Source organism: Acipenser ruthenus, chromosome 2 (assembly GCF_902713425.1).
Source record: "Acipenser ruthenus chromosome 2, fAciRut3.2 maternal haplotype, whole genome shotgun sequence".
NCBI classification, from domain to species: Eukaryota; Metazoa; Chordata; class Actinopteri; order Acipenseriformes; family Acipenseridae; genus Acipenser; species Acipenser ruthenus.
In genome coordinates this window covers 12,624,895-12,896,426 of record NC_081190.1, presented here as the reverse complement: position 1 = coordinate 12,896,426, position 271,532 = coordinate 12,624,895, and the positions used below count along the sequence as shown (strand labels likewise).

General features: G+C 36.9%; 5 protein-coding genes across 5 annotated transcripts; 4 read left to right on the top strand and 1 right to left on the bottom strand.

Annotated features, from left to right (window-relative positions):
• Positions 1-26,884: 26,884 nt before the first annotated feature.
• Positions 26,885-32,989, top strand: LOC117403642 (PR domain zinc finger protein 8-like). Its single transcript, XM_034005895.3, has 4 exons — positions 26,885-27,081; positions 29,329-29,561; positions 30,033-30,258; positions 30,943-32,989. Exons 2-4 carry the CDS (start codon positions 29,343-29,345, stop codon positions 32,193-32,195), a joined length of 1,698 nt encoding a protein of 565 aa, XP_033861786.3. The 5' UTR covers positions 26,885-27,081; positions 29,329-29,342; the 3' UTR covers positions 32,196-32,989.
• Positions 32,990-49,504: 16,515 nt separating this feature from the next.
• Positions 49,505-59,710, top strand: LOC131697911 (fibroblast growth factor 5-like). The gene is made up of 3 exons (XM_058989728.1): positions 49,505-49,991; positions 51,608-51,711; positions 57,826-59,710. The coding sequence occupies exons 1-3, from the start codon at positions 49,772-49,774 to the stop codon at positions 58,192-58,194; spliced, it is 693 nt and encodes a 230-aa protein (XP_058845711.1). The 5' UTR covers positions 49,505-49,771; the 3' UTR covers positions 58,195-59,710.
• Positions 59,711-69,196: 9,486 nt separating this feature from the next.
• On the top strand, positions 69,197-225,230 carry LOC117403813 (cilia- and flagella-associated protein 299). The gene is made up of 6 exons (XM_058989722.1): positions 69,197-69,374; positions 73,583-73,713; positions 138,096-138,186; positions 200,297-200,439; positions 221,397-221,526; positions 224,898-225,230. The coding sequence occupies exons 1-6, from the start codon at positions 69,264-69,266 to the stop codon at positions 224,994-224,996; spliced, it is 705 nt and encodes a 234-aa protein (XP_058845705.1). The 5' UTR covers positions 69,197-69,263; the 3' UTR covers positions 224,997-225,230.
• A 3,719-nt stretch (positions 225,231-228,949) lies between these two features.
• On the top strand, positions 228,950-235,917 carry LOC117403631 (bone morphogenetic protein 3-like). The gene is made up of 3 exons (XM_034005873.3): positions 228,950-229,540; positions 231,856-232,763; positions 234,952-235,917. Exons 1-3 carry the CDS (start codon positions 229,258-229,260, stop codon positions 235,141-235,143), a joined length of 1,383 nt encoding a protein of 460 aa, XP_033861764.2. The 5' UTR covers positions 228,950-229,257; the 3' UTR covers positions 235,144-235,917.
• A 6,125-nt stretch (positions 235,918-242,042) lies between these two features.
• Positions 242,043-271,131, bottom strand: LOC131697907 (cGMP-dependent protein kinase 2-like). The gene is made up of 19 exons (XM_058989657.1): positions 270,871-271,131; positions 268,243-268,755; positions 266,678-266,844; positions 264,697-264,810; positions 263,508-263,613; positions 262,656-262,719; positions 260,139-260,216; positions 259,493-259,587; positions 258,715-258,783; positions 257,908-258,006; positions 254,879-255,029; positions 249,465-249,601; positions 248,949-249,038; positions 247,798-247,939; positions 247,515-247,678; positions 246,898-247,020; positions 246,192-246,254; positions 244,209-244,275; positions 242,043-243,618 (listed from the first exon to the last, which is right to left on the bottom strand). The coding sequence occupies exons 2-19, from the start codon at positions 268,740-268,742 to the stop codon at positions 243,523-243,525; spliced, it is 2,325 nt and encodes a 774-aa protein (XP_058845640.1). The 5' UTR covers positions 268,743-268,755; positions 270,871-271,131; the 3' UTR covers positions 242,043-243,522.
• Positions 271,132-271,532: the final 401 nt, after the last annotated feature.

The window sequence follows — 271,532 nt, the reverse complement described above, 5'->3', positions numbered from 1 at the left end:
TGTCTCTTTCCTAACGGAGCTGATGAAGAAATCTGTGACTAAAAGAAAAAAAAGCATTGCTCATGGTTTAGACTGGCAGACTTATTCAAATGCTGAAGTAACCAGGACAGTCAGGCTAGTCCCCGCTTGTCAAAATCATTAACCAGATTGGCCTTCAGTATTGGTATTAAGAATAATTGTAAATTGCATTCTAAGACAGCAGGGTGAATGAATCTTGATCAGGAATAAATGAATAACATACCTTGAATCTGTGGGCTGACTAAGTCTATGTGGCGTATAAAATCGAATGTTTGGCTGCAGACAACGTACAGGAAGTAAGCACAGATGTTCATTCGGGTCATATGTGTGGCCCAGTGAAAACAACATGTTGGAACTCCAAACACATTTTAAAAAATAAATAATTGTCAACCAATGTTATTAACAAGGTTTTAAATAGCTTTAGGTGAGACAAAAAGTTGCATATAAAGAGAAAAAAAAACAGCATGGAGGCTAGAACAGTTATGGGTCTTACACAACAACAACACATACTGTGAAACCCAGTGCCGTGAATATCACAATGACACAGGCATTTCAAAACACATGAGACTCACCACATCACTCATAAACACTTTTTGGTTGGAAAATAGTACATTGTCAGTGCTGTAAATAATGCCACCAGTATTAATCATAATGTTTGACTGTGGGGAAAGATGTGTTAGTCAGATTGGTTTCCAGTTAATAAAAAAACAAACACATTGAGGTACTGGCTATTCTGTGATTCTCTCAGTCAAGTCTGATTGGGGTATGCCGGTTATTTTACAATGCTGCCACTACCACAGTATCAAAGTTTCATACCTCAGAAATCATTTAGGTCATCTGCTTTTTTAAAGTGTCTGCTGCTGGATATACAGGCGGTACACTTTCAGTTATTGTCTTAATGTTTATTGCATAGCTGTATTCTATGATTCTCTCAATAAGGTTTCTTTACATGTGGTGTCTCATGAACTTGAACCATCTTAGTACCCTGTTGTTTTAACTTCTGCTGTATTCTATGATTCTCTCAATAAAGTTATATTACATGTGGTGGCCAGTAGAAGTTAAGAATTCCATGCCACAGTTTTAACCTCTGAATGATCTTTTCTGTATAAATGCCACTGTGTTTAAAAATCTGAAATGACATTCCTCTTAGATAATACCCTCAGGGATGCTTTGTCCCATTTCGAGTTTTTTTGTCCCTTTTGTTTTTCTTAAAGTTGGGTCTTGTACAGTACAGTACAGCATGTAAATAGTGTGCTATTACCACTTGTTGAGACATTCACTTCATTCACAATCAGCATGTGATGATCATGTATCATTCAGTGTAGATAGAGTAGAATTGTTAGCAGGGATTCTCATTAATTAAGAAGAATTGGGTGTGTCTGTTATTAGGCTGTCAAATTAAATCCAGCGCCTTAATTTAGAAAAATATTAATAAATAATACTAATAAATAGTACAAATTAAGTACATTTTACTCACATTATGAATCGCATTAAGTTATTTTTGATCCACAGCTGACTTGATTTATTTATTTTTTTAAATGTGTTATTTCAGTTTTAGTTGACAATTGCAATATACTTAAAACTTTGCCAAGATATCAAGGGGAAAGACTGAATAACTCTGAGCTAAGAAATAACTCTGAGCTAAGCTAAAGCCAGGTTACCAAGCCAAGTTTCTATTATGCTACTTTTTTTTAACTTACAAAACTTTTTTTTTCTGAAATTTTTTAATTTAAAAATAAAATATGCTGCTTTAACTTTCGTTATGGATTCTGACCATTGTGGTGGAGGTTAAACTTTCTACAACCACACATGCAGATATTTCTGGCTTGTTGGCACAGTGGTTAAGACGTTTGCAGTCGTTCGGTTTGTGGGCAGCCTTCATCCTGTTGCATTGGTGCTGTGACTTGGCGAGGTTAAGAGGAATCAGCAGTGCTGTGTGATGCACTGCTCTTATGTTTTTTGACCCCTGCTGGTGAGATGAGGTTAAAAGCTCAACTACACACAAGCCTGGTTGTTGTGCATGGTGGTTTTTAGACGCTCGCTTGCTGTGTGTGTGGTCGCAGGTTTTACAACAAATTGCAGAATCTAGGACATTAACTATTGATTTGCCTGTTTAACACTCCAGATCTCCTCTAAATTTCCTGAAGTAAATTAAACAGGTACTTAATGAGGAATGGTTTGCCCCCAGAACAATCTAAACCCCTTGTAGGCCAATCGAATCAGTGCCTGCCTGGCTGCCCTCTGTAGGCTTACACCCTACTGACACCTATTTTCACTTCAATCTTTGTATGAATTCAGAACAATACAATTATATGTTCAGAACTAAAAAACACAGAAGAGATGCAATATAGTATATATTATACACATTATGCAGCAAGAAGACAGGGGTCATGCAGCAGAAACTGGCTCCAGCAGTCTTATTATTATTATTTATTTCTTAGCAGACGCCCTTATCCAGGGCGACTTACAATTGTTACAAGATATCACATTATACATAATTTCACATTATTTTTACATACAATTACCCATTTATACAGTTGGGTTTTTACTGGAGCAATCTAGGTAAAGTACCTTGCTCAAGGGTACAACAGCAGTGTCCCCCACTGGGGATTGAACCCACAACCCTCGGGTCAAGAGTCCAGAGCCCTAACCACTACTCCACACTGCTGCCCCTTATGACATTGTCCACATTTCATAGATGGTCATTGTGACAGTGTAAACAGTTACAAATCTAACAATACTTCAATTGGCACATTTCCTTGATTTTACTATCACGTTAAAATATTAGATTATGCAGCAATGCAGATCTGATAAGCATAAGAAATGCCATATCAGATTTGAAAATTGGAGAAAATGAGTTTGTGCATGAATATATTAAAACACACTTTATGTAAGAGGGTACTGTATCTATTGTGTTGGGTACAGAGTGTAATACGAACATGTATTTCCACAAAGCTGGATCTTTAGTGATTTTAGAAATCATTTTGGTACTTTTAATTTTTAAAAAAAGTTCCTTCTTAAAATAGTCTGTTTCAGTCTTTATTTGATTAGAATGACAGTTTTAGAAAACCAGTAGATTGGCAATAGGAAGCAATTCACTGATTTGTCTTGCGCTGTTAAGTAATGAAAATAATTAAAACTGACAGTAATAGCAACAGAGCTTGTTCTTGGAGCACTGAGGTGGGAAATCATTTCAACACAAATCCATGACAAAATGGAAGCTATTTACAACAAACAAGCCCAAAATCAAGTGGAAAATTAAGAAATTAAGAAATAAATAACTTAACATACAATGACTTTAAAGTTAATAACATGATCAATGTAAACTTTTTTTTTTTTTTTTTTTACCAAATATGCAACAAAATCTGTGCTTTAACATTGTTGACATGAAGAAATCACCTTAATGTCCTATACCGTTTGGTCATGTGTTTAATAAAGATAACGGCATAGCATCTTTAAATGGTTAATTTGGCATACAGTTCTTAAGAAAGTCAGATAATTGTACAAGCACAAGCTCAAGGTAGTCAAAAAAATGACCTAGAAAACAGGAGTACAAAAAGATCTGCTTTGCATTGAATTGTGGACATGTATTTCCAAAAGCTGCCAATAATTAAGTCTGTGTAACAGTTTAACTGTTTCTTACTGTCCTATAAAGGTGGATAATAAAATAAATGTGGACCAATTGTGTCTTTGTTTAGTATTTGCTGTCCAATAGATGTGAACTGAGCTTTTTTATTATTGTATCATTCACATATCTCAGCAGCTCCTTGTGCACAGTGCTGCTAGTTACAGATTGCTGTAGGTTTAGTGCATGTCTGGTGTGGATGACGGCGGTGTGATCCCCCTTGCTGAAGAGGAACTCCATTTTCAGTGACATATGTTACTTTTTTGTTTTTCTGTTTCTCTGTACCATACAATGGAATTTAATGATAGCACAGTCGTTATCACTTTATCGTGGCTCCTCAAGAGATGTAAAAATCTCCTGAATAAGCGGCTGTCCCAATTAAACGAGAGGCATGTGAGAGGATCTATTCATAATTTACGACATATACAAGGGAGAAGTACTTTTTTTACCGGTTTTTTTTTTAAATTTCTAAATGAAAAGAAAGAGAATTCAATCAAATCACATTTGAATACAATCAAAACAAATCGCTTATTACTTACTCTGTGGGCAAAAAAATGACATTTATAATGGGCAGATAATTGCCACATTCTCACAATTAACATCAGTATTCATTGTTATTTTTAATTGGAGTCATAAACATGAGTCATGAAAGTTCTGATTTGAGTTTAGTAGCAGCCCAAAAATTGAAACTCACAGCGGAATCACACGAACCTGTCTTGCTCAGAAAAATTTTCTGTTTATCATTTGAAAATACTGTATCCAATTAAATTACAACACCCACAAATATAATAAGCACTTTTTTTTTTTTTTTTTTTTTACAAATTACAATACAAAACGTATCCCATTGCATTGGCAAGGGGTTTGAACTTGTTTGCATTGAAGTCGCATACGTTGCTTGCATCGGAAGGGTCTCCATCGCAGCCTCATATTTGTGTATGTGTCTTTATTTATAAAAAAAAAAATCAGCTTTTCACCTGTGTAGCATTCTCCGGAGTGACCATTATATGTATATTAATAAACGATATATTCTATATTATATATACATTAAATTATATTATAATTACATTTTGCACCTCGAAAATCAGTCTTTCATTCACCGTCTCTCACTGTACAGAGTGCAGATATCGACACACAACAAAACTTCCGTTGATTGGTTTCTATCCTGAAAGGTTTTCCGCCGTGACGCTTTTCCATTCCGCGCTCAGTGTAATTGCACCCATTCAAAACAACAGATTCTATTTTTTTTTTTTTTTTTTTTTTGCCCCCCTGGTTTACCGCTTTCTTCTACCGCTCACAGTGTAATCAGATCTTCAGGGTAGTTTTGGCCAGAGGTCTCGAGGGGTTTAAATCGGGAGATTGACAGATATTTTGTCGGGATAGAACAGGGTGGGATGGGGATCTCTAGCTCCTGCTCCCTGAACCACACCTAAAGGTTACAAAAATGTATTAAAATATATATTTTAAAAAAAATAAAATAACGAGTTAATAACCTGTAATTTAATCTGTAAAATTGTAATAACTGTTTATAACGATTTAGGTTAAGGATAAGGTATATATGTTGATAGTTTTATATTTTCTTTTAGAATTTCCAAATGCTATCTAAAATGTCTTCAAAATGTATTAGTCTCAACAATAAAACACACATTTTTTAATAAAGATGACACAGCCTATCACCTTTCTGTTTGCATGCCTATTAATACAGTCCTAAATGTGGAAATGTCTAAACATTTAGCTTTCTCTAAACAGATTCTGATATCAGAGCAGTTGCCCGTGGGTTACTCTTTTCAAAGTGTCTAGTGTAAAAAGCTCCTACATGTGTAATGTCCTTTTACCCATAACTGACTTGCCAGCTGAACCCTAAATAATATAAGCAACTCTAAATAATATAAGTAACTACAAAAATCAGTCTGTGTTTTTTCTCCAGATTAACTTTCCCATTTCTCTGGTGTTTATAAAGAAACAGAACAATGTAATAAAAGCACTACCATGCTTGGTGTAAATGTTCCCAGATTGCAATTCTTTTGAGCTATGAAAGACAGAGGGAATGTATTTATGTGGATTAAAGAAATATATAATCTGTGATATGTTTAATAGAATCCAAACAAATACCATATTTTTTAAGTCTTTGTGGCGTCATGTTATATGACTTCCAGAGCACTTATGTAAATAAAAGTTGTTAAATGTAATAAAAAAAACATGTATTATGTATAAATATGAATACCATCCTATATAAAAAGTATCTGTTGCTATGGTATATCAGCAATAGAATAATAATACTGGACAATAAAGGCATTAAAAACGTAGCATTTATTATTTTACTCAGACCTGCCCTAGAAACATCTTTCAAATAGATAGGTATTAAATAGAGATGTTTAATTAGATTAAAAATAAGTATTTATTATTAACAGATTGTCAAATGAAGGCCCCAAGCAGGTGATGCAGTCACTGTGTTGCTCTTTGACTTTTTATAGAGGGAATCTTTTGAATTATTAAGGATTTCGGTGGCAAAATACATTACTGGAAAATAAAACTTGGGTAAGACAATGTGAGATGTTACAAGAGCAAAATCAATTAGTGTCAATGACTCTGGAGCGCTGTCCCAATTAAAATGATGCTACTGTAGGATGATGCTGAAGGAATAGCGACAGCTCCAAGTTAAGCAACGTCTGTTGCTGCTGAAAGTCTTGCCAGTGTTAACCATTTATAATACACGGAGTATAGTTTAACAACATGGATAATTGCGCACGTACAGTAAGCTGCCCAGTTTAGTCACATTTCATCAACTAGCATTCAGCAAAATATGTATTTTTCAAATAATACCGTCTTTAAATTCCGTCGTTAAGCGTAGCTCCATCAACGGCACTTTAAATGACAATAAAAGAGCTTTGTCAATGGGCACCCTCTGAGCTGTTAACTCATTCGAGTCAGAGCCCTAGTCACCTTACATTTACTTATTTAATGCTTTGAAGACCAGGATTATCTGTATAACTGAACAGTTAATGGTTGCCATTTCTAGGCCTGTCAACCTAAATAGAGTAGTCTCACAAGAAGGCAGGCCCTCTTTCCACCATAACCAAGCCCAAGCAATTGTGTTTAAGCAGGCCTAGTTAAAATTGAAATGGACAGGGCTACATTTCTGACCCTTAAAGAACATGCAATCGGAACTCTCTTCTGACTGGCTGACAGCAGAGCATGAAGTTCTCTCTAAAGAGTAGCATGAGCCACGTGAATCTGAGAAAAGTCATCCTATACTACTATATGCCCAGTTATATAAATGTTTAATTTTTGTGTATGTTAGAGAACTATAAAAAAGTGTCTTCTGTTTGCAATGAAAATAGTTACACAAACTACATCTACAGATGTGGTTATAGTAAGTAAGGGAGCATATAGAGGCTGTGTGGTCCAGTGGTTAAAGAAAAGGGCTTGTAACCAGGAGGTTCCTGGTTCAGATTCTGGCTCACTCACTGACTCATTGTGTAACCCTGAGCAAGTCGCTTGTGCTCTGTTTTTCAGGTGAGACGTTGTTGTAAGTGACTCAGCAGCTGATGCATAGTTCACACACCCTAGTCTCTGTAAGTTTCCTAGGATAAAGATGTCTGCTAAATAAACAAATAATAATATTTAGTGAAGAATCTCTTTCTTATCTTTACTTGCATTTTTCTTGTACATAGGTTTTTGATTCAGCTAGTTTTTAAACAGTTACCTGTTTGAAAACAACATCCTGTCATCTTGTCCATTAAACAGAATCTGTTAATTGTTTGCGATAAAGACTGCACGTAGTCATGTTTTTAAAATGCCTTGTTTGAAGCTTGATAAGTAATTCAGGGTACCACTCCCTTCACACATTGCTGTCATAGACTCAGTTTGACTCCCATTACCATTATTAGGAGGCTGTGTGGTCCAGTGGTTAAAGAAAAGGGCTTGTAACCAGAAGGTCCCCGGTTCAAATCCCACCTGGCTGCAGTCGAATTTGAATGCTGAAACAGTAGAACGCAACAGCAACAATGTGTAAAACTGAAATCAATGTGTGCTTTTGCTGTATAACATTATTAAGCCCATAATAAAATATACGTTCTCCAAAACATCAGAAAACAATTTTCCTTGTTACCAAGAGCCAGGTTAAAAAACAATGCTCATTCCGGCACACATTTGTAACACAAATGAAATACCAATCAAAACTGTGTGTGTCATTTTAGATTGCTTTTTTGGAATCATTGCCTCACTGTCATTTTTTATTTATTTTTTTGCTCCATTTAGCCATCAGTAGAGCAAGGAAAAGAAAAGTGCACTGTCTCCACTGCGGGAATGGAGCATTAAAAGAGAAGTGCACTGTCTCCACTGCGGGAATGGAGCATTAAAAGAGAAGTGCACTGTCTCCACTGCGGGAATGGAGCATTAAAAGAGAAGTGCACTGTCTCCACTGCGGGAATGGAACATTAAAAGAGAAGTGCACTGTCTCCACTGCGGGAATGGAGCATTATTATTATTATTATTATTATTTATTTCTTAGCAGACGCCCTTAACCAGGGAGACTTACAATTGTAAGCAAAAACATTTCAAGCGTTACAATACAAGTAATACAATAAGAGCAAGAAATACAATAACTTTTGTTCAAGCAAAGTACAAGTTTGACAAACCACAATTCAATAATACAGCAGGTAATAGTGATAGTTACATCAGGATATGATTAAATAGTGATAGTTACATCAGGATGTGATTAAATACAAAGTACTACAGGTTAAAAACTTGGCAGATTACAGTATTCTGAAGTACAGGATTAAATGCAGTAAAATAGGGGGCTGATAAGAGCAAAATAAAGCACATTTACATGAAGGGTGATAGTGTCCCAGGATACAAACAGAGGAGTTCTACAGGTGCTCTTTGAAGAGGTGAGTCTTAAGGAGGCGCCAGAATGTGGTCAGGGACTGGGCAGTCCTGACATCTGTAGGAAGGTCATTCCACCACTGCGGAGCAAGGGTGGAGAAGGAGCGGGCTTTGGAGGCATTAAAAGAGAAGTGCACTGTCTCCACTGCGGGAATGGAGCATTAAAAGAGAAGTGCACTGTCTCCACTGCGGGAATGGAGCATTAAAAGAGAAGTGCACTGTCTCCACTGCGGGAATGGAGCATTAAAAGAGAAGTGCACTGTCTCCACTGCGGGAATGGAACATTAAAAGTTATGTTGTCTGTTCTGGTAGGAAAACTTTCTGAGCATACTTCACTGTAGTAACTTGTTTACAGACCTTACATCTGCTCCTTTAGTGGGTACATTAATTCAAAAAGGCTTGCTGGAGCCGAGAAAGCAGTGAACAAAAACAATTTGAACTCCAGGATATCAGTCACTCTACATTAACAGTACAGCAGACCAGACATTGACTCTGACTCTGAATGACAAAAATTGACAAGGACAATACCTCTTATATAAAAGGATAGCACTAAAAATGACTTCTAAAATCACGTTACTTGTGTGCTGTTTAAAGGAACTTTACAGCAACCTCAGATATGCTTTTTTTTTCAATAGCATTAGTAAGACGGGCAGGTCAGAAAAGCAGCTAAGATATTATGAAGCCATTAACAGCATCCTGGTCTTTCACATGCTAAGACAGACACCAAATAGACTTGCGTGCACTTACCAAATTCATTAAAACTGATGTGGGAAGGAATGTTTTTAACCCCAAAACTCACAGGGACAAATACTGTCTTCAATATGCATCTCATCTGATTTAAAACTAGTTTTTTCCCCATCCAGAAAATATACTGGATATTTTTTTGTTTTCTTTCTGGAGGGGTGGGTGGGTGACAGATACATCAATCAATGTTTCCAGCACAATTTCCTTTGTTCGTTTATCCTCCTCAGAACTGAAGGTTCCCTGTTTGTTTTTTGTTTTTTTTCAATAAATTGTATTTTCTAACCAATAAGCCACCGGTGAGTTGAAAGATAAATGTCACTAAATTTCTACATTTACTTTTTTGGTGCAAGATATCCCTTTAAATCAGGGGGTAACCTTGACTTTTCCAATTGATTCCACTGTAGGACTTTGTTCCAACCAGACCCTTAATTATTTAATTAACTCTGCTGGAGGTCAATTAAATAATTATAGGTCTGGTTGGAACAGTCCTGCAGTGGAATGGATTGAAAAACCCAAGGTTGCCGACCCCTGATTTAAGGGGATAAGTTGGTCATACTTTAGTGTTTCCAAAGATTAATAAAAACACTGTTTAATACAATATAAACCACACAAGGAGGTTCCGTAAAGGCATTTAAATGCATTCTAGGTTCCAGCTCCTAAAAACCTACAGTTTATGATTTATACTGAAAATCCGAACATCCATTTAAATGTATACAGAGGCTTTTAAAAGATCAGGTTTACCCAGGTTTAATACTCTCTCAGTCAGTGGACATACTTTCCTGACTGACTTTACTTACGTGCAATGACAGCAGAAAACACCAGTTTGTCGAAATATGTTTCTATTAGACCAAAAACATGTACTTAGTTATTCATGAATACTTATGCACAATAGCCTACCTCTTCACTCAGCTTGACGTACAGCTATAGATCAAACGTTTTGCATCACCTAGAATTTTAGGATTGAGACATAATTACAAAAAAATAAAACCCTAATATGTACATAATTTAGATATTTTATTTAACATCATGTCATTAAATAAACTACAAAATAATATCGCAAAAGTCTACCGGAAACCATAGTAGAAGTACAGTATTTCATGTTTGATTTCAAAATGTCACATTTTAAAATTTGTGTCAGATTTTGGAAAACTACAAAGCGGTATGTAATTCAATATGTTAACATAACATGATTCAGCAAGTTTCATTTGACTTAATGAAGCAAAATGAGTTAATGTTACAGGGTGATGCAAAACTTTGGCCATAGCTGTACTTTCCTGACTGCATTTACAGTTACACCATAAACTATATATAACATGTGACAAACTATTTCCTGTTAAAAGGACTATGCTTATTTCAACTTCAGTCCCCTTGACACCAGCCAAGCCCACTAAGCGCAAGTGTCCATTTAATTCTCTCATATTTTCAGCTTAGGGTTTGCTGTAAGTGAAGCCAATATGTCATAGCTTACAGATGAAATATCTAGAACTATTTGACTTTAAAAAAAATCTCTTTCAGTCCAGTTTGACAATTTTAAGAAAGATTTTTACATTTCTCAAAATACAGTAGACAAGTACACTGTTTTAGTCAACAGTAACACTAAAGATACATAAAGTCTGGTGTAGGTGATTACAATAAAAAATATGAAATGCCTTTATTAATCTATAAATATATATATATATATATTAAGATGATATGTAGCTAACAGAATCAAGGTGTTCCTCTCTTGTCCTGATATGTATTAATTGATCATTTTTTTAATGATCTAAACTTCTGAGGACATAAACAGTAATGGACATGCTGCAAATACTGCTTGATATTAAGCCAGCAGGCGTTTTCCAAAATAGACATTTTTCTTTTGATAAAAAAGAAGTAACATCACTGAAATAATACAGTTAAAGGGAGTCTGTGATAAAACAGCTTTAGGTATGCTTTTTAGAAAGTTAAAGATATTAATTACCCACATTGGCGTTTTGTTCATGTAGACAGTTCCAGCTCCGGTGAAAAAAAATGCTCCTATTGTGCCAGAACTGACCAGGTCACAAGCAAACCTACCCACTAGTCTTTGCTCCTTGTAAATCACTTACATTTAATATGTCCAGCAACATCTCACAGCATTCTGATAATAGTACATTGTTAGCTTAAATGGTTTATTTTGTAAGAATAATGCCAATGCTACATTTAGGCACAAAACACGTATTCTAAATTATATAAAATCCTAAATGGCAGGAATAACCTGGCTTTCACCAAGGGTGTTGCTAAAATGACTCTTTCAAATGTAACTGGATTTTTCATATTATAACAATGATATACAGTATGGGAAGTGGCCATTTGAAAAGGAAGTTAACTTTGTACTTCGCAAAAAAAGCTTGTTTTTCATACTGATAGCTCCAGGTAGCAAATTTTCACAGTGAAACCACTTTTAGTGTTATACCAGTCTAGTGCTATGTATTCTTTAGAAGGACCAAGTTGACTGGTGTTTTGTATGTCGACATATTAGCAATGACAATGTATTGTATTGGGGTGAATTTGGATAGCACTGCTTACAAAACAGACAAAATAAATTCTGTTTACGTTTCAGACACACGTCCAGTACATAGAGAGCTTACTCTGTCTCAGCCAAACTCTTTATCAGTCTACCACACACAGAATAGGCAGGTTGTATTTAAATTGTCTAACGTAGTACTTTTCTAATTTCTTGGGGTCAGTAATTTTAATTCAAAACGTATTTGACAGTAATGAGATTTGTATACATGTGTGTTTGAGTGCTTCAGAATTAAACTGGCACATTTATGATAACAGTAAATTCTGTCCAATCTTTGCAATATTCTCCTTGACATTGAGCTGTAGAGCTTGGACATCACTCCTTATTAAAATAACGCGGCGTGCCATTCGTTTAAACTCTTGTTTGTAATGTTTTCTTCATAGAAGTTTGATTCGGCCAAAAGGGAGACACTGCCAAACTTATAATACAAAAAAGCTATGTACTTGTGTTTGCGTCACAGAATTCTTCTTTGCAGTCGTCTTTCATCTTCTCAAACCCGTTTCTGTTGTATGAAATTAGGAATTTCTCAGGGCCAGATTCATGATATTAATTAAAGAGGTTCTTTGGCAGAGGCTGCCTAGTTTAACTTGTTTTGTATTCTCCTCACAAAAGGCCACACATTGTATAATTATTTTGGCATATTAGCTAAAACTGAAACCATATGATCGCCCTTAGATGGAATGTTATTTATAAAAAAAAAATGTAAGACATTATGAAACAAGTAATGATAATTCTACGAGGATGTGGAAGTAAGAAAACTCAATAGGTATATGAAGGTTCAGTTATTTTTCAGAATGGGAAGTTCATTGTGCACATATTTGTATTTCCTAATGACACCCACACAAACAGTACAAGTTCAAAATGTGCCATGCTAAAATCAGTATTTTAATCAATTGTAACTATAATATGTAACAAAAAATGCGGAGTAAGTTTGTTTTGTTCAATGGATATCCTACAATACAATAGTACGAAAAGTCTCTTATACATACGTTCTCTAAACTTTTATTTCAGACTTAAATGTCCTGGAGCTGTGAGTATTGTGCAGGATAAACGGCCCTTTCCACTTTTCAGAGCAATCTAATAGAAGTGATTACATCAATCATGAGCAGTATTGTCATGGAAAGGACAGAAAGGTAAAAAATAAACTCTTAGAGTAGCTAAGTGTGCAAAATGTGCTTGCTCACTGAGCCTTTGCATCTAATGTTGAGTTTACATTTAAACTACACCTGTCATGTCGAGATAACAGAGTCCGAAAAGAGATGCAAAGAGTTCACTGGATTTCAGTGCTGCCAGAGAAGGGTCTTCTTCCTAAGTGATGAAGTGAGCAGATGCCCTAAGGGTGGAAAAACCTGAAACATTAAGCCTTGCCATGGTTGCTCTGCTCAGCATTTGACCCTGAGCAAGTCTGGCAGGTCAGCTGTAGGGGAGTCAGTAGATGGGACACCCTGCTTCAGGGTGAAGTAGTTACTGCAGAGCAGAGGGGGGAGCAGTAAAACTGCCAGTTAATAAACTTAAGGTACGCTAAAAGGCTTACTGTGTTTCCTCTAAAAATACTGTAGCGAGTCCATTTCATTCCATTGTGTTCCATATAGGGTGAGGCAGAATGTTTGTGTGTACAGTGTCCTTCATCTTTTTCATCACCCTGTACAGTGAGAAATTCTGTTTTTGTGATGTTTGACATTCCCTTGTGGGCCAGGCGCTGTTTACTCTGAATTATTATTATTATTATTATTATTATTATTATTATTATTATTATTATTATTATTATTATTATTTAAAAAATATTGCCAGCTTAGTTCTTGTCCAAATATAATACATTTTTCAAATACAAAGTGGTGGAACTTTATTAAGGTGGTTTAAAGAGTGAAACATAATTTCTTTACAAGTTATTTATTGTTCTTTTTGTTTAGCTGATCTCTTTAATGAACTTCTTCCAATATGTTAATAATTGTTTTTACTGCTTCTTACTTTATTGCATTTAAGAATAGCACTGAGACACGTGCACATTGTAATACACATAAACTTATTTGGATAGCTGTTTTATAACGTTTTGACTTTACATCTGCGGCACAGAGTAGGAGGAGTCGGTACAGCTGACCCCTGTAGCATAAATGCAGTAATGCACGCAAAGGGCAATATACTAGGTCTATAACAGTACTCACAAGAGAGTCTGGTTATTTTGTGTCGAAGTTAAGATCTGGAGCTTCAGAGTACAAGGTGCCGGATTCAGGCCCAGACTAGCCTGTGCAGTGGGCTGCATCCCCTCATCCTTTCGATCTCGCCCAAAGCTCTATAGGAACTGCTGCTGGCTGCAGGAAATTCTGCTTATTATTAATTATAAATGTCATATCTGCAAAGCTGAATATCTATAGTGATTACTCCAAAGGGCTTTGTTCATAGACAAAGTTCTGTTATATTTTGCTCCCAATCAAGGGTACAGAGACAGATATTATTATTATTATTTATTTCTTAGCGGATGCCCTTATCCAGGGCGACTTACAGTCGTAAACAAAAATACATTTCAAGAATCACAGTACAAGTATTAATACGATTAAGAGCAAGATAAAATACAATGACCTTGGTTCTAGCAAGTACAAGTATATGATTCAATAACAGAGCAGATAACAGTGTCAGTGATAGTTACATCAGGATATAATTAAATACAAAATACTACAGATTAAATAACACTTGTGACAGATTACAGTACTCTAAAGTACAGGATTAAATGCAGTAAAATCGGGAGCAGATAAGAGCAAGTAAAGCACATTAAGGAAGAGTGATAAAGTGTCCAGAGGGAAAAGAGGAGTTCTACAGGTGCCGTCTGAAGAGGTGAGTCTTGAGGAGGCACCAGAAGGTGGTGAGGGACTGGGCAGTCCTGACATCTGTAGGAAGGTCATTCCACCATTGCGGGGCGAGGGTGGAGAAGGAGCGGGCTCTGGAGGCAGGGGAGCGTAGAGGAGGTACAGCTAGTCTTCTAGTGCAGGAGGAGCGGAGAGGTCGAGTGGGGGTGTAGGGAGAGATGAGGGTCTGGAGGTAGCTGGGTGCAGTCTGGTCAAGGCATCTGTAGGCGAGTACAAGAGTCTTGAACTGGATGCGAGCGGTGATCGAGAGTCAGTGGAGTGAGCGGAGCAGTGGAGTTGCATGGGAGAAGCGAGGCAGAGAGAACACCAGGCAAGTAGCAGAGTTCTGGATGAGCTGGAGCGGACGGGTGGCGGACGCAGGGAAATAAAATATCAAGTCTATTGTGTTCAGATAACATGGTGTATGGGCATTGTTGAGTGATGCACTGCTGTTATGGATTCTGTCCCGTCAGTGAGATGAGTTTTTAAAAGCTCTAAAACCATGAATGAAGACAAGCATTTTGCACAGTGGTTAAGGTGCTGGCTTGCGGTGTATGGGGGTCATTGCTTTGCAGGCAGCCTCCCCCTCGTTACATTGAATAGCTGCAGCCGATGTAAAAGGGGGGAAGAGTGTAACGGGCCGTGCTGTGTGATACACTGCCGCTTCAGATTTGGTCCCCTGTCGGTGAGATGAGGTTAAAAGCTCTAGAACCACCAATGCAGACAAGCATATTTGCATATTGGTGGCTCTCTTGCGGTGTGCAGGCTCGCCGGTTCACATACAGCCTCTCTCTGGTTAGTGTAGCCCTTTTGATTTGAAAGATTATGGTAGCCAAACTAATTTTGCTGCACCAAGTTCTCTTTTCCCTTTTATAGAGCTGTTGGTTGGTGTAGGCCAAGAAGGAAAATATATTTTTGTTACAGTGAACACAATCTGAATGTGAAAACTACCAATTTATCTCACAAAATCATAGCTTTGTATTCTGATTTTTTTCCTCCTCATTGTACAGTGTAGTGGGGCATCAGTGCATCTGTCAAAAGCACTGAAGCATTTTGCTCAACCCTAACTATGTTTTTGGCAGTTACAACTGACCATCATATGCCTTGTTGCCAATTTTTGTGAAAACTGGCACATATGGCAGCTGAAGTGCCATATGCCATACAGCACTTTTTTTTGGCTGTTGCTTCAATTCGTATAATCATTGGATTCAATATAGAAGTGCTTCATTATTAATTTATTCCTTATCTTTTCATTAAACAAATTAATAATAATAAAAAAAAAAATCATGCAAATCTAAAGCCGTAAGTTCACTTAAGGTGCAGGCTAAATTAGAGAAGAGCAGTTATGGTGAAGTTGTTACGTAAATAAATCCATCTATACAAGCAGTTAAGAAAAAAAAAATCAAAGCTCTCTGCATCTGGATGTTTGCAGATTTTACTTGTTGGGTTTCGCTTGGTTTCTTCTTTCCTCTTCTGCCCTCCATTGGAAATAATAAGAAAAGTCTGCCGTTTGGACTAGCTTTAGTACTGCTTTCTCAATGCTGCTCTTGCTAGTGGTCATTTAATTTACTACTTGATTTTTCAGATTCGTTTTTACAATCAACCAGACCTGTATTGTACCTGTTCATTGCAGAATTTTTTAAACATATTTATAGACAGTACTGGACATGCACTTTCTTTTTACTATAATAAAATCTACACAATCATCAGTTAATTGTATATATATATATACAGTACTGTGCAAAAGTTTTAGGCAGGTGTGAAAAAATGCTGTAAAGTAAGAATGCTTTCAAAAATAGACATGTTAATAGTTTATATTTATCAATTAACTAAATGCAAAGTGAGTGAACAGAAGAAAAATCTACATCAAATCAATATTTGGTGTGACCACCCTTTTCCTTCAAAACAGCATCAATTCTTCTAGGTACACTTGTACACAGTTTTTGAAGGAACTGGGCAGGTAGGTTGGCCCAAACATCTTGGAGAACTAACCACAGTTCTTCTGTGGATTTAGGCAGCCTCAGTTGCTTCTCTCTCTTCATGTAATCCCAGACAGACTCGATGATGTTGAGATCAGGGCTCTGTAGGGGCCATACCATCACTTCCAGGACTCCTTGTTCTTCTTTACGCTGAAGATAGTTCTTAATGACTTTCGCTGTATGTTTGGGGTCGTTGTCATGCTGCAGAATAAATTTGGGGCCAATCAGATGCCTCCCTGATGGTATTGCATGATGGATAAGTATCTGCCTGTACTTCTCAGCATTGAGGAGACCATTAATTCTGACCAAATCCCCAACTCCATTTGTAGAAATGCAGCCCCAAACTTGCAAGGAACCTCCACCATGCTTCACTGTTGCCTGCAGACACTCATTCGTGTACCGCTCTCCAGCCCTTCGGCGAACAAACTGCCTTCTGCTACAGCCAAATATTTCAAATTTTGACTCATCAGTCCAGAGCACCTGCTGCCATTTTTCTGCACCCCAGTTCCTGTGTTTTCGTGCATAGTTGAGTCGCTTGGCCTTGTTTCCACGTTGGAGGTATGGCTTTTTGGCCGCAAGTCTTCCATGAAGGCCACTTCTGACCAGACTTCTCCGGACAGTAGATGGGTGTACCAGGGTCCCACTGTTTTCTGCCAATTCTGAGCTGATGGCACTGCTGGACATCTTCCGATTGCGAAGGGAAGTAAGCATGATGTGTCTTTCATCTGCTGCAGTAAGTTTCCTTGGCCGACCGTCTACGGTCCTCAACGTTGCCCGTTTCTTTGTGCTTCTTCAAAAGAGCTTGGACAGCACATCTGGAAACCCCTGTCTGCCTTGAAATTTCTGCCTGGGAGAGACCTTGCTGATGCAGTATAACTACCTTGTGTCTTGTTGCTGTGCTCAGTCTTGCCATGGTGTATGACTTTTGACAGTAAACTGTCTTCAGCAACCTCACCTTGTTAGCTGAGTTTGGCTGTTCCTCACCCAGTTTTATTCCTCCTACACAGCTGTTTCTGTTTCAGTTAATGATTGTGTTTCAACCTACATATTGAATTGATGATCATTAGCACCTGTTACCCAACTGTATAAATGGGTAATTGTATGTAAAAATAATGTGATATCTGTAAAATGTGAAATAATGTATAATGTGATATGTGATATGTTGTAACAATTGTAAGTCGCCCTGGATAAGGGCGTCTGCTAATAAATAAATAATAATAATTGTTTAATCATACACCTGACTATATGCCTACAAAATCCCTGACTTTGTGCAAGTGTACCTAGAAGAATTGATGCTGTTTTGAAGGCAAAGGGTGGTCACACCAAATATTGATTTGATGTAGATTTTTCTTCTGTTCACTCACTTTGCATTTTGTTAATTGATAAATATAATCTATTAACATGTCTATTTTTGAAAGCATTCTTACTTTACAGCATTTTTTCACACCTGCCTAAAACTTTTGCACAGTACTGTATATATATATATATATATATATATATATATATATATATATATATATATATATATATATGAATAAATTAACTTTTTTTGATGTACACAAAGGTTGTTTTGGACAAAAGCCATTCTTCAGCTGTGTAACACTGCAGTTATACATCCTTTCTTTTTAGGCAATGTTTGGAGAGATTAAAATATCAAGTCTATTGTGTTCAGTAATAATAATATTAAAGAGAAAGGTTAAGGCCCTGGATACTGGCTTTGCTTCCTTTAGTAGATTTGAAGCACTGAGAACGTACCGTTTATCAAAACGTGTCGTTTCTGGTTTGAGACACTAGTGTATCTTGATCAAATGAAATCTTGGATTTTGTTACATGGACCAATCTCTTTCTACCACATGAGCTAGTGTAAAACTAGTGGTTAGCTTTTATGGGATGGTTTTCTCATTCTTATCAAACCAAGTAGCTGGATCTATGGCTCTATTTTAAAATGCCAAAACAAAATGCATGTTTTGGGGTTTTTTCTTTTTCATTAGTGGCATTAAAACTGCTAGATTCCAGGCAATAACCTCTCTCTCTCTCTCTCTCTCTCTCTCTCTCTCTCTCTCTCTCTCTCTCTCTCTCTCTCTCTCTCTCTCTCTCTCTCTCTCCTGTGGTCATACAATTTTAACCTGAAATAAGACATTTTAAATATTATTTCAATGTTATTATATCTGTGTCAAATAAATAAAAAAAAGAGTTATGTCAGAATGAATATATTTTATAAAAGTAAATTATATGTTATTGAGGCTATGTAACAAATTGCAATTTAATTATACTACCAGGGTATTGGTGCCCAGCCATATGATTTTTTATTTATTTATTTTTTTTAAATCTCACTTAAATATACAGTATAGTCTTATCATAGTTTAATAGATAAGTAGTTGAGCTCAGTAAACAGATGGGACACGCCTCTAAAAACAAAATTGTGTTTTACTAATTTAATTAAAATACAGTTGCTTCATTAAATTGACATTTGTGAAATGTATTTAAACATGCACTAGGAAACCCAATAAACAATAACAAAACAGTTCTACAAATATATACCATGTTTCCTTTATCCTCATCCTAATCTCCTTTATAATCAGGAACGTCAGTATTATATGATGTCCTTCTTAAACTCCAAGATAAAATGAATGTAATTCCAGTGTAACTACATTTGATGTAGCTGCTGCCCCAGTTAGGTTTAGCAAATCCTGTACTGATTGGTATAACATAAAGAATGGTACAAGGGAATACATACATTATTTTAGACTGGTAACGAGAACTATAGTCTGCCTCTTTCTGAACACAAGTGAAAAAGACAGTACGAAGAATATAATACAATTCTACATGAGTCGGTCTAGGAGTGTTGGTACATTTATTACATTTATTAATAACTGTTTGTTATTTTTACGGTTCAGTCTGCTGTCAATTACATTGCAACTATTTTTTTAACATTTATTAGCATAGATTTGGGTTCATAATTTATTTTCATAACAGGAAAGAGAATGGACGTTTGATAGAGCACAGATAAAACTGACCGATTTATAAATGTGTAATCTGCTGTTTCCTATTTCTGTTTCTCACCTGTATTTTTCTTTTTGCTCAGCTGTAACACATTTGATCCAATAATTACAGATATAGAGAAAACTAGCTATTGGTTTTAAAAGACTGGCATTAACATACCCATTTATTGTGAAACAATGCCAGGGGTACCCATTCTGTCCTGGCTGCCTTCTCTTGTTACTGAGGGCTGCAGTAATAGTAGAAGCAGATGGCTACTGATTGGGTGAGCTTTGTGGTTTTAATATGACTGTATGGAAAAGGTCCTTCTCATGCTTGGATGGGCAGGAGAGCAACAGGATGAAATGTATGGCTAAGAGACTGTAAATCTTTTTATGTTCCTGCTCCAGAATATAAAACCTCAACTTGAAGATAGCAATTCCATTTAACACAACTGCCTGTCTCCCTTTTTCTACTGAATGTCAAATAATAGGTAATCTGTGTTATTTTGTGCTGTTGCTCAGAGTTTCAAACAATATGCTTTAATATGAACAATCCTTATATGTATATTTTTTATGATTAGTATTTTTAATGCTGTTTTTAAAATAAAGATTTTTTTTTTTAAATTGTAAATCAGAAAAGAACACTGAGCTACACTTGCTATTTTGCTTCCAGCTATATAGGATTTAGCATATCAGTCCTGTTTAGTTCCACTTTAATGCCCTGTTGACACTTCGGCTCATTATACCATAATTCAGCGTAGAGTTCACATAAATGAGAAAATATAAAAATATTAAAATGTTGAATAATGATAGCTAAACGCGCAAGGGCAAACACGACAAGAAATCGACTCTTTCACTTAGATAGAATCCTTGCTATGGTAAATAATTTAATGGCAAGTCATTCAGAAAAGGATAATTGGTGTACAGACTGAGAACACACACAATTATTTTTCACATTAAATTGAATCCAATTTGAATCCCTAATGAAAACTATATACCTACCCAATACTATGCAAATATTTGTGATGGAGTAAATGGCATTTGTTTTGTTTCCATTATAACAAAATATTTCAATTTCAAGTCATTTCATTATTGAAAAAAAATTGTCATTTAAAACAAAATAATTTCTTCATGCATTATCATTCTTTATTATCTTAGCAGGATAGTATTCCAAGTCTGCCAGAATAAAAGTCTGACAGAGAGAAATTAGGATAGGCAGAAAGTTATAGGTAGCTATTATACACTATGCTGTTCAGAGCGATAAGTCATGAATATTTACTGCATTTTACATATTAAAATAATGATGATTTTAGATGCCAACCATTCTTGATAAAACTTTAAAATAACAGACTTCAAATTCATATTAATTATAATGAGTATTATTTTTTTTATGGTGGTGTTTCTTTTTGTGTAAAAGTAGAAAATGATTCAGATATTTCTCCTATGAAATTCCACTGGCCATTGTTTTAAAGTGTTACCAGATTCTTCCCAGCAGTAAAAATCCACTTAACATGTACAGAAATATATGAAGTGGAACTACAAGGAAATTGTGTGTAATGACAAAAAAAAAAAAAAGCGTACACCAACCTGGGTCTGTTCAATCCCTGTCTATCATATCCTGACAATGTGTTTATAAAAGATGCATTCAACTATAATACAAGCTGTTGATAAAATCATTTAAATAAACAATGAGGTCATTTTAAAGCCAGAAACCATAGAGGGCAACAGTGCAGACAATTCCATATCTGTGATCTCCTACTGACATCGTGTCTGCTTATCTATATGAAACAAACAGAAAGTCCTGCCCAATTTCATTAACATATCTATTTGGTAACATGAACATTATGCAGCTAAAAAGGTGAGTATAACATTAACGTTATATAAGGCAGTTGCACCTTTTAATTTTACTAATGGCTGTAACTACAGAAATACACTAGTTATTATTGCTGTGTTATTAACGTCACTTAAAATCCATATAAATCTGTGATAAAAGTATGATACAACTGACACTTTTGAAAGCACACATTCTGGAGTTTAAAATGTAAACTCTAAAGTGTATCATAACATATACAAAATATGACATCAGTTTAACATCCAGGTTGTTTAATAAAATAAGTCTCTGTAGAATGATATGCAATTTGTGACTTCCCAAATACATTAGAGAACAAAAAGCCTGATGGACTTGCCAGATCGTTTTGCTAGGTAGATGGATATATCTTCATAATTTTCACAGCAACAACAATGTGTTAGGAATCCCAACAATCGCTATGTTTTGTTGCTCCCTAACACAAAGTGGGTCAGATTTGCAAAGCTATTTATTCCAAATCACTAGTGGCATATTTTGTCTGACAAAAAAAAAAATAAAACACCAATTGCAATTTAAAAACTACTGTAATAACTCAAGACTGAAAATCCCCTAAACTGAATGCCTTAAATGAATTCTTTATTTCTGATTTAGTCATTTTATTTGGTGTTTTTTTTTCATTCTGAAAAAGAACAGTGCTAATGACAATCTGGAGTTTGAGAATGCAGCAAAGTGTGTCAAGTCAGCATGCCCACATACACATTTTCACAGGTTTTTGTTCGCAAAACACATTTGGTTTTTGCTTCATTTGATTAGTATGTGCATTCACACACCCACCCTCTTCAATGATACCATATTTCTGCACAGAACTGCAATTCTCCAGAGTGCATTTGTCGATTTAGCTTCCCAGTTGGATGGGTACGAGATGGAACTGAGACATCTCCAGTAATACACTCAAAGAGTTTGCAATGTTTGGTGCTGCTGTGTATCCCATTATCGTGTCCTAGTGTTAATAGAAAAGTTCTTTTGGAGTACAGTCTTTACTACAACAAACATAAAGCATGTGTGTGTCAGTCACCACTGAGGCCCCTATTCTTCACTTTTTCTTATTGTTTTAACTAGTACCACTGAGTCTTGTTACTTGAGGCAACCCTACGCAGTTGCAGATTGCAGTTCTCTTCAGGAAAATGTGAAAAAAGTAATCAAAACAAGATGATGTGTTTGAAAGTTTTTACAAACATTAGTCTGAAGGTGTGTTTTCAGAAATTTGCAGCAAAATCATTAAGACACAGTACTGAAATAAAAATGGCTGAATTTGGTAAATTAATAGATCAAGTAAATTAATGCTGTAGATCAGTGGTTCTCACTGCGTTGTGTTGCATTAACATACGGCTGTAGTTGGGTTGGAGGCACAAAGCAAAGCTGAGTGCCTTCAACCAACAAAGAGGATACAAAACAGATACAATTAAAAAAAAAAAAGTTTTATATATTTAAAAAATATATATTTTATATCCTTGCGCTTTGGAGAAAGAAATAGTCCCTCAAACAAGGTTCTTATTATTTATTTCTTAGCAGACGCCCTTATCCAGGGCGACTTACAATTGTTACCAGATTATACATTATTTCACTTTATACAGATATCACATTATTTTCTGTTTGTTGTAAACATTAAACTGGAGGTTTTCAACGTTTCCATTTATTGTAATTAATTAAAATGAATGAAGCCTCCGTGCTGGTCTCAATCGCTCCGTAAACAGAGCTGACATAACCCGCAATGTTTGCCTTGTTAGTGACCAAGCATTTAAAAATGCCAATCATGTATTTTTGTGATAATGAAAAGATACAGAAAAGGAGGCGAAGACAAAGTTCACTGTCCACGCATTACAAAAATACATTATGTAAGAAATGTAAGAAAGTAAATCAGTTCAATTGGGCCCTTTTTAAATGCATACCATTGCAGTTTATGTCAGCACTGTTTAGCGATTGAGACCAGCACTGAGGCTAACATAATTGAGTAGCCTACTCTTGACCAGCCGAATTACGCACTGAAGCATAGAATCCATTTTATTTCCCTCCCCATAAATTCCTGTTATGAAAGGTAAACTACAACTGTTCTTTTAAAACTCCAATTTTAAAATAACCTTTAAAGTTTGTGTAGTTTTTATGTCTGTCCAGTCACCTTTCCGCTCTGAATGGCAAGAGGTCGCTGTCAATCATCTCTGTCATTTCACCCTGTTCTGACAGATCTCGTTGACTGAAGCAGTGCTACAATGCTCTCATTCGCTTAAATGACTGTCAATCATCAAGACCTGCAACGACTGTGCACTTTCATTTGCCATCTACAGCGCCTGTCATTCAAAGCGCCTACTTTGAAATTAGCAGGTTATGGTGTAGGTAGGCTTTTGCTATAGGTATACGCTGACAGTTACTAGTTTGATTTGAAAATGGGGCGCAAGAGGAAAACACTTAATGAATATTGTGCACAATACCCTGAACGATGTCTGAAGTCTCCGCGGCAGGACAAAGTGGGCCTGTCTGCCTTACCTCAGTGAGTCCAGCTGTGCTGAGCCTCAAGCAGGAGAGGGGGAGCTCAGACTCCGAATAATAAGGGCAACTTAGTTCTGTTCAACTATCTAATGTTTTGTTCTGTGCATATTATTTTTACTCGTAAATTTATGCTATAGAAGTCTGTGTAATACACTTTTATATGCTGTGTTTTCTACGGTTTAATTGAGACCATTTTTTAATTTGTGTAGGATCTATATCTATGCAAGGTATAGATCTGCTGTGACCAAACGCTATTTCAATTAAAATGTTGGTAAGCATGGTTTTGTTGAATGTTGAATATGATAAAGAGGTTTCGCTAATTAAGACATTTCTCAATGCATAAAAAGTCTGTGGTTTTATTAAAGCATAACGGTTTATTTCACCCACTCTCTGCTTGAAAAATAAAGATTCAAAAAAACGGTAAATTCTTTCTAAAATAAACGTCGATATTAATCGTCGATTTGGGAAAAAAAAATTGAATAGTAGCAAGCCTAGTTATAGCATTCATTGCAAAAATAAATAAATAAATAAATAAAGACATACAAATAAAATACATGTATAGACCAGGGTAGAAAAAATTGTTTGTCAGTTTAGTGAAACAATTTTCTGCTCTGAGCATTTTCATTTATTTAATGAAAATGATGATAATAATGTCTGGCTTAGCCACTGATTGGCCAGGATGGTAGATCACGCTGGTACTCCAGTTCACCTTCCATTCTGTAATATTATTAATATCATGTAATATCATTTTTAGTAAACTGATAGCCTCTATGAACAAGGGATCAGATACTGTAAATGTTGATCCCCTTTGATGGTATTATTTGCACTTAATTACTGAAGTTCAGGGATACCAAGCCTAAATGTCCAATGCTGTTTTGAATTGGGTTCGCTGTTTCCTGGATCTACTCCTAGATTCTGTTCGTCTGCTCAAAGGCTTCTCTGTCTCACATCTGTGGCCCACAATAAAGTGTACACAAATACATCTGTTGATGTTCAGGTTGGTTGAAATTAGTGGCATCATTTTAATGTCTCTCCTGCTATGCCCTCTCCTATTTTTGCTAAAACCTTTTGACATGTTTTCAGCTCCTAAACAGTTGATTTCAAGTTATCTATAAGATGTTATAAGTGAACTCTGAAACTGTTTAAGAGCTGAAAACAAGTAAAAATGTATAATTAAGCAAATTATCAGTTCAATTAAGGGTGTAGTTAAGTAACTGAGAGCTCAGTTGGAATGAAAACCAGCAGACACAGGGGATCCCTGGGACCAGGGTTGGTAACCACTGCTCTAGACTATATATATATATATATATATATATATATATATATATATATATATATATATATATATATATATATATACATACATATATATATATATATATCTATATATCCATATATCCATAATCCATTACAAATTTGACAAGACAAAACAACACATACATTATTTAAATTTATAGACTATCCAGTGTCCTGACCATACTACTACTACTACTAATAATAATAATAATAATAATAATAATAATAATAATAATAATAATAATAATAATAATAATAAGCCCATGTTTTTTTTTTTTTAATTAATGGTGCTGTAACAAAATTATTGACAGAAAAAGGCTACTAGCTAAAAATGTAAAACACAATAAGACAAAAGTAATGGTGTTGTGTGTCCTGGGAGGTAAAGGGTTAAACGCATTTATACTACTGTTCTATAGCACCGCTCTGTCTGCTTGCAGTCTTGGCAGAGAAGTGGAGCTCCATGGTTCCAAGGTGTCAGCTTTGCAAACGGGATACAGGTTTATCTAACTGCTAAAATGTTCACATGATGTCCTCCCTGTTCTCAGAGTCTACTGGATTTCAAGTACGGTATGCCAGCTAACTACGAAAGAGAAGTCACAGCATCCAGAAAATGAATCTCTTTGAAATGTATGTAATAGGCCTACTTCACATAATGCAATGTAATATTGTATTAAATATGTTATTATTATAGTACAATCAGGATCCAGCAGGAATGCAGTAGTCTAGGAAACTACATATATTTTGCCACATGACTTAAGCAATTGTACTGATGAGTTAAGCTATAAACTTCAATGATAAATGACACAAATACACGTTTAAAATCTTCACCTGTACGCATCCTTCAGCAAGTGAATCGAATCCACTTTTTAAAAATTCAGTCCGTTAATTGCAACGGTCCGTGTAACAGTATGTTGGATAAACACAGCGGACCCTGGTCAAATAATAATAATAATAATAATAATAATAATAATAATAATAATAATAATAATAATAATAATAATAATAATAATAATAATGTAATAAAGTAAATCAGTTTAATTTGACCCTTTTTAAATTCACAGTACAGGCTTGTACAGGGTCCCACCTGCAATTACTCTGTGTAAATTATACAGAACTTGATATTTACGGACAATAAAATAACAACTAAGTCTACAGCGTTACTAATTTAAAACTGTCATTGCAGCCAACTGCCACAGATATGACACCATCCTGGTCCCGCAAAGCGATTCCCAAAATGTTCTCCAATAATGTTGCTCTTATTTTGTTTTTAATATATACAAACAGTTTAAATATCTGGTGGAAATGATATATTATTTTTAAAAAGATCACACGAACCTGTTTCTGTCTGTGCCATTTAGTTATAAATTGCACATGCTTTAGCCCAGACATGTGCATATCTGCACCGTGGGTGTATTGGAAAAGGGTGCCTTTTTTTCCGGAGCACCGACAAAATAAAACTCTTTAACTTAAGGCATGTAGCCTTTACAAAAAAGCGGTGCCATTCTTCAAATTAAGGTTGGCTACTGAAGAGTTAAAGGGAGGGGACGTAAAGAATCACGCCTCATTGGGCAGATTATGTGCCGCAAACAAAAAGTGTGTGTCTGCGTGCCAGTCAGTCACTGCATCGGGTCCATCTGTACAGCTCTCTCTGCGCACGAAAAACACAAGGCGGTCGTCAGCACTGTCACTTTCAACTGACAAGGAAATGCACTGACTAAACAGGAGGCAGGGGAAAGCGAGAGAAAGTCCATTTGTGCAGGCGTCTCGTAAACGACCAAACACCCTTTTACAATTGTGGATTATATTGGTGTCGATACAACGGTAAGCAAAATATTACCTTTTTTTTTTTTTTTATTCCTTAAAAGAAACAAAAAGTACTGAGAGCGTGCAGTATATTTATCCGGCAAACTGCTTGTATCCAGAGAAAGAGAAAAGGCACACGACTACCCGGTGAAGATACAAAAAAAGGATGTATTTTCAACAATTCTACTTTGCTTTTTAATAAACAGCGGTTGTGTTATTAGCTTATAGGATCGCTATAGTATTTAACTTGGCAATACATTGGAAAAAGACGAGGATAGATATAGGGGGAACCATTTTCAATTATGTGCATATTTATCCAAAGCATTATCGTTTACTTCAAATGCATATTCATTGAAGCTTTTGTGTGGGTGCCCCAAGTGAGACTGCACCGTTTACAATAAGGGACACTTAAGGCTTACTTTTTGGAAAGTGATAACTTTAGTATATAACATGATTGATGACAGAGAGCCACGAACTGAGAAAATGCAATTTTAGAATAGACTTCGTTTCACATGTCAGGTTATTTTACACGGTAACTGTGGTTTATTAACAAGCACAGTGTTGTTTTTCTCTCGTTTTTGTTCGTTTCCTAGACTGTTTGGTGCTGCCTGTATAATTGACTGCACCGCTGTGTGAATAGCAGAACTCTGGGTGACAGGATAAGGCGAAAACACTGAACATTTCTAACAATGTTGCTCATAGCAACACAACGTAAATTAACCTTACAATACCAACGGTTTAGATAGACACTGATTACAACAACGAAAAAAAAAAAAAAAAAAAAAAAGCAGTTATGTGTCCATGCATGATAAAATAGCCTAAATTACAATCCATTATAAAAATTAAAAAATAAAAAAGTTTTAAATAAATGTAATATTTACTTAGGTGAACGTTTTCTTAATAAATTACTATTATATTTGTATCAGGCTATATTATTGGTAACAATTGATTAGGCCAAATGTCGCTAGATAATGTCAACACTATTTAAAGCTGAAATTCTCAGGGCTACCCAACCGATGTCTGTTTTTGGGATTCCAGGGACAGAGCAATCAGATCTATCGTCTTGAAATTAGGATACACAAACAATGCATACATACATATATACATACATACATACATACACACATACATACATACATACATACAAATAAAAAACACCTACTCTGTATGTGCAGATGGGCAGTAAAATTGAAACAAAAAACAAACTCATATACTGACAGACATAAAACAAATGTTTCAATTTATTGACACATTCACGTTTTAGTAATGCTAATTTTAAATTATTCGAACACATGGTGTTAGTTTTAAAAATAAATGTCCATTTATTATTTTATGATACTGGTGGACACAGCATCCTTTAGATTTCCTCTATAGAATTATTTTCTATTAAAGACGCTGTGCTTTCTCAATAGAGATGTGCTTCTTCATTCCAGAAGGGTTTAAATACCTGTTATGAACTTAACATTTTGAACAAGTAAATAGATCATGCTTAACAAGATAACTGAGATTCGCCTTCATCCGTAAATAAGCGTGCAGAGGTAAATAAATAAATAAATAAATAAATTAACTATGCTTGCTGCCTTAATTAAAGTCTCAGAGGGAAAGTGCTGGATTATGGTAATGAGCAGACATACGTTCCTTCTTGTAGAATGGAGCTAAAGGTTAGATGACATGAAATCAGTGACATTGACAGTCCACTTGAAATCCATTCGATATGCTCTTCTGTTTCAGAGACGAGTCCTCAGCCGCCAATTGATAACATATTCACGTTTTCTTCAAAAGCAACATTCCAGTTGTGTAAAATGGTACAAAAAGAACTTCATTTTATAATGAAGTTAACATTTTTTGTTAACGACAGTGTGTTAATGGAACACAGACAACGTTGCAATATCGAGGCCATTTTATTCTGTAGTGTAGTGCAGTTGTCCAAAGGCTATCGATATTGATTAATAATACACAAAACAAAACAAAACGGTATTGCAAAAGCGTGGTAAATCACAGCCATTCAAAGCGCCGATATGTGCAGTGAACCGCTAAGATTGAATCCAATTTATTTGAAAGCATTTGATATCTACATTACCGCGTGGAGCGCGTTCACACAAGTGTCCTGTGAATTACATTATGACGCTCAATAATTTACCTGGACTAGAACAGCGTTCAGAACAAGCTGTGAGCGCGTAGTGTCTTGAAGTGTTCATATCCTATCTGATGTTTCCATTTGACCAAAAGAGAGTCTCTCACAAAAGCATTTTTGTTTTCGAACAGCTAACATACCAACGATGGAGGAGTCCAGTTCCCAAAAAGTGGTCTGGGGTGGAGAAGCCAAGGCAATGCAACAATGTTTAACGGATATTTTTACCAGTGTTTATACAACCTGCGACATTCCTGAAAATGCCATCTTTGGACCGTGTGTTCTGAGCCACACTTCTCTCTATGACAGTATAGCTTTTATTGCTCTGAAATCCACAGACAAGCGAACTGCACCTTACATATTCAGGGTAAGATTTGTATCAATTCAAAATCAATACATGTATGTAGTTATTGTAGATGTCATAGTAAATATAACAGATAATATGAATCTTAAATTGTATATAGCCAAGATATGTACTAAAACAAATAAATACATAAATGGCTCTGTAGAAACAAATATTGGTCATTCTGCATTGTAGTCACTGTATTCAATTCTATTCTTTGAATTAATATACAGTGAATATATTGCTAAAACCTTTAAAACAAAATACAAATTATTATTATTATTATTATTATTATTATTATTATTATTATTATTATTATTATTATTATTATTATTATTATTATTATTTATTAATGTGAAGGAATAAAAATGACAAGATTTTTTAAAATTCATATTTGAATCCATTAATAACACAAGTTATATAATGAAATACAAATCAACGCTGTATGTAACTTGTGCCGTCTGTCTGAATGCCATGTTGTTGATGCTTGTGTAGGTGGACACTTCAGCAGCAAACGTCACCTCGGAGGGATTGATGTGGCTGAGATTGGTCCAGTCTTCCAGGGATAAAGAAGAGCAAAATCTGGAAGCCTATGTGAAAAATAAACAGTTGTTTTACAGATCTCTCAGAAGAATTGAAAAGGATGAAGAGCTGCTTGTTTGGTATGACAAGGACTTGCTTGAGTTGCTTCTACTCAGTTCCAGCAAAACAAAAATGAAAGGTATGCATGGAGTTTACATATATAATACATTGTTGTTTCAGATGCTGTTCTATTTTTTTTTGCTGTCCTTTATATAAGTATTTTAATGATGTTTCTCTCAAAGAATATATCTCATTTAATAGCTATGACTAGATCAGTTTCTGTGATACTGTTTAGTGGTAGACATTATCAGCACCAAAACATTGGCGGTATAGATTTCTAATATAATTTACTTATTGACAGGTTTTCATTGTCAAATGAAAACGCTTAAGCTCCTGTAACAAAGCCAAGTAAAGTGGTCTGTTCAGCATATTGCAAAGTAAACATGCCCTCTAATTCAGTCAATTTGGTCTTATGCCAAGTTTTCATAGGTAAATACGTTAAATTAATTGCAGATTAGATGTGTTTCATCTAGATAAATCTGTCAATGCATTACATTTATTACTGTGTATTTGATTAAACATTTTGAAATGTAGATACTGCTTAAATATATTAAATTCATAATAAAAAAAAACAAAACTGGTGTTTTTTGTTTTTTTTAGAAAGCCAGTTTACATTCTATGGTTAAGTTTTTTTTCTTTTTTGCAATGGCACTTTTTTTTAATTTAAAATTACATTCTTTAGTGGTTTTGTTTACAAATGTAAACAGCACAGCAAATTTTGCTGATCTCCCGTCTTAAGTTATTTTTGTGGTGTTTTTTTCAGGATCTCCTCCGTATTCTTGTCAAGACTGCAACCAGCGCTTCCAGTTTGAGTTCCCATTCCTTGCACACCTGAGATTCCGCTGTACCAAGAGACTACAGGGCTCTCTCTCTCTAAATGAGAATGTGAAGGAAATCAGTGACCATCTTAACCACAACCTAGTGAGATCTAGCCCCAAATTAGGCCGATCAGAAGTATACTCAAACTCACAGGAAGGAAAACCAACCACAGACTTTCATAACCTAGCCAGGGATCTAGAGAACCACAGATCATCTCCAAAGAGTGACCAGGAGGCTGAAATCACAAGTGAAGGCAGCAACAAGAGAAAATATTCGGAGCTAGCGGAAAGCAGGAATGCCAACTTGCAGCGGTCGCTCACTTCAAAAGAAGATTTAGTGTGCACGCCGCAGCAATTCAGGGGAGGCTATATAGATTTGGAAAAAAACAGGAAGATATTTTCCCCCACAAGTTCAGAACCCAGAGAAAGCAAAAGGAGTGCTTTCACAGAGGTCAAGAAAACCTCACCGGATCTTAAACAAAGCACTAAAAACCTTGGGCCTAACATAGAAAACAAGGATAGCGGCCGGCCCAGTGGCAGCCCGATAAACAAACTCCTGAACGTCAGGCAAGTTTTGACTGAAACACAAGTCCATTCCCGCATAGACGGCTCTTCATTGGGAAGTGCTTTCACGTCGGTTCCCCAGCAGCTCTGTGGTTCCTCTGAGAGAAAAAGTGCTTTCAGCCAACCAAGCAGGTCCTTTTCTCACTTGTCACCCCTTGTGATGACCCCTAAGCTTCTCCCAACAGTGGACTGCCACTCTTCCATTGGGGACAGCATCCCATCCAGCAGACTCTATCAAGCAGATAATTTAGCTGCCAAGCTGCAAAATTCAGATCTCAGCAGCAACTGCACAGTTCAAAGTGGCATCCCAAAGCAAAGCCCTTTCGTTTATGCCACAGCTTTTTGGCCAAAGACCTCTGGACCTATTCAGCTGCAGATGCCCTCATCTCTCACTCTTTTGCCCCCTTCTTTCACGTCCCTTTGTCTGCCTGCTCAGAACTGGTGTGCGAAATGTAACGCTTCATTTCGAATGACTTCTGACCTCGTTTACCACATGAGGTCTCACCACAAAAAGGAATTTGCAATGGAACCTCTGGTGAAGAGACGGCGAGAGGAGAAACTAAAGTGCCCAATCTGCAACGAGTCCTTTAGAGAACGCCATCACCTTTCTAGGCACATGACTTCACACAACTAACTTTATCAGAACTGTCTGCTTAACCGCAGCTTGAAACTGGGACTGAAATATGGTTTCGAAAATACATTGTGAACGCACACATTTTCACCTTCTGAAGGACTTTTTACAAGTGTCATGTGTCAAAGTATGCAAATGAATTTTGTCAAAAAAAAATGTAATTATTTCCCCTTAACTTGTGAAGCACTTATAATTTAGAAGTATGGGTAAACCATAAACATATGTGTAAACTTAAGTTTTATTTTATATATAAAGTAAATGAATAAAGATGTAGTTACATTCCATTGGTTTATTTAATGATATTTCATGTTTTTACAAAAAGGTGTTGCTAGAATAAAACATTATTCTGGTATATGGCTCAAGACAATACTTGAGAGTGCATGTAATGCTGAATAGATATGGATTTCAAATACAAGCTGTAAAGTACATTGTAAATATCTGTTTTGTTTGAATACAAGCGTGTAATATTTTGTGCCAGTGAGGAATAGTTACAGTGTTTCTTCCTTTTGCTGAGATTTATTATACGTGATAGTTTATCTAATCATGTTGAACGCTTTGACAATAAAATAGCTTTATTTTCATCCACACTTGTTGAAGTCTATTTATATGTCAGCACAGCTATCTAAACATTTTGTAGCAGTAAACTGAGTGTATAACAGAAAGATGAACATGTATTCTGTGTAACTCTGGACACATTTTTTTCTACAAGGTCTTTAATAGTTTCATTCGTACAGCCAAATCAAGGAGTTAAAACGATGTACATGCAATACAAATAAAAAACTATATATGAAAACCTATATGCCTATATATGCATTATTTTTTACATACTCATTATGAAGATTAATGGTTATCAAACAGTACATAACTGCAATACAATACACAGGAGTTATATATCATAAATGTCACTACACATTTTAAAATGTGTGTGAAGTTTTTTAATGTTACAAATATGGCTTCAAATAGGGTGGTTAAAAATATCTTGGTAGTCTGATCTAAGTAAGGCGGTTTTTGAATCAGAAACATAAGCATAGCACCTGTTTGTAGCTGTAATAAATAGCATACTAATGTTAACGTGTAAATAAAAATAAAACGATCTCAAAACATGCATGCTGCTGCAGCAGCAGGACTAACCTACCACGAGTCATGTCCCGCCGTAGCAAATATATGTATGATTTATGTGATATCTTTCTTGACGATATCGATTCCTTTTTGAGATTAATAGCAATATTAATTGTACAGTGGAGATCCGATCTGTGCGTTGCATCGTATTGCTCCCCAGTTAAATCCATGTATTATATTCTCCCGTTATACAGCAGCTGAATACAATAAACATATCGAATATTCTAAACCCCTAAGATGGCCAATTCTACATTTTACTTTTTTTTTGCTTTTGACTATTTTCTTAATTTTACCCACATTTGATAATGCAGTCCTTTAACAATACAAAGTAATAAAGGGCAAATTACAAAGCTGGAAACTGAAGAACAACAGCTACTGGTCTTGGCAAAATAAATTTAAAAGAATGTCAGCAGTAAGCGTGTATTGTCATTGAAAGCATTGCTATATCCATACAGTGTAATTTTAAAGGTCTAGGCCGCGTTTGACCACAAGGCTACTGCGGGTGTCTGTTTCAAACGTGGGAATAAAAAACGAAGCCTCAGCGAGCGGCTATTGCTAGTGTGTCTTTTTTGCTCATTGAATACTGAGCGCTATACACGCTGTAGCAACATTTCACTTTATATATATATATATATATATTATATATATATATATATATATATATATATATATATATATATATATATATATAATAGTTGTACGCACTTTGTATATGATGTATGTATCTGATACCGTGTATTAAAGAAAAGCATATCTCTATATATATTTAATACAATAGTTATTTCTACAGCCCAATATAGTTCTTATTAAATCGAGTAAAATCACGACTAAATAATTTGAATCGAATACAATAGCGAAAATCTACTAAACTACTAATCTAAAGGAAAAATATACCTTAGTCTGAAGGGTTTATGTTTTAAATAGCAGGTATATATATATATATATATATATATATATATATATATATATATATATATATATATATATATATATATGTATATATATATATATATATATATATATATATATATATATATATATATATATATATATATATATATATATATATACTACTGGCCAGCAATTTAAAAGCTTGTAAATAATGAAATAAACAAATAATAATAATAATAATAATAATAATAATAATAATAATAATAATAATAACTTAAGTAAAATCGTATAGCTGACGATTGCACGAATAGTAGCCTACTTACATGCCGGTTAATTTTTATTATTATTGTTATTATTTATATCCAATTACAGCCTTAATTATAGCCTGTGAATATAACTTTGTACTTAAATCAACGTAGCAACTGGAAGCCTTCTCTCTTTATAAGCTACTTCTGAAATGGACAAGGCATGTTGTGGTCAGTAACTCTTTATCGTATGACACAAAAAAACAACTCAGAAAATGCATTCGATTCATTTTTACACTGCACTGCTTTACAGGTCCCTAATGCAAAACTTCTGTACTTCGAACAAGCTCCCAGCGCTTTCTTCACCCAAGCAGAAAACAACGTGTAATTTTAATTAACCAGAAATTAAATTTGGATCAAAGAACATGTTACTGATGAATACACCGTTCATTAAAAACGACATCTTGTTAAACCTGCATCAAATTAACATTTACATTCACAAATGTTTCTGAGCAATAAAACAGTTTACTGCAATTAGCGCTTTGTGGCAGCTTAAACATTTAAAAATGTTTCATGGAATGGATAGATAGATAGATAGATAGATAGATAGATAGATAGATAGATAGATAGATAGATAAAACATATAGACTGCACTGTTCATTTTAATTATTTGAGAATATAGACGCATGTACAAACATTCTTACGAAAATAAATATTGCCGAGTAATAAAGACCATAAACATCTGGTTGACAGTGTATTCAAGCTTTAATGAGGTTTAAACATGGGAACTGATCTCATCTACAGTATATACATTCTCAAAACCCCTCTGGGTTAATTTACTTTGTATTAATCTCGTTTCATTTAAAGCAGGCACTTCGGCTGATGTAATAAAATATGCGATACATTTTCTAAAAACGGCAAGACACTAGGATTTTTTTTAATCGATGAAACCCAATTTAACAAATAAAGTATAATACAAACCAACACACGTACATGCAAAACAGCACGCAAAACACCCAACAACATGCTTGTTCGTTTATAGTCATACATATCACAGTATTAGGGCATTCCGATACAGACATATGTAATGGTTATGTTGTATGGCTTTAGTTTAAACACGTATACTTACTATGTTTACAAAGGCTTGTATTTTGATTGATTAATTGTATTAATGCTGCTATCTTACACAATAACTTAATTCGCTCTGGCAAACGAAAAGTACTGTATTATTTAATGTTAGGTGTTCGGTTGGAACTTTTCCTATATGTAAAGTAGGGCTTGTAAATAATAAAACTGCATATATAATGGAAAACATTTTCCACAGAAAGCCTACAGACGCCATAACAAATGAATGTAAAAAGTAAATAATACTGTTAGATGCACTGCTAAAGGCTTGCTCCTCAGATTTATAAACACTATTTGCTCTGTGGTACAGCCACACAGAGACATACCAAAAATAGCTGAACAGTGACACCATGCTCCCAAAATGTGTAATTCGGACGGATTGTAATATTTATTAAAAGCAGATGGAAATAACGCATTTTTTCCCCCTCATACAGCGCCATCTCGCTTTCACAATATGCACTGTTGTTTATTGAACTTCGCATCAATAACATATCGAACAGGTCTCATGTTCACTGCAGATTTATGTTTATAATAAAAGAAAAGCTTATTTATTTAAGATAACTATGGGGTTTTTATTTTATATTTTATTTTAATTTCCTACACCTGTCTTATAATATTGTATTAACCATTCAGTCCATCTGGAAATAATTCTGATTATATCAATTATATATCAGTTATCCCTGAGGTGTATCTAAATTTGTTGAATTAAAATGTTAACGCAGTGGGTCAGATTTATTGATTACTTATAACTTACATTACTAATATTACTTTTGAAACTAACAGATATATTTAATTCTACAAGTGCCAACATGTTAAACTGATATGCAGGATTTATAAAACATTCATTAAAGCTGCATTAAACTGACATAACGCTTTTTAACTACATGCATTATTCTTCATAATAATTCTGAAAATAGACATAACAAGCTTTACAGTATTCATAACATTCTGTGACAACATGGGTATATTATGAATATTTAAAAGCATGTTATGTCAATTATAACAGTCATCTGTCTTGAACCCAGCTGTGGTTTGTTTAGTTTTATGGTCACTATAAGAATGAGGGCATCGTAAATAAAATATAATCCTAGAGATATTGTTAATGTAGAACGTTCATAGAATCCCTCTATTAATAGTATAACTTTACAGAAAGCCAGGGCTTTGATCCCCCACCTTGAGGACTTTTCCTGAGCTGTGCATAATGGGAAGTGCAGTTTGCCACAGTGGAAAATGTCTTCTGCTGCCTGATAAGTAGCATCACTGCAAAGTGAAGTGATCATCTAAATGTGGACCCACTAAAACACTAAGTAAGGGACACTTGGGTACAGCATTATTAACCCATCGACAGCAATCCATTCAGTACCCAGTTGCCGAAAAGAGACCCTAGGAGCAAATGTAACAGGAACAGAAATATGAAAGAAACAAGCAATAAAACAAAGGCACTGTAGTTAAAACCTACTGGCTACTCTCAACCCAACCTGAGCAACATAAAAGTAAAATGATCTTTCCTTGTAACTGTAAATCCCTCTTTAAGGGCTGTTATCATCTCTGCCCAAATTGCCATTTTGGTTTTGCTGCCTATAGTTTTGTTTATGGTTTGTTGTACAATAAAGTTTAAATACACCAAAAATAGCAACATGTTTTAATTTGGTGTTGTCATGGTGACCATTCCTCAATGTTAATCACCCAAGTCCTTTAAGGAACTCCGGAGGGGGGGGGGGGGGGGGGGGAGGGGAGCGGGGAGATTGCGGAGAAATACATCTGAGAAAAGTCTTAACAGAGTCAAACAGGTCCTGAACTGCTAGCCGAGAGGAGGAGGTCCCTGGTTCAAATCCCGGCTCACTCACTGACTCACTGTGTGACCCTGAGCAAGTCACTTAACCTCCTTGTGCTCTGTCTTTCAGGTGAGACGCTGTTGTAAGTGACTCTGCAGCTGATGCATAGTTCACACACCCTAGTCTCTGTAAGTTGCCTTGGATAAAGGTGTCTGCTAAATAAATAGTAACAGTTTGTGCGCTGAACATCGGGAAACCATCCATCTTCGACAGTGCAGTTTGAGATGGAGCTGGTAAGCCATCATTTCCAGGTTGTCTATTCCTGCCTTTCAGAGGAATGAAGGGACTTGTATTCACACAGAAGCACATGCAATACTGTATGACATTCACAACAGGATTCCATCCAGGTTTGATTATGTTATAAAAATAAATGGTTGTTCACTAATGCTTCAATAAAATATATCCAATATGAAATATACTTGTCTGTCATCTCTTGAAATATAAGAGGCAAGCAAGCAGGAGTCTCTGGATTCCACTGTAGGAGTAAAAGTGAAGGATGCGATGAAGTTAGTGTAAACAAACTTTCCATCTTCCATTAAAAAAACTGGATGTCAGATTAAAGAATATGAAGCATCCCACCACAGCCACCCCTGATTAGGTTACATTATTTAACCACTCAAAACGCTAAATATATCAAACATTCGACAACAGGTTCTGCAGACTATTTTGATGTACAGTAAACTTTAATCTTCTTTCTGGTTGACAGGAACACATTTACACAGAGCCCTGCTGTAAAGACAACCTGCCTCTCAGTCTAACAGACGCTTTTATTTACATGCTTAGCTTTCTGTACTTTTTACTACATTAGAGATGTTTGTGGCCTAGCCATGTTATAGCTTTTAAAGGTAAACGTGAATAAACAATTAAAAGCCTCCATAAATCAGTGTGATATGCCATTAGATTAAATGTATGGAATTTCCAATATACATTCATTTACATTTATTCTACGCATATTGTCCCCCTATGCATTCTGGTCAGTGTAGTCCTACTTCTCTTAAAGAAAAGAAACAAGTGAAAATGTACCAGAATGCACTGCGGTGTGAGTTGAAAAGCCTGAACTGAAGTGCCTCAGTGAACATGGAGTCATATGGTAACCCTACATACTGTTAATAATACTAAATAAAATATCACTGGTGCCTTGTAAAATAACAAGCATGCAAAGGTTCATTTTTATTGTATGACATGATCAACCTTGACTTAGAGTATCACAGAATACATCTGTGCAGCAAGTATAAAGCCACACTATCTCAAAGCGCTGGGTATTTATCATTAGGAAAACAAAAAGCCGTATGACCCCCAATATGGCAGCCATCTTAGCTCACAGGTCAAAGTGAAGGGTGCCGATAGATTTTGCCCAAAGTTTTCATAATACTAAAAATATGAAGTTGCAAGCTGAAATGGATTAGAAGTTATACAAGCGACTCTGGATTTACTAATTATTACAAGATCCCTGCCCAGAGAAGATAAAAACATAATTGGGGTGTACCGTCCCTAAGGGTTAAATCATCTGCATTGTAGCTAATACATTGTTTTGTTAGTTCATTTAACCGGTAGCTTCTAACTAAACTATTTGAGGGAAGGAGCAGTTTCATTGTTGTTCAGTCATGTATTTTGCTATTTTGTTAGAAAAAAAAAACACTCACTGAAAATTTGTGAAGACATTAAAATGAATGGCCATGTGCTTGCTTTGAAGAGTAAAGAGTCCAAAAAGTTCCTGAAATGAGAGAGTCACGCCAAATGAGTGAGACTTTGCTGTTCAGAACAGGGCTCTGTTTTAGTCTAGATAATAGTAACAGTGACATGTGCCATTGTCATTAGAGGACAGGAGAATGCAAGCTCAGGTCACAGAGCAATGTTTAAGGTTGTCATCCATAGTTATCTCGTGGGGTGCAAAACTTTGGCATGACCTGAGATCAAGTTAGAGGCTTGTCCATCATCCAGGATATGTGTCATCCGGCAGAGGACATTCCTTTATTTACTGCCACACAATCCTTTAGTTAGATCTGTCCCTGAGGTAAAAATACAACTGTAGGAAATCGGATGTAAAACTACACCAAACTAATCTTCCACTGTTGAGATGTCTATCCAATGTGTTCTCAGTTAACCTTTATATATTGCATAAACAGTGGGTATGCAGATTTACAGTACCAGGAAACATGCTCAGAGATGTGTTATATGAATAGCAATAACTCATGAAGTGTGTTTCTTTAGTTTGGAATGCAGTGTTTATTGAAGGGGATTGAAAGCACAGAAAAATGAAGTAATCTACCTGTCCACAGATCGGATAATGAAAACGTAGGCAAACGTAGTTTGAGCTTTAATTATGTTACTAGCTTGCCTCAATACTGACCTAAATAAATCAGGCTTAACAGATAGACACACATAGGAAGATATTCAATAAGCATATATACACCAGGGCAAAGCAAATGGAACATTTGAAACTTTTTTTTTTTTAAACAAACAAAAATATATATAAATAAATGCATGAAAAATAAAACTGGAGCACTGGAGTCAATTCTTCAAATGATTGTAGCTCACAAATAATAACATAATTTTTCACCTGGCATGTCTATTCACTATATAGGTCTCAAATCAAAATTGAAGGATTTATATTCTCAATTTAAAACACGATATATGCTACTACGTATTCTCAATTTAAAACATGATATCTGGTACTCCACTAGGTTAAAATCTCTGTTTGCAAGCCTTGCTTTCAGATAGCCTTTCACTTTCATAGTCATTTCACCTGGAGAGTAAAATTGTCTCCACCCCTTTAAGACCTTCTTTATGTCAGTAACCAATCAGCTGCTTGCCCTAATAACTGCAGCCAGTAAGCTGCTTGACCCCAAAGACACCTGACATGTTTGCAATATCATTCTGTCTTTTCGAAATTTAAGACCTATATTGTGAATGGAAATGTACAAGTCATATTTATTAAAGTATTTTGTTAGCTACAACCCACTTGAGTGAACTTCAGTCCTCGTCACTTTTTATTATTATTATTATTATTATTATTATTATTATTATTATTATTATTATTATTTAGTCATTTAGCACACACCTTTATCCAAAGCGACTTACAGAAGGACGGAGCACAAGAGGGGGTTTGAGTTGCTCAGGGTCATACACAGTGTGTAACACACAGTGAGTCAGTGGCTGGGATTGAACCTGGAACTTCCTGGTAACAAGCCCCTTTAACCACTGGACCACCAAGCCTCTTCTACTCTTAGTAAAACATAATGAAATAATGATTTACCATAGGCAATAATGTAATCTAGTAAATGCATGGTGCAAATAAGGTAAAACCATGGTAACCTGCAAATCTACCCTGGCAGCAAGCTCATAGCTGACCTAAAACTAAGATCTCTGAACCTTCAGTAATTTCAGCCTCTCTGCCAACTAACCAGCCTAACTGTGCTACTGAATTGTTTTTAACGTTTATGAGTAAGTGTGTGGACTGTTTGTTTTGGACAAGTTAATTCTTGCAGATTTATACACCTTAAAGCCTTGCCACCTGTTATTCAACCTATAATAAAAGAGAAGGGCATAGATTGCTACTTAAAATACTGACCTAAGACAACACGTCTATCAGATGCAGAGAATACACGTCATAAAAATAAACATTTAAAAAATGCCTTAAATAAACATAAGATTGAGCTTATCGGTTGTATTAAAACTGGAATCAGAATCACTGCCATAAATTACTTCTTATTTTATGAGCAATCACAAGAATTTCTCTCTCAAAAAATCTGTGACAACATTTGATGTGTGGTTGATTTGTAATAATGCTTTTCTGTTTTGTTTTACATTCAGCATGAAAATGGGTATCTGGATTCCACAGTAATAGTAAAAGTACATTATGTAAAGTTGATGTAAAGTAACTTTCCATCCTCCATAAAAAAAACTATTTATCAGATTAACGAACATGAAGCATCCTACCATAGCCACCTTTGATTAGGTTACATGAGTTAACTACTCAAAATGCTACATATACACACCTAGATGCATAGCCTGGTCGTAGCCCTTACAGGCTTTGAATTTTCTCTTTTGCATGGTCTTGTATATTAATAAAAATATGAAAGTCAGCCACTGTATGTACTGCTTTCAGTCTGACTTCAACTGAACCATTCTACACTGGACTGTGCTGTGAATAAATGGGATCCTTCATGATGTTTAATAATCCACTACCGGTATGCACAGTTTTTAATGCACTAAACAAATTGTTTGAACTTTGACTCCTAGCTTCAGAGATCATTTTTATACTTTTTTTTTTTTTTGTTAAAAGAACTCAAATAGCACTTATTTTTTACTCCCAGAACAATGACAATTAAAAACAATTCAACTATTATAGCATAATGTGGGCAGCAGTGTGGAGCAGTGGTTAGGGCTCTGGACTCTTGACCGGAGGGTCGTGGGTTCAATCGAAGATAGGGGACACTGCTGCTGTATCTTTGAGCAAGGTTCTTTACCTAGATTGCTCCAGTAAAAACTCAACTGTATAAATGGGTAATTGTATGTAAAAATAATGTGATGTAATAATTGTAAGTCGCCCTGGATAAGGGTGTCTGCTAAGAAATAAATAATAATAATAATTTGGTCTTAAGACAGATAATGTACAGAGTCCTGGCCATCTCTGCTGTATGGCCTCCATGAGTATGTTTCCTTGTTTGTGGTATGCAAAACAAGCCCAGATTTACCATGTCAATAAAAGTAGTTTATAAAAAAAGGGAATTCTGCTTCTTTAATGCACATGCAGTCTGTACTGAACAAAGCTGTGGACAATACTTAAATGCAACCTTCATTTGGTATACAGTGTGCATAGCAAAGTTCTTTTGTGCATGGTTTTCATAGGTAGAATCTGTGGGCGGTCATTCATCTGTTAACAGATGTTTAAGCAATAGATCCCTCACCAGTGAAATCTCTTGGGGAAATACCTATTGATATCTTGTGGAAGCAGTGAGGCGACTGTCATTCAGTCTTCAGTATCACAGGGCAGGTGTCTGCTCTTTTTTACCATCAGGAGGGAAGTCTCTCAAGGATTGTTATCGACAGCTTTGTGTCACTAGTTAGTGCTACCATTGACAGGTGGTTCTTTCCATAACCAAGCAACAGGTGTTTCATTGTTCGTCGTCAAATGGGCTATGACCATAGTGCAAAACAAAGGGCACTTTCCCAGCAATTAATGGCTACCAATTATGGCTAAGCAAATGTTTAGATCGGCCCGATGATTAAATGCCTAACTGACATGCAGAATGTTACATTTAAGCACTAAAGCCACCTACTGCTCTAGGATTGACAAATAACCTTTAACCCCAAAACAGGCTTTCATAAATCTATGAGGGGGGAAATGTCTGGAAGTCATCAGGTAATTGAAAATGAAAACTTAATGTTAGTCTGCTGAGTGTTTAATGATGAAGGGATGCATGGGCCCCTCAGAACACACCAGCAATATTGTATTACAGTTTAGCTAATGCATTATTATTATTATTATTATTATTATTATTATTATTATTATTATTATTATTATTATTATTATTAATTAATTAATTTACATTTTTGAATGAAAAGTTCAAGTCTTTGAATCCTTTATATAACTTTGTTACCAGTATTTTCATGTGTGTTTTCATCGAGCAGAGAGGAGTCACACTTATTCTCCATCATAATCTTCTTCTTATTTAATACTTCCTTTAACTCTTTTAAGGGTTTTATAAACTACTTCAAAAATAACCTATGCAGCTTTATATGTGTGCTGTGTTACTGCTGTCTAATGCTAAACCATCAAAGATGGCAAAGAAAAGGGGGAGGCACAGACATTTATTCAAAATCAAGTAAAACTGTACTGACAGAACCATTAAAAAAGTATACTTGAATATAGGCACTAAACCACTGGATGGTACATTTGTGTTTGTTTTGCACAAACTTGAATTTTTGTCTGAAAACAATACAAAAAAAACACTTCAGTTTTAAAAGCTATTTAAGTAGGTTATCTTTTCTGTTGTTATTTTGTTGCCAGGAAGGCTCTTTGCAATACGTAAAGCAATATTCTTAATATTTGTGCCTCATTATGGTTTGGCTACTGTACAGTGCCTTGCAATACTAACATAAAGCATGAGCCTGTGAAAAATAATTGAATTTGATCACTGAACTTGAGAAAATGATGTTCAGAATTATTACTCACACTGTATTTACATTGTATGTATGAGTATTAATATATCTAGCAATTAGTAAAACATCTACGAAAGTAGCTTTTTCAAACAATAATTTATTTTTAAAAAGTGAGAGCCCCAGTAGTCCCCGATTTTTTTTTTTTTTTTTACATTTAATAATTTTGGACGGTGGAGACATTTCAATTGCAAGTTTATTTTTTATTTTTTATGAATTAAATGTATTGGATGTTGCTGCTCATTTCATTGTTACAAACAAGGACAGAAGGACAGGTGTGATATATATGTAAAATCAGCACTCGGGATATACGGCACTCAGATACACGTCAGTCGCGTTTTACCATCCTTGTATTAAGAAACAAATCAATTCCCATTATTTATTATGTAACATAATATATAATGTAACAAATGAATGCACTTACCCATCACACGCGATTTCCAACTCTGATACAATCTCTTCAGTGTTACAATTTATTTGATTATTCTTCACAGCCGCGGTTTTTTTTTTCTTGCATGTGCAAATCAGTCTGTCTTTATTGTGCAGTTACACAGCGTTTCCTCCAGTTTCACCTGACAAAAATGCAGCAAAAACAAAGCGAACGAGACCAGCTACTGTAATGTAAAACAGCTAATCATTAAACAGTTTTAGATACTGTGATGTATGTTTTTAGTTGCTTTTGTGCATTTTCATTTGGAAGTGAACTGTGACATTAGGGCCTTATCGAGCACTATATTGTGCAATTTTGAATACTGACTTTGGATACTGTTTTAATTCCATATACTGTGTGGTTGTTGTTTTAATCTTTTGTTAAATTGCAGTTCTGTGCATGGGTAACATTTTGATTTCATTTTGCTGTTGGGTCATTAATGGGGAATTTTTACATACTGCTAAAATACGCACCGGATTTAAAAGTATGTACTGTATTACAGTCCATGTGTTGTCTCTTTTGGCAAGTGATATTTTCAGAATCATATCGTTCTGAATTAAAAGTCTTTTGTTGAAAATATAGTACTTTACCAACAAAACCAACTACAGTACATCGAAATGGAAGCCTACTTATTTTAAAACACAGTCCTTTCAGCTATGTATTTTTGACATTGTATCTTTTTGTGTTCCCTGAAAAAACAGACAAGGGCTGGAACAGTCCAAAATGAAATAATCAGATATGCATCGCACTCGTTTAACCGTCACTGTAGTCAAAATTTTATAGGGTCGGACATGTGAGTGCTGACTGTATCTATACTGCCCTGTTTTTCTAAGTTAATACCTTCTCCACTGTGAAATTAATCAACTTAAGAACAAGCAAAACATTTTACATAGGGTCAAGATGCCAACCACTGTAAAGCAGATTCTGAATGATGCAGACATTTTAATGAAACATTCTGCTGAGAGTGCTTGCACTCTTTGATGGGATAGACCAGTGTACCTTATTATTTTAAATAAGCCTACTGCATGCTTTGCCATTAAAAAGTTCAGAAGCAAGATTAGTTTGTTCTCATTACTTTCTGTCAACAAGAATGCTCCAAACAAGGTCATTATTTATTTTATAACCCAATTCATAGTCAGAAGAAGAGAAGCCACCGTGACTGTGGGTGGTTACCTGTGATCACGGCAGAAAGACACAAAGTGTGAATGCTGAGCTGCAGTATAGCTAAATGTGTAAGTCTTTCTGACCCCAACTATAAAACTACAAACAAGATGACATCTTCAATGGTGCCATTATAGACCACATGTCCCCTTTACACTCTGGGTGATGAAGTGCATGCAGACATTTACAACTACAGTTTCACTCAGCTGTATCCTTTCCCTGTTGCTTAGTTAGTGGTAGTCTTGTATACATCGAACATGCCATGGCCCAACAGAACATATATATGTTTTAGTCATTAGACCGTAAACCTGCTATTAGTGTGAAATCACAAAGCATTTAGAGCGGGCTACAATCCAATTTAAGATCCTTCAAATACATAATAGTGCTGTTGTTTGCTTATCTGAAATACCAATTTAAATATCGGATTCTAATGAGCAAATATCCCTTTTTGAATTACCCCCACAAACTGCTAAAAGTTACATTTTCACATTTTCCTTTTTTATTTTATATAATTAAATATAAAATCTAATATATTGGACACTGACAATGATATTGCAAAAGTCTACCAGAAGCCATAATTGTAGTACTATTATGTTAGATTTCGAAACGTCACAATTTTCAATTTTTGTCAGTTTTCGTTAAGTATATGGAAAACTACAAAGCGGTATGTAATTCAATATGTTAACATAACATTATTCAGCAGGTTTCATTCGACTTTATGAAGCAAAATTAGTTAATTTTATAGGATGATGCAAAACTTTTCGCCACAGTCGTATATTGAACTAATTTTAGTTGAAGCAAATGATAACTTATTTATTATTAAAATAAAAAAAAATTAAAAATGCAGTTTCTTTGTGACATAAATGTTCCTGTTGTCAGCTGGAATTGGAAATAAAAAAAGTCACTAATGTGTCCTGAACTTTTAGAGTGGAACTGCCACTCAACAATAGATGAGGTCAGAGCTAGGAACATAGCTAGTAACTGAGGTATATATCATTACACCAGCTTGTGCAATAGTATCCAGAATTAAAGGGTTAATCAGCAGATAATGCATTTTAAATGTACAAAACTGTACTGTACTGTAATCTGGAAGCAAGTACTAATTAATGTTTTCCTGATTTAGACCGGATGTTCTCATTATGTGCTCTGTGTTTTTACAGCTGAGGACGGGATATACAAGCTATTGCACAGAGAGGTATATTTGCTTCTAATATTGGAACTTAAAACTTGAAATGCTTCCATATATTGTAAGACAGGCATTAGTTTATTTTGGAGCTGATGTGCAAATACATGTTGATCAAAAATTCCTCTGCAAGACATAGCTGCATGGCGCTAGGCCACATAAATCAATATCCTGGTATAAATTCAAACAATGGAAGTCTATGAATAGAGTGCAGGCAGTTAAGAGGGAGGGTTCTTTACATGTTTCTCAGAAGGTGCCTTGTTGTCAGATTGTCATCATCAGAAAACAGGCATCACAAAACATGTATTATTGAAAGGCTTTTGTCTTGATCTTCACTCTAATGGTTCCAATACAATCATAAAAACCCAGGATTCTGGAATGGTTGTGACTTCTAAAACCGAGCAGAGACCATTTTCAATAAGATGGCTGCCAATACTTTCTGCACCTGTCTACTTTTTGTTTCAGTATTGTACAACAATATTAGCCAAAAATATTTTTGGATAATTTAAACTGAAATGGGGACAGTAATCACTTTTTCTTAACATCTACTTTACTTCAGTTGGAGATGCTCAGAGCAAGTCAGACTGCAAAATGAGCCCATAACATCTTAATATTTATATATGTACTGTAGCTAAAGCCAAACCTACAGAGTTACCCATAAACCATCACATTAACAGAATGACACGTTTCGTACATTATTTATACATTTTACACAAGTTTGGCATTTTCACTGAAAAACAAAAGCTTTCTTAATTACTTTTTTTCTGTAAAACGCAACCGTGTTCTTTATAAAGAATAGCGTGGTGCGGGTACCTACTGTACAGTAGTCTAGTGGTTGTGGCGAATCTCACTAGGGCTGGGACCAAATCAAAACTTTGACAACCCGCTAATCACACTTAAAAAAACTGTATTTAATAGCGTTTTTTTTTTTGTATCTTATTTCTTCTACTCATAAAAAGAAAACACTATTAAATACAGTTTTGTTAAGTGCGATTAGCAGGTTGTCAAAGTTTTGACTTGGTCCCAGCCTAGGTAGTATTTTCAACCTTGCCTCTGTATGAGTTTCTTTGGGCACTATTGTAAAAATACAAGGAGCAGTTCTCTTAATGGTGTGACACATCATGATAGTAATTAATCACGGCTAGCCTCCAGTCTGTTGTGGTTTGGCTGGAGAACGATTGGTTAGGCCTACGGTTTGGTGTGTTTTTGTTAACTATGACATTTTTTTTTCTTTCAGGAATTAAGAACACCGTAATTAAATATTAAATATTATTTCAACATGTAGGCTACATTGCTTATTATGTGTTTACTGGTCTTGGACAAGGCTTGCCACATCTCTGTCTTAACGTAACATGACTGCAAATTGATACACTTAATACAGAGATCCCATTGTTCTCTAGGACTTTTGTTCCTTCTTTTTACAATTGTCTTGTTGGATATTTGAGATAAAAGCTCGTAATACATAATACTCGCTGTTCACTTTATTTGCGAGGAAGTTACGATGACAAAACTAATATTAAAAGGCTATCCACAAAGAAACATGACTTGACAGCAGCATCTTCATTCCGATTAAATGTTTGATTAAAATGTTAATATGTTGTTAGTCAATTGTTTTTACTTAACTTCTTTAACATCTAGTACATGTTTAGGGTTCTCAAATGCACAATATGCACAATTCCTGTCAATCATGTATGCTGTCTGTACCTCATTATATGCATACAGTATGTTGTTGCTACTTGGAAATGTGATATTATAATAAATAGCTTGTTATATATATATATATATATATATATATATATATATATATATATATATATATATATATATATATATATATATTTCTTTCTTAACAGACACCCTTATCCAGGACGACTTACAATTGTTACAAGATATCACATTATTTTTTACATACAATTATATTATTTTTCACACATTGTTTTTACATAGAATTACCCATTTATACAGTTGGGTTTTTACCGGACCAATCTAGGTAAGAGTCCAGAGCCCTAACCACTCAAGAGTCAAGAGTCCAGAGCCCTAACCACTACTCCATATATATTAGCATTCATAGTAAATAGTGAGATAAATATTTTGTGAGACATGACTGAACATGAACTAGGACTATACATTTATATTTCATAAATCTTTGCTCTTATTCAAAGGGGATACCTTGGTTACTTGAGGTGAACACTTTCTGCAGACCAAAACACGCCATAGATTTGGACTATATGCTTTATAAAACGCTGAAAACGTCACAATGGTATCCTAATTAAAGAAACGTGTGTATTTCCTTTTTACTGAGTTTGCTGTGTGATGGAGGAGCTGGCTATACAATGATGTTACATACTGTAATTAAAATGTTTGTATTTTCATAGATTTAAAAAAATGTATACCGGTAATAATAAACTATGCTAATTTTAAGTTACCAGTATCTGGTGTAAAATGATTACACCAGAGGGCTGTTTTACTGTCGGAGCATGAAGCTGCCATATGTTTCACATTCTTTACTCCATACTCGGACAATATGGTTGTAATACTTGTACTTTTTGAAAATAGAAATATAACATGTACATGCTTTATGCATATTTATTTTAAACATTGCCTCTTTTTAATTGTTAGCTTTAGTCCAGTTGCAAAAAAAAAACCAAAAAAAAAAAAACCGCAGACCTGTTTGAGATTCATATTATATTCATATGCATCCTGCGTTCAAATACACCACGAATGTATACGTGTGTTGTATTTCTCATTTGTAGTGCAGGTTACTGCACATGCTCACGATTTCCCATATGCACGTGTAAGACTTCACTGTTAACCAGTCTACTGTCAATGAACTGAGGGATAACACCCAATCATTCATGCATACCACCTAACCATTTATATCTATTTTAAACCTCTGGGGAGTCACCATGGATCGTTAGGAGACCATTCTGTTCAAAGTATCTCTTCAGGACAGTCTATACTTTTACCACACGAAATGACTCATTCCCATATTCACTTGGGAATCCGTTTTCTGTTTGTTATAAATTATGTGTAGGATTTGCCCTTCTATTAAAATTAGCTCCTTTGTGCGTAAAAGGCTGTGCGTATGGCGTCCTGGCACGTTTTTTTCTGATGCCACTTTCTCAATGTCGGTTTCTACTTTCCTTGTTTTTGTACGTGGGTCGGTTATGTGCAGGTCCCTTTTTTGGGGGAGAAATTCGGGATGGGAGAGCGTCCTTCAGAACTCAGGCATGCATCTAACAGTGAGATCATTTGTGTTATAAATATCCCAGTGCCAGCAGAACTACTCCAGCTACTGGAGCCGAGGTTATGCCTACCAGAGCTGCAACTGCAAGTGTGTGGACACGCTTACTAGTGCATGGAGCAAAGGATCAACAACAACATGCTGGAACTGTCCTAGCAGAGGGAGAGTGCACCTTTCTGGAAGAATGCGCTTTTCTTTATTCATTTTCCTCTTCTTCAGTCCTTTGATCCGCAGTGCCGCCGTGCCCGAATCTGAACAGGTTCTGTTGGAGGGTCAAGTTAAAGAAGAAGGCAGCAGCTCAGGGCGCAGGACTGGCAGACTTTACTGTAGGGTCGGCATTGGTTTTCATCTGCAGATTCACCCCGATGGGAGAGTTAACGGCAGTCATGAACCCAATCAGTTGAGTAAGTTTAATTTATAGTTCAAATACATGTTGCTGTTTGTGCACTGACCAGAAAAAATTAAAACATCATTGACCGTAAACGGTTTGAATAATTTATTTATTTACAGAGATTTAGCTTTTCAGCTGTTTAATGAATCACAATACAAAATAAAAAATAATAATAATAATAATAATAATAATAATAATAATAATAATAATAATAATAATAATAATAATAATAATAAAAAAACATTTAAGAGAACACACAGGTGAATTTATTGTTTATTTTTAACAAAACAAAATATCATAGCGAGATTATAAAATCGCAGTTGTCTGGGTGTTAATAATATAGAATGTGTAATAATATAGAACATTACCTTGTTATAGTGTTTATGGTATTTAATATACGATTATGTATTTTGTTAGTAACATTGGTAAATATTAGGCTACTGATACCGTATGTATTACCGCTTATGAATTGCAGAAGAGCGTCGATCTGTGAACTGGTATTTCCAGTTATTACATGTCGCATAAATCAACTGTGTTTAACGCTGACATGAGGTTTAACATTCTGCATTATGTAATCATTATACGTTTAATGCTCTATTAACATCTGTGCTTTCAGTCCTCTAGGGAAAAGGCTATTTCCTGATCTGTGTTGATCATCTTGTATAAATCGATGTATATTAGGTTTTCTGGCTGGTGTTCTTTGTGTCTTGTTGTAGTCCTATCAGGTATGTGGGTAACAGGTGCAGGTCCAGGGATCTGAATGTTTAGAGTTGGTTATTGGCATGTACATGGTTGTCTGTGGTCCAATGCAATGCATCACATGATATGTGTGTGTGTGTGTGTGTGTGTGTGTGTGTGTGTGTGTGTGTGTGTGTGTGTGTGTGTGTGTAAACAAATATAGTTTTTAAATAAGGTTATGTTAAGAAGACAGTTAACAATAGTTAGCTATTAAATAATCAAAAGATTACATTTACATTGGCCTACTATGTAACAATTGGTATTTATGCCGTGTTGTACATATGATGTAATTCACTGGTACCTGTATACTGGTACAGTACAGTTTGATTGAATTGGCAGTTTTAACAATCAGCTTCTTTGCATTGTTTATATAACCACATTACAAGTATGCACACTGAATACTTGGGATTTGTTATTTCTAAGCAGTATATTACTAATCAATTATATATACATATCATAACTCTTATAGGCTTAATAGGCCACTCTTAGAAATTTCATGGACTTTCATTGGAGCACATTTTATTTGGGTAAAAGTCATTCAGGGTTTAATAGCTCCATATATGATACCCCTTTAGAACGATATTGTTTTAATGATTCTATATAGAACACTTGCAAGAACCCTCTTTTCTGTGAAGGTGAACAAATAATTGCATCCATATTTGTGCGTGAGAAAGGGACTTTTAAAACAATCTTAATCTTATTGGAGTGTTTGAAGCTATCAGTTTTGTCTTGGACATTTATGTTTTTGGATACTTTAAACACAAAATTAACAATACATTTTATGAGAAGGGCTACCACTCCAATGTGTGTACTAAGCAGCTGTGTTTTGTAAATTATTATGGGCGAATGCTAACTGCTAATACACTGCTATTTCGAAATGTCTCTTTGCAGGTGTTTTGGAGCTCTTTGCGGTGTCTCAAGGGATTATAGGAATTCGAGGAGTTTTTACAAACAGATTTTTAGCAATGAATAAAAGGGGAAGGCTTCATTCAATTGTAAGTATTGTGATTTCATGTTATCTAAATGTCTGAAAGGAAACAAGAAAATAAAAACCTACAGTCTTTCTGATTAAAGGGTGTGCTTTGGAGAGGTTTTCCATAGCTGTTAAACCAGAATATGATTCTTTAGAATTTACCCTTGGGTTTTTTTAAGCATCTGTGTGCTAGAAGTATAATCCATTTGACATCTAAACAGAATTAAGATTCAGTAGTGATTGTTTAACTGAATTATTTGTTCTTACTTTCTTGTTATGATTTATCAGGTCGGATTAATAATATTTGTCTTTCAATAAATACTAATGTGGTTTTGATCTAGAGGTCATAACATTGTACTAAATGTAACACTTCAGTCTCATACAAGTCCAGCATCAAAATAACATGACGTTTAAACATGACATTTTAATTGTTGTAATTAGATTTAAATTGTTGTAAGTACCATCCTTCATTTACCAATTAGGAAAGTGAAAACTGAGCTTTTAACATACAGCTATGGCCAAATATTTTGCATCACCTAGAATTTTAGGATTGAGACTTCCCAAAAAAAATACAACAACTATATGAACATAATGTAGATATTTTATTTAACATCATGTAATCAAAGAAACCACAAAATGATATAGCAAAAGTCTACCGGACGACATAATAGTAGTACAGTATTTCATGTTAGATTTTGAAATGTAATAGTGTACAAATACCGTACACATAGCTGCAAGTAGCATAGCTTAATAATTCCTTAACCTGGATACATTTCTGGTGCACCAAGACTTACTTTTATGCAATACAAGGCTATCGATATGTTTAACTAAGGGGTAGGTTTGCACAATTGTGTACAATTTTGGAGCTGTCCAAAGCCATTTTAAAAATATAAACACACACCACACAAGAGAGACTACTTATAAAAATGTGTACAGGTAAGCAGTTTGTTAAACATTATGTTCCACAGCTTAAAATCCATGTGTACACTTTAAAGAAAAAAACGTTGTACTTAGATGTGACTAGTAGACAGGCACTTCAATTAGCTGAATAAAAAAAAAAAAAAATCTGCTAAGAGGATTATACTGTAAATGTATTTAGTATTAATTTATTAAAAACTATTTATACAGGACAGGCCTATGGGGACAGCAGTCATCTAGTGCACATAGGGCAGTCATTCTGCTGGAGCAGCAGGAGTAGAGTTGCACATTTAAATTCAGTATATTAAATGCAAGGATACAAATATTTCATTTGTGTAGTGTATAAACATGGATCTTTGTAAGTCATTATACAACATCTCAAGTGTTTGTTCTTTTTAGCGGGGTTTCATATGTATCCTGATTTATTGTTATTTTTTTGTTTATGAAATAATGTATGACTTCCCCTATGGTTACATTTTAATTATGGCACCTCTATCCTTATAGAAACTATATCAAATAAACAAACAACTATGTTAATGGTAACTGTTGTGTCTGCATTAAATAACTCCACACAATTTTACTAGTTTTAGATATTTGCTACTTTTTAAATACTGCTATAGTGTAGTAGAATGCTGTTTTAGGGAACTCATGTCAAGATAGATTCTTACTCGAAATAATATTCTTAGTCACAAGTATTACTATTATCAGGAAACAACTCACTTGTACAGTATGCTCTATAAATCAATAAAGTTAAGAGCAGTAAATTTACCCAACTGTCATCCCTCATGTTTGGTTCTATTCAAAATACATTAACTAAGTCATTATTATTATTATTATTATTATTATTATTATTATTATTATTATTATTATTATTATTATTATTATTATTAATCATCACAGTTGAATAACAGTTTAGCAACTTGATAATTTACTAGCTTGTCAGGTAAGTTTCTACCAAATTTACTTACAAAAATCCTTTAATGGACCACCCGCAAAGTTGTTAAGTCTTAATTTGTAAAAATACAAGGACATTTACTGGCCCTTCTGCGAGCTTGAGAAATAAAAAAAAAAAAACAAGGGGTCAGTGAAGCTGATAGAAATGTTTGTATTCATAGTTCATAGTTGATAACATGGCTAAATGGAACAGAAAGTACAGTAATTACATAATTTTCCGCTTTTTTGCACTGTTCAACAAAGCAGAACGTTTGACTTATTTTTAAATGTAATTCAGTTGTCGTCCAGGGGCACCACATTGAACAAACAATGGATTCCATAAATCTGTGGGCATATTTCCAGAAGAAAAAGGATTTTGAATAACCATTACTGTTAACAGAGGCTTCATGAATGCATGTATTTTGTTTTTAGTTTAACATATTGTAGTACTGGTCAGGACATTCTGCAGTGTGTGAGTGTAGCAATCAATATTTCCATTTTTTTTTTTTTTACAGCTGTCAGCTGTGAAATATATTTAACAAATCTCAATGATAATAATTTGTTTAATTCACCTTGTTGTGTCCTTTATATTAAATAGTATTTTCTTTTTATAACACACAGTGCTTAAAACTATATAATAACATTTATTTATAATATGGCATTTTTATTTTTAATTCTTTATTATTCCGTTTTATGTTTAAAGCATATGAACAAGAGATCATTCATATTTTTGTTATAATCCAAAGCCACCCATTGTATCCTCTTTAACAAAATATTTTTTTTGTAAAAATAATAAAAAAAATAGTTTAGAGTATAGGCCTAGAAGTTATAACTCAGGAGCAACATTTGTGATATCCAATCCAAATGTCAGTGCCCTCTTGCTGTAAATTATGAATTTAATACAAAAAAACAGCATCTGTCTTTTTTTCTTTCCTGGTTGGATAAAGTTATTTAATGGACTAATGGGTTTCAACCAGTACAAAGGAAGCCCTGCTCCTGTCACTCACTGCAGCTCTTTGATAGAAAAGTCATTCTGATGACTTTGAGCTGAACTCTAGATAAAAGTAAGTCCTGCAATTATTTTCACAAAGGCTTTGCTTCTCTTATCTGTTCTCAGTGCTTTTCATTTGCCCGCTTTATAGATGGTAACCCAATCAAACCACATATGTCCAATTTCTAAACTTCATTAAATTCAGGCATAAATTGCATGCTCAGTAATTATCGGTTGCAGCACATTATGTGTGTCTGTGTGTGTGTGTGCATGTGTGTGTGTGCGCGTGCGTCTGCGTGTGCATGTGCATGTGCGTGTGTTAGTTTGCGCGTGTACATGCGTGTGTGCTTGTGCGTGTGTGCGTGTGTGCGTGTGTATGTGCTCGTGCGTGTGCATGCTTGTGCGTGTGTGTGTGTTGGGGAGGGGGCGGGCAGGTCATAGCACAAAGCTCTCCAGCAACACTGTAAACACGGTATATAAATAAATACAGTTTGTACATGCTGTAATTAAGACCAGACACACAAGGCATGCCAAGCACTTAGGAATTGTTTGGGTGGTAGACCTAATTATGCAGCAGTGTGTAATAAATACTATGTTATGTTTCAAAATTCTTGTTTTTTTCAAGCTTTGTTTTTTACCATTGTCCCATAATTCCCTCTTAATGTTGCTTTTTAATAGCTTTTTCTTCACACATTTAGGGTGCGTATGTATGTTTTACAACAGGTTACGAGCAGCCTTCTTGCTTGACATTATAAAACTACTGTATATGCCTTTGGTGTAAAACAAAAATCAATTAGAAATACCTGGTTTACCTTTTGATATGTCAAAATGTATCTATCACATTAACCTAAAACTATTATTTAAGAGATAATGATCGACTAACCAAAATACCACCATATCATTATGAATGAGATTATAGATCAACTCAATTAAACCCCAAATCTTCACTATAAAACCTTCTAGATTTTGCACTTACCGTAGCAATTACCAGGGAATATTTGTGTTTGTGTGGTGGTGGTGGTATGAGCGGGGTGTTAGGAGGCTGTGTGGTCCAGTGGTTAAAGAAAAGGGCTTGTAACCAGGAGGTCCCCGGTTCAAATCCCACCTCAGCCACTGACTCATTGTGTGCCCCTTGTGCTCTGTCTTTCGGATGAGACGTAATTGTAAGTGCATAGTTCATACACCCTAGTTTCTGTAATCGCCTTGGATAAAGGCGTCTGCTAAATAAATAAATACTGTACTTCCTTAGTGTTCAGTATAGCCTTCCTAAAGCAATTCTAAAGCAAAGATTCAAAACATGTAAATAGATTATTTGAACTACTTACGGAGTTAATAACATAAATCAAAAAGTACATAAATCAATAGATATAATATTAAAATATTTGAGTTAAGCATCTTTAAAAAAAACAAAATAACATGCACTGCTGTAATAAGGCCTAAGGGTATATTATGAGCACGTATTGCAGATTGTTTGCACAGTTTAGCCCTTTCTGAGCTGACAAGCAGTGCTAACATATAAGGACATGTAAATGCTGACTTTACTCAAAAAGATTGTGCATCAAGTGAGTAAAGTTCAGGGAAGCCCTACTTAAAATACAATTTGAAGACTTTTTTTTTCCCTACTTGAAGAAGGATTTTCATATCCTCAGGAAACATCTATTTAATACTGTTTCCACCAAACAAGTAGACTCAACAGAATAAATGAAAGCAAAAAAAAGGAGCATTCTATTTATGTGCCACTACGCCCACTACTCAAACGTGTAATTTTTACCATATTCCGACAGCTGTTAATGTCTATGTTTAGAACTAAAAAAGGGACCTGTCTATAGACTGAGGTGGGCGTCATTGTATATTAGTTGGAGTGGAGCTATGCTAAAATGGTAGAGTTTAATGGAAGTTAAGATTCAAATTACATTTGGGACATTTGTTACGGTAAAATAACCACAGCAAAAAAGAAAAAATAGCACAGCAGTCTCAAAAACATAGGTAGCCTGATATAACTATTAAGTTCAATGGAGTGATGTGTGTATGTATTGTATATTTAGCACATGCTGTGTTTTTTGTAAATCTATTTAGTCTCCAAGGCAGATCTCCCGCTTGCTATAGTGGTCTTTGAGTTTTTTAGTTTTTTGGCGTATATCCTGCCCCATAATATGTGGTTTGAATTCTTGTAAAATAATAGCCCTATTTGCCTTTTTTTTTTTGTGAAAAAGAAAATACAATACAAACAAGCAACTCAGAATGTTGAAAGACTCAAAAGTGTTTGTTAATAGATTTTGTGAACAGTTTCACAGAAATAGGGCAAATTACAATTGCACCAGGTATAGTGCGGCACATAACATTTTAATGCTACATTTGAATAGGGGATGTGCATCTTGGCTTGTGGACTCAGGGGTAACACAATACTAGGGATATTCAGTTTATTAATTGTGGCAGATGGTGTAGACACTGATCTCTAGAAGAAAATCCTTTCTTCTAGAGATCAGTGGGGGGACTGGTATTAGATTTACAGATATACTGTAACTGTGGCATGCAGTCACTTGCTAGTATCACATCCTGTACAGCCATGGTCTGAAACAGCCGCTGGCATATTTCAAACTTGGTTGGCAAAAACAGATACATCATGCACTGCTCAGTTCTAGCCATGGATTATATCCATGCACTCCCAAACCATCTAGACTTACCCATGGAACAAACTGTTTTCTTTATGTGAATCATTACAGCTTCACGTCATGTAATAGAAGATGGATTTAGTCAATAATAACCTCAAGTGCACTGTACTGCTTTAGGAGCGTCAGAGCTATGTTGGCTTTACAAGACAATTAATATAAGAAACATTCTAAAAACATTCACCGGAATTCCAAAATACTTTGTGGATGAGAAATTTCCTGTAAAATGATACAGGGCAGTTGATTATTCTCAGGCACACAATGGCAATTAACTAATTACAGACCTGCATGAAAAAAAATGCATTAGGTTATTTAACTTAGTGGTAATCATTCCACCAGAAGCAATCAAGCTTAAAGGAGATTATAGTGTGTCATCCAATTGTACCTTATTAAAAGCAGAAAATACGCTTTGAATTGCAGAAGTCAGTGTCACAATGTAATGTTTTCCTTTTCCCAGCTCTTTCACTCCAGCTTGCCCACCTCATACTACTGTGTGTTTGTTCAGTTGATTCGCAAAAACTGTCATCTTTTGTGTTTTTGTTACTGAGCTCACAGCCTGGGAAAGCTTTTCCAGATTTTTGAGCGACCTTTTAAAATTGGATAATTTTTTGTTGTTTATTTTTAGGAAGAATTTACAGATGATTGCAAGTTCAGGGAACGATTTCAAGAAAACAGCTACAACACGTACGCCTCTGTGATACACAAAAACCACAGGACTGGAAGAGAATGGTTTGTGGCCTTGAACAAAAGGGGCAAGGCCAAAATGGGGTCCAGTCCCCGGGTGAAGTCCCAGCATGTATCAACGCATTTCCTGCCCAGGTTCACCTCCCGTGAACAAAATGAGCCTGGGTTTACCATCACTGAGAAAAAAACTACAGAGAAAAAAAAGCCACCACCACCACCACCAAAGCCTCCAACACCAAAGGTTAACCTGAATTCAGGACAGAAGCGTGTTCAAACAATAAAATACTGGCCCAAGTTTAGATTCGGATAGGTTCTGTCTGGGATTTTGTTCTGTATAAAATGATTCCAAGCACCTGCCTTTATGACAGAGGCTAAGGTTGGGCTGACTTTAACACATTCAATTACTTAGCTCAACTCTAAGCAAAGATGTCTTCTAATATAAGAAGCATTCTAATCGATGGAATATGCTTACCACTCAAGGGCTGAGAAGATTCCAAATGAAGCATAGAAAACAGTGGAAGCTATTGGTCTGAATACAATTGGATTTCTTGTTGTCATGACTCTATTGTTTACATTCGTGTTATTCCATAATGTCTTCCACAACCTCCGAGACAGTGCAAGGATGCACCTTCTAACTTAATGATTGTGAGAACCTGCTATCCTTAATGATTTAATACAGTTTTTCGGCTCGGGGAGAAACTTAAGTGTGACTTTTGGTTGAGAGCTCATTAGTAGTTTCCAATTTGCAGATCAACCACAACTTAGAAAAGGCAGACCACACAATTGTTTGCTTATGCCAAGTTTTCATGTTGCTTTAAACAACTTTGTACATTCTTTGTATTGCATTTATAGAGTTCTCTGCGCAAGTTTTAAATGTAATTTAACTTAAAACAACATATTTTTGATGTTGTCAATTGAAACCACATGTTGTGCTTGTTTTTTGTTTTAATGAGGATAAATGTGCATTGGTTTGTTAAACCTCTGAACCCAAGGTTTTCTTTTTTCAAACAGCTGGAAGGATGATTTGCGGACTGTCAATCAAAACTATCACTTCACTGTTTGGCTGTTTAAAATATCCCTGCCATGACCCCTCAGCATTCCTGCTATGAAAGTTTCACAGGGATAAAGATGCCTTGCAAGAGAACTACATGTTTTAGGGAGGACTCAAGCCATAGGTGTATCAGATGGCCGCCATCAATGTCACGGATCATTATCAAACACAGTCATCGTTAAATAAACCAGCCTGTAAAAACCTCCCTGGGACTTGAGTCAGCAAGGTAATGATTCCTGCAGTGCTGTTTATGAGTGAAGCAAATTATTTAGGGTTATAATGGAAAACATTGTTCTCTGAGATGGTTTTACTCTATGTTCTGCAATTACTGGCATATAGGACATGTACAAAGTTTCTCTTCCTATATTTTCCATGACTCTGACCTCATTTCTTTTTTTTAATACTACAAAGAAAAGCTTTGTGATCAATTAATTGATTGACCTTTTCTAAAGAAAACTTGTTTTCATTTTAGAAAATCAAATATTTAATACTGAATGTGGTGTTAAGTGACAATAAAATGATGGTGTTCTTTAATATTGCCATCTTTTTTTTCTGAATTTAAAGGCTTATAAAATGTATAGCTTGTGCATATCTGATTGAAAATATGCAGACCTCACTGTGAAGGGCCAGGCAAGTAAAGTATCTGATGTCAAGAATTTTTCAACTGATATTATGTTTTAAAAAAGTCTTAAACTTAAACTGCAAAAAAACCCCAAAAAATCTTTGAACCCTTCGTATTCAGTGATATACAGTACAATATATCAGTCTGAAATATTAACCCAAACTTTATTAATTATAACTAAATAAATACACATCTGAAATGTATATAATATCTGAAAACTGGAAGTTTTGTTTGCGTCAATAAACATACTAAACTACAAGTTTTGTGTTTAGAATGAGCCTGGTGGGATGTAGTTCTCCAATTATTTTAACGTTCTCCTTTGCTTTATTCGTTTTTACACTTTCCCAGATATAGCAAAACATACCCCTTGAGTACAAAAAAAAAGGATACTGCTTACTAATCAATATAAAAAATACAATTTGATCTTGCCCTGGGGGGGGCAGCCTCAATTCTCATTCCCAGTGAAATGTCACACGACCGCCTACAGTGTTAACCTCTGTTGTTTATAGTTACTGAAGGTTCTTTCACATTAACAGTTTGTTAAAAATAAAAAATAAATACAATCATATATATATATATACACACACACATACTTTTCACTGCAGTGTTCTCTAAATGCATTCATTAAATAAGGTTTGATATTCATGAAACATTTCTATGGTGTTTTTAATGAGGGTTTAAGGTTTATTCTCATGTTTCAAAACATTCTCGAACCTCGTAGAAAGTTTACAAACATTGTTATAAAAGTAGTCTTTAAATAAAGTGTGAGAAAGTTTAATGTTTGGTATCAATAGGCCAAAATCCTGACACAGCAAAATGTTGCTGTAGACTAGCAATTTAACTAATCCACCTACAAGCTACAGTCCCAGCTGCAGTGTAATCAAAGTCTTGTCACTTCACGCTTACAGTTAATGAACCAAACACTAATATATTCTAACTAGCCATTGAGGAAACACATCTAATTACATTTTACACACCACCATTCTCAAGAACAATATGTAAGTGAAGTATTAAAAATTTTGTTCTGTTCTCTGTTACTTTAAGATACAGTGCCGTTAGAAAGTCTACACCCCTTGAACTTTTTCACATTTTGTTGTGTCAGTGCCTCAGAGTTTCATGCATTTAAATGAGGATTTTTTTCCACTTATCTACACACCATACTCCACACTGATAAGGGGAAAAAGTTTTTATTGACAAAAAAAAATTATATATTAAAAATACAGAACTGAAAGATCATAAGTTAATACTTGGTGGAAGCACCTTTGGCAGCAATTACAGCTGTGAGTCTGTTGGGATAGGTCTCTACCAACTTTGCACGCCTAGATTTGACAATATTTGACCATTCTTCTTTACAAAACTGTTCAAGCTCTGTCAAGTTCCTTGGGGAGCGTTGATGGACAGCAATCTTCAAGTCACGCCACACATTTTCGATTGGATTTAGGTCGGGGCTCTGACTGAGCCACTCAAGGACATTTACCTTTTTGTTCCTTAGCCACTCCAGTGTAACTTTGGCTGTGTGCTTTGGGTCGTTGTCATGCTGAAAGGTGAACTTCCGTCCCAGTTTCAGCTTTCTTGCAGAGGGCAGCAGGTTTTCCTCAAGGACTTCTCTGTACTTTGCTCCATTCATTTTCCCTTCTATCCTGACAAGTGTCCCAGTCCCTGTCGATGAGAAACATCCCCATAACATGATGCTGCCACCACCATGCTTCATAGTAGGGATAGTGTTCTTTGGGTGATGCGCTGTGTTGGGTTTGCGCCAAACATAACGCTTTGCACTTAGGCCAAAAAGTTCCATTTTAGTTTTGTCAGACCACAAAACTTTTTGCCACATGGCTACAGAATCTCCTGAGTGTTTTTTTGCATACTTCAAACAGGATTCAAGGTGGGCTTTCTTGAGTAATGGCTTCCTTCTTGCCACCCTACCATACAGGCCAGATTTGTGTAGTGCTTGGGATACTGTTGTCACATGCACACTTTGACCAGTCTTGGCCATAAAAGCCTGTAGCTCTTGCAAAGTTGCCATTGGTCTCTTGGTAGCCTCTCTGATCAGTCTCCTTCTTGCTCGGTCATCCAGTTTGGAGGGACGGCCTGATCTAGGCAACAACTGCTTTTCAACAACTTTGTTCTGGAGTTCTTTTGAAAGCACCTTGGTGCTCATTGTTGAGTCTTTGCTTTGAAATGCACTACCCAGCAGAGGGAACCTACAGGAACTGCTGAATTTATCCTGAAATCATGTGAATCACTACAATTTAACACAAGTGGAGGCCACTTAACTTGGTGTGTTATTTTGAAGGCAATTGGTTACACCTGAGCTAATTTAGGATTGCTATTACAAGGGGGGTGGACACTTATCCAACCAAGCTATTTCAGTTTTTATTTTCAATTAATCTTCTACAGATTTCTAGAATATTAGATAAATGAAAAAAAAATAGTTTAATGCATTTTAATTCCAGGCTATAAAGCAACAAAAGGTGAACATTTTGAAAGGCGGTATAGACTTTCTATAGGCACTGTACATTCATTTAAAATGTTAAATGCCCACTTTATGAAAAGGAAATAAATAAAATGGAAGTTCCAAAAGGATATTTTATCTGCATTTTACCAGCCACAGAGCATTACGCTTAATACAGGCTCAGGAAAGCGATAACTGCCAATTCAAACAATTAAAAAAAAAAACAAAAAAAAAAAAAACAAACTACATTTTAAATAAAACTCTTCATTAATCCACAGGACCCAAGGGAGGCATCTGCATGTTGCTGGATATCAAATTATAATGTTCTAGAATTGTGCCTGAGGGAGTTTGAAGAAAAGACAATTCAGCTGAACCTTTTGCTTAGCTTTACTTCTTCATGTATGAGGCCAAAAAAAAAAAAAAAAAATCCCATGTGAAAATGAACATTTGTATGAAGAAAAAGGGGTAAATAAATAACAATAAGATCAGCAATATGGCAACTTACAAAGAGGACTACACACTAAAATTAGGCTCACCATAACTTGGAGTAAGATGTTATTTGGAAAACTGGACTAGCTGTTATTAGTTTTTATACTGTATACAAAATAAGTACAGAAATATTGTATTTTTTAGAGATACAACCATTTTTTAAAAATTGATCATTTATTGATTGCCATGGCTTTTATGTTGCAAAGTAGTGTCATACACTGGACATGTTTACACACACAAAAAAGGACAGGTATGCTGTTCTTGCACCTTTGTTATACACTATGATACAATTTACGATGCATCCTGCTTTAGGGGGGTTTACAACCATCTTGTCTGTATCGTGCAAGTGGGCGTCATTGTATTTTAATTGAGGCATGGTTATGCAAATAATGCAAATAATTTAATTTTAATATCAATGCTTTCATGGTAAATTGAGCTTGTAGAAAGCGTGTTCTATAGTCCATTGTTCTAGAGCCATATGATTGTCATTTGAAGACTTAGCAACAAAGTTGCATGTCTTTCTTATTAGTCTAACTTGCACATTTGTATCCCTTTTTCCCCCATTACAACATCCCGAGCATGTATTGCTTAACACACAGGTTTTAATGAAAGACGTAAACAGTCAACCTTAAAAAGATGTAGGAATGTAGGATTAATCCAACAGAGTTTGTAAAATAACATTTCAGCAGGAATCATGAACTTTAATATCCAAAGTGTATCTAAATAAAATAATCAAGCAGCAGAGTAACCATTTAAAAATGGTGGTATGACAGCTGTACTCTCCTCTTCAGATCCCCTCAGTATATAAACAGTACAAAATGCATTCTATAGGCTTGTGGCAGACAAATGATTTCTCCTTCCTTATATACATGTGGCCACTCCCAACCTTACATTCCCACACACACACTATTTACAGCAGCAGGGCTTCGTCCCTGCCACAAGGATATTATTGCTATAAAATAAAAATAAAATGTTTTGTGATCCTTTTTAGGTTAGTCATTTCAGACATTTCAAATACAAAATATGAAATAAATACATCCATTCAATAGTTACACTATCTCACAGCTGGAAGAAGGCTGCAGTTAAAATGGCCACCATGTCCAAAGAAGCCTTATTAATGTTTGACTGATGAAGGAATTCATTTAAAAATCTGGTATACCTGACCTACTTTCTTAGACCAGTAGGTCTGAGTTTACAATGTCTAAACATTTTATAAGGTCTGGGTCCACCTTTTGCCTAGTTCTAATATATTTAGCCAATATTTATTCGTCAACCTCCAGGGTTACTGCAGTTGGTGTGAGGTTACTATTGAGCTTTGACACTGTAGACATTTTTTTCTCCCCCAAGACATCTGGCTGTCTGTTACCAGCAGTTTAATTTTCAGTACTCCTGTATACTTGAGTGAAGCTTCCATCTGTAATGTAATTACCATTTGATACACACATACACACACACAGTTGAATGTTACTTGGTTGTGTCTCTGAAAATGATATGAATAATTGTTATAGTCCTGCATTTTAACTTCGGTTGCTGTAAATTTTTTTCAGTGAGGATAAAAGCTATGCACTTAAATGCATGAATAAATTATATATTACAAAGGTTTATTTAAAGTTGAGAACTGTAAAGATAGTCCTTTGCGTGACTGAGTCTCAGAGTCTCAGTTGTTTCAGGTTAACAAAAATAGTGGTCTTGCTCCCAAACGTGTGTTAAGCTCCTCGGCGTGGTTACAAACTGCCTGGTACATGTATTTTGCAGATAAAGATGGCTAGAATATGACTGCCTCTGACTGGGGAGTTCTGCAAACCTGAAGAGAAAATGTTTTCTAAAACTCTGTAAATGATAGCCAAAGCTATGTTAGATTGTATGTAATAAATAAATGGCAGGAAGTGTGAGAACATGCTACAGAATCATAGGCTATGTTTACAACACAAATACAGGCAGCACTCTATGATTGCAGCACTACTGTTCCTGAAATAATTTTACTTGACGCTGTACTTTTTTTTTTATTATGACAGACGAATTTAAAACAAACTTCGGAATGCTGCCCCAGTGGGTGTTATTTATGGTAATTAAGGACGGACTATGCTAGCATTTTGGGTGTCAATCATCAAAAGAAGCACGGCATGAATTAAACAAGCATTATATTCAAAAGGGTGTTTACAACAACTGTTACAATGTTAATACAGAAATGCTCTAATTTTACTTACCTAATTTGATGCATTTTGACCCATGGACCGATGTTAATTGTACCAAACTGGCACTGTGTGCATTTCCAAAATAGCACGATGATGGTATGAGGACATCAAAATGTTCCATTCTTGGGTGCTAAAAGTCATCATAAACACAGCCATTGAATGATTAAAGACATGGCTCCAGAATGTAGTACTTTACCCTGTTAAACTTTTTAAAGTTGGATTTGATTAATTAAATAATGCAAGAGAAATGGCATCTCTGATGAAGTGGTATGTATATAGGAAGTACTTTTTTTAAGTGTACAGACTGTATAAAGATAAAAAGTTAAATAACCTCAACACAGCAGCTATAAGGTCAATAAATTAGTAAATTTAGTATCTCTTATGGTTATTAGAAGCCGATTTACAGAATTCATTAAAAAAAATCCTCTAATGGGGATACTTAATGCTGTAACTCATGAGTTAAAGATGTATTGAACTTATTACTTCACTAAACACAATAACCAAAACAATATTAACACCGTTATTAAAGATCCAGTATCTTACACCTCTTTCACACAGACGAGGTATGACGGCTCAGAACCGAAAAGCTTTGTGATCATTGCCTATATCATTGAAAAGCATTGCCTATATCATCACAGAGCCGTCATATTTTATGCCGTCTCTGAACCACCTCGCGAGGAGGTTCAGAGACGGCACTGAACCACCTTAACTTCTGTGTGAAATGCTATGCTGGCACTGAAGCGCTATAGTGGGCGTGGATTGAAAGTCAACATCCCACGTGACTGCATGTATACCGGACGTGTTGGCTATTTTTGTCATTGGTGTCACACGCTTTCATTTTTTTCAAATAGAATGGCTGATCAAGAACGAGGTAGCAATTGGAGTCTGGAATAAGTTAAGGAATTGTTAACTTTACGGGTGAATTTACAGGTGAATTAACAAATAGAAGGTATGGTGTATGATGCTGTAATTTATGGTCAAATTGCCGTTGCCATGAAAACAATCTGTTGACTGACAGGTTTTAAAGTTGTACTCACATGATCCCTTTAGCTGTTTGAAAGGGTTATGATGGTATTATACTGGCATTGATTGCACAATTTCGTGCTATGTGAATGGTTATTTTAAAGATTTTTTAAAAATCTCTGAGATGGCTCAGTAGCAGCGTTCGTGTGTGAAAGGGGCTAGCTTTTTCCCTAAAGTGACCAATAATGACATGTTCTTAATCCTTTGAGACTCAGTAACCTACATTGAGATACTGCAATTCTAATGAAAAATAAAATAACATTCCAACCTAGTATGGTACAAAAGTCTTTATAAAGAAAAAGAAAGGTGGTCACTTATTGAAACCACTGTGACATTAGAGACCCTCATATTCACTAATAAACACTGAATCTTCTATTTCTGGTGGAATACAGCAAAACAATTTTTCTCAGAGCTCAAACACAAGCCCACTTTGCATTCTGAGCACATCCACTGGGGTCTTTAGGGGTTTTTCCTTGTACTGTATGTAGTGCAACACCTCGAGGTTTCCTGTGAACAGGCATGTGTCGTGTCTGGCTTGTACATTGCTCAACTGGAATGTAGGGTTTGTAGCGTAGACTTTTCTCTTGACTTCTCCTTTTCGAAGAACCATCCTTAGAGCTACCTTTCACCTAAGTGAAACATGTTTTCAAACAGCCATCAAAGTACATAAAAATGCATTGCATTACGGTGTTATGTATATAAAACCAAGTAATATAAAATGTCTTTGAATTATCAAAACATAAAAATGTCACAAATCTTACATCGGGTGGCTCCGGTCTCTGGAGCGAAGCACGGCTGAGGATAGCCGAAGAGTGACCGGGGATGCACGAGGTCAATCCAGAGTCGTGCCGAAGACTGAGCTGGGAGCCAAAATGGAGGACGAGACCCGCTGTGGAGCCAGCAGCGCAGAGGAAGCCCTAGACAGCCACAGTGTGTACAGCGCAGGGAGCCAGAGGAGCACGCACAGCAAAAAGAGAGAACTGGGTGAGCTATAGTAGCCCAGAAATGCATTGAGGGACTACTGCAGGAGCTGGCGGTAAGAGAAGTCAGCTTGAGGGTTACTGATTCGGGCGAAAATACCAGTGCGAGGTCGGGGATTTGGGACGCACATGGGGAAAACACACCCACCGTCCCCATGAAGCCTGACAACGAAGCGAGTGAACAACTGGTCAGAGCTGGAGAAAGTGGAGCAGCTGCCATGGACCGATCACAGGGCACTTGCGGCCACGATGGAGTGACAGTATGGACAGGCTGCATCAGAGTTTGTTTACGCGACGCAGCTGAAGTAATGGAAGAGGCGGGTTGGGGAGTTGCTGGGAGACATTGGGGATTGACATCACGGCCCTGATTGTCAAAGCGTACCCAGAGGTGCCAGAAGAAGCGCGTGACCGGATGGGGCTGGACGCGTTCCTGGGGGCTATTACACCCATTGAACTCCAGCGCCACCTACTGCTTGTGGGTTCTGCTACCCTGTAGCAGGCCATAAATGAACCACGGCGACTTGAACCCATTCTGCTGCCGGCCCCTGCCCTCCCCAGTACACAAGCTGCCCCAGTTAACACCGCGGCCCCCAGACCCGCACCAGCATGCGCTTACCGATCCTGGCCCGAAGACCACCGCCTGTGCTGGAGCTGCGGACAACAGGCCATCTGCAAAGCCAAACCCTCCACCACACAGCGTATCGTGACAGTGGGGTGGATCGGCCAGGGTAGCAACATGCACGTGCCTTGCACCATCAGCGGGGCACAGTGCAGAGCCCTGGTCGACACCAGTGCCACCATCACCTTACTAAGACTGTGCATGCTACCGCCGTGGGGCGAGAGCAGCGAAGCAACCTGTGCCCCGACCAGTGTCTGTTTGAAAACCATATCTGGCCAGGCCACCCCAATGCAGGGCCAACAGACGCTTGTGGTGGAGCTTGGGGGTTCCCAGCTGCCGCACGCAGTGTGGCTCACGAAGACTGACAAGGAGTGCATACTCGGAGCGATCCCGCTCGCAGCGATGGGAGCCACCCTGGACTTGGACCGGGGACAGCTGAGTGTACGGGAGGGAATCGCCATGGTACAACTGTAGTCCATGGAGTCAGGGGACTGGACCCCCAACCTCTCAATGCCGTCCCCTGCCTATCAAACTTTAGTTTGCTAATAATGGCGTTCTTTTGAAATGATTACGCATAACATCAAAGTTATGCTGTGTTCTTGTCAGTTATTAGTTCAAAAAATGCATCGACTCACCAGTGAAGCAACTCAACTAATTTTACACGGGGTATCTCCAACACAAGAAGGACACGTTCCATTACTTCAGGTCACTGCGTATCCATTTATGTTATGTGCATATTCTTATTAAAACATATCTAGCCTTTCCCGGGACCGTTTTGCTGTTATTATATTACCAGCAGCAAAAAAAGACCCTATCGGTAGGCACACTTGATGCTGGGACAGAGGTAGCGCCAAATTTTTAAATCAAGAAAACGTGAATACACAAAAGGCCTACTTCTGACTTTGCTTGTCCAACGCGACTGTAGAGGCCTAAAGTGTGTATCCTAGCAACGCGCTGACTTTGTTTATCTAGCGTACTAGCACTAAAAGAAGCGCACAAAAGGTTTTAATGCAAACCGGCAACAGGAGACGTAAAACTGGGTTCTAATTTGATGCATCGATTCAGCAATATGTAATCGAAGCTCGGGAAATTTAAGGACAGATGATCAATCGGTGGTCAATTAAGGAGAAATAAGACGCCACCCTGGGGAAATGGTGAACTGAAAGGGATAATTCTCTGTGGACAAATGCCCAACGTTTTGTTCCTGTGACAGCTGGTTATCCCTGCTATCCTACTGTTCCGGGGCCCAAGCGCCCTCCGTTACAAATGTAACCGTGAATCAATTTACCAGCATGTTGCATAAATCCATATGGAACAGGCATGTGTGTATGACACAACCTTTTTACCTCATGCGTGCTTACATGCTTTTTTCTATACCACTTCAGATACAGTGGATGTCCATGCTGTCCTACTAACACATAAGCAATTAAGTGAAATATGTGTGTGTGTTTGTAGGATGAGCAGCTACTGTTCTGCAATATTATTTGTTATTTACAAAGAGTTGTGTTTTTTTGCACCGGCTCAATAGTTACTTGTTTTTAGAAGAAAAAAAAATACCGTATGTATTTGTCTTAAAACCCTAACACCAAATTGTATCCTGTGACCATTCTAAAGTTTAGAACGGAAAATCTTCACGGTAATTGTGCATATTGTTAACTATATTGTTGTTTATGCTTATGCTTTTACCATTGTTTAGTTTTGTCACATTTAAAAATACGACATAAAACCACATCCAGCAATACTAGTTGTATGCATTGTATTTATTATTATTATTATTTACATGTTTATGTTTTTAAAAGTTACTACAGTGTTGTCTGGATGCAAACCTTCCAAAGTTGATGCCAGCCGTATCTGTGCAATTCTTTTTTCAAACAGTTGCTTCAGTCGCCCTCACAGGAAGTGTCTGTTGCTATGGCACTGCAGACCTTAGTGCTTGTAAACAACCAAGATGGAGGATGAAAACGCTGCTGGTGCTCTCGACAATATCGTCACTGAATTTAACACTTACGAGGATTTCTTGGACTCGCAAATCACTTCGTTGGATTTATATTACTTAGAGGTAACACTTTTTGCACTTAGTTTTAAGAAAATGGTTTAAATGAATGTGTACACATAATGCATAGTTCCCGTGCCACTAAGTTACCGGTAAAAACAAAACAAAACAAAACAGAACAAAAAAAAAGAATCTCAATTGATGTGGTTGAGAAGCTTTTTTTCCATTAACGATGCTAAGTATGCCTACGCAGTACGTCTATCAATATGTAACTGTAATTTATGTGCTGTTTGTAGGCTATCCTTTAGTTTAGTCAGAAACACCTGCTTCACCTTAATCTGCTGACGTCACCTCATGCAGTTGGAATCCATTCTTTTAATTTCCCAGAGTAACATGAGCATACACAGCAGTAAAGACCAACTCCCCTTATTCATTGGTAGTTACATTTCTTAACCAGTAAACACAGTAAGCTGCACAATTATATGTCGCCTTGGATAAAGGTACCTGCCAAATAAATAAATAAATAAATAAATAACCATATTGTAAAGCTGTAAAACAATTTTATATTTAAAAATTCTCAAAATATACTCAGATTTATAAAGGAAAAGCTAACATGTGACATATGACAGGATATTGTGCTACAGTGGGCTAATTACAGACTGAGAAGCAGTTTGTCAAGGTGTGCATTACTTCTAGACAAACAAACAACCCTTAAGTGGACAGAAACTCCTGTACCTTTTGGGTGTTTTTTAAAGGACCCATAGAATAGGCCTAAGACTGAGGGTAACTTGAAAAAAATCTATAGAAATCAATGTATTTTTATTCTTCCTGAATTAAGTAAAAGACTAAGGGGTTATGTAATGTGTTGATTTGTGTTGTGCCTTTAGGGTGTTATATTTGAGCCCACTCCCCTCTGCGAGTTTATCTTCCCCACCATGCTGCACGCAGAGAGCAGAGTAAGTTGAGTTGGAGCAGTAGATGGAGCGGGACAGAGCTAGAGAGGGAGTATAGGCAGGGTATTTGGAAACCAGTAAAGGAAACAGGAAAGGGATATGTGTAAATGGTGTGTGTGCCTGAAACTAACCTGCCTAAAGTTGTGTGTGACCAAATGATCCTGGAGATTTCACAATAAATCTGAGACTTGCAGCAAATTCTGAGGGTCTGCTTTCATGGGCCTTCACACAAACCTTACCACTGATTTGGTTAACCTATAGTATACCCTGCAGGATAAACCACAGCTGGATATTATTGGTAAATCCTCTTGGAATGTATCAACCACCTGTTTTTGAGGTAATTGGTTGTTGATACAATCCAGGGGAATTCCCCAGCCTTGTAATATCCTCAATTACAATATCAGGGTGGCTTATTCTAGTTAGGGACAGTAAGCTATAGTTTGATCAAATCGACCTCAAACATAGCAGCCATACTGTACCGTGTCACTTATGGTTCAAACAATATGAAAAGGAGGTTTAATGTTATAAATGGCATGAATAGAGGGAGCAGTTTCATTGACAAGTGTTTCAGCCTGTGCAGATATGTCACCACACCAGCACATCTTGTAACTTTTAGAACCATTCTGCCTGGTTCACTTGACAACCAGTGCACTTTGTGAAGGGAGGGGTAGGGTAGGTTAGGGTCGGGCAAAGTGGAGTAGGGTGGGGGTGCCATTTTACTGTATAAGCACAATAACACACAACAGGGTATATGGTCCAAAATCTGCAGGCCTAGGCTGTCATATGGACACTATCATATCTGAAAAAGCCATTGTACATCAAGTATAGTTTTCTACGGCAGGAATAATGTGTCATCACTGTACAATATTGACCACTTGATTTCATTTCAGACACAAAACATGTAACTTGCTTAAACACCATTTGATTTGTCATACTACTGTAACCACCATAACATATGGAAATCACGATGGTGTATCTACCATTGACAGTTCCTTTTTTTTGTATCAGGGGTGTTTTATTGGGTTTTATCGATTAAAACAGAAAATCAGAAGCCCTAAATATACTGTAACAATAGGCATAGAAAACTTAATATGATGTGTAATATACTATTTTGCCACATGATGGAGGTATTGGTCTATACAAATGCCACCCATATCTTACAGCTGGAAAGATGGTGGTCTGACAGTCTGACATGTGTTTTGAAGAACTCTTAGTTTTTTAATGTGAACACACATCGTATCTCACTGTCACTTGGACATGGATTGTCTACAAAAATACCCTTTTGCATTTTTGATGATTATCAGTGATCTTTCTCTAGCACTGGAATGATCTGCACAAAGTTAGTAAATTTGATTTTACATTTTGAAACAACATTGTTGATCCAATGTAGTTTTTAAAATAAGGGGATCTATTCATTTTAAGTAAAAAGTGGAAGCATCTTTATAAAAACATAATTAAAACATGTCCAGTTCCACTGCCCAAACTACTGAAGATCCAGGATTGGCTCAAGCAGGCTGCATCATTCAGGAGCAATGCCATGTGAGTCTTGTGATATATTTAGATATTACTTTTTGCATCCATTTAATTAATCCCCGGGCAGTAAGTTTACTGTTTTTTCAAGCAATTGTAATGCGAGTGTGGATTAACAAATGTTAAACAATAACGATATACAAAATCTAAAAACAATATACTGTATGTGAATTAAGCTATGGAGCAAATACTACAATATTTTCTGTCAAGACTTGCATTTTGTTGCAAATTCCATTTGAAGAATGTGCAAATGCATACATATTTCTGGGATTGGAAGGGGAGGGGAGGGGGGGGGGATCCCAATTAGGGAGAGCAGTCAAATGATCCAATTCTGAAAGAAGTGATGCCATGGAGAAAGCAGCACACTTTCATTTTTCTTTTCATTTCACAGCTTTATTAGGATGCCATAGGGGAACAGAATGTTAACTTTGTTCAATAGAAAGGTCGTGCCCACAATCTATTTATACCACACATCGAGTCGCACCATATTATTCCAGTAACACAATACTTATACGTCAAGGGGAAAAAACAAACACAAGAAAGAAAAAACCTTGAACATTTTATCATCGGGTTGAAAAGTTTGTTAAAACCAGGATCCTTCGTTCCTGATTCAAATAATTCATATGACATTCTAGCTTTGACATCAATGGTTGTCTTAACTGCTTTGAAGTGTGTGTGGGAGAGTTATTTTCAGTTTATGCTTAATCAGCCTTCAATTCTGGCAACTGAAATGCAATTACAGTCAGGCTAGTTGTGCAGTATAACTGAAATGTTTATGGGATATGCATTTTATTGCATATGTCAGCAATGGTTCATGATACACTGAACCAAAATAACTTCTTAAATCTACTCCAAGATTGAGTTAGATGTAGACGTGGTATAGTGCTTTTTTCTGTTGTCATTGCTGTAGACCAGTGGTTTTCAACCCTGGTCCTCGGGGACCCCTGTATCTTCTGGTTTTCATTCCAACGGAGCTCTCAATTACTTAACTGAGCCCTTAATTGAACTAATAATTAGCTTAATTAGACCTTTTTATTCTCAGCTCCTAAAAAGTTGCAGATTTCAAGCTATTTATAATATTTTATAGTTCAGTTAAAATCTCCAATTGTTTAAGGAACTGAAACAGTTAAAAAGGCCTAATTAAGCTAATTATTAGTTCAATTAAGGGATTAAACCACTGCTGTATCTCATATCCAGTGCATATTGTGACCAATTAGGTAACCACAGCTATTCTGTGTACTTTAAACCAGATTGAATTTGCAATGTAAAAATGTGTAGTAAATAAATCACCTGTAATCAGATACAAATGGAGTCTTAAGGTTAAATGGCACTGACCTTGCAAATAAATATTTCAGAAAGTTTTAATGAAACACACCTGGTGCTTTATTTATCTTGCTTTTTTAAAGAGATGTGTTTGTCTTTATTGATCGGTTAGGAGACAAAAGTTATTCCAGAATAAAAATGTGACTCTTCTGGGACATGTGGCAGAGCCTTGACCCACCAAGACTTTGGGCTCCCACACAAGTTATGAAGTCATGCTTGTGGTTCAGCAACTGGAATATACCGATGTTTTACTATTTGAAAACGTTTATTCCCTCATATGTATCTCATGCACAATGCCTCCTTTGTAGAAAACTGTATTTTGACCCCCATTTAATTATCTAGAAGCATTACCTTTGTTTTACACTATTTTGTGCCAAGTGTTATAAAAAAGGTTTCTACTGAGTATTACACCTTCAAGCCTACTTTTAATTCTCTTAGCTCACCAGATTGTTTTCATTGCTCCTTTAGGATGAGGAGTTGGCCCGCCAGCTGGTGGAGCTGGGGTACAGGGGAAGCGGAGAGGTACTCAAAAGGGAAGAGTTTGAATCAAGGAAAGCAGCTGCAGAGGCCTCCAGGCTCTCTAAAAGAAGCCAGCAAAAGTAAGTTAACTTTAAGTGACTGGCCGAATCAAAGTGTCTCTTTTATTGTGTTACACTTTGTCTTTGTCGTGGTTGAAAAAAGAGACCACATACGCTTGCTTTGAAATCTGGGTTTGGGTGGGGTGAGGGGTGGATTCCATAAAAAAATCAAACTTGGAGTTATTTTATCAGTTTTATCTCAAGGTTATGCCAGTTTTAACTTAATGGAACAAAAACAAAAACAAATAGATTTCTCACAAGTCCCTAAGTTTCTCTATGATAATGTTAGGGCTTTATTAATAGTTCTGATGGCACAGTCATAATTCAGCATTAATTGTGTGTCCACATTCCTCACACCAAACTAAGAGTGTGCTGGATTGCGTGATGGTTTTGTGAATGGACTTATGTCCGCTGTGGGTCAAATTGAGAACCTCAAACCTTTTTCACTTGTGAAGGGTAAGTGAAAGGCTACTAGACTGCTGTGTTTTAAGTATCAGTATATTATTTAAGGTGAGCCAGAAAAGAATGAAGAAAGTTTTGTTCTAGATCCTGTCCTCCCAGGGTTATTAATGGCTAAAATATTCATTAATCATGCACACGTGTGTACAATTTTGAACTTGAACATTACCCCTAAATATCAACACAGTCAGGGGTTTGACTAACCAGGGCCTCATGTGCTCACAAGTCCCAGACAGTTAAAGTAAGTACCACTTAAAGAATAGCCGGACCTCTACTTAGGACCATGTTAAGTGCAATGCCCATTGTTTCATGTTGTTCGGAAAGCTGATTTATTTTTTGAGACTGTTCTTGGTACCACAAGACCAAATTAAACTGAAAGACCGTCTCTGGTGCAGTTGTAATATTTATTTGAAACTGAAGCTGGATACTTGAGTTTTCTAAAATATGTCAGGATTTTCTCCCCTATGCCGCAAAGCTGTTAAACCTCACACCTTGGATGTAAGACTCAGCTGCCTAAGTACAAAATGTAGAAAGTCTGTTTTCACAGTGACATTTAGCACTTTTTTTACATGTAATGACCTTGCTACAAATGGAGAGACACCCATCTCTCACTCAGTTACACAGTACAAGTTATAACAGCATTCAAAAAACATTTACTATAGCGCCATTAATGAAAATACGTTACACAGCATTGTACAATTGTAGGTTAAAAGGGTATTGAAAAACATAGAGTACGGTCGCTTCATTATTAGAAAAAGTTAAAAACTAGAAATAGTAGTTTTTGTGAAGAAATCCAAGTCTCCCCAGAAACATAATCTAAGGGGCATGTCATATCAGATCAAATGGTTTGTAAACATGAAGTAAAAGTTAAATATTAAAAAGATTGTATCATTGATATATCCAGAGATTAAAAACAATGTGGTATTGAAACAGATAATGTTCACTGGACACCACCTGTAATGAAATTTTATTGAGAGAATCATAGAATACAACAGTGCACCAACTATAAACATTCCGTGTCACAGGAACTGAAGTAATAAAATCAAAGAACACAGCTGTTTACCAGTCTACTGTTTTTATGCAATAGTCACATGACCTCAATATGGCCGCCATATTAGGTGAGAGATCAACTTAATGGTCAGCAATACCTTTAGGGGAGTTTATATAACTGCAAATATGAAGTTACTACCTTAAATGGTTTCTAAGACACAAGGCTTTGAAACTAGCGGCGGCAGATTTGCAAAGAAAATGGTAGGAAAGAGTTTATTTTTCTTGCACAACACCCACGGAACTTGCCTAGGAAATCACAGAAATCCCTGTGTACTGAGTATGAAGCCAATACTGTATCTCAAACCGTTAAGTCTTTATCAAACCAAAAAGTCATATAACCCTGTGACAGGGAGTACCCTGTCACTGGTTCTTGAGTGCATGTGTGCCTTTATTGAAGCAGCTGGAACGCGCAACAGGAGACGTGTTGTTGGGCAACTAATTGAGCAGGTAGGCTCACCCCGGTGCTGAGTTGATCAGGAGTCCTGATTGGCTGGGGGACGTGCCCGGGGATCCTGCGTGCAGCTCAAAAAATGTCTGCGCTACAGCTCGAGGCTACTGCATGGCCATAGTCATGCAGACGGGCGCTGAGTGAAAGCTTGCTGTGTTGACATCGAGGAGGAGAGCATCCGCTCCATGGGGAGAACTAACTACGCGAAAATCTTCCACTCCAAGACAGTGTTCGTGAAGGCATTGCCCAGCCAAGGCCATTTGAAAAGACCGTTTGACACACGTAACAAATCCCCCTGTTACAGCTAATATGGAGGCCATCTTAGATCACATGTCAAAGGTAAAGGTGCCATTAGATTTTACCCACAGAGTTTCCATAACACTGAAAAGGTGCCAGCTTAAATTTATAAGATATCAGTCATAATAGGTGCAGCAAATTTCCTATACAGGGATGCTACAGTAATTCAAGTAAGCTTGAGAATTTGAAGTAGCAGGGGAGTTCCATAAACAAGGAACATTACTGTCAAATGCCCAGTCACATAAAAATGCAAACCAGGTTCCAGGCACTACCAAAAGACACCAAAACAAAACACGAAAACGGGGGATTTCCCTTAAACCTGCACTTACCTTAACTATCTGCCTAGCATAATATAGAAAATGCTATACAGCAGGTAAATTCAGATCACAGCTGAGCTCTTATCACCGGCACATAGACTATACACCAGAACTATTTTTATTATTGATACTGATTTGCATTTTTCAGCATAATAATATTAGTATGATTCGTTAAACATGCTATGTATTTTATACCCAAAATGCTGAAACAAATTTTTAAGGATCAAAAGTTTGAATTGCTTAATAATCGAGAATAATGGCTAAATTGTTACGTTTCTGAATCCTGGAGGCTATTTTTTCTCTAGCCTGTGGGTGTCATAAGGCCAGTTCAATGCTTCTTATGATTTTCAGTCAAGATTGGTAACTTGACACGATAGGGATTTGAACCAGCAAACTCTTGATCACTTGAATCACCTTGGCCTCCATACAGCAGTGCTTTTACTAGGTGAGCCACTGGGGTCCAATTCAAATGTATAATTTTAGTTCCACATCTAAAATTATATTATTCTACATTGACTTGCCAAATAAAGACCACAAGAAAGTCCCACAGTTTAATCGATTGATTGTGTACTATATAGCCTATACACGGAATGAAAATAGACATACGGCAACTTCCTTTTAACTTCTGTAAACTTTTTTTTTTAATGTAAAATATCTAGTTGTTATTATATTTAATGTATATAGTATATGTTGTATTAACGATAACCAGTAACATGCTTTTATTAAACTTGAAAAAGCTAGCTTGGTGTTTTAATGACAATAACTTGCTCAGTATACTATGTCTCTCACTCGATTTGTAGTAGCATTGTGCAGTGTCATCATTGCTTGGTTGTTCTTTATTTAAAGTTTATTTTTATGTTTTAAGTTTTAAATTAGTATTACTCTGCTCAAATCAGCCCCTTTGAGTGCAGTTTAATATTTAGAGCATTCTCTGTAGTTGCTCTAGCAATGCTGTCTTTTGTGTGCGAAAGGCTTGGTCTGCGTTCACATGTAAAACATGAATAAAATGAAATCACCATTTGTGGTTCCCAGCAAGCTATGGCTTGCAACATAAATAGAGTAAACAATTGATAATGACAATAATAACCTAACTGATAAAATATTGTAAAGAGTTAAATAAAGATATGTGAATGTGTCGATGTTGATGGCAAGCCAATAGGGCCTTTTACCCAATAATACACCCTTCCCAAAAGTAACACAAAGTGCAAAACAAGTTTTGGTGGAATCCAACTTTTATATCCTCAATCTGTTTACTTTGTTTCAACATTAGATCCATATTTAAAAGGAACAGGTGTGTGTGGAGCTATTCATGCTAAAAAGTGAAACTATTACAACAATTTAAATAAAACTGTTTTCACACCTGGCTTCCCATAAAGATAACACAAATGTTCTTAGCTAAAAATAAGATTTAAAGTAAGCCTGTTAAAGTATCAAGATTGACATTGTTTTTAATGGGATGTCAACATTGGGTACATTGGGGTCACCGTAGCTCAATGGGAGAAGGTGGTTAAGCTATATAATGGGGTTGGTCAGGTTACTGTAAATACTAGGGGTGAGTCTGAATATTCGAGTAATCGAGTATTCTAAATAAAATTACTACTTAAATACTTTGATTTCGAATATTCATTCATTTCTAAAACAAATGGAAAAATGCGCTAACTGTCTACACCCGAAAAAACTTGGCACGGTATTTTTAAGAGAGGAGGAAGTTAAAAGTGATCAGCCACTACAGTTATTTGTCTCGTACTGATATCGGCTTGATTTTGGAATCAGACTTTTTAAAAATGATTATTATATTGTGGAATCAGCAAGTACAGGTACAGTACATCTCATTTTTATGTTAGATTTTATAATAGATGTTATTGAGCAAACACATTTTGTTGTGCTTTGTTAGTAAGCAGTAGTGTTGTGTGTTTTATACGAGTCGTCAAAGGGTGTTGAAAATGCAGTTGAAAGTTTTGAAGGTCCTTTTTATAAAGTTCTGCTCCTTATAGTTAAAACTCCTCTGCTGTGTATTCTTATTTCTTACTTATAGTTTAAATATTATTTTATTTCAAATACATTAGGTGCCTTAGATGTTTCTTCGTTGTTGCTATTCATGTATTTATCTAATGCGTCCCTATGTGTAGTTGCTTCTAATATGTTCTAAGGACCTGTCACTATTATGAGTAATTAGAGGTTGAGTATTCGGGTATTCAAAACTTTTATTCTTGGTATACTCGAATATCTTAGTTTTCAAAATTCCCACCCCTAGTAAACATATTTTTTTTTGTTTGGCCTAAAGATGTGAGTGCATTGCTTATCATGGGTTCATTTGTGAAATTATGGGACCACAACAAGTCTGATGTTGCAAATTAAAGTAAACTATTTCCAGAATCAACACATAGTGATTTAGAGTGCTACTATATATTTTAACAGCAACTACAGTAGGTCTATACTGTCTGTTTTTAATGGAATCTGACTTTAAATGCCTGTATCTCGTGTTTGAACATTCCTGTACCAAACTGCAGAAAACAGGCCTAGTCTTTCATAAAAATGTGTCTTTTTATTTAGGATTTTTCATATTTGGGCTTAGAAAACCACTGTACCAGCTACTGGTGACTTTGAGTTATGATTTCTCTTTTTTACAGTTTTTAAAGTGTTTTGGTGTTTATTGCTGTAGCAAATAATGTATTGAGGAAACCATAGGAAGGCTCAGAGTTGGGCTCCCTTACCTGTCAAATCAGCAAAGGAGAACTTTTGTGGTAAGTATTTAATTTGAGAATGGCTTAACAATTGTGATGTATGCAATTGCTGATCATTGAAAGTATAACATGATAATAAGACAAATACCTATAAAATACCTATTGCATAGTACACATTAAAAGTTAAGGTTTTATAAATTACCACAGTAGCTGTCACCACAGGAAGGATTTATTTATAGACTGGAAGTGTACTGCAGGTGTGAGAACTTTACTAGGGGTGGCATGTTAGCATCCACAAAAGCCTGATTCTGGACTCCTTTCTCTATAGCTTTCTCACATTTCTTTAGTTTCACATCAAGGACAGCTTTGTATAAAATTGCAATTTGTATTTTCCATTGCTGTGTAAAACATGCAAACACCTGCAGCTTTCGGAAGGCAAACATTTATTGACACTCCTTAAATAACTCAGCCATTCATTTTAAATGCCACCTGCTGTCTCATAATGACACTAGTAATCAAGAATAACAGTGTGTTAAATTAGAAAATGTGTACTGAATAAAAGTTCTACATTTACAGTTCAGGATGTATTCAATAGATTACATTGAAAACTTGATGACTATTTTATCCCCATCAAATAAATCACAAAACTCTCTATTGTGCAGTTGTAGTATAAAAACATAAGCATTGCTAGTGTATTCCATTACAAAGGAAACCGATATATTGCCTCACAATATGTACCTACATAATGCTTCTTTAACTGCATTCCATATTAAAATGCCCTTGCCCATACATTTAAATACACTCACATGAGACTGCACAGTGTGTTACTCTCACATAGAATGGTTGTACATGCTGTAGGTCAGAGGCCACATAGATTGAGTATACACAATAAAGAAACAAGGTCATTTTTCTTAGCCTATAGCCGTGTGACTGAACAATTAAAACCATATGGAGTTGATGTGGTACAGTACTATATGTGGAATCAAACCTATTTTATTAACTATTTTTATCTTCTGATGACTTTATAAAGTATGCCTTGCTACAATGCATGCCCTAATGATTTTCTTTTTGGAAATACTACATTACTAAAGCATATTCAGAAACGGCTGGCAAATGCATTATACAGTACCCCTCAGTGATTTTGGGTGTTTTTATTTGACCTCAAGTATTGTATTTCTTTCATGGTAATGGATATGGACATCTGCTAATGAGTTAATTCAAAAAGGCTAAACACACTGCAGATGTTAAGTGCTGCTATTTTGATATACAGTAATAGTATTGTTTATGTCAGTATCCTAACCTTCTGGGTGTACAATATAAATGAACAACCACGTGCACGGCATCTTACTGAAAAGATGAAAGGGTGCTGCCTTCTGTTTGCTAAAATTGCACTGCTCCCTTAATCCAGATTACACCCTGCGGAATTGTGGTTATGCATACGCATATTTTTCTACATAATTTAACAAAGCATGTATAATTCCACATTTCCTGACCATCCCTTCCACGTACAGTACATTTTAAAATAGATCACTACAGGTTCAAACACTTACTTAAAGAATTTCTTGTCCTATGTCTCGTTGAGATTCGGAAGCTTGAATTTGTTCATTGCTTGGGAGAGAAATCTACAGTGGTTATGCTACTGTACATGTTATGTGGCTACATGCTTTCTATGCAGCCTACCATTTTACATTTTGGAACTGTTTTAGCAGGGATAAATACACGTCGTCATGAATGAATGTTCTAATAACTTGATGATGCTACAGTTCTGCTAGAAACACTAAAATAGTTTGTGCATCCTGTGAATTTGCAATAACAGATGATATTATTGATAATGATATAACATACTTTTTAGTTGAAATTCACACAATTGTGTGTTACTCATGAAAAATATTAACAAAGTGTTACAAAATATTATCCTATGCAGGATTATTTTACAGAATATACAAACCCTTACAGTCACCAAATAATAAGTAAAATCTGATAGCACTGGGATTATCATTTACAAACAGCACTATAGCATTGATAAATAAAACATTAAATAGGGGTCAATAATGTCATTTGAATATATATCTAACCGTTGCACCCCTTATGTACACAGTTGTGTTTTTTCTGGCTGTGGGAAACTAGTGAAAGTTCACTGTGTGACTTCTGTGGAGGTCTAGCTATAAATGACTTTGAACACCTGCAGTTGTGGAAGCGGTTCTAAGGCTAGCTGTGCTGTGCTAAGACATTGTGTGACCTTTTATTTTTCCCCTTAGGTCAGCCTTGTCCAATGGACTGTCACTGTGCAGTGTGCTTGGGCTCTTTTAGCTTTCTACATTCTGAAACCTTTAATAAGTGCAGGTGTATCAACAGAGCTGTTTTCAGTTAACATTGACCTCGCCTGCAGTGTGTATCTGATCACTGAATCCCCGCACCTGTGGTAATAAAATACCAAGGGAGTAGAGATAGCGCACTGAATGCTAATCAGATGTTGCCCTGTTGTTGCATAGTTGTACAGTGCAAGAAACTTGCCCTTATTGACAACATAGTAGTGAAAGGGTTTTGCCAATTAAGCACAAATGGACAAGGGAGTGATTGTACCCTCCCACGTAAAAACACAACAGTTTCTTTGGGGTTAAAGCCTGCTTATAGTTGCTCAGAGTTTTATCAAAAGAGCACTGAGGGCTCCTTCGGAAGCTTTCGTAGGTAGTAACAAAAATTTAGCTTTAATTTTAATACTGAAATGCTCAAAAGAGCAATAAAGATTAAATTACGTATACATACATATACAAAGATAAAACTAAGTTTCATAAACCCTGCAATTAGACTTCAGTTAGCTAGTATTGTGGCTTAAAAAAAAATATATATATATCAGAAAAATCTTTTGTAGCAAAAGTTTTACTTTTGTGGATGAGGAAAAAAAGTTACAAGAAATAGATGTCTACAATTATTTATTTTAGGATTTGTTTTTGCAAAACTCAGAAAATGCTAATTCAAAAGTATTCATATCCTGTCAAGGAAAATTAAATTAATAGCTAGTTGAGGCACCTTTAGCAATAATAGTCTCTTTTAAACAATTAGGATATTTGTCAGTGAGCTTTTGGCATGATTCTTTAGTGATTTTTTTTTTTCAACGCAAAATTGTTCTAGTCAATTCAAATTCCGAGGACTTCTCTTGTGCACAGCCTTCTTCAACTCATACCAAAGATTCTCAATCGGATTTAGATCGGGACTTTGACTAGGCCATTCCAGAACCTTGATTTTATTCCTCTTTAACCATTCTGAAGTAGATTTTGATGTGTGCTTTGGTTTGTTGTTGTGTTGGAACATCCAGTTGCTGTTTAAACCAAGTTTTGTAGCGGAGGGTTTCAGATGATTGGCCAATATCTTTTGGTATGGTATTGAATCCATTTTAACATGTATTGGAACGCACTTTCCTGTGTCATTAGAGGAAAAACAGCCCCATAGAAGGATATTACCACGTCCATACTTGACAGTAGGTATGGTGTTCTTTTCTTTGTACGCCTCACCACACTTTCTCCAAACGTAACGACTATCAGTGTGACCAAAAAGCTTGACTGTTGTTTCATCACTCCACAAAACCTTTGACCAGAACTCATATCCATCATTCAAATGCCATTTTGCAAACTTTAAGCGATTGTCCTTGTGACGTTTTCCTAAGAGTGGCTTTTTCCTTGGCCTGCAACCACTGAGACCTTCACCATGCAATACTTGACCTATGGTTGAAATGGAAATCCCAGTCCCACTTGCAGTCAATCTCGGATTGTTATTAACCTTCCTCACAATTATTCTACTTGTTCTTGGTAAAAAAAACTTTCTTTCTTCCAGACTGAGGGAGTGTTGTGACAGTACCATGAGTCTTGTATTTCTTGATATTAGAAACAGTAGTTGAAATGGGGATACTCAGATGCTTGGAAATCTTGTATCGTTCTCCAGCTTTATGACAATAAATCATTTTCTGCCTAAGGTCTTCAGATAGCTCTCTACTTTTTCTCTTATTAACTTATTGGTAATGACAGCGATCATCCTATGCCTAACACTTTTATACTCTGTAAGAATGTTCACCTACAATCCAGCATTTTCTAGAATTCGGTTCTACATGATGATGATGATATAAGTATAAGACCAGCAGATAAAGGTTTGGGAATAGTGAAAATGAACACAAATGACTATATGAAATCTGTAGAATGTGAATTAAATAATACCCTATGAAAAGAAATAACCCTGTGCAAATGATAGTCAGCACGATTGATAATCCAACACACATAATAGCTAAAATAGCAGAAAAACAACTTGAGTTACACGTTGAGGAATTACCGAGCTATGTTAAGGATACAACACCATTTTTAAAAAGACTTGAATCGCTAAAGCACAACCTTCCAGAGAATACAATTTCCTTTTGCATGGATGTAAAATCCTTGTACACAAGTGTCCATCATAAAGAAACTGAGCTAATTTGAATGAACTAATTAACTCCAATAAATATATAACATTTAAATAAATAAATAAACAAAATGTATTCAGAAGTTGTGCATGCTGATGTGCTGGGGAGGCCAAATCAAGGCTAATCCTCAGAGTCAGCATTGCATGATAATATAAATATAAGTTAATATAAAATAATGTTAATTCAAATTAATACAGATTTAAAGATAGAAGTAAAAATTATGTCACAATATATAGAACACCATTACGTCATGTAAGAATAAATCATGGATTTGAATATAGATTTGGATTTGGGCAGCTGGCTCTTTGAGCTAATATATATATATATATATATATATATATATATATATATATATATATATATATATATATATATATATATGTGTGTCTTGAAAAGTCTTCACATGCTTGAACATTTTTCAAATTCTACTGCCTAAAAAATACAATTCAAAATGCATTAAAGTAGGAGTCGTTTAGGATAAGTGCTGCCACCACCATGCCTTACTGTAAGGATGGTTTTAGCAGGGTGATGTGCCGTGTTTGGTTTACGCCAAACATATCGCTTAGCATTGAGACCAAAAAGTTCCACTTTGGTCTCATCAGACCACAAAACCTTCTCCCACATGCATGCAGTGTCCCCTAAGTGTTTCTTTGCAAAAGCTATGCGGCACATCATATGGCCTTTTTTCAGCAGTGGCTTCCTTCTTGCCACCCTCCCATACAGGCCATGTTTGTGGAGTACTCTTGAAATTGTTGAACAGTCAACATTTTCCCCAATCTCAGCCAGAGACCTCTGTAGTTCTTTTAAAGTAATCTTAGACCTCACAGTGACCTCCCTTAGCAGTTTCCTTCAGCCACGGCTACTGACTTTGGAGGGACGGCGTGATCGAGGCAGTGTCTTGGTGGTGCCAAACTGTTTCCACTTTACAGTGATGGACCTGACAGTGCCCCAAGGGATATTCAAATACATTGAAAGTTTCTTATAGCCTTCCCCCAATCTGTACCTTTCAATAACTTTATCCCAGAGTTCTTTTGGAAGCTCCTTGTTCGGCATGTTTTGAAATTTGCTTCAAATTCACTTCATACAACAGAAACAGCTTGATTCTTCATCCAGGAGTGTTCGAATCAGTTGAACTACTGTGATTGGACACAGGTGGGCTCTATTTAACTTATTATTTGCCTTGTTAAGGCAATTTGTTGGACCTGAGCTAATTTGGGTTTGCTATGACAAAGGGTGTGAAGACTTATGCAATCAAGACTTTTTGTTTTTTTATTTTTAATTACTTTTTGAATATTTCTATAATTGTTCTTTCACGTTGAAAGTGTAGATGTGTGAAACAAACTCCTACTTTCATGCATTTTGAATTGTATTTTTTAGGCAGCAGAATGTGAAAAATGTTCAAGTGTGTGAAGACTTTTTCAAGGCACTGTATATAGTAAATGTGTCAAGGATGTACTGTGCATTAACAATGTGCTTATCTGTTTCTGGTATTTCCAGGGAGGTAGCCTAGAGGCCCACTGATTTACAATCATTAGACCTGGGTCCCTCCCAGCTATAGAAAATACTACTATCAGAACACTACTTCACAAAAAGCATTTTCAATGAAAGGAAATTGAACCAAGCTCATTGGGAGACCCGTTCTGGCTCAGCAGTTCGACTTTGTTGCTGGAATGTTGGGTTTTAAGAGTGGTTAGCTATTTTAAAGGCCATAGCATCTGTGGCATTGTTAAGATGAATAGTAAATATAAAGAACATTTTTTTTTTTTAATTGGTTGAATAGGGCCACATTGAAAGACCACAATACAGTTATTCTCCTCTTAAATACACACCTTTAGTTAATATATTTGCATACAACATTTTTTTTTTGTTATTTTTTTGCTGTCAGTAAAATTCATTTTTCTTTCTATTAAGGTACATATAATACCTGTAGTACTTGTAGTCATGACCTTTGAGTGACTTAAAGTTACTGTCTGTACTACATAAAATTTAGTAAGACATTCAGTATTACACATGGAAATCAACCATTACTGCTGTATATGAGTTTGATGAGTTTGAGATTTTCTTGCAAATTAAAACTGAAAAACAGTTTGGATCATATTTCATTTAGGAACATTATTCACATATGCAGTAGTTTGAAAGTGAATAAGCTGGTGAGTAGTGTTCTTCTACGAAAAAAAATGCATTCCAGCCACACACCCTCCCCCATTTTGTTCAATTCAACACCCCACTGTTTAGTAACATACAAACATGTGAGGATTTATCTATTCCATTCTCATAAATTAAGGCTACGAATCATTGTGATAGAGTTGAGGGAGTAAACCAAAAGATGGATCGACTGAGCCAAGCCAACAACACCTGCAGAAAGAAAACCTAAAGAGGGAGCACAAAAATGGGTGTGTGGATGTGTGTGCCACCAGTTGATAGATCAGTTGTAACAAATGGGATACAAGTTTCAGTTCTATATATTTTTGTGGAGGGATAGGCCTGCGTGTTATTATCCAGATCTGGGTCAAGTTTGTGCAGATGTTATGTTTGCCAATCCATGAATGCATTTTTGAACACCCTTTAAAATATCACAGAAAGTATTTATTTTGTAATGTGTTTATTATGATTTAACCTGTACTGCAGAAACATATGCCTGTTTACAGTGATGGCTTATACTGTAAATAACAAAAGTGCAAGAGTTGGTAATTCAAGTCTACTTATCTGCCAAGTTACTGAATTCAGTGGCAGTTTAAATAAAATAGTTGTAGTTCCAAAGAACCTCATGCTGGAACAAAACCAACTCTCTTTCTGAATAGAATGTCATTTTAACATTGTGCACATATCCAGAGAGCCCCTTGTTAAATTTCAGAATCTAAGAGTATTTGGAAGGACCCTGGTTTTGTCTGTCTCGCTCTGTCCGTCCGTATTTCACAAGTTCAAAGTTTTGACAAAAATTCTGTGGTTTTAGGAGCTCTAGTTTGTAAAAGAAAATTATGTTAGCATTTGAAACAATAAAACCCTTTTTTGTAAAAAAAAAAAAAAAAAGAAAATACTGTAGTACTGCACATTCTCAAAGAACATTTTATCATGCTATTGTCTGTTAAATATGAATATAAATGAAGAGCAAATTAGGATATGAGTTGTGATTGGGGAGAGTGAAATGACTGTGGTAGCATTCCCCAGCTGATTAATAGCTATAAATATATAAAACAATTGTGATAAGACCAAATAAAAACAGATGTGAAACACCCCACCCCCCACCCCCCCAAAAAGAGGACATTTCAGCTCAATAACTTATAAACATGAAGTAACATTTTTTTGTTTGTTTGTAATAATTTTTAAATCCCTTTTTGTTATGAGAATGAGCTTTACTCTTTAAAAACTAGACACGTAGGCAGATGTTGATCCAGAGGATATTTGGAGGAAATACCCTCGGATGTTTTGGCAAGAATTCATGCTGATTTTGCCTTTTTCTTAATTTTCTATCAACTTTAGGTTCCCATTGAATACTTTTTTATGGTTGGTTACAGTTAACTTAATTGACTACTTATTATTATTATAATAATAATAATAATAATAATAATAATAATAATAATAATAATAATAATAATAATAGTACAGTTTTTTTTCTTCCATAAGGTCATATTCTAGCAACTCAAGGTTTACTATACTGACATGGCCTATATAACAGCTACTACAAATATTGTAACCAATGTTTGGTAATGTGTTCCAAGCCCTTAAAGGTCAAAATGTACACTACTTTCCGTCCCTAATGATTTAGGCAATAATGTAAGGTCAATACCATTTACTTTACATTAACCACAATGACATTTAAAGAGCTTGTTTCACATCTATATACGTTTAAACAATACCTGTGAGATGTATTAGACCTTGCTGTTGTTGTCCTGTGATCCTATTTCAGCTGAAATAGCTTTAGCTTTCAGTGCTTTTTCGTAATTATAAATTCTTTCCAGAAAATCTATGAAAGTATTGCTTTGGTAGCCTTGCAGGAGGAGCCTTTCACCGATACAGGAAACCAAGAGGATTCCAAAACACAGCCCCAAAACCTTTTCAGATAAGGTAACATTGTTTATAATAAAAAATAAAAAATAAACATTTTTTTTTGTGTGTGTATATGAGACATTTTTAAAAAGTGCATTTAGGTCATATTTTGGACTGGATTGCTTAGGCTGCTTGATATTTTTGGCGCTGTTTAAATCGAGTTTCAAGATTCTAAAGTCCTTTTAGGTTTTAGAAGACATCTACCGGAGGATAATGACACCTCTACTGGGATATTCTGTAGGATACTGTGACAGTAGTATCTCAAATAAACAGCAGTATAATTCCCCGTTATGTTTTAAAACTACAGTAGATTAGGTTTTTATGATGTGTGTAGCACATGTTACAGAAGTACATATAAGCTGATTTTATAACTCATTTTACAAGTGTACCTTTTAATTTATTTATTTAGCAGTGGTTTCATTCAGCAAGTGTGAGACACATGACATTTGTATACAAATGGCAGCAGTCTGTGCTGTAACGATTCCACTGGCTCTCCTTTCCATCTGCAGGCTAACGAATAGAGCATGGCCCGCAGAAGATGAATGCTGTAACACAAGGCCTGGGGTACTCATGTTCAGTGTGAACCTCTTCTGCGGTTCCGAGGTTCAATGTGAACCTCTTTTAACATCCCAGGTATTTGAGAGTTGCACATATCCACTTTGAAACCCAGAATTTATGATGATAAATACTGTACTGTGGCACTGTTTAAAAATGTTTGCAGGCTTGAGACGAGGTACTCCGCGCCCCTGTGCATATTATGATTTGTATTTTGTTTTTGTTGTATTATCATTATGTATTATGTTTGGCAGGACGAGCGAGGTGCCGTCCGTCATTAAATGTTATTGTTTTAAAGAATGAGTCTGGTCAATTCAACCCAGGACCCATTTCTAACAATGCCGAGTTACTCTGAGAACAAAACACTCTACAGGTGTGCACTTTTCTGTTTTATTATAATGCAATATAAATGTCTTGCTGTCAAAGTAAAACATGAGTTTACTCTTTATTGCTCATCAGGTGACAATAACCAGGTACAGCTGCCGGAGGCTGTTTTATCCAACTATGCAGGATACCCTAAAAGGACATTACGTTATAGTGGCACATTAGAAACCTTACACCAACCTGTCCATGAAGAAACTCTGTTGACTAAGATAGTGTGGAATCATGATATTTTTTTACTCATAAAATGTGAAAAAAACAATGCATGTGTTTTGACACAATGGTTCCCAAGAGGTTACATTAGAATCTCAAAGTAGACCCTCAGCAGATAGAAATACGGTATTCCGCTTATATTGGAACCACCTGTTTATCATCTACAGTACGTACCGAATCTATCTGAAGATTTGTATGACGAATCCTTGTGTAAACTGTTTGCAGTTTTAAATAAATACCTATATGCAGTATTTTACTATAGAAGCACTCCAATTCCTCAATAATGCTTATCTATAAATAAATACATGTTGTCATTGCCAGTGGGATTTTCAGTTACCACTATGCTGAATTACAATTTAGGACTAAGTCTTGTGGTAGCTTGAGGAAACATGAAATCAAGTTATTTGATGACATACACAGAGCAAGTTAAAAATAATATGGGCAGGTGCAGGCCCCTCCACTTACACTGTATAATTTGAATACATTTAAAGAAACATTCGTAATAACTGATCATTTTAGGAAATTATATTCTTTTTTAAGTGGTATGGAGTATGGAGAATAAACATGATGAACTCTTAAGAATTATTTTTGAATAAGAAACTCTGAGCTGGCTAATTCTAAACACATTGATCTAGTATTAGGCCAGACAATTAAAACTGGTTAACCACATACAGTCGGGTAATTAAAATTGGAAATGACCATTTTTATACTGTCAATAACAGTTTGCACTTACAGTTCCCTTCAAATTCCTGGCCAGCTAACAAACCTCCAATTCTTTGAATACAGCCCTAGTAATTTGAACAAATGTAGAATACTAATTATTATTTTTTTTTTTACTACACAGTAAAAGTCTTTATTTGTTGTAAGTTTTAAAATATGTCATATTGCCTTGTCTACAAAACCGGTAAATGATTTGAATTGTTTGTACAAGACATTGATACAAATATTTTTTCACCACTTAAGAATATGAATTGTAATAGAAGTTATTGTTACCAACATCTGCTGGACAGAATTCAGCTGTTACTTGAAAGAATTACATTTCTTGTATAATGCTAAATGAAAATCAGCTGGGTAAACATCGACTTTCAAAACTTTAAGTTGCGTCTTGTCTTTTTTTTTTTACATTGCATATGTTTTTGGATTACTGTAAACCAAAAACCTTTTCAAATATTCCATTGCCTTCGCTGATATTTTCAGATCATTTGAATAGAACTTTGTATGTACCGCTGAATATAATAACTATGTTATTAAGGGCATTTTTAAATCACTTCAGAATAGAGAACAAACAAGCCTTTTTTATATTGTAGAACTTTAGTTTTATTAAACATATTTATTTAACAGAAAAAAACAAAACAGGTATTAAGTGCAGTATCATTTCAGCCAAAGATTCTCAAAACATTACTGTGGGCTTGTCAGGAAGGTGAGTGGTGTATGGAAGGAGTCAATGTCCAGTCAATGCAATCCAGTTCAAAATAAGGGCTTTTAATTATATTTCGACCCCTCTACCAGCAATGGTACAAGGGATGCACACAAACAAGGTTGCAGTCCCAAAATAAACACCGTTTTCAAGTACTGTAATCCACCCGTGCTCCAAGTGCTGAGTACAGTGCTGATGGTGTGCAGTGGAAAGTGAATTGGGTGCGTGCTGGCTCTGCAGCTTCAGCTCCTGTCAGTCCTCCTCCTGCAACAATAAACAATAGAACACCCCATTCTGTACTTAAGTAAAAAAAAATGGTACCTAGTGAGAGAAACTACTCCGTTATCGAGAAGGAGTGTTTGGCCGTTAAATTGGCTATGCATACTCTCTGGTATTTCTTATTGGGATGTTCCTTCATTCTGGTTATGGACCACGCCCCTCTTAAGTGGTTGAATACGATGAGGAACACGAACAGTAGCATTCAGCATAAGGGGCCGTACTCACTTAGCTGCGTCCCCTTTGTACTGCAGAACTCCTCCCTGTAATCAGTGTGGCACCATGCTATAGCCAATCGCTGCCCGCACCACAGCTGATCACAATGGAGTTGTTCCGCAGTCATACAGCTACGCCCTTTTCCCAAGATAGCCGACTTCCAGTTTCGTTCCACCGGCTTGACCCACCTCGGACAAGGCGTACCACCAACCTTACCCAGCGCCCTTCCTGGTCGAGAGGTAGACTTGCAGCTCAGATTCATTCTCTCCCTGTCACAAGTCTACACATAATATTTTTTTTTATCATACACTACTGTAGTTTCAATTGGCAATATCAAGCAAAAAACAGTTAATCTAGGTATTATTTATATGGATCATCTAAAAGTACATGGCATTCTGTATGAACAATATGTTCTTGTAAGACACATTATTACCCTGATCTGAAACCACTTCCTTTTATTTCAGTGTAATGAAGCTTTGTCACACTGATGAGATATGGCAATCTAGTTCCTTATTAACGTTATACCATATGTTTTTAGAATGCTCACCCACCCTCATCTGGGCGCCCTTAATTGTAGCATAAAGCTGTTGTCTCAGAAAACCATAAGTCTGTTCTCTGTTTACAGCCTATTTGTAATAGTTGCAAATTGCATTCAGAGAGAAGTAATCAGGCATGGAACATATTTGATCAAGCCCAGCTGAAATACACATGTGGGACTTGACATGAAATCTATAAATACAACAGTTTAAAATTCAGTCAGATTTCAAGTAAAATATTTTGTATTCTGAGTCATCTTAGCGTCTGCTAAGAAATAAATTACAATAATAATAATAATAATAATAATAATAATATTTACAGAAAGGCAAAAATCCCAAAAATAATTACCATTAACTTGTTCTTTTGCCAGAGCAGTCTGCTAAAAGATGCTACACATGCTGACTGCATCCCATGCTGTGAAGCAGGGTGGGAGTAGTTTGCGGCATTATCCCAGTAACTGGGGAAATAATTTGTGTCCTGAAGAAAGGAAGTATGAATGGTCTGTCAAGTGTGCTCCGTATGTTGCTGAGGGCTGTGGAAGGTAGAAGAGCCTTTGATGGCTGACTAAAAGCCTTTGAAGATAGGCATCTTTCCTTACTTTCATGGTTGTAGCAAGCCAAGCATGACTATGGTCTGTGCTCAGCTACCACAGGAATAATGGGAGCTCCCTAAAAATTAACCACATTATTGGGATGTAAGCAATTATGTCAAAAGAAAGATGTATAATACTATATCTCTATCGTGCAAATACATGAGACGAGCAGAGCTCATTAAACGGGAATAAAATGCTAAATGCTTTTATGTATGTTTTGCAGTTTTTAAAAAAATACAAATATTTGCAATGTAAAACATCCATGTTTTGACACATTTAACAGAAATTGTTTGTGGACATAAATGTGAAGCACTTTCAGCACTTGTTTTTAAAAGTAAGTACTTGGGGACGGTAGAAACAAAATAAATAAACGTACACTTTCAGTACTTTTATTTTCTTTGTACTTAGTCAGATTTAGGCCTTAAAGAGTAAGTAGCAGGGTTCCGAAAAATATAGCGTTATATATCCCCACGTGTTGCTACAACTGTTTAAATAATGTACCTGTCATTTTTCTTTTCATTGTTAACATCCGGACAACTTTTTACACTTACAACTTTAAACTCTGTTTCAAAGGTTGTTTCCGCTCTAGTGCACTGACTTTTGAGATCTGTTCTCTAAATTACTGCAGCAAAAAAAAAACATAACAACACGTGCTCTGGCTTTTCTGTTCCGTACCACATCATGGATCGTTATTGCTGTTATCTGTTTGACAAGACAATGTGGGCAAAAAAAATACAGGTATGTGTTATTTAAACAGTTATAGCAACACATGGGGATGTATGATGCTATATTTTTCAGAACCCTGCAACTTACTCTTTAATGTCTTCATGGAAAAGAGGCATTACCTGGTACTCTCCTGCCTAGACTACTGCAACTCCCTCCTTACAAATGTATTCACCTGGGGCGAAATTTATTACCTGTTTTGGGGTGATGTGAATGAGGCTGACAATAAAAAGGTGGTTCTTTTGATACCAGGCATGTTGCAGAATCATAGCACACTTTATAACAAAGGGAAAGCAATTTCCATTGGATAAGCCGGATATTACCAAGAAAACATAACAAACTGAATTAATAGCCTGCAGGTTGTATTTGAAGGATGAAAAAACAAAGTGTATGGAAACAATGGGGATTGCTCACTGTTTATTACACTATGTGAAACTACAGTCTAAACAGACAACATATGTTTGTTTTAATGGTGTTGTACTGTAGTCCAATCCTTAATAGTTTGACCTGATTTTACAGTACATCTGATCTAGCTTTTTGAGATGCTAGATTGTTACTTTATTTAGTAATTGAAGCTGACTCAATGGGAGCATCTTGAGTACAATTATTGTGCCCTTTCAAGTACGAAATGTATCCACATAATGGGTTAACTTTGTTTACCTGAGCATTCTGAGACTTACCAAATCTGTCACGCAGTGACGGCAACGTCATCAGGCCAGTCGCCGCACCTCCTGTAAGGCACTAGGCTCCATGATGACAGTCGAACAGCTGCATTTTTTTTTCAGCCGGATTCGAGCAAGCTGCAGAGAGATTCATCGTTTCAAATGGATTTATCGGAAGCTACGTATTTTTTTTTAAATGTATATAATTTGATTGTATGTTTCCTTGCAGAATTAATCGCTGAATGATTGTATAATTTAAGCTTTTTTCCAGAGGTTTTGTGTGTGTTTTGTGAGTCCATACGCAACCTTGTGGCCTGCGGCTTGCCTGCACCTCCCCCTGCGGATCATTTCATCCTTGGGCCCAGGTAGTCTTGTATTAGTACTACCTAGTCTGGGCTTAGGCTAGTGTGTGCACTTGTGTGTGTGTGTACGTGTGTATATATATATATATATATATATGTATATATATATATATGTATGTATATATATATATATATATATGTGTGTGTGTGTGTGTATATATATATATGTGTTTGTGTGTGTGTATATATATATATATATATATATATATAGTGACAAAGTATTGCCTGTAAAGGTGAACTTGTACACAAATCGGCATGAGATACAATACACGAGACCCACAAGATAAGTTTTGTTCAAACAGGGCAGTACCTGTGTCTTTATTTTCTCCCTGTTTCTAGTTAGAAGTGTCGTCAGGCCGGAATACTGTTCTCGGTACACGAATCAGGTTCTCACACAAACAGGGTATTACAGCTGGCAAGGAAGTCCCAACAGTCCAGGTCATACACATGTTTACAAGATTTGCAAAGTTCAGCTCGCTCTCTCTCTCTCTCAAATACACACACAGCACGCTGTGTCTCCTCCAACTCTCTCTCTGATTTGGCCAAAATGGGCTCTATTTATGTGAGTCGGCCACACCCTGTGCAGGTATGCTGACCCCACCCTGTAGCTTCACCTGGGATTCTGGTAATTGTAGTTCTCTCTGGTGACCATATTGTCTCTATTAGGCGCTCTGGTGTCGGACATTTTGTGCAAAGGCACAATCCCCATAACCCTTTGCGGTCCTATGTCAGACCATGTCTGACATTAAAATTTGTCCTTTCCGGTCCAATGTTGAACCCTGTCCGACATCATCAAAAAGACGTCAATCACAGGTCCCTATTCGTTTTTTCTCCAGAAAAAGCAGAGAAAAGCTTTCAATGGCTGAGAGAGGCCGAGAGAAGACATAAAAAAAAAAATTGATGCAGAACAGAGCAATACGCATAGTCCCTTCACCACAGACATAACACAGACTGCGCCGTCCCTTTAAGGACATGGTTACTAAGTGGCAGTTTAATGTAGTTCTTGAGGCACTCATGAAGCTGCCCTTTGAGCCCCTGCATTCAGCCGAGCTGAAGCATCAGTCTTTTAAGACAGCAATTTTGCTTGCTGTCACCTGCCAAGCGCTTGAGCGAGATGCAAACCTTTTCTGTGGCGAAAGCTTGTCTGTTTTTCGCGGATTCTAGGACCAAGGTCACACTCCGTACGAACCCTGCTTTCTTGCCCAAATGTATTTCTACCTTCCACGTCAACCGATCTGTGGAGCTGGAAGCTTTCCATCCCCCTCCTTTCCTGTTGACAGAAAAAAAGTTGGAGGCAATCTGAACAGCTGTTAATCTGCTATGGAGCTAAGGCCCACGGTAAAGCCCTGTCTAAGCAGAGGCTGTCTGGTTGGATTTCAGAGGTAGTCAAGATTGCTTATAAACAAGCCAACTTGCCCCCTCCTGTGAAGGTCACTGGTATGTCTACCTCTTGGGCGTTGTTCCAGGGTGCATCTGTCACTGACATTTGCAATGCTGCAGTATGGGCCAAGCTCTATACTTTCACGAGGTTTTACAGACTAAATGTGATGGATCCTCAAAACCCTGGCTTTGGGACCATCTAAATTAATGATTTAGATTCTGGTATAGTAAGCAAACTTGTTAAATTTGCAGACAACACAAAAATAGGAGCAGTGGCAAACACTGTTGCAGCAGCAAAGGTCATTCAAAATACTCTAGACAGCATTCAGAACTGGGCAGACACATGGCAAATGACATTTAATAGAGAAAAGTATAAGGCACTACATGCAGGTAATACAAATGTCCATTATAAATATCATATGGGAGATACTGAAATTGAAGAAGGAATCTATGAAAAAGACCTAGGAGTTTATGTTGACTCAGAAATGTCTTCATCTAGACAATGCAGGGAAGCTATCAAAAAGATCAACACGATGCTCAGATATATTGTGAAAAGTGTTGAATTTAAATCAAGGGAAGTAATGTTAAAACTTTACAATGCCTTAGGTAGACCTCATCTAGAATATTGTGTGCAGTTCTGGTCACCTCGTTACAAGAAGGATATTGCTGCTCTGGAGTGAGTGCAGCATGTCGTATGCAGACAGGCTAAAAGAATTGAATTGAATTGAAATTCTAAAAGGTATTGACAATGTCGACCTAGGGGACTTTTTCGACCTAAAAAAAGAAACAAGGACCAGGGGTCACAAATGGAGATTAGATAAAGGGGCATTCAGAACAGAAAATAGGAGGCACTTTTATACACAGAGAATTGTGAGGGGCTGGAACCAACTCCCCAGTAATGTTGTTGAAGCTGCCACCCTGGGATCTCCTTCAAGAAGCTGCTTGATGAGATTCTGGGATCAATAAGCTACTAACAACCAAACGAGCAAGATGGGCCGAATGGCCTCCTCTCATTTGTAAACTTTCTTATGTATTCTTATGTATTACTTAGCATTATGGATTTGACAGAAACAGTTTATACATCCACCACAAAATCAAAACAGCTGTAACTGCTCAATGTGCTTCTTATTAATTGTCAACAATAATGTTAATTTGGCATCCATAATTCAGCTACTGTTTACTCGTGTTTCTGTTGTTGAGAACTTAATAAAATAAAAAAATATATATACTGTGTGTTTATCAGAATAGTCTAACCAAGGCTACAAATACAATAGAAACATTTTATGAGGTTATCAAATGTACCAATCTGAATGCCTACAGTAAAACAGGAAATGTGGTAGTCTTTGTTTATTGAAAATACTATCTACCCTCTCCCATCAAAAAGATTTTGGTCTGTGGTCATTATGGAGGTAAAAAAAAAAAAAGAAAATAGTGTTGCAGTGATCATTTTTTTAAAAGGAATACCATTGCCTACTTTGCTGCCATGGAAAAATCTCAAACCTGTTAAGATTATTAACCGCTTTAGGATACAGGGCATGCATCCAGTTTTATCTCCTACATCCAGTATAATCAATCCTGTGCTTAACCCCCAGGGATAGATATGTTTAATTCGCCATCATTGACTGTTGAATGTCCTGTTGCTGTAGTGGGAGAAGTGCTTTTTCATTGAAAACATATGCTATAAAAATACAAGCCAGTGCTGTCATCATATGTTTTACGGTTTGGTTCCTATATGATGGGTTCTACAGTGGTTACCAATTGGTATATTGTGTAGCAGTTATTCCCTTATACAGACACCTTTTGATATTTTACAAGAAGCACCATTACAAGCAAAAGAGTTCTGATAGCCAAACAACTCACTGACCCCGTCCTACCAGCCCCTGTTTCGTCTCTCTGTGGACTAGTCAGACCTCCACGAGACAAATGGGCTTGGGACAAAACATCCAAAAATATAAAGGTAATTCCATTTTGTTATTCCTTACCCAGCTATCATCACTGTCTTCTTGACAGTGTTACCTACCACTATATATCATCAGTATAACTGTATATTTTTCCAAATCAGTAAGTCATACTGGCCTGTGTCAGATCAATTTAAATCACTGAGTGAGCCAAGAGCCCAGTAAACAGTCTGTCAGTCCCTGTTTCCACAACTGTTAGTGCTATGTTTGACTTTACCATTAATCTCATTCTTGGTTTAGTGCCCAGGCATTTTAACAAATGGGACTTCAGCAAATATTTCATGCCCAAACCACCACCACCAAGTTGCCCATGTGATAACTGTTTTGATCTTGATGCTTGGATTTTGCACAAAATAAATAAATAAAAATAGAAAATGTGACATTCAACTAGTTGCTTCAAAACTCTTGTTTCATGCCTTTATGACAGGTTGTCATTTGCTTGTAATATATTTAGCTTGAAAACCTGCCAAGTATCTTATACTAGCCAACTATTTAGTGGGGCTGTGCAGAAAACCTGAAAATGTTGCCTTCTATAAGCTTTTCAGTGACACTCTAATATTGTTCTATACAAATTAGTGTTTAAGCATGTACACCCAAGTATTACAGTTGCTTCTTTCCTCATAACTTGTGCTTTTCGGAAAGTGCTATTGAATCCCAGTCACTTACAAATAGGTATAAAATTATATTGTAACATAGATTATTTCAAAAAACATCAACGTGTTGTAAAGCAAGCTTCTTGTTACTGAATTACGTTTTACAAGATTACCGAACAAGAGCTTTTTTAGTAACTTCCACACTGCTGCAACCTTACCATATATACTGTAAAGGCATGTCTTGTCATTTGATAAAATGGGTGACACTATAAAATGACAAAGCCCCTGATCATGGGCACTGTATGATGAGCGTCCTCCATGGAATACACCATCACATCAAAGCAAAGTTTATTGATAACTGTAAATGCATTTTAAAGGGCAATACAAATCAAAGATTTAATTAAATTTCTCCTCTTTTTTTCTTAATTGTGTGCCCAATTATTTTACCCCCGATTTTCTCTCCAATTTAGAATGTCCAATTATTTTTTAGCCTCACCGCAGTGATTCCCTACACAGTTCAGGAGAACTGAAGGTTCTGTGGGCATCCTCTAATCCTATGACCAAGACAGCTTCTTCTTTTACACCTGGGAACTCGAGAGCTACCGGCCTCTGGATGAGGCTGGCTGAACACTAAATGTCTGGCTAGCAGGGTCCGCTGTAGAGTGGTAAGAAGAAACAGTCCCTGCCGGTTTTGCCTCCCTAACCCATGGGAGTGCCAGAGCCATTGTGTGAAGACCGGTGACTTTGCACAGCCAGGACGCGAACCTGCGCTCCCCTGACATTATGACTCACCCTGCACACCACGCAGTTGTGCTTTTGAGCCACGAGGGACCCCACAGATTTCTCCTCTTTTGAACGCAACAAATCCACTTTATGTTGTTTCTTTCTTCAAACCTCTAATCATTTTGCTGTTTGTTTTCACTTAGAACCCCATCTTAACCTCATGATAATGGTATTATTCAAAAGGTTTGTCTACATGACTCCTTATAAGCTTTGCCACACATAATACTGTACTGTAGGTGGGGTCCATACCTGATGCGCAGGAAGGGACTTTCAAGAAAGTTAATACACGGTTTGGGTCACTTCCGGTACTCTTAATAATCAGTGTTCAAAAGCAAAATATGCTATGCTGATAATAAAGGCTGAAATGTACCATCTGTGCTTGAATCCCACTTATAGGTTGCATGTTTTCAACCAAATGTGATCTCTTCTTTATGAACCACAGACTCCATTAATGTCAACACTTGACCTTCCAGCAAGTTAACTGAAAAATAATTCTCAATAGTGTGACTTGTGAGTGGTCCTTCACCTGCAACTTATCAAGAACGTGGTGAACTCATGAGCTGATTGACAGTATTGTGGTCTTACTGTCCAGCCAAAAATTCTCAAGTTAAATTGTTCAGTTTCCCCAGAGAGTTGAATTGCTATATAAACGTTCAGCTCTGTTACACTGATTCACTGAATGTTTAAAGCAGTCTTGAATACCATACAATACATTTGACTTTCATCTGATATTGTGAATTTAAAAACAAACCTTTTAATGTCCATACAGAGTGAAATCTACATTTATCTGACATACAGTCTTTGTTTGAATGGGTTTTAAGCTACTGTTTATCTTTTCACTGCTCTTGTATAATTTGTACAATGTGAATAAAGTTTCTTTGGGTGGACTCAAATCCCTCATTAGTGAATCTTATTAAAGCCAATAATTTATAATTCTGACAATACATTTTCAATATTCACTGTGCCCAAAGAGAGTAAAAACCAGGTGTAACAATATACTAATGTCTAGGCAGACAGCATAATAAATGGTGGGAGAGTGATTCAGGTGCTGTATTTTTTTTTTCCTCTCTAGTAATTAACACTTTACAAACTGTACTGTAGATTACAGTATATCTGCTCAGTTGGGGAAAACAGGTTTGCATGCCAAAATAATTGTGTGTGGTTGGAAATGATGCATTAAATATCCTTGCTGTGCATACGTTGCTTTTGCATTAAATTGTAATTGGGAACTAGTATTCTGTGATGGAAATCAAAACTAAGTGTTCACCATCTTCAAACCAGAAAGATGAAATCAATGATTTGGGATGAAACTATTGGTACTGTATGTTACCCGATAGCATTAAAACAGTTAGTTGAGTGAATTAGCTAAGTGTTATTACAGGTGATATTAAAGAAATTCTAGCCTGAGCTATTATTTGAGCAACGTTGTCTTTACTATAAGTGTTTTAATATCAGTTTTGTTCAATTCTACATTCATTATAGGACCAAAAGAGTTAACATCGGTCCTTTATATACTGTATATTGTGGCGATCTCGGTTAACGCAGGCAGACACATGACACAGGGCAAGGCAATCCTCACACAGGCGGAGGGCGGGAGCGAACACGGGACCTCTTGCACTAAAGCATAGCACACAATATATCCGGCTCATGTCCCAGTGTGCTATTATGTCACCTACCAACCCTGCTGCTGTCTTCCCTCGTGCACACTACAATATACCTCTTAAAACTCAACAGGAAACCTCAACCTGATTTCCTCCCCTTAATACTAATTTGCATCTGTTACTACAGGATTAACTCTCTGCAGAATTTCATGTCTGATACTCTGCCTGCACCACTACCTCAACTGAGGGAGTTGGGCTTCAGGGTGTAGTTAAATGTTGACATCAATACTGCTTAAAAGGGAGTTTTGTTTTCACCTTTATTATAAGTATAGTAGTTAAGAATCCTTTTGGGAATAAGGATTTGGTATATAATTCAGGTAAATGTATTACATGAAGATTAAAAGCCCTTACATGTTGTTAATATTAGCCAAATTCAAAATATATTAAAAAGTCAAATTTAAAAGAATGATAACCCAGGCTTTAAAATCTCTTACCTCTTGTTCGCATTAGCTGCACTACCACTAGGTCCCTGAACTAAAATGTATTTATCACAACAATTAAGGGACCACTGATAATGTTGCCAATGATAAAGTAGATAAAGAACTTCATTTTTGAGCATTGATAAGTCACTATTTTACTCTGCTTGTGCCTTATTTACACTTGTACTTTAGGCTTCCTTTAGAGGTTCTTGTTACTTACCTGTTGCAGACAACAGTATTGGCACCCTACACTTAATATAAGATCATTCAAGTTCAAGACAAGCATTTAGTGAACACTAACCACTAATTAATATGTCACATACCAAAATAGAAAACTTCTGGTGGTTTAATAAATTATCATTATAAAACAAACAAAAGGTCTTAAGCAGTTTCTAATATGTGTTTATGACAAAAGTATTGGCACCTTTACATTAAAAGTTCAGATTTAATAGAACTAATTAAAAATGAATATTCATTGATTGAAAGCCAGTAAAGTCAACAGCCAGAAAAATAGGTAATTATTTCAAACATCTGTTGAAGAAGAACGTTTTGGCAATGCAGCAGATGATGTAAGACTTCCTTCTTTGAACAGTTTTATAATAAACGAATATGTAATGCACAGTCCGAATTGCCGGAAACCTAAATAATTTGCCTTGTTATTTATGACTATCTGAAATGGTCATCTTACCATTGTTTGCTGCCTTTTCACCTTTTATCAGTTCAATGACAGCTTTCTACTTTAACAACTTTTCTAATTTCTTAACCATCCTTGTGAATTAAATATGTTTCAGGTTTGATCATCTCTTGTGTCATTGGTTCCACAAAATAAGTTTATAAGTGGAAAAATTAATACAATGGGATAATATTTAAATGTAACATTACAGGTCATTGCCTTTGCCTTTCAACAACCTTAAAAGCTAAGTGGATTTTGTTTTGAAAGCAGAGGTGCCAAGTAAATGTTGATTCACAAGCAATCACTTTCCAGCTAAAACTGATTTAATACCTCAGGAAATAAATAATCATTTTACATTACATCTGTTGTCTTTTGACATCTAATCATTCAATTCTACAAGTTTTCTTCAAAACTATTTTAAGAATGAGAATTTAGCCAAATGTTGAGTTTCTGTTTATATCTAAAAATTTGATAAAGCCAAGAATTAAAGTGGAATCTTAAGCTCTTTCCCACAAATAACCCTTTAATGACATTCCATTAATAATAGTTCAAATAATTTAGTGTAACATATTTTGGCTAAGGGGTTGGCATAGCTCATATTCTTGGCATCAATGATAAAATAGTAAGAGCTAAGGGCCATGTGCTATATAGAATTTCTTTTATATTAGACTCCATGCAGTAAACACTGGTTTTCCTCTCAGCTGTGAAAACAGATAGTAAAAGGCATTAGAGAGACAAGCTGGATGGGAAAGCACATTATTTACTGTATAAGCAATTGCATAGTTAAACAAAACCAAATGGCAACGTCTTACATTTTTTCCAAATTGCAAAGACCATAACAAACATGTGTACAGTATAGTAAATTGATACATACATTTACAAAACTGCTTAAAAGAGAGTGGAATTGAGGTTTACTTCATTCCTATATAAGGAAAGTGTATGTCATAGTTTGGAACTTTGTCTGGTTTAATTTACTTACAATTTCTGAAGAAAAAATCTACATTACAGGCCCATTCTATAAAGCCCTCCTCACGCCAGATGACAAAAACAAAAAATGATAGAATATATTATCATTAATGGGAACCGTCATAAAGGCTGTGGCATACAGTGTTTGAGCTTACTGACCAGTCAGGACCCAGGCGTGCAGGAGTTTATTATTGTCTCTTAAGTGTGACTCCTCAAGTGAAGGGAATTTGTACAGTAGCCACACTTTCGGCGTGAGGAGGGCTTAAGTCTTTTGTTTCTTGCATTACAAAATATAAGACTGCTTCCTCTGTGTCTTACTGAGCTGTAATGTACATTATTGTATACAGAGTGTCATGGGAATATTTCTAGGTCTTGATGTTTAACAAAACAAGTTTCCTGTCATTGCGTGCAAGTTCCCCCTTACTCTGGTGCTTTGTATTTCTAATGGGGAAAAATGTAGACGTAGCTGCTGCTGTTACATGACAAGCATACCGTTATCAAGAGAATGTTGTTATTATTGTACATATGCTGCTGAAGTAAGTTACAATGTTTTACATATTCGCCTATGCTACAGAGAGAATACTAACAACAGGTACGTATAAACAGCTCGGTGCATAGTTATATGGTCTTTAGCTGAAATTTATAAGGCAATGCAGTGCTTTTTTCCCCCCACTATCGACGTTCCTGTCCCAGACTCATCCATATACAGATGAACCTACCCCATTCATATAGACGCAGAATAATGTATTATAGTACAGTAAATACAGACTTTTACACTTTTTATCCTTTAAGGTCATCAATGCTTTTACAGTGAGTGCAGAAACTGGCAATGTCACGTCGATTTTACCAAATCATGTCTGTCTGTTTGTCCATCAGCTGGCACACTGTTCATGGTAAACACAATAACTGGCTTGATTTTGTACCAATCTTCACCAAACTTGTATTTTACACTCCTAACATAGTACAGATGTTTTGAATTGATTTGGCTATAATCCAATACAAAAATATATGTTGACCTGTGCATTCAGTCTTTCACATTCTTACCTTTGTGATTATGAGGACTCTCTGAATGGTGACAAGTAGGAGTGACCACAAGTAGCTTTATTTGTTAAAGACGTCAGCAATTTAAAGGATAATTTCATCAACCTTACTGATATTACAAGATTACCTTTGCAGCGTAGTTACTTGTCTGAAGGGCAACACAGGTATGTCACCGTATTGTAACCTTAATCTAAATAAATAAATAATAACAATGTATTTAAAAAAAACAATTAGATTCTGCACATTCCAGTTGCCAATATACAGTAAAATATCAATAGCTTACTACAGATAGCTAGTAAAAAAAGGTAGAACATTCTTTTTTATATTAGACAAGTGTGCATATGCTTTTGTTAACCGCAAATAGCAATTTCTTTTAAAAGAAAACATTCACACAAAAAACGTTTGTGTAGGCTTCATAAAATCATAGACCACAATATATGATATGTTTATATATAAATTACTCCACTTCTTTTTTAGCTGGTATGTGAGGAATCTATAAATAAAATCAACTTGCATGTCTATCTAATAATAATTGCTCTATATATATATATATATATATATATATATATATATATATATATATAGTTTAAGTAGTGAGAGTAGTTTTTGATTCAGATTGACTTTTCTTTTTAATCTTTATTACAACCTGCCGTATTGGTACATGTTTACCTTGGTAAGTGTGAATCAGAAAGAGGTCTTTCTGCAACTATATGAGACAAGGCAGGGGTTCAATAAGATTTATATTAATTTAATTTGTTGTAATAGAATTTGTTTTAATTTTTGTTACTGATTAGTTCATATATAGTGTAAAAATACCTGTGATTTCGCAACAGACACAGAAGAGTGGTTAAGTGCTGTCAGTCATCTCAAATGTATGATTACTTTCTCTTTATTGGATGGACTCCTAGAAGAACCCTATTCTAGGATGGCTAAAGAACAAGAATGCTGAAAATGAGAATGTCCTAATTTCACTCTTCTATACACAAACGCCGACACACAAACATATTTATAGTAAGCCCCCTGTGATGTTTAAATACCACAGTTAACACCTATTAAAATTTCACACCTGCCATTCTGAAAAATTATGGGCTTAGAAAGAAACATTTTAGTGAGCTGACAAAAGCAATCCATAAAATTAAACTTTGCCATTCATTAAATGTACTTGTAAAATGCTTGGACAAACTGATCTCTCTGAATGGATGAAAAGGATTCCAGCCCGTGTAAATATCTCAGCACTAACACATAGGTTCAATAAAAGGATCCAGGGGAGCATCAACATCTGTGAAAACTGTGACCTCTCTTCAATTTTACACATTAGGTAAATTGTAACTTTTCTTTCTTTAAATGTCTATAACCTTTATTCACAATTCACACATTACTTTACACATTAAAGCAATGTCTTTCCAATGTATTTATTTATTGTTGTAATATCATAATTGTTTATAAGGAGGAGTAAAATAGCCCCACATTATTAATTTTATAGTAATGAGTGTGATGTAGAAATGTAATCGTCATGGTAATTTATCATGGGTAGCAAATGTAATAACTTAGTTTTCCAAATATATGTTCTATTTTATATGTGCACAAGCTAGAGTTAGAGCCAGAGAGTTGCAGATGTCAGACATAGGCAGAACTAAAGACAATACATTTCTGTTTGACTTGCAATTTATTAAACTACATAATACCATTTATAAATACACATATGCTTATGTTTATAGTGAAATACGTTTCTTCCTAATGGTGTCATTATTCATTCGTATAACTTTATATCCGAACATAAGAAAAAACAAAAAAAAGAAAAACATTACACCTAAATAAATTGTAACATTGTTAGGGCAAATGCTGGAACTGCAGCTGTCAAAATAAAGAGAAGAAATCTGAATTTATAGCCAAGGTATCTTACAAACACAAAGTGAAACTATATCACTGTTATGTTAGCTTTACTGCACATTGTCCATGTTTCATGAGCTTGCATGACGCTTGACCAGTTTACAGTTATGTTGCAGGTTTAGTTTTTTTTAATGATCTATAAGTCACAGTCTGCATTTGTAATCATTTCGAGTGTGCAGTTATGGTACAGTACAACTGGAAGCAGGTGATGTTATGTCATTTCATGCCAAATCTACAGATGGTTCCAGGTTCACCATCTCAGAATGTGATGCAATTGTCAAGGCTTGTCAATTAGTTGTTAATATAATAATCCCCAAAATCAAAGTGCCCAAGCTGCATTGTTATTAGGGTTATGGACTTTATGGTAATAACTTGTGAAAGGTCTTAAGCATGGGGGGGGGGGGGCATAATTACAATATTTAGTAACGACATGGGGATGTGCTTTGTCTCAAATGAAATGACATACAGTAGGACTTGAAACAGTAACAGCCTACATGAAAGTAAGGAATGCAAACTGAGTTTTGTTAATTATGGCACCAGGTTTATTCTTTGTAAAATGAAATACATGATGTAACGACAACTCAGGATACAATGACACCTCAAATTGAATTCCAGCTTATCCTGTTTTTATTTCCTTTTAAAATTCTCACAGGACTCCTTCTCAAATCCAAATGTGTTGTTCATCTCTAAACATTCTTGTTTCTCTGTTAATTTATTATAGTTGCTATCTCCCACTTTTTTCCTCTCCTGCTGATTTCCATTTCCTTCCTGGTCCCTTCTTAAACACACTGTACCCTCACCTCCCAGTCTGTTAGTTTTATCAACCTTGATCCATCTTTTGCGCCTGTCCTCTCCTACTGACCATGTAAAGAATCTGTAAATATCCTTGTCCAAGGCTTTCCCCCTAATGGAAAGTGTGTAAAAAAACATTTTTTGGGGGGTTGCTGGATAGTACAGTAAAGCTTATAGAACACTTAATATATCTGTTTACTTACTCTGTTTTGGAAACAGGATAATTTCACTGTTAAACGATGAAATATAAATGAGCATTAGGAACCATAAATGGCTTCCAATTTATTTATTTTTTCAATGCCCTGTTGAGGGCTAGAGAAGCTGCCGCATGACAGGTTTAATTGTACACGGATAATGATTGCTGGCAAATATGTCTTCATAAATTCTTTCTTTCTTTTAGAAAGGGGATTATATAATAGTTTTTTTTTTTTTTTTTTTTTTTTAAAGATCTGGTCATAGAGGAGAAATAAAGTTACTTTTGACATAGAGATTTTTAATGCAGCATTCAGACTCAAAGCGTGACTGCTTGTGTTACTTTAGCTACTGGATGGGGTATCCCCATACACTTGCCTTCTCAACACCTGTGTTTACATTGAGGCCTTGGCTGTACATGACCCAGCAGCAATCCTTCACTTACCTAGGAGATGCAGTGTTCTTCCAGCTAATAAAAATGTGCTGTCCCTGCAGTTTCACTGGCATGTGATTAATTTGATTAGGGTATAGGCCAGAAAGTAATATGCATTTCATTCCTGTTGGAAATACTAACTTATTTTAATAGAGAAAACAAAAACGGTCTTTTCTGTTTTTTTTTAACCTATTATTTAAGCCTGAGTAGTAAGTGGTATGTGAGTTATTAAATTAGAGCTCAGCTGGTGAAATTCGTTTTATAGAATAATCTTTTAATAGAAGACACATACATTTCAACAAAGTCTAAAACTGATATTTACTTATTACTACAATGTATTTTGTAGAACAGCATTATATATGTTTTGGTGTATTCTAATGACAAGTTAAATTAAAGGATACGAATGAAGAACTAGTATAATTCGGAAATTGATCGGAGATTTCCTTTAACCTGATCACTATGAGCTCCCTAATCTCTGGTAAAGGACCTCAGATGTTATCGTCAAACTATGTTTAATCTCTGTTCCAAATTGCCGGAAAATATGTAAATACAGTATTCATCTATTTTACTTTTTTTCTTCTTGATGAAAGAAAGTCTCTGTTCTTGTACACACCCTCTGTCAATGTAGACTAAGTCTGCTTCTTCGCTGTCCTGGCTATATGTTCAATCTATCTATTTCAATTTAGTATAGCAAATAAAGTAAACAAATGGATAGAGTTTGTTGCAATAGCAACTAGTCTGATTTGAATGACAAGTTGTAGAAATTAAATAACTGAATGCATCCTGATTATTATCATAGTAACAACACGGACACTTATTTAGGCTATTGGAAATACCCACGACGTGAGATACATCGTCCACAGCTGGTAATTTAAAGTTTGATACAGCACACGATGTCGAGATTAACAATTTCGAAAACAACATAAATACCAAGGAAATCAATTTTAATATTGTAAAGGCCTCAGAATTAACCATTTCAACTGGGATAATGAAGCCGGAAGGCTACCAGTCCACATATGGAATTCTGGCAAATCATATTATTCGTGGAATATTGAGGAAAACATTTGTATTCATTAGCAACAAAAGCTAGTGCGACAAAGGAAAAACAAAGAGAAACACTTTACATGTTGTATTTACATAAGAGGGCTTTATCGTCTGGTAAGGCCTTTCCCGTTACGTAAATTTACTAGACGGTAAAGCCGCCTTCTTTGGGTTCTGTTGCTGAGTTTGTCTCTCTTATGATACTATCATTTTGGGGAAAAAAGTCAACACCCTTTTTAAATTGCCATTTTTCTTTCTGAACTACAGTAGTCTTTGTGTATTGGAACACCTCTAAAGAGAACACTTCGCCTAAGAGAACCCCCTTGTGGTGTGTAACAGGGGGTCTTAGTACCTGCTACTTTTGTTGTCGGTGTCCGCTGAATGATGAGAGAGAGACAGAGCGATGCAGTTGACAACGCCACTCAGGCGTCCAGGTTTTATTCAAATAAACAGAAAGTTGCAGTGACAGGTGGCCGCCACTAGGGTACCAGCAATGATAGTCCTAGTGCACAAGGACATACACAGACAGAGTGTAATCAAAATAATAACTCCAAAAATGCAAAACAAAGCACAGTGAGAAAACAGCTAAAAACAAAAGTTTGCCAAACACTGGCTTAGCGCTGCTCCCACTAAAAGTGAGGCCCCACTCTGGAACCTACTCTGTGACACACTAAAATAAACTGCTGTGGGATCAAAATCCTGTAAATTAATCCCTACGCAGTTCACTCACCCTCGTTCTCCACACAGTAGTGAGGCTGCAAGCTTGCTGGAACTAGAACAACAGAACTGGCTTTCTAGCTCTTTTTTTATACTATGTGGCTGGGCTTAATTGATCATCAATTAGTTATTTAAGCCCCAGCCACATTTGGCACATGGATTTTGGCAGAGATGGATTTAACCCCATCCTTGCCAAATTTAAATTCAAAACTTTTCAACTTTATTTACAACTGCACAAACCCGCCACATCTAGTACACACTTCCAATATATATTTTTTAAACTATACATATACACAACGATGCATTATTTACACGTGCAGGGCTTTTGTATAATGTGGTATTGTGACAGAGAAAGAATGAATCTTGGTTGTAAATCTCCCGACCTGTGAGGGTGCTGTGTAAAGGGAACAGTGTGCCCCGGACTGGATGGTTTGACAGTTCATTCCAGGGTCAGTTGGAAGTCGGCCATCCAGGAAGGGGGCAGAGCCACAGTACACAAAGTCATCGCCCCAGATGGGAAGCGATGTGGCAATCGCGGATTGGAGGAAAAACGATTGCACTCGCTAACCAAGGGGGCGTGGCTGAAGGTACAAAAGGGGATGTGGCCGAGCGAACTGCTCCTTTGTTATGGTTACGGATGAACCGCTGAAGGACAGTGATATACTATGAGTGTTTAGTGTTTGTTTGTTATTCGTACTAATTGTGAACGTTTGTTCTTGTTAGACGGCTAACACTTACCAGGAGCTGTCGCTAAAGGCTAGCACCAACCTGGACAACACTGCACTACTGTTCACAAATATATGTCTTTCACCACTCACACTTAAAAAGCACTCACTTTGGACTGTGTTCTGTGTGTGTATTTACTGTAAGTGCCAGTTATTATTATTTACAGCTGTCAGGTGACTTTGGATTATAAATAAAACATCATTGCACCGTGAACGTTGTTGTTTGTCATTACTTGAGCACCGCATCACCTCTACACCTGCACACTGCAAACCACTTTGCCACAGGTATACTCTGAGATAAATGTCCTGAGGGCCTCCTTGTTATATCTGTCTGGAACGTTTTACGTGAGTTTTATTTTAAGGGTTAAGGTTTGCTGGGTTATAAAATCCTTTAACCAAATATTTATAGGAAGAGTGTTCATTCAGATTTCGGCTTCTTTCCAAACACCTGTACAGAATGGGGTTCTGTGTGGGATATTCCAGTGTCAAAACAGAAGCATGGTTATGCAATTTAATTTGCAATGTGTAAAGCCTTGTGGTAGACTAGGGGAAGCTCCAGTTGAAACATCTGTCTGAAACATTTACTTGGGGTTTTGAATTCCTTAATCAGAATGCCAGAGGGGTTACAATATCTAAATTGACTCTGACATGCAGAACTCAAAGAACAAAAAAAAAAAGTATTTCCCTAAACGGTAAGGGGGCTCAAAATATCTGGTAAATCTTTGTGTTTGCGAATGAGTTTTGACATGACTGATATATTACTAGATAGGAGCTGGTAAATGTAGTTTTTCTTTGATGGTTTACATTTGGTGAAAAGTTCAAGTGAAAAACAAAATAGTGTAAGTAGTGCTGCTTCATGACAGTTAGGATTCTAGAAGTGGAAATAAACAGCCAGTTTCTTTTCATTTCAATGTATTACTTTTGTTTTTTTAAGTGCCTGTGAGTTCTTAATTATTACTTATTAATTATTTATTTGATGCTTGAGAAACTATGCTGCCATGACTGAAACTCTAATTGATTTCAGCCCTTGGATCATTTAATGTGACATTTGCTGTAGAACTACTGTATATGTCTCTTTCATAATTTTGTACATTTGTGACAATATCTGACATTTATTCTAGGTTAAAAATTCTACAGTTGTTAAAATGGTGGGTGATGATCACAAAACACTTATATAATACTAAGATTACTAAGATTTAAAGTATGTATGAAGTTAACGCTTGAGCTGAGAAATATGGTAGGATTTTAATGGCTATAATTACTTCCCTTTAGTTATTGACAAGCTTTTCCTGAGGTTGTGTTTTAAATATTTCAAAAAGTAGCTGTAATCCATCTTGATCAAACTTGCTTTTTATTATCCCTCTAAGAGAGTAATTACTTTTGTGGTTTGGAAGATAGTACTATGCTTCTTATGCACAGTGTATTACTGTTTTCTGTAAGACTATAAACTGGATCTGTAGATGCAATAAAATAATGTTAATTCTCAACTTTAAATGTTTGAATTTAAAAGATCAAGAGAGAATATGAATGAATCAAATGAATTGTTTAATATAGGGATTTTCACATTATGCTGTCACCTTCATAACATTACTATCAAGGCCAGTAGAGTTGAAAGGTCACTGCATCATGTGATCTCTTTTTCTCTGTCTCTCCCCTCTCCTTACTCCTCCTACCCCCACTGTCACCTCCCGCCATAACCTCCACTCTCTCCCCCTCTGTCCTTGCCTCCACCGCTCTCTCTCACCTCCCTCCTATCGACTCCTTCTCCCAACTCTCTGTATTATTATTATTATTATTTATTTCTAAGTAGACGCCCTTATCCAGGACGACTTACAGTCGTAAACAAAATACATTTAAAGAATAGACTCTGCTACCTACACCCTCTTCTCCTCCCTCGACTCCCTCTGTCCCCTCACCTCCTGACCTGCCCTCCACTCCCCTCCCCAACCCTGCCTCTCCTCTGTGCTCCGCTCAGCAAGAACCAAACTGCGCTCTGCTGAAAAGAAATGGAAGAGAACCAAACTCCCTGCTGCCCTAGACCTCTACCGCTCCCTCCTCTCCTCCGTCTCCTCTACTCTCTCCTCTGCTAAACACTCCTATTTCCAATCTATTATCCAATCCTCCACTAACAACCCCCGGAAACTATTCTCTACCTTCTCCTCCCTCCTCAACCCTCCCCCCTCCTCCTCCCTCCTCTATCTCTTCTGACGACGTTGCCTCTTTTTTCTCCTCTAAAATCTCTGATATCCGCATACTCTTTAACACCTCTCCCCCCCACCTCCTCCCACCCCAACCCCAACACCCTCTGTCTCCCCTACTAACTCTCCCTCCTTCTGCTCTTTCTCTCCCCTCTCAGACTCTGACCTCTCCTCCCTCCTCCAGAGCCACAAACCCACCACGTGCGCCCTGGACCCCCTCCCCACTCACCTCTTTCAAGCTGCTGCTCCTGCTCTACTTCCCTTCATCTCCTCCCTTCTCAACACCTCTCTCCTCTCTGGCCTCTTTCCCTCTGCCTTCAAACAAGCCTCTATCACCCCCTCTTCAAAAAACCTACCCTTGACCCCACCTCTCCTGTCTCCCTCTTACCCTTCCTCTCTAAAACCCTTGATCGGGCAGTACATCGTCAGCTCTCTGCTTTCCTGTCTAACCACTCTATGCTCGACCCTCTCTGCTCACTCCACTGAAACTGCTCCCCTGTCTGTCACTAACTCGCTAAACTCTGCCCGTGCTGCCTCTCTGTCCTCTGCCCTAATTCTCCTCAATATCTCTGCTGCCTTTGACACTGTCGATCACTCTATTCTCCTATCCTCTCTCGCTGCACTGGGAATCTCCGGCACTGCTCTGGCCTGGTTCTCCTCCTACCTCTCCGACCGCACCTACCAGGTAACCAGGCACAGCTCAATCTGCACACCTCACCCTCTCAACAGGAGTCCCTCAAGGATCAGTCTTGGGTCCTCTCCTGTTCTCTCTCTACATCCGCTCCCTGGGCTCCCTCATTGCATCCTATGGATTCTCATACCATTTCTATGCTAATGATGCTCAGATCTTCCTCTCCTTCCCCCCCCTCTGACCCCACCATCCCCTCCCGTATCTTTACCTGTCTGTCTGCTATCTCCTGGATTCACTCGCATCACCTCAAACGCAGCCTTTCTAAATCTGACCTCCTTTTCTTCCCCTCCTCATCTTCCCCCTCCTCTGATCTCTCTATCGCCATTCCTCTGGAATCTACCACGCTCTCTCCCTCCTCCTCAGCCAAGAACCTCGGAGTAACCCTGGACCCCTGCCTCTCCTACTCCCAGCACATCTCCACTCTAGCACGCACCTGCTGATTCTTCCTGAGCAACATATGAAGAATCCGACCCTTCCTCACCAACTACTCCACGCAACTCCTCGTCCAGGCCCTGGTACTCTCCCACCTAGACTACTGTATAATGTGGTATTGTGACAGAGAAAGAATGAATCTGGCCGGCCACCCTGCATCTGCCACCTGTCCCCTCATCCATAACTCTGCTGCTTGCCCGGAGTTCTGTCTGCTTCACTTCTCCCACGCTACTCCACTGCTCCGCTCACTCCACTGGCTCCCGATCACTGCTTGCATCCAGTGCAAGACTCTTGTTGTCGCCTACCGATGCCTTGACCAGACTGCACCCAGCTACCTCCCGACCCTCATCTCTCCCTACACCCACACCCAACCTCTTTGCTCCGCCTGCACTGTACAGCGTAGAGGCTGTACATCCTCTACGCTGCCCTGCCTCCAGAGCCCACTCCTTCTCCACCCTCGCCCCGCAGTGGTGGAAAGACCTTCCTACGGATGTCAGGACTGCCCAGTCCCTGACCACCTTCCAGCACCTCCTCAAGACACACCTCTTCAGACAACACCTGTAAAACTCAACTCTTCCCTTCTGGACAATATAGCACTCTGCCTTTTAATGCACTTTAACTTACACTTATCTGCGCCCTATTTTACTGTATTTAATCCTGCACTGCACCCAATCTGTAGTATCTTGTATTTCATTTGCACTCGTATCTAACCCTGATGTAACTATCAACACTGTTATCTGCTCTTGAACTGCCCCGATATCAAATCGTACTGTGTTTTGTATTTGCTCTTTTCAGGACTGAAGTCATTGTATTTTGTATCTTGCTCTTAATTGTACTGTAATTCTTGATATGTATTTTTTGTATACAACTGTAAGTCGCCCTGGGTAAGGGCATCTGCTAAGAAATTATAAGAAATTATTATTAATAATAATAATAATAATAATAATAATAATAATAATAATAATAATCTACACTAAATTAACTAGGATTCAACAGACACACAAATGCATTGAGGAATTTTAAATATTTAAAATTCAGTATTAGGACAACAGAATGCAGATCCATCTATACATTTATTTATTGAATGATTATATTTTAAAGATTAATCAGAAAAGAAAAGCAAAACAGGTTATGAATCTTATTTGACCAAATCCTGTTTTATTCCAAACACTTGCACAATCAAAAAGGACAATAATTGTGCAGTTTGTATGTTTCACACTTAATTTACTGTATCGTATCTTGGCCCTCATATCACGATGCGTATCGTACCGTGGAGACACGGCCAATGCACAGCCTTAGGCAGGAATAAGTTGATGAAATCAACCCCAGTCTAATAAATGAACATCTCTTGAACATCTCTCAGATGAACAGTGGCAAAAACTGACTAAAGACTGAATGACCACTGCATTCATGTTACTCTTACAAACCCCATTATAAGGATGATTAACATAGAGGGGTCTTCTGGGTGGTTGCTGGGGGCCTCCTGTAGCTCACAAAATTACTGGTGGGTGCATTTAAGAACACTGATCTAAATGTAATTGAACCTTTAGAAAGAGAGGATACACCAAGACTCCCTGTTAATTAAGTAATTTGGAAAGTGTTTTAGAAAAATACATTGTTTTTAAATATATCTTAATATAACCTAAAATTGGTAACATATAATATTGGTATCATATATATCTAGATAGTAAAATGTATTATTTATTTCTTAGCAGACGTCCTTATCCAGGGTGACTTACAATTGTTACAAGATATCACATTATTTTTACATACAATTACCCATTTATACAGTTGGGTTTTTACTGGAGCAATCTAGGCAAAGTACCTTGCTCAAGGTTACAGCAGCAGTGTCCCCACCGGGGATTGAACCCACGACCCTCCGGTCAAGAGTCCAGATCCCTAACTACTACTCCACACTGCTGCCGCACGGCTAAACAAATGAGATAACATTTTGCATAACACCTTTGTTTGCCATATTCAGGAGGAAAAATACTATCTAAATTATGAAAATGCAGCCCTAGCATATGAGTATCTGACACAGGGTGAAACTTCAAAATTTGAGCCAATTTGGCAGTGGCACTATAATGTAAACTTTGTCAGCGAGTATGAGAAAAATCAGTTGCTTCAACTATGTTTAATTACAATCAGTTTCAAGTACTGTAAGCAATAATTTCCTAACAAAACAAACTTACTAGTGTTTGAAACACTGTCAGAATCTGATTAGTCTTTGAGCACAGTGGTCAGTTTTCTTGAAACTTGTCATTATGGCAGTAAATTATGTTTTCTTGGAAGCTGTGTTTTGGGTTATGCAGCATCTGGCAACTTATTAAATCTGTGCCTTCAAATTTACTTTATAAAAGTGTAATTACATCACATCTGTTTCACATGTGTATCCGACTCAAAGCATCACATAGTTGCAAGATTGTATCTTGCACTCATAAATAAGATACCAACAAAAACCACAATATTAGTACAGTCTGTTCTGCAACAGTTTTCTAAAACCTAAACTACAGGAAACTGCCTCCACATGCACCCTGCTGCATCTGTAGCTTTTGGATCGACCAGAATGCTTTTTTTTCCCAGGACATTTTCAGAACTTTTAAGCAGTGGTCATGAGGCTGACCTTGGCATTGACTTTTGGAGACCTTTTTTCAAGTGGCCTTTGGCTCAATTTGAAATAAATTCAGATGTTTGTGTACTATAAAAAACTGACTAATTTGGGGCTGTTGTTAATTTGTTTTGGGGTTAGTAAAATATAATACAGCCTTAGGGTTATATATATATATATATATATATATATATATATATATATATATATATATATATATATATATATATATATATATATATATATGTAAAATCGTAAAACTTCAAATAATTGCCAGGTCTCAAATAATCGCCTGTCTCAAATACGCGCCGGGTCTGTTGGCAAATATTGAAAATAAAGGCCGGATCTCTATTAAACGCCGGGTCTCTGTCATTGCCATTGAAGCAGAGGAAGATGAGGAGGAGCTTGAGCGTAATGAACTGCTAGTGACATCAGCATCGTAGTGACAGCGATGAAAGTGACTCTCAGGATTAATAAATAATAATCATAGGAAACGTAATTTAAGGTAGGCCTACATGTAATGCATATTTGTTTAATGAAGTTATTACGTTATTAAAAGTTTGATAATTTTAAGCGTGCTGAAAGGCCAGATGCAAACCTCTTGGTGTATTTTAACGTGTTTTGTTGTATTAACAGTGTTTGAGATTAAACAGTAAATTATTTTTCATAATGATACGTATTCCTTTTATTGTTCATTTTTAAAAACATTTTAGAAGTTTGTATTATTATTATTATTATTATTATTATTATTATTATTATTATTATTATTATTATTATTATTATTATTAACAATGGTAGATCTAATTCCGTTTTTAAATACAAATTCGTACTTCTGGTTGTTCATTTTGCATATAAAAAGACCGTAATAATACTTTTGCTTTATACTTGAGGGTGTACAATGCAATGTAATTTTGTTCTAAAACAAAACTGTTAGTTAGTTGTGTGTTAGCGGCTTCTCAATGACCTCATGAAGCATGTGAAGCTAGAGATCTAATATAAATGCTGGTCTCAAGTAATTGCCGGTCTCCACGTGCCGGGTCTGCTAGCAAATATTGTCAAATATTTGCCATGCTGTATGTGCACAAGCCCAAAACACTGGCGAACACTGACGCAATACGAACACACATTAAAATAAATAAATAAATAAATAAAAATAAATACTAATGTGCAAATGTGGTACCCAAGAGCTGAAGGGCTGTCGTTTTTATAATGAGTTATAATTACCGGGATACCCCACAAACAGAACACACACTATTTTCATAGATGTATATCATTTTTAAGAATTCTAAGTCTGGATCTAAACTTTGTTAAACCAATCCCAATGTGTTTGTCTTTGTAATCTGCTCCTCCATGTTTTTTTGTATGATTGCAGAATGACTGATAGTTATGTAATGCTGTGCTTTCCACAGAGTTTCTCAGTAAACCAAAATATTTCTGCAATCACAGAATTTAGAATGATGGTTCCTTTTGATGGCCCATTACAAACTTAGCATTTACATGTGTTTCAGCACCTGCAAATCAAGTTCTGCGGTGGGACAATGAGCTGACTGCATTGAGGGCAAGAAACACAAAAAATACGTTTTAATTGATTTTAACAGTGGCCTTACATTTAAGTGAAGTTTATCATCATTCTGGGTGGTTTTATGTGCTGTTTCATCTGTCATTTTAAAGTTTTTTCTTTGTTCTTTGTCAGAAAAGTAACAACCTGACCATTTAAGTCATGCTTTTATTTAAAGAGTGATAACTAATTCTTTAAAATCTGTTTCTATGACTTATTAGCACTAATTATAGACATAAATTGTACAAAAGATATTTAAGCTCTTTTTCTAATTCATAGTGATTCAGACTAGGTAGATTTTACATATACAAAGTTATAGAACTTATGTTATCTGGTACTTCTGCTGCAGATCTCTTGTGGCCTTGCTGCAATTAAGCAATAGGTCCAGAATTCTGCTGCGTTGTAGTAATGGAAAAATGTGCATATCCCAAAATAAAGTAAAAGTAGCAGAGAACCAAAAGATCTTACGCACAATGAAACATAGTGACACAGTGGTTCTAATTAAAGGTGCTTTAGTTGTATCTGCTCAAGGCCTGCAAGTACAGTAGCAAACTACCCCCACCCTCCCACACACCCCACTCCACCCCACCCACAACCACACTCTTGTGTTTATATGAGCTGTGTGGTGTATGTTTATGTAAGCATCAATGATATGGCAATGCATTGTTTATCCAATCCACAGACCAAATCATTTTGATCCTTTAATCAGCTGAATGATGCATGATGTAGGTAAGTTGATTGTGATGAAGTTATGAAAGAATAGAAATTCTAGACTAATGACATGGTAATTTGGACAGAGGCCGACTAAAAAAGAGTGACTTAACTAACAAACAAAAAATGAAAAAAAAAAAGATTGACTAAAAACTGTGGACCTGACCTTGTATGCCTTTGAAATGACATTGTGGTGTGCCAGTGCCATATAAATTATCAACCGTCAGTTAATTGCTGTGTATGGCAGCTCTGTCTGTCAGGTGAATCAAAAAGTAAGATGTGCTCATGAACTAGAATAAGCCAGCTGCATTATATTCCATCATTGTTATTCTTTGGGGGAGGATTAGCATGATATGAAATTAGTTGGTTATTTCCAGTAGGTCTGTCCTTCCCCTGGGAGACACAGGTTACTGGCTACTGTAAGGATTTGCAGAGTTTATTGCAGAAGCAAGTTGAACTGGCAAGCCTTGGCAAGTGGAAGTGCAACTGAAATAAAAATGTTCCACGTGTTTTATGCACAGTATAGTCAATTAATAAAAGGCACTAGTCACACGTCTTTCAATTCCAGATGATTGCTGTTGGCTTTAATTGACACATACTTCACACACACTTTCTTTTTGGTGGAGCTGTAGAAGTTCTGGCATTATTAAGTTTGTAATTTTTTTAGAAGCCTTGGTTATTCTAGTGAATACATTACAGTGCCCAGTGTAAAGTATGTGGGTTGTCAGTGCAATGTGGAAATCCAAGAACCATTTGAGGTAATTGTAAATTGAATATGAATAGTGTGCTTGGTTTTATTTGAATTGCATTATGTATAGCCAGTCACGTTTTTGAAGAATCCTCAGGGTAAAACTTTATATAGATATTACTCCAGCTTGTCCCATGTTTGTTATTTCCACATGGAAATCGGGGGGGAAAGCAGAAACTGTACTGTATAGGTTAAATTCAGTCACAGTAGGTATTCTTGCCAAGTTACAGTATTAGAGCAATTATTGCGACTTTATGGGAAAACTGGGGTATATGTACAACTATTCCAATTGCTTCAATGAAATTCTACACTACTTGTGTTTCTATACAGATCTAAACATTCCTGTGAAAATAAATAGTCAGTAAAAGGAAATAATCTTATTCTTGTTCTTTATAATTTCCTGTATGAGAGAGAGAGAGAGAGAGTAGAAAATGATTGACCCGAGGGAAGACTATTGTTACCGACGGGGCTATAATAACCCGAAGCCGCACACTGGAGGTCTTCCCATGGGGCATTTAATTGTCCACTATGGCTGAGTCTGCAGGACATATTTAATATATGAAAAAAATAAGTGAGGCAAAAATAAGTGCGGCTTTATATAATTTGTTTCAATGTAGCTGATACAGCATAAGCAAATAAATAAATAACAAATAAATAACAAATATTAGCAAACATTTAGCAAATTGTAGTTTTTGTGTTAATGCAGGACTGAAATTCCAAAACATAGTTATATAAATTGTGGCAACACCTGGTGTTGTATCTGTGCCACTTTGAAGAGGGCAAATAAAAAATAAGCTGCCGACTTTGAAAATATTGACCAAGCTTTTGAAAAATCATACCTTTGTTCAGAAATGACTACAGTAGAGACTTTAACCCACATAAATAAAGAGGAAGGCCTTTTGAATCAATAACCACATTAGAATTCCATAATGAAGACCTTGACATACTTTGTGAATATTCCGTCAGAATGCATCTGGGTGTGATAGAAACATTCACTTTGTCACTTAGTGCCAATGAGATTTAATACTGTAGGAACAAATGTCATGTGGCTTTACGGCATTCTGTACAACAGCCTTACCTCCAAGAACATTTTGGGCAATATTGGTGTGTGCCAAGCACTTTGTGAGGTGAAATCTTGTAGTACTGTAGCTACTGTAGCAAATGTGTGGAAAAGGATTAAGCTGGCAAATCCTTATTTTCATTTATTTTATAAGCAGAAATGTCATTGGGAACACATTTGGTGTACGATCACTGGCAGGGGTATGATTCAGTTACACCCTCCTGCTTTCAGTCTATTAAAAAAATATGTTGCATTCCAGTTTTGTCTCTTCTCAATAGTAGCACTTTTTCAGATGTCTGTTTTCAATTTTACTGTCAGTCATATCCCAGATGTGGTTTAGGGACAGCATTTCTTGAATGTCATTATAGAAAGTGTATTTTTGTTATGATTTTATTAAGGTTTTTATTTCCTTCTTCCAATAATATGTTCTGAAGCATTGTTTTTTAAAGGCTAAAGCACAACACACATAGATTTTTTTAATGGTGTTTTTCCAAATAACATCTTTAATAGCACTTCATTTATCATTCCATAATCTGGAATGGACTTTTAATGTGCCAAAAACTAGGCCCTCAGATGGATCCAAGAACTATAAAAAGTAAACATTTTCATAGTGAACACGTCTTTATGTCCTGCTTTCTTTTTTGTATAATGTGCACTAAAGTAAAGATTTGTGGTTGATGAAATACTGTTGTTCTACACTCCCTGTTTTAAAATAATAAATGGCCCACAATATATACCCAGATACACTTATCCAGCTACTTCTGTTGTTAATTCAGATCAAATATTCTCTGTTTCAGTGGTCTGCATTACATTGCCTGCAGATGGTGATATTTAGCTGTGATATTTACCCATACCTGTACCAAGTTACTCTTTAAAATGTATATCTTATTTCAGATATTTGATCCTATAGGTCTTTTTCTTAAAATACGAATAAATATGAAGTTGTGTTATTGCTTGATATACAGTACTGTACAGCACACCAAAAGAATACCAAATCATTACATTTCAGCCCTTTTCTGTATTTTCATTCCCATCTTCATTGTCTAGAAAGGTCAAGAATACACTGAAAGCATACTGGTCCTATTAAACTCTTTGACAGCATTGTGGCATTTTGAAAAGCCTTTCACCTGCTCCTCTGTAACCTGAGTTGAGCAATCCTTCATGCTTGTTACCACAGAATGGGGCTTTGGGACTCATTAGGAATATTAAATCCAGAGGCAAGCACAGGTGTATGACTTCTGGCTTCAAACTCGTTTGCATAATTGCAACCATATAATTGAAGTCATGAGTGGTCAACCATCCATGCAGATAGATCCGAGAAACGTATTTAAGCCACAGCCGGTAAAGCCTTTGCACCTAGTGTTTTTAATAACATTTCAGTTGCAAAGCTGATTACCACATCTGGTGCTCCTGGGTACCATACAGGTGGAAGTTCTTGAAGTTAAATCTTTTAGGCTGCCCCTCAAAGGAATGATAATCTTCTTTATTGTGCGCTTCATCCTGAGGCCTGTCAATGTGGCTTTAAATCTTTTTTTTTTTTATCAAACTAAGTTTATGAAAAAAAAAAATGAATGTCCCATCCAGAAACAGTTTGTTACCAACAGTTTGTTCAAGAATTATTTGTCTACTTTGTGAAATCACTTTTATGATACTATAGTAAAGATTGCTTTGGCATATTTATTTGTTAATATCCTTTCCACAATACATAAATGATGTGCTATCAACGCACCTTTAAACCAGGGGATGGTCATTTACTTCATTCACATTCACTCACACACTATTTAGGTAGCATGAATAGGGTTTTAATAAATACATATTCTTTACAAGTATTCTACAAGTGGTTTCACAAAGTAGGTAAATAGCTTTTGAAGTGTACAATCAGTTTGAATTAGGTAAATAAATAAATTGATGGTTGGCATGATAATAACTAAAACTAATGGAGTTTCAAATACATAAAATGGCAGATACAAGCTTGCAGAAACAAGAACCCTAATTATAAATGTATGTTTGTCTAAACAAAAGTATACTGCAGTAATATCACTAAGGGATGTCATTTCATCTGGAATCTTTAATTATAAATGTATGTTTGTCTAAACAAAAGTGTACTGCAGTAATATCACTAAGGGATGTCATTTCATCTGGAATCTTTAATTATAAATGTATGTTTGTCTAAACAAAAGTATACTGCAGTAATATCACTAAGGGATGTCATTTCATCTGGAATCTTTTGCAGAAAAAAAGTTGCTTATGAAAAACCAAGAAAGCAAATAGTTTTTAAAACTGCATTATTCTGGGGAATACTTCAAGAGCATACAGATGCTAAAATTATGCAATGCCCATACTCATGAACCCGATGTGAATAATGCCTTAAGAAACACAACAACATCCTATAGTGGGTTTGGTAGTCAGAATCCTCTGAAGTCTCTCTGGAATGTGCTGAACATGAGAATACGCATACAATCACCTGAATAAAAAATTCCTCCTGTCAGACACATCTGTAAAATGGAAAATGACTATTGTTACAGCATTTGTAGGGCCTTTTATTTTCTGTGTTTAATAAAAAGTTGTGTAATTTGTTTTGTACATTTACATGCACTTACTGCAGTATACATCATCCAGATGTATTTATTATTATTATTATTATTTATTTCTTAGCAGACACCCTTATCCAGGGTGACTTACAATTGTTACAAGATATCACATTATTTTACATACAATTACCCATTTATACAGTTGGGTTTTTACTGGAACAATTTAGGTACCTTGCTCAAGGGTACAACAGCAGTGTCCCCCACCTGGGACTGAACCCACGACCCTCCGGTCAAGAGTCCAGAGTCCTAACCACTGCTCCACACTGCTGCCCCTATTTATTTGATGTATTATTTATTTACTAGTTATTTTTGGGATTATTGTGTACAGGACATAGTAAAGTATGATGAGATCAGCTAAGTGATACTTAGACATACTATTTATTATTTGTTATTAGGGAATTTTAGGTATTTATTGCGATAGAGGTGCTTGTGTACAAAAAAAGAAAAGATATCGGCTAATGGTTTCTTATTGAATCTGCAGTCTCAAAAATGCACGAACACACAAGTTTTCCAAAAAGTGATATTTGATGTATCTTTGATAAAAAAGCACCAAAAAACATGGCCCTTTAAACACTGCACACAGCTCATGCCATAAAAAAATGCCTTCTTAAAAGCTAATGCAAAACAGACAATAGCTTGCGTGTGCAAAGAAAATTAAAAGTGGAGTTATTAGTTATCATTGTTTACAATTGTGGAGGCACAGTCTCTATGGTCAAAGTTCATGCTTGATTCGTTTAGTATAAGGTGACTCTTATTATTCCATTGTTCTCCTTTTCTCCATTGAAAGATGTGCTCAGGTTTTCATATGGGTTTCCATGACTCCAGCCACAGGACATAAGTTGAAAGCCTTTTGGCCGTGCCTGTGGTCCCAGTGCACGTTTGAACTGCAATTGTACATGTTGTCTTTGTTTAATGCACTGTGTCTTCTTCACCATGGTCGTAGGAGGGAGATCGAGTGTAGTATATACTGCTATGCAGTTTTTATAACTTTCACTTGTGAAATGTGATACCATTTTATTTATTTTGATAATGACTCCCACACACACATTGACCTTGTCGGTTACCCGTGCATTTTTGGGGTGAGGGGTCTCTTTGGTATAAAAACCCTGGTCATTATGCTATCTCCTACTTTAATTTCAGAGTCTTTAATTGTTGTATATTTGCGGTCATTTTCAGCTTGTATTATTAATACCAGCTTCAATTTTGGGCTGTGCTAATCTGTTCTGCACCTGTACCAAGTAGTCAATTTGGTTTTGCTTTATTTGAGCGCCTACCAGGTCAGTTGGATTATGATCTATTGGTAGCATCATTATTCTTCCTGTCATCGTTTCATGTGGGCTGATCCCTGTTGATCTGGAGGGTGCGGCCTGTATTTTGGCCAAAATTATTGGAATGGTTTGAGGCTAATTATTTCCCTTTCTTTAAGCATTCTACCTCTTTTTAATGCAATCTTAAAAGTTCATGTAGCTTGTTCTCACTCCTAAGCTCTGAAGATGATAGTATTATATGAAGTTGATGTTGGATTTACAATAGTTAATTTCTGATATATTATTCTTATAAAAAATGATGACTTTTTATCAATTTCTATATTTACAGGTATCTCCAACCTGTGTCAAATCAATCCCCATAATATTCTTGCTCAGTTCTAAATCAGAAAAAAACACAACATCCAGCATCATCAACACACACCCATCACTTTCCTTGAGCATACTGGACCTTACACAATTAATCTATTAATTAATCCAGAGGCAGTCTGCAAAGTAAACCACTCACAATTTAGATTTGTTTCACAGGATAGGGGTTAATTTAAGTACATATTCATTGTTACAGTAATTACCCTATTACTGCCTATTTGAATCAATTTCATTTTAGTTTTACATTTTATATGTATATTCCCCTTTAATGTGTTAATATAATTAATACTACTCCATGCATTTTCAAAAGTTTACAAATTAATCTGTTAATTTATTGAAAAATAAAAAGTATTTAAAACTTTCCATAATCATTACTGCTCCGTTTATTTCATAGAAATAAAAGAAAGATAGTTTTGGGTTTAAATTTAAATTTTACTTAACCACAGTGGAATTTAACCATCAAAATAATCAAATTCATAAAATAGCTTTAATTAGTTATGAACAGTACTCCAAAGCCTTATTAATGTTATTTGCCATAATACAAACCACGTCTGGTTTGCACCATAGAAACAACACAATAACACTTAAATAGAAAGTCTTATTTATGTTATCTACAATACATTAAACCACGTCTGGTTTGCAGTATTGCCACAACACAATAATACTTGTACGTAGAGTTTAACAACTAAGTGTAATCACGAGAATATTTTTAATAAAAATACTCCTGGTAACTTAGTTTGTGACAGATTTAACAATCTTTAAGAATTGTTTTCCTCTCTAAGTTATCCATTAGCATTAGCAGTTTTGAAACCACGTGCTCTCACTCATTTTATTTTGTTATTTTTCCTGCAGCCAGCGCTTTCTGCTGGCTTCGCCAATCTCTGTCTGTAAAACGGTATTCAGCTAAGAATTGCACATAAAACAGACAATAGCTCATTTTTTTCTTTGTATTTTGCCGTATTCTCAAATTGTAAACGGATTCTGTCTCTATCTCAGAGTCTGATAGCTGCCAAACGCTCTGCTAATTTGTAAACATAGTTTACGCATTTGCGCACACACATTCATGCACACATAAAATTCACACACAGCTAAATGCCCCAAGACAAACACACATAACCTACGTACTTCAACATAAAGGCAGTTTGATGCTAGTTACATAACTTCGTACTTTATAGTACTGAGTTTCTGTTTCGTTATTATTTGTTATTATTTGTTTTCTATTCAAAGAAAATGTTATGTCCCTGCTCAGGTCAGGCATGAACTAAACATGCATTAATAAACAAATTCTCAAAATTACTTATTTTTTCTAGGATGTTGCTTTATCTCCTTGCTTAAGCAAAACCAGTCTAACCCAAACAATTATTATTATTATTATTATTATTATTATTATTATTATTATTATTATTATTATTATTATTATTATTTATTTATTTATTTCTTAGCAGACGCCCTTATCCAGGGCGACTTACAATCGTAAGCAAATACATTTCAAGTATCACAGTACAAGTAATTATACAATTAAGAGCAAGATAAATACAATGATTGGTTCAAGCAAGTACAAGTGTGACAAAATACAATTCAATAATACAGCAGATAACAGTGTCAGTGATAGTTACATCAGGATATGATTAAATACAAAATACTACAAATTAAACACATGGCAGATTACAGTACTCTGAAGTACAGGATTAAATGCAGTAAAATAGGGGGCAGATAAGAGCAAGTAAAGCACATTTAAAGAAGGGTGATAAGTGTCCCAGGGGAAAAACAGAGGAGTTCTACAGGTGCTGTCTGAAGAGGTGAGTCTTAAGGAGGCGCCGGAATGTGGTCAGTGACTGGGCAGTCCTGACATCTGTAGGAAGGTCATTCCACCACTGCGGGGCGAGGGTGGAGAAGGAGCGGGCTCTGGAGGCAGGGGAGCGTAGAGGAGGTAGAGCCAGTCTTCTAGTGCAGGCGGAGCTGAGAGGTCGAGTGGGTGTGTAGGGAGAGATGAGGGTCTGGAGGTAGCTGGATGCAGTCTGGTCAAGGCATCTGTAGGGTAGTACAAGAGTCTTGAACTGGATGCAAGCGGTTAATAAACAACTTCTTAATTACCATTACTCTACTTTGGAAACTACATATTATAGCTGTTATCTATTATATGTTTTGTCATCATTAATTTTACTGCCAGATTCCTTCCACCATGTGTAATTCCTGTTTGGTTTTACACTTGAATGGACACAATCCTTTTTTTTCTAATTTCTTTTAGTGTTTGATTTACTTTGATTAGCGCTTGTTCTACATATGATATACTATTGACCATTTTAATTTGATTATTTTCCCTTGTGTGTATTCCTCGGAAGTGCCACAAGAGGACCTCTCAGCGACCGAGTCTTATATATCAATCCTGGGAAATATAGTCTGGAGAGGTGATTGCAAAAGCCTACCTGCCCATAGGCCTCACACACCAGGGTTTTAAATTTACATAACTCTTGTTTGCCGCAGTGGGACTTATGATAAGAGATTTTAGTGTTACCTTGGCTCTTCACCAAGGATTTTAATTCACGTGACTCTGTTGCCTCAGCGGGTCTTACGGTGAAGATTTTAACATTACTCTGGCTCTTCACCAAGATTTTTAATTACGTAACTCAGTTTGCCTCAGCGGGTCTTACGGTGGAGATTTTGACGTCACCTGGCTCTTCACCAGGATTTACAATTTGCCGCTATTCTTTTTTTCTTTACTTATTCTTTTATTTTGACCATGGATTCATGTAAGTCCCTTACACTTAGAAAATCACTATTTGACTCTCTCTCCCTCTACCATGGGATCTCTCCGCTTAGAGATTCTACCCCGAGTAGCTCGACTCACTAATTCTTTGCCTTTGTCTTTCCCTTCACTATTATGTGTGATTATTCAAAAACGGACTCACCGGACGAATCTGAAACCACACAGCGTGAAACATTGTTAAGGGTTGCTTTTCAGGAATTCCGGGTTTTGGCACCAATCTGTAGTGAAAAAATTAAGCTGACAAATGTTTTTTGATTCAAAAACACTTTAAGAAAGGTATACCTCCAATACAATCATATAAGCACAAGTTCCAAACTGACTTTGGACAAGGCCTCAATACAGCACAGTGCATGATATGTTTGTATCAGAAAGCACCATATCCATGGAGTCAATTCGAAAGAGATGAAAAGACTAACAAGCTTTTTAATGTTTGATATTCATATCTTCATAAGCAACTGGTGATTCCAGTCCCATTTGTCTTACCTTTGTGTTTCCACTCTATCATTGCACACTCCCTTTGTGAGGGAAAGGGGGGGGGGGGGGGTGGCGGGTTGCGCCCTGTCCATGACGCTTTGCATACCACGTTGTACATAGCAGGGCGCATCCATCTTGTCTTTCAGTTCTCCTCCCCCATATTACACTATCTCTGCTAGTCTCCTGCCTTTTGGCATTTAACTCAGACACCAATCTGTGACTTTGTCTTGTTATGCTATGCAAAACTGCACGTAGCTGGTTTTGCCGATGGGAAATGAAACTCGAAACTTACACAATACTGTATAGAAACTTAATATAAAAGCATATAAAGCTACTGAATTGGTAAGTACATTAAAACAACTATAAAAACACGTTTATACACAATTAGAAACATAATGATTAAAAACAACTTAATTATAAAAGACACACACATACACATAATGTAAAACTTATAATTAATTTATTAATAGATACCTGCAGGAGGAAGCAGGTACACCCAGGACATAGCTATGGCCAAAGGTTTTGCATCACCCAATAGAATATATATATATATATATATATATATATATATATATATATATATATATATATATATATATATATATATATATATATATAGCGCCTTGCATAAGTATTCATAAGTATTCACCCCCCTTGGACTTTTCCACATTTTGTAGTGTTACAACCTGGAATTAAAATGGATTTAATTGGGATTTTTACCATTTGATTTAAACAACATACTTAATTAACACTTTGAAGGTGCAAAATATTTTTTATTGTGACACAAAAGTTAATTGAACAAAAAAAAAGACATTTGTTGGTTGCATAAGTATTCACCCCCCTGAGTCAATACTTGGTAGAAGCACCTTTGGCAGCAATTACAGCTGTGAGTCTTTTTGGGTAAGTCTCTACCAGCTTTGCAAATCTGGATCCTGCAATTCTTCTTGGCAAAATTGCTTAAGCTCTGTCAAGTTGGATGGGGACCGTTGGTGAACAGCAATTTTCAAGTCTTGCCACAGATTCTCAATCGGACTGAGGTCTGGGCTTTGACTGGGCCATTCTAAGACATTCAGGTTCTTGTTTTTAAACCACTCCAGTGTAGCTTTGGCTGTGTGTTTAGGGTCATTGTCCTGCTTGAAGGTGAACCTCTGCCCCAGTCCCAGGTCTCTTGCAGACTGAAACAGGTTTTCCTCTAGAATTTCCCTGTATTTGGCTCCATCCATCTTGCCCTCAATCCTGACCAGTTTTCCAGTCCCTGCCGATGAAAAGCATCCCCATAACATGATGCTGCCACCACCATGCTTCACCGTGGGGATGGTGTTCTCAGGGTGATGAGCAGTGTTGGCTTTGCGCTACACATAGCGTTTTGCGTGAAGGCCAAAAAGTTCACTTTTGGTCTCATCAGACCAGAGAACCTTTTTCCACATGTTTGCTGTGTCCCCCACATGCCTTTTGGCAAAATCCAAACAGGATTTGATATGGGTTTTTTTTCGGGTTAGTTGTCCCATGGACGGTTTCTCCCATCTCAGCTGTGGATCTCTCCAGCTCCTTCAGAGTTACCATTGGCCTCTTGGTTGCTTCTCTGACTAATGCCCTCCTTACCTGGTCACTGAGTTTTGGTGAACGGCCTTCTCTAGGCAGAGTCGCGGTTGTGCCATATTCTTTCCATTTTTTAATAATGGATTTAACGGTGATCCGGGGGATGTTCAAAGTTTGGGATATTTTTTTATAACCCAACCCTGATTGGTGCTTCTCCAGAACTTTATCCCGGACTTGTTTTGATAGCTCCTTGGTCTTCATGATGCTGTTTGTTTAGATATGCTCTCTAACAAACTCTGGGGCCTTCCAGAAACAGGTGTATTTAATCTGAGATCATGTGACACTTTAATTGCACACAGGTGGACTCCATTCAACTTATTATGTGACTTCTGAAGGCAATTGGTTGCACCAGAGCTTATTTAGGGGTGTCACAGCAAAGGGGGTGAATACTTACGCAATCAAGACTTTTCAGTTTTTTATTTGTATAAAATTTTGAAAAATATGTAGATTTTTTTCCCCACTTCGACATTATGGACTATTTTGTGTAGATCAGTGACAAAAAAACCCAAATTAAATCCATTTTAATTCCAGGTTGTAACACTACAAAATGTGGAAAAGTCCATGGGGGGTGAATACTTATGCAAGGCACTGTATGTGTATATATATATATATATATATATATATATATATATATATATATATATATATATATATATAATATGATGTCTCAATCCTAAAATTCTCGACGATGCAAAATGTTTGGCCATAGCTGTACAAGTATGAAAAAATCCTTTCATTGTCTTGTTTTTGTTTTTGCTCTATTTCTTGATTTGGGTTTACACATGAGACCAGCTGTGGGGAAATGAAAAACAAGCACCTGGAGATGGCTGAAGAACATTTCTGGTGGAGTACTGTTTTGTTTTCAAGCTCACTAAGTAACTACAAAGTGAACATGATAGAACTAATAATGTGCATCATGCAGATGTTTATCTGCACATTTAGCTGCACATTATTTATTTAGCTATCATTACGTGTATTATGCTAATTGTCACCATGTATTATCCATGTTTTCTATTAACATTCTTGAACAATTTAGTCATAAGTTAGCATAAGTCATATAAGCACTGATCAGGCCGATACTGAACTTATTGGCTTGATATTCTGTGTTGACATTTTTTCAAGTCCATTTCTTCTTCATAAGAAAGGACGGTTTAATCTGGTGAAGGGTTTAAACCATAACAGTCATTTCTGGTGTGTGCTTCAAACATCTTATTCAGCATATTTTGAAAATCACAAGCTAAAACTAAGAACCCCTGAAATATGACAACACTTTACATTCATATTATTGTGTCCAGTCATGTTCACTGGTTAAAGTAAAGCATTGTTGTTTTCTTCCTTTTGTATCTGGATAACAACACAATAACAACATCCTAGAATGTGACTTAGAGCTCCCAATTAATAACCAGTAAGCTGTTCATCAATAGTTATCATGCTGTCCTCTCATCATATTGCAACTTCTTGCTTTCAGGCAAAGCTATAGCCAGAAAGCAAAATGCTTAACTCATCTCTAATCAAATGACTCATGTTATAGCAAGTTTATATTGTCACCCTGTCAAGTTGAGAATAACTTTGCAAAGTCCTGGTGCTGACCTGCAGAGCCATAAACAGCTTATAAACTAGTTAACTGGATGATCTACTGATCCTACTACATTCCCAAGCATAGTCTTCTGTCTTTTGACACTACGTTTCTGGTTTCCATAACCAGATGAGGTTCAATCCTATGAAAATGCTGTGTTCTATCAGTAAAGGAAATATTATTCATTTGGTTACTCAACAAGTTCTCGGAACTACTCATTTTCATCACCCATTAGATAAACAGTCTATGGTTTGCCATGATGTACAGCATCCTATGTATCCATATTACAAGAAGAGCAGTGTGATCTGATGCAGGACTTGCTATTATTGGATGGTGTGACAGGGTGGCTGGGCGGTGACGTCACGGCAGAAGCAGGAAGAGAAATACTGACACCAAGTCTGCAGTTTCAACAAAAGAAAGACGCGGCGCCGCCGTATTTATTAACAAAAATAAATAAAATATTCAAACAAAAACACTGTGCTTACAGAGCAAAATAAAAGGGTAAACAAAAATAATCACGAACACAAAATAATATAACACAACACAGGTCAGGCTGGGCAGATTGCCTTCACTGTTCCTATGTCTTCTTTTTAAGTTTCGCTTTCACTCTCTCTGCTCGCTGTCTACGCTCCTCTCGTATACCCCACCCAGAGTGCAGCGAGCTGCAGGCTTTTTATGCAGGTGACCATCTCCCGATTAGCAACAAAATTAATCACTTAATTAATTCAGGAGATGGCCACCTTCTGCACAAGTTTATTAATTATTCCTGGCAGAGGACGAGCACCAATCTCGCCTCTGCCAGAACACGTTTTAAAATAAACAAATAACAAACAAACGGCGCTCGCCATCATTTACACAATAATAATAATAATAATAATAATAATAATAATAATAATAATAATAATAATAATACAAAATAAACACGGGAGGAGGGGGAACCCCATTCTAAAATAAATAAGCCCTGTACAGGGCTGCTCGCCCTGTTACAGATGGCCATCTGTTTTAAAGTTTCTGTCAGAGTAAAGGGGTGGATTAAACCGGCAAAAGTTGTCTTACTAAAAGAGGAAAACTACAGTAGTTGGTAAGAATATAATGAGGAGTTTTGCAGTCTGGGAAATTGTGTGGCTTTGTGTCCAGAAATAGCTTGTACTGTAAACATAAAATGCCAAGGTGCATTGTGGTCTAAATAATTTGTTAGAAATTGGATGAATGTCACCTAATGCTGAGGATGGCATCCTTCCCATAATACTATATCTGTGTCTGTGCAGATCCCTAGCCATAGCAGCAGGAAGCTTGTTGCCTCCACGTTTTATTGGCATAGAAATACCATAAGAAGAAACCATAAAGAAATTAGTACAAATTTTGGACAACCATTTTGCCTAGTCTTTTTCCTTGTCTTCATTCATTCTACTGTGAAAACTTCACTTCCAAATGATTTTATACATGTTTTATTGGTATTCTGGGCTGTGTTTGTGGTCAGTACATTTAAGATAACCAAGATACTGTAAATTGATGTCAATCCCACTGTCATGCAAGTTTTATTGTTAAACTTTACTGATTAAGACAGGATATCTATGTAGCCTTGTAAAACCTCTTGAATGGTTGTGTATTCAGTATGGACATTTAAAATGTAGGCTTCCTGTTTAAAAAACAAGCACTCTTTTTCAACACAGCCAGCATTTAATGGCAAACTGTGCAAACCGCAGTAAAAAGGTTCTCAATTACTTGTTTACTGGCTAGAGTAGGGTTTTGCGAACTTAGCATTGAGCTGATGAAGGTTTAGCACAGTGAATTTTGGATGAGTGACAGGCTCTATCGCTATTAGTTCACTGTTAACTGTTTGAAACATCAGTGTCAATGTTTTGTCAGGTGTGGGAGCCTCAGTGTTGGCCAAAACTGTGTTTCCATGGAAACTGGCCAACTAAAAGTGTAAAAAGCTGTCATAATAGCATACAAAAATATTTGAATCCTTGGAAGAATTAATTTAATGGTAACTACAGTTGCTTGAATGACTTTTGCATTTTATTTAATAATGCAAACTTTTGATTACTACTGTATGATGAAAAAAGACAAGAAGCATATGAAAAATAAGATGACAAAGATTTGTAATACAGCTTTTATGAGAGCCCATTATTCAATATATTGCAGTATATTTTGTTTCTGAAAGGGCAGCTTTAGCAAAATGCTTTCCATCCAATGCCCTGTATAGATATAAGTTATATATAAATGTAATCAGGTATGGAATACTCTACATTATATTGTTTCTTACAGTATGAGGTATGAAATAAACATATCAAGACTGGCCCCCATGGTCACATAATCCAAAAATGAGGAACACGTTCATGTCTAGTACCAGGGTTTGAATTTCATTTTTGTGTGCTGGGGGGATTTCCCCCCTATGCTCCAGCCAAAGAGGGGGGAGGGGAGGGGGGAATGTGAATGACTTAAAGCTGCTCAACAAAACCTCTGCATGTGTCTACTGTTCTATTTATCTGCACTCCCCATTGCTTTTGCCATTGCCTGGCATGAAGCTTCTACTTTATACTTTCTTTTTCAATGCTGTGTTGTGTGCACTGCCACTAGAATGTTTCATTGTAGAGGTTTTGTAACAGTGGCTAGCAAACTTTAGAGTTGCATAGAGACTGCAGACCGAACAACTCATCTGACCACTATCATTGTTAACCTCCAGTCATGGGTAAACCTTCAGCTAATCTATTTTGCCTTTCCCTTCACTGCCATCGCTTGTTTATGTTTTATTATCATATTGTGCATCACATTTTTTATTTAACAACAGTGACTCCGGGCAAACGTTTTTTGCCTTTATCAGAAGAATCAGCGGCCTCGTCGTTGCAAGGTGCTTTTCTTTTTAACTTTAACGGCCCATTTCGTCTTTTCATGCCGTGTTGTCTTTTTAAAGTTATAAAGAACAGCAACTCCCAAAGTCACCGCTTGCAAAGTAACACAAGGGTCTTGAATCCTGGGTTTTTCAATACTGTTTACTTTCCTCTTACTGCAATAGACTGAGTACGAGAGATTAAAGTCTCGCATCATTTGATATATCCAGCACTACTTAGAATAGTGCATGTGTTTAAATTAGGCATTCTAAATTGGGTGAAAAAATGGGGGAGCAGGAAGAATACAGTAGCTTCACTTAAAATATCTCTGTGGGATTTTCCCATACTGAAAGTTGCAGATATGCGGGAGGAACTTGGAAAATGCGTGATTCCCACAATCCCGCGTTGAAATTCAAGCCCTGAGTACATATACAGTATATGTTGTCTATAATGGGGGAATTCAAATCATGTTCTGTCACTGAGGGAGAGACAAGTTAATGTAGCCTCTTCCTTTAAAGGTAGGAGTTCAATTAAGTAAACAGCACAACTTGTATATATATATATATATATATATATATATATATATATATATATATATATATATATACATATACAGACATGCTCAAATTTGTTGGTACCCCTCCACAAAAAACGAAGAATGCACAATTTTCTCTGAAATAACTTGAAAATGACAAAAGTAATTGGCATCCACCTTTGTTTATTCCATATTTAATAGAAATCAGACTTTGCTTTTGATTTTTTATTCAACATAATAATGTAAATAATAAAACAAACGAAAATGGCATGGACAAAAATGATGGGCCCGCAAACCTAATATTTTGTTGCACAACCTTTAGAGGCAATCACTGCAATCAAACGTTTTCTGTAGCTCTCAATGAGACTTCTGCACCTGTTAACAGGTAGTTTGGCCCACTCTTCCTGAGCAAACTGCTCCAGCTGTCTCAGGTTTGATGGGTGCCTTCTCCAGACTGCAAGTTTCAGCTCTTTCCATAGATGTTCGATAAGATTCAGATCAGGACTCATAGAAGGCCACTTCAGAATAGTCCAATGTTTTGTTCTTATCCATTCTTGGGTGCTTTTAGCTGCGTGTTTTGGGTCATTATCCTGTTGGAGGACCCATGACCTGCGACTGAGACAGAGCTTTCTGACACTGGGCAGTACGTTTCACTCCAGAATGCCTTGAGTCTTGAGATTTAATTGTGCCCTGCACAGATTCAAGGCACCCTGTGTCAGGCGCAGCAAATTAGCCCCAAAACATTACCGAGCCTCCTCCATGTTTCACTGTAGGTATGGTGTTCTTTTCTTTGGAAGCTTCATTTTTTCGTCTGTGAACATAGAGCTGATGTGACTTGCCAAAAAGCTCCAGTTTGACTCATCTGTCCAAAGGACATTCTCCCAGAAGCATTGTGGCTTGTCAATATGCATTTTAGCAAATTCCAGTCTTTTTCCAGTCTTTCTCCAGTGTTTTTCTGTCAAAAGTGGAGTCCTCCTGGGTCTTCTTCCAAGGAGCCCACTTTCACTCAAAAAGCGACGGATGGTGCGATCAGAAACTGACGTACCTTCACCTTGGAGTTCAGCTTGTATCTCTTTGGCAGTTATCCTTGGTTCTTTTTCTACCATTCGCACTATCCTTCTGTTCAATCTGGGGTCGATTTTCCTCTTGCGACCGCGCCCAGGGAGGTTGGCTACAGTTCCATGGACCTTAAACTTCTTAATAATATTTGCAACTGTTGTCACAGGAACATCAAGCTGCTTGGAGATGGTCTTGTAGCCTTTACCTTTACCATGCTTGTCTATTATTTTCTTTCTGATCTCCTCAGACAACTCTCTCCTTTGCTTTCTCTGGTCCATGTTCAGTGTGGTGCACACAATGATACCAAACAGCACAGTGACTACTTTTCTCCATTTAAATAGGCTGAATGACAGATTACAAGATTGGAGACATGTGTGATACTAATTAAAGAAACTAATTAGTTAAAAAATATCACTATAATCCAATTATTTACAGTGCCTTGCGAAAGTATTCGGCCCCCTTGTACTTTGCGACCTTTTGCCACATTTCAGGCTTCAAACATAAAGATATGAAACTGTAATTTTTTGTGAAGAATCAACAACAAGTGGGACACAATCATGAAGTGGAACGAAATTTATTGGATATTTCAAACTTTTTTAACAAATAAAAAACTGAAAAATTGGGCGTGCAAAATTATTCAGCCCCCTTAAGTTAATACTTTGTAGCGCCACCTTTTGCTGCGATTACAGCTGTAAGTCGCTTGGGGTATGTCTCTATCAGTTTTGCACATCGAGAGACTGAAATTGTTGCCCATTCCTCCTTGCAAAACAGCTCGAGCTCAGTGAGGTTGGATGGAGAGCATTTGTGAACAGCAGTTTTCAGTTCTTTCCACAGATTCTCGATTGGATTCAGGTCTGGACTTTGACTTGGCCATTCTAACACCTGGGTATGTTTATTTGTAAACCATTCCATTGTAGATTTTGCTTTATGTTTTGGATCATTGTCTTGTTGGAAGACAAATCTCTGTCCCAGTCTCAGGTCTTTTGCAGACTCCATCAGGTTTTCTTCCAGAATGGTCCTGTATTTGGCTCCATCCATCTTCCCATCAATTTTAACCATCTTCCCTGTCCCTGCTGAAGAAAAGCAGGCCCAAACCATGATGCTGCCACCACCATGTTTGACAGTGGGGATGGTGTGTTCAGGGTGATGAGCTGTGTTGCTTTTACGCCAAACATAATGTTTTGCATTGTTGCCAAAAAGTTCGATTTTGCTTTCATCTGACCAGAGCACCTTCTTCCACATGTTTGGTGTGTCTCCCAGGTGGCTTGTGGCAAACTGTAAACGACACTTTTTATGGATATCTTTAAGAAATGGCTTTCTTCTTGCCACTCTTCCATAAAGGCCAGATTTGTGCAGTATACGACTGATTGTTGTCCTATGGACAGAGTCTCCCACCTCAGCTGTAGATCTCTGCAGTTCATCCAGAGTGATCATGGGCCTCTTGGCTGCATCTCTGATCAGTCTTCTCCTTGTATGAGCTGAAAGTTTAGAGGGACGGCCAGGTCTTGGTAGATTTGCAGTGGTCTGATACTCCTTCCATTTCAATATTATCGCTTGCACAGTGCTCCTTGGGATGTTTAAAGCTTGGGAAATCTTTTTGTATCCAAATCCGGCTTTAAACTTCTCCACAACAGTATCTCGGACCTGCCTGGTGTGTTCCTTGTTCTTCATGATGCTCTCTGCGCTTTAAACGGACCTCTGAGACTATCACAGTGCAGGTGCATTTATACGGAGACTTGATTACACACAGGTGGATTCTATTTATCATCATTAGTCATTTAGGTCAACATTGGATCATTCAGAGATCCTCACTGAACTTCTGGAGAGAGTTTGCTGCACTGAAAGTAAAGGGGCTGAATAATTTTGCACGCCCAATTTTTCAGTTTTTTATTTGTTAAAAAAGTTTGAAATATCCAATAAATTTCGTTCCACTTCATGATTGTGTCCCACTTGTTGTTGATTCTTCACAAAAAATTACAGTTTCATATCTTTATGTTTGAAGCCTGAAATGTGGCAAAAGGTCGCAAAGTTCAAGGGGGCCGAATACTTTCGCAAGGCACTGTATTATCTTTTCTAAGGGGTACCAACAAATGTGTCCAGGCCATTTTAGAATATCTTTGTAGAATAAGCAATAATTCATCTCTTTTCACAGCTTCTTTGCTTTATTCTATGACATACCAAAGGCATGCAAGTATACATGATAAAATAGCTTTTAGTTTAATCACTTTTCAGGAGGAATGAAGCATTATTTCAATGAGCTGTAAGGGTACCAACAAATTTGAGCACGTCTGTATATATATACACACACAGGCCAACTTCACTATAACGAACCCCCCTGGGACCTGGAGAAATGTTCGTTATATCAGGGTGTTCACTATAACAGGGTTTGGCATTTTTCTGTATCAGAATAATGACAAAATGGCAAATTTGAATTGAACATCACTATATAGTACTTTTATGAAGATTCCTTCACATTGATCAACATTTAAATGGTATTTTGACAAGATACTCATGTCACATGTGTGGGTAACCGCATTGCAAGACAGAGCAGTTGGAGCTGAAACGCCGGCACAGGCGCGCAGGATTTATTAAACACAAAACAGAACGTAAACAAACAGGTCATGTGACGCTACCAACAATGGTAACGCACAGAGGACACATACAAGACAGGCAGGCAGCAAGTCTCAATCGAGCGCCCGTCTGTAAACAATCATTTGATCAAACATAACAATTCCAAAAAGCACACAAAACAAACCCGTTTCCACATATAAATTACACCAACACTAATTTCCCCCTGTGGTATGTTTAAAAGAAAACAGTAAAGAAATGAAAAAGGATAGAATGTACACTTACATGCTGAATACAGTAATTACATGTCCTTTCCCTTGAAAAATCTATCCAGCGTAGATTTCTCCTCACGCCTGTTGTCTGGTTGCAGTTTGTGTGAAGATGACTGACAAGCAACGCTTGCATTCGTCATGCATGATTCGTACTACAATAGGTCATCTTTGAATTAGTGTTATCTTTGAATTAGTCAACCATTGTCTTTGTTTTCACTGAAAGTTCAGTGTCAGTCAGTACTGAGATCGTTGTATCTGGGTCGATCCTGTACCTTGTCTTTCTAATAGGGCTAATTTGCATTGAAAAAATCAGTTCTTGCTGTTGGGATTGTTAAAAATGGGTGTTCGTTATAAGAAGGGTTCGTTATATTGAAGTTAGCCTGTATGTTTGCATGTTTCTACGCTTTGCATTTTTCGCGTCTCAATCGCGCATTGTTTATCTGACCCTGCCGTGCCTTACATCAATTTAAAGGATTTTTAATGGCCTTTCTCTCTCTCCCTCTCTCTCTCTCTCTCTCTCCCTCTCTCTCTCTCTCTCTCTCTCTCTCTCTCTCTCTCTCTCTCTTCTCTCTCTCCCTCTCTCTCTCTCTCTCTCTCTCTCTCTCTCCTCTCTCTCTCTCTCTCTATATATATATATATATATAAATGTTTTACTTTTGTTTTGTTTTTTGTGGATGCTTCGCTCTCCCCCTGGGTAAATGTGATGGACTAGCCACCACAATACCTCACACCAGCTGCCCATGCACAGTTAACCCTGAGTTGCCATGATCACAAGTTCTTGAAGACCCTGATCAACGCGAACCAAAGACCGCTAAACGACAAGCCTTGCCTCCCCCCACCCAAACCAAGCAGCATCAACAACAGTCAAAGCTGCACAAAAGCAGAAAACACCAGTGGAGGCCAGGATGCTCACAACATTGATATACATTGTAACTCCTGAATGTGTCTTAGACTTTTTCACAGCAGTGTATATACACAGTATATTTAACAGCTTGTGTTTAAATGATGATCTGTTTACATAGCACCTAAGTACATTTAAAACCATATCAGAGTTTCAAACAAAAGGAGTCTCTTCGACTCACCCGGCTCCTAGTAGCTGATATATTCTAGAACCTTGTATAGTCGGTTCTTAAGGGATCCCAATGACTCAGCAGCAACAACAGTTTGTCTGTTTTCTGCAGATCAGTGCAACAACAGTACCGCTTAACACCATGCATTGGCAATGGTGAGAAAATGTCCTGTTTTGAGCCAACATTCCAGTAGACTGGTTTTGACACTGACTTTTACTGAGGCCCAAAGAAAAAGAAAAGAATAACAGTTTTCTACATTTAATAATAATATAATGAAACACAGTCAGTTCCACTGAATAATAATAATAATAATAATAATAATAATAATAATAATAATAATAATAATAATAATAATAATAATAATAATAATAGCAAACCAGTGGTAACACAAGGAAAACATTGTGCTGCTAAGGGTGATTCTAAAATATTTTATGACAAATCTTCAAATCATTTTAATGTTGTCTTTTCCAGGACACTGGCAAGTGCAGGAAAAGAACTCAAAGATAACTTCCTGAAAGCCCTGGCACAGCGAGAGGAAGCCAACCGCAGTGGGAAAATGACTGTGAGTACATTATTAGAAGCTGCCTCTTGCTGCATTTTATTGGTTACGTAAAGGGAATCCCCAAAGAAATTTGAGCAATAACAATATGTAATGGTAATTATTACAATTACAATGTTACATTTTCAGTCAATATCTTTGTATGCTCTCAACAGTTTTTGTATCATTATCTTAGAGTGGTGTGGCAAGATCCTTGGTAACCATGGTGACAGTGCTCAAACAGCATCACTATTTTGGAGTTTGAATGCTCATCTTTTTATTGGATTTATTCAGTTTTTCCCAATATCAAGCAGATCAGTTAAAAACAGGGAGCATGTTTTCTAATGCTACTTCAATACAGGATCAGTACATTCATTTCATTTTACTGGTATTCATTTTAAAAGAAACACATCTTATTGAAAACACGTGTTTTCATTGTTAATGTCTCCACTCTCCAGCCAAAGAAATATCTTGGTTTGCATGTCATTCTTTCGTGTTTTAACCTGGGGAGTGAATTTCATTTTTTTTAGATTGAAAAATGTTAATACGTTGTTTACTATATAACATGTGCTTCTTTAAAAACTACCAATGTGTGACCTACCATACCTTGCAAATGGAGGTGAAAGTTAGATTTGTGGAATCATTTAATTGGCTTTAAAAGAGAGAGTTTTCATGGTCTAAATCCGTGTTTTAAAAGAGATTAGAGCCATTGGTAAGCTGAAGAAAGAACACTAATGATAATGTCAACTGTTCTTTTTATAATCTCTACATTTGGATGACTGGCCTCCTGTCAAAGTTGTTGAATGTAGTATACCAGTATCTTTACTCCTGTCTGGCAATACATTATAAATAAGTGTCTTTTCATGTGAAGTATGTGCTGTAGCTGTGTGTATTTGTATTTACTATGTATTTACTTTAAAGTGTTACAACATTTTCTAAATAATAAGTTTCAATACCAGATGAGAGGGACACATAATAAATGGAAGGTGTGAACTATTTATTTTTTCCATCATATGGATGATCCTCAAAAGAGTGCCCTCAGGTTCCCTGTGAGGGTTGTTTTTAGAAATAGGTTTATTCTGAAAGAATGTATAATGTGTAGGTTTATTTTATCTAGATCTCTGATGGGAAATCAAGGCAAACTGTGGTTAATTTCTTACAACACAACGACAATATTTATAAAGCATTATCACTGTTGAATTGGTGCCATTTTAACAATTCTAAACATTAAAATAAACACAGAAATGCTTCTAGGTGGTACTCTGTGCTTCTGAAAGGGAAAAGGAATAGGATCCCTTCTGGACTTGCAGGAATAGCAAGCAAGAAGTAAAATATGACCTTCCTTTACCTGCACCTTTGGGATTTGTAATTATAAGATCAAATAAAGTGCAGTGAAGGAGTATAGCAGAACCTACAGACACACATTTTCCCATTGAATGTTGACAGTGTAAACAGTCTCATGCATAAGCCGTTCTGGCTTTTTAAACTTGCGTAATTGAAGCTGGTATAAAAGCGCCGGTAACAGCTTGTTCCTTTCACAGGTATTCAAAGAAACCACTGTAGCTGACTCAGAAAAAGCTGTGAATCAGGCAGTGTCTAATATACCTCTTCCTGTGTTTAAAAAAAAAATCTGTGGAACAAAATATAGTGTTGTATATCACCAACAATATTATGCTGACATGATCTTTTCCCCCTTTCTCTTTTTTTCCAATGAAGTGCTTCCTCTGATGAAAAAGTGTGCTGGAAAATGTTTATTTTCCTTCTCTCTCACTCCCACTCTCCTTTTTTGTAAAATTGAACCCACATTAAACCACTTAATACCCCTGCTTTAGGAAACTGTGTGAGTAACGTAGGCAAACTTAATACAGTTTGACAAGCTTGAACCAAGGTATGTTTATTTTCTTCAAATGTATTCCAGCCAAACATGTATCAATGTATTGGCATCTTAAAAAATATACTGTCCATATTTTGGTTATGGGTTGTTTATTTGCTTAGCAATTTAAAAAATAAATGTTGTAGTTGGTTGTATTTTTTAACATTAAAAAGTACTACATATGTTAACACACTGCTAAATTTATCAAAATGAAACACTTACAAACTAGTCACTACTATGTAAACATTGGCATAAAAGTGTGTACTATGCATAGTCTGTATTAGTGTCCTTGCCCCTTAAATCTTGTATAAAATACTCAGTGTGCAGGATGAAGGAAATTATCTATCAACTGTACAGCTATGGCCAAACGTTTTGCAACACCCTATAGAATTAACTAATTTTTCTTCATAAAGTCGAATGAAACCTGCTTAATAATGTTACGTTAACATATTGAATTACATACCGCTTTGTAGTATTCCATATACTTAACGAAAAACTGACAACAATTTTTAAATGTAACATTTTGAAATCTAACATTTATTTTTTGTGTTTATTTATTTAATTTATATAGCGCCTTTCATACCGGCGTATCTCAAAGCGTTTTACAGACAGTATGTATCATGATCAAGAAACAAGACAGAACAGTATAATCACACAATTAACAAAATACAATGATATTAATAATAACAATACATAGCAAATATCTAGATAGGAGATTAAAAAAAACCCACAGGAAATAAGTAAAAACAAAAAAAAATAAAAGTAAATAAGAATGACAAATAAAATACAGAGTTAGCAGATAAAAATAGATAACAGCAACTTTATATCTAGATTAGGTTAGAAAAGCTGATCTATAAAAATGAGTCTTTAATCTTGATTTAAAAATCCTGACTGAAGCAGCATCACTAAAAGAGGAAGGCAAAGAGTTCCACAGCTTGGGAGCATTAAAACAAAACGCACTTTCTCCTCTCCTTTTCAATTTTACCATTGAGAGGCACAAAAGTCCAGCGTTAGCCGACCTTAAAGTGCGCAGAGGTTTATATGGGGACAGAATCTCTCTTAGGTACTCTGGTGCTAAGCCATTTAGTGCTTTATATGTTAATAGTAAGATTTTAAAATCAATTCTAAAATGTATTGGAAGCCAGTGCAGTGAGGCCAGCACAGGAGTTATATGAGCCCGGTTTTTTGTTCTAGTCAGAACCCTAGCTGCTGCATTTTGAACAAGCTGTAAACGTGATAAGATGTGATGTGGAAGTCCAGCAAATAAAGCTTTGCAATAATCAAGTCTTACTGAAACGAACGCATTAATTAGTTTCTCAGCATCAGCCAATGAAAGAAAATACCTCGTTTTAGCAATGTTACATAGGTGATAAAAAGACACTTGTATAATTTTTCTAATATGTGCCTCAAAACTCAAACCAGAATCAAATAAAACCCCCAAGTTTCTTAAATCAGATTTTATATTAGAGGTCAGGTTGCCCAAATCATTTTTTAAGTCACCAGGTTTTACAGAAATATAAAGTTGCGTATCATCGGCATAACAGTGAAAGCTTATACTATGTTTACAAATGAGTTCCCCCAATGGCAGCATATTATTATTATTATTTATTTCTTAGCAGACGCCCTTATCCAGGGCGACTTACAATTGTTACAAGATATCACATTATTTTTTTACACATTATTTTTTACATACAATTACCCATTTATACAGTTGGGTTTTTACTGGAGCAATTTTCGGTAAAGTACCTTGCTCAAGGGTACAACAGCAGTGTCCCCCACTGGGGATTGAACCCATGATCCTCCGGTCTGGAGTCCAGAGCCCTAACCACTACTCCACACTGCAGCATATTCAAAGAAAATAATATTGGACCAAGAATAGAGCCCTGGGGGACACCACAAGTAATGTTGGATAACCCTGTGTGGCAACCCTGCCTGTAAATAATATTGTTTTGTGGTGTTTTGGTGGTGGGTGGCAGGGATGGGGTTAATTTCCTATCCCTGCCAAAATACATGTGATAATGTGGCTGGAGCTAATTGAATGATTGATGAGAATTAGGCTCCAGCCACATGGTATAAAAAGGGGAGAAACTCCTTTGTTTGGGAGAAGGAGTTTTTGGGTGAGTGTTTGTGCTGTGTAGTAAAGGCTAATGTAACTTTGTAGTAAAGGCTAATGCCCAGCCACCCCTAAAGAAACAAAGTACTGTCTATTAGTTAGATATGACTTAAACCAGTTGAGAACAGTTCCAATCAGACCAACCCAGCCTTTCAGATGATCAATCAAAACAGCATGATCGACAGTATCAAATGCAGCACTGAGGTCTAAAAGAACTAGAATGGATATGGAGTTAGAGTCAGCACTCATCAGTAAGTCATTTACCACTCTGTCAAGGGCAGTCTCTGTACTATGAGCAGATCGAAACCCTGCCTGAAATCTTTCAAGGACATTGCTATTGTCCAGATTCAGTATATGTTAAGTTGTTTGACTACTACTTTTTCAAGAACTTTAGCTAAGAAAGGCAAATTAGAAATGGGTCTAAAATTCTTCAAGTCAGTAGAATCTAAGGCCCGGACCAAATCAAAACTTTGACAACACGCTAATCGCACTTAACAAAACTGTATTTAATAGCTTTTTCTTTTTTTTTGTAAGTATCTTATTTCTTCTACTCATAAAAAGAAAATGCTATTAAATACAGTTTTGTTAAGTACGATTAGCGGGTTGTCAAAGTTTTAATTTTGTCCCAGCCTAAGTTAGATTTTTTAAGTAATGGTTTAACCAAAACGTTTTGAAGGCAGCAGACACTATTCCTGTTGACAAAGGTCTATTTATTATAATAAAAATATCATTACACAAAAAACTAAATACATCTTTAAGGAGTCGAGTAGGAATTGGATCCAATGAACAGGTTGAGGATTTCATCTGCACTACTAATGTATTCAAATCATTTGGAGTAATCACAGAGAATGAGTCCAAAACAGAGCCAGTAAGTCTAAGGGGCAAATTTAAATAAGAACCATCTTGAGGAATTAGGTCCCTAATATTAATAATGTTGTTCTGAAAAGACTTAAGGAAGTCCTCACACCTTGCAGGAGAAACTTCAGTATAGGGAAGTGCAACTGGTGATGGAGTTATTAATCTGTCAGTTGTTGAGAAGAGTACTCTGGGATTATTTTTATTAACGTCAATGAGATTTGAGAAGTAGCAACATCTGGCTGTCCTCAAAGTTTCATTGTATTTTAACAGATGTTTTTTCCAACTATCATGGTAAATATGCAACTTAGCAGCCCTCCATCTCCGTTCAGATTTGCGACATTCCCTTTTCATTATGAATAAGGCACTATTAACCCAAGGAGCAGTGTTTTTTGAGAAGGAACGGTTCGAGTTTTACCTGGGGCCACAACATCAAAAGCACTTGTTAAAAGCTGGTTAAAGCTGTCAGCTAACTCCTCAGTAGAAAGAGAGTGGGTAGAGGTGAGTGGTGATAGTCTCACTATTTCAGAAAACATTGTTGGTGTTGAAGAATACTGTGCTTATCTGAAGCAGCAGAGAGGAGCAGTAACTGGCTCTGGTTGAGATGAAAAGATTCTGGTTGGGGACCTCAAGCACAGTAGAAATAAAAAAAAAACATTGATGTGAAGGAAGGTAAGTAAGCTGGGCTTAGCTGAGTAGGGGACAGAGGGGGGTGATACTGGAATGCCAGAATCACTGCGAGCCCTCTTAAGGTGTCGTGGGCTAGTCGACGAAACACCAAGGATGAAAGGTGTCCACTTGAAGACCCCAGAGAAGTACCCTATTCAGCTCAGTCCAGACGGCTGTCATGCTGATGCTCTGGGGAGGACATACTGTGGCTGATCCCTGGAGCCAGCATTGCAGCCATTGTGTCTGCTGATGCGCCAGGGAGGCAAAATAGGCTGATCCCTGCAGCCAGCATTACACTTCAGGCAGAAGGATATCTACATCATCAGATGGAAGGAAACGCAGATGGATCACATTAATTTGTAGTAAAAGAAGCTATGTCTTAGTTGGTGCTTATCTTGGCGAGAGCTGAGTCCAATATCAGCATGAAGTTTTAACACCTACTCTCATGTAATGGAAATTGTTTGTTTGTTTTAATATAATTATGTCTCAAGCCTAAAATTCTAGGTGATGCAAAACTTTTGGCCATAGCTGTACCCGGGACATGACACTCTATTCCACTAAAGCCTTTCTTATCAACCCATTTGTTAATTTCTGCAAATGAGACAACTTGTTGACAGAGTAACTGTTTATTTAATTCAAAACTATTAAAAGCTTTTCCTTCACAGTCTCCTGCTCCTTTCCCTCCTGCTTTTTTTTAGAGCTAATAATTCACACTGAAAGTCATTGTGTTTGTTAACATTCGGCAGACAGATGGCTGTTTTTATTCTGTAAATGTATGGATCTGAAGAAGGAAACATTACCATTGTGCTTAAACAAGGCCAACTCTGCTAATGAATACACATGGGCACCATAGCTCTTGACAAGTCCTTGGCCAAAGAATGTATTGTTTTGCATGTGGAAATTAAGGACATTCCATTCCAACCTGTTTATTGTAATGGAAATAATCACACACACACACACACACACACACACACACACACACACACACACACACGCTGAAACTGCTAGCCATACAGTAGGTGAGGTTTTTAATCTTGACATTTGCATTTTTATAGAGTAAAATATAGAGTAGGTATAAAAGATAAACTTGGAGAGATGGTGAAATTACTTTTCCATGCACAAAGAAGTGTCTAACTAACTATCCAGGTCAGAAGCAAAGGGTTTTGTTTATCAGCCGTAAAACAGCTTGTTTGAGAGCCCTGCTGTAACTCTCCCTGCAGTTTCTGCCTGGTACATACTGTGCAGTCTCTAAGATGCCTGTTCTCTTTGCTTCAATACACTGATAGTGATGCTCTACATACTGCAGGGCTACAGGAGCAATCCTTTCATACATGTTTAAAAAACAGAATTTAAATTCCCTTAATACTGCTTAAAATAATGCCAACTTGTATTCAAAAGTAGCTGCAGCGTGCCTGGCTAAAACCGATAGGCTATTGTGTTTAATTCATCAGGTAGCATGACATCTATAGCCAGCAAGTTTGTATTGCTTGTATTGCTTTAACATAGTGAGCCTTTTATTTAAACATGCAAGGGTCAAGAATTAAGATCATTCAATTTTCTTCAGCATTATTTTAAAGCAGCCTAGAAGGCCATAATGCAAAGGAATGCAATGGAAATGTGGAAAATTCTATGGATAATTGCCATTATTTTTAATAAAACTTCTACACACCCATCCATTATTAATTTCCATAAAATTACCTTTATAAATGTTTACCACGATAAAGGCATAGCTAAGCATTGTAATGCCCAGAGGTATGATGTAGCATATTAAAAAAACAAACATGGTAAACTGTGGTAAATACACAGTTTAAGCATGGGAAAACAGAACAATACTGATTTACAAGGGGACTGCAAATATAACTAGGATGGTTCTACAATATACCAGTATTGTAAAGATACAGACCACCTAGCACAATAGCATGTTTGATACTGTAAGACTAAATATCCTGTTTTGTCTTTTTTGGGGGGGAGTTGGGGGGGGTTAAGCATCATTATTAAATGTGTAATTAAGAATGCCTAAACAAGATGTTTAAATAGATAAGGACTGGCCTTTGAAGTTATATATATAATATTATATTATATAATTATATAATATTAGGCTGCAGTAATATTAAAGTACCCTGCCTTTAACAAAACCTTCATTTGCACCAAGAAATGGAAGGTTGGAACTTGTATTCCAGTACCTGTTTTTTCTTGAAATGGGTCACATTTGAGAAGTTAATCTTTGACAAGGTTCAGCAATCAGACCACCCAGTGGATACTGTACAGGACTTTCTTTGAGCTGTCATGATGGGCTGTTGAAACACATGACTCTCAACCACACAGTGAACACTTGCATTCAGTGCTCAGGAGTGCCTGTTTGGGCATGGACACACATTAGGCTTTTTGAACCCTACTTTTGTTTGTCATGCATGTACTGAAGAGATGATGATTCTTTTAAAAATATTTATTTTATAAAAAAAAGAAAAAGTGTATTTGATTCATCTTAGTGAAAAGAATGTAAACATTATCTAGGGAATAAACGGATGTTTACATAGTTGTGTAAAAAGTTATGTTTTGAAAGCCTGCTTGCTACTTATTTGAATCATGGTCGACTGCTGTTAAAAATGTAAATACTGTAAGCAGTTAAGATAAAAGGTGACCATACCTGTATTTTTATAAAGGAATGATTACCATGTAACAAGTATTCAGAATATATTACAACTAGAAACAGTAATTGTTGTAATTAAATGCAAATATACTGTTTTTCTTTTTTAAAGACAACAGAGTATATTAAAAGTTGCTGCTCTCTGGTACTTAATCACTTCCTGTTGGGCTGTGTTTAATGAATTCTACATATACAGAAAAAACAGAAGCAAAGAATCCAAATATCTACAGCACAAAGAGGTGGGAGTGATCATTTCCCTTAACAGGTAAGAAAAAGGATTGGTGCATTAATTACCATTCCTTTAATTCAGACAAACCTCGTTTTGAGGGCTCATTCTCAGATGGCTTCAGTATCCAGGACCTAAGCAGTCTAAATTGTGCAATTAAAACGTCCCAGTGTACTGCATGCTTCCACTAATAGCTGTTACAAAGTAATTTGTCTGTTGGATTTATTTCTTCTAGCAATGGCTTCATTAAAACATCTTGTGATATGAATCTCTATATTTAGGACTTTCACTGTACATTTTTAATGAATGGGGGAATTTAGCTGAATTCTTTGCAATGATAACTGGAGATCAGAGGAATCTAGCTTTGTTACAGACTGCATCATTCCCAAAAAGCCTGACAGTTTGGGGGTCAAAACTCACAAGCAGCCTTCAGAAGACAAAATATACATAAACTTATATCAGAGCGGAATCTTTACTGTCCCTGACCCTGTTATAAAAAACTATAAAAATTTCCAACTAACTGGTGTTTGATATAATACATGTCCATTCCCCTCATTCATCAGACAAAAGCTTTTACTGCCTTTTAGGTTTGGGCCTTTCAAGTGAGGGTGAAATTACACCTGTCAGTAATATGTGTTCTCATCACTCCATCTTTCTGTAATTGTACAAAAGATTACAAAGAGTAAGGCACCCATTGATTTTAATGAACACCCACTCTTCCCTTTGTGCAGAGTTAAATAATCTTCCTGTTGTCATCCCTGAGGGCAAAAACAATGGATGCCTCATGCACATTGGGAACTTAAGCAAGGGCAGAGGGCACATGCCTTCATAATTGGATGCTAAATAATATCTAGTTGACTAGCTGTGTTTTGTGAACATCCCAGCCTGTAGGCTACATAAATAAGTGTTCATAGTTACCTAAGTTACATTATTGTTTCATCAGCTTTTGTCAATTTACAAAGCTGGCTGGGCAGCATACTCTATTCTTTTCTTCCACAATCCTGTTTGAAAAGCTGTGTAACTGCCAAAAATCACGCACAAACAATAGGTGCACCTGGGCAGCTTTCACATTATTTACACTAAGTAAAAAGTTAACCAAATCCAGGTCACACCTGCACAGGATCCTTCATGGTGTCTGTTGTTGTAAATGCACTTCTAAATTGTACAGTAGGTGCTGTGTTGTTGTGTATCATGTGTCAGAAGTTCAGTTGTCTATAATGTTACTAGAACTTGTGATATTCCAGCTGGTCATGGGTGTCAAAGCAGCTTTGTGTTTTATGTTCCATGCATTACGCTATTAAACTGATCAACACATTTTGGACTATAAAAATGTCGTCAGGATAGTTAACTTTTGGTAGTAAACAAAAGAGCATTTCTTTTCCTCAAAACCATTTACCAGAAAGTCCTCTTGGCAAGAAGGATGATCGGCATCAAGGTAACATTATAAACATCTGTTATAAATAGGGCCTGGAGGAATTCACAGAGAATTTGAACTGCTCATATGTAATTTAGTTCTACAACCACAAGATGTCAGTTTACACTCAACCTTGACTAGGTAATTAGCAATTATTAAACAATCAAATCAGATCATTTGCAAACATTGATTCACACACTGCATGTTTAAAGCACACTGGGACCATGCATATCAGAGCAAGATCTCACTCAGAAACTTATTAGAACTGATGGAAGCAAGACATGGTAATGTACTAACTTTTAAAACCGCGCAGCTCTCGTGTTCCTTTACCTGTACAGCAACTCATTTTTTAATCTCGGACTGATAAAATACTTTAGTTTATAGTTTAGTGATAGCCTGTGGCATTGTCTAATTTGGCCTTTTTTAGACTGCAATGTCCGTGCTTGTGTTTAAGAGAAAGCATTTCACCCAAATTGTGCTTGGCTGTTTTGGTTCTTTTTCGTAATTCCAACATTATTTCCCTTTGAAAGTTATATCTGCCTGATCCTCATGAAACAGACTAAACACTAAAACGTCAATTAACAACTTTTTGTAAGATATAAAACCTAGAAAAACAACATGTCTTCAGTTATTTTTTGTGAAACACATTGGCAAGCTGCCTTTTATGTGTTCACAAACCTGGATCAGGAAAGTGGCTGTGTTTATTGCTAGTTGATTAAAAGGGCCCATGTGCATAATAAAATGGGGGGGGGGGACATATTGTTAGAACAATTACATACTCACATACTCAGAGGTTGAGTCACCATTGTTTTACCTGTGTTATTTCCATAAAGGCTATCTGTTCCAAAACATTAGACAGTATGAAGGAGGTTTTAGACAGGCCACTGTTAGTGAAATTGCAATCCACCAGAATGAGCAAAGTGAGTAATTAAAAAAAAAAAAAAGAGAGAGGTTGCTTTGAACCTCACCTATACCATATATATGTATGTGCCTTAGGGTTGGAATATTGAGGTTATGTCTTTTTTGGTTTCCAAATAATAAAGACCTATCATTTTGAGATGTTGGCTTCATATAATTTACAGAACTGTATTCTATTGCTCAAGGTCAAGGTTGACTGTGTATCGTTCAAGAAGTGGCAGTCATTTTACAATGTCACTACCTGATGCACGTAAGAGCCTCATATGTCAAGGTTGTATAAACATGGTCTGTTCAATTTTGTGGTGATCATGACATTTACTAATTACCTGCAGTTTTGAGGTCATGTGACTTTAGGTTTCTGCGATTGAGAGACAGGACACTGTTAGTTATTGTCTTCACAGTTGCTACACAGCTGTAGTTATGATTTTCTCAGTTAAGTTCTATTACCGGTGTGTGCTGTAAAGAAAAAAAAACAAAAAAAAAATCCGTCGCCATTTTAACCTTTAGCCATATCCATGATGTAGGCCACATGCTTTAAAGCAGCGTCTTTGCATTTCATTCATAGATGGATTCTATGATTCTCTTCATGAACTATTTCTATGGGTGTTGAGCAGCAAAAATCAAAGTGTTTCACTGCCACATTGTTTTTACTTCTACCCATGTCAGTGATACAGGCTGCACACTTTTTCATATCTATTTCTAGTACAAACCATTTAAAGATCCCATACGTTATGCCCGTCATACTTTGTTAATATAAATCTGGTAGCAAGTAAATATAATTTCTAGGTATTTTACTAACAGACAATCAAGATTATTACTAGCAGGGGAAGTACAGGCCATATAAGAAGACCTGACACCATTATTAGTGATTATTAACTTTTTAAAGGCTTGAATAGACAAATTCAAACTTTCTATCTATATTATTTTAATAAGAAGCATCTATTTTCTGTCGGAAAAACTTTGAATATATTGTATATGCTATACTCATTGGATTGTGGTTGCCATAAATTATATAAAAACAGAGTATGAGCATTCATAGGCAAGCATTCTCTACTGCCAAATGCTATCTCTGTTTTCTGGTTTAGGTGTGTGTTCCTCACAAGAGGAAGTGCTCTACAATGAGGGTGTTTGTCTTTGGTCTGTGGACCTAGGATGTTCTGTATTGACAGGACCTTGCTATGTACAGGTAATAAGGTGGTCAGTCATGCAGCCAAAAGATCAAGTTTAAAATTAAAATTAAAGAAGAATTCCCAGCACTATAGCATTACAGTCTATGTAAAGGCTTCTCCTGCCCAGTCTTTTGTCCTTGTCATGGGCAGTAAAATAACAATGCCAAGTTGACTTCAAAGCTGCAGACCAAGTAAGATGGCCTTGTAAAGAGAAAGAGTTCGGTAGGCCTATCATATGACCTTGACAGGAATGGTAAACAGAGCTGTAAAGAGGTGAGGATATAACCAGATTCAGTTTCTATAGGTCTTACTTGTCTGAATAAAAGAATATAAGTACTTGTTCTGGATAGCCTAAATATGCCCTCTCATGACAAGAACATTGTTTTTTGACAGGGACTGTTCGAGGGTCTGTCAAACATAGAGCGATTTTAACCTGCCAGTTCATAGGCTGTGGGTCTTGGCCTACCGTTAGTTAACAACAAATATCTATTTAGTAGCGATGTGAACCATCCTGTTTTATTGAATGCATTTCACCTATAGTAAATTATTAAAAACTGCAATGTTTCATTTAAAAAAGCTGCTCAACAATAGGTCATCCTTGGCTAAGAAACATGCTGTTTTTGGAAAAGTAATATTGTGATTTAGTTTTATGAAAACAATGTTTACAGAAGGGAAAGGTTACAGAACAAATGAATCCTCAAAGAGCATTGATGGATATGGCTTGTAAATGAGTTGCTTTAAATCAAGATAAGGATTACTGTGAGGTTGACGCACCAGAGTTGCAGAACTTGAGAAAAGGATTTAATTAATGCAAGGCTGTGTTTAAATAACCTACAATTATTTCACATTTACTATGAAGGTAAAGGTTGAACAAATAAATAAGTTAACAGTACTAAAAGCAAGAAAGCGATAGCCATTACTTGGATGTTGTATTCTGTTTATAGTTTTTTGTTTATTTTGAAGAGTTTTGTTTTGTGAGAAGAGTTTTGAGCACTGAACTACAGTTTCCATGTCTGGATCTAATATTTCAAAAGCGTAGATCAGCCTTGCCTGGGACGCTGACCCAGCACATAACTGCAGGTTAAAAAAAAAGAGAGAGGAGAAAATGGAGCAACTTGCCCAGCTGGCAGAAATGTACCAGCAGCGGATGGCCTAGAGTAGAAGACAACACCAGCAGCAGACGGAAGTTCAACAGCAGCAAATGCTGATACTGCAACAACAAGCACAGTTTTTGCAGCAAGTCACCCAACATATTTGTTTTGTTTAAACCTGTTATCTGTTCCTGTGTTTTTTTTATTTGTTTTGTTGTAAATAAATGTGTGTGAGAGTGTTGAACTGCAGTTTCCATGTCTTGCCTGGGACGCTATGCCACATACAGCTATGGCCAAAAGTTTTGCATCACCCTGTAGAATTACCTAGTTTTGTTTCATGAAGTCGAATGAAACCTGACGAATAATGTTTCATTAACATATTTAATTATATACCGCTTTGTAGTTTTCCATGTACTTAGCGAAAAACTGACAAAAATTGGAAAAAGTGACATTCGAAATCTAACATGAAATACTGTACTACTATTACAACTTCAAGTAGACTTTTGTGATATCATTTTGTAGATTCTCTGATTTAGACGATGTTAAATAAAAAAATATATAGTGCACTCCGTTTATAAGAATCAACCGTATATAGTGATCAAAACCACTGGGACAAAAGCATTCCTATACTAACCATGCTTGTAAGAATCAAGCAATCCACTTATAAGAATAATTTCAGGGCAAACTGACAACATGTAATACAGTACTGTATTAAGTGCAGTGACGTGTACAGCCAATTAAGCTGTTTTTGAATTTGAATTTGATCACATCTCGCGTGATTAGGTATGTACGCTGCGTGGATCGTGCAATGATAGAGGGAACACTGGACAAGTCTGTAATCAAACAGTGACTGAGCCACTGCATTGTGCAGATATGTTTTTTTGTGTTCTCTGTTAGTGGAAATTAGTTTTAATAAAATGAATAGACATTCATTGAATACATACTGAGTACAGTATTATTACTGTGTGTTATACGCGGCACAAGAGGGGGGGGGGGTGGGGTATGCGGAGCTTTGCATCTCTGCTTAGTGAAAAACTGAGATTTGCATTGCAACTGGAAATAAATAAGCTACAGTTGCTTAAATGCAGTGGTAGTCCTGAAAGCAAAATACTGCACTGTAATGTCTTTTTAATTCACAGGCCATTACACTGAACATTGCACGGCAGTTAAACTAGGCACCCTCATGAGGCAATCGCTTCTCAAGTATACTGTAGTAAAATAGGATTCTGCATCCTTGAGTAAACATAATCGTGATCATATAGCAAGTTGCTTGCCCATGAGGACTTGTTTTGATTGTTTTGATTGTTTTGATGTGTTGTCCTCAGTGGTTGAGCCTATTGACATTTGTATATTGTATTTAAACTGCTGATGCATGGAGGTACGCTTTTGCTAATTGTAATCATATCGGACCGCTTTTAAGAATCAACCACTTTAAGAATCGACCACTTATAAGAATAAACAGAGTGCACTGTATATATATAAACATATATACCCTACATATATATATATATATATATATATATATATATATATATATATATATATATATATATACTGTGTGTGTGTATATATATATATATATATATATACCCTACATTTCAAAAGAGCCAACTTCGCAACATTTCGGTTTGTTTGCATATACAGTGGAACGTCCGCTCTGATCAATTAACCGTCTCGCTAAAAAAATAAATAAATAAACATTAAAAGTAGGCTACGAGAGTAATGGCATTGGCAGCTACAGCTTCCGCGATGGAAACAGAAAGAAAGCGTTATAGCAATCAGCCTGTGTCAGTCAGCTGCGTGTAGCAGTGACATTTCAATACACCAGTCAAGAAATCTTTTTTTTTTTGCAATACATTTATATGATGGAGCGCATGCTTGCAGATATTGGCAGTGTGTTGTTGTAGCTTTTAAATGCATTTGAATTAAACAAAGCAAGCTTCATAAACGCAATGCTTAACGGTCGTTTGTTAGAAATATCCGAAGCAATATTCAAACCGAGCTGCTTATCGGCTGTTGGCGATATCAAGAAAGAGCGCAAAGTACTGTGACAGAGATATCAATAAAGCAGAACCAGGGAGGCAGGGACTACTAGAGTTAAGAAAAAAGCCATCAGTTGCAGTTGGAGATGCAGTATAGTAAACTGCATAGCAACACTGTGTGTATTTGTAGCCTTATTAGTCTTGTTTACGTTTGCTTACTTTTAAAGCAAAAAATGTCCCCATGTCTAAAGCAGTTTGCATGTTTTTTTTGTTCACTAACCTATTTATGGATGTGTAAATGCTTTTTCTATAGATGTTCGCAAATCCGACTTTTTCACATATCCGCCTATACCCTAGTCCACAGGGGGTCGGATATGCAACATTGTACTGTGTGTGTGTATATGTGTATATATATATATATATGTGTATATATATATATATATATATATATATATATATATATATATATATATATATAGATAGATATATATAAATACAGTACTGTGCAAAAGTTTTAGGCAGGTGTGAAAAAATGCTGTAAAGTAAGAATGCTTTCAAAAATAGACATGTTAATAGATTATATTTATCAATTAACTAAATGCAAAGTGAGTGAACAGAAGAAAAATCTAAATCAAATCCATATTTGGTGTGACCACCCTTTGCCTTCAAAACAGCATCAATTCTTCTAGGTACACTTGCACAAAGTCAGGGATTTTGTAGGTATATAGTCAAGTGTATGATTAAACAATTATACCAAACAGGTGCTAATGATCATCAATTCAATATGTAGGTTGAAACACAATCATTAACTGAAACAGAAACAGCTGTGTAAGAGGAATAAAACTGGGTGAGGAACAGCCAAACTCAGCTAACAAGGTGAGGTTGCTGAAGACAGTTTACTGTCAAAAGTCATACACCATGGCAAGACTGAGCACAGCAACAAGACACAAGGTAGTTATACTGCATCAGCAAGGTCTCTCCCAGGCAGAAATTTCAAGGCAGACAGGGGTTTCCAGATGTGCTGTCCAAGCTCTTTTGAAGAAGCACAAAGAAACGGGCAACGTTGAGGACCGTAGACGCAGTGGTCGGCCAAGGAAACTTACTGCAGCAGATGAAAGACACATCATGCTTAGTTCCCTTCGCAATCGGAAGATGTCCAGCAGTGCCATCAGCTCAGAATTGGCAGAAAACAGTGGGACCCTCGTACACCCATCTACTGTCCGGAGAAGTCTGGTCAGAAGTGGCCTTCATGGAAGACTTGCGGCCAAAAAGCCATACCTCCGACATGGAAACAAGGCCAAGCGACTCAACTATGCACGAAAACACAGGAACTGGGGTGCAGAAAAGGTACACGAATGAGTGTCTGCAGGCAACAGTGAAGCATGGTGGAGGTTCCTTGCAAGTTTGGGGCTGCATTTCTGCAAATGGAGTTGGGGATTTGGTCAGAATTAATGGTCTCCTCAATGCTGAGAAGTACAGGCAGATACTTATCCATCATGCAATACCATCAGGGAGGCATCTGATTGGCCCCAAATTTATTCTGCAGCATGACAACGACCCCAAACATACAGCGAAAGTCATTAAGAACTATCTTCAGCGTAAAGAAGAACAAGGAGTCCTGGAAGTGATGGTATGGCCCCCACAGAGCCCTGATCTCAACATCATCGAGTCTGTCTGGGATTACATGAAGAGAGAGAAGCAACTGAGGCTGCCTAAATCCACAGAAGAACTGTGGTTAGTTCTCCAAGATGTTTGGGCCAACCTACCTGCCCAGTTCCTTCAAAAACTGTGTGCAAGTGTACCTAGAAGAATTGATGCTGTTTTGAAGACAAAGGGTGGTCACACCAAATATTGATTTGATGTAGATTTTTCTTCTGTTCACTCACTTTGCATTTTGTTAATTGATAAATATAAACTATTAACATGTCTATTTTTGAAAGCATTCTTACTTTACAGCATTTTTTCACACCTGCCTAAAACTTTTGCACAGTACTGTATATATATATATAGAGAGAGAGAGAGAGATAGTTAAACTAATGTACCAAAATCCACAACTTGTAAATTTGAAATATTATTTTTGGATGATTACAGGAAGTGGATTTCATGGTTAACGTCTAAGTCTATAAAAAGAAAAAAAAAGATACTTAAAGGACAGAGTTGGCCCAATAAACAGACTTTGCAGCTGTGTCCGCTCCCATAATGTTTTGCATGTGCCATTCTGGAAGTGGGGAAAAAAAAAAGTTTAAAGACCACAAAATAATATTTAATTACTGTTCTGGAACCATGTGAAATTATTTTAAAACAGTGCTATGAAATATGGTTTGCATTTTTCCCCATAAATATTTGAAATAATTAACAGAAGCTTCATCTTAAAGAAGCAGCTGTTCGGAAGAGTAGACACGAAAGTTTTCTAACATAATTCTTGAAGTGAAATTGCAGTTATGTAGATTTGAGCTACTGGAATTGTATACGCCAGGACCCCAGAGAACCAACTGGAATGAAACTCTAATGAAACACTCATTTGCAACAGAAATAAAATCGGATACAATTTGGCAAACTTGTCCTGGCTTGCAAGTGGTACCACTTGCTTCTCTATTTCGGCATTGACATCAAGTGCCTGGAAGTGCCTTTCTTTAATGATTTCCTCTACTCCACCCCTCTAATGAACAGCTGCAAGAATTTCTGGACACCATTTAAAATATGTGCTGGACGATATTCAGAATAGATGAAAAGGGATACACTTAATCTAATCTTTGTAGCCGTCTCAGTGTTTGTACTTGAAAGTCCGAGCATTCTTAGAATAAATGCAGAACAAATTATGGTTGCAGATTGACAACTAAACATTCATCATCTGGACTTTCTCTTGGGGAGACAGGAATGTTATGTGCTTTGTGCTTTGAATGGACAGAAATGGTTACATTGTACAAAAAGGCCCATTTAGCGGTCTGTCTATGAGTTTTCTTTCTTTTTTTTTTATAATCCCAGTATATTACAGAGGCTTTTCATTTAACATAACCATCAATTAGGTGGGAGTGCTTATCTGTTTTGTTTGACTGTTTTAGGCAAGTCTGTGTTTTCTAATGGCCTGCAGTGATTCAATAGTTAAAATATCAGAATGTTTTTTTGTTTTTATTTTGTCATTGAAAACAAGCAGTCTCATTGTATCAGATACAGATTTCCAAAGGCATATACAGTTGAACTGTTATGTCGACTGAAATGCGGACATTTTTGCTTACTTGGTGTATCTAGTTTCAATGCAAAGGTAATCTACTGCCAATGTATAATTATATTCTACCATGATCATCAATTAACAAGTCAAATAACATTCTATTTACCACAGGCTAAAGTGTAGTAGAGAAGCTATACAAAAAGTCACGGTGTAAGTGGTCAACATGCATAGGGCAGCAGTGTGGAGTAATGGTTAGGGCTCTGGACTCTTGACCGGAGGGTTGTGGGTTCAATCCCCGGTGGGGACACTGCTGCTGTACCCTTGAGCAAGGTACTTTACCTAGATTGCTCCAGTAAAAACCCAACTGTATAAATGGGTAATTGTATGTAAAAATAATGTGATATCTTGTAACAATTGTAAGTCGCCCTGGATAAGGGCATCTGCTAAGAAATAAATAATAATAATAATAATAAAATAATAAGCGCTTCTTTTGGTTGCCTCGCGGTGCTGTCTCCGCCCTCTAATCAGCATGTGATGCCATGCATAATATGAGGGTCGCTATGTTGGGTTAAGTTAATACAAAAACGTGTTCAGGGCAGTCTGAATTAAATTTGCATACATAGTAATCATCAGTATCTAGCTGTGGTAAGTAATTCAGTCTTAGCAGTGTGCGACACCCAGTTGGGAAAAACTCAATTGTGACGTCAAACCAAAACTGAGCACAACTGATCGCAGAATCTGTGCAAACTCAGATGAGATGAGTCGGGACGGCTTGAGTCGGGCTGTGTGCGGCGGGCTTTAGAGTACAGGAAATTCTGCACATACATATTGTCTTGTACTACTACCTACCCAGTTTGATCTAGCTTTACTGAACCAATTGACACCCTAGTATTAAAAAAGTGGATGCTGTAGAGGCTATAACGATGGGAATCAATATAACAGGTAATTAGAGGCATAGTAGATGTAAATACTTTTGTATTGTTGTTTCCTGAAAGGTACAGGTTGCATGAATTCAAAATCATGCACCTGTTTTCAAATCCATTTCTCCAGTGGACAGGAATAATTCAGTAAACATGTCCCAATGAAAGAAATGTCTAAAACACATGCATCAGAGTACTATAACTTCTCAGTCAAACCTACAGTTGTTGCAGCAGAAAGCCTTTCTAATGTAAATGTCTGCACATAATTGCGGAGGGGTGGGACAGGTGCTCAGAAAAAAAATAAAAAAAAATTAAAAAAAACTACAGTAATTTCCTGGGTAGACAAAGATGACATACTGCCAGCTAGTAATACACTGGGCTATATAACTGATGTGAGTTATGATGGTTGTAAAACAATATGCTAGTGAATTCTAGCTGACATGAGGTTTCTGGAGTTTCATCCCATAAAGACCTGCATATCAGCATGAGAGTCATATGTTTTGGACTGTGCTTCTTTTCACTGTCAGTTGAGGGGAGAGGAAATTGTGACGGTCAATGCCTTTAGCAAGAGAAAGGCTAGATGAGGTTTAATTGACTGCTGTGTATTGAATAAATGGACAATGTATGACCCACCGTTATCTTTTTGTGGCCATGTGACAGTGAGTACCCTGTCGCTAGTTCTTGAGTGCATGTGTGCTTTTATGGAAGCAGCTGGGATACACAACAGGAGATGCGTTGCTTAGCAACTAAACTCGCCCATTGCTCAATTGATAGGGAGGTCCTGGATGGCTAGGGGGCGTGCCCGGGGAGCCTGCCCGCAACTCAAATAGTGTCTGCGCCATAGCATGGCTACTGCAAGGCCACAGCCATGCATATATGGGCACTGAGTGAAACCTTGCTGCGTTCACATCGAGGAGGAGAGCGTCGGCTCCATGGAGAGAACTACTACACGAAACCCATCCACTCCAAGACAGTTGATAATGCAGAGATTTCCTTGATGAGCCTGAATCCCAGATGTTATATTATGAATAATATAAACCAGAATAAAAATGTGGGTTTAGGCTCACCCTTTTGTGTAGCAATCTTCAGAATTGCCCTAATTTGGACAAATGCAGATTGGTCTCTTTATTGCACTATATATTGTGGCAATCTCCTTAATTGCAGCTAATGTTTGTGATTTCAGCTGTTCAACATCAGTGTTATATCAAAGTTGTTCTGACATCATCTTGTGTTGTAGAATGATTATTACCTTATTTCTTCCACAAAGTATTTACATTGCATAATTTCCATTCCTTTTATCCAAAGCCACTTGATTTTTCAGAGAACACCTGCTTATCTGTCCCATTCCTAACTCATCCACATACGGACAGCATGATCTGTTATTTATCTGGTTGCAATAGCAACACATTGTTTCCTGTAGTTTCCATTCCATGCAGTGCATATTTCTTTTTCAGTATGACACATAGCACTAGCACATGCACATGTACATACTTGGATGCGTAAGGAATCACTTAACCCTTTTTTCTGATAATGGGACGATGTTTTATTGCTCTCTTAGAACGCCTGCATTTGAATCTTTATTGATCAACAGTAAATGTCTTCAAAATACACAATTTGTGTAGGAGCTGAGCTGAATTTACTAAAATGGGTGCAAGATTTAAAAAAAAAAAAAAGAAAAAATGTAGTCTTCCTTTCTTTACTATAGAACTGGGCAGCTGGCTAAACTTATCAGTTTCTGTTAAGTATTAAGCTTTGCCTTTCTGGATCGTTGTATCTCTAGTTTATACTTCGAGCTGATTTAAAATACAATAGGTTTATATTGGGGGTTTTAATCGAGTAAAGATTAATTGATTAATCATGCCTGTGGGTGTTGATCGATTAAAAAATCATTGATCAATTCATCTTGTTTACTCACATGCTGCAGCAAAAAGCAGTGCGAGAGTAAGAAATCTAGAAAGATGGTGGAGAGTACTTCAAAAGACAATGGCAAACGGGTTACAGGGAAATATACCCAACATTTTGCCATAGCCCAGAACAGTGTTTTTCAAAGGTTATTATGGGGGCGTCAAGACCTGACTGGAAAATACATTTTTCTGACTTCCTGGTGGTTGTAAAAGCTCTTCTGTAAATGGCAGAATCAGTGGATCTCCAGGATGATTGACTCTGTCAACTATTCCTGGCAGGGATCACGTTTAATCTGACCAACCCCGTCCACAGAGCTTGTGTCGTTTCAGACCCATTGTTGCCCAGCTCTCCTTCATTTGAAAGGGTAGCGGTGGCGGGTTTTAATATCAGATACATTTTGTTCACAGATAAAATAAAAATCTAGATTTAGACACAGCTTCAGCTTATAAATAAGGAGGGGGGGGGGGGTTAGCTTTTAGTTTAATTTACGTGATTTGTTGCATTCGAGAGTTCAGCAGTTTATTAAACAAATCTTCACTAAAATCTTTAATATTTAATAAAAAAAGAACCTGGACAACATCACAATTACTATTCGTAATTGCCATAACATTATTTAAAGACTAGTCACAGGTATACTTTAATAACAACACTGTAATAATAATAGTAAAATCTGTTTCGTTAACGTGGTTTTGCTGTGAAACAATTAAATGAGCTTTTAAATCCTCTTATGTCCTTACTTTCTCATTTAAAAGTGGAATGAAGAATGAGAAAACGACAGTGCAACATTTGAGTAACTCGTTTTTTTGTATTGGTGTTAATGCAATTACAAATATTGATTGTAATAAAAGCTATCCATCTTAAGTATATATTATAATTTTATTTAAATTTTTAATAGAAGGGGGGGCAGCAAAAGAAATATCTGAAGGGGGCGCGCAAAAATTTTTGTCGGAACCACTGGCTCAGAAGGAAGGAAAAAGACTACAACTTGCAAGATTTGCTCTTCGGGGCTTTTCATTCAAGGCAGTGCTACAAGTTTATCTTATCATCTGAGTCGCACGTAAGCTGATTTAAGCTTTTAAACAATGTATTCTATTAGTTTAAATCTGCACCAGGGCAGTACATTTACAGCTATAGCCTAGGTCTAATTCTTAATTATGACATAGTCAACTAACTAAACTAAACTAAAATAAAATAGCACTCAATGCAATAAATTACCTGTTAGTTTAAAGTTTATACGAAAAACAGCCCAACATATCCAGCACAGTATTTGTTGCAGTACCGCAGCTAATTTACAGTAATGCATGACACAGTATTTTATGTATATTAAAAGATTTGCTTTGGCTGACTTCAGATTACATGTAAGTAAACATTTTCATTTATTGTCAAATTGTTAAATTAAAGTTGTAAAACGTTAGGTGTCATTATAAATGCTTCGAAAAAATAGCATTAATAACAAGTGTTCCTTTTAGTTGTCTTTCTACAATTGCATATTATAGCAAACGGGTGTGATTAATCGATTAATTAATCATCCAGATTGGATGATTAGTCGATTGAATGCCAAGATTTAAAACCCTAGTTTATATGGTTTCAGCGTTGTCATACATGTTTGCAGGTGTTATGAATAAAAGCAATGGACCAATCTAAAAGGCCTAGGGTATTGGACAGCCCCTTCACTTTAAAATACATAATATAAATGTGACATTTGCAAGCAAAAGGAAATGAACTGCATTTAATAATTGGGTAGGGTGACTGACCACAGTTTCACATAGTAATGACCAGATCCACTGATAATCATATCCATAGGTAAAGCAGCGTCATGTTTTGAAATGTCCACACTTCCCAAGGAAGCTGCCAGGAAGGGACCTATTTCACACGCAAAAGGTTTAATAAATACAGTTGCAGTGGGAGGCAAACTTTACTTCCAGAAAACAGATGCAAACCACCCTTTTGCGGTGCAGCAAACATTCATAAATCCAGCCCACTGTTTTTAATTTAAAATCTGTTGCGATTGAAGGAGCAATGCTGTACAGTAAATAGCTGCAACTGGAGCTGGCTGTTTGGATTTCTTATGCTAGATATTCATTTTGTCCTCCACTGTTACATGATCTCGGAAATGGGCTTACACTTGAGTGCTCTGAGTACCACATGGTGCACATTCTTTGGAATCTTCTTTGTTTTATCACTGCACACTGGCCAGCTTAGATTTGTATTATTGCACCTGAATAAATACTGTACGGCATTTCACCCACTTAGGTCAGTGCATATGTCTTGCAGGGGCATTCTTTGGTTCTTTTCCCAAATCTTAACCTAAATACCAGTGGAGCACCCTATACCATTGGACCGGATGTCAAGGAATGCATGTTTTTGATTCCTATCTTGAAAGGCCAGATGCTGGCCACCAGTAGTTTCATATACAGCAACACTTTTTTGAGCATAAATTCATCTCCCTGTTGCAACTACTAACATGGTTTTTAAAGGCTAGACATGCCAAATTCTCTACATATTTCAAACTCATGGTAATGCAAAATAACAGGTGTACAGCAGGGTTGCCAGCTTTGGGGGTGGATTAAAAAAGAATTCTTAGTTGGCCAAAAAAAGAACTGGTATTTAATTGATATTTGTGGATGTAAACTGATAATAACCAAAGCCTCATAAAGCTTTATAATCTTGTTAACAATGTAATCTCATTCCGACAAAGCAGAGATATGTGGTAGCAAATCACTTTGGCTTTTTGTGTTGAGACTGATGTCTTTATTATTCTCCAGTTATCTGTCTACATCTGACTGGCTCTATAACCAGTATCTCACTATCTAGCTTTTATCTAGAATAATAACATGCAGACATGGAAAAAAGGGGGTAAAAACTCTTTCAGTTCTTACATATATCCATTTGTATGTCACACACATATCCAGTTGTCATGAAACATGGTATTTCTGTTTTTTTGGGGTTTTTTTTAGAATCAGATTCTGGAGATATGGAAGGTTGTCTGTGTGTCTGTCACATTTTTGCATGTTATCATGAGAACCGATTGTCCAGAAATTGTGAAGAATTGTCAGGTATTATACATAAATTATTGAAAGTATCCGTCTGTATGTCACACTTACATTTTTCCATATATCTGTATATCTGCTCATCAAATTGTCATTAAACATTTCATTGCTAATTCTTATCAGTCCCTCCAGGATTCTGCAATTCTGAAATCACAGAATTCAATACAGAATTCACTCAAGGGGGCAGAATTCGGCGATGGCGATTGGGCTATTGCCTGCTGTAGGCTAAAGCACAAGAAACACAAGTCAGAGTTTGAAAAACATGAACAGTGTCTACCAGCTTCCATACAATGACAGGTGCAGTGGAAGAGAAATAAGGTAAACATCTCATATTAAATCAACATAAAATAATTTACTTTTAACGTAACTACAGTATGAAATAAGGAAGACTAAATACTTAATTGTTGGTACCAGTAGCTTCTATGATACGGATCTAAAGTAGTAACTAGGGATGCAACGGTTATGATTTTCCCAAACCAAAACTGAACTGAAACTGACATTTTCATAAAATTTCAAACCAAACGATACTGACAAAAGATAAAATCGAACCAAAACTGAAAACAACATTTTTGTACAAGAAAAAGCATTGGCAATCTCAGCAATAAGCCGGGGGCATTTTTGGGACCTCATCACACACTTGTCTGCATGTAGGGGTTTCATATTACGGTCCCTTAATAATTGTAATATAGTAACATACATCATTAGTTATGACAATACATGGCTCATACTTAATCTGGGTGTTCAGATGTCTAGGGCTGTTTTTTCTTTAGGTTTCTAAAACGCTTTGTTGGTGAAAGCTGCTGGTGCGAGTACTAGCAGGCATATGCAAGCACTCAGCCTGTGTACCATAACTTAAACCTATGTTAACAAGATGCATCCTAAAATTACACTGTTTTTTGTTTTTTGCCCTGTCTGTTAAATTACTCAGTGTAGACCTAATTTACACTTAACAAAAAATGTAATAATGATGCTAAACTGACTAAAACAGCCAAATGCAAAAGTATTGAAAGAAAATAAAATGTTAGTTGAGGTCTCGAACCATTGTAAAACTGGAATAAGCAGGAAACTGGGTGAGGTTGCAAAACAAGCGAAAGGGGTGCTTGATAGCAATTTGAGTCAGGCGGTGCTTACTAAGCACCTGGATTCAGAGGAGCATTGTAGCCTCTCACTTAGAGTCTTAGTACAAATACCTGGAAGATGCTTTAAAGGAGATGCTTCTGTGAGCAGGTCAGTTTATTTTTATTAAGGTAGCCATATTAACTGTGCATATATTACAATTAGTTTTGTTTTTCTGATTACGTTCTGCGTTCTATCGGCATTCTGATTGAATTAAACTGTAAGGGCCTTATCCTTTGAGTCATATGTATTATAGCAACCAGCATACTATACAAGGAATGTGTGTATGTTTTGGGGAGCTGGCAGCGGGCCTGAGTTCTAGCTTTTTTGCTGACATAAATCTAGATGACATTTTAAATTATAAGTGTTTCTTCATCAGAAACTATTTTAAAATGCTGCCAAATATCTCAGTCACTTGGCTGCAAGCATGTTGATTTAAATCATTTTAATTTTGAAAACCATGAACTGCAGTTCTACTCAGATGTGATCCACATGCGATTTGCCACTTCCAACCAATACATTATTTTATTAATTCTACAGTGTGTCTAATTGTATAATACATTATTATAATGAGTGATGCAATAAGACTACAACTTATTTGTCACGGTAAATAAAAAATAAAAACATCAACTTCCAAAAAGTCTTTGACAAAGTGAAGCATGAAAGACTAATCATAAAGTTGCAATCTGTGGGAATACAAGGAAATATATGCAAGTGGATACAAATCCGGTTAAAACATAGGAAGCAGAGAGTACTTGTAAGAGAAGAAATCTCTAACTGGGGAACAGTGTACTCATTGGGGTGCTACAGGGCTCCGTGCTTGGACCTCATTTTTGTAATCTACATCAACGACTTAGCTCGATGGATAATTAGCAAACTTGTCAAATTTGCAGATGACACAAAGCGGGGAAGTGGCTGACTCCCTTTTAGCCACCTAGGTAATCCAAAAAGATTTAGACTGCATATAGAACTGGGCAAATTAAATGTAATGGCAACAAATGTAAAGTGTTACTTGCCAGTCAGAAAAATGCAGGATCCAAATACCAAATGGGAGGTATAGAACTGGAACGGGCTCATTAAGAGAAAGAGCTTGGTGTTGTAATAGATTCATCACGGTCAGCAACCACACAGTGTGGGGAAGCAATCAAAAGACAAATAGAATGCATGGGTATATAGCCACAAGTGTAGAATACCAATCCAAGAAAGTTATGGTGAGGCTGTATAATGTACTGGTCAGACTGCACCTAGAATACTGTGTCCAGTTCTGGTCACCACAGTACCAAAGGGACATTGTGCCCCTAGACAGTCTAATGAAGCGCAACCAGACTGATCCCAGGCTTTAGGAATGAGCTGAAAGAACAGAATCTGTTTAGACTGGAAAAAATAAGAATTGAGGGGACATGATTGAAGTCTTTTTAGAATCTTAAAAAGAGTTGACATAGTTTACACCAACTGATACCAGAAACCAGGACCCAATGGCACAATTGTAAATTAAGTAGACCTAGACTAAGGACAGAGAGAAGGAGACTTCTTCACACAGATAGTGGCAAGGGTATCACAGATCCTTTAAGACCCAACTTGACAGAATTTTGAGATCAATCAGCTACTTAGAACAGGATATGCTTAGATGGGCCAAATGGCATACTCTCAATCGTAAATGTTCCTGTATTCTTATGTTCTAAATAAAGCTGCAAATATACCATTGTCCATGAGTGACCACCCAGCTCTCAAGTAGTTTCTTAGAGTTGTCAGCAGCAATTAGATTTGCTTACATTGTTTACAGCATTTAAAATATATATACAATGAATGAAATTCAAAGGTTTATAAATTAAACTGTATTTTTTAACAACATAACCAGGAAACAGTATGTAAATTCTAATAATATGTCACATAATTAGCCACAGAATCTTCCATTTTAATTTTTTTAAAGTATTTTAATGTTTCAGAATCTTCAGGGGACTGCCTTATTATATCCTATTCTAAACATACTGTTGATATATGTTGTGGTCATTATTTAGTGCAAGTTTGCATTATTTAACCCTTTGCGGTCCATTTATTCAGCGCGCGTCAGGTCCGATTTATTTTCACACGTGCAGTTTATTTTAGACGCACTGTTTAAAAGTATTTTTTTTCACAGTAAAACAGGTTTAAAAGGCACTGCATATCAACAGGACACTCAGTACTGCATCTCCAGCACCGCCCCACCCCTTGTTCGCTATATTTTTCAAATAACTCGTAATAATAGTACATACCGATAAATCATCTCTTGATCATCTCGTTTTATCACCAAACTCCTCAATAATGCAATCTAAGTCATTATTTTATTACTATAACATCTCAAAAAGCTCTGCAAATGTCTGTGATATTCTCTGAGCGCTGGATGCGGAAGCAGCTATCTTGTTTGTGTATGTCCGTGTTATCTATGTGGTGTCGGGTCTATCAGTATTCATGAGATACGGCCCTTTTTTTTTTGGCTTCTCTTGGCTCCTATCAGTCTCACTCTGCCATTGAATGGTTTTCTCGGCTTTTTCCGGAGAAAAAACGACTGGAGACCTGTTTTCTGCGTCTTTTTGATGATGTCGGACAGGGTCCGACATTGGACCGGAAAGGGAAAATTGTGATGTTGGACCAGGTCCGACATAGGACCGCAAAGGGTTAATGGGGGTGTATGGAAACTGACTGACAGTCGTGGCTGGAGATCAATGTCACTGACATGCTTGTTAGTAAAGGCTTATCGTAACTCAAGAGGTGTCCACACAGTGTTAACAGTATGATATGTTCTGGGGGTTCACAGGGAGGGAGCCTGGGCTATAAGAATAGCTTGTTAGATCATAGATTGGGTTGGTAGAGGAGAGACCACTAGAGAAAACATATAAAAGGCTTGTCTTGCTTGATGAGGAGAGGCGTGGCCTCCAAGACCGTGTACAGCATCCCAGAGGATAAAACAGGTAGCAGATGTAATCCTGAATCCTTCGAGGATGGAACAGGTAGCAGATGTAAACTTGAATCCTTCGAGGATGGAACAAGTAGCTATAGCAAAGCTGAATCCTTCGAGGATAGAATAGGTAGCGGATGCAAACCTGAATCGCTCGAGGATGGAACAGGTAGCGGATGCAAACCTAAAAATGAAAGGACAGAAGAGTAGTTTCCCTGGCTATTGGAGAGCTGCTCACCGTGGGAGTGGAGAGCCTCCCTCAGCAAATCTGAAAGCAGGTGGAAAGTAGAAGGTTAGTTAGGAAGAGAGAGAACTGAGCCTCTGATTTTTAGGTTAGTAATAGCGCATGAGCTGCAAAAGGATAGGTGTGGCCGGGGATCCATTGTACGATGAGAACCCCCCTTATCCGAAGGCAGAGTTGGTGTAGTCTGACCCGAGGTCGGGGCAGGGAGATCACTTGCCCCCCAAAAGAAGGACCTCCGGCTCCATAGAAGTTCCCCAAAACCGTGCGACAAACAAGAATAAAAGGACCACGTGCCAATGCACAGGAAAAACACACAAGACAACAGCAAAAATGGGGGTTAGATAGATGTATGGATTATGTGTATGTGTAACTGTACCTACATCTCTTGCTTAGTGGAGAGGAAAACCCTCCTTGTGGGAAGAAACCTCTGGTCCAGGGGAAGAGATAGCCCCCACTCTGAGCAAGCAAGCTGAGCTGTGGAAATGTCAGAAATGGAAGAGTGAATGTACAAGTCAACTGGTGCTTCTTCCCTGACATTTTCTGGGTGGCAATGCCAATGGGGTTAATCCTGAAAGCAGGGAAGGGGGGCTATAAATGGTCCTGCCATGAACCCTTTATGTGTCTCAGATTGAATGAGAGTGCTGACCGATTGACGGTCCGAAGTTGCTGAGTGTAAGTTATTGTAAATATGCGATGATACTGGGAATTTTGATAGGTCGGTAGAAAATTAATTTTGCAGACCGTCGATGAGATAGGTTGTAAAAAGCTGGTCTGGGATGTTCGAGGGCTTCAATCAGAGCTGGGATGATTATTGGGGTGGAAACTGAGCAGATTTGAATGTCATTTCTTGGGGACGGCTGGGCAGACTGATTGAGAGTGGGCGTCCCCACAGTAGTTGCATATATGAAGATTCCTGCAAAACTTGGATAAGCAGACAGAGGAGTTGAAATTGTTACATATTTGTTTGGAACCAGCAAATCTGATGTTGCGACCATATTTATCTGTGTTCCTGGAAAAAGAAGGTGGAGCTGATGCATGGCATGCATGAGGAGCTGTAACTGGAGCTGTTATCCTGTCCCTGAAGCGTGGCGGAGTGGAAGGGGCCGCTCTGTGGGATGTTGATGGTAAAGCAACAAGGACACAAGGAAGTGGAATGTGCTGTAGAAGCGCAGACTGTGTGTGCGTTTGCTCTTACCCCCCCCCCCCCCAAGACTCTATTAAACAGATTGTGATCAGAGATGGCCCAGTTAATAATGATGATGTATAGTAATCCAGCTCCAAATGGCGATGAGGGTAGGCAGTGCATATTATGTCCCGGTACACAGAAAAAGCCAGCACGAATTCCCCAAGGGTAAGATTTTTGAGCAGCCTGGGGTTGCTGGACTTGAGTGTGACGGTGAGGCCAGAGTGTGATTTCTGACTATTGGAGCTTGCTGTGGACCTTTAAGGGTGGCTGATGCCAGGTTGTAGGTGGGAACCTCAGCTGCGGGAACTGGAAGTAATGAACCGGAAGAGACAGCAGCCGGGGCCGAAATGGCAAATGCTGAGCCTGGAGTAATGATGATTGCTTTTTTATCTGAAAAAAAATTAGATTTTGAGGAGACTCCAGCAGGGAGCTTTCCTGATCTCAGAGTTGGTTCATGCTGAAAAAATCTAGATTTTTAATTCAAGCAAAGAACGGGTTGCAGCGTATGCAGAAAAGCAAAACACTTGACAAGAGAGATAGGGGTGATTAGGCTTTAAATAGGTAGTAGGTGATGATTGACAGGAGCAGAACATTAGAAAAGCCCTAGCTCCCACCCCCCGAAACTCACTTAAAGGTTAACATTAACACGACTATTCCACAATTATTTCTGTGCTTCTAGGGTGTACAGCTGTGGCCAAATGTTTTGCATCACCCTATAGAATTAATTAATTTTGCTTTATAAAGTTGACTTAAACCTGTTTAGTAATGTTACGTTAACATGTTTTTCCATATACTGAAAATCTGACAACATTGAAAAAATTGACATTTCGAAATCTAACATGAACTACTTACTGTACTATTGTGGTTTTCAGTAGACTTTTGTGATATAATTTTTTTGGTTTCTTTGATTACATGATAAATAAAAGATCTAAATTACTGCAAACTGGTCTGTAATTTACTAATCTGGTGACTAGAAAGACTTTGTCCATTGAAAACAGGTTAGTAGACCTGCACAGGGAATAATTAATTTAATGGAATCTTTTAAATCTTTTAAAATAAAATAAAACAGTAAAAACAAGTTATTTAAAAATAACCAGAAAAAAAGCAGATTTTTTAAGTAGTTATTAGTCAAATTAAAGTTCAAAATACTGAACAGTAAATACTATTGAAATTTAAAAGGTAAAAGTACAAAATACATATATGTAGTCGGCCATGACTAAACACACCTGCAGACTGTAACAGATTAATAATGAATGTGATGTGTACCGTAGAGTATTACATTATATCATCAGCCTTAGACAGAGGAGCAGGCAGTGACCACCATGGGCTTCAAAAGCCTATGTCTTATAGATGATGTTTTGATTTCCCTCAGGGAATAATCTCAATGGTAATTGATATGTCTGATTTTCACTCATTGATCTTCTCATGTCTTGAAAAAAGGAAGAGGTCATGTTTTCAGTGGTGCAGAGATGTTTTTAAATGCATAATGTTAATATTAAGATGTGAAAGAAGAGCTGGAAACTGACCAATCATTCCCACTATTCTTGACTCTCTTTCTTATGTATTATACTCATTAACACTGTTTTTCATTAAAAGGTCATTGGCGCAGAATTTGATAAGTCATTTGCAGAAAATGCATTTTTCTCTATGCAGATTTTAGGAAATTTGACTGCAGATTTCCGTGGGGACTATCTAGTATAGTATTGCAAAACCAGTAAGTTATTGAACAGAAATACATCCTAACAGTTTCCAGTAACATTATTTAATTAACTACTATAGCTGTCCAAAACTGAAAGCATCTGAAAGATGACCTAAACGGATGGTAAGCGGATACAAATCCATATGTTCATATGTACATTGAATTCACCTTACATAAATTATGCCAGAGAGTGAACTAATGTTAAACAAATGCTGTGAACTGTGAAGTCATGCAAAGGGTGTGCATTAAAAGCAAAAACGGTGATTTAAAACAGTAGATGAGATAAACAGAGCCATAAACTCAAATAATTGGAAAGTTTTGGTAACCCTTTCAGCTACAGCATACCCCGAATTGCATCTCACTTCATCTGTGTGGCCAGAGGTACAGCCAGCACAGTGTGCAATGCAATAAGCAAAAATCAAATTACAGGGTTATGTTGCAGCTGATAATGGGTTTAAGTCATAGATAAAAAGGTCAGGAAGGACACATTTATCTCATGTGACCTTAAATATCTGTTCTGAGAAAAAAATTACATTTTCAGTGTCAGTAGGTCCATAGTTTTAATTTCTTCCCTTTTTGTCTGAACAGTTTTGTCAATGTAAAATAATCCTGTTGACTGGTGTTTTTAACCTTTTGTTTTTATTTCAAATGTTATTAATATGTTTTCAGATAATCAGAATATCGATGTGATGGTACAATTCATCATAAAAAGAGAGAAAAGTCTTAGGGGCTTTTAGTTACTATTATGCATATTAAGCTTGTTGCTTTAGGTTAAAGTAGACAATTTCATTTGCATTTTGCCACACCCCTTTAGCCTCTCAAAGCTTTGATTTGCACAGCATGCTTAACACTGACTTTGGTCACTCTTCAGTTGCTCAATCAAACCACATCAAACACATATAATTCATCCATGCTTATTCCTGTTGTTGCTTTAAAACTTTCATTTATTTATTTATGCATTTATTTATATAGTTGTCCATTAATCATGCTTTAAAAGACCATTCCTGTACATTTGCTACTGTACAGTCTGTCATAGTTTTGCTCTCTAGACCAGATTATTGACCAGTTTGACCCTGCTCCTGCTATTACTGGAAGTGGGTGTAAATTACTAAACTCTGTTAAACCTGGGGATGCAAAACAGAAATGTATGTTTGTTATTCTGTTAATGACTGTACACAGTAAGCTATATAAAGCAAAGGTAACAACCACTTTTAAAAGGAAAACAAAAACCTTGTAGAACTGAGAAAAAAAAAAAAAAAATCAAATATCTGTTTTTATCTTAGAATTGTTTATGAATCTGCAATGAAAATTTGTAAATTGCAATTAGGCAATTACAAACTCTTTTTTTGTTTACCTTACTAAATTTGAGTTATATTGTTATTATGTTGATGGTAATAAATAATAGAAATCCTAGACATTTAGGAAAACCCTAATGAACTAATGAAAGAAGTCTCATGAGTTTCATGTTTAACATCACCCCTTCTTTGAAATCTCGATAATTGATTCAGGTAACATGATAGCATGTGTGTCACATTTTCTCCCCATTATATGTCATTGTTGAACATTTTAAAGCAGTTTATCTGCTTTAGGTTTCTACTCACCATCTGGACAGGATGATACCGGAGTATGTCTTTATTAGAAATGCGTATGTCTGTTCTGTAAGCAAATAAATCTGACTACATCAAACAGTCCCCTGATCACAGTTATTTTTTTTCTAGGTGTTTGGCTGAGCAGTTGCGTGCTGGAGATAGGAATGAACCACAGTGCAGATTCACTTTTACTGAGCACTAGCCTCTTGGGAGTTACTAATAGGCAGAGTGCCAAAGGGGTGAAGGCAGTGCTTGAGATCAAACTGCTGTGCAAATTATTTTTTAAGCTCAGCTCACCGCTACCACCCCTGTGCTTACTCGAGAGGGCGAAGACGAACACACACTGTCCTCCGAAGCGTGTGCCGTCAGCCGACCGCTTTTTTTCACACTGCGGACTCACCATGCAGCCACAGCGTCGGAGGACAACGCAGCTCTCGGGCAGCTCACAGGCAGGCCCGCAGGCGCCCGGCCAGACTACAGAGGTTGCTGATGCGCGGTGAGCCGAGGACACCCTGGCCGACCTAACGCTCCCTCCCCCCGGGCGACGCTCGGCCAATTGAGCGCCGCCCCCTGGGAGCTCCCGTCCTCGGTCGGCTGTGGAATAGCCTGGACTCGAACTCGCGACGTTCAGACTATAGAGCACATCCTGCACTCCACGTGGCGCGCCTTTACTGGATGCGCCACTCGGGAGCCCCCTTTATTTTAGTTCTAAGGTACATACAAAACACAACAGATAGTAAGCCAACTTAAATTGAATGTAAAAACATGTATTTTTCCCTTGACGTCTAGTCTTCACAAAACCTACTTAAACCAGTGTAGGAGTTTTAATTAGAACACTAAAAGACTTCTGTCCTTTGATAAAAAAAAAAAGTTTTTTCTCTACATTTATCTGGAATTGCTGAAGGATATGTTCTGGCTATTGTCATCGTCTTTGATCCTACTTTGGGAACGCTGTATGGAGCATATCTTTACTGTTAAGCTCCAGTTGACAACACTAACCAGCCTATGATGTAGCATGTTAAAAAGTTTTTGGCCTGAGAGGTCACTTGTGGGTGGCATATCTGTGTTTTTTTTTTCTTTTTTTTTTTCATTTTCAACATGGAAATGGTGAGCCTTTCATTTCCTGGAGATTATCGTAAACATCCACTGCTTGTCAGACTGCAGAGCTGACACTGGGAGGCCTGCCAGAGCACGCAAAACTGTGTCTGTTTGGGGGGCATGGGGAGGGCACTGTTTAGCTTTAAGGAATTCCTGTTGATCAAGTAGATCACAGCAACACCACACATAGCAGGTGTGATGGATGAGTCTTCCAGTGAGGATCATAACTATTGCCTTTTGACTTGTGCATAACTTATTTTTACAAAAGCACATGTTGTTCTAAAACATTTTAAATGTTATATGTCTAAATAATATTATGAGAAGTTTTAAATTAGTGTTATACCACCAGTAACTACAACCATCTTAAAATACAAAAATATAATATCATATTGTTTATAACACCATACTCATTACTCATTATTGTTTCATTATTTATTTATTTATTCATTTTTTTTTATCTGTGCTGTCCAATTTTTACCCACATGCCAGATAATCGTAAATCAGCATTTTATATGTGAAGTGTTCTAAATAAATGTACTTTCTGCATGATACAATGCACAATTTTAAATGAAGTTTACAAATTATACACAACATAGATATTCCCATTATTTTTTACTTCCATTTGGCTGCTGCTCGCTGGTGGGAGAGCTGCCTCCCTGTACGCTAGTAGTTTCCATAACAGCGAATGATGCTTCCATTCATTTTCCTTGATCTCGTTGACATGCATTTTGATTAACATGGTCCCCTTATCTAGTCATTGAGAAAAGGAAGTGATGTACATGACCTGCGACAATTAAGCTTTGTAACGAGAAATGCGTTAACGGCCTCATTGACTCACTTTCAAAGCATTAATTAACTGATTGATTTTATTAAAAAATGTTGTTTGAAAATCACTTGCTACTAAAGTTGTCGTTAGTATACCGCGAGTTTGATTTAATAACACTGGTTTTTGAAAATCCCCCCCACAGTGCCTAAGTTGCTTCGATTTTTTCTTAAAAAGCAGGTAGGGGAAGAGGTAGGGGAAAAGCAAAAAATTAAAATGTTGAAAGCAGCTGAAATTGCTCAATGGCATGTCTCTCTGGTTTAGAGCACGAAAATAGTTGGAATTCTCAACATCTCATTAGACCCTAATGCGATCAGTGATGACTTCCTGTTTGTGACTACTGTGGGCTAACTTTTACATAAAAAAAGGATAAAGATCTTTTGAGAGGATATGTTAGATAAGCAGTCTTTAGACATGCTTTCATTCCCCTGACTCATTTAGCTCCTACTTACCAAGTAAAACTGAAATGCCCTCCAGCTAGGGTTTTTTGGATCATAAACTGATAATAAAAAAGACTTGCAAGTAGAAATTTACGATAATGGGTTGTAAAATAACTTTCAAATTACAGGGAGTCAAGGCTTCTGGTTTGTGTCAGGGTGCAGTGGTCATTATGGTCCCCTGTTTAATGGCTGCAGGTGTGAGTTGTTTTTTCGTAAAGCGTTCTGTTACACTTAACCCCATTATCTCCACCTGTTACTGATGCCGCATTTCTCCACACTATTTATGGCTACTACGATAAGAGCAATTTGTCAGTAAAATGGTAAATGACTACTAATGGCTTCCAAATGACTGCCCGGCAGTGGTGTTCAAAAGTTAATTCCCACTAATACTAAAGGTCCACTAGCAGATCAGAGTTTTATAGGGGGTTAAGTAGATGCTGTGTTTCATTGTCAAAGTTTCTTTTTTGGTTGCTTTGCTGCAGAGAAATATGCATGAAGAAAATTGGTGGAATACCAATGCTTGGTGATGCTTTACTACTTTGTGGCTAAACAGGAGGCATGTATCTGACTTTTGTTGTCATTGTAAAATGTTATATAAGGAACAACAAACAGTAAACATCCCCACTCACAAACACTACCCAACAAGTACTGTGACACAGGTTGTTATCTTGTAGAGTAATGATCACTAAAGCATTGTGAATAAAACACTGACATGCTAGCTGAAAAATATGCTAATGTGCTACTTTTCTAATTGATTCTGATGATGGTCATACAGCATTACACTGACCAGTAAAAGTATTCCTTGACGGTGTGGCTTATGTGCTGACTTTTGCTGAATGTTGCACCGGCATGGCACTTACCATGTATGGTGGTGTATCTTTGGACAGGAGCTAATTTCATAAAAACAAGCACTCCTAATCGGACAGGAAACTTGTGTCTTTGTATACACATTTTGTCTGGATCAGACAAACAAGGGCTCTTGGGAAATTGTTCATGACCACAATCAAAGTTTAGAAAAATCAAAGTATGCTAATGTCAGGGTGTCTTTTTTTTTTCCTTCAAGCTTTTCATTACAGGCAGTTTCTAAAATAAGTCACCTTTCCACAAATGTGGTAGTATTACACACCAGTACACCTCATGTTTTTGTGAATTCTGTAATGTATTTTTAGACCTTAAACCTTATCTGCTATTAGATAGGGGTACTGTGAGCTTGGTAATAGAAGGGATAGCAAAACCCCGTCCTATTCATACTGGGGGTCTCCACTTTCAACTATTGACAGAAAGTTGTTGTTGTTTTAATGTTTTTGTTTACTGTCGAAATGCTTTCCTAAATTTGTCTCGGTTTTGAGGTCAAGAGCATTAACCTTTTGAGGCATATGTGGTTAAAGTGGTGTATGAAATGGTCAAGAACCACACAGTTAATTCCTCCGAGCATGCTTTTAGTGCGTTCTGCTGCTGTAAGTATGCTTCACTTCATTTTGCATGTCCTTTGTGGTATGCTTGAAACTTCCACTTCTCCCAACCACACCCCCCCACTCTCCCCATACAAAAAGCTCAACATACTTAAGCATTGCTATGCAGCTCAGCAGTCATTACCTGCTAGATAGTTGACCATATGGAGCATCTTGAGATAAAGCCAAGTAATGTTGGCAGAGGAAAATATTAATACTATTATGATAATTTTGTAGTTCATAATTTAAACTGTATTTGTTTTGTTTGGATTTTTCTATTGGATCCCAGTTGGGTTTTTAAGACCATGATGCAACAGTTTATCTATAGGGTTGAAATGTTTGCATATCCTAAATAAGAAGCAAAAGATTCTCATCAAAATACAAGGAGCAGAAGTAGTAATGTTAACAAGTATGTCAGTAACATATGTCCCCATCACAGCTGTGAATTTAATATTAGAGCTATCAGTAGGATGAAAAAGCTGTGTACAGATTAATATACTGTAGAATAAGAAATGATAGTTTAATATTGAATAAGTGGTATTTAAGACCTAGCTAATGTAGTGTTAGTATAATGCTAAAGTGTATTTTCTTGTGTTCTCAAGATACATGCAAAAATGTGTTACATACCAGTGACAGATGTAGAGACAAATGTTGCTAGTATATTTTACAAAGTAGTTGATTCAAGATTTATATATAAAATGAACTATTCATTGCAGTCAAGGTTCTGCGCTCTGAATGCCACTGTCGCCCGCCCCCACAGTATGGACAGATGGCAAAAATTACAGGGATTTTGTTAGTTCTGCCTTTATATTTTAAATAAACAGAACTCAATTTCAAATAAGGTCAAATTACAAACATTTTAACAGCCATGCTAATGTAAAAACAGTAATATCTGTGCATACAAGAACCTTCTGGATACTAACCTTAATAACTGAGTGTTAGTCAAGATCAGCCTGATCCATTTGTGCTACAGAGGCCCTATCCATCGAGTTCTAAAGATACCCAGTCATGGTCCCCACATGTTACTGTATTTATTTTTGTCTGCCAAACCTTTAATTACTAAACTAAGTCTCATACCACTCAAGTCTTTAATTAAGTAAATTGTTTGCAACCACCAACATTATTATCTGTTGTGAGCTTCAAATAAAACAGTACCACACATTGCAAACTTAGAATAAGCTTTGTATGGATACATCAAACCTAATTTAAAACAAAATCACATGTTTTTATACAGTGACTCATTAATTGTGTTCTACAGATTTCAGAATTGTTGTGGTCTGCTGTTTTACAAGCAAATATCAAAATACCATACAATATATTTGTGTAAAAGGTCATTTATTTAATTTTAATTGCAATTGCTTCATACACTTTTTGCACATCTAATGTACATGTATCCAACATATTTATATAATTATATAGATCCATACTGGAAGGGACACTGTAATGCAGCTGTTGCCAACCATGTGTTTGCGGAAACTGGTCAATCCAGCAATTTAAAACATCATTTTAAGCACATTTTTTCACAAACCACACCACATGTGATATAAACAGAATGCATGAAGGCCCACAAGGAGACATTATAAATATATGTATTCATTTGTAAAGAGTTTTTTTTTTTTTTTTTCTCTCTACCATAAAGAATCTTAAATATGTGTAGGGGAGTAAAGGCTTGTCCCTGATAGTTCACCTAAGAAGAAGCTGCCTAAAAAACATTAGTAAAGTATCCTTTTATCATTTGAGAAAGCTAAACTTAGCTATTATCTCTGTACTTGATGTTGAAAGACTAATGCATGCTTTTGTTTCATCTATAATTGATTATTGTAATGTACTTCTCTGGTATCCCAAAATGTGTGGTGTCTTGCATACAGCTCTTTCAGAGCACTGCCTCTAGAATTCTGACTGAAACCAGAAAAAGTGAACATATTATCACTGTTTTGTTGTAAAGTTCAATTGATGCATTTCCAATGAGTGGACATCACCATTAACCATGGGCCTAAAAAGATTGAAAATATGTAAACTTCTATTTGAATGAGCCCCTTTAGTAGCTCACACAACAACCAATTTCACATATTTTTCCAGCTTTTTTCTCAGTCAGTTGTCACATCATTTTATTAAAAATGTATTAACACGTAACTGGTTTTCAAGCTGATCCTAGCAGTACATAACATAGAAATACACTTCTACAAAAATGTAAATATGTACAACATAAACATGAAAAACACTTAACTGCGTGAAAAAAGGATAACTTTTGATCTTTGTAATTTCCTGTCATATTAAAATCATACTGTTTTCCACCAGATTATTTCTGTCAGACAAGGCAGCTCCTTTTCCTGTGGCACAACTTAATTGAACGCTTCACAAAAGGGTGCCTTTCTACTTTTTTATTGTGGTGAAAACGTCATTTTTGTTTATTGTTGATGAGAAATTTGCTGTTACCAATTCAGCATTACTTAAGGTTTTTGTACCATACACAGCATAACGTTATTTTATCTGTTGTAATATTCAAACCTAATACCAGTTTATTAGATGGTGGGGAGGTTCTGAGATGCAGCATCTTATTCAGACATCCTCTTTAATTGTAACAAGTATGCACTTCATAAAACAAAGCTTGCATTCAGTTGCATAATATGTATGTTCTATCTGAGACAGTAAGTACATTTTCAATATTTATTTTATTTATTATTTATTTATTTCTTGGCAGACGCCCTTATCCAGGGCGACTTACAATTGTTACAAGATATCACATTATTTTTACATACAATTACATTATTTTTACACATTATTTTTACATACAATTACCCATTTATACAGTTGTTTTTTTGTTTTTTTATTTGAACTGGAGCAATCTAGGTAAAGTACCTTGCTCAAGGGTACAGCAGCATGTCCCCCACCTGGGATTAAACCCACGACCCTCCGGTCAAGAGTCCAGAGCCCTAACCACTACTCCACACTCCACACAATAACAACATTTTTGAATCCGTGGAAACTGGTCATGTCTGCACAGGGAGCATTTTGTCCATTTAAAATTGTATTTAAAAATAGAAGGTTGTTACCATAACCCATATTGACATTAAAATCATATGTGTTTCTCTGGAATGTTATAAACATGAAAAAATACAATTTAAAGATGGATAAATGTTTGTTTTGCTTCCCTAAGCTACAGCATTTTGACCGATTGGATGTAACTCCCAACAATTAACAAATTGCACAAAAAACAAAGTAAGCCAATTATATATTAAAAAAATGTCAGCGTGTCCTAAATGACTTATTATTATTATTATTATTATTATTATTATTATTATTATTATTATTATTTGGCAGACGCTTTTATCCGAAGCGACCGAAACATACACATATACAATATATACAAAATAAATATAAATAAAGGAAAATAGAAAAATATATAGAAATAGGAATTTACAAATAAAGGTTGAATCAGTGGGTTTTGAGAAGATGGTGGAAAGCAGTGAAAGACTGAACAGCCATGAGGAGAACCGATAGCTGCTCCCACCACAGGAGGACAAGGGAAGAGAAGGAGTGAGCACGGGAGGAAGGAGAGTGAAGAGAAGGAGTGAGCACGGGAGGAAGGAGAGTGAAGAGAAGGAGTGAGCACGGGAGGAAGGAGAGTGAAGAGAAGGAGCGAGTACGGGAGGAAGGAGAGTGAAGAGAAGGAGCGAGTACGGGAGGAAGGAGAGTGAAGAGAAGGAGCGAGTACGGGAGGAAGGAGAGTGAAGAGAAGGAGTGAGCACGGGAGGAAGGAGAGTGAAGAGAAGGAGCGAGTACGGGAGGAAGGAGAGTGAAGAGAAGGAGCGAGTACGGGAGGAAGGAGAGTGAAGAGAAGGAGCAAGTACGGGAGGAAGGAGAGTGAAGAGAAGGAGCGAGTACGGGAGGAAGGAGAGTGAAGAGAAGGAGCGAGTACGGGAGGAAGGAGAGTGAAGAGAAGGAGCGAGTACGGGAGGAAGGAGAGTGAAGAGAAGGAGCGAGTACGGGAGGAAGGAGAGTGAAGAGAAGGCATAACAAGTCGGCCAGTAAAGGATGAGCAGAGAGGGTGAGAGGGAGTATAAGGAGACACGAGGGATTGGAGATGGGAAGGGGCATTATGATGACTAGAGCGATACGCAAGAGCAAATATCTTAAAATGAATGTGAGCAGAGATAGGTAGCCAGTGGAGAGTGCGAAGCAGAGGGGCAGCGTGAGAGTAGCAGGGTTGGGAAAACACCAGATGAGCAGCAGAATGTTGAATAAGTTGAAGAGTGAATAGCCGAAGCAGGGAGACCAACGAGGAGAGAGTACCGATAATCCAGTCTAGAAAGAACAAGAGCTTGGACCAGGAGGAGTGGAATAAGTCGATGGAAAAGGGTGGATTCTATAGATGTTGCTAAGAAAGAAACAGCAAGTATGTGTTAGTGAAGAGACTTGTGAAGTGGTATGCATCATCTTAAAATGCTTATCCATGAGAAAAGCTATTAAACTGCTTTTGTTAACTAAATTACATGAACAGTGAACCCTTTATATACGCCATCAATTACAGTGCACTTTATTAAAGAAAAACATTAGTTAAAACCAATCCAATAACCATCATGCATATATACTGTGTATATATATATATATATATATATATATATTGTAAGAAAGAAGTAACGTCGCCTTTAAGGAATGGCGGCGTTACTACAGAAAATGAAGCAAACAGCACCCAGGAACCGGAGCACTAATTGGTAGGGCGGGGTTCCTGGGGTATATAAGGAAGTAGGGTAGGACAGGACGGGGGTGATCGTGGGGAGCACCGCCGGATTGTCCTGCAGGAAATACCCAGAGAGCAGAGAGTGTTGTTAAAACTTCGCAAGGTAAAGCGAACAGGTTTTGTTTTGTGAACAAGAGTTTTGTTTTGTGTAAATTGTGAGCGGTTTCCCTCTTGGTGAGGTAGCCTTTTGTTTTGCTAGTATAATTTGTTTTATTTAAACGTTTGTGTGGACGCCGCTCGTCAGTATTAAGTAAAACAGTTCCGCAGCTTCCGTGTCGGTTGAGGACCGTCACGGCGGCCGACTGTGTGTCTGTGTGAGGTATCCGGGACTTGAAAAGAGACTGTATGAGTACGCGCTGCAGGAGCAGCGAGTAGAAATAAAAGGGAAAAGAAAGCGGACGAAAACAACAGTTTGGTTTGCAGGACACGTTTTATTGTAACAGGAAAATAAGCACGTTGTACACAGGGGTGCTCTGGAACCACCCAGGACACTGGCTGCCGGGGTTCGTCCCCACAGTCTGGATACAGTCATCAACGCCGTTGGGCACGTCTTGCTTAGGAGGCGGGGCACAGGAGTGTTCATCCAGGAGCTCTTATTCAGGGCCCCATTACATACTCCAACCAAGAGTCTTCCCGGTACCTGTTACCTGTGTTACAGCGAGATTCCAGCAGAGGGAGTCGGCGCTGTACTTACCTGTTACCTGTGTTACAGCGAGATTCCAGCAGAGGGAGTTGGCGCTGTCCTTACCTGTTCCTGTGTTGCAGCGAGGCTCCAGCAGAGGGAGTCGGCGCTGTCCTTGCCTGTGCTGCAGCGAGACTCCAGCAGAGGGAGTCGGTGCGGTTCTTACCTCTGGGCCAGAGAGCCTGCAGCGAGCGAGGAGTCCGTGGATACTTACCCGTGTTGCAGGATTACCCCAGCAGAGGTAGCGGACTTCTACAGGCTCCGACCTGTAGGGACTTGGTATTCTATACTAGATAGAGAGGGGCGAAGAAGTGAGACAGTTAGTGTCCCGTACAGGGCATTCAGTGATTTAAAGAGTCTCTTGTGTTTGAATATTGTAAATAAAAGTTACTTGCCTGCAATCTCTACGTGTCTGTGCTCGTCGGTGGAAGCCGTTGAGAGGAGTATCCCGCAGGGTACCCCTCCAGTTTGTTACAATATATATATATATATATATATATATATATATATATATATATATATATATATATATATATATATATATATAAGAAAAAGGTAATGTAGGTACACAAACATGTGAATAATTGATAAAACATCAATTCCTTCTTCAGAATAGAATATTCATTCCAAGAGGTTCCAAAGGGCCTAATTTGAAAATTAATTTGCATTCTTTTTGCTTCCTGGCTGCATTGGTCCCATAGCAGTGATTTATATCACAAATTATAATGTCTTCTGCAGTGTGATACCCTGACAAGGAAAATGAAATGAATAGCTAGTTGAGGCACCTTTAGCAATAATAACCTCTTTACAAAAGTAAAGAGCTATCTGGAGACCTTAGGCAGAAAATGATTTATTGTCATAAAGCTGGAGAGGATACAAGAAGATTTCCAAGCATTTGAGTATCCCAGTTTCGACTATTGTTTCTATTATCAAGAAGTACTGCCACAATGTCTGGAAGAAAGAAGGTTCTTTCACCAAGGACAACTAGAAGAATTGTGAGGAAGGTTAATAACAATCCAAGATTGACTGCCAAAGATATTCAAAGTAAATTGGCTGATATATATATATATATATATATATATATATATATATATATATATCATTAACCAAAGCACAGCATATGTTATTGGAACCCATGAACATGACTGCACCAATGGCTTTGTGTTGTTGGAGTTGGTCCCCTGTTATTTGGATTCAGTAACAGAGCACCTGTTTTTAGAAGGTACATTTAACCCAGTAAACATTCATTACAGCTCTGCAGTTTATTAAAATGTGGGCTCGGCACTATTAGGGTTTAATGCAGTTGGCTTAGCTTACCTCATACTTGTTTGTACATGTTGAATAGCTGAGGCTTCTGTGTGAATGACACTGGCAAAGGTCTGCGGTTTCTGAATACAGCTGAACTTATTTTTAAAGGAGCACTTGTTTAATGGAGAGGGGTTGTTTAAAGGACACTAAAAAAAAAAACACTTGTCTCAAAGGTCGAGTGTTGGACTGACCAAATGTTTTGTTCAGCTTGTACATACAAAAAACAAACAAAAGTTTTTATAGAATTTGTTTTTCTTTTTTTTTTTTTAAACTCACAGTCAGCACATTGACATTATACGTTGTTCCAGTGGGGAACATTGTTTGTAGATACAAAACCCAATGCTATTTTATTTTCTTGTCATATTCCAGATATTATTAATAATGACTTGTAATTTCCCCAGCTGGGAGCAGATACTCAAGATTATGTTGGTTGATGTGTTTATATCTTCTTGTTATGTAATGTTATTTTTGTGTACTTTTACATTGCTTTTTACATCTAATTTTAACAATCTGGGGATATCATTCCTCTTTTGGCAACATCATTAAAATCATTGATTAATTGCCCTTAACCAAATTTAACATCCTTTACAGTATAACAGCTTAAATGGCAATGAAACATAACATATGATAGATTTTGCACTTGATAGTTTTAACAGAGGACTGTTTTTTTTTTTATTTTTTTAGTATACATTTTGGAATCTTGTTTGCATTCATTCAAATGCATCATTGCTAAGCAAATGCACCGCTTGATCCAATGACAGTAGTTCAGCTGTTAAATAGCTTTAAACCTATTTTCTTTTAACTCAATGAACATTCAACCAACCCTTTCTTAAACACACAGGAGTACTGCTTAGTGAATTCTGGTAATGGTGTCAGACAGAATATGGCCACTCGTTCAGATCGATACATGCTGCAACTGGCAACAAGAGACCACTATTTTTTATAGAATATCTACAAGTCTCCTGAAAGAAAATGCATCAACAGCATATATTTTATTACAAACATATGTCTTTTCTATTGCCGATGTGCTCACATTTCATTCCCCAACACCACTACTTTGGGGTTAAAATGACCGGTACACAGGACATATCAAGATAAAACAGTCAAAATGTTGTTTTGGCGCATCTTGACTTTTAGTACGGAGTTAGGGAAAAAGTAATAAAAATATTCAGCAAATGTGTAGCTCGGTATAATATTGCAGGCTTGCTATGATTAATAATTTGATTCTAGGGTTAGACTTAATTCTTCTATAAAATAAAAAAATAAAAGCTTTAAAGGAATTTAAAAGCAACTACTTACCTACAAATATAACTAGGCTTGCTAAGGGGGTGTATTCTGTAGTCCTCTAGTCTTCTACTCAATGCAGATTCCTGGCATAGATAGCACCTTTGGTCTGCACAAAGAAGTTATGTTCCGAATGGATTTTAGATAACCACCTTGATCTAGTAAATGAAGTTGAAGTCATTTAGCCTCTCATAAATATCCATATTCAGGGTTTGGATATTCTAAAACAAATGAATTTTTTATTGCTTTTGGCCTAATATACATTTTCGCCCACATTGGAAGAAAATTATCTTTGGTTAAATCTGTAGTAGCTAAAGTTCATTTAAAAAAAAAAAAAAAAAAGTTAAAATGTGTGTCATTCTTCGTTTAAGAAACATTTTTAAACAATTTCATAAAAAGGTGGACATTTTCAGCCAGTGCCAAAGCTCAGGCAATCATGCAACAAGTACAGGACATAGCACAAGACAATACATTTGTCCCTGACTGCCCAATTTTCTTTTTTGTCTTCTTAGATACTGCATACTATATTTTTAAGAATATTGTAAATAGGAATATACTGTAACACATCACCCCGGTTTCAATGTGAAAGCACAGTTTGTAGCCTACAAGCTCAAGTAAATAAAACCTTGATCTACATGTCTGATTCTGTAAATAAGTGTCTTTTCCTTCAAGCATTTATTAATTTTGTGCTCGACACACAGTGCTCTATCCTTAGACTGTAATGTTCTGCATGTTTTTTGTACAGTATTTTTAAGGAAAAACTAAATAACAAAATAATCTTACCAGGAACAAAAGCTGTATACTTAGGAGAAGAATCGCGGATTTAGGGTGGGAAGCAGTTTAAACCCCACAAGCAAGGATGTCTTTATGATCCCACCTGTGACTGCTGCTCTCTTGACTCAGGTCAGCCTCACCCATGGGATAAACCTGGCACCCCACTACAGTTTTGTATGCATTGTGTATTTTAGGATCACAAGATGGGTTTCTTTTGTCTTTGTCTGTAGTACTTTGTTACAAAGGCTTGGCTATGTTGTGATCTGCAAGTAAAACTCTGAAGTGTAGGATTAGGATCAATTTAAATACCTCTTCCAGCATGGATAAATGACTGGAAAGGGCTAGATTATGGTATTTATGGGTTTCAAACCATCGTCCCTTCAGGGTGATAAGTGAATAGCTCAAGCACCAATTGATCTGGGTGGGAAGTGGAAAGCCGACATAATCCAATTAATCGCTGGGTACTGGATGTCTCTTTGTCACCACTAAAGAAATAAAACACTGAAATGCTCAGCTGTTCCTGCTCAACAATGAGTGGTACAGATGCCATAAAGAGCCTGCTGCCAGCAAAAACATCCGTTGGGTTCATTTTACCACCAAATATTTTTACACTTCTGGTTTAATAAATATAAACTTCACAAAGACAGGCATGTACAATTATTTTAATACGTTTTACAGTAGGTGTAGTGTTGTCTCCTTAAAGAGCTCTCACAGATTAACCTTGTTCCAATAATAATAACATTTCTATACAGACATACTGTAACAGTTTATAATGCAGTTTGCATGTTTCAGTAATGATGCTAATAATAAAGTCCCATTTGGAACAAGAAAGATATCTCAACTGTGCCCTTGCTGCTGATTACACAATTAAGCTTTGAGCTTTCTTTGTCCCCTATTAGCAAGGATTTAAAAAATAATCAGTGGAAAGATGAAAAACTACAACATTTCCTTCAATCTTTAAAGGGTTTGGCATGAGAAAGGCCTTGTATCAAAGTAGCCTGAATAAGGCTTCTTTTTAGAAGCAATTTATCCTGGAATAAGTATGGCAAATAATGATATTAGCTGAAACAACAATAGAGAATCACACAAAGCACAAATAATAGGATATTGAACAGGCAAGAAATTAAATATTGATAGTACTGTATAAAAAAAAAAAACTAAAAAAAAATCCTTTAACATCACCAGCAAATGTACTTTCAATTTTTCCAAAGAGTTTTTCATATGCATTATGATAAACGCATTGTAAGGTTTCAAATTAGAGTTAAAGGGTGTGTAACTCAGGATTTTATCCCATGTTGTACATATTGCAGTGATACAGTACACTTTTCAACATGGATGCTTTGAATGCTCTGATTTAAAAGCATGGCTATTGTGGGATCCAAATTATCTTTCTCATGTTGAATGCTCTTAAGAGAGATTTCATTAGAAAATGTTTCAGTTTCATTCCAATGCTGGTTTATTAAAATCTCAAAACAATTTGGATTGTGTTTAAAAAATATAGCACATTGACATGTAATGGGACACAAGAGCATTTTCAAACACCACAGGGTGCTGGTTCTGTTACTCTTTACCAGTAGTATTACTTACCTGCAGTGATGTAACCTCATCACTAGAGTTATTTTCGATAAGTTGGACATGGCATAATGTAAAACAAGTTTCAGGACCTCGTTTCTTTCTATCACCAGTACACAGTTTTGCATAGCAGGAAGATAAAGCCGGTTTCACATAAGTCTGTCCAAGCTTGCCCTTGAAAGTCATTCCTTCTGTAATTCAGGCAATTATTCTGTTTTCCTGCTGTGATTAACATTCACTCCACCCTGTGGTAGGGTGTGTCCCCACCTGGTGGTCTGATCAAGACCAAACAATGTAAGTGCCTGTGTGAACAAATGCTACATCAGGAAACTGGATTGTGATCCTTAGACCCTCAGAAATAATGTATACGTTTCAACTTGCTGGGGATGCAAGTAACTATATCCAGATAACTCCCCAGTCCATTTGTTCTGAACATGAAGACATTCTTTAGCAAGACATATACAGAGTTTATCAGACTCTGTGGTAATATGGAAGCTGTCAGTCTCCTTGTGACATTATTACCTTTATGTACTTTTACTTCTACAATTGAGAGGGAACTTGCTAAGGACATTCTTTAGAACACATTATTGAGTATCACAGTATATCAAGATGTCTGTATGTCATATTTACATTTTTACATGGATGTTGATGAATGTCCAGGGGCCGATTTTTCAAAATTTAAAACTGGATAACAGTGATCCTGACTTTGTAATCCTATATTTTATGATCAAAATTACTTTAAAAAAGAAACGGATTTCATAATCCGTGACATTTTCTGAAAAAAAAAAACATCCAGATAAAAGTAATGTCAATCGCAAAATATAGTCTTAAAATCTGGATCACTGTTATCCTGATTAAAAGTTTTGAAAAACCGGCCTCTGGTTGTCAAGTTTCTGATTTTTGAATTTACAGCTGTGGCAGGATATGTATGTTCTTTTGGTCTTCATTAAGGAGTCAGTTGGTAGAGATACAAACATACTGTGTTATAATTACTCCTAATTACTGCTGTGGCTCTTTAATTTGTGTTTTTGTCATTTTTTTGTTACAATGTTTGCATCCTGTCAACTTGCACTTTAAAATTTTATCCACACGTAGGTCTGTATCAAAGACTGGAATATGTCTTAGGATGGGTGTTTGTCTTCCAATGACTTCTGAAGCGGCAACATAAGACCTCCTAAACAGTGGTCTGATTATTTTTTTTTTGGTCCTTATGTACACCATTTACTTTGATCGTTCCCAGATGCCACTGGATACAGCAGGAGGGACAGGAGCTCATCTGCAAAGACATAGAATCGAGCAAATCTGCTGAATAGCAAAGATATACTCAGACCATCGCTGTAAAAATACATATTCTTCCAAGACAGTGGCGCTGTGAGCTGCAGTAAATAAAATCTTGAAATTGACAGTTGCAAGCATTATAATTCCCCTGTGATAGTTGCTTTAAGATCATAGTTTAGAAAAAGTACACTTCATTTGAAGATGGTTAGAAAAAGAAAAAAGAGGATGTTGTTGTAGGGGTTGTATTTACAGTATGTTGCTTCCATGGAAGTCATTGAGAGAACACCTGTACTAGTCAGTACAGATGAGAGTAGCCTTCCACCTTTGATACAGGTCTGCCTGTAAACATGATTGAAAAGCAAATTAAATAACTGGCACAACACAATATGTCCCTGCCAACTAGCTCTTTAAATGTGCTGGATTGGCAGCACTGGACACCAAAGTCCTCTCTATACTCCCTATGTAATTCTTTGCCACTTTTGACAGCATTGTCTCCAAACGTATATGCCACGTTTAAAGATGGTGAACAAGAGCAACGCCACAATAGTGAAAGTACCTCAAGCTGGAATGAAAACAGATTTCTACTCTTGTTAAAGTAAAATGTTAAGAAACGACTTGGCTATAACAGACACCCCTATATGAAAAGGGGGGAATGCAGGCTACAATTCAAGTTTCTAGTCAGGACACTATCAGGATATACCAAAAAGGTTACAAATGTGTTTCTGGAAGCTTTGATAATTGGTTATTTCTAATGGATTGCTCTAATGGGTGTTTCAATGTTAATCTTGCTCATGCCTCACCCTGTGGCATTACATGTCTCATTCTTCTGTTTATAATCTTGTTTGTGCACTATTTCATTAAACGACTTGGAAAACATTGGAAAATGTTAGAATATGATCCACAACTTCACTGAAATGTTGTTTTAGAAGGTGTAGGGATATTAAAGATTCCCTTGCACCCTCAATGTATAAATCGCCTACAGAGAAAAACTGGCTTAGCAGAACCGCTGACATTCATGGTAACTATCGATATGGTAGATGTGTTCATTGTTCTAATACCTATAATGCTAAATATTTTACACACCCACATGAGCGTTATTTTCACAGCTGTGAAATTGTGATAATCACCATGTAATCTCATCTCATCGACTGCACTCTCAAATTAATAATAATAATAAAAAAAATGTTTTTGGCAAGTTGTACTATGAAATTCTTCATCCTGTTGTGATCTTTGGCCAGCAGAGACTTTGCAGGAAGGAATGTTTGGGATTCTTAAAAAAAAAAAAAATAGTGCATGTTAAAAATGTAATTCAAGGTTCTTTATCTTAATTATTGAAACTTTAGATACACAACCTTAGACCCAAGTTTTGTCTTAAGTGGCTGTGCAAATAGAATTATTTTTTTTATTTTTATTTTTTTTCCCGCATCCAGCAATGTTAATTTCACATGTACGCAATCAATTAACAAGTTGTTGATCCATAAGAAACATATACTTCTGTAAAGATCTGTGTGGGGGCAGACTTGTGTAAAGAAAATGAATGTATTTAAAGCACTATGATGATTTAATTATGCTACCGGCTCTCTAAGCTGCATTTGAGGTGGTAAACGTAAAGGTAATTTCCAAATCACAGCAAACAGAATGTATAGTAGTGTCTTTCTATTCAAAAGGAGCACCTAGAGAGTGCAGGCTTTGCCAAAAGGGATTAAAGAAAATTGGAAGGCTTTTGTTTGTGAATGTTTTCCTTGGCTTCTGAAAGTCGAAGGTGGGGCTTTATCTGGGACACAATCTTACTACTTGTCCCGTTACATACTGATTTATAACCAGCAGTTAATTGTTGATAGTTTTAATTTTTATGACACTTGGCAGAATTTATGAATAGTACAGTAATACGTGATTATGGTCTTAAATAAATTACAGACATCTGTTTGAAAAAAAGAATAAATCTTAAGTAAATGCATGTGTAATTTTCAAACCAAAAGGACCACCTGGATTACACATTTCTGAAAATGTCAGGTCCTATTGTTTTTAAATGAAAAGAAAACACTATGCTGTTAATTAATCATTCTATGAAGCACGTTCTACCTGATAGTGGAAGATGGACAAATAGATAAGATGCTTCATTTATTTCATTCTCCCAGAATGAGGCGGTGTTGTCCAGTGGATAAAAAAACGGGCTTGTAACTAGGAGGTCCCTGGTTCAAATCCCACCTCAGCCACTGACTCATTGTGTGACCCTGAGCAAGTCACTTAACCTCCTTGTGCTCTGTCTTTCGGGTGAGATGTAATTGTAAGTGACTCTGCAGCTGATGTATAGTTCACACACCCTAGTCTCTGTAAGTTGCTTTGGATAAAGGCATCTGCTAAATAAACAAATAATAATAATAAATAACAATGACTGCGATCAGGTGTTCATTAAATTATAATACAGTGCAATTCAGTTACCTGCATTGCGGGTCATAAATAATCAAGTTAAGCAAATTGTTCCAGTCCTGGGACATTCCTTTCTTTTTTTTTTCTTTGCATGATCGTTGTAAATTGGGGGGTGGGGGGGGGGGGCAGTTTGAAAAGTGCAATGTGATGCAATTTGTCAGTCACCTTTGTATGTTTGGGGTAAAATGAACTGCTCGCTGCTTTGGTAGTACATTGGCAACACTGCAATTATTATTATAGGTGGTACATTGGTATGACTGCAATTATTATTATTATTATTATTATTATAGGTCTTGTTAAATGTTTGTCTCTTTGAGGGAGTGATAATCTAGGCCAGTGGCCAATCTGTGGTCCACGGACCACTGGTGGTCTGCCGGCTCTCTTCAGGTGGTCCATGGAAAGGTTACATAATTACAGAAAGGAAGCGGCAGCATAGTTTATAGATCCCATTGCAAACACAACATTTGAGACCTTAAACACTGAGCTACAGAAGCAGGAAGAAAATGCTACATGGAGAATATCTCCAAGTTAAAAAAAAAAAGAAAATTCTAAATCTGTCATATATACTTTTGGAGTGCCTAAAGTGTATTCTTTGCTCGGGAGTTTTTGTGTATTGCACTCACACAACAGCTTGTAAATTAAGGGATAACACACGACAGGGCGTGCGTTGTGTTGCATTAAAATACAGCTATAGTTAGGTTGGTTCAACCAACAAAGCCCTATGCAACACAACATGCAAGCCCTGGAGTGTTATCCCGCTTATAAAACAGATGTACTGTTAACTGCATGGTAAAAAATCCTCAACAGCCAATCAGCGTGCAGCATCCAAACATTCTGTTTTATAAATAAAGATTATAGCTGGAGATTCGTAGCTCCGACTGTGCTGGGACCTCTTGGGTGTATTGTAACTTCACAGATTATGAATTCACATAAATCAACTTCTGCTGTAATTATCAATATAAAAATAAAGCAGTCCATTTTTTCCCTTTCTGTAAATTTGTGTTAATGAGAAGTAAACTAGAACCGTTCTTTAAAACTCCAGATTTAAAACAACTTTGTCTATGGTTATTCTTTAGCAGCAGTGTGGAGTAGTGGTTAGGGCACTGGACTCTTGACCGGAGGGTCGTGGGTTCAATCCCAGGTGGGGGACGCTGCTGTTGTAACCAAGGTACTTTACCTAGATTGCTCCAGTAAAAACCCAACTGTATAAATGGGTAATTGTATGTAAAAAAATAATGTAATATCTTGTAACAATTGTAAGTCGTCCTGGATAAGGGCGTCTGCTAAGAAATAAGGAATAATAATTATAGTAATATTTTGGGGTACCAATGCACTTGGCCGAGAGCTTTCACATTATAATAATGTGCATTTTTTTGAAGAGCGATTATGTATTGAGTAGAACCAACATATTAAATGGGGTAAAACAAGCAACAAATGCTTTACCCTAAGCATCACACACCAGCTCAGGTTTTGCAGAATTAGTTGGCTGACAACAACAGTACATCAAGGCTCATTCTTAAAAATAACATTGTCTTCTGGCCAGATACCTACATCTGAAATTATATCTGCAGGTTTGTCAGTGTGTGTGCATTAACATAAAGGTAATACAGAGGACACCTGCCTCATCGCTTTCCAGAACCATATGACGTCTTCATTACTTTTCTAACGCCTTTCCTGAGTTGAGACAATCGGCATCTGTACTTTTACACTTGCAATGTCTTTTGATAACTTTTTTATCTTGATCATAGAACCAAGAAGCCATCTAACCTCACATATTAGATCTCCAAGAAAGATAAAGTCCCTCAGTATGTGTTAGTTCTTTACAAGAACAATGGCTAGCCACTGTCATTCATTCCATGCAGCACCATTGGAAATCAATCTTATAAACACCACAAAGGATCTCTGTCAAAAACATCCCTGTTTTGCTTACTTGGTGCTGGACCACCTGGTGATGTTGGCAGTGGCTTGAATCAGATGAATTGTGGGATATAAATAATAAAAAAATATTTTAAAAAAAACATGTTAAGACACAACAGGCCAGATTTATCAAGGTCTTTACATCAAAATGAAATTCACACCATTTTGTGAAAGGGAAATAAAACTAAAAAAAAGTAAAGAAAAATTCAGAATTTGAATTGAGTTTGTTACTGCTTTTAACAACATTAACAACTTTTTATTTCCCCACATGTGCACAAATTGTGTACATTTTATTTTGGAATACATGTGATCCAAAAAGAGAACAGCTAATAATAGTGGGGGTTAGTTACAGCAGTGGTGTTACTGTTATGAGCCACTGAATTATGGCTGTTGGTGCTTTATTCCTTTTAATGGGTTTTAAATGTATTTTAATTGTAAGCAGACAGCATACCAGATAACCCTTCATTTACACCAAGGTCGAAGCAGGTTGCCTTCATCCTATTGGAATGTTATACCAGCATACTGTCGTCTTAATCACAGGAACATACAAATCTTACCAGACTGGAAAGTGCCATGTAAAGATTTGAAAGACTGTGCTCTTCTTTTAGGTCATGGGAATTTATTAAGGTTTAAATATGACAAACAAATATACTATTATTTTAAAGTAGCATGTTTAAAAAAGACTGCAAACAGGTAAGCGATTTGGTTCAATCGTAGCTGTCCTTCATCTTAAAGTGGGTTGTCTATTATTCTGTTGATTAACACAAGCTGCAGTCCCTTGTGGGGGACACTGCTGCTGTACCCTTGAGCAAGGTACTTTACCTAGATTTCTCCAGTAAAAACCCAACTGTATAAATGGGTAATTGTATGTAAAAAATAATGTGATATCTGTATAATGTGAAATAATGTATAATATGTATAATGTGATATCTTGTAACAATTGTAAGTCGCCCTGGATAAGGGCTGCTAAGAAATAAATAATAATGGTATGTTTTTTTTTGTTTTTTTTTAATTTTAATTACAGCCTACTAACAAATGAAATATGTTGATGCTCTGTACGAAAGAGCTGCTAAAAATCATTTATATTTAAACAAGAAGGGAGTGAATTTAGAAACAAACAGGTCCTTTGTCCTAAACCTGTCAGCTGTCTATCATTCTGAATGGGAACTTCTTAATAGATTGCCATGCATCTTTGCCAACATTGTCCAACAGAAGACTATGTAATCACCTGACGAACACCTTTTAGTTTATATTGGGTTAAGAATCAATATCAAGTATATTTGGCCCTTTTCACAAAACTGTCAGGACTCTCTTAAATTATGTTTATAAACATGATATTAGTATAAACTTCTAATCCTCTCTAAAACAGTTAAAATGTGTCATGATCAGCAAACTTGATTTCATTAATTAAAATGCGATTTAAACAAACAAACAAACAAAAAAAAAAACAGTGCTCAGAAAAATCCACATCTAAGTTAAACTCTAAAGTGAGCGTTTTATAAGCTTGGAAGGTAAAAAAAACAGTTTACCTTCATTTAGTGTAACATTGCCATTGCTTTAATTCATTTATTTAGGCTTGTATGTGCAATTTTAGCTTTTCCTCACAAACTGTAAACAATATAGGCTATCTCTCAATTAAATATGGCAATGCGTGTTGCTTACTTTCTACAGATGTTTTATACTAAACCTATATTTTCTTTCCCACAAGTAATTTTAAAGCCAAAGTCATTTTTAAACTGATTACAGCAGCAGTGCAAGAGAAGATGTGCCTATGTTTGGTCACTTTTGTGTATAAAATCTGTAACTGGGACCAGCTTGATTGTTCTCCTGCAGTTCCAATTCCAACAGTTTATCTTTAGACTCTTTATTCCTTACAGAACGCAAACATGCATCTAATTTGGAAGCTTCTTTGTATTGCAGTGTTTCACACTACAGTATTTGATTCCCTTTGCATTGATAAATTGATAAAAGCAAACGCGTACAGTATCTCTAAGCTTTCATGAACTCAAACCAAAATTGGTAATTAAAAAAAAAAAAAAGAATATAGACTTTAAAGCTGCAGTGAATTTGAAACTATAATATAATTCCAACTCTGAAAAAAGTATCTATTTATTTGTAGAAAAAAACTGTCGTTCTCCGGTGGCAGTGTTTGAATTACAGGTAACTTCTATCGAGGTGAGCAGGTAAATCTTGATGCCGCTGCAGTCTTTAGTTTGTAGGCACAGGCCCGCTCTCGCAGCTACTTCTGAAAACAAGTTGTGTTATTTCAAGTACCACTTTGATGACTGGAATTTTATTTCAGTTTTTTTTTTTTAATATAAAAAAAAAAATACACAAAAGATTTACCTCGGTAACCCTGCAGTAGGCGGGTCTCGTACTTTGGAAAGCTACACAGCATGGTGAAACACAGCAGGAAAACCTTTTTGTTGTAACATTGTTTATATTTTAAAAAAAAGAATGCATGTACTCTTTAACAAACACGCTTGACAGATGGTCATTAAATAGACAAACTGTTTTTAAAACATTAAAAACACCATTTAATCATATTTGTGTATCATATATGAGAAAATAACATGCTTTTAATGATCAAGCAGACGTGGTAAAGGGCCCCTGAGCGACTCGACTGGTTAAAGCACTGCAGCCTGGTGTGGCTGTTGGAAGTCACCAGTCTTCGCTGGGGATTCTGGAGGGAGTGGCCCATTGGCTGTGGCCCTCCTACGGGTTAGGGAGGCAAAACCGGCAGGTACTATTTCTCCTCATCGCTCTATAGCTGACACTACTGGCCAGGCACCTAGTGCGCTCAGTCAGACACCTGCAGAGCTGGCCTTTGTCCCCCAGAGGCCGGTAGCTCGCGTGGGTTTGGAGGACACCCACTGAACCTTCAGTTCTTCTGAGGTGTGGGGAATTGCTGCGGTGAGGAGGAAAATAGTATGACATTCTAAATTGGGGAGAAAATCGGGGGTAAATTAATTGGGTACAATACTTTTTTTTTTTTTTTTTTTTTAAGAAAAGAGAAATTTTAAGAACTTTCACTGATGGTTTACATTCTTAATGCTGCAAAAGCTGTTACGGCATATGCCCTGTAAGTTTGCCCTGTAACCAGAAGACAGGGAAATTATCCATAGCAGTTAAATCAAAGTAGCAGAGTACTGGAAAACAAACTGTTTATTAGAAATAGCCTTCGCTATATCAGGCGTAACTTCCCTTGGGGCATTTTCTTGTCTTTTTTTTTTGTCTATTTCTTGTTGTTATTTCTAACAGGAAACTAACAACCAATGGTTTGATGCCAAAAGGAAAATAATCTTGTAAAATACCTGTACCAGACCAAATATAAAATGATTTTTTTATTTGTTGTTGTATACTTGTCTATACCCAAAATAGATCACAGCTTTCTACGTAATATTTCATCCTGTGCATTTTATAAATTTTTCACCCTAACGTCGATATAACATATTTTGAATTTTAAGAGTAAGCTGAGGGCATTTGAGGTTTGAGGTTTTAAACTGTTTGCAAAATAACTTTCATCTAAATATGCATAAACATGAGGTATATACATTTAAACCAGTGTGTACAGCATATTGTCTTACAGGATGGTTAAGTCCTACGGTTTTGGCACATGTGGCACACCCTGTAATTATAAGCGATGATTATTTATTTTCTTCTTCATTACACACATATGCACAAGCAAATAATAAAATGTATAAATGTGTCATCTCAGGGTTTAATACAACTGACAATGCTAATCAAAACATGGCTGACTAGGAGCCATTATTTTCTGTTCACAAACTTCTAATTTATACTGTTTTCCTTTTTATATCTTCAGAATCTATCATATTGAGCCTTTATTATAATTTTCTTGGTATGTGTTTGTACATCTTTGATCATGTTTATGCTTTAGCTTTTGGGTTACTCTGTACCAAAAAAACACAATGTGGGAGTTGTTGGTGCACATTCTCATTTTTCAGTCAGAGATGATGTGTATTTTCTAAGTTTAGTCTATTTTATCCATGTGTATTGTGTGTGCACTGCAAATGATTATAATCACTACTGAAATAAGTTGAGATGTGATCTTATCATAATGGATTTCACTTGAAGTACCCTTTATTACAGCCTCTTTGAAGATACTTTTGGATTTTATTTGTACATATTTATATGAGGGTTTCAGGATGGCCAGCCATCAAAGTCATTCATGGTCTTTGAATATATGGGATCTTCCATGTCCAAAAAGCAGTTATCCCATAGACAATTTACAATGATGAAATTGCTGGTTAAATAATGTTGAACTTTTATTATTATTTGTTTATTTAGCCTTTATCCAAGGCGACTTACAGAGACTAGGGTGTGTGAACTATGCATCAGCTGCAGAGTCACTTACAACTACGTCTCACCCGAAAGACAGAGCACAAGGAGGTGAAGTGACTTGCTCAGGGTCACACAATGTGTCAGTGGCTGAGGTGGGATTTGAACCGGGGACCTTCTGGTTATAAGTCTGTTTCTTTAACCACTGGACCACACAGCCTCCTTAACTTAATTAACTTAAATAATGCATAAAACAATTAATACTATACTAAATTTTCTTAATTGATGTTGATAAAAAAAAGTTTTAACTAGTTTACTTTTAGTACTAATTTGAACCACATATGCAAAAATGCCAAGGTCAGAACATTAAATGAGATTTGAAAAAATATTGTCCTGGCAGACTCAATGCTGTCACCAAACAGGCATTGTGCAGGTGCAATCAAACAGGCTAACAGAATGCTGTGTTTATATAATCAAAAGTGTAGAGTACAGGGGAGGATATGTTGAGGTTGCTATTGCAGTGGGGAGATCACCGTCTATTTTGATCCCTACATAACAAAAGAGCATTACAGCTTTGGATTAGATTAAACAAAGTGGGCCTTGTTCACTATGACTGTGACTCGTGTCCATCGTTTCTTTACATACAGACTTTACTTTCTGTTTACATGCTTTAGCTTCGAAAGTCTTATCTTTCCTGGGTTATTAAATTCACGGTTAGCTGCCTCTGATGGTTTCCTTAACCAGCCTCTTTCTGTTTATAAACTGGAGATGAAGTGTAATTCTGTTAGGTCCTAAATAAGCAGCACATCTGGCTTTCCCCGCTGAATCTAGTACACAGGCCTTGCTGTGTGTGAAGTAATTTCCAAGTCAAACAAGCAGCCATTTCTTCTTCTTAAAAGGAACACCTAAAGAGGAACTGGGGCAGTCCTGCCAAAAGACTTCAACCTCAAACAGTCCTGCTGTACATTACCCCAACAGATTTACACAGTTTTTAGTGGTGGCCCAGGCTGCCTCCCTTAGCGTAGCACACCAGTAATAAACAGGTCAGCTGACACCCAGAGACACCTGCAAGGTCCCTGACAGTGCATTACTGTTCGTGGGATCTGGGGCACTGGGAGGCCCCAACACTCTTGAAACACAGTGATTATCTGATAGGGTACTACTGCAGGAGGGAGGACCCTGAAGCACTGCCAGCCCAGCTGATAACATACAGCACCCCAGAATGGAAAATCTGCCCTTGCGTCTCCGGTACTCTGTATTTGAAGCAATATATTCAACCGCGTGAGCCCTTTTCCCTACAGAAAGAAAATATGATTTTAGTCTCCAGTTTCATGTTATTCAATGATTCTATTCAATTTGGTGTACAGTTTGATGACCATTCATACAATTTTCACCTGTATTTCAAATATGTGTGGATGCATTAGTTGTGTAAGAAACTACAGTTCTGAGGGCTTAGGCTCAACTTACACCAAATCTTTTCCGTCTTTTTCTTTTTTTTTTTTACTCACTCTGACAAACTGAAGCTATATGGTAGAATAACTGTGCAAAATGTTTGCCATATATCTACAGAGAAAATCAGCGATTAAAATATAATGCCTGTTCTCTTTTAAATGTATTCTGATGCTTTGGTTGTGCTAATTAGCACTATGAGCAGCAGTGTGGAGTAGCGGTTAGGGCTCTGGACTCTTGACCAGAGGGTCGTGGGTTCAATCCCTGGTGAGGACACTGCTGCTGTACCCTTGAGCAAGGTACTTTACCTAGATTGCTCCAGTAAAAACCCAACTGTATAAATGGGTAATTGTATGTAAAAATAATGTGTAAAGAAAATAATGTAATTGTATGTAAAAATAATGTGATATCTTGTAACAATTGTAAGTCGCCCTGGATAAGGGTGTCTGCTAAGAAATAAATAATAATAATTACAATAATGTAGTCATCTTCAGAAACCACATCAACATTACCACTGTCATGATGGCAAATTTGCAATTTTTAATGTGTGGTTTGAGCAGAATTTGTGTGTGCCATCCATCCTACACGCAAGGAGCATTCACAAACTACCCTCAAGACAATGTCAATGTGTCCATTTTATAAATATATCCATACTTCATAGTGTTGTACAGCCATTCTTTTTCAATTATAAACAATTTTACCTAACCTGAAAATATTTCCATGCTGTGTTTTACATCCCAGAAATAACATTCCAGCTATCAAAGTGCATCTTGAAAAAACACTGACTTGTTTTCAACAGACTGCTGGAATCAAGATATACCTGCTCACCGCAATAAAAGCAACCTGTCATTTAAATACAGCCACCTTATCAACGTAGGAAAATGACACCAGGGCTAGCTTTTTTCTAAACTCCCTGGTATCAATAGAAGTTCTTTAAAATCATGTTTGTTATAAACATTTGTTAATTGTTTATTCACAGGTGCATTTTCAAGACATCTGGTCTCGACCACAGTTGTGAGTAAAAGGATAAATATAGCCGAGGCAAAATAAAATATAAAAGATAATGTCTAGTTTACACGTATGTTAGTCAAAGCTACAGTTAATATAATGTTGTAGCCCTAAAAAAAAAACAACAATAGACATTTATGAAAAGAAAAAAAAAAGTTAAATGGGGTTCTGTTTTATTCTTGCTGCCATGATATACTGAAAGATACTGGGAGTGTTTTTCAGAGTTTGTTGTTTTAATTCAAATGTGGGTGTGGCAGGGCAGCAGTGTGGTGCAGCTTTTAAGAGCTGTACAAATATCAGGCAGAGACTAAGGAATTGCAGGTAAAAGCATATTTATTTACAAGAAACAAAAAATAAAACTGTTCACAAAATAAAGAGTACTGTGTTTTTTAAATAAGGCACAACTACATACATGACTTCCCAGGTAGAGGCAATATACAACTGTGATGCTTGTAAGCAGACCCAGCTGTAGAGGCTAGGCTGGCAGGTAATCATCTCTGTTGTTGTTCTGAGGGTAGTTACCTGCAGTCAGTCCATGAAGCAAGAGGAGCATGGTAGTCCTTTGTTTGCTTGTTGTGCTCTGATCCTTGCCCTGGGTTTGTCTCCCACCAGTGCAGAGTGTGCTCCTTATATACACGTGTGGCTGAGATTAATTGATTGTTAATTAATCAAGTCCCAGCCACAGTCTGCACATGTATTTAGCAGGGTTAGTATTAACCCTGTCCCTGCCAAACTGGAACAGTGCTTGCGCCCTGTCACAGTGGGGTTGTAAGTATTGTTTTCTATTAAAACAATAATGTTACAATTCAAGGTAGTTTCTTGTACTATGCATGTATTGAAAACATTAAATTAGTTTTGCATGTGTGATTGTGTTGTTGCTGCTCTCTATCGGTACATTAATTTCATTCAGATTTCATTCATAGTCATATGGAAAATACAGTAATGGGCTGTAATAAACCAGCATACTAAACTTTGCGTATATTTTGTGGGGGGCGGAAGTCGGGCCTACTAGTAGTATATTTTGGCAATATTTTGTTTCCTAGTCCGATTTTAGAAGGAAACTGGGTATTCTGGTTGTATTTATTTTCGTTTACAGGAGCTTTTTTTTTTTTTTTGGTATGCTATGGCACTGTATGAGGTTCTCTTTTTGGAGGTTTCTTGTTGCTTTTTGTACAGTATCTCAAACACATTTTAGACATGTTGTTGTATTTTTTAAATGAATTGTGCATGTGTTTGCATACTGGGGGAATACAATATAACACATAAAAACACACATTAGCTCGGGGGAACTCTCGAGTGAGTATAATAGGTGCATCTACTGACTTTTATTATGATGCACCTGCTACCACCTGACAGCAAAGAATGAAGACGCTGATTCTGGGACTGCAAGCAAAAATTTAGACATACCACCCAGCTCTGGGATAGATCGAAGTTGCCAGAAAAGTACTAAATAGGGGATAGTTAGTGTGTCGGAGAGTGAAACTGACACTTGGAAAAGAAAGGCAAACATGGATTCTGTTGCTTCTCATACTTGCCCCTGTGAAATATGCATTCTGTACTGATTTATACTTTTTTCCCCCAATATATTTATACAATATACTTGAAAACGTACATGTATGCCCAATTGTCTGGTATTCCACCAGGGTGACAAAGAGCACACTTTATGGTAGAATCTAAAGCTTCACTGTTTTTACAATCTTTAGTTGCACACTAGCTTGAACATGATGCAACTAGATATACTGTTACCCGTTAAGCTACTGCGCCAGCGTAGACAGTATACACTTGTGTTCGGCTATACATGATCAAAATGTTGTTTTCGTGTGGTGTAAATACAGCTTGTCGATCAGATTTCTTTTAGTATTTATTGTATAATTTTTCCTAATACATGAATTTCTTTCAGCATTACACCAAGTCATTATAATATAGATCCTGTTGTTGTTTGATGGTTTCCTTTCCAGGTGTGGTACACGTGCTGTTACATACTGTATAGTCATGTTAAAAGATTGTAGATCACTGTGGTTTCAAAGGAAATCAGTGCAGATGTTTAAGGCTTTACAACATATTTAATGAGGATTACACTTGTCATAGTTAAAACTGTGAATGGAGTTAGCTTTCCTCTGTTCAGTTCTGTGGTCAGGGGGCTGTAAGGTTTGATATCATAGCTAGAAAGCTGATCTGCATGCGTCTCTTCTCCAACTGTAACTCTTTGTTTTCACCTGACTGATTTATTTTGGAGTTGGCGCAAGGGTACAGAAGCTGCAGATACTATAGCTTATTGGGCCAGCAGCCAGCTTTGAACCTGATAGCATCTGTTTAAGAGATATAAAGAAGAGCCCTCTTCCTTTGAGCTTCAGAGTGTCTGCTGTCTCACTTTATCCCTTCAAAAGTAAGAAAATATACAGGTGGCAGAACTTGTGAAAATAAAACCAGTGTGATATCATCAGCTTTAATGATCTGCAGGGATCTCTTCAGTTTAGTCAATTGTGAGTAAGATCATTCACAGGTGACAAGTAAAGCCAAAACATGTTATTTGCACACATTGCTTTAGACTTATTTAGACTAAACAAGCCCTAGAGTGGAGAGATCGTTTTTACAAGGAACTTAAACCGTAAAGGTCTTATCTTTGTTATCACACTTACACCAAAGATCAGTCCATGTTTATAGGTTTGATATGCTCAGTTTTGACCAGTGCCAGTGGTGTTTAAAGATGATAAAGCAATTTAAAAAGCTTGATTTTCAACCCAGTTTTTTTTTTTTTAAATAATGTATATTTGATTATTTACACAGTATCTCTTCTTGTTTTTTTGCAGTCCATCATTTTCATAAGGGACCGGAATTCTCATGGGCAAGAAATATCAGGATATATAGACTACGCCCACAGACTTAAAACAGAAGAATTTGAACCATATTTCTATGGAAAAAAGAGACTTCTGCCGAGACCAACTGATCTAAGGTACTCTTATTGCATTAGTTATTCTGCCTTGCTTTGTTAAACGCATTTCACCAAGACATGCTAAAATCTTTTTAGGGTACCGTACACTATATATTTCCAGCATACTTCTAGTATAATAATATTACATTCTTACATCAAATAAATACATATCTACAAACAGGAGTGGATTCACTTTTTTTTTTTTTCTCCAAATTTATATAAAATGTCAAACTACCAGCTGGATAATGTGTAGTGATTATAAATCTTATGGTCAGTATAAGAAATGTATATGTTAGGTGTTCTTTAAATCCATATGTCTACCAAAAACTGCATTTATTCAGCGTTTTCACTTCATCATATGATTGTTTCTAGTCTTGGTAGTTTTATTCATATTTCTCATTTGTGTGAACTTTGGCATTGTAAGAGGTGTCTTACTGGAGTGACACACTTTTAAAACCATAAAATTATGAAATAATTAAACTTATTGTTTAGTCTGCAATGGAGATGCATAAAGTTTATTAACCCTCATATTTGTACATGTATTCTTAAATACCATGCTTATGTACTGCTATTGCAATATTTATCCTCTTTGGAGCATTCATATGCTTTTAAATCAAACTTCCCAAACAATATGAAGTGTAGACTTGTACATTGTTCACAGAGTATCATAGGACTGGTGGGACACATACAGTGGAATTCAATGTAGATTTTCACAAGTAAACACAAAATTGAACACTGATATGCAAAAGTGGGAAAAAAAGAAGGAAAATTATCCACGGAAGAAGAATACAAATCATTTTTGCCATCTCAAGACATATTGGTCACTGTAAAACTGTTACTTGTGTGTGGAATTTATATTGTTCGTTTCTAAAAATCTTTATCTTTTCCCTAGTAGGTCCAGAGTTTTAAAGATGGAGAGGCAGACCTATGCTCTCTAATTATGGTCTTCTAAAATAAGAGTTTTAGTACTCAGATGGTACACTGATACATGCCAGACTGACAAGTCTCATACCCCTTTCGCGCAAAATGCCACTACTGAGCCGTCTCAGAGACGTTTCAATTATTATTTTTTTAAATACCCATTCACGCAGCACGAAATTGCGTAATCTGTGCCAGTATAATACTGTCATAACCCTTTCCAAGAGCCAAAGGGATCATGTTAGTACAACTTCCAAACCTATTAGTCAACAGATCTTTTTCATGGCAAAGGAAACCAAACAAAATCACAAAACAAAACAAGTAAATTCGGCTGCGTTTGGTTTGCTTTCAATTTTTTGTTATATTATACAATGCAACAATCTGTTAAGTGTCAAATTGCAGGAGCTTCAGGCACAATGAAGGTCGCATATTTTATTACAAAGAAGGCAATGCAATATACGGTGGATGCTGGTATTTGATCTATATAAAGGATGCTGTGATGTATTTTGGAACCAAACACTCCCAAGATTTTCGTACAGTGAGTGGAAAAAATAGTGAGTGGCTGGCAATCTTGGGCTCAGGTGTAAAGGGCAGATGGCCACTTTTACACAGCCACATGGTGGTGGGGGGGGGGGGGGGGCACATGGAGGATAGTTCAATGAAGACGGTTTGCTAAGCCTGAACAGAGTGAGTGAGAAAGAGGAGAAAATGGAAAGAGTTAAACACTGTGATAGCCGTAGCTTTGGTGTTGATTTGGTTAATTGTGATAGTTTGTTTGAAGAAAGAGTTTTGTTTAAACCGTTTATTTGTGATTAAAGTGTGCCAAGGAGCTTTAAACTGAAGTTTCGTGTCTGACCAGCCTTGACCGTCCACCACTACGCCACAAAGCTATTGTTAACTACAGGGCAATTCATGGAGAAAACAAATATTCCTGTTGTGAGACCCAAATCAACAAGACTGTTTCCAACTCAAAATGTAATGCAGTCGTCAAGCCTGTAGGGATCGAGAGCTGTCTGCTGCTAGTGGACCAAAATGCAAGCACCCTCAAGATGCTTCTTTAATGCACTGCAACTTGTTTTAAAGAACCTGCTTTACTAGAATTGTTTTTAATCCCCATGCACTTGTAAATTTCAATTGAGCAAGCAGATGTAAGAGATCCATTAAAGAAAAACAATGCTGCTTTTTTTAGTTTAGCAGATGGTTGCAAAAATCTTTATTAGCTGGTAAACCAAGGTGTGTATTTCTTATTAACCAATGACTATTGGACTATTTATATATATATGAAGCTGTTGAATACCACTTTAAAATCTGACTTGTTAAGTAGTACTAAGCTAATTCCTGAAAGTAACATTTTCATCTTGTAGCATTTATAAAAACAAGGAGTGTATAATTTATACAGTGGTGGTTAAGTGTCATTAACTCGAGTCCTAAGAAGTCACAGTCTTTTAGTTTAATTCTGGAGTCTTTCCAAGTGTTGGAGTGGTTTAATTTTGTTCTATTATAGGCTGGGTATGTACTCTAAGATAGAGACCAGATAACATGTCTTTGAAAGCATATGTGGAAGTAATTTTTATTTTCAATATATTTAGCTTTTGTATATTTTCCTTGCTACACTATAGAACTGTAGGAAAAATTAAATGTCCCTCACTGGCAATTCAATGCTTACATACAGTACCAATGGTCTTTCATTTCTTCATTTCAGTAAGTCATATGACCTTTTTACACTTTTGGTTCTGACGCCTCTATACAGTTTCATAGTTTCTCCTGTTATCAGCATGTATGGCCTTGATCTTCATGAAACCCAACACAAATATAAGACTCTGTTTAATAAGATGACATATGCAAATTCATTTTGAGTAGGCCAGTAATCTTTGCATATTTCAGCAAAAGGTGACTTGTAATTGTGGTTTCCTTTTAAGAGGCTGCAGATGCTGCCTCCCAAACACATGTATGTGATGGACAGACATGAAAGGGTAACGTAGCTCATTAATGTTCTGATTCTGATCGCTTTGAAATATGGTATAGAAGGGTCCTCCTGAGGCTATGGGATAATGTATGCACTCCCTTATCATCAGTCATGCACCACTGTGAACATTTAATAGATCAAAGGCATTCATTACTACATTAACACACCCAAAAATATTGCTTTCCTCAAGAGACAAGAACAAGCTGGTAAGAAACAGTGCACTGATCATTTTAACATTGAAGCCATATACTGTATATAATTATATATTTTCCAATATATACTACAATTCTGATAATATGACATATCGGGATTAGTAAGAATATTTGGTGATTGTAAACAATAACTGAAAAGAAAATGTGTTTTATTGAAATGAGCCTCTATACACTGCCTTGTTGAATAGTTGGTTGTTCCGCTATTTAATTTGCAGTCAGTGGATTAAAGAACTGTTAGCTCTTGCGCATTGAGACTGTGAAACTCCTTATCCAAAGCTGGCTCTACACCTACAGTAATCAGCTTGCTTGAGCAACTAGTTACACCCCAAGTTGTTAGCACTGTGGACACAGTTTACACGCGGCTGTGCATGGTAGGTGATTGAAGTAGCAGGGACAAGACACGTACAAAATGCTAGAGCTTAATCTGTGAAACTAAACATCCACACAACAAATTCCAATTACATAAACATGTATATTGTGTTGTCTAATGTATAAATCATATTTTTATACATGTACGTAAAAGAAAATATGGCTAAGTCCAGGTAATTGATACTCCATGCTTATAGATATAATGTGTGATTGAGCTTGAGAAAACAACATATTGCTAACACAGATTATGTGAACCAGTTTTTACACCAAGACTATTTGCAAGATGTTTGTTATTTTGTGGGTAAATATGAAATACTTTTCACTGCGTTTCTGATGTATTTTTGTTTTACTTATTTTTTTGCCAAATCTCTGCACCTGTGTGTCAAAAAGTCAGCCACTGCTGAACAAATATTTACACTGCTGTACATTTTTATTGATTTTAAAAATAACTATTTGCAGCGCTTGTCCATTTTATATTAACACTGGTAAGCAGTTTTATTTTTATTTTTGTAAACCAACTTTATTTAATTACTCGTATGTATTTGTTTATTCCTTGGGACACCTGGAGAGCCCTTTTTCAAATCCAACTCTTGAGTGCAAATAGCAAAACAAATTAAAAGGGGAAATGTTGTTATTGCTTGAAAAGTTTTGGAGGTAATCCAATAATTACATAATATGTTTAGGGTACACTTGATTGTCTTATGCATCAATTAACCTGTATATGTTTTTTTATGTAGAGAAAGGATAGTAGTCGCAGGAGGAGGTTACATACAGGCAGAGTGCTGGACAGAGCCTTCATATAGCCCGAGATTATGATACACTCAAATGTACAGTAGTGTGCAAATATATTAAAAACGTTGATTTGTCATTTATAGCCTTTATATACTTACCTGCATGAAAACTTCAGGGTTGGCGCATTTAAATTTCCGGTCAGTAGTCCATGATATAGAAACAATAGTCAATCATGTGTGAAAATGTTAGACCATGTTGTGCTTTAATCAGGCATCTAAAACAACTTGTCATGCATTTTAGTATTTGTGGCTATGTGTTCCTTTTCTCTTACTATTTCTTTTTTTTTTCTTATAAATTTAGACGTTGCCAATTATTTTTTATTATTTTCTCCGTATTTGGAATGGCCAATTATTTTTTAAGCTCTGCTCACCGCTACCACCCCTGTGCTGACTCGGGAGTGCGAAGACGAACATACACTGTCCTCCGAAACGTGTGCCATCAGCCGACCGCTTTTTTTCACACTGCGGAATCACCATGCAGCCACCCAAGAGCTACAGTGTCGGAGGACAACGCAGCTCTCGGGCAGCTTACAGGCAGGCCCGCAGGTGCCCGGCTAGACTGTAGGGGTCGCTGGTGCGCGGTGAGCCGAGGACACCCTGGCGAACTTACCCTCCCAACCCCCGGGCGACACTCGGCCAATTGTGTGCCGCCCCCTGGGAGCTCCCGTCCACGGTCGGCTGTGGAATAGCCTGGACTTGAACTCGCGACGTCCAGGCTATAGAGCGCATCTTGCACTCCACGTGGAGCGCCTTTACTGGATGCGCCACTCGGGAGCCCCCCTTCTCTTACTATTTTATATTAATTGCATGTGTGGCCTATTAAAGTCATCAATTAAATGAGACAATAGAAAGTGGGCTACTGCTCCATCGGGTTGAACTTCACAACATGCTTTTTGCAATCCACATTGGATTAAGTCCATCAAATGATATCGACAGTTATTAACTACAAACATTTCAGATGCTTGCAATGTCATTTATACAAACTTCTTAGCGTAAATTTGGGGTCTGATGTATACAATTACCTTTACCAATATCAAATCTGGCCTCTGCCTTTTAAGCAAACATTACAGATACTAGGTGAGTGGTTATGTTTGTATTAATTGGGGTGACTGCAGGACATTGGCATACCACATGTGTATTAGTTTCAGAACATCATGCTTTGTGCACCATACCACTATCCTTTCTTTGTAACAACTGTCTGATATTGGTATGAGGCTTGCAAAGCTGATCAAACATAACAGTAAGATTAAACATAACATGTGAATACCATATTTACATTATTCAAAACAGTTTTACAATCTGGACTAATAATGTCTTCCTCCAGTAGGGGGTGCACTTTTGGACACTCCCTTTGTTGGTCATTTTTGCAGGAGTACAATTTACAATTTTGACTGCTCATGTTATAGTATTTCCTCTACATACAATTTTTCATTATTTTTCAAGAAATAGGTGTTAGCCAACCATTCTTTTGGTGGCTGGCATTGTCGCTCCTCATATGTTCCTTCATACTGTACTGTTTAGAGCATCATTATTGGACCATAGCCCTACCTCTAACTCGGGTATACTGTTTAGTGTCATTGTTTACAACTGTGGAGGCAAAAAGCATGGAGGTCAAAGTTCATGCTTGATTCGTTTAGTATAAGATGACTCTTATTATTCTCTTGTTCTCCTTTTCTCCATTGAAAGATGTGCTCAGGTTTTCATATGGGTCTCCATGACTCCAGCCACAGGACATAAGTTGAAAGCCTTTTGGCCATGCCTGTGGTCCCAGTGCACGTTTGAACTGCAATTGTACATGTTGTCTTTGTTTAATGCACTGTGTCTTCTTCACCATGGTTGTAGGAGGGTCCCATCTGGCTTCCGTTATTCTGTGTAGAGAGAGAGATCGAGTGTAGTATATACTGCTATGCAGTTTTTATAACTTTCCACTTGTGAAATGTGATACCATTTTATTTATTTTATGATTTATTTTATGATAATTACTCCCACGCACACATTGACCTTGTCGGTTACCGTGTATGGACCGTGCATTTTTGGGGTGAGGGGTCTCTTTGGTATAAAAACCCTGGTCGCTATGCTATCTCCTACTTTAATTTCAGTCTTTAATTGTTGTATATTTGCGGTCATTTTCAGCTTGTATTATTAATACCAGCTTCAATTTTGAGCTGTGCTAATCTGTTCTGCACCTGTGCCAAGTACTCAATTTGGTTTTGTTTTATTTGAACGCCTACCAGGTCAGTTGGATTATGATCTATTGGTAGCATCATTATTCTTCCTGTCATAGTTTCATGTGGGCTGAACCCTGTTGATCTGGAGGGTGTGGCCCGTATTTTGGCCAAAATTATTGGAATGGTGTGAGGCCAATTATTTCCTTTTTTAAGCATTCTACCTCTTTTTAAATGCATTCTTAAAATTCATGTAGCTTGTTCTGTCACTCCTAAGCTCCAAAATTGATAGTCTTATATGCGGTTGATGATGGATTTACAATAGTAAATTTCCAATATATTCTTATAAAATTGACAACCTTTTATCAATTTCTATATTTCCAGGTATCTCCAACGTGTATCAATTCAATCCCCATAATATTCTTGCTCAGTTCTAAATCACAAAAAAACACATCCAGCATCATCAACACACACCCATCACTTTCCTTGAGCATACTGGACCTTACACAATTAATCTATTAATTAATCCAGAGGCAGTCTGCAAAGTAAACCACTCACAATTTAGCTTTGTTTCACAGCTAGGGGTTCATTTAAGTACATATTCATTGTTACAGTAATTACCCTATTACTGCCCATTTGAATCAATTTCATTTTAATTTTACATTTGATATGTATATTCCGCAGCCCCCTCTCTCTCTCCATGTTAAAGTTTATCTGCCTATAGCATTAGCAGTTTTAAAACCACGCATTCTCAATCATTTTTTATTTTTCCTGCAGCCAGTGCTTGCTGCTGGCTCCACCCAGCTCTGTCTCTAAAACAGCATTCAGCTAAGAATCGCTCCTATAACAGATAATAGCTCCCTTCTTTTCTTCGTATTTTGCCGTAGCTTATAACATATATTAAACATGTTTTTCAAATCCTTTTAAGTTGTCATTTGTGAAACCAGATAGTAATTAATTTTAACTGTTATCTGCAATATATTTTAGTGCCACCTTTGCAGCATCAGTAGCAAATTGGCTGATAAGATGAGTATCGTTCAATGTTTTTTTTATTTTTTTATTATTCCTAAACAGAAACTGGCTTCCACTGTCAAACTGTAAACAGATTCTGTCTCTATCTCAGAGTCTAATAGCTGCCAAACGCTCTACTAATTTGTAAACACAGTTTACGCATTCCCGCACACACATACAATTCACACATAGTTAAATGCCCCAAGACAAACACACAAAACGACGTACTTCAACATGAAGGCAGTTCGGTGCTAGTAACATAACTCGATACTTCGTAGTTCTGAATTTCTGTTTCAATATTATTTTTTTATTATTTGTTTTCCATTCATAGAAAATGTTATCTCCCTGCTCAGCTCAGGCATGAACTAAACAATCATTAATAAACAAATTCTCAAAATTACCATTACTCTACTTTTGAAAATACATATTATAGCTGTTATCTATTATATGTTTTGTCATCATTGATTTTACTGCCAGATTCCTTCCACCATGTGTTTAATTCCTGTTCGGTTTTACACTCAAATGGATACAATCCTTTTTTTTCTCATTTCTTTTAGTGTTTGATTCAATTTGGTTGGCGCTTGTTCTACATATGATATATTATTGCCCATTTTAATTTGATTATTTTCCCTTGTATATAATACTCGGAAGTGCCACAAGAGGGCCTCTCAGCGACCGAGTCTTGTATATCAATCCTGGGCAAAAGCTTATCTGTATTGCCCGTAGGCCTCACACACCAAGGATTTCAATTCACGTGACTCTGTTGCCTCAGTGGGTCTTACGGTTGAGATTTTGATGTCACCTGGCTCCACACCAAGATTTACAATTTGCCCCTATTCTTTTTTCTTTACTTATTCTTTTATTTTGTCTGTGGATTCCTGTAATTACTATATGACTCTCTCTCCCTACCATGAGATCTCTCCGCTGAGAGATTCTACTGTGAGTATCTCGACTCACTAATTCTTTGCCTTTCTCTTACCCTTCATTATTATGTGTTATTATTCAAAAACGGACTCACCGGATGAGTTAATGACGCTGACGAATCTGAAACCACACACCATGAAACATTGTTATGGGTTGCTTTTCAGGAATCCCGGGTTTCGGCACCAATCTGCAGTGAAAAAATTAAGATTATGAATGTTTTTTGATCCAAAAAAACTTTATATACAAGAAAGGTATACCTCCAATACAATCATATAAGTAGGGCTTCTGTTTTTCGGGTTTTATTCATTGTATTTTGCTGTGCTTATTTTTCGCTATTTTTTAGTTTTATATAAATCGTTTTTTTCGGGGCTTTCATTTTTGATATACTGTATGAAATTAATGTTTTCGGTTACTTTCCAAAATGCTTGAGGGTTTTTTTTCTGTCAAAATATGTATAGTAGTAACTCGGCAGTACTTGCACACTTAAGTTGTACCTTCTTTCCTTTGCTGTCTTCCACAATGAAATCCCTATGGTCACGAGCACATTCTTCTGGGGTTTTTGTGTGTAGGCATTTTTGTACATTTCACCACAATTCTGTTTTAAATCCTCCGTATCTTAACTGTAATACAGCTTTAAATCCTGCTAACAAGCCTCCATTCTGATTGTAATCTTGTTTTAAATTTTGCAAGCGGAGTCTCCAATAGAAATGTATGAATGTGCTGTCACTCAGTAGTTGGGGCGGGTTTAAAGTATTTAGAACGAATCGATGATAGATGCAAGTCAGGAAGGCGGGACGTTGCCCAGCAGCACTGGGAAATGTTTTTATTATTATTTTTGTAATAGGTTTTATTTAAATGTTATTTATTTATATTTAATGGGAAAAGGGTAAACTCAGCGTGAATTGATTAACCATTTCCACAGTTTTTCCGGTATTTTCCAGTGTTTATTGGCTAACCACCGATTTCATTTTTTTTGTATCGGGGGTGTTTTATCTGGTTTTATCAGTTAAAACCGAAAATCAGAAGTCTTACATATAAGCACGAGTTCCAAATTGACTTTGGACAGGGCCTCAGTTCAGCTCAGTGCATGATATGTTTGTATCACAAAGCACGGATATCCATGGAGTCAATTCAAAAGAGAGGAAAAGACTGACAAAACTTTTCAATGTTTGATATTTATACCTTTGTAATAAATTGTCGACTCGCTTTCAGCCCGACTGGTTTGTGTCCAATAATCGAGGTAGTCATTCTCTTATTACACACGGTGAGCCTACCACATACTTCCTGTTATTATTATTATTATTATTATTATTATTATTATTATTATTATTATTATTATTATTATTATTATTATTATTATTTATTTCTTAGCAGAAGCCCTTATCCAGGGCAACATACAATTGTTACAAGATATCACTTTATTTTTACATACAATTACCCATTTATACAGTTGAGCTTTTACTGGAGCAATCTAGGTAAGGTGCCTTGCTCAAGGGTACAGCAGCAGTGTCCCCCACCTGGGATTGAAACCACGACCCTCCGGTCAAGAGTCCAGAGCCCTAACCACTACTCCACACTGCAAGCTATTGTGCAATGAATTGTGTGGGAAAGGGGGCGGTGCTCTCTGACCTTATTGTCTGCCACATGCTACATTCAGCAGGGCGCATTCATTTAAAATACCTCCCTCCCCCGTACAGGGTCAGCCATGTTTAATGTGGCATGGTGCGTCCATTTTGTCTTTTAATGCACCTTCCCCCTGTCTCAGTGTTAGCCATGTGTAATGAGATAATTCTAAACTTCTAAACAATACTGCCTATATGAAGCACATTCACACACAATTTAAATAATGATTAAAAACAACTTAATGTAAAACTTAATTAATACCTCATGCAGAAAACATTACTACATTTTCAATTCAGAAGTTTGTGTGCTTGCATGTGATGTTATGCAGTAGACATGCCATTCAAAACTGTTATTAATGTAATTTTGGACAAATAATATAAATGCCTGAACTTTTCAGACTGCCTGTGGGTGGCATTCATAAGTATGCATCTATTAGGGCTTTTAATCAGTTAAAGATGAATCATTTCATTGCACAATTGAACTTTAAACAGTTAATTGCTTTATTAAACAAGTTATCAAATCTTTAAATGAAATACAGTAAAGTACACAATAAATACAAAAAATAAAGCCATTCATTAAACACCTTTAGTAAACATGTACTGAAGCAGCTATACATCTTTGTCCTGTTATTTTTTATATTATTATTTAACTTAATATATTGAAGAGGCTGTTACTGTACTACAATTCCATATCAGACAGGAATTGGTGCAGAAAGCTTTGAGATGAATCAGACAAGCATAGAGGGGAGACTTTCCTCTTGTTTGTACATGTTCCTATGTTATTATAAGATATGTGATTAATTAGTTAATCTATTATCCATATGCTCTGAATAACTGGTTTTAAAAAGCATCAAGAATAAAAGCCTTACTTTCTGTTTTATGTAACCTTCATAGATTCTGAAAACAATAGAGCGCAGGTTCGCGTCCTGGCTGTGCGAAGTAGGCTAGTCTTCGCTGGGGACTCCAAAGGGAGCGTCGCATTGGCCCAGGCGCTCCCGTGGATTAGGGAGGTAAAAACGGCAGGGATTGTTTCTCCTCATCGCTCTACAGCGAACCTTGCTGACCAGGCGCTCAGTGAGCTCAGAGCAGACACCTGCAGGGCTGGCTTTTGTCCTCCAGAGGTTGGTAGCTGGCTGTCATCCGCTCTCGAGTTCCTGGGTGAAAAAGGAAGCTGGCTTGGTTGTGGGATCGGAGGACGCCCACTGAATCTTCGGGTCTGAGCCATGTGGGGAATTGCTGCGGTGAGGAGAAAAGCGATTGGGCATTCCAAATTGGGAGAAAATCGGGGGGAAAAATTATAATTGGACACACTAAATTTAAAAAATAAATAAATAATAACAATACATAAATAGAACTTTCTATTCACACTACCTATATAATTCATGTTCATCACGTTTTGAAGAAATGTGATTGTAAATGAAGTGAGTGGCTATATATGTGGATAGGGTAAACTCGACTCTCTCGGATCACTGTTAATTACACTGCAGTCCTCTTCATTCATATAGTATAAAGTCATGGCTGTCATCATCTGAGTACTAGGGGGTTCAGACACCCTGAACCTGAACCCCCTGAAATGTTGTTTTTTCAGCTGATTTAGTGCACAAAGTAATCAAGATCCATTGTTACAGTTGCTATAACTACACATGCCTTATTTGTTTTGCCCCAAGTTAAAACAAGCTCCAGCCAGGTCTTAAATTAGTGGATATTAATTAGTGGGTAGTTTGAACGAGCATAACAGAAATAAATCTGCAATTTGCACCTAATTAAAATGGCCATGCCACCCACACCACAAAAAAAGTATGAAAAAGCTAAGGCTAAATTGGCACTGTGTTTGAACTACATAATAGCTACATTACACCAGCAAGCCATGGACAAACAGAACGAAAGAATTGTATTACTGCAAAAATATTACAAATGTGTACCTAGTCTCTGCAAATCATTAAAGATAAGATTGTCTATCAGAACAACATCTGGTGTGCACCTTTCAAAGCAATATATAAGGGAATACATGATGTGTATTACTAGCCTAGCCTCCCGTGAAGCACTATTCTTACAGGGTTGCGTGATACCCTGTCTAAGACACACTAAGAAGTTACTGACTGTGCTAAATATTTTTTGGCAAGTTTTACAACAATTTAATCTTTCATGCAAATACACTCATGTTGAGGACACAGTTTGAAAGTTTTTTTTCCACTCAGGATAAAACTAAGATGAATAATTTTTAACAGACGTGGGTGTTGATGTGCTTAGCAAACTGCCATGTTAGTATTTTTGGAGTTTGTTTTTAGGTGTGAAAAACAATGGGCCACAACAGGATTTAAGGTAACTTTTGCTTTACAATGTAATAAAAGTACTCAAACTATGATCATTTTATTTCAAAACAAGGCCTCACACTGTCCCACACACACCACATCTTCCAGGTAAACATCATCATCGCCAGACCCCTTTTTTTTTATTTTTATTTTTTGGTTGGCTACTAGTTTACTCAGATTGTATGAAATGGATGACAAAGCTTTACACTGAGTCACAGGTCTCTCAACGTGTTTGACATTTTCTGTCCATCTCTTGCAACTTGCTGATTAAGTATGACACATCTGGCATGCTTTATTTTTTTTAGTAACAATCTGTCATACCATGGACATTTTCTATGGTGCATGTTGGTTTGGTATTTATGTAAGTATTGACAAAAAACAGTCCAGTCTTGGCTACATGATAATCTTTTGTGTTTATGTTGGAATTGTTGTATCACAAGCTGTTTTCAGTATTACTGTAACTGTAACTGATTAGCCAAGTTTGCATCGAAGAAATGTTTATCACCTGAATGCAACTGAAACAAACCTATAGGTTTCCCAAAAGATTGCTACTGAAAGATATTCAGCAAAGCCTTGAACCAGCCAAGAGTGTGTAAATTTATGATCTGCTAGAGACATTAGTTGTGCGCACTGTGGTTGTATGCTAATTTTCAAAGATTTATAATTCAGTCTTGGCCATTAATCTACTACACCTGTTGAACTCTGCAATATAATTACATTCTAAGAGATTTTTGATGTGTTTTTTGGGGGGGGGGGGGTTTACATCTAAAAGTTATACTTCTGCAGATGAGTCATTGCAGGTACCCGGCACTTCTGTATTTTAAACCTGCCTCAATTCTGCGACGTCACTCAAAATTTCAACATCCCAGTAAGGTGTTTTTTAGCCCACAATCTCTTTTCTGATGGTTGCACAGTTACAACTAGCAAAAGGCATGGATAGCAGAAAGCCTTGGGTATACATCAGGTTTTAAGGTAGTCCACAAGACCCCGGTCTCTTTTTACTACTAATTATTAGATTGAAAATGTACAGAAAAAATTGGAAAATATGACAATGTAGTTATTGTGCAGGTAGTCCCACGGCATTGAGCACATTTCTGTTTGCAATTAACTTTATTCAGTCTGGGATGTTTTTTTCTTTCTTTTTTGTAATCTCATAGCACTCAAAATTAAAAGATGTTACACAAGCATACAGATCTTAGGAAAGAAAAGTTTTGTGTAGTATATGCTATATTTAACTATATATTATGCATATCAACGCTTTTTGTTTTTTTTAAAATACCAAGTTAGAGCCTTTATAGTAGATTTATCACTATAATTATGACAATACCTCTCATTGACACAGCGAAAGTAAAATGAGGAGACAAAATGGCAAAGGCGCTGAAAAGGTAAATACCTGTTTATTAAACCACAAGTTGTAAATGTTTAAAACATCATATATAATGCTACCACCAAAAAACTTTACTCTTCTTACAGTTAAAGTTCAGCTTGTCTTGGGAGTAAACCTTCAGATGTGTGCAGTAACCTGGGAATGCTATGAGATATGTGAAAAAGGTTATTTAAACGGCAATAAAAATATGTCCTGAGGTCATCTGATTACTCATTTTTTAAATAATCCTGGGATTTACTTTGTTACCATAGTTTGCTATGTTTGTCCTAATGGAATTGTGGCAGGATAGCGTCAGGAATGAGACCGACAAGAAGCTGCAGTTTAAAGTGCTGTTGCACATGTTTATTTAAAAAAAAAACACAAATCTGGAACAATCAAACAGCACAATACTGACCACAAACAATAATGTCAGGCTGGGCATTCGCCTTCACTGACCAACACAAAATACAGCACATACAGTGAAACACACACAGTGAAACAAATACACTCACCCCCTTTACATTCCCACACACACACTATTTACATTAAGGGCTTTCGCCCTGCCACACACGTCCCCTGGGTGAGTGCTTCCCCAAATGCAGAGTGTCTGGAAGCCCAGGTTGAGGGCTCTGACCCATAGGCACCGAGTCGGGACATGGAGGGGGTGGTCGGGGTTGTGGTGGAGATGGTCCCCTCGCCTCCTCCTTTGGCCGAGGTGGTCCTGGGCCTTCTGTAAAGGGGCGCTCATTTAACCCCCGTGGTTACCACTGGGCTTTTGTAAGGAGGTGTCCGTTTAACCCCGTTGGTGACCCCTTGGCTGCTGTGAGGGGGTGCCCGTTTAACCCTCTTTCTACCCCCTAAGCCAGAGTGACTTTTTCCCTTTTTAGGGCTCCTCTACAGAGGGTGGCCCCAACACTGGCAGCGGTGCTGGGTCCTCCGGTAGTGCCGGCTGTGCTGGGCCCTCTGACGATGGCGAAGCTGGCAGCAGCACATTGCTCTCTGGCGGTGGTGACGCTGTCAGCGGCGCGGGGCACTCCAGCAGTGGCAACGTAGGCAGCGGCACAGGGCACTCATGCAGGGGTGGTGACGCTGGGCACTTCGGCAGGGGTGGCGGTGACAATCGTGACGCTGGACCCTCTGGACACAGACTTGCGGACGCTGAACCCTCTGGACTGCAACTAGTTTTCACTGTGCTCCCTTCAGCAGCAGGTGTAACAGCTGCTGAGATTGGCCTGGCTCTGGAGACGGCAGCAGCTCCTCTCCCTTTTGCACTGGAGATGGCAGTGGCTCCTCCTTCTGGCGCTCGGACAGGCAGCACCTCCATTTCTGGCGCTCGTGCAGGCAGCACCTCCTTTGCGTGCCTCTGAGAACGACCGCTCCTCCCCTTCTTTCTTTCAGGCAGGCGGCAACTCCTCTTCACCCTGAAGGGGGCAGCATACCGTAGGATGCCTGAACTCTCCACAGGCGAGGTACCAACCTTGGTCCTCTAGGCCTGGAGGACCAAGCAGGACTGCAGTTTTTTTTTTTTTCTTTAACTGCAGTCCCTCTCTGACACCAAATGTGCTAGGATAGCGACCGGAATGAGACTCAGATAAGAAGATGCAGTTTAAAGTGCTGTTATAGTTTAAATCACAAAATACATGAAAACAAAACACAGCACATACAGTGAAACACACAGTGAAACACTAATCTACTCCCTCACCCACACAAAGGATTTCTCCTCCCTTAAATACATGTGGTCACAACCCAATTAGCACTCAAGTCTGTGTGGTCCAGTGGTTAAAGAAAAGGGCTTGTAACCAGGAGGTCCCCGGTTCAAATCCCACCTCAGCCACTGACTCATTGTGTGACCCTGAGCAAGTCACTTAACCTCCTTGTGCTCCGTCTTTCGGGTGAGACGTAATTGTAAGTGACTCTGCAGCTGATGCATAGTTCACACACCCTAGTCTCTGTAAGTCGCCTTGGCTAAAGGCGTCTGCTAAATAAACAAATAATAATAATAATAATAACTGGGGAATGGCCACACCTGTGATTGCTATCCCTGCCAACTGTACATTCCCACACACACACTATTTACAACAGGAGTAAACAAGAAATAACAATTCTTACAAAATGATCCAAAAATAATTAAACTATTTGTTATATTATTCATTGAATAAATTCCAAGGCAATCTACATCTGTTTGCTTCTGAGCCATGTCTTATATCAAAGGTGTATTGCATAAATTCTGGATTTGGCTTCAAACTGACATGTCTATTTATTTAATCATGAAAAAGACACTAGTGCAGTTTCCACAGAAACAGTAAGAAACTAATTAGATAATGAATTATAAAGGTCTTTCTTTCTGTTTTAATTTGTAGTGGCTGACAGGAATTGTCATTTCTTGGGCTTTGGCTTGTAACCCAAAACACTTACATTTCCTCTCCTTGTATTGCCTGTTTAATAGTACACATACTGTAGTTTAGCCCTTGTTCTTGGGTGCATATTATTTGTTTGGGTAGCATTTAGTATATCTGTGGTAAATACGCTGCCTTGAAATCTCTAAATATCTTGCAGGATAAAACCACCAGAATACACAAAATGGCTCTGCCTTTAAAGCTGTCCGGTATTCCTACTCAATCAATCAATCAATATTTATTTTATATAGCGCCTTTCATAGTGGACCACCATCACAAAGCACTTTATAAGATAGTGAGTACAGTGCATAATACATTAAATACAGTGAAATACAGGAAATAGTACATTAAATACAAACAGTAAAAAACATTGCAAATACATTAAATACAGGCATAATACATTAAATACAAGGCTAGGATGTGAATTCTAAACATTGTGAATGCGTGTGTCATGCAGAATCATACAAATAAGATGAAAAACCTGAAATAACAATTTAGACAACAATTAATAACAGATGTCAGGCTTGAAGAGCACTGGAAGCAAGAGAGAACAAGTGGGTCTTGAGAGTTGATTTGAAGCGACACACACCAAAGCTGGGAGAGAGTTCCAGAGAGTCAGGGCCATGAAGCTAAAAGAGCGCTCTCCGAGTGTGGTGCACTTTTGCTTGGGTATAACAAGCCAGTCAGAGGACCTCAGCTTGCGTGCAGGGACATAGCGGGTCAGCAGGTTGGACCTGTGTGATGAAGGGCCTTGTAGGCAAGCAGGAGGAGTTTGAAAGTAATCCTGAACTGTACAGGATTACTGGCAGAAACATTATATATTTTCTAGTAACAGAGTTCTCTTGAGTTTTCTCAGGTAGCATTATGGGTCTGTAACACTAGCACAACATTCATAAACCAAACAAGGAGACATGAGCCACATTTTTAGTACTATAATTGGACAAATGTATTCTGCTCTTGAAAGCATTCACATTTATTTTAAAAAAAGGCAAACTTATTATTTTTTTAAACTTTCACTGCCAATATATAAATGTAGTACATGGGGTTGGATTGAAACACCTGCCAACACCTCACATAATGGATCTCTTAAAAAGCCTTTTTAGCAATTTAAACCCAAGATATTGAATTCAGGGCTTTAGCACGAGACAAGGAAACTCAACTAACACATGGATTTCCTTTCTGCTTTATCCATGTTTGCCAGAACCAATCAACACATCTTACAAAAGTATAACACTCAAACTACAGCATTTTATACTTTAAGACATCAAATGCCTCTGGTCTGGCAAGGAAGCTGTAGAGCTAATTATCAATGTAGATTGTTTTCATTTCAACCTACAAAAAATAAAAAAAAACATGTGTAACCACTCAGTCTGGTTTAGAGTACTTACAGTCTGTATGAAACAGCATAGGAATGTATAAAGATGCAGATCAGACCTTTACCATAACTAGCTAGAAACTAATCACCAGGGTCAATGTCGACATGTTTCTGCACTCTACAAAACAATGCACCTTATGTACATATACTGTATTTATTTCAATGTGCATGCACTGTAACACAAGCCTAGTCATGCAAATCCTACAGTCTTCAAGGTTTGCAATGCACATAGTGTACAATGTTTGCTGTCTGCCTTGCAAGTTCTTCGTTCATATCTAACAGAAATAATGAGTGAGCAGCTTTGATTTCTTTTGCAGCATGGCCAAAGACATCTGTTTTTCCTGTGCTTTCTGATTTTCCATCTTAATCTATATGTTATCACTCTAACATCTTACATTATAATCACCATTGTATGTTGCATGTTTGTAAAGCACTTTAAGAATGACTTTAATCAAATATACAAGTGCAGTCTTTAGCATGGCACAGCAGGAACACAAACATTCTATTTGCGTGGCAGTCAGGGAGTTAAGCCTATTCCTGAACTTGAGTCAGTTTGAGACATTGTTAGAGAAATACAATACAATCCACTGTAAATCTAGCTTTGTCAACAATGGTTTTAAAATCTTTTGGCGGATTTTCAACTTCTCACTTAAAACTATATTACATTACTGTTTTTGTCCCTTTAACACTAAACTTCCAACATACCAATGCTATTAAACCTTGTCATTTCACAACTTATGTGAATATAAGTAAGTGAAATAGGAAAGGGGGATCAAATCGGATAGAATCAATTCATTTCTCATTTATTTTGGATCGTATGAACCTTCAAATTACCACAAGCTTTCCTCTTTTCTTGGCATGTCTGAAATCCAACTGTACTTGAAATTCAAATTGAAAACAGGCATAGCAAGCTACTGTCACGATTTGGCATGTTTAATTAAGTGTGCTAGAAATGCTTTTTCTTTAAGGCCAAACGGCATTATGTTTTCTGAGAACTTGGAACATTTTTGAAGAATATTAAAAATACTGTGGAAGAGGATTATGTATTTCTATGTACCGGTAAACTAAATTGGACCTAGAATAAAATGTGTGTGATAATCTTAAAATTCTTAAATTAAGTCATTATGTCATCGCATCTACCATAAAGTCACATTGCTTAATATGACTAGAAGAGGCTTCCCTCGAATATTTCTTTTTCTCTTGAGGTAACCAGCTGAAAGTAAAATTTCTCAAGCATTTTTCCCTAAATTGCTCAAATCAGAGCCTTTGTTGCTTGAACTTTGCACACATATTTTTCTATTGCAGGAAAGGGCCTACACGTTGTATTTATAGGTTTCACCGTAGGTGGTCAAAATGTATTATTATTAGTTGTTAACTGTGCGTACAAAGTAAATCCATAACATATGATGGACCAGAACTAATATTAATTGAATTGGATTATATATATATATATATATATATATATATATATATATATATATATATATATATATATTGTAACACAGCAGGGAGGGGATTAAAATCCTCCATGCATAAATCATGTACGCCTGCACATTTTGTTTATTGTTTTGTTTAATTGTGTTATTAGTTAATTATGACCTGCACCTGGCTGTGATTGTAAATTAGAGCCAGGTGCAGCATATAAAAGAGAAGCAGTCAGTCTGCTTGAGGCTGCTGTGTGAACAGCCCGCTTGCGAGTGTGTGCAGGCGTACAAGAAAAAAAAGGTAGTGTGGAGTATGCTGTATAACTTTGTGTTTGTTTTGTTTTCTTTGGCAACAGGTAAACAGCTTAGCTGTCCTGTTTATAGTTTAGTTTCCTGCTTGGTGTAGTTAGTGCTCAAAAAGAGCTAGGTGTTTGTTTTGTTTGTTTTGTTTTTGTATTTGTTAATTAAAAAATGAGCGTGTCAGCGCTGGAAAAATCCATTTGTGTCGTGGGTCAGTAATTTAAAGGGGCAACGAACCCTGAGTGGTGCAATTGTGTTACAATATATATATATAGGGCAGCAGTGTGGAGTAGTGGTCAGGGCTCTGGACTTCTGACCGGAGGGTCGTGGGTTCAATCCCAGGGGGGGGACACTGCTGTTGTACCCTTGAGCAAGGTACTTTACCTAGATTGCTCCAGTAAAAACCCAACTGTATAAATGGGTAATGAGTAACTTACAACTACGTCTCACCCGAAAGACGGAGCACAAGGAGGTTAAGTGACTTGCTCAGGGTCACACAATGAGCCAGTGGCTGAGTTGGGATTTGAACCGGGGACCTCCTGATTACAAGCCCTTTTCTTTAACCACTGGACCACACAGCCTCCTTAGCAAAGACATGGAACTCCAGGTTTGTGTCTGCGGCTGGAGCAAGGCGACAACGGTCAAGGGTTTGAAGATTGGTCAAGGGTTTGAAGATTCATCAAAGGAGAATGGAAATGCTTGAGGGAGAAGGGACAAGGGCCTCACATTGATCAGTACTTCTTACGAAGTCAGTCAAGTCAGTCGAATGAAATCCAGCGACAGGAAGCAAACTACAGTTCGCAGGATATCAGCACCCCTGTCATAGAGTCGAGGAGCACATGTGGATACAGCTAGTGATTAACCTAATGATCCTTGTGAACCTGGAAGAGGTTCGGGAGAGCAGAGATAGACCTGTTTGCCTCCCAGGAATCAACCCTGGTCTCAATGATAAGAGGCGGGACCCACTGGGAATAGATGCCTTGGCACACCAGTGGCCGGAGGCATCTGTTATACACGTTTCCACCGCTCCCCCTGCTCCTGCTGTTTCTGGAGAAAATCAGGCAGGACCGGGCCAAGGTGCTCCTAGTAGCCCCATTTTGGCCGAGGAGTCTGGTTCTCAACCCTGACGCAGCTTCTGAGTGGCCAACCGTGGAGACTGCCGATGGGCCACGACCTGCTCAGTCAGGCACAAGGGACCTTATGGCGTGGTGCTTAATGCACTTATGATGCCTCCTTTAAGCCCCTGCATTCAGCTAAGCTGAAATTTCTATCATTTAAATCGTCTTTCTTGCTTGCTATCACCTCCGCAAAACGGGCGAGTGAGATGCAGACATTTTCTGTAGCGAACACCTTCTTCATTTTTACAGTGGGCAGGACAAAGTTTGCACTCCATACCAATCCTGCCTTTTTGCTGAAGACTGTCTCAGTGTTCCGTGTCAACCAGTCTAGGGAATTGGAGGCTTTCCATCCGCCTCCTTTCAAGTCTGACAGAGAGCGACAGCTCCATACGCTCGGCCCAGTTCGGGCCCTGGCATTTTATGGTGACAGGATGAAAAGTTGGAGGCAGTCCAAATAATTTTTTGTCTGCTTAGGTCGAGCCCTGTCTAAGCTAACGCTGAGATCTGTGAGCGCAGTCCTTTTGATACCTCTGGGGTGGAGTCATGACTGCGTCACAGGCTCGGTGAGCAGCTTTGGTACACAATTTTCAGGATTCAGGTCTTTTAGGAGGTAAATACCCATTCGGTAATGGTTACATTTCTATTTCAGGGAATCAGGATTATGATAATAACCTGACGTTATGCACATTATCTTTTTTTTCTTTAATAGTTTCTATAACTGGGAAACACAAGTTTCTACATCAAACCCCAGCCCAAACTACCAGGTCATTGCTGAGAATTCGTCTGGACTGCTTTTCAAGAACAAGCGGGACAGGAAAATACTAAACATGGATCCAAAGGTAAAACAAATGTTCTTAATGTGCTACAATTGCCATGACTGATATTTTTCCTTCACTGAAGCACGTTTCGCTTGAAGTTTACTGCATAACCTGTTTTCTTTTTTGTACAAATGAAAACAAATAGTGCTGGGGTGCCCTTATTGAAAACACCTGTTTGTTCCCATTGCTCATCCTTGTTCCTATTACTTTGTGGTCAGGATTTCCCAGCCCTTGCTATTTAATTCTACATTTCTATTCCTGTGTTTCAAAATCTATCATTCTCTATATATTTATTGGTAAATCTTCTGAAAAAGTGAAAGATATAAAACAATGTTTGGCATTTTTGTACCTGTACTGTAATCAGTTGTTCTAAAATGAATCCTCTGCTAGCAAAAATGTATTTTGCTTTTTTGGTTGTTTTTTTTTGGAAAACAGAGAGCTGTATACTGAATGTGGTAAACACACCCATACCATGTTTCACATTAAAAACAAAGGGATTGAAGCCAGGCAGTAAATTGGCTGGTTTGTACAGACCAGATCTCATGCTGGTGGTTCCTTTGATGTGACTGCCATTGAACAGGGTTGCACAGGAACAGCAACCATAGAAATGATTAAATATACATGCAATGTTTTTAAATACATCACAGAAAGTAATATGACACTTGTATTTGTTATAATATTTCTTGTGAAGGTAAGGAGTAAGATTACTTGCTGTATTTTATGAAAAACTATGAAAAACCCAAGAAAAGTACCCCAGCAAACAGTTTCCTAGATCAAATTGATCTCCCAATACTACCAGAGCAAGAACGAGATATTTTAGATTCACCCAGTACATCTTTAGAAATAGAAACAGCCATTAAAAGTACGAAAAATAGGAAATCCCCAGGTCCAGATGGATTTCCAAATGAATTTTATAAAACATTTAGTCAGGAAATAACCCCATTATTAAAATAAGTTATAGATTACACTATACATACTAACAAAGACACATGGCGTGATGCCACGATAACTTTAATTAAAAAACCTGGCAAAAATGTATTGGACTGTGCGTCCCATAGACCAGTCTCCCTAATTAACTGTGATTCGAAAATTCTAACAAAAATTTAAAAAAAGAATTGAAATGATCATTTCAAAGCTTATTAAACCAGACCAAACAGGTTTTATTACAGGTAGACATTTAACCGACAGTGTTAGGCGACTATTAAATATAATTAAGTACTCAACAATTCACCAGACAGAAGCCTTTGTACTCTCCCTTGATGCTGACAAGGCATTTGACCAAGCTGATTGGAACGTTTTAATATCTACACTTCACAAATTTGGGTTTGGTGACCAATTTATAAAATGGATACAAATCATATACTCAAGTCCCAGAGCTTCGGTGCACACCATTAATAACATTTCTCACTCATTTCCACTCCAAAGAGGCACGCGACAGGGTTGCCCACTGTCCCATCTTTTATTTGCCCTCAGTATAGAACCCTTGGCAGAGGCAATAAGATCTTCTCAAAACATTAGGTGTTTGCAGGTCGGTACAACAGAACACAAAATATTGTTATACGCTGATGATATTATTCGCTATATAACGGAAGCCTTGATTTCCACTCCAAATATTTTTAAAATAATTGAGGAATACGGTGCAACGTCTGGCTACTGAATAAATAGGAGCAAAATAGTAGCTATGATGGCTTTTGGACAAATACCTACTAGCATTAGAGAAAACTATCCCTTTCGATGGACTTCCTTAAGTATTTGCTGTCTAGGTGTTAATATAACTCCAAATTATGATAAATTATATATGGCTAATTTTCCTACAATATTAGGTAAAATGTGTGAAGATCTAGATTGAGGGATGCCACTGCCTCTTTCATTAGCTGCTCGCAAAATAAATATCCTTCCACATCTTTTATATCTATTCTCAATGCTTCCAGTTAAAATTCCAATCCTAACTCAGCTTGATCGAACTACATCCAAATTTATCTGGCATGTATAAGTTACAAAAAATTACAGCTACCAAAAACATTTGGAGAGCTAGGTCTGCCTAACTTAAAACTTTATAACTGGGCTGCACGTGGTTTATGGTTAGAAAAAATATTGTCAGTCAATAGGAGGCTGTGTGGTCCAGTGGTTAAAGAAAAGGGTTTGTAACCAGGAGGTCCCCGGTTCAAATCCCACCTCAGCCACTGACTCATTGTGTGACCCTGAGCAAGTCACTTAACCTCCTTGTGCTCCGTCTTTCGGGTGAGACGTAGTTGTAAGTGACTCTGCAGCTGATGCATAGTTCACACACCCTAGTCTCTGTAAGTCGCCTTGGATAAAGGTGTCTGCTAAATAAACAAATAATAAAAATACCATCAAATTACTGCAACCTGTAAATACAGATAACCTCAGGAGAGACTGGATGACTTATCTGCAGAAACCAATATCAGAGCCAATATACTCAGCCACTACCAGTAAGAGAAGTAGAGTGTTTCAGTTTAAATTAATTAATCGCTTTTTTATAACTCCTGACAAAAATAAAGAAAGAAATCCCCTTCATATATTGGTGACAGTGTGGACAAGTAAGCACAATATCCCATGTCATATGACATGGTTTATTTAGACTTCCAGAAAGCTTTTGACAAAGTCCTGCATTAAAGATTAATTCTCAAACTGAACACAGTAGGTATTCAAGGAAATGCATTCACATGGATTAGGGAGTGGTTAACATGTAGAAAACAGAAAGTATTGATTAGAGGAGAAGCCTCAGACTGGAGCGAGGTGACCAGTGGAGTACCACAGGGATCAGTATTGGGTCCTCTGCTTTTGTAAATCTACATTAATGACTTAGATTCTGGTATAGTAAGAAAACTTGTTAAATTTGCAGACGACACACAAATAGGAGTGGCAAACACAGTTGCGGCAGCAAAGGTCGTTCAAAATGATCTAGACAGCATTCAGAACTGGGCAGACACATGGCAAATGACATTTAATACAGAAAAGTGTATGGTACTGCACGCAGGCAATACAAATGTGCATTATAAATACCATATGGGAGATACTGAAATTGAAGAAGGAATCTATGAAAAAGATCTAGGAGTTTATATTGAAACAAACACTCTGAATTGCTTTGTTTGAACCAAGATATAATTTATACTGGATACCTAGGTATATGCTATGGCATAACTTCAGAAATGTACTTATGTTAAATAATTCATGTCAAAACTTCTATACTGATGTATTGTGTTGCTCGTCAATAAATACAAAGTTTAAAAAAAAAAAAAACATGGTTTGGAGGTTAACATGTATGCCTAAATACTACTATAAATCAAATCCTGCTGCTCTCAGCATCTTTTTGAGCCAATATATATATATATATATATATATATATAAACTTTTGTTTCTTCTCTTAGGTGTCACCGGGTGATAATTCTACACGGACCCCTCCTATACAAACAGCCCTCTACATCCAAGCTGTGATCTATGATCACATCACCAGAAGGAAGACCTAACTTAAAACATGGATAAAACGTCATTGCTGGGCATGAAATAAAATGAAAACCCTCAGTGTCATTTGTTTGCTTGTACTGCAGCCTTTCACTTGCTTACAGTACTGATTCCATTACGCACAGCATCTGGATTTGTAAAATGAATAAACAGTGAACCGGTTCAAATATGGGAAGCACCAAGAGGTGAGACATTGTGCACATGCCTGCTTGTCTGTTTCAATATACATACATGTTCTAGCTGCGATTTGTTTCTGTTTGAATGCAGCAGTGGGGAAATCACAATCTTTTTTTGTTCCTAATCTCTGAAACATCTGCAAAAATAGTTAACCATTCAAAGGGGCAATACATGCAACCATATGGAAATTGCAAGTTACATGTAATTTTCCCCTAACCTGAGATATCTATCCTATCGCACAAGATTACAGTAGTGAAAAGTGGTCTGATCTCTGTCTACAGTACATATTAGCATTAAAATATCACTGAAGACAGTACATCAGGGATGTTTTACAATGCAACTCATACTGCATTGTTTAATTTAGTTGTAGTATGTTTCAATGAGGATTTCCCTCTATGTGTAACATGGTATGTGCGTGACTGGGCTAGATTTGTTATTGTGTCTGATGCTCAGTTCAGTTATAATAGCTCCCCACATAACCCAAACTCAGTGTGTGACTGAAAGTAACCCCTCCACAAGCTGTTAATTGTTTGTATTCCCTGTAGCAAGCCGTCTGAGTTTATTTGGATTCCCAGAAGAAGTGATTTAGGTAGCAGTAACCTGCTCTGGGACCTGCACTGTGCAACGTTTCACTTTGAAATGTTTGTTCTGTTTACATAAACAAATGAAGGGCGTAAGGACTTGGAGAGATGGTGGGTACTTTAATGTCACCCCCCAGGCTGCGGGAGCTTCAGCTGGACTACAAGAATGTTTCCTTTTTTACAAAGTAAAAAGGGAAGTTGTGTTAAAGCAATCCTTGCATTCACAGATGCAAGGCTACTTCACTTCAAAGGCTAAACTTGTATGAATTTACTCCAACAGTCAATTAGCTTTTCCACCCTGTTTATAATTAAATTACTCAGGAGATCTTTTATAACCATTTTCAGGAGTAATTATGTTAAGGTATGACAGATATGGTTTAGTTGGAAAAACACAATAAACACAAGTATGTGTTTCATAAAGTCAGTTTGACCAAAATGTCATTACAATATTTAAAAAATGTAAAACCTTTCTCTTTGGCTATTTTGGCATTCCCTGTCCTGTGAGCCACATTCTTCTCATTGTAAAAGGCTGGAGCAGAACCTGCGTTTTTGTTACCATACTCTACCCATAGTACCGAGGCAGCGCCAGTGTCAGTATACAGCATGATGATAAATCAGTAATGGATGGTAAATCTATAGGCAGCCTTTTATTCTATCTGCTTTCCCAGCTTGTTTACTCTAAATAAAAAACAAATGATACATAAGCGAGACACAAAGAACTAAGACCTCAAGTGGCATAGTAAGATGGGGAGTGCTGTCATTTTAACCTTTCCGATTCTTAATCCATCGCTGAAATCATCACACCACATTTCCTTTCCATGTTAACTTAAATCTCAATTGTGCTAACAGGCACACGGTGTAAAACTAAATGACAGTGAACATACTGCCCAACCAAATCCCACTTTAATAGATAAGAATCAATGAAATAGTGTTCATGAAACAGATGGGTTCTACTGTGTCTTGCCATATTGCATTTATTTACTTACAAAAGGCTGTCTTGTTATTGAGTCAAACATTTAACCAAATCACAACAGCAACCTCAGAGGTGAGAGGTCGTTTTGGTTTTCATCCAAATTAAAAATGGTTTACATCTCCATGTTTTTCAGGCCACAGTCCTCTTATGTGGTATGATACCAACACTGTAACTGACCTCCTTTTTTCTGTCAGGGTTATTTATATTCTGATTATTCAAACACCTACAGATGGAGGAGCAGATGTTTGAAGTTGGATCTGTTCCTCTTACTTCTTGACTTGAAAAACATTAACAAATACAAAATATGTTATATATTGTTATTTGTCATTAATGAGTCACCTTCATAAGAGAGGTGTGTGTTATTACAAAACACCTCTTGGTTTGATGTATTTAGCTATCAGTAATAATGAAATAATACAGAATACCAGTTTGTGTAACAGTTTAAAACACATGTTTTAAGAGTAAAAAGAGTATGTTTGAGTCAATAACACTACAGTTAAGTGGTCTAATCGAATTCTCAAAAGAATTGTGAATCCATCCGAACACACTTTCTTCTCATGTTAAATCTTAAAATGTGTGACCCGTCAGTGCAGTAACCAATCTTTAATGGTGTTAATGAAATGTTCATTGTGGAGTCTGATGAACCTATGAGAATACTGGAAGAGAGGACTGCACGCAATCTCGCGCAACATCTGGTAGGACAACTCCCTAAGCAATACGGTATCTGAAACATAACATTCAAATATTCTTTGCGATCAGATGTTCATGGGGGGAAATAATTATTTCCTCATGAGCGCCCTTGAAAGGGAAAGACTGAAAGAGCGTATTTAAACTCTTTATATGGGACGTATTTAGTGTGTAAGGGATGCGATGCTGCATCCGGATCAGGCTGCGATGTGCAGGATGTGTCTGCTTCAGTCAATTGAACACTGCAAAATAGAAATGAGATCCGTTAATGCCCTGAATAAGCCACTTTATTCAGTGCCGCATCAGAAACACAGGGCTTTGCTGGGGTACTCTGCATGAATTTCTTTATACTACTGTACTTATTAAATACAAAATGAGTCATTCAACTGCTCACGGGCGATTCGTGAAAGAAAGCAGTTTCCGGTTATGTTGTTTTACTTTTAGCCTTTGAGGTATGATTAGCTATAGCTAGGGAAGTAAGGTGAAATTGATTTGGTTTGAAGAACAAAAAAATAAAAACGTCCAATTTGTGTTATGCTTATCGCTCAGAGACAATGCGTTGCCAGTCCAGTTTATGTCCCGGAGTTACTGAACATACTGTACTTAACCTTTGTCCTACTGCACTTTACAAAATATGAGTCAGGTAAGCTTTTGAGACCAACATACTGCAACAACAATAGCAAGACAGACAGATTCAGTGGAATGCCAGAGAAGGATGATGATGGATTATCCGTGTTATGCATCTGTCTGTAAAACTTCATGTTAAAAAAACATTAATAGGAATGGTGATGCTGCTCGTAAATTGATCGTTCGAATACTAGAATGGGTAGACTACGTTTGGGAGTTAAATATTTGTTATTTATTTTGTTCAATTGTGATGTGTTTCAAAGTCTTGTTCTCCAATGTGTAAATTCCCATCTTTAAAAATAGGGGGAAAAAATCCTGTTAAAGTTACAGAACTCATTTCGAAAGGTGCTTTTTGTATCTTGGAAAAATTGAATGATTTACACTAGGAGAATAAAAAAAAAGCTTTAAAACCAGCCCTACTATATCTCTGTATTTATATACTGTACAATACTGCAATGTTTGTGGACACAAAAGCTGACAAAGCCAGCTGTATAGTGCATCTTCGTAAATCTCATGACCTTGTATTTTATGAAAACGTCCCTTGAACCAATGATAATGCCACAATAGGTCGACTAATTCTGGAATGGTTCAAGACTTCAGCTGTCGAGGCATTCTGGAATGGATCAGAACCACATCAGTAGGTAGGTATGATTATCAACGTGCATATTAAAACATGTTAAACTTATAACATGTCATATTCACTTGAATAATAATAATAATAATAATAATAATAATAATAATAATAATAATATAAGCTATATAATAATACAAAATATAGGCAATAAAACAAACGCCAGCTTCCCGGTACTTTTAGCAACAGGTACACTAAAGAAGCAGATACAAACGTATGCAGATTGTCCTGCATCCACCACATCCGTGATAATGCAGTGCGTGCTTTACCTTCAATGAAGTGGAGAAGTGGCGCGATTGGCTGTCGATTCAGAGATCAGCCCTGATCTAAGATAAAAAACCAAGAGAGCTGCGCCTCACAGGAGCAGAGGACAGAAAAACAAATCCACAACTGATCCCTACTTAATTAATAACACGTACACGTTGACACTGACAGTAACTCCCCGCTGGCAAAGAGCTACAAGAAAGCCAAGGAAGAGAATTTTAAAAATTGCCATCCTGGTGCTGGTGGTAGAACACCTGAACGCGTTAAGTCCAGCTGGAGCACAGCACAGTTCTACAACTTTTCTTACAGCTAAAACTTCCTGCAGGATGGCTCACTATCACCGGTTGTCTGTCGTGTTGTTCGCGTGGAGCTATTTTTGCTTTGGATCTTGTGATCTGCTAAAAGATCATTTCGCAGGACTCAAGAACAATGCCGACTTGGGAGATTTCGACAGGACTGGGGATACACATGACATTTCTGAAGCTGAAAACGAGCTGCTTTTGCGGGACACCGTCTCAGAACACATGGTGATGCTATATGATAAGTACAAGGGAACAGGTTTTCACTTCAAGGATGGAAATACAGTTCGGAGTTTTAAAGCTAAGTGGGGTAAGTATCTTTAACAGCGATGATTGCTGTTTCTGGATTCTGATATTGTACAGGTAGATACATATTTAATATTGCTGCATGTTTTCATCTATTACGAATATGATGATGCGCATTATAGGCAGTGTTTGTATAGCTTTTGCTTATTAATGTATTTATTATGTATGTATTTATTTGGATCTACACTGCAACAACACAGAACACAATACTAGGATTCCTTGTTGAATGATAATATTGTGCCATCGGGCTGTAGAGTGAGAGTGGGTAGAAAAATGCGTGTAGCAAAACTAAAATTTCAATATAAAAGGCTGATAAGATCTTAATCCTAAACACAATTATTAAATAATGGTTTATTTTAAAAGTACCAATTTCCATAAACAACAGCTTTGTTGTTTTTGAAAAATATTTCTTTAATTTCATTTGGATGCCTAAATAAACTGCAGATATTGCAAAAACAGTCGATTGTATAATTATCTTAAACCTGAATGTAAAATTTCTTTCAGGATTGATTACATTTTAACCTACAGATTACATCTAACCTCGGCTAAACTATTTTAGTTTAAAAGGTATATTGTTAAAAAGAAATGTCCAATGAATATTGCTATAAGAGAGGGTTGATTTTTAACAGATAATGTATCACTCACTGAGCTGTAGCAAATACTGAAAATTGTTTTTTTCTTTACTTTCTAGATTCGTTCCACAAACACTTGCCGCACAGAGAAATTCAATTCCTAGCCCGAGCCGCAATGTTTCTTCAGTAAGAAAACACTCCCACCTACTGGTGATTTAAAATAATTACACCGAGGTTTCAGTTGGGATGAATATGACAGCCAATCTAATATATTATTTAATAATTGGAAATCTGATAACGTAAAACGTGGATTTAAACTTTAAACGTTAATATTCTCCGATTATTTTTCTGTCGAGATTTAGAAAACAAGTACCTGTTCATGGTGAATTAATGTTCATTAAGGGTTTTTATATCAATAATTATCCAATTTGGTCTTTAATATAGATTGACTTCTGTAATTCAACTAAAACATGTGTGTTTTCACATAATCATATTTAAACTCATACAGAAAGGTAACTAATGAAATAGCTGCAGTGGGTTATGCTGAAAAAGAAAGAAACATTGACTTACGCATACAAAATATCAGTTCACTGGCCTGCTAAGTTCACTGGAGTTTTCTTTCCTGTGCTACAACACTGGCCTGCAGTTTTGAGTCGGGTGTCTTTCCTAGATCTGCAGTGTTGAAAGAGTAAAGACCAACACGTTACAAAGTGTTACCTATTCAAGTCTGAGATTTCTTTTTTCATCACTGGCAAAAGGAAATAAAGCAACACTCAAAAAGAGAAATACGCTTTATTTGAAGTCATGCACAGGAAGGTATAAAAAGCAAACACATTTGAAGGTTTCGGTTTATTCAGGTGCATCTGATCCAACCCGGAAGTAATGAATGTGACCACTCTGACCACCGGCTAATGGGGCAGCTTGCAAACTCTGCTACATTTCTGCACATTTCCAAGTTGGAATATTGACTTTACTGAAACGAGGCCCTGTTTTCTCACAGCTGACCCCAGCCTAACAGGCTGTCTGTAAGGCTGCATTTTTCTCTTCTAGCTCAGTATTGCCACCTGTTGTCTTCCTAGCTGTTAAAACTATGAGCTGCAGACTACAGTAATTCTATTTAACTGACCCACCTGGGAATACATCTCTCTGCACAGAAGAAAGGCACCACTGGCCTTTCCTGTTTTGACAGTTGGTTCTTGGAAATAAACATATGGAACCCCAGAAAAGATACCGCTCTTACAAGCCCATATTGTAAACCTCAATCTGGCTGCTTTTAGCCTAAAAGCAGTGATACATTAATGCAATGGCAAATAATGCATTTAGTGTGGATTAGGTCTAATTGATGGTTGAGTTTATTTTAAAGATTAGAGAGATCTTTTTTGTGAATAGATTTTCATTTCAGTGAGCTCAGCTTCTAATATACTTTAAGTAGAGAGTTTGAGTTGTAGCTTATATTCTTGAACTTGAGCCAGTTTATACACTCAATTGTAATCTATTTAGATTGCTGCAGTGTTATGTTTTGTACCAAGAACTCGCTAATCTTTGTATTTTGTGTTATCAGTATAATATTGATCTACTTTTAAATTCCTCTGTAAAGGTGTATTGACACAACTTAGATTTGTATAACACTCAACAAATAACAGAATAAAAGCCTTCAACATTCAGATGGACTGTCTGGGATTGTTGTGAATTAGAATTAGCAATACATCAACTGTATACATGTTTAATGTATTTTTCTTTATTCCAGGCACCATTAGAGATAAGCAACTGCAAATCTTTAACCTGACCTCCCTAACGAAATCAGAAGACATTCTCTCTGCCACGTTACATTACTATATAGGAGACCTGCTGAACACAAGCCGGAAGTGTGCAAGACCCATGAGCTGTGGTCACCATGGCCACAGAAAACAAGCCCACATCCATCTTGCCATCTGGAGTTTGGCTTCTGTGGCCAACAACACCAGGACTCTGGGGCACTTTCATATCAATGCCTCCACTGTCTATCGGAACTTCCTGTCATGGCAGTGGAAGGACATTACACGTGTCCTGAATGAAGCCAAGCACAAGGACGAGCTTCTGATCGGGATTGAGATCGCCTCGCAAGGAACCAGGCCCTGGAAAAAGCTGCTTTCTAAGTGCTCCCCATACATTCTGGTGTACGCAAACGACTCTGCTATCTCAGAATCAGAAGCTGTAGTGTCAACACTGCAAAGGCAAGGGGGGTCCCTGGCTCCCGGCCTCCACAAGCTGGGAGTGCACACACGCAACAGCACCGCCGAGCGGAGGAGCAAGCGATCCGCTAACATCCTCTTCCCACTGCAGAACAACGAGCTGCCAGGGGCAGAGTACCAGTTCAACGAGGCCCAGGCCTGGGGAGAGAGGAATCCGTACAAAGCACTGGAGACCCGCCCAGCAGAGCGGCAGAGGAACAAAAAGAAGCAGCGAAAGAGCGATCGGCACAAGGTGCAGACGCTCCAGTTCGATGAACAGACTTTGAAAAAGGCTCGACGGAAGCAGTGGAACGAGCCACGGAATTGCGCCCGCAGGTACCTGAAGGTGGATTTTGCTGACATTGGCTGGAGTGAGTGGATTATTTCCCCAAAGTCTTTTGATGCCTACTACTGCTCTGGGTCCTGCCAGTTTCCCATGCCAAAGGTAGGTTTCCAATACCAAAGCTGTAACATAAAGAGCATGTGTATGTGTTTGCGTTAGTTACGTAAGACTGTGTATATATTGTGGTTAAAAAAAGGAATAAAACGCATCACATCAGGTATAAAGACAATAAAACACATTTACTTTGACTAGTGGGTGGATAGTTGAATCTGCTAGTTTGTAAGTAATGTAGCAAAAGATTTGTTAACCAGAACCGTCACTTTCAACTTCAAATATCTGGATTGTGACTAAAGTTCTAAATAAATTGTAATGTCTCAAATCACCAGCAGGTGGAGGTGGCGTGCATGCAGTATATACTAAAGTGATTTTGATGGATACAAATCTGTTTTGCTGTTTATAATTTTAACTATTGCTTTCTTGGTTGCCCCCAGAAAAAAAAAAAAAAAAAAAACCTAGGTACATACAGTGAAAATGCCAGCTCCTGCTCAAGTAATACATACCAGCTCATTGGAAATGTTTCCGTCTAGTTATCCTCAATGCTGGGTCACTGTAGGCGGATCTCAATGCTGGATAAAGCAGTGTATTTATTTATACAGTTAATTTAGCAGGTATTATACTAAATACACATTTCAGGGGGCTCTGATATCCACTAGCGAGCAGAACAGTAGTCCAGTCTAAGACAGGGATTGATGTCTGCAATACCTCCATACCTGATAGGGAGCAGCACTGTTGAGGTGTAACTTTACAAGCTAAAAGAAAATGTTGCTTTCAGTCCCCAGAAGTTTCTACACTTTAGTGGTTAAGTGAAGCGACACTAATCCAATTCCTTGCTTTATCAAAGTTCCTTAATTAAGGGTTTTGGTAACCCAAGCAATATGTTTTTATAAATCAAGGATGTAACAATAACCACTGCCAGTTTCAGAGCTCATAGCATCCTTCTTTGCTGGGAGATGTTTGTAAAATGCTAAATAATCACTTGTTAAGTATCATATACTATGTGCAATCTAGGAACATAAAGCCTTCATTTGACAGTATAGTTCTGGGTAAATACTGCACAAATCTTAAGGTTTAGTTCTGAGGAGGATCTACTCATTCCAAGCCAGTCAAGAGAACACCAAAAAAACACAATTGATCTGAAAATATAAATACTAACACTACTATTAATTCAAAAAAAAAAAAAAAGAAAAAGCCAACATATTGTTTTGGTTTCTTCTGAGTAAATATTTTCATCCCACCTCTACAGATCTAGTGGTCTAATTGCAGTTCACCCTAAAATGAGAAGGATTTAGCACCGACTCAATGTCTTTCAGATGAATAAAACTAAAAGCAGGGCCATTTCTATATTGCTGTGGCATTTCACGAGCGTGCCTGGGTGTGTCTTCGCACCTCAGCAGTCTTTTCTTTCACAGTGTTACATGTAAGGTAGGTTGTTTATAATAGAGATGGAAGCTGAAGAGCTATTAGATTGACCCCATGGGGTTCTGGGCTTTTGTCCCTTTCTAGTTACAAAGTTTTACAGGTGGAGGGAGGTTGTTAACCTGTGGAAGAATACCCCCTGTAATTGAAGTCAGGTGAGGAAGGTCTGAAGTCCTTTTAATTAGTATTGGGCTGCAAAAGGTTTTGTAGTAAATTGAATTAGGAGTGACTGAGACCCTAAGGGGATCACCACCATGTAAAGGGAATGGCGGATTCCTCAGTGATTCACTGGAGTGCTATGTGGCTTCTTTATTTAGTTGTTGCTGTTTTTCAATAAAGACAACTTTTAGCTGTTGTTTTGCATGTAATGTTAAGAAGGACATGATTCATCATAAAATTAACCCGTCCATGTCCATTTGATGGTTCTGTTGAATTTAGTAAGTACTTCAGTGAATTTACAGTTGTGTTCAGGCCTTTTGAATTTGGTTCGTAAATATTAGGTGAAGATTTGGGGAAGTAGTGGAGGCAAAGTTTGTTGAATTCACCAAGCTGCTGGAATTGGCCTTCATTTTTTCCCTTCAGAATATCTTTAGAAATGAAGATAGTATTAAAAAAAATTGTAATACAATATCAGTTTCAGAGAATTTTGTATTATCCTCTCAGTCAAGTTGGTGTAGGAGATAACAATGGGTTTAATAATGGGTTTAAAATGTAGATTTATTTTTGCCAACCTAAATGCACCCCTGCTAACTTCAGTAAGATTAATCTCTGATGTTGTTTCAAATATGGTTTTAATTGCTTTGCTTTCTTGCAGTCTTTAAAGCCGTCGAACCACGCCACCATCCAGAGCATTGTGAGAGCTGTGGGTGTGGTTCCTGGGATCCCAGAGCCCTGCTGCGTTCCAGAACGCATGTCCTCCCTCACTATATTATTCTTTGACGAGAACAAGAACGTGGTCCTCAAGGTCTACCCCAACATGACTGTGGAGTCGTGTGCCTGCAGATAACACCATGGAGACATTCACTTCAATTATTCCTTCACTTTGGATTTTTTTTTTTTTTGCACTGGAAGATAAATTCTGATCAAAAGTGAAGATTTCCACTTTCGGTTACTTTTTAAGCTCCATCGATTATGAAATTGGATAGGCGGACAACAGAGACCTTTATGTACAAAGTTCAAAACATGGACAGCAGCATTACTGCTGATGCTCTCCACTGTCGATTTAACGACTGAATGACTAACTGATGAGACAGTTCTGAAACCAGTTTCTACAGTAAAGATGAAAGATAACTAGTACCTAATAGAGGGGAGAATGTCTTAAAGAACCGTATAAGAAGCCTCTAACTGTTCTGAATCAGAAACATGATGGCCTCATGAACTCCTGCTGGACAAGCCTTTTCTTTATTGTTTATCAAGGTGGCCTTTATATTGCACAGTATAACCACAAAGTATCAATATAGGATCTCTTAAACGCATTACTGCAATCAGAAATTGTTTTCTTAGGGAAGAGAGGTGTATAGATATATTTATGGCTGTTGTCTAGTTCTATTCAAAACCAATATATAACCAGATATAATTTTAGTTTAAACCAGATTAAAGCTTGGTAAGTGGCATCACGATGCAGGTGATTATTATTTATAATTTCAATAATTTGTCTTTCATTCATTGTCACATATCAGCACTGTGTAATCAGCTAGATGCACCTAATGTGCGCTCACTACACATTGAAACCATGCCAGCCCTCGTATTTCATGATTATTAAAGTGATGCACCTTGTAAATGTACCAATCATTTATTTCTTACATGCCCAGTATACAATATTGGTTCTGTCTTTTTCTGTTTATTTTTATCAATGCTTTCGAGAAAGGTCCTGTCTCTGATGATGTGTTGCTTCTGTATTTGTATATCTTCATATGCAACCCTACCTGCTCTCCAAGGTCTGACTCCCATGTTAAGGAGACGGTTAATCTCTCTGCTTACCAAATTAATGAATATGTAAAGTGCCAAGGGAGTTAGGGGGAGGGGTCACCAGCTAAGCCAGAAAGGGAGCTGCTGATTGGCTATAGGCTTTCAGGAATGTACCTGTCAATTTGTTGCCTGGTATACCTTATTCCTGAAATCAAAGCAGGTTGAAGGATTTTACAAACTTAACCAAGGAGTCCGATTTTGCTGTATTTACAGGACCAGTAAAGCATGACAATAAAGTGTGCAGCGACAAAGACAAACACATTTGAGTACAGCTGAATTACATTGGTACTTAAAACATTCATCATATTTACAGGGTGTAAAAAACAGCTTTGGAATTGCAGTATTCCTTTAAACAAACATAACAGGCGTTTTTAATGTACCATATTATACAATTAAAACAGTCAGCACTATACTTAAAGTGGTACTCCGTTTAACCTCAGGCATTTTAAGTGACGCACAGTATGTTGCCTGAGTTTGACCAGAAAGCATCATTTTAAGCACTAAACTATTGTAGAGCCCATGAACAAACAGGATATAAATTGGGCTAGTGTGTTTAAATTTACTTAATATATGTAATATATTTTTTATAAATGCATTTATTCTTGATATAAAATATTACTTACAATAATGTAAGTCTCTTTTCTGTTTATTAAAATGAAATCAGTACTGTTGTTTCTACAAATGCAGTGCTGTGAAAGGATCCATTATCTAGCTGTATTTAATGGTTCTGCAAGCATATTTTTAAGTGTATATTTACAATGCAAACTTTACCACAATCCATTTTAAAAATACAATTAACTAGCAATACAACTGAAAATAATAAATGATACACCATGAAAAGATATGCAGAATCTCCAATATGCTCCTCTTGATCATCACAGACTCATTATTAATTGAATCTGCTGGTGTACAGTTAACAGCAGTCACTGGTCACGTGACAGCTACTATAATCAACAATTTTGGTGTTATACTGTAAAGACCCACTCATACTTTAATGTCTGCTTAGTAACAATATTTTTTAAAAGTGTCATGTTTCATACATAAGGGGACAATAAAATGATTCAGTTCCGACATACAATATTAGGTGTACACAGACATTTCATTCCCTGCTCATTTTTAGCAGTAGATAAGAGGGGGTTTTTGTATTTAATGGCATATTTAGAAATATATCACCTTAAAACAATAATCAAAGACTGTTACTGTATTTTAAAATGACTATGGATTATGAAAACTTCACAAGAGTTTATAAGCTGCTGTAACATTTTTGTTTTTTTTCTTTCTCTCTGGTTTATTGGCACCCAGTTGTCTTTAATCAGTTGTGTTGCTGCACCAAGCTACTTAAGACATTGAGCAGGGCACTCAGAACAGTACACTAGAAATATTTGAGATGATTTACTCTGTTCTATTTCTTATGCATGTTAATAACATATACTGAGCATCAAAAGAAACGTATCACTTATATTTGAGCATCAAAAGAAACATATTGTTTATATTTGAACATCAAAAGAAACTTTTCACTTATATTTGGATCAAATTCACTAGATGTGATGGATGTGAAGTTTGCAGTTCAATAGCTGAAATCACTCCATATCCAGTGTCCAATCAATTGTCTCACTTATTAGGTGATTAAGTGCATATGCTTCAGTCATAGTCACTCAAGCGTGTCATGGTCAAGGATGAATGATCGAGTGATTAAAAAGAAACCAAAAACATTTTGTCAATGCCCATCATTTATATACCTTATTTTTTTCGAAAATAAATGTGTTATAATAGTGATGTTTCTTTTGATGCTCGGTATATATTTGAACACTGATCTTGTTGACTCGTTCACTGACGTGCATCGTTTTTTTTGTTTTTGTTTTTTTTATATATATTTTAAATTTGTGTACATACAGTACATATGTAAGTTAAACAGTTTTTACCAACACAAAAATACATGTATTTTTTATGTGGCTATTTTAACCCTTAATGTAAAAGTGTTGTTCGCCTGCTCTTCTACAGCAGGGGTGTCAAACTCAGTTCCTGGAGGGCCGCAGTGTCTTCTGGCTTTCGTTCAACTACTTAAATGGTCTAATGATTTGATTAAGTGGACACATTTAACACTTCTCTTTAGGCCTCAAAATGTTTCATAGGTAGAGTACCTTGAATCAAGTGCATTTCTAAAACCATGAACTGTAAAAGACCTTGAAAAATATTAAACAAGTCAAATTAAACAAATAATTAGGTCAATTATGTTAATTGAGAGCTTAAGTTGGAATGAAAACCAGACGACCCTGCGGCCCTCGAGGGCTGGAGTTTGACACCCCTGCTCTACAGTAACTATGAGTCTTTTTCCATTGGCTTTGCTACTTGTGTTTGTCATGGGCAATCTCAACACGACCCACCCTGATTAAAAGTATTGTTCCTTTCCTGGCCCGTTTACCAAAGGAAAGCAGACTCCAGCTGCTGTATCTCCCTCTCTGCTACTAGCCAGTGCACAATCAATAAATACACAGAATGAAGGCCGTAAACCAAATATTGAAAAACTGTTTCACAGATAACTCCCTACTATAGATATGTATATTGTTCCTGTATATACTTTTAAATTTATGTTCACATCTTTTAAGAACGATCTCACTTAATAAAAGAGCATTTTAAACAACAATCTTTTACATTTTTGTTTTTACTGTTTTATTTATTTTAAGGTTTTGTTTTTGTGTTTTGTGTAATCATATATTTAAGATGACACAGTGCTAGGATTACTCAGCTCAATGCCAGTATTACATTTTTTTTAGTATGTGTACTGGTATGAACTGTTTTTTTTTTTTTTTTTTTTTTTACATTAAGCCTGGGATGGAAGTTTGTGTGTGAGCAATGTACTCACAGGTGATTATATGATTTGAATATTGGAATAATAAACAATATATTTCATGCTTGTTCCAGTAAAAAGCCTTGTATCCAAATTTCTTGCCAGTGAAGTCAGAACTATAAACTATTATATGTTTTGAAAACTTTAGTTTTAAAACCTGGAGGCCTATATTAGTTATTAAAATATCGATGGAGCAGAATACTTCTGCTTTAATCCTTCAAGCGTCGCCCTCCAAAAAACATTACTGAGTTTCACCAGTACATCTGTACCTTAAACCAAGGTCTGTGGTCAAGATCTGAACCCAAACCATGTCTGTCAATAAACAATATACAAGTTCACTGATAGAATATTCAAAAACATTAGCAAGAAATTTACCAGAAAAATGTCAACAAAATCATCACTGGCAATACATCTCCACATCTCCATACAGTTGTTTTAAACATTCTTCATTTTTTGTATTGCATGATGGTTTAAAAAAAGTAGTTGAAATATAAACATCCCTCAACCACATCGTAAAGACGTCTTTTTATTTTTCTGTTTAGCTGTGGCTAAAACAATGCGTGTACAATGAGCGTCATATATGTGTGTGTGTTGGTGTGTGTGTGTGGAAAGGAACCTTTTAAAATGCATTTTATTTATTTTACGTCTGTTACAGTTCTCATTTTGATCCCATTCAAAATGCGGTTGCTATAAGGCACGTAACATCGCTGTACTGACTGCTGCAGAGGAGAAGTTGGGAATCAAGTAGCCCTCACCCCCTGAAGCTCGACCAAAGACTGCCTTTTCAACTGGGCAGGGTCTGTGGCAGTTCCGGGTGATGCCGTTTGGACTTTGCAACGTTCCTGCTACTTTCAAGAGGCTTATGGAGCATCCCCCGGCGGCACTGCCTTGACTACCTGGACGACCTGCAGGTACATGGACACAGCTTTGAAGAAGCCCTCACATCCCTTCAACAGGTGCTGCAACGCCTGGAGGACGCAGGTCTGAAGCTGAACCCGGTTCATGAGGAAGGAGGTCACCTTCGTCAGACACCAGGTAGGTCAGGGCATCAGCACTGAGGCAGACAAGATCAGCACTGTGCAGGACTGGCCTAGCCCTGCTAACCATCGACAAGTGCGGGCCTTCCTGGGATTGGCCTCTTACTATCAACGGTTCGTGGCCAACTCTGCAGACAAGGTAGCTCCCTTGAACCGCCTCCTTAAAAAGGGCGAGTTGTTCTGCTGCAGCCCCGACTGTCAGGCTGCTTTTGAAGAGTTAAAGGCGGCCTTGACCAACACCCCGGTACTCTTTCCCTCCCACCCCCCGACCCAGGATTGCCATTCTTGCTGGACACTGATGCAAGCAACCTGGCGATCGGGGCGGTCCTCTCCTAACAGGGACCAGAAGGAGAGTGGGTATTGGCCTACTACAGTCAGGGTTTAACCAAGGCAGAAAACCGCTGCTGCATGACTCACCGGGAGTTGTTATATATACACACACACAAATGTAATGAAGTCTTAAAAATAAAGAAGACAGTACAAATGTAAAAATGAAATGGGGGGCAGCTACATTAGGGTGGGCTGAATGTGGCTTTTCATGAAATTGAAGAAGGAATAATGTTATGTTTATTTTCTTAAGAAAATAAACATAACATTATTTAAGCTCTTACCTGCACCTGTTTTCTGAAGTGCGTTGTGATGTGCAGGCAGCATGCAGCTGCAAGACACCAGGAAGTGCTTAAGTACAAGATGCTTTATCTGAGGGCCTCTGATGTACAAATAAATACATCTGAATGAATCGATAACTGGATGAATACATGAATGAATGAATTCATACATAAATTGAAGTGCACAACTGAAAAACACCCACAGTTTGGGGTTCTTATACTGTTTTTTCTCATCCCTAAACTCTGTCAGGGACAGTGCATGCTGTTCCATTTGAACTAGAATTCAGACTGAAAGCCTGAGAAGTGGGGGGTTGTTAAAGAATTAAGAGTTTATTTCAACAGGTTTAAGGCTGTATTGTGATGCTTTATTTTCCATGGCCCTCAAAAAATAATTAATATTTTACATAGATAACTTATTTTGCATGTTGCTCAGTACATACTGTAGATAAAACAATGGTTTGTTTACTGTTCTCATTTGTAGGCCCACACTGATGTTAGCATTGCCAGGACATTCTGGCTTGACTTTTAATTTAAGTTCCATGCTGAATTTACACAATTTGTAAGTACATGTAAATACAAATTATGTTAACAGGAAAATCAATTATATACCTAGAAATATACCTAAACTTGATTGAAAGAATCATAGAAAACGACTGTTTATCTAACTATAAAGACAGTGGGGTTTATGTATAAAATGGACCCTGTGAGGTGGTAGGGGATGTGCTTGATTCTAATTCATTCACAGGAATTGTAGTCTCAGCATTGTGAAGGTAAATCTTTGCTCATTTGGATTTGAGAAGTGATTCATAAAACAATTTGATGTCAATAAATGGCTTTTATCAGCGTCAAAATTAAAACATGGGCAGCAGTGTGGAGTAGTGGTTAAGGCTCTGGACTTTTGACCAGAGGGTTGTGGGTTCAATCCCAGGTGGGGACACTGCTGCTGTACCCTTGAGCAAGGTACTTTACCTAGATTGCTCCAGTAAAAACCCAACTATATAAATGGGTAATTGTATGTAAAAATAATATCATATCTTGTAACAATTGTAAGTCGCCCTCGATAAGGGCGTCTGCTAAGAAATAAATAATAATAATGGGGAATTGCATTAGCCACAACCTCTGAAAAGGTCCAGATTAATTTAAAAACGCAATTTCATTTGACAATTTAAAACATGCCAATAATCTACCCCCCCGCCCACCCCCTCAAGTCAGACAGTAATATTGACACCATTGTTATCCTGATATTGTTTTTATGCATAACCACCACTATCCCAAAGTGTGTTGCCTGCATTAATACGACCACAGATTAAAACAACGTAGCAGTAAAACGATTCATTGTTACTGGACTTTATATATATATATATATATGACCTGAGAAGTTCATAGAATACAGCTGTGTCCCAATATGGCAATACATAGTTTATGAGATATTAGCGACAAAAATGTGTAAGCTTCTTGAATAATATGTTGTTTTTTGCACATCCATATCTGTTTGATTACTACCAAGACGAATCACAAACAATAAATACAATTTGCATTTTTATTTTTTTAAACTGACAGATACAAAACACATTCCCGGTTTTGTTTGCCTGTGCCTTTACAATAGTATAGAAAATGTCAGCATTAAAAAGCCCTTCTAAAATGTACCATAACACATCAAAAAGTCAAAAAAGAATTGTGCAAATCTATCAAATATATTAAGCTTTGTATCAAACAACAAAGACTAATATTAAAATAAGCCTTCAAATTAAAAGACACAAAAGTGAAATCTGGAACAAAACACAGAATGCAAGAAACAACCCCCCAAAAATATTAATATAAAACTGGCACTATATTATTAACACACAAACATGGCTTAGTGGCATGGTTTTTTTACAAAGACAAATTCTACAATATTTGAAGTAAGAAGGCATGGTCATAATAATCATTTACTTGTAGAAATGGTTTAAACAAAAAGGCCAGCATACCCTAATACTGGTAGCCACATCAGTACACACACATGTACAGCAGTAAATACTTCATTATCGTTTGATGTGTACACTACAACTTTTACTGTGAAATAAAGGGAAAGAGTATCACATTACATTAGAAAGTAATGTACACGCAGCAATACTGCAGTAGCAATGTCATCTATATACAGTAAGTACCAGCAGTGTATGCATATAATACCTGCCATTTAGGAAAACATTTAATGAACAAATCCCAGTGGATAAATACAAGCTGGTCCCACTGGCTTCCAGGCCGCTAGAGTGTCAAGGGATGAGGCTGGAATGGAGCAATGAGGAGGGGCAGGTTCAAGTACAGACTGAATGACAAATGATCATTTCAGAATCTGATAACCTCCAACCAACAAGTTCTCCAGCTCTACTTAAAGCCACACGTCTTGAAATCCTGCTCCTTTCAAAGAGGAATGATGAGGCCTGGTAAAGGCATGGCTCTTCTAGAGGATCAGATCATCAGAACTGCAGAGGTTTAAATAATTAAAATGTACATACTCTTACACACTGGAATACACCTCAGAGATTCACACTCACTGTTAGACACTGGTAGAAAAGGGTCTCTACTTCAGGATTTAGATATATTGCTGATTAGATCAATAGAACCGACCTCATAGTAAAAATAGGTATTTCAAAAGTGTTACAAAATATGCAGAACAGAAATGTTGGGTATTTTTCCACTAATCACTGGCTTTTAGTGGTTATGCACCCAATTGGTGGAATACGCTTCATGCTTTCCAATCTACATTTTTTTTTATAACAATTCTCTGAATATGTATGATTCTTTGTACGTCTCAGATTTTGTAAATCCCCTTCATTGATTGTACAGCGATGTTTCATGAATTGCACTGTACACAATGAAGCAATGATGACGACGATGAATGTCATTAGGGCTTTGTTCCCCTGATAAAGGAGCAGTAGAGGCCCTCAGAAATCATGATCCCAGCCTGACAGCTCATCCGGGGGGGTGTCCTCATCAGGGGGATAGTAATCAAAGTAACCGTGGTCATTAGGCCCTTTGAGCTGGAATAAAACCAATGATTGGGTTGTTAAGTGTAAGTGTAATAGATATGGTTACAGGGAATGACATGCAGGTTTGTATTTACTTAATCCAGATTCAAACAATGTTTAATTCAATGTTACTTTGCTTTAGAACAATATGTAATAAAAGCACAGTGGAGCCTGTTTCAAATACTTTGTGAAGACACTGAACAGATAGACAGACAGCTCTGTAAGTATGTATATATTTCATTAAACACTTGATTTGTAATGTTTATAGTTTTTGTGAAAAGTTTCAAGTTCACAGCATTATAAAATGAAGGCCTACTTCCATGAACTTCTTGTTTTAAACTAAGCCAAAAGAGATGGAAATGGTGTTTTTTTGCCGGATAATCACATTCAAAGGAGGATGACTCATGCAGTAATCTCACAGCCATTTTGTTGAATGCACTTAAAACAAAATACAGCCCAGTAAAGAAGGCATTTTTCCAGAACATAAATGTGTCATTTGTCCAGTAATGTGGAGCTGTGCTAGAATGTAATTACAATTAGCAAATTATATTAAAAAAGGAACCTAAATACCAAGTGTTAATAAAGAAAATTTAAAAAGTTACCTCTCTTTTCAGTGGGGATATTATATTTCGGGATTTCAGTCCCTCCCAGTTAAATCCATTGAACCACCTGCAAAAAATAAATCACCAAATCATATTTGTAATGGCAGGTTCCCTATATAACAGCACTACCATGGGCTTTCCTTCCAATATTTTCAGTCATTGCATTTCGGAACTGTTAGACAAGGTAAGGACGAAAACATAAAAAGGGAACCTCAGTGATCTTGTGATGTGTCTGAGACAAGTATGTCTTGTTAAAAAAAAAACATTAGGAGTGGTTGCTTATAAAGTCAATCAATAGCAATGTTTTTACAAGAATAAACTGAAAGAGACACCACCGTCAAAGTGTATCCTCCAAGTAATCAAACAGAAAAAACGGAATGGAATGGCTGTATAACATCATCAAAATGGAATCATCCTATGCATAGAGTATAAGGCATCTGACATGGGTTTACCCCAAACCGCATTACATAAGGTATACAGTACATTAAAAAATGAGATGCTTAAGAAATATGTGTGCTTAGTTCTTATGTCCATCACAGGCCGTTTTAAACGTTATTTTTTTAATCCACCGTCATTTTTGGAATATAGCAAACCACATGTATAACACCCTGTGTATGACATGCAGAGATTCTCCTAACACTTGTAAAAAGAGTGCATGTTATATTAAGGATATTACGGTAACTTTCACCTTGAACAATAAATGAAAGATACATGCATAATGCTCTTTTGTTACTTTGCTGTCTGACACAAACAGCTGTGAAATTTTGAGAGCAGTGATTTAGCAAAAAAACCTAATTGAAGTTCTGCATCTGCCAAGAGGTGTACAGTATGTCCCTTCTTCAAACACTAGTATCATGACCCAGTATAGAAACTTGATGCCTCCACCAACTTTCATAATCTTTATAATCACTGTGTACTGTATGTAGAAATTGAAAACAAAAAACATGGTCCATTAGACCCAACCACCTTCAAGATGTTCGATGTGTAATTCTCTATGGCTGTTGTCAGGATGACTCAGAATTAAGATAAAAAAAAACATTCAGGGTACCAACCTTCAAAGGCAGAGGTGAAGGCCTGGGGCTATTGCTGTGCTCCTCTTAAGAAATGAATTACTTTTTTATAACAGAGGAAGAAGAGGAGCAGAAACCGGGTTTGCTTGATTGGAATCCTCTGCAGGCTAAAGGCTCAAAGGTCTTCCTCCCTCAAGGCATACTAAATAAATGACGTATTGCTCCCTGAGAGTGCCATAATATTAGGAGGTGAGTGGATACAGAGTTCAGGTACATTACAAGACCATCTGCTGAGGCGCTGCCTGAAAGCTGTGGAATATGAGCACTGCTGATGAGCACAGCAAGGAAATACTGACAGAGCCACAAATCAAAATATAACTCGAAGAAAGTAGCAGGAATACCCAGTAAACTTGCATGATCATTTTGCAGTTTCCCATGCCTCTGCCATGGTTATACTGTGCATTTACCATGGATTGACATGTATTTTAATATGCTTTACTAGTCTCTGGGCTTTAAAATGCTCACCCATGCTTTACCAGGCTTTCACTCTGCTCTTTCTCTGGTTCTCTAGATGAAATGGGAGTGCGACATATGTACAGGCACCCACACTGCATCCCCATGGACAAGATATATACAGTCTGCACTATAAAATGATATTTGTTGAGATGTGTCATTATGGCATTGAGGGTGTGATTTGGAACCCAACTATCCTCTGGACTTAATACTGCTGTGTCTGACTGATGCTGGTGACTTCTTTATGAAGGTCAGATAAAAACTGCTCGAGTAATGATAAAAGCAGCAGATAGAGTGTCTGACGGAGGTGTAGAAACAGAGTGAGGCACTTTTTAAATTCAAGATTGGTACAATACTGTAAAGAATGTTATTTAGATGTTTTAAATGTATTTTAGAAAAAACAGAATGAAACCCCATGGAACTGGGATGAATAGGGCAGAATGTATCGGTTGCCGCTTACCGGTGCTTCTTAATGTCGGTTATTCCATTCTTCAGGTTTCCCAGACGCTCAGTTGGATTTTGTCTAAAATATAAAAACAAATCTTTAAAAATGAGAACATCTGACAAAATTGATTGCATTCAATTGCATGAACAAAATTGCATTCTAGCATCTTAAATAATAATAAAAAAAGCATTGCTCTATATGTTATGTCTATTTATTCAAGGATCTTGAAAGTTATATAACCATGCCTCAAGTTACAAGAACATACACTAATGCCTAAAATTCAAGACACTGTAAAATGTCATTTTCATAAAATTGTATTTCTTACATATTTAATATCCTGTGTGTTTTCTATACTTCTTCTCTACTGTGATTTCTGTTTATAAGATTGTTATATAGGCTTACTACTGGAATGAATGTCCTTTTCAACCAACTTTTAAAAGCTGGTTTTCTGAAGTGAGGTGGTTTTAGAAATTACCATTCAAGATGTGAAACTCTAATTTCCAGCCCTGTGAGTTAGTAAATGGAAAACCTTCACACAAAATCACAGCTTATATATATGTGTCATTTTATATATAACCCCCCTAAGCTTTTAAAAGCTGACCCAGCAGTTGAACACGGACACTTCTATTGAGTATATCAGTTTGCTTTTAATTACACCCCTCCTCCCCAGTGAAGTTAGTTAGTACTGCTGCTGTGCATTGATGTTAAATGTGTTTCTTACCGACACAGCTTACGGATCAGGTCCTCAGGTCGTCTTGTTATTTTCTTTGGGAAATCCATTTTTTCTATGCCTTTCAGTATAAGGTTGTACGTCATCATCTGATCAGCCCCAGAAAATGGTGGGCTGTTGAATACAATAAAAGAGGAGTAGCACATGAACCACATGTATTAGGACAAGAACAGTCTGAAGGTACCATGAGACTTTTTTTCCCAAATTCACATTGAAGTCAGTTACAATGAAATGTTCATGCATTTTGTCAACCTTCTTTCATTAAAGTACCAACATCAAATGCTGATTAATTTATGTTCTTGTGTTTTCTTAATTGTCAGTATAATTATATTCATGAATTCAATATAAGGAACATAAATAAAGAAAATTGATCATTCTAAAATGTGTGACCCTTATGCGCTGACCATGTCCGTCTGTCTATCACACAACATGGAGAACACGTTAACTGCCCTGATTCTGCATCAATCTTCAACGAACTTTCTCATATACCCGGAGCCTTCTATAAATGTTTAGGATGCATTTATAAATCGGATAAACTCTCAATTTAATACATGTATTTTAAAAGACAGAAATGTGATTTGTGCATTCTAAAGCAAAGCAAACCTCACCTGCCAGTTAGGAGTTCAAACACCAGGATTCCCAGTGACCAGAAATCTACACTGAAATCATGCCCTTTGTTAAGAATGATCTCAGGAGCTACATATTCGGGGGTTCCACAGAATGTCCATGTTTTCTGGCCAGATCCAATCTTCTTAGCAAAGCCGAAATCCACCTAGAAGAAAACAAACCTGTAAGCTCATGCACTTTGAACAAAGTATGTACATGTCACTGGATCTTTAACACTCTACTTCATGAAATAATAGGGAGTAGATAACCAACTGTAAGATCTACCAGTTTAATGTATCCCTCTGAGTCCACCATTAGATTCTCTGGCTTCAGGTCTCTGTAGATGATCCCATTCTGGTGCAGGTAGTCAAAAGCTTCAGTTACACAACCAACACAAAGCTTTGCTGTAGATTCATCAAAACTCCCCCTGTAAAACCAGGACAACAGTGATTCGGTATCTATAGCAGGTCACATGTGAACTACACTGAATTATGAATGCTTACACTTGGTCTGGCTCCTCTATTGAAAATCAATAGGTGACCCAACTGGAACTAGGTAGAAGCAACTGCCCTTTTCATTTCACAGAGAGTGCACAGCTATGGCCAAAAGTGTTGCATCAGCCTATAGAATTAACACATTTTGCTTCATAAACTCGAATGAAATCTGCTTAATATTGTTACCTTAACATATTGAATTATATACCGCTTTGTAGTTTTCCATATACTGTACTTAACAAAAAACTGACAAAAATTGAAAAATGTGACATTTCGAAATCGAACATGAAATACCGTACTACTATTATGGCTTCCGGTAGACTTTTGCAATATCATTTTGAAGTTTCTCTGATTGCATGATGTTAAATAAAAGATCTATATATATATATATATATATATATATATATATATATATATATATATATATATATATATATATTTGTTTTCATTATGTCTCAATCCTAAAATTCTAGGTGATGCAAAACTTTTGGCCAGAGCTGTAGATCTCGTACAAATTCAAAACATCTAAACATTGAAGACATTCTGTATGAACAGAATACGTGTTCATATCAGCTTTTCATCTGCTTTCTATAATATATTTGTAAGTTTTCAGTAGCAGGAATGCAGAAACTATAATGCCATAAATATTATACCTACAATCCACATTTGTGCTTACAAATACTCTGCCTTACTGTCACCATAAATGTGAATGAACTCTAGAAATGTATCTTTTAAGAAGAAGGTATGGCTTCTTCAACTAGACAAAAAAATGATCTACAGCAATATTGCCTCCATGTCACGACAGTGCCAGGTTTGTATTACAGCTATTGGAAGTTATGGGTGATGTAAGATATTCAGTGTTGTAGGTGGGGTGAACCCTGAAATAATGTAACTTCTGTGACACGTTATACCAATAAGATGCAGCCACAGGCAGATACTTACCTATCCCTTAGCATGCTCCAGATTTCCCCTCCAAGACAGGCTTCCAGCAACATGTATACATATTTATTGTCTTTAAACGTACGATACAACCTGTGAACAGTACAATAGGATCTATCACGATATGCCTTTCATTTAGATTGAGTTTGTATGATCGTATTAATTAAATTTGAAACATTTAACATGATATATATTTGTATTGTACTGTATTATATTGGTGTAGCTGCCTGGCTCTGTATGACACACCAGTGTGTATATGTTTACAGTAATGACATAAGATGAAGATATCCACTTTGACATTTACCTCGAAGTTTCTTCATTTTTATGGGGGTTTTTTTCTGCATGGACTAGTCTGTGACAGATATCCTTTCAGTGTTGTTTTGCAGTTCCCAGTATGAGAAATTTGAATGTCATTTAAAACAAACCAAAAAAAAAGTGCCAGATTCTTATACTCTGGTACACTCTACAAAAACCAATACAATTCAATCAAAACAATCCCACTTTACGATAAAAACCTACTTTACAATAAATGGCGAAAAGGCCTCTTGCAGAATCATTCTCTCTGAATGGATGTGCTCTTCTTGTCTGTTGTCAACAATGTGCTTTTTCTTGATGCATTTCATGGCAAACGTGACCTCTTCATTCTTGACTTTCACCTACAACGAAACATGGGCAATCAGTGTGCAATTAAGACAGGCTTGCTTTACATGTCTGTACCTAAGCATTTACAGTTACAATATACCGGATTCTGCCGAGTCAACGCCCATGTTTGAACTATCGCCCCACCCCCACTTTTGGCTGAATGTCAATTTTTCACCGTTTCTAATAACCATGCGCAAAAAAAAAAATATAGGTAATCATGCACAAATAATGCCTGAGATTTCCAATCTTGCGCTTCGAGTGAGTAGAACAAGCTGTGCAGTACAGTAGTTGCTCTGTGCATCGATTGAATACATTGTAAGCACTTTTCGTTTTGGATCCGACAATACCGACTCTGAGGGCTCTATTCATAAAGGGTAACGCTTGTTGAAATGAACAGGAGTACAGATCGGATTTCGTCCATAGCCGCCTATTTATCCGCAGTTGCTATTCATGAGATAATTAGAGACGCGTCGTTAAGCCCCAGCGATTTTCGTCTCTGAAAGAATGTTTTAAACAAATTGAGATAAAGCTTAATGATTACCTCATCAGCATAAAGTTTTCATCAGTCCTGAGCGTCAACCTGCTATTCATAAGAGTGAACGACAGCAAAATGCTGTCGATAACTATGAGTTATTGAACGCTTTCTGCGGTCAAGTCTAAACTAACGACAGACTCGGCAGACATGAGATATTTTATCACTACACTTGCTATGTTATAAAGTTTGACATGCCGTGATTAACATTGCCTATTTTGAAAAAAAAAAAAATATATATATATATATATATATATATATAAATGATTTCCATTACACGAGAGTAGATGTTAAAACTTCATGCTGATTTGAACTCGGCTCTCGCCAAGATAAGCACCAACTAAGACGTAGCTTTACAGTAAACTAATGTGATCCATATGTGTCTCCATCCATTTACGTTTCCTTCCATATGATGATGTAGATATCCTTCTGTCTGATGTTAATGGCTGAAGTGTAATGCTGGCTCCAGGGATCAGCTTATTTTGCCTCCCTGGCGCATCAGCACACACAACGGCTGCGATGCTGGCTCCGGGGATCAACCACAGTGCGGCCTCCCCAGCGCATCAGCATGACAACCGTCTGGATTGAGCTAAGTAGGGTACATCTCTGGGGTTTTCAAGTGGGCACCTTCCATCCTCAGTGTTTCGTCGACTAGCCCACGACACCTCAAGAGGGCTCGACGGTGATTCTGGCGTCCCAGCATCACCCCCCTCCGTCCCCCACTCAACTCAGCCCAGCTTACTTACCTGTACATCAGCGTTTCTTTCTTTCTATTGTGCTTGAGATCCCCAGCCAGAATCTTTCCGTCTCAACCACAGCCAGTTGCTGCTCCTCTCTGCTGCTTCAGATAAGTTCTTCACTGTGCGACGCAACTCTTGGCCACTGAATCCGACGTCTCTGAGAAACCGGGTTGTAGAGTGTGCCACAAATCCTCGACAACCCACTTCCACTGGGTAAACCCGAACTCTCCATCCTCGCTGCTCCGCTTCAGTGGCTAGTTGAGCATACCGCAGTTTCTTCCTCTCATACGCCTCATCTACAGCATCCTCCCATGGCACTGTTAACTCTACCAGGTGAACAAGGCGTGCTGATCCAGACCACAAGACAATATCTGGTCGAAAGTTAGTGGTGGCAATCTCATGTGGAAAAATAAGCCGTTGACCAACATCTGCCAGCATTTTCCAGTCTCTAGCAGCTTCCAGTTGTCCTGGGCGAGGATTGGTTTTAACACCTTTTCTTGGTGGTTGCTCTCCTGGGCGGAGGAATGTTGTCTTTTGTGTGTAATGTTTTGATGGAACAGGTGACAACTTATTGGTCATGTTACGCTTGTCTTCCAATGTCTGAAAAACATTGCAGCACCTGGTCATGGCGCCAAGTAAACCGTCCTTGGCTAAGAGCCACCTTACATCCTGTCAAAATGTGCCTTAATGTTGCAGGTGATGAACACAAAGGACATGAGGGATCCTCTCCTACCCAGAGGTTTAGGTTCTGTGGTGATGGGAGAACATCATATGTTGACCTGATGAGGAAACTGATCCTGCTCTGTTCCATTGACCATAGGTCTTGCCAGCCAATCTTGCGTTGTTCCACACTCTCCCATCTCATCCATTCTCCCTGCTTGGCCTGGGAAATGGCCTTTATACACACACACACATATATATATATATATATATATATATATATATATATATATATATATATATATATATATATATATATTAATCTGCAGCTTTATATGAAGGAAAATGTTTAATATATTCTCTGGCATAATCACTTTGAAACAGCGCTGTGAAGCGGAGAGCAAGTGAGAGACTGAGAATAGACAGTTATTTTATTATTATTATTTCTTTGCTGTGATCCGCAGCTGACAGCGATCCCTTTCTATTTATTTATTTGACCTGTGTTCACAGTAAACAGTCTGGACAAATACTGCCTGTGTGAACCTGTTTATTTTCATGGAGTGTTACAATATACAGTATACCAGTGCTGCTGATGCAGTCGGTGGGAAATTTGGGCTTGCTTGGTATTGCAAAAAAAACACTGATCAAGCCTCAGTACAAGGTTACTAGAATTACAGTATTATTCAAACGTCCTCCTACAGTGCTTTTTGTTTAGTTTTTTTTTTTTTTTTGGTCCTGCAGTTAATCTTATGTGTGCGTATGGAAATGTGTTTACCAGCGTTGCCAAACAAAACGAAAATACAAAGTACTTATTTAAAAAATACTTTTTTTTCTAAATTATGAGATGTCCTGAATTTTGGCAGACATGATAGGGGCATCGGACTCAGGTTTTGCAAACTGCCCAGGACTGGCAGCTGCAGTCTCGGGTTTCGGTAGCAGGCTACTGTCGATGGATTCCGTCTTTCTTTTAGCAACATCTACCGACGCCACCCGGGAACATTAATAACGCTGATGATGTCATCAAAAAGAGGCGCATTTTCGTTCTTGAACGACTGCATACCCATTCATAAAATGCTTTGCGACAGTCTCCCGTTTCCTCACATCATTTTATGGATAGCAATATGGACGACTTTCTTTCGTTTTAAACAAAATTTGTTTTATTACAGCAGTCGGCAAGTACTTTTATGAATAGGGTCCTGAGTCCGATTGATTATGTTTTCCAGTTAAATGTGTGTTTTATGAACATTGAAAATGACATTACAGTGGACTGATGCAGCACCTTTTTTCAGACAAACCCTTTACTTTGTATTTCACCATTTAACACTAGAACCGCCGCGGTTATACTCATACTTAAAACTGCTGCCGGCAGTCATTATGACGGTTACATTTTAAACATCAATATTAAAATGAAAGACAAACTATTGGATACAACTCAAAAGTTTTATTCAAGCACATCATATCAAACATCTGCACAGTCGAAACACCGTATTTAAATGAACACTTAAACATAAAAGGGTTTATTTTCTAACTTATCACATGTATAAAGCACTACTTCAAAAAATGAAAAACTATAATAAAATAAACATTTCAAAAGAACTATAGTCTGTAAACATGTATATGTACATACAAAACTGTCACTCGGTGCAGCACAGAATCCAGGTTGGGCTGCAGCTGCTTTGTAGTTTTCTGATTGAAATGTTTCTGCCGAAGCGCTGTAACTACACTTCTTGATTTTATAGTAGGGTGACCATATTTTGTAAACCAAATCCGGGGACACTCAGTTATGGGAGCACAGCAAAGTAGCCAAGACTGAAATGTGTGTTGCAGAGTGTATCGCGAGCAGCTTATATTTTAACAGTTGCACATATTCATTACAAATAGAAAACAAATATGCTTATAACCTACAGAAACAAACGTACACTCCAGAATAACTGCAAAAAAACTTAATTTTCAAAAAAAGCAGACATTTTAAAAATTCCCCAAACTAAACAAAACAGGCAATATGCAAGAGCCTACTTCTCCTGATGCCTTCAAGCCAAAGCTAAGTAGCAAGGGTTACACATGGACATACTGGGAACTTTGGGATATGGATAACCAGGAGATTCCTGAAAATATCAAATCGAATTTTACTGACATCCTACTGTGCAATATGCTGTTATGGGTTTCCATGTAATGTCAATTATTTTTTTTTTTTAGTCTTTGTATTTTGATGGGTTTTTTCTTCAACACTGTTTAACACATTTACATACGCACCAAGCAAGAACACTTATTAATGCCCATAACACTCGCGTTCTTTGGAAAAACGGGAGCCAAAAATAGGATATTAAACTTAAATACTGTACTATATATCAAATAAAGGTTTGTACTAAACTTACTCCTTCGCCATTCACGTATAATCCTCATACAGCTGTTTTTTTTCTTTTCATGCGATGCAGTTAGCACGTTTTTTTTTTTCAGACAAAAATACATAACTACGGCAATACATTTGTTAAAACACAAAGTAATCTAAATAATGCCCTCTTAAGTCTAATACTTCACACTCGCTCCAGTCTGCACTGAAGCTGGATTTAGCGGCAGTTGAAACAAGAACGGTTCGAATTTCTGTCAATCAACTCACGGTAACTTCTTTTTTTTTTTTAAACGGAGGTTGGATCGTCAACTAAACTCGAAACCTGTTGAATCAAGAAAGCGGTTGGATGTAATTTAATTATAGAAACATTGATATTTATCTCTGACGCATTTACATTACATTGATTAGACCAATGTGAGAAATTAATAGTAAGTTTATTCGGGGACAAGCTTTGTGAACCGGGGACCGTTCCGGGGACATTATTTGGCCGGGGACACAGTACCTCATCCGGGGAAAACGGGGACGTATGGTCACCGTATTCTATGGCGTAACTGTGTGCTGTGCTTAATCTTTTGAATTTTAAACATGCCTAATTCTAAACGTAGAATGACATTACAGTGGACTTACGCAGCACCCTTTTTTCCGGCAAACCGTTTACTTTGTATTTCACCATTTAATAAATGTTACCTGCATTTCTTAAAAAAATATTACAGTAATATTGCTTGTTATTTCGCCCCTGTCTTGAGTCAATGCCCCTACCCCACTTTTGCCTTAATGTATATTTATATATAATCCAGGAAATATATATATTTAATCCAGGAAAATCTTTATATACCTTTTATTGGAATAAAACCACAAATAAGTACTGTACACAAGATTTCAGGTCCTCAACTGAACTCTGAACAAGGACTTGTGAGGATCACAATCCTTGTATATCTCATTTGTTTTGATCTACCTCAAATAAATCAAGATCGAACACAATTATCCCCAGAAGAAAAGTGGTTCTTACCAATTCCACTCTCCCAAAGCCACCTACTCCGAGTGTGGCAATAACTTCAAGGTTTTGGAAAGGAGATGTTGATGAAAAGCCGGAAACCTTCTCCTTCAACTGAATCATCTCCAGTGAGATATCCGGAGTCCATCGAACACAGGTTGGGCTCCTAAATAAAGTAAAACATGCTTGATATGTGCTAGGGGGCTGCCGCCTTCATTTCTACAATTAGGGTTATGAAGAAAGTTGGATGCAACAAGGTTACTGTATCTTTCTGCTTTGAACATCTGACTAATTTGTTGGTTATAAATGAAAGTAAAATTATGTTTGGTAGTTTTGTTTATGGCAGGAATGGGTAGGTGAAAATGGAATGTTTTAAAATACAGACCATATGTAATAAATATCCCACTTGTATCTAAATACAGAGGACAGCCTGGGAGAAGCGGCAAGCGATTTAAAAAGTTTGCGTGGGATTTGTCAGTGCAATGAGAAAGCATAGTTTCACAAGGAAGCATTATTATTTGTTTATTTAGCAGATGCCTTTATCCAAGGCGATTTACAGAGACTAGGGTGTGTGAACGATGCATCAGCTGCAGAGTCACTTACAATTATGTTTCACCCGAAAGACAGAGCACAAGGAGGTTAAGCTCAGGGTCACACAATGAGTCAGTGGCTGAAGTGGAATTTGAACCGGGGACCTCCTGATTACAAGCCCTTTTCTTTAACCACTGGACCACACAGCCTCCATTATGTTTCGTGACATTGGCTCAAAATTACATAAACAGAGTAAACTAATTTACCACATTTACCTTCGCTGATCATCACAGCACCTTGATATTTACAAAACTCTTTAACCAAGGAGATGAGTTTGTGAGTTTTAAGCAATCCTATGATGTCAGATTGTCAAGAAGAATGAATTAAAGCCTTGCTAGCTTCATGTACTAATTAAATACTATAATATACCTAGTCTTTCATTGTTTTGTACCACATAACTACACCCTGAACTGACTACAGAGATGGAAATAACAGTTTCACCCATTCCTGGTTTTAATATGTACTTGATTAGCCCCAGTGTAAAGGTAACAAACTCAGGTGGGTCTTATTAAACTCATAGTAAAACTAGAGTACTACGCAATTGGAGTCTTATTTCCATCACTGTACTTAAACGTTCTGGGGGTTTAATAACATTTATAAAGGTAATCAATCCAGCAAGATCCGAGATCAAGTGCAGGCATCACGTACACACATCACAAACACACAGTGGTGATAAAAAGAAAGGGCTGCATCTGATCAATGAAATCCCATGCTGTGTGTTTGATGCTGCCATCCTGGTAAAGGCGGACCTGCGTCAGAGATCAAAATGGCAAAGAGTTGCATCTCACTGATGGCTTTAAGTTCAATACTTGCATCACGTCACAGAACCATCAAAAATAAATGAATGCTGTTTTGAACCATCCTTTTAGTGTTTGAAATTATAATCCATCTGAAGTCCAAGAGGTATAATTATTAACAATGATACGGTGGAAGCAGTATTGCAGTTATATGCAGTTACTTTAGGTTTCAATATCCACGGTTGTATAGATCATACTTTAGATTGTTTAATAAACTAAATTTCTCTACAATGCTAAGTACCTAACTTTAATTCCTAACTGAAAAAATATTAAACATGCTGCTGTGGAAGGGTGAAAGTCCTGCCGGGATAATGTGTGTGTGTGTGTGTGTGTGTTTGGGGGGGAGGGGGGGGGATATTGGGTTGGCAGGGAAGGGGTTAAATTCCTCCCTGCTAGAAACCATGTGGGAATGTGGTTGGAGTCATAAATTGAATAAATGATGATTAGTTAGGCTCTAGTCACAGGTGTTAAGGGTAGAATTAATGTTGGTGTTAGAAGGTGAATGTGAAGGTGTGTTGCTGTGCTGTGCTGTGCTGTGCTGTGCTGTGCTGTATTATTTGTGAGTTTTGTTTTGGCCCTTGTGCCGTTTGTTTTGTTAATGTGTTTTTGTCTAGTCTTGTGTTTGTGAATTAAAAGTGCGCATTGGCGCTTTACCCTGCAGTTTCTGTGTCTGAGTCTCTCTTCCTGGTAGTAACATCCTTGCCAGTGACGCTGTCCTGTTCATACGTGGTGTAAGCAGTGAGATAGCGCCCCTAGAGACTCAGAGCAGGAACTGCAGGTTTATTTGAAAAAAAAAAAAGTGGAAAAATAAAAAACATGGTAGTAACATCCTTGCTAGTGACGCCAAAAGAAAGATGGCTTGGAGAAACCTAAAGTATTTCACATTAATAAAAATGATGGCATACCTAAACTGGTATAAAACATAAAGTACAGTATATACGGTACAATTCACCCAGACATGATGTTATATTTAGATCGTTTTACCAGGGCAGCACCCTCATTTGTTTTCATTAATTTACACAAAAGTTTATCTTTATAAATGTTAGTTTCCTTTGGGACATCCTGTTGAAAAAAAGCAATAAGCCACTTGATTTACAGTGTGGGAAGCCGCTAACTATAATTCCCACATGAACTTTGACTTATAATAGCTGGAATTGTTTTTTTTTTTTACTGATTTACTACTTCAGAAAATATTTCCAAATACTGCTTTTCAACACATGTCTGCTCTTTTCTTCCTATGTCACACTGCTCATACAGTATGGCATAGAACCAACATTTTAGTACAATATTCTTCCAAATTCAACTGATCTGAAAACAACGGGGTCCATCAAAGTTCAGTGATATAGCAAATGCTTCATCTAAAATATTATGTTTTAAAATATTATGGAATACATCAACATGTACTTGTGGATGACATTTTAATTATGGTGCTGCTATCCTTAAATCGTTTTTGTTATGTTGTGCTTTAACACAAGCTATGATAACTGTATGTAATTGTTTAATGCAGACACTGCATTGCATGCCAAAAACAACAACAGTTGTTGTTTGTTTTGTTATTTGTTAGCCTATTTTTAAAAGCTGCTACAGTTGGGCCAGTATCAAAAGGGTGAATGTTGAACAACACCTCTATAACTTGTTAGCATTAGCCGTACTTACCTGGCATGTCTTTTCTCATCATCTCTAGTCAGATTTTCCACATATCCTTGAAGATATTTTTGGAGTTCATCAAATGTCCCAACAGTTTGATTAAATGTCCTGGTAAGAGACAAAACAAAATGTTAAGAACATCAAAGTAATACATTAAGGGTCAACAGGATCACCTAGAGTGATATCATTGTCATTGAGTGGCTGGTAAGCCTTTTATTTTGGCCTATGCATCCATCATTTACAGTTTGAATGTTTTAAAACCTAATTACCAATCTCTGAGTTGTTGAATAGAGTTTGATTAGGTTCATACCTCAAAAACATGACAAATGTTGGTTCTCAAGGAGCAACGCTGCTAGTTTTGCATTAAGCTTAACAGTTTTAGAAATACCTTACATCACAGATTAAAATGCCTCAGGTTGTATGTGTTCCCTTTAGATGATTAAAGTAATTAGAGTGCAAAATTAGCAGCTGTTAATCACAAGGACTTTAGAATTCAACATGTTAAAAAAAACTTGCATTACTACTTTTCTTGGTCCTGAAATACAAACACATGATTTATTTTGATGAGATGAGAAACAGAAACAGTTTTGTACATTTTATATCAAACAGTAAAAGCTGGACCATCACAGTTTGCTGTTGTGTTCAATATTCCACTGTCACGTCCTACAACACCAGACAGCTTATGTAATATGTGAAAAACAGGAGCCTCAACGTATTTAATCAATGGCTGCGCTTTGATGTTTATCATGCTAATAGGAAGCTCTTGAGAGCTGAGGCCCCCTTGCATTGCCAGGCCACAGCTACAGCACTACTTACTCTCGGTCTATAACCAGGCACTCCACATCGTTTTCATCAGCGATTATGTTTGCTGACCTGAAGTCATCACTGTGAAAGAGAAACGATGAGAAACACATCAGATCCACATCAAACACACTTTCAAATATGAAGCCCGACTATTTAACTCTTAGGGCTTCAAGAGAAATCATATTCAGACTGTGCTTGAGAACAAGACGCTTGTTACATCCAACAAATATGTCATTAACATATATTCCCTGCCATGTCTGTACAGTAAATACTAAACATTAGAGCTATCAATATACACCATGACCTACAACCACGTACGTACATATGAACAGTGTGACATGCGTATAGACAGACTGATAGGCATCTTCTTATATCCTCAGGTTCTGATACTTTCAATAACTTGACTAACGACTGTCTTAAACAAGTTTAATCACAACTGGATAAGCAGTTCTGTATACATCCGTAAAACTCTAGATATACCGATATACAGACATATGGGCCCCCAGAAATAATATTCAATGCTTGCCTAATAAACAGAAAATTTTGAGCAAATCATTTCATATAATAAAAGAAACGTGGTTCTATGAAGGAAAACACAATTCTATTAATCATGTTTCACTGAATTAAAAAAAAAAAAAAGTTTAACACTGAAAAAAATGATTTTACAAACTCAATGTTACTGTCTAATTCACATAACCTATATTTCAAGCCTTTTGAAACCTGAAATAATTCTATTAAGATTAAAGTAGGGATTAATCTTGCAATATGAAGGAAGTAACAGCAAGCTAACCTGATAAGGGCTTTTTCACCAAAGTAATCCCCTCTTTGCAAAGTCTTTATCATCTGAGGTTCAGCATGGCCGTCTGTACTCTGAGTCACATTAACCTTTGAAATAATATGGGTTGAGATATTAGGCAAATAGAAGCTAAGTAGATCTTTCTTTAGATGCTGCTGCACAGAGGTCTGTATAAAAGACAAAAAGAAAAGTAACACTGGGGCATTTTTATGTTTTTAATTTTAAAGCCATTGTGGGGACAAGTTTGAATGAGAATCAACATTAGCAGACATTTTGATATTGTTTCCTAGTTGTGTCATCATATAGTGCATACTCCCTCCTAGCTAAATGTGCTCCACTGTCCCTAACAGCTTTTAAATTACAAAGACTGATGGCTTCTGCTTCACTCTCTGTTGTCTAATTGCTTGTAATTCCCTAACCGATTCTGTAAACCATTTACATCAGGCAATATCAGAGTCCCTGAAGACAAAGCTGAGCAGGAAGGAGTCAAAGTGCTCTCTCAACTCTCTGGGTGTCAAATTGCAAACTAAACTGTGTCTGAGATCTGTGCACTGAGACACTGAATCCATGGGATGTGGGATGTGGGCTCTAAACTCAGTGTGTATTCAAAGGGACAGGCAGAATCAGATGTAGGTATTACCTTTCCTTTGGTAATAATGTAGAAAGTGCTTCCTTCCTCTCCTTCCCTTATGATGTAATCCCCTTTGTCATAATATTCCTGGCAGCAGAGGAAATAAGCATCTTAATTAAGACATTGATTATTCCATAACACAAGGCAAGCTGCTGCCTGCATTTCCACTAGACAGTAGATAGAATAGGACTGGAGTAGCAGTTGGGTAAGGCTTTGTCATGCAATTCACACACAATAAGACTGAGATCTAAAAATATGTTTTTACTCTTTCAGCAGACAATGTATAGTATTTACTCTATCTGCACCTGTTAAAAAATGTTTTTTCCCCCATTGGCTAAACTGCTGATATTTACTTAATCTTTTATATAATCCTTCCAAACCACAAGGATCATTGAATTAGCTCATAGCAGTTCCTGTGTACTTACTGTAATTAGGATTGGATGGATATCCGTTATAAACATCACTAGGATACATATGACATGCAGTGGTATGGTGTATGGGGGCTTTTAGTTCTAGCATTTTATTTAAACTGTTAATCTTGGACTAATCTTCAGAGATGTGGCAAACAGGGAAAGTATCAGGAAATATAAAGGAGAAAATCAAACTGGGAGAGTTCTTTGACCTCAAAGACGACTAAAGCATTCCATAAAGATGTTCAAAGTGTGAATTCTGTTCTTAACCCTTCTTAAGCCTTTCATTTCTGAGGTCTATACAAATACTGTATGGTCACGTTTGCAAACTGTGGGTGGCACAATTACATCAAGCAGATTATGTTGCATTTGTTTTTTGTCTTTTTAGTTTAAGGTTTAGAAACACATAATTTCTTTGAAAAAAGCCTGACTGTGAAAATAACAACGGTTAGCTTAACTGACAGTAATAAGGACCACAATCTCTTACTGAGGCTACTAAAGGGTGCGGCTTAAATCTTAGAGAGGGAAGTAAATCCCTTATAAACATTTTGATGACCCCAGGGCATGAGCAAAATACAAAAAATTATATTTTGCGTGATTATGAACTATATTACTTTTTGTAAGACTGGAATTATATTGCAGTTTTGGCCTTTTATATCCTGGCACAAAATATCTCTTAGTCAATGAACAAAGAAAGATAATTAGAAATATTTAGCCATATAAATGAAGATCAGATAATAATGTATATTTCTTTCTATTATTTGAAGCTACACAGGTTTGCTAGCTTCTAATTACACAGTGCTGCTGTCTGTCTGCTTGGTCAGGTTTGTGACAATGTGTATATCATCACAATAGCTTAAGCTTTATTGGTTGAACACTGCTCGCATTAATCATGAATTCAAGGCTGGGCAGCTGTTTATGGTTTATATGGTAACCAATTTTAACAATTTAAACTTGAAATTTCAAAGAGGAAAACATATTGCTTTATATTATTTAGCAAAACTAAAATGTTGTCTTCTGAAAGAAAAAAAATATATATATTATTATTAATTTCTTAGCAGACGCCCTTATCCAGGGCGACTTACAATTGTTAGAAGATATCACATTATACAGTTATCACATTATTTTTACATACAATTGCCCATTTATACAATTGGGTTTTTACTGGAGCAATCTAGGTAAAGTACCTTGCTCAAGGGTACAACAGCAGTGTTCCCCACTGGGGATTGAACCCACAACCCTCCGGTCAAGAGTCCAGTGCCCTAACCACTACTCCACACTGCTGTCATATATATATATGTAAATTTGGAAATTATATGTAGGCAAGTCCAGAAACAAATGGGAACTGGTCAAATCCAATTTAATTTCGTAAATAGAACTATGGTACTTTTGTATTTATAAAGCGGATTTATTCGTTGCCACATTGGTCACATTGGTAAACACAATGTTCAGTAAACTACCTCAGCTACTGTTTCAAACTCATTCACAAGTGATAATACTGAAGCAGCAATAAAACACAGCTAATAAACATAAAATCATTCTAGTCATATACTGCAGGTCTGAACCTGTTTACAGCCACACCTCTGGGTATTCTGTCTCTCAGACACTAATTAAAAATCATTTTTCTATGCTATTTAATAATATAGTTCAATATTATCTGAATTATTAACTTACAACATCTGTGACTGTATTATGTTACTTAGTCAACACCCCCTTGAGATCAGGTGCATTCATATCCATTCAGAATGATTGAATAAAATAATTCTTATGAGCAGCCCCAGGGATCTGCCAATAATGGAATGCCCTTCAAGTGTAAGCTGTTCCTTTACCATTACAGAGAGACGTTTGCATTGGCCATGACAAAACTGACATTTTCACTGGCTTTTTGCGATTGTAGTCTACCAGATTGTTCATTGCTTAATTGCTGTATTATACGTCAACTAAGGATGTTTGGTTTTAAGCCAAAATACATTGTGTGCGGTAGGACCAAAATATTATTATTATTATTATTATTATTATTATTATTATTATTATTATTTATTTCTTAGCAGACGCCCTTATCCAGGGCGACTTACAATCGTAAACAAAAATACATTGTGAGCAGTAGGACACTTACTACTTCCAAGCAGTCAACAATCTTGCTAAGTTTGTCTTCGGGTAGGTTGGTGAACAATGAAACACTTAAAAAAAAAAAAAGAAAATAAAAAGTGTTAGTTATGTAATATTAAAATGCTGCTACAGCCATGCGGCAAGTCATTAAACTGATTGGAGAGCAGACTTTAATCTACAGTTTAATCCTTTCTATTTGCATACTGCCCTATACTGTAGCTTTCTAACCATTAAGTCCTGCCCAAGGTCCCTCTCTTTCAATTTCAATTTTCTGAATTAAACCATGCACAGGTTAAGTGTGACTTGGATTGGTGAGCTGGACATAAATTATTATACATATTTTTTTTTAATTATCCAACTTTATCTATCCAATTGGAATGTCGTCCCACCACTGCAAACCATCAGGAGGACTGCAGATCAAGCCAATCTCCTTTTTTCACATGACAAACCTAAGCAATAGATTTTAAGCAAGGGCCCATCTTAGAAGGTTTCAGCCTGGATTTGTCAGGTACCAGTAAGGGTCAAATTGATGGTTGACTTGAACAAATACAATGCATCTTCTACACACATTGGTGTTTTTTTTTTTTTTTACAGTACACAGAGTACCACAAGGATTTACCACCATCTGAGCTTTTGGTTTCCACAGGGATCACAGAAAAAAAGATCAAAACAGAAATTAATGAAAAGATGGAAAGCTTTCATATCTCACATTTCTTGTTAAGATAGATGACTAAACCAAATGGTTAGGAACGAGAAAAAATATAATGATATAAACAATCACCAAAAGGCAAAGCTCTGGTACAAACTTTATCGAATGGTAGTTTGGTGTTATCGGCTCACTCCACTGGCTTGTGTTTACCTTCGGAGGAAGTTCCTGTACTGCTCGTGCCTGGCTTGTGCTGTCCTCCTCATGATGTTCTGGAACACTTCCCGGTCCAGGGCCCACGTCTTGACATGGCTGACAGCTGCAACAACACATGCGTGCTCATGAAACATTACTCTTGCACCCTGTGTAACTGGCCAAGGCCTTGCTAAGCAGAGCCCATTTAACCTCTCCCCTCCATCAGACACTTTAGCAACAAAACAGAGGCTTCCCTACAGAAACAAAAGCTGCTTTCAATTGTGTAACAGGAAAATGTCATGGGTAGCTGTCTTGGAGGGCTGCCTTGCAGATTCAGCAGAACCCACCATTTCAGGTTGTAGTTCTTGTCAATGGTTATTTCATGTTATTGTCAAAATTTTAAAAAAAGGATTAAGCAAGTTCCTTTTATTACATTGCTACAGTATAATGACAGGGTCCTTCAACTTTAAACTGTTACAACAATAAAAAAGCGTCTGTTAAGATTACATTAAAATGATTGCATTACTTTAATACAATCAAATACTCCAGGTTGAATCTCTGAAGTGGTCAGTTCAGATGATATTTAGGAGGGGTCTGATACATCCTGGCCCCTTGTCATTGCTATAATATTTCTAGCATGAGGAGTTCTGTGTGAGTTTCTAACCCTGTAATATGAACCAACACATCCTGTAAATCCTACAAATTTCTATATCAGTATCAGGACCAATGTGCAATGTGTCCCAAACCAATTGTGTTTATATTGCTGTTTAACGCTATGGTCTTGTTAATGGTTATGCCATTAACAAGACCATAGCATTGCTCTCATTTGTCCATAGGTATCTCTGGACAAATGAGACCAAACTAAAAGTGCAAAGGAAAATGCAAATTGTCAGAAATTAATACAATCATTTTAACAGTATAAAATTAAAAATAATTCTATTCAGAAAAAAATAATAATAACTGCTCCTCCCTGCAACTAACCCTATCATTATACTATGCACAGTAATTCAATGTGTGTTTGTTTCTGTCTAGTTTTATAAAATAACTGCCTTTTATTCATTTGCCTTTGATTCTAGAGTGTGTGTGTGTGGGGGGGGGGGGTGTTTGGTTTTCTAGTGTTAAACAGACTTTCAAAGCTTTGTACTATAATGTCAACCACATATACCCATTTGAAAACTAAGTGTCTGTCTGCAAAACCAGTCAATACCTCTGACAGATGCCGTCCTTGTGCAGTTATATAAAATCGCTAATTCACCGAATGCTGTCCACACCGACATTGTTGTTAAAAACTTGCTCTGTTGAAAGACATCCAGTTTGCCCTCTGTAAAAAGAATAAAAAATGTAAAAAAAAACAAAAATCATTATTTGTTCCTCGCGGTTACGTGTATTACAGTGTAATGTTTATTAGCTGTGATTCAACAGGAATGATGCTGGAGTGCTGTGACTCAGAATGCAGACATGCAGGCCCTGATAGTGGCTGTTTGCAATGTTGCTTCTCTGTACCTGTACGCCATACACCTTAGCTCATGTAGAGCCATGAGTTCACCAGACCTCACCCCTATAATAATAATAATAATAATAATAATCTTTATTTTTATATAGTGCCTTTCAAAGTGGACCATCATCACAAAGCACTTTACAAGATACAAGACTAAGATGTGTGAACTATGCATCAGCTGCAGAGTCACTTACAACAACGTCTCACCCGAAAGACGGAGCACAAGGAGGTTAAGTGACTTGCTCAGGGTCACACAATCAGTCAGTGGCTGAGCTGGGATTTGAACCGGGGACCTCCTGGTTACACGCCCGTTGGCACATTTCATCTAGTATACGTTTGAAGAGTTACTGCTAGCCTTGAAGGACAGTAAATATATATTCAAACTACATCTGTCATTGCTTTAATTGCTTACAATGGCCACCATGTGTCTCTAGGGGGGCTTCTGCAGATAAGGTAACATTAAATACATCAGCATGGGCACACACCACCTCTTGAAAGATGGTGTACTTCAGTTTAGTTTTCCAAAGCTGCAGCACAAAGTGGTACATTGAAATAACTCTATCTGGTATATAGAGGGGTTAACCAGCAATCTGTTTATTTTGCTCAGTGAATACATACATATTATTTATACCAGTGAATGACATCTGTACATCATGCAGTGATGAAGATGTCCATTCCTGCTTTAGCAGGCCTCTTTTTACACTGTCTCCAGGAACCGTCTGTCGGTTATCTTAGTGGTCTGTATTTGAATCCTCTAACTTACCGGTAATTAGAACAATGCCATTAAACATTAACAAGTATTAAATCTGCATCTGTGAAGCCAGATGGGGCCAGATGGACCCAAATGAATCACAATGTAATACCAGTATGCAGATGCAAAATGCAGAAATGCATTTCTAGAACTGCCAAACACCAATAACTGATGATGTTCTCATTTTAGTATACAGATCATCATAAGAATTTGAACTGGGGGCAACAAGTCACATGCCAGAGCGTGATTCATGAAAAAAAGGATTGTACAATCATCCAGCAAATAAAAAGTCACAAAATGATTTTCTGAACTGTTTACAGTACTGCTTCACAAAGGGTTTAATTGTTTACAACTGAGTAGGACAAATGTAATATTCTGCAGAGCTCTCAACGCCTTCACATTAAACAGCAAAATAAAAAAAATACATTGTAATTGAAAACGATCTCAATGAAGTTGGTGCTACAAAAGTCTGTAGTTTTCCTATATCAAATCTTCTGTAGGTTCCACAATAGACAAAGAAACTTATCACCTTTTTAATATAGTTATTCTTGTCTATTTCTTAACACAGGGTGGCATCTATGTTCCAGACACTTGTACTGTATTGTAGTTTGTATTGTAGTGTTAAATATAATGATCTAGTTTTAATAACACTGAAATGTAAACTTTATAACTTTACAGGTATATATATATATATATATATATATATATATATATATATATATATATATATATATATATATAGGCCAGCACGTTGGCCATTCTACAGTATATATATATATATATATATATATATATATATATATATATATATATATATATATATATATATATATATATATTGTAGAATGGCCAACTTGCTTATGTAAACCATCTTCTAAGACAATGCATTTCAGGGAAAGGATTTTATTGCCCTGATGCTCATATGACAAAATGATTTACCTGCAACAACAAACAGATGATTGCCGGGCTCCCCCTGCTTGATGACATAATCTCCCTGGTGGTAGTTCCTCTCATACATGCACTCCACCATGTCTTTGATTTGCTGCACCTCCAGTCTCTTCAGAAACAGGTTCTTATTGACAGCCTCGGTGATGAGCTTCTTCACACTAAAAAGAGCAGAACAGAGCTGTCAGTGCCCATTGGAATGTGACAAAAACACATAACATCTATTGCAAATGGTATCTATCTAGTTTCCCTACTCCCTTTGCTCCCTCCAGTATGGTACTGTTACAAATCCCAAAGATGAAAGCGACAAAGTGATGCATGGCAGAGTGGAATCAATGGAGGCTGCCTTGAAAAATATTTGTATTTTTTAATTACGTATCCCAAAGGCATGGCTGGTCACACAGCTTAAGAACATAAGTGTCACTCTCACAAAGCTGGTATTATATTCAACCCTTGTTAACCAACATGACAAACCACTGTAAGTGCATAGTTTGCTGTTGGAAAACCATAGTTAACTGCAAAATTACAATGTGGCAAAAAGTTACATTTAGGGTCATTAAAATAAGTTGTATATCAGTCTACCAAACCCTGTGGCAACATTATCCATCTGTCACAGAATTTCTAATATGTCCTATTATGGATTTCAGATCATTGTATGCGTGCTGCCTTGTATTTTTTTGTTTTGTTTATCAGTAACCACCTAAATTTTTTTTTAAACAGGCATTGAAGACAATCGAGAGTTCCTAGTGTGTCTGTAGTTGCAACGACATCTGAAGAGCAATGACAGTTGCAAAAATGACTGAATTAACAGAAAGTGCTCCCTTTACTATATGTGTGCTGAAATGCAGATGGGGCAAGACATTTGTGTGCCTTAACTGCTCCATGGCAGTGTTGACAGATTGTCAAACTCCTTTTACCCATAGCAATGCAGGACTTATTGCTACTAGAAGATCAAAAGGGAAACCATCAATTGAATAGACATCCTTATCACATAATCTTAACACTGGATTTGCCTTCACACACACTACTTTGGATTAATTTATTTTAACTAATTAATTCAGTATTGAAACTACCTCTGGTGTAGGATTAGTTCATTGATGAGTTAACAGAGGCAAGTCTAGGCCGGGTGCGCTATCTTAATAAAGCCTTGTGTTAAAATGCCACTTGATTCATTCAAGGACTTTTTTACTAGAGGATTTACAACAACAGCAGAAGCTGTTTTCCAGACTTCCACAATTCAGAATTTCAAACATTGATACTGCTCAAATTTCCATCACGCCCTTTGGTGTCCAGTATGTTTCATAATGAAAGCTTCACATTTCCTGAGGGGGCCACTTAAATTGCTGGTCTTCTTGCATTACAGTTGTGTGTGTGGGTCTTCTCTGAGTTCCCTATATTGATGGCGACCTTACGAGTAGAATATCTGGTAAGCTAGGCAGAGGTTCACCAATTGCAATGGTCAAATTGTAGAGCAAAACATTTTAGCTCGTGCAGCATAACGTTGAACTAGGATTCAGTCTAGCATGTCCCTCCAGCCCAAAAATGATAAAAAAACGTACCTTGAATCCTTGCGAACTCTAACTTTTTCAAAGGAAAACTTGGGCAGCTTGCTGGAGCCGTACATCCTCGATGTGGGCTCTGCCGAGACCCCTTCTTTGGCTCCCTTTCGTCTGTTCAGGGTTTCTTTAAACAAACAATTGACCTGCTGGTTGATCCTAGCTTTCAGCGGCGAGGGGTAAAGGCTATTTCCACCTTGAGTTTTGATCACATCCTGGAGCTTGTTCAGCTGAATACACTTGTTATGCAGCTCCTCCGTAAGCTCAGAAATGGTTGCGGTCTGTTTGGAAAGGTGTTCCGTCAGACTTTTGATTTTGGAATCCTTGTCCCGCATCTCTTCATCTTTTCTTTTGCTTTCCCTTTCCAGATCTGCAACTTTGGTTTTGAGAATGTCATCAGTACCTTCCTGGAACAGCTTGTTTCCGTTGCTGTTAATGGAGAGGGTTACCAGGGTCCCGTCAGGCTGCTTCAGCTGTTTGGGTTTCACTAATCCGTTCCCCATTGTATCTGTTGGCCTGTGGAAAAGAAAGACAAGCTTTCAACTCATGTGCAATGGTTAGTGCTACAGTTAGGACTTCTATGGATTTACAGTGAGTATTGATTGTAACCATCAAGGGCTGTGGTGGCATTTAGGTTTTTCAGCCTTCACTGAAATGTGTACATTGCCCTTTCAACTTATGGCATTTTCTCCTCTACTTATAGATTTTATTAAAGAGAAAACAGAGTACTGTTCTAGTTCAGAGTCCTCTTTAGATCCAAGCACTATGGAGACAATACAGCTCCTGAGTTCAAACAGTGTCTAGGATATGGCTTTATTGCATGTTCTTTGATTTTAACTCATTCTTTTTAAAACACTCATTGATGAATTGAGTTGAGCTATGTCCGCCTTGGAAACATGACCCACATTCGCCAAGGGACCCCTCTTCCTGCTTACAGGATCCGCCCCTCAGGCTCATGGGGGTAAGAATGTCTATCTAGAGTTCCATGTGCAGTATCAGATATTATACCCAAGCCATAGTCTTTTTGCTTTATGTCTCTATCTCATGCTGCCCCATCAGCACATCTTCTGATGTCTGACAGCAATATGTACAGTAATATTAAAAATCATTATATGTTTATGTCATCATAATAACAAAGTCCCAGCCACAAATACTGTATGTATTGCATACAACTACATTTTATCTGGCAAAAAAAAATAACATTTGGAAAATATATATGGATTTTGCCATTTATGGAGCAATGTATATTCAAGATGTATATATTCAAGATAATACCTTTAACCTTTATTTCTGTACATACAAATATATTATAATATTTGGTAGCTTTTATAATTATATTGACTTCAAAATCAAAACCTAGATAGATTTCTACTTAAGCTTTATGATAATTCTTTAATAAAAGCTACCCCTTTCTTTACAAGGGGTTCTTTGTGCTGTTATTTCAAATCAGATGACAGCACTATCTATGTGGGCTTGAAGGCTCATGTAGATTAGACCAATTCATGTTAATTCAACAAAAAGTATCAGAACTTGTACCAGCTACATTCTGTGATTGTCTGCAAGAGGTAACTGTCTTTCAAAACTTGTATTTTGTATGCAGGGATCATAGGTGTTTGTCCTCAAGTATGAATAAATCCTTTGCTACCTGCGTGTGTGTGTGCTAATAGAATAAAGAGCAATAATGCTGTAACCTTCTGTTAATCCTTCAACAATGAATTAATTCCAAGACTAATTTTAACATTCTTTCTGATATAATACTAATATAGTACTGATATCCAGAGTTCTGGTTTGTTTCATTCTCTGTAATACAAAGCCTCATGCACTCAGTGTTATTTTCAAAGGGGAAGGGCTATATTTCACCAGAAAGCGCTAAATAAACTTACTACAATATATATGTATGTACAGAAATAAAGGTTAAAGGTATTATCTTGAATATATACATAGTATGAGTCTAGTGTTCTTGTAAGGGCACGAATCATTGCTATTAAAAATACTAAAACGAATTTATATACAGTATGTGTTTTATGTGTTATACGGGGCGTAGTAATCTAGGACACAGATTTTGTTTGCAATCATCTGTTTTTTTTTTTTTTTAGAATGTCAGGCATCTCTCGTTATCTCTGGGATATGCATTTTATTACACATTTCTCTTACGCTGCAGTTTTGATCGGTGCTTTAGGCAGGCATGTTAAGTGCGACTAATGTATTTTACAGTGTGGTAAAGTAAAAGCAGTGCATAATGCTAATACAAAAACTATGAATCCCCGAAATGAGTCAATATGGTAAATAAATGTATCATACACTGCGGTAATATAGAAACTGCAATGACGTTAGAACTAACCCTAACAGTAATAACACAAATAAAGTAAATACATGCATATTATTTCGTGTATCACAAGACCAAAGAACATAATTTACTGTCAATCATCCAACTGCGGTCTGTCACTTAGAAAGCTGCATCGTTGTAGCCAAACGACTTTTGTAAAATAACTTAGATACCACCAAACTAAATAAAGCGATATACACTTAACTATTTATTTAGTTATGTCATCTTTTAATGTATTTATTTACTTATTTATTTTTGCTATTGGAAGCATTTTTTCAATACAGATTATAAATAGTTTTACTTACCGTCAGCCTGGCAGTGTGTGAACTCCAGTCCTCATTAATACTAGATTTTGAGAATATAACGACAAAACTAAAAGTTTGCTTCAGAAAATCTCAGGAAAACGTCTTGTTAATCTTATAAAACGTGTTTTCTGCAGACAACTGTTGTACTGTGTCTTGACGTCCTTCTCTGTCTGTGGTTGTTTATTGACTGGACTCTGCACTGAAGTGCACAGTACCTCGGCTGTACTAGTGCAGCGCATTTCCGTCAGCATCTATCAATATTACATTAGGGATTCCCTGTACTGAGTAACTAACTGCCCATCCTAAAGTAATAATCTGAACCAGTTCACGACGTGTGTCTACCAAAGAGCATGGCATAATAATAACATAACAGCTACTACTGTTAACTGAATTGAATAATATTAAACGCATTCGTGGGGACCGACACATTTAGGCATTTCATGGAAGTTATACAAGCTCAGCTGTATTGCTCTGTACAGTTAACTTTTCCCTCAGACATGCCGGTGTGTCTTCTCCGATGGGTCCGCGGTGGTAAGGTAGGTAGGCATCTGACCCGCCATAATTACGCGGGACAGGTGAATCTCGTGCACAACACCTGCCTGGTCCACATATCCTCCTTTACTCCTCTGGTGAGCACATGGCAAACAGTGGAAGTATGCAGT

Bases quoted from the DNA above. Each gene is read 5' to 3' on its own strand.
- LOC117403631 (XM_034005873.3), top strand. From the start codon at position 229,258: ATGGCTCACTATCACCGGTTGTCTGTCGTGTTGTTCGCGTGGAGCTAT. The intron at 229,541-231,855 runs GTAAGTATCTTT...TCTTTATTCCAG, and splicing joins GAGTTTTAAAGCTAAGTGGG to GCACCATTAGAGATAAGCAA. The intron at 232,764-234,951 runs GTAGGTTTCCAA...GCTTTCTTGCAG, and splicing joins GCCAGTTTCCCATGCCAAAG to TCTTTAAAGCCGTCGAACCA.
- LOC131697911 (XM_058989728.1), top strand. From the start codon at position 49,772: ATGCGCTTTTCTTTATTCATTTTCCTCTTCTTCAGTCCTTTGATCCGC. The intron at 49,992-51,607 runs GTAAGTTTAATT...GTCTCTTTGCAG, and splicing joins TCATGAACCCAATCAGTTGA to GTGTTTTGGAGCTCTTTGCG. The intron at 51,712-57,825 runs GTAAGTATTGTG...GTTTATTTTTAG, and splicing joins GGGGAAGGCTTCATTCAATT to GAAGAATTTACAGATGATTG.
- LOC117403813 (XM_058989722.1), top strand. From the start codon at position 69,264: ATGGAGGATGAAAACGCTGCTGGTGCTCTCGACAATATCGTCACTGAA. The intron at 73,714-138,095 runs GTAAGTTAACTT...TGTCTTTTCCAG, and splicing joins TCTAAAAGAAGCCAGCAAAA to GACACTGGCAAGTGCAGGAA. The intron at 200,440-221,396 runs GTACTCTTATTG...TTTCTTTAATAG, and splicing joins CCGAGACCAACTGATCTAAG to TTTCTATAACTGGGAAACAC.
- LOC131697907 (XM_058989657.1), bottom strand. From the start codon at position 268,742: ATGGGGAACGGATTAGTGAAACCCAAACAGCTGAAGCAGCCTGACGGG. The intron at 263,614-264,696 runs GTATTGACTGGT...GTGTTGTTGCAG, and splicing joins AAGGACGGCATCTGTCAGAG to CTGTCAGCCATGTCAAGACG. The intron at 249,602-254,878 runs GTAAGAACCACT...GTTTCGTTGTAG, and splicing joins GCTTTGGGAGAGTGGAATTG to GTGAAAGTCAAGAATGAAGA.
- LOC117403642 (XM_034005895.3), top strand. From the start codon at position 29,343: ATGGAGGAGTCCAGTTCCCAAAAAGTGGTCTGGGGTGGAGAAGCCAAG. The intron at 29,562-30,032 runs GTAAGATTTGTA...ATGCTTGTGTAG, and splicing joins CTGCACCTTACATATTCAGG to GTGGACACTTCAGCAGCAAA. The intron at 30,259-30,942 runs GTATGCATGGAG...TGTTTTTTTCAG, and splicing joins CAGCAAAACAAAAATGAAAG to GATCTCCTCCGTATTCTTGT.